Source organism: Stegodyphus dumicola, chromosome 2 (genome assembly GCF_044657685.1).
Source record: "Stegodyphus dumicola isolate Sdum_Otavi_A_Nest chromosome 2, ASM4465768v1".
NCBI lineage: Eukaryota > Metazoa > Arthropoda > Arachnida > Araneae > Eresidae > Stegodyphus > Stegodyphus dumicola.
Genome location: NC_140769.1, coordinates 269,576,350 through 269,783,041, shown reverse-complemented (window position 1 = coordinate 269,783,041; position 206,692 = coordinate 269,576,350). Strand labels below are relative to the sequence as shown.

Below are 206,692 nucleotides of genomic sequence, written 5' to 3'. Positions count from 1 at the left end.
GTTTTATTAAAGGTCAAAAGGGGCTTTGTCCCTGAAGGACTATTGTTTTCGTTTTATGATTTTGCGTTCGTTTACTATAAATGTCCGCTTCACTTTTCAAACTGTTGCCACCCAATGTTAGAGTCCTGCATTATGTTTGAAGAAATTAAATAATGAAAAATCTGCATAAATGTATGTCTCTTTCTCGCATTGTGATAAAACAACGATATATATAGCCATCGAATTTTGAATGACGTAATCCTCCTACGAATATGGGCATGTGGGAGCCCAAATTTGAAATTTAGAATTTGTTTTATGATCGGTTTCATATTTTGTAAAACTTTAACGAATTTTTGATTAACAAACTCAAGGATTTCAAAACGAGCCATGGCAACGTTGTACAGAAAAAACATTTTTATCTCCAACGCGCGAGTCGCTGTATCGGGCATTCTAAAGATATGCTCATTTTAAAACAATTTTGCGATATTGCTCTTGAACTGAATTTTATGGTTTAAGTGCGAAGAACGTGATATTTAATAAATAAATGTAACACACAAAATGTTAATAAAACGCTCCTTTGGACGTAATTTAAAATCTGAAAACTTTCAGACTTTTTTTTTTCAAATCTTTTAATTTTTCAATAAGATTTCGCGTGCCATGTTAAAACTCCGCCGTGTCACACTGTGGAACGCGTTCGCGGGTTAGCCATCCCTGATTTAGAAGCAATAAAAGTTAACCCTGAAACTGTAACAATAGTCATTCATCCACGTGCATACAATGGATTATCAGCAATAAGAAAATTTTCATCACCGCAATGAAAATACGAATGGCATTCGCAAAATCCATGGCAAATAAAGATTTAGCATATTGAAATAATGTTACATTTGGAAACGAGAAACATCAAAATGTTTGGGTACAATGAAATTACTATGATATGAAAGCCAAATAAACAGTCGAAAAACCTATTGCTCACTGTTTAGCATGAAGGTGAGATTATAATGGTTTGGGTATTTTTTGATTCTTTTAGAATGCAAAGTTTACTTTTAATGGAAAATAATATGATCAGTATAAATAGATAAATATTTTTAATTAAAAACTGAAAGCAGGCATCTGCAAGAAAACTTGGAATGAAAATGCATTCAAATTCTATCAAGATACAGCTCCTGAGCATTCAACTCTAAATATTACTATAGAACTGTCTTGAAGTTATCCAAATTCCTCCATATTCTTGAACTTAAATCCCATCGAATATGTATGGAGGAAGAAGAAAGAATTCAGAAATAAAACATTTCTTCAAAAGCTCTAATAAAAGTAGTAATTATAGAGGAATGGAACATTCTTACACGAAAAATTAGTTAAATCGATGGTAGAGCAAATGAAAAGTGTAATTTTAGCTAAAGGATATTTAACAAAATGCTGAATGTCCCGATATTTTCACGTTTTTGGTTGAATATAAACTGTTTGTTCTAAGTGTCTTAATAGTTATGTGAGTTCAGTTACAGATCGTTTTGAATAAACTATTTTTTCGTTTTTAATCTTATCTCTCTCTCTCTCTTTTTTTTTTTTTTATACCAAAAATGTCTTGAATAACATTTTTTTTCCCAAAACAGCATGTTTTAAAAAAGAAAATTAAAGCTAGTTAGCTAATATTAAATAACTCATACCTGCAAATAAGATTGAAAAAAAAATGCCCGAAAAGAAATGTGAGCAACTTTATCCATTTCTGGCACGCTAAATTTTAAAGTTGGAATTTCGGCAAAAATAAGTAAATAAATAAATAAATAAATTAAAAATAAATAAATAAATAAATAAAATAATAATAATAAAAATTGAAGGCAATCTAATAAATAAATTAAAAATAAATAAATAAATAAATAAAATAATAATAATAAAAAAATAGAAGGCAATCTAACCAGGCCTAGAGGAGTACACAGATAAAATTTTGTGAAGATACCACTTATCCTTTTAATTCTGTGGGTGTGCCCGCTTCGGGCACACTGAGTGAATATAGCTTCGAAAAGAGTGCTGAAACGAGCATTGCTGGGAAGCGCGTAACAGAGTAAGAGATTTTGCCTACCATTAAAAACACTAGATTCTGAATACCGTAGCAGTTTAGCATTACTCAGGGTGTGCCACGGGGAGGCCTGCTACTCTACACCCCCGTAAGAAAGCTCGTCTTGGTTATACGTTGATTACATGCGTATGAATGAAAAAAAATAACTTGCGTATATGATATTTACATTACTTACATTTCATATTTACACTTTCGCATATTTTTGTCATGGTGGTACTTTTTGAAGAAAGTGACACCCCCTTTGAAAAAGCATAAACCAATATTGCATGTTTGGCATATGTACTGGGATCCGTATCAGATTCACTGTGTGAAAGCAATTCGTGTAGCACTTTCAGTGATTTAGAAATGGTTAGCTCTCTTCTATCCATTTGGAAAATAATTAAAAATCCAAAAAAATAAACTAATATTATATCTACAATTAGAAATTATAAACTAAAAAATAAAATTAAATAAACGTTTACCACTCAAACCTATCAAAACTATCAAAAGTACCTCTAAAAAAACTTCTCTGAAAGAAAGCGAAAGAGAAAAAGAGAAGTGTTCTAATGAAAAACCAAGCAGCTAACTGATAAAATTACCCCTGACCTTCAGAAAATCACGCGAACAATTTCCTAGTTGATAACCAAACTTCCTTCCCCCCCAAAAAAAAACAGATGTGGATTCACCTTTCTATTGTCAATGAGCTGACCGGAGAGCTGCAAAGAAACAAAGATACAGTTGTTTTGTCAGGTCCTGGTGTCTTAGGGATCCCATTCTGGGCACAACTGATGTTCACCGTTCGATTTAAGGAAAGATTTTAAGGTAAATATTTAAAACTAATACAGAATAAGGGGATCAGCATACATCCAAGATAATAACATAGAAATTTCTTTTGAGATAATTCCTTTTATTCCTGAAATAAATATGGAAAAATTTTTTTTTGGAAAATGAGGGTTTTTAAAAGCTAAACATGGCTAAAATATATGGATTGTTTTGTGTTGTGCTGCCATCCAATATAAATAAAGAAAGTTCAGAGTAAAACCTATAAATCCTTTTCCATTCAATTTTTCTGTGCGTATAGAAGAAAATTTGTAGGTGTGCCCAGACTGGGCAGCATATTTCACAAGTGCACATTAGCATAGCCACTGAGGGAGAGGTTTCGAAAACTGACCAATGAGCTTCTACTGCTCTTGAGACGCTAAATCTTCGAGCCTGTGGGCGTATGCTGTTTACGTTTTACTTTGTATTTGTTTCGGAGTTATAAATGTATGGTGTAATAGCAGAAAATCTCGTAGTGCTTTCGTTTTATGAGTTTGATTAATCGCTGACATTTCACTTTCGTGATTTTTATCACGCATTAATATTTGGATTGATGTTCACGGCGCATTATCGCTCTTTAACATCGAGAAAATGATTCAAGCTACAGTTAGCCTGGAATATTATGCATTTACTAACAGCTGTGGGTTAAGAGAATTCATGTGTATAATTTTTGGGACTGGAAGTGTTACAATGAATTTAGTGTTTTCTTATTTCAGTGCTTGCATTTGAATTTTAAAGTGTAAGATTCAGAATACATATTGTGTATGATCTGATTATATCCATTGTTAACAGTAAAAGTTAATATGTAAATAAATTAAATATATTCGTTGTGAATAAGCTAAATTCATTCAGTTTGATGAGCATTTCTTGTTTAGACAGTACATGTAAGAGTGAGCAGTTATTAAATGTGCAATTTAACGCAACAAAATGTATACGAATAGAAATTAGTAAAGTTCACTTTCAATAAAATTCTGCATTGGTTATTAGAACATCTTTTTCATATATCCTGCAATAAAAAGTCCTGACTTCTATTTACATATGTAATTGGTGCAAATATTTTTCTCATATGCATAGTTTTATATAAAGATAGCATTTTGGGCTCAGATGTTTATCACATATTTCTTTCTTCATATTAATATTACCACTTATTAAGTAATATCTCACATGGATATTTTTGCGGAGTATCCAACATGTATTTGTATTTATTTCAAATTCTTTCAACCAGGTAGTGAAATCTTCACAATTGCTTATATTTGATCGAATTTCGCAATGAAAAGTTTCAGAAGAAATCGACGATGCTTTAATTATTTTGTACAGATAAAATTACGTGGCAAAATATTTTCAACCATCTTGCTTAAATCTTAAAGCACGCGAAAGGTCATGTGACATGACAGAAATATTACTGGATGCCTATTGGTCCATCCTAGAAACCACTCCCTCGGTGGCTATACAAATGTGCACTTATGAAATATGCGACCGGGCACACCGTGCCGCAAAGGGTTTATACAAGGATGTTGCATTGCAATTTTGAAGAGAAAAGGACTTTTTATTGTTAGAATGCGTCTATTTAAGTTCTATCATTTTCTTTTTTCTTATCATCAAAGACAAAAATTCTGTTTTAAACATATTTTTTGTTTTTCTTTCCTGAAGTAGGAAAGCTAAGACTGAAATATCAGAATCTTTTTAAATTAATTAAATTTAATTATAGCACATTAAACACAATTTTAATTGCTTGTTTAAATTTAAAACCCTTTATGTTACTTATTGATGCTGAGTCTAAATCATCATTACATTACAATCTTATTTACGCATTCTCAAAATTGTTCTTGAGAAAAATTCTGAAATTTTAGATTTTTAAATGATGAAGCCATCATGTGTTATCTCTCATTTACTTTCTTTATGCAATTCTGCCTCTGGCAATTGCTTAATGACCTAACTTTCATTATAAGAAGTTCAATGCGCATTTGAGAATTGATTTTTTTTATATTACACATAAGCTTCCTGTTCTGCTCCTCCTTTGTTGATACTCTTACCAGAAACTACTAATTTCTCAATTTCACTTTTGCATCAGTTTTATGTAAATTTTAAGTAGGCTTATGATTCTGTCAGTAACAGAATTTTCTTTTTAAAACCCTTAGCATATACTCGTTTTAAATTCTCTATCCACACGCGGTTCATGTATTGTTTTGCAACTACTTTCCAAATGAGTCCATGACTATCATCATATTCTAGTTTTTCTACAACTCCTGCTACTCATTTTTACTTCCTTGTACGAAGTAAAGGAAGTATTGTTACCGAGAAAAATTTCGGATATCATATTTCAACAGAAGTATCAATTTTGACGGTTACCGAATCCATTCGGACAATTTTTTTTGCTTATACCCACCCCCGTTACGCGGCTTAAAAATGCTTAGCAGGCCTTTATGTTCGCAATCGTTGACCGTAGTTATATGCTTAAAATTAATATTCATGTCTAGCAATGACAAATTAAAAAAATAATTTTGGATAAATAGCGAAATCCTTCTTTTAATGCAGTCTCCCGAGTCCTATATTTATATTTGGGGAAGTTTTGTACTCGTTTTGTAAAAATAAAATTCCACACGACGAATTTGATCGGTATATTAATCTTAAATATTGCAATTTTTGATGCCTTTTTCAATTTGCTTCGAAGGCTTTGAATTATTCAAAGAAATAAGTATAAATGAAGTGAAGCAAAAAAATTGCATAATTTAATAGGATGTGCAAGGAAGTCATGTGGTGGCCACAGTTGTAATAAGTTATTGAATGTGCAACAAAAATTATATACCTTACAATTTATGACTCCATGATTCATTTGCTGTTTTATTGCAGTGAGCTAAACTACTACTAATAGAAGAAAGTAATTTTAAGCCAAAAAACAACCCCCCCCCAAAAAAAAAAAATCTGAAAGTTTCAGATTTTAAATTACGGCCAAATGGGCCTTTTTTTTTAACGTCTTGTGTGTTACCTTTATTTATTAAATATCATGTTATTTGCACTTAAACCATAAAATTCAGTTCAATAGTAATGTCGCAAAATAATTTTAAAATGAATCTATCTTTAGAATTTCCGATACACAGTTCCGCGCTAGAGATAAAAAGGTCTCACCCCCCCCCCGTAGAGTGTTACTATCTCTCGCTTTCAAATCGTTGAGTTTGTTACTCAAAAATTCGTTAAAGGTTTACAAAACATGAAATCAATAATAAAACAAATTCCAAATTTCAAATTTGGGCTTCCATTTGCTCATATTTGCAGTAGGATTACGTCATGCAAAATTCGATAGCTGTATGTACCGTTATTTTATCCCAATGCGAGAAATATACGTACATTTATGCAGATTTTTCATTATTTAATTTCTTCAAATATAATGCAAGACTCTAACATTTGGTGGCAACAGTTTGAAAAGTGAAACGGACATTTATAGTGATTAAACGCAAAATCGCAAAACGAAAACAATAGTCCTTCAAGAACAAAGCCCTTTTGGACAAATAAATGAGTTTGATACGTTGAAGCATTATCCATCAGTCACAATGCTTTTGCTTCTCCTTTTATCAATTTTTTCAATTTTTTTTTTCTTTTAGAAATGGCAACCATATGTGGTAAAACAATTTTCATATAAATTTCCTGATATTTTTAGATTTCCTGCTAAATCTCCAAGATACGTTAGATTTTTAAACTTTCTTTAGCGTTTCTTGAGTTTGGTGTTCATAAACTGGGGTAAATTTAGCCATAGAGAAGAAACTAAATGATTCTGTACTAGGTATGCCTCTATAGTGATAATAAACTCCTTTAATAAATACAATAATGATGCAAATTCTCATAAACATTATGCATTGAACGTAGTATAAATTAAATTACCATAAAATATTAAAATAATTTTTTGGTTGAAATATTAACACTTACAGCTACTTTATAACGCAATTTATCTTATTTATATGCAAGTACAAAGCAAAAACCTTTAAAAGGTTTCGAATTCTAAAACATATATAAAGATAAGAGTAGCATAAATTCGTAGTTTGCTTTCTCATAAAAGGTGGTGTGACTGCATGTGACACTGAAATTTATAGATAAAACTGTGTTTTTATGTCTTAAGATCCTGGTTATTCTTTTCAACAAAATAGCTTAGAAGGAGTATTTATTTGCATTTTATCTGTTCCAATGCACCCATATGTATAAAGAAAAACATTTTATAGCTCTTACGTTTTGTATTGTAGTCGTAAAAATATTTCGCTAAGCCAGAGCATATTTGTGCCATTGTAATAAATAAATGCTTTTTCCATACTGAGCATTGAAATTTAAAGGTTTGAAAATGACGAGTTTGGGCAGCTCTCGAAGTTAAAATGCATACCATTACAGATTTCCCATTTCTCCTAGCTGTTAAGTTTAGGATTATGTGTCTTTAGATTGCCAATAGATGGCGGTAGTGTTTGTTTGTAAAAAGAAACTGTGATGTCAATTATGTATATGTATCAGTTCGTCTTTGGTGTTCGTGAATAAATGTTGTCTGGAAGAACGCTCCTCTGTTTATTACTTTAACTGCGATTCAGTCTGATTTATTAGAGATTTACACATATTTTGTTTACTAGCTGCAGGGAAAAAAAAAAAATTTCAAAATTCTAATTCTGACAGGAAATGGAAGTTTCGATTTTTAAGCTGCATGCTTTTATGCATAAAGTGAATTTTCAGAAAAACGTAGAATTCTGTTAGCGCAAAGATACGGATTTAAATTTAAGAAACAGTTAATTTTTTGTTTCACAAATAGGCTATAAATCACTTTACCCAAATCACATTTTAGTTTGAAGATACGATTATGATTCCAATTATATTTCCAAAAAGCATTTTACCACAAAGCATGTGCACACTTTGAAAGATATTATATTTACATATAAACTGGCAAACGCTGTTCTCTTGACACGCTTTTTTAAAACCATTGCTGCCAAATGTAATTAATATAATTTCCCCCAAAATAATTAATATTTTCTTAAAATCAGTTGAAATTTCTGTTTTTGTACAATAAAAGCAGTCCATTGTATTTTTGAGTTCATAATTTTTAATTTTGTAATTATTTTATCAGGACTTGTGTTCCTCTTAACTTGCTTCGGAAACATGAACTGTCCTGACTCGGAACAGGGAGCTTACTCAAGCTATGTTCAATAAATTGTGAAGTAGACAATACACACAGGAAGGGTATAAGAAACCCTTTATTTTTCTATCTTTAAAGAGATTTCCGGAACTTCGGAATACAGAGACCAACCACTTGTGGTCTGAACGTAAGAATATAAAACTACTAACTAAAACTCTAACTAAAACTAACTTTGGATTAATATTCAAGTGCCTAGCTTTAAGATTGGCCGTTATTTAACAAAATCCGTATGTAGTACAGAGAGCTGCTAAAACTACGATACGTTTGAAATTATCAAGAGGACTAAACCTCTGGCCTTGAAGGCAACCAGCAACCGAGTAAAACTACTATGGCAAGCGGCTTGCTTCCAATAACTTCTTCCTCTCTTTTGCTTGGCAAAAAGCGACAACTTAAGTACTTGGCGTTAGCAAGACAAATTTGCATAAATAAGTTAAAGCTTTTAATTCTGGCCGGAAGTAGAAAATAAGAAGTGATAGTAAAGATTTAAAATAAAATAAACGTTAGTAAAACTTAGGATCCTTACAATTTTAATTTTGAAACCATTTTCTTTCAGTTCTTGTTTACACATACAACTACTTACCAGAATGAACTTTTAAGAATCGCGTTGAATGCAAATTAGTTAGAAGAAGTATTTAAGGAAGGTTCAAATAACTTCGATAGAGAGTTACATAAAGCTTGTGCTTTCGCATCTGTGCTCTGTGCAAAATCTCTGCTGAATATGTTGTGGTGTAGTGACCGAAACCGCTACACAAACCCCGGGTTGTGATGCAGGGTTGAAATGAACTTCTAACTCAAGTGTTAACAATAACATGAATTTTAATAAGATGAAAACCTTAACAGTTGCATATCTTGACAACATGGGACTTGAAGGATATATTTAGTCTAGTAATTTCATAATTTTGTTACAGGAAAAATGCTGTAACGCATTATACACGAGGAATGGTCGTTCTTAGCAGGCCAACATGCCCATAGCTCTAAACAGGAAAGTTCTTTCCTCTTCTCAGGAAACCACCTTCTCCCTGTATCCCGCTGAAATCCTGAGGGGGAATGATTCTTTCACTCATACATCACAAAGTGTCCCTCTCCTGACCCTGCTGAAAAGACTTTGTCCACGGGAGTGATCTTCGAGGCTGCAGCCGGAATCATTAACAAAGGCACAGGATTTCACCACTGATGAAAATTATTGCACTCTGAAATCACTCATCCTAGAGAAAGAACATTTATGCCACCTTATCACAATGTGTTTATAGCATGATTTTGACTTCATCCGCATCACTCATTTAATGAAAAGCAAATGGTTGTAAATATTGTGTGCATAGTCTTCCAGTTTATGAGAAAAATTTGCATTTTATGTATTTTATCTTGTCTCCAGGACTCACTTAGGCATTTCTGTCCTTGCATCGCTATATAAAGCAACCAAATGAAGATAGCCGGTAGCTATATGAAGCATCGCTATATGAAGCGATCCTTGCATAGCTATATGAAGCAACCAAATGAAGATAGCAGGTAGCCGTCTGCGGCGGCAACGGCAAACGGAACGGAACTTCGATAGAGAGTACTAGGAGTCCTTAGTAGCGCGTGTTGGCGTTCTGGCTAAGTCATTCTTGATACTCTTGATACTCGCCCGTATTATACGTGCTATTCGACGGCTAGTTTAATTTAAGGGCCAACTACGTTAGATAATTGTGTCTAGCTTTGGCTAAGTCTCCTTTAGTTAATTATAGTTTAGTTTCTTATTTCTGAGTTAAACCCCGAGTAGTGGGCTTTCCTGTAAGTCCGAGAAGAGGTCAACTGTCATTCTTATTTGAGTGAATAAAAGGATATATTAACTCTTCTCAAGTCTACGTCTTAGCTGTTCTGAACTCAGTGATAAGTCGCTAAATTCCTTGACGTTTCATCTTAGACAAGGGGTGAGGAACATTTCATGTTATGTCACGTTACACTACTATTATTCACTGCTCTGGTAATTTCTGGCACTGAAACAACATTATTCTACGCTATAATAATGACTGTTAACCAGAGAACAGGGGCTCCATTACCTAGCTGACATGATGTCTGTCTTACACGGATTAAAGGCTCTGCCTCCAGAAGCTATTTAGTGTCACTAAGCAAAATAAGTTTACAGTGGCATACAAGGCCTTCATGAACACAAGGACATAAGTAACATAGGCATTAATAAACCCTAAAGAAAGCATGTTACAAGTAGTACCTATAGCATTCAAACAATAAACCGAGTATACTTTCATAATTTGTATTGCAAATACGAAATACTTTCAAAATTGAGTCCAACTAATTTAATTAAAAAACTATGGTATAAACAAACAAACAAAATATAATACATCCATTACTGTATTATACACAATTAATTTCAATTAGATTCACAATATCAAGAAGAACCATTCAATTTAGAAAAAATGCATAAAGGTAAACTAAGACAAATAATAAACTGTCAAGTAAAATTTCTTCATATGAATTCAGAATTAAGAACCAATAACTTTGATAACTGAACAATATTATCATAAAATACACTGAACCTGAGATATTACTACAATACAAAACATAAATTTGGTTTAAAAACAAAACCACTCCAAGTAATATAAAAACTCTACATCAGGTTTTCTGGCAACGCCATAGAAATATAGTACAAGAATAATGCCAACATAAAGATATGAAAAATTTCAAATTCAAAAATAATTCAAAGAAAATTATTATAAAATACTGCCTTAAATGCAAATTTTACAACCAATCAAATTCACAAAAACAGGTCAACTATTCAATTCAGAAAAGTGCAAAAAGGTATGCAAAATAATTATTCTAGATTAGGTTTGCTGGCATCGCTAAGACAAATGCAAACAAAATAATCATGATATATACATGATTAAGAACGATTTCAGTACCATACAACGAATACTATGTGCGTCACAAATAAAACCGACTATTTGTACAATATAAGAAAGTAATAGGCTACAAGAAACCGTTACAGTTTATAAGAGCATAGATGCATTCAATGTCAGATAACGTCTGTTCTACGTAAAACCATTTCTAATTTTAAACCAGTAACATAAGTAGTGGAAACAACAAAACTGAACAATAATAAGCATCAAACACAATAAGTTAAACAATTACCATTATGCAGTAAAAAAAAAAAAAATCTAACAGTCGCTGAAAGTCAATTACTCACTTCCAATAGAGATGATCTGAGAGAATTATTTACAGAAAAATTTAACTCCTGACAGAAAAGCATAATTTTCTTAAATTTCTTACTCTCACTAGAGTTTTTTAATATCAGATCAGCCCATTTTGGCCTGTGTTGATCTAAAGGCTTATTCAACTGAAGTTGTTTAGTAAATGAACAGTGAAAGATAAAGTGTTCAGGGTCTCCCAACTCCCCGCAAGAACAAAGCTCAGTCGTACGTAGTCCAAATCGAAAGAGATATGTATTAAAAGATCCATGACAGGTGAAAAATTCAATGTACTTCTTTGAGTATAAAAATTCGATGTGCTTCTTTGACTGAGTGAAACGTTTGGGAAGAAAGAGAAGACTCGTCTTCCTGTGGAGTCATTCTTCCATCTTTCCTGCCATTTCACAAGCAGTGCATTTAAAGTCTCGCTCTTCAAGTGGGAAAAAGGCAATTTCGTTGGATTTTCAATTCTGTTGATATCATTAGCAGCCCATTTAGCTAAAGTATCTGCTTCTTCGTTGCCCAGTATGTCAACATGAGCTGGCACCCAGGTAAGAAGTGGTCTTTCAGATGAAATAAATCTTAGTAATTTCTCTTGAATAACTTGTACAATCGGATTTATATTCGTAATGTCTGAGATAGCCTGCAGACTAGATAATGAATCACTGAAGATCTTAGTCTTGCCCGATAGATTTCTTTTAACATAAGTGAGAGCAGCGTTTATCGCTAAAAGTTCTGCCTGAAAAACAGTATTTCTGTCATCAAGCCTTCGAGTCCATGTATATACCTTTTGAGTATTGTTAAATACACAAAAAGCACAACCTGTTCCCCTTTCAGTTTTAGAACCATCTGTAAATAGAGCCATGTCATTGGCTACTGGAGACATATAGTATAAATAGTCTGCGGATTTGAGTCTTAAAAGGCAGGATGACCAAGATTAGATGGAATCCGTAGTTCATAATCATTTACTAGGTGATGTTGGTTCCATAAATCCCATTCAATCGTAATCGTAGGATCCGTCCTAAGAAAGAGTCTCTTTGAGCCTGCAGATCTAATGGAGGTATACCCGCCAAAATCTGCAGCGAGGCTGTCGAGGTTGTTCTATAACCTTTGGAAATAAGCAATAGCTGATGCCTCTGTATTGAATTCACTAAGCCACTCATAGTTTTGTTCAAATGGAGACTCCGTACAAAACTCTTTCAGTGATTGTTTTATACCACAGTCGCAAGATTTTTGGGGAAGTACCCCAATTAAGGCCCATAGTTTTTGTCATGCCATTCGTAAGAACGGCACATCTCTGTTTAAGATGTTTCACATGTGGAAACCAAGACAGCGTATTGCTTATAACAAAGCCTAGATATTTCAAGGTGTTTGCACATTTTATTGGCCTTCCATGGATTTTTACTGAATGAATTTCGACGCATTTTTCTTTTCCTACCGACAAACAACATAGTAGGTTTTTCTTCGGAAATTCTTAATTTATGCATGTCTGCCCACTCTACAAACTTATCAAACGCTTGTTGAGCTCTTACTTCAATATCCTTTACGCCTAAGATAATTAACAGAAAATCGTCGGCATAAGCTTGCAGAGTTACTTGTTCAGTATTTTCAAACATACCAAAGGCCGTATAATGACGACTGGAAACTCACCAATGACCGATGGCCTTATTTGACACTGGACACCATGACAGCCAATGGTATGTATGGCCCTTGATCTTTCACTTGAATGCCACTTGGCACACAGGCCTTTTTTTGGCATTTTTATTTAAAAGTGTATGTAAATTTATTGCATTGCCTCACGCCGTGACTCATTGGGTAAACCCCAAGTGAACTTGAATTAGTAGGTCGCTGGAAACCGAGAGATGTGAGGGATATTCTTTTGGGTATAATATCATGTGATAGGTATAATTTTAAATTATATCTACGTTTACTGCAGTAACGTACAACGATGATCCATTGGGTGACTTAAGTGACTATTAAGAATATTTGGCAGTTTAAATTTTAATTTTATAATTTATTTAAATAGCTGCATCACAACTCAGCGGTGGCGTATGGTTTGATTGAAAATGGACATCAAAAAGCAGTCCACATGTGGCCAAATGATTTGATTGGTAACAATACGCTTAGTTTTCATTTGAATTAAAAAATTATCGAAATTTTCTCCCTTGCTCCAAACCGATGAGTTATGGATTCACCTCAATAATAGTTAGTTTATGGACCATTAACGACCAACTGCTTTGACTGGCAGGCTTTGAAATTTAAGTAACTATATAAATTTACTGTTCCAACCTACACTAGTGATCTATGGGTTGATTCCAAGTAATCTTAAGCTCTTAGAAAAGCGATGACCCACAGACTTTGTAGAAACATTAAGTATTTTTGAAGCAGGAAAGATGAAAAATGAGCAACACCTTCGCCGGGAATCGAACCACGGACCTCTGTAATACGCGCCCAGCGTGCTGACCACTACACTACGAAGGCATGTTAAGAAAGCGGGAGAAATGCGTTACATACTTCCCCTTTTAAGGGGCGATTGGTGTTTAAGAGACCCAATCACCAAATCCTGGGTGTGGAGAATCATCATTCACCACCCTTTTAGTTCGGGAGCCATTGTAAAGACATTAGCCAATTTTTGGAAGCAGGAGAAGGGAAATATGAGCAACGCCTTCGCCGGGAATCGAACCACGGACCTCTGGAATACGCGCCCAGCGTGCTGACTACTACACTATGAAGGCATGCTGAGAAGGCGGGAGAAATACCTTATAACTTGACCGATACCATTGTCTTTGAGTATTATTATTAATTTTGAAATCTTCCTTAATTTACTCTACTCCATCATGGCCATGACATAGAGGTTAATTACAGTGACTCTTGGCTTTTGTCTCTCAACCTGACCTGCAGTCTTGACGAACACTCGTGTATTTTGGCTTAAAATTCTAAGATTAGTGCATCATTTTGTACAGGTGATCTATATGCTGACCACAACTAATTGTCGACGTCTAGACAACTGGAGACTGACACCATTGACTAACAGTTTCTTAATACATGAAATTTGTTATATGTCCAATTTGTATTAATATCTGTAGCGCAATTTTAATTAATAAAAATCTCTCCTAATGTCATAGGAGCTGTACATACGTACTGTTGTTTAGTACAAAATGATTTGGGTTTGGATGCTTTTTAATTCTGCTATCTTCCTATTTCAAATAGAAATATATATTTTTGTATATCTAAAACTGGTACTGTGCATTTGAAGAACGTTATCAAAGGCATTATTTACTTGCCTTTTGGTGATGCTTTTTCCAGTGCTCAGGCAAACAATATATCTATACAAATTTTTTTATAAACTTATTGCAAATTTTTATTCTCATGGAGTTTACGAAATGGAAATTGTAGTACATTTCTCATATCCTGGTGCAGATGTTTTGTATAAATCGCAGAATGAGTTTTATATCGACAGATTGTCAGCTGCACGTTTCTGGAATTAAACCAAACCCCACTATACCAAAAATAACGAAAAGGTCAAAGTATACAACGTGTAAAAAAACTGAAAAAAAAAAAAACTTTGATAGAGCATTTATACATTATTTTCATCCATCAAAGTACTTTTTAAATAATTTAGAATTATTGAAACTTTTTCAGCGAAAATATATGGCTAAAATATGTGACTTGGTAGATATTATCTCTTTAGTTAGTGATTTTAGTTAGCTTTGCTCAGAGGAAAGAAATTTTATTTCAGTTTCTGTCTCTTTCACATTTGACGAATTATATTTTGCGAAAATATAATGAGGAGATATGAAAACATATTATAATGACCATTTGATTTTTCGGAGCAGAAAATGTGAAAAATCATCAGTGATTTTGCTGTCACTCGAACGATGGATCTTCCAGTTGTCTGTTGAATATGCTAACCATTTACACCACAAAAGTACAGCTAAGGGACAACGATAATTCCTTATAGTCTCCTACACTTTAGGAGCGGCTAAAGAAAGGTACGAGATCTAGTCGTCAGGTCGAAATGAGGAATAATAATCATCTAATCATCTATACATTTTAGTCCAGGTTCCATTGGATTGGTTTATTTGAATTATGCTAAAGTTCACGAGGGGGAACGTGCTTATAGGGAGGTATATTTATATAGAGGATAATCTTAGAGAAATTCACCTGTACTTACACTGCATATATATATATATATATATTATTACGGATTTGGTATTTAAATAGCTAATGTTAGTTGAATTATAAATTAAATGGTTTTATTTCCCGCGCAGTGCAGCGCGTGACGAATATTAAAAGAAGAAAGCTAAGCCGGAAAATTGAAAATACAAGAGCGCGTGCATGTAACATTTAATAAATATCTCTTTTTGATTTCGAGAAAGTTCCAGAAAGTTCTCGCGCGCGATTTAAAAATCTTATAAAAAGGAGGAAAATCTCTCAATTCAGTTAGTCAGTGATTTTAGTTAGTTTGCTGTTGTTTTGTTTAAAAACTGCTCTTGTTGATTGTAGCGAATTCGCGAATTAGCTTTCTTTAGCTGTGTCGAATTAAGTTCTTTTGAACGTTTGAGTCGTTAAAAGATAACTACTGTGAGATTTTGTAATACTGCATGAATATTTGAGGAAATTTAAGCATATTTATTGTGATAATAATAAATTTTTGTTTATTTTTCATCGGATTTGTGCATTCATTTCAAAGGAACCCGTACGCACAGAACTATATAATATTAAAAAAAATGCATGAAAACTCACATGCAGCCAGACAATTCTCCGGAATTTGAACCTTTCTGCCAGTATTCAGCGTCGAACTACAGTATTCAGAAAATTTTACCGCTTGCAGCTAGAGGGTCTGTAAGAAAATGGGAAAATTTAACTCTGCTTGTAATCATCAATCAAATCATGCAAATATCATTGCCGGCATAGCACGAGTATGTTCAGCGTGCATCGTACGGACTTAAAAAATTGGATAATGATTTTGTGCTATCGACTCTATCCTCTGAGGGGACTACCATGATGCCGGCTGCTAAGTGACTGAAGCGTTATTTCATCCTTTTCATTTTATTTCCATAGCCAAGTGGGTGATGCTTCTGCAGATGAAGAAAGCTATTTATCTCATCCCGAATAAAAGAATTAGTAGCTTACAAACGAGTCGTTTATTTGGAGTCAGGTAACATGAAATTTACCCAACACTATTATCGCTACAAGTCGAACCACGGATTCCCCCCCCCCAGCCATTGCCAGTTAAACATGCTCACTTAGGTGAGCACGCGGGCAAGGGTTTGCATTAATACCTTATAATATAACTATATAGCCTTATAAATTATTTTCTCCCTTCTTCCAGCATGCCTTCGTGGTGTAACGGTTAACACACTCGGCGCGTATTGAAGAGGTCCGAGGCTCGAGTCCCGCTGAGGGCATTGCACATTTTTCATGTCTCCTGCTTTGAAATAACCTAATGTGTCTACAGTGGCGCCCGAACTAAAAAAGGTGGTGAATGATGATTCTCTACCACCAGAATTGGGCGATTCTGTCACCTAATCCCCAGTCTTTCTTTAAAAGGGGGGAGTATATAATGTATTTCTCCCGCCATCTTAGCATGGCTTCGTAGTGTAATGGTCAGCACGCTCGGCGCGTATTCGAGAAGTCCAAGGTTCGAGTCTCGGCGAGGGCATTGCACATTTTTTTATCTTTCCTGTTTTGAAATAACCTAATGTGTCTACAGCCTGAGGTACCATGTCCGAATTCATATAACCATACATAACCTTCATTATTATATACACTTTACCCTACATAGCCTTCAGCACTATACTAAGAAATAGTGTTAACACGTGTAACCATTAGAGTGAATATAATTCAGTATTTCAAGCGGGGTATTTAGAAAACTCATTCTTCAGGAGGTCTTTGTTTACAACTGGCAGCTGAAATAAAAGGAATGTCGAGTCGTCTGTCGAGATTTTACTTTCAACTGTGTAAATATCATGAAATATGATAAATGTCTGGATGCTTTTCGTGAGATTTTATCGTTTTATAATGGTATCTTTTCGCACGTTATTTTCAACAACACTTAAAAAAACTAACACGTTCGCTACTGCGCCATTTGAGCTCGTAATATTGTAAATTTGAGAAATTGCAAATGCTAGAGACATTTGATGCTACTTTCAATTGGCGTCTGTCATTTATCTAACTAGTCAATTTAAAATTTTAGAAATTAAATAAAAGGGTTATTGTAACTTTAAAGAAAACATCCAAAGTTAAAAAAAAATGTAGTAGGAATACTCTTGAAGACACCACAAAATATTTTTTGATGTATCTGAATCATATTTATTTCATTATACTCAAAATATTTTAATTGCATAAGTAGCATGTTTTATAAAATGTATGTACTTTTGCTCATGAAAATTAAAGTAATATTACGAAAGTTAATTCTGCAGTCTATTGAAATGTAAAAATACGGGAAAGTAATTCAGCATAACATCTAAGAGTTTATATGCAATATTTTTTAATTACAAGAAGTTTATTAAAGTTATCGAAATGTATTTATTTATAATGATGGAAAATTAAAGTTATTCCTAATCTGAGTCATCAAAAATCGAAATTTAGTAGTTAATAAAGTAAGGTATTGTTAAATTAAATTATCATAAGGGAATCAAAACAGTATAATACTTAGTTGAAGTAAAGTAGACTTCAACAGTGCAGGATTTAAGTACAAGCTAAGCAAGCTATAGCTTAAGGCCCCCCCCCCCACTTTCTTGGGGGCCCCCAAAAAATAAAAATATAATATAAATATAGTATTAAAATGTAGTGTAAAAAACTTATAAATGGTTCCATATCTCAAATGGCTTAGGCACTCCTCAAATCTAAATCCATTCCTGGACATCAATATATAATAGAAAAGCAAGTTAAGTGGACGATTTCTAAGCATACCTGCAAAAAATTACTGTTTTTTATTCAAATTTTCCGAAAATATACGTGAACTTATATATTGGCGCGTTTTGAAATTTGGCATATTCGTTGAAACGATAAAACATCAAAAGTGATTTAGACACTTTGCTAAAATTATTTGAAAGTAGGAACGATGCGACTTTTTTTCCAGTCATGCGCAATGCAAAATGGTAGGAACAAGGTGCCTTTTCTTCCCCTCCGACATAGTGGAAGCGAAAGGAAAATTGGTTGCCATTTGTTAAGAAATTCGCCAAGTGAATTATTCTTGGCGAAAATTGAAAAAAAAATTACGCCAAGATAAATTTTTGAATTTTTCCGTAAATTTTGCACCAAATTTTACAAAATTTAATATCTAGGCATAATTTGAGTCCTGGAATCGAAATATGGAAAAAAATTGGTATGTTGTTTCAGAAAAAGTCCGATTTTGCGTCAAAATACCTATGTTAGAACAGTGCTATATATAAATCTAATATATATTCTAAGTCGCGCTTTCGAGACATGAAAAATGCGATTTGAATTTTGTCAATTGGCCCAGTAGAACGGGAAATATAGAACTGTCTTTTTTTTTTTCCCCGCAGTGTACCACATTTGGAATTTGTTCATTTGTATTTCTGTTAAGCCAGAAGTGCTTGGCTTGTGTAAGCCCAAACTGTGTAACTGTTAAATTTGTGTTCGAATAAAAGGATCTCATGCATCCTTCTGCTGACTTTTATTTTTTTTTCACAAGGGTAGAAGATAACTTTTCAAGAGTCTTTTTTTTAAAGTCTATAGCAGGGGTTCTCAACCGCTGGTACACAAAGTGTTTTTAACTATTAAATTCAAAAATTAAAAAAGCCCAACATCCTGATTGAGTTTTCTCTCTAACACTCGTAAATGTATGCGATCTGAGCTTTGTTCAAAAGTAGTGGTGGTAGTCGCACTTTGTAGTGGTGGTACTAAATATTTTCAATTTTTGTTTAGACGGTACGCGTTAGTCAAAAAGTTGACAACCACTGGTCTATAGTGTGTGCTAAGAGAACTAGACTTTATAAAATTTAACTTTTGTTATGTAAATTTAAATACCCACATGTGGTGGAAATTTCATCTGTAGCACAAGATGTACCTTTTCTATTCAGTTTTAAAATAAAATGAAAATAAAAGTTATTTTAACCTTCTTCCATGTTTGTGAGTATGTAGCGATAACTCGCTATCGGATTAGTAGGGTCATCAGGAGTTTAGCTTTACAGAATCCTACTAACTGCATGGTATACTCTTATTTGTGGTCTAATATGAAATGATGTATGGTGAAAAAATATTAATTCTTCATAATTAAGAAGGTTTTCTATTTTCATACATAACAGCAATTAAAGTGTGATAATTTAGAAAGGAAGAAATGGTAGAGAAAATTGCCACAAAAAAGTAAATGGCAGTTTTTCACCTTTTAGCACCCCTTTTTCTTAGAACTCGGTGCGAAGACATTCCCAAAAATGGAAAATTCCTCCTCGGATCGAAAAACCAATTTTTAGCTTTTGTATTCCACTCGTTCGGAGTTGAGTATAGATAAGAAAGATCCTTAGGCATACCACAGTTTTTAAATCTTTCAGACTACAAGTTCGGTCTTTTTTTTTTTTTTTTTTTTTTTTTTTTATTTCCTTGCCAACAAATTACTGGAAAATAATTTTGAAAAACAAATTATGCTAAAATTTGATCTTGCATTCCGAGGCTTCGCCACCCACCTGCTTTGCATGCAGGTAATAAGAATCAAGGTCTAGTCTGAATTATGCTCTGATTCTAGTTTGCGTAGTTTTTTCTCTAATTTTGTGGTTATTTGGTCTAATTCTTTTATACTAATACAATTTATTTTGCATACAGATATTTAATAATTTGCTTTTACTATTTAACGCGCTTTTGTTTAACGTTTTGTGTGTTACCTTTATTTATTAAATATCATGGCCTTCCCTCTTAAACCATTAAATTCAATTCAATAGCAATATCATAAAATAATTTAAAAACAGCAAAACAGCAAACCATTGCTCGCTTTGAAATCGTTGAGTTTGTTAATCGAAAATTTGTTAAAGTTTTACAAAATTTGAAATAGATAATAAAATTAATTCGAAATTCAAAATTCGCGCTTCCAAGTGCTCATGTTCGGATGGAGGATTACATTATTCAGAATTTGACGACTCTAGGTACCTTTGTTTTTCCACCATGCGAGAAACATTCATGCAGATTCTTCATTATTTAGTTTTTTTAATATAATACATGGCGATAATATTTAATGGCAACATTTTGCAACATGAATCAACGCAGAAAGTGAAACAACGCAAAATGCAGTTTTGAGATTAATAGCCCTTTGGGTCTAACGTCCCTTTGGGCTAAAAATGATTGACTTCAAGGCAAAAATAACAGGCTTCAAGCCATTTAATTATATTATACGGTATGGAATACTTCTAAGGTAAATTATATTCAAATTTGTTTGTTATCAAGTGTCATAATAATGTATGGGCATTTCATTTCAAGCATATTATGTCCGTGGATGCTTTTGCTGGGAACCAAAGTGTGCTTTTATAATGTTAAGTTAAATAACAGAAAGAATAAATTGCGTCTGTGGAAGAAAAAAAAAACGTTTGTTCTCTTACTTCAAAATAAATCTCGAATGCCAGTTCGTAAAACGGGTATCGCATTAAATTTGCTGTGTGTATTACTCTTGCAATTTTCGGTTTTCTATATAAACGGCTTTAACTGAATTAAAAACTAAATTTTTACTTTCAAGCACATAACAAGTGAGAATATTCAGCCAACTGCGGCACAGATAATTATAATATACTCAAATATAACAAAGTAAACACTTGTAAATATCCCTAAACAAGAGAAAACACTATTTCTTGGAAAACACGTTGGAAAAGCAATAATTCTGTAATAAATTTCGTCTGAAAAAAACAACTTCATCAGACAAATATATATATATATATATATAAAATCTGAAAGGTTTCAGATTTTAAATTACGTCCAAAGGGGCGTTTTTTTAACGTTTTGTGTGTTACCTTTATTTATTAAATATCGTGTTCTTTGCACTTAAACCATAAAAATCAGTTCAGTAGCAATGTCGCAAAATAATTTTAAAATGAGCATATCTTTAGATTTTCCGAGACACAGTTCCGCGCCCCGCTTGGAGATAATTTTTTTTTTTTTTCCACGTAGAGTGTTGCTATTGCTCGCTTTTAAATCGTTGAGTTTGTTACTCAAAAATTCGTTAAAGTTTAACAAAATATGAAATCGATAATAAAACAAATTCCAAATTAGCTCCAAAATTCTTTGTCGTGGATGATCGCATTTAAAACTCACTGAAATTTTAATACAATATTGTATATTAGTCTTAATTACACATTTGCTACATTTTTATTTATTTATTTTTTCAGAACAATGGAACAAAAATTATATATATATAAGAAGAATAAAGAATATGTTAAAGATTAAATTAGCAACGTAAATTTCCCTTCTCTATTCTAAAAATAGTAACCTCTCTCTGCACTGTATCATTACGAGACTATTCTATGTCATATGATTATTACGTAATTATGATGATGTAAATGGAACTAAACCAGCCAATAGAAATTTTACAGCAATATTAACTGTCCAATCAAAATGCTTTGTGAACCAAAACTAATTCAGTTTGACTTAAGATTTCATCCTGAACATTACGTACTTTCTTTCCTCGCTTTGGCCTAGCTAGACTGCTGTCTGTCTGCTGCTGCTTTCTTGCTACAAAGTTATCATAAATATAAGCCTTTTGGAACAGGCACATTCAATGTGCCGACTTGTGTGTAGCCGCAACATGTTGCTGAAAATAAAGCTGAAGATTTAATCTGCCTTCGCCTCCAGTTTCCTAATCATTATGGATCAACACTTCTACGCCATCCAAATTCCTGCTCCTGGTCATTGCTTCTGAGCCTGAATATATTGCACATATGTATATGCGTGTGTGTATAATAAAAGCAAAATTTAGAAGTAATGATGAAGAAAAACTGAGACGTAGAATTGTAGCAGTGTTCTTTGGCGTAGAATGTAGATCCGTACTGAAGAGGAAGAATTCTGATTGCGTAAAGAATCTTAAAATGTAAAATTCGTATGGACTAAGAAACTTGGCAGCCGAGTTGGATCAAATTCCATTTTTGTTTAAATTGACATTTGTGGCCACAATTCACTTGGCACTCTAATCGTGCTTATTTCCCAAACATTTACATTTTTAATACTATTGCAATACAAAGAAAATTGCGACCAAGCAGAACAGAAGGTGCAGTGTACATTTATCCAATATGGAAGATCGCCAGGAAGATTTTGGCAAAGTCCCTTTTATATTATATGTATGTATGTATGTACTTTTAACAAGATACAAGTATTTTGATCAAGCCTGCAGTTCATTATTCTGCTTAGAATAAATTGTCTGAAGGAAATATTTAAGAAATATTAGAAATCGAAAGCCAAGTCAGGCCCAAGCAATATATCTCGTTTAAAACTTTAATTCACAAAAGCAGATGTTCGTTGCACCAGGAAATGAGTTTTCGAAGAGCGGATGAAAAAGGAAAGAAGGAATGTGGTGGAGAAGGCAGCGGTCAAATCGGCACAAGTTTGAGAGCCCAGGATGAAACAGGAAGGGATGAAAGGCACAAAGCTTGGCATTTGATTGAACCTTATTGATTCATTATTGATCAAAATACTCTACAGGCAGAGAGCTCAATTAGGATTGCTTACCTTCGATTATATCGCCCAAAATCGCTGATAACGCATAAAATCATTCTTAACTGCTGCACCAGTAAATATGCTGACATAGTTTGAAAATTCGAGAAATCAAGAAGTACTCGAAGATACTGAATAAGCCATTGGAAACTGTAAAAGCTAGCTAGACATAAAACCTTCGAATAAACATTAAAACTCAGATCTCAGCAACGATTCAGGGAAGATTCCAGCCGTGGATCTAACGAAAACATAACATACTAAAGCTAAAAGGACTTTTGACACTTTCTATGAAATTACGCCTAAAGCATACTGCGATGAGCTGTAAATAAAGGAGTAAGGAAAAGAGTTTTAGCTTTAGAGGTTGCTTCAAAGCTACGCACAAAGTCCACAGGCATGAACTTTAAAGTGTAGTCATAATGCACAAGAATTCCCAGAATTCAAATGTTATGCGTCATCGAAGAGTTTCTAATTAACAAGACTTTGAGATGAATGAAGCCCAAAGCTTAAAATATCGCAGTTAAAGATTGCGAGAAATTTTACATGGTTATGTTTTACAGCTGTGTGGTGGAAATTATCATATCTTAATATTATAATTATAAATTATTATATATTTAATATTATAACTTATTATATTTAATATTATATTTATATTGTTATTTATAAATAATATATATTTATACTTTGCCTAAGGCCCTTTTCTCTTTCAAAATGGCGCATTTATTAATTGATGGAATATTTTAATAATGTAAATTAATTTTAATAAATGCATTTTAATTTTGTTAAATTATGTGTTCAGTTTTAAAAATGTCTATGCCTTATTTTATCTTTTTCTATAGATGGCTCTGCTCTCGCGCCAGATGTTTAATTCGTAATGTATTTTTTAATTTTGCCGTTTGTTTGTGGCAACAGATTAAATAAAACCAAACGACTAGTATTCGATGCTAAGAAAGAATGAACTCATGTAAACAATTCTAACAGCTGATAAAATCTAAATCTTATTGAATTCTTTGAGTCTTTTTACTGTGTCAAATTTAAGTATTTCCAGGTAACTATAAGTCGATGAAAATTCAAAGTAAGCTATTTAATAATTATTAATAATTGAACTTACCAACTAACATTATGTTTATTTTAATTGAAATACGTTTAAAGTTTTCAACTCTGTTGCTCGTTGTTTGTTGGTCAGAAAGGAGATAAGCAACTGAAAACATATGTTCCTGATTATTGTGAGATAAATTTTTCTGTTACCAGTGGGCCGTAGAAAAGGAAAGAAGAAGTCGATCTTTTATCATCATAAAAGTTTCTTCTCCGAAGATAGCATTTAATGTGTGAGAACCTCAGGTTGAAATAAGAGAAGACAAATCATTATTTCACCTGGGTAATCCTCGATATATTGTAGCTTGATATGTTGAGAATTCTTCTTAACGGATACGTTTATTTACTAGCGCTAATTTTAACTTTTTTCCTCGAATGATAAGAGTTGCTAGTTATCGGGTTTAATACTGATTTCCCATTTTGTCCTGAAGATTACCTATTATAAAGTTTGGATTTAGAGATTAAGTTATGATGGCAGTGTCATTTATGTATAAAATGCAATAAGACAATTAGAATCATTCCTGTATTTTGAAACATTTTGGTGATAATATGGATACGATATTAAGATAAGAACTAAGGAACTTCGCTTTCTTATTTTTTTCGACTAAATAAATTGTTTTGAGAGGGGAAATCACTGATCCCAAATTTTCCAATATTAGAGTTAAATATGCAATGGGGATTAAATTCTCGTAATTAAACTTTTAGATTTATTTGTAAAATATCTTCTTGTCAAATTCTGTGAAAAGGGTCGATCTAGTGTATTAGATGAAACGGAACTGGTTAATTATGGATTCTAGATTCAGTGAATTCAATTATATTGAGTTACTTTCTGAATCTTTGTCTCTTATCTAGCAACTTTCAGTGATGGTGGCTGTCTGAGTTCCCCATACATTCAGCATAAACAGCACATAGTGATAATATTTCTCGCTCACAGTGGATAAAAACTGATTGAAGAACTATATGTACATAATATACAGCTTTCGAGAAAATCACGAAATCAAAAATATGGTATCGTATCCCGTGCATCGAAAAAATTATTTTAAACATTAAAGATATATATAAGAAAAATAAAGAATATGTAAAAGATTAAATTAGCAGCGAAAATTAATTCCCTTCTGTAGTCTAAAAATAGTAACTTCTATTTGCACTGCGTCATTTCGAGAAAAATCTGTCATGTGACTCACTTAATTCTAATGATGTAAATGAAACTAAAACTCAAACAGCCAATAGTAATTTTACAGCAATATTAACTATCCAATCAAAATGCAATGAAAACCGAAACTAAGTCTGAATTAAAATTTCACCCTGACTATAACACACTTGCTCGTTTTGGCCTAGGTGGACTACTGTCTGTCTGCTGCTTCTTTCTTGCTGCAAAGTTATCAAAAATGTAAACCTTATGGAATAGGCACAATTAATGTGCCAACTTGAGTATGGCCACAACATGTTTATTGAAATAAAAGTTGAATTAAATATACCTCGACTGCCAAATTTCTTATTCATTGTGGATTGTCGTTTCAGCATTCTACGACATCAAAATTCTAGTTGTTCATTACGGACACAACCACCTGCGTTCTTCTACAGATCTATTACATATATGTAAGATATAAAAATATGCTGAAATTGATTAACGAATTAAACTTAATTGGAACAAATTCACAAGTCCTATTTTGATCCAAATCCAAGTACAATCCCTTTTCAACCCTTATACTGCGTCACTGACGTAACTCTTTCCCTGCAATGTCTAAATTGCTTTAAACTTTTGCCCAGTCTCTAAGGATTAAAAAAAAAAAAAAAAAAAAAAAAAAACATTCTTGAGATTATGAATACTACCAGCTACTTACTACGTCGCTTTTTTTTGCTGCTTGCTTATGCTTACGAAAGCTACGTTTGCTGCTTAGCTGTATTTTTCTGCTACCTAAAATGCAAGCTGCGCATATAGAAATTGTAGAACATCCCTATTATAAAAAACGTATTTCTGAAGAATTCTTCCTGTTGAAAATAAAAATGGTGCTTTATCAATAAAAAATAATCTACTCAGTAGTTTTATCAGTCATTACTGAAAAGGGACTAGTTTCGTCTTTTCTAGAGTACTTTAAGTTCTATCGACGTACCAACAAGTATGTTATGTCATATAGCCTAATTATTACACGCGCACACACACATATATATGTAAGATAAAAAAATATGTAAATAAGCCTTAGAATTTAATTTATTAATAGCTTCTTAATTCCTCATTTTAAATTTGGGTATTTCGTTTCTCTAAAAATAACAACATTTTTGGACTGCGCCATTTCTAGATTAATCTATGCCACAAAGCCTGCGTAACGCTGAAGACATAGCTCACTCGGAACTTAAAATCACAATTTCGAGAACTGAAACCTTTCCACCCTAAAACAAAACCTTCTTAATAGCAATCTCCATATTGGATATATGCGAGCTTTTAGCTTGAACCACTGTGCTGCTTGGACGCTTTATCACTGTGCTCTCATCTTATCGCAGCAGTATTAAAAAATGTAAATGTTCTTGAATAGGCAAAATTAGTCAATAAACTAATGTCAAATAAACTGTGGCCACAAATGTGAATTTAAATTAAAATGGAATTTTATCTACATCAGCTGCCAAGTTTCTATTTATTATGGATTAGCATTCTACGCAATCAGAATTCTGCCTCTTCAAATTACCATCTACGTGCTACGCCATCAACATTTACTAAGTCTTATTTTGTTTTTATTACATACGTTATACACTTTATGATAGTATACTGATTAAGCTCACTAACATAATTTTTTGACGGCTAAGAACTAAATTGACAGGTAAACCTTTCACTGCGGTATAATTCAGAGCAGGTACTCAAAGAAAAATGAGCAAGGCGTAGATTAGCGTTTTTCAGGGGATTTTAAAAATTCATTCATCAGGTAGCAGAATTAGTTTATAAGGTATTTCTCTCGCCTTCTTGGCAGGGTGGTCTGCACACTGGGCGTGTATTCCAGAGGTCTTCGGTTCGATTCCCGGCGAAGGCGTTTGTTCATCTTTCAAGTCTCTTGCTTCCAAAAAATACCTAATGTCTCTACAGTGGCGCCCGAACTAAAAGAGTGTTGGAAGATGATTCTCCACGCCCAGGATTTGGCGATTGGGTCCTCTAAAACTCCAGTCGCCCTTTAAAAGGAAGAGTATTTTTCTCGCCTTCTTGGCCTGCCTTCGTAGTGTGGTTGTCTGCCCGCGCTGGGTGTGTATTCTAGAGGTCCGTGGTTCGATTCCCGGCGAAGGCGTTTGCTCATTTTTCAAGTCTCTTGCTTTCAAAAAATCCTAATCTCTCTAAAAGTTAAAAGTAATTTTAAAACCATTCCTAAAATCCAATGAATGAGAACTATGTAGAAATTAAAGAAGCCTACAGTGATATCGAATATTTCCCACAATGCTTGTAACTATTTCAAATGAAGAAAGAATTTCAAATAATCTTCAAGACAAAGAACTGATTATTGGATTCTGTTTCTGATGTAGGAGTATGTAGTTACTTTCCCTATGAAAACTTTTCTGCACGAAAAATAAATGGCGTTCAGTATCTGCAATATAAAATATCTGTGGGGTAAACCCGGAAAATGGTTACTCGTTGGACGTAGTATGTTATTACGTACCATCGAAAGAAAAGTTGAGTGATATATTAAGCTTCATTTCAAGTAAGAATCAAGTGCTGAAGCTTGATAGCGTTGAGCGTGTAGGAGCAAGTTTCAGTTGCTGCGAGGGTGAGGGCTTACCAGTACTGTCGTAAGCTTGATAGATTCGATAAACGTGATTTTAATGCAAAATTATTGTTGTTTATTATAAGAACGTGAAGAAAATGAAAGTTTATTGTCGCGGAATATTAGTAAAATGCTTCCGTTTGTAAACTATGGACTTTGTATAACTGTCCACATATAATTAAACCAAGTTCACATAAGCACAGCTGCTCATGCGCATTTGCAAGAATTAACAAATTTAAATATCCAACAGGAAACAAACCTAGAGAAAAAGGCAAAACAGGTTAAAACGTAGAAGCAAATCCTATCACAATCTTGTGAAATCCCTGCCTAGAAGACCCAGTGAAATTATAAAAGGAAAAAGGCATGCCCAGCACACTACTAAAGAGCTTTTAAGAGTATAATGGTTCTAGGGGAAAAAAAAAACCCACAAGAAAAATGCTCACAGAATAATGCTCATAGGTATAAATGTTCAAAAGAAAAAAAGCTCACACAGAAATATGCCCACATAGAAAAAAAGATCGCATGGAAAAATGCTCACTTAGAAGTATGCTCACACGGAAAAAAAACTCACATAGATATATGCTCACATGGAAATAAAATGGAGCCCGCTGATAAATAAAATACGTAGAAATATCCTTACATTAATCAATATTGAACATCGTACATATACTTGATTTGTTCAAAGAAAAATTATTTAATCATTTGAAAAAATTATTGGACAAATGCTCACATAAACCTTTTCAGGGGTGGTATATAAAAGAATGAAAACTATAGTAAAATTTTGCATGTACTATAATATTTTGTACTACTACCCTTGTACTACATTTTTATTCTTTAATTGTTAACAGTTAATTTTTTTAACTCTATTTTTGCATACTTTTGATATGTATCTTTAGAAATTGGTGTTTGAATGTAGTTATTTAAGTTTGGAGCCAAAAAAGTTCTGGAAGACCGCAGTTTCCAATCGAAGTGTGGAATCATTATGATGCAGCCTTCGAAAAATCTCCTAAACCAAAAATTGTTACAAAAGCTCTCATAAGGTACTAAATTCATTATTTAATTGTATCCATCCCAGTATGTGGTTTTTATTTGACGGACTCATTAAAGATTTAGCCTGTCAACGTTTATTATTAGCTATTGTAAATACATGGTGCACTGAAGTAAAAAAAAGAAAATATGAAAACTTACATTTGGTAATCGCGAATCGTGTAAAAGACTGTGATGAAATCAATGATAAAATTAAATATTTACAAGCTAATATTCAGCACGTTTATGTATTCATACCTTTTTGAAATATATATTTCTGATGTATATATATAATAAGATACTTTACGCAATTTAAATAAAATAATTATTTATGTTTGCTTATTCTCCTAAATGTTTATATTATAAAATGTGTAACTTCTTTTTACTATTATTTTATTTTTTCAACAATTAAAATTGTAATAATTTTTCACTGTATATTCTGTTTCATTTTTCTTCCTTCTTTCTCTCCTTTTCCTAATTCAAAACGGCCCATTTGTTAATCTTATATAGCAACTGAATTTACACATAAGTTATACAGTTTTTGATATATATATATATATATACCATAGATGTTTTGGTAATTTAAATATTTTTTCTTTAAACAATTCACGTAAATGTACGATATTCAGATCGATTAATAATTGATTGATTAATCTAAGGATATTTCTACGTATTTTATTTATCAGTGGGCTTATTTCCAAGTGAGCATATATCTATGTGAGCTTTTTTTAACTTGTGAGCCTTTTTCCATGTGAGCTTTTTTCTATGTGGGCATATTTCTCTGTGGGCTTTTTTTCCTGTGAGCATTTATACATGTGAGCATTATTCTGTGAGCATTTTTCCTGTGGGCTTTTTTCCAGTGGTCATTTTTCCGGGCACTAAAAAATATGCTTGTGTGCTTCAATATCTTTTTTGACCATTACTTACTAAATTTTATTTAGCCTTAAGTTAGAGTATATAAAAAGTATTTCGTTTAAGATTTAATTATTCTATCGAAAAATGTTTGAAACCTAATTTTTTTTTTAATCCTACTCCCATCCGCGGTACTCCTGCCATTAAGCGACGATCAGCCCACTAAAAAGAAGATGAATGAAAATGAGAATTAAACTGGCATCAAAAGAGTTGTCATTAAAAAACTTTAAAAAAATGGGGCAGTTCTTGAGATGGTCATCATCCGTGTCACCCTAATGACATAAAGAGCAACAAGCTGAATCCTTGATTCGAATACGACATAAATGCCTTTGTAAATAATCATGTAAGCATTCGAAAACAAGCAACTCCAACAGATCGAGGCAAAGAATTGGGAATATTGTTCTTTTTGTTAAGCAAGATGTTCCACCTCTTACCTACAGCTGCATCGCTGATTATTATTCTTACTTTTATTGTTTATAATCCTTTTAATGTTACGCAAAGGCAGAGAGGAATCAGGCTGAATCATTAGAGATCCAGATTTAGCAAGTCTATCAGCCTGCTCATTACCAAAAATGCCATAATGGCTCTGAATCCATTTGAGGGCGATGTTTTCTCTAGAATTTCTAAGTTCTAAAAGCCTAGCTTTACAAGTATGTGCACTTTCATTGTATTTCGAATTCACAAGCGACAATATAGCAGCCTGAGAATCAATGAAAAACACAATATTGGGATTAGGACTGTCTTTTAATTTATCAGTTGCAAATGATATTGCCGCTATCTCTCCATCGCAATTGTCACAGTATTTCCCAAGAGGATAGCTAATACTGAAAGTTCTTGAATATGCGTTTTTTATAACGCCTTCTGCCGAACCATCAGTGTACACATGGAGACAATCATCAGGAGGGTACCTGCTATATAAAGTAGTCAGAGCAGCACCTTTTTAATTCGCTTTGTAAAGGAGAGCTGTTTATTGATATTCCAAACGAGATCTAGGTGGCCCTGGATCCAACATGGTTTGATCTAGAATAAGATTTAATTCCTGAGAAAAAAACTTGGCGATTGGGGGTAGGGATATCATAGACATCATAAAGATCGTAGACAGTAAAAAGGAAGGCTTTGTGGGTTTTTAATCTTTCGTTTGCTGGTCTGTAATAATTCTGTAATAATTTAGAAAGTTATTTTTTCTTCGTAAGATTTTTTTAACGAGGTTTATGGCCGCCTTTGGCGCCTTTTACTTAGCGGTTCTAATTCAGTCTGAAGTTCCGTAGCAACTGTAGGGATTTTATACATGATATATAAAGATGGCAAAACCGAAAACTAATTGTGCTCCAGTACTTTTTAACTCACTGTATTTACGCGAGATGTAACTGTTCATCAGTTTCACTGGATGGTTTTTATTCACGAGGCTTTCAACAATTTTTCTTTAAAGTAGCAATACTTTTTGCTTTACGAGCATACGAAATCCTCTTGCTGAAATTAATAATTTAGACGATGGAATAGACGTAACTAGTACATCACTCAGTAAAGCATGGAGCTGATGAAGAAATACTTAGCAAAAGCATTAAATTGCATTAGTGATGTAGTGGCATAGCATATTGATTGATGATCTAAACAAATATTTTTACTTATTAAATTTATAATCCGAATGCTTGTCCAACCTTATGAAATAAATAATGCCAAAATAACATAATTACGCTTATGAAATTTCAAAGTTTTTTAAATTTGTGTTTTGGCAGCACAATGAAATTTTAAGCCTATTTCAAGATAACAGAAAACACACGAAATTAATAGATTTCCATCGCCTGTTAAACTAATTTATTAATAATAAATAAATTAATAATAAATAATAATTTATTAAATTTCAAATGTTTTCACTTCGTTTTTCCTTCTTTCTCTCAATTTATTACAATACGTTACTATATTAGGGAATGCACATGACGGTTATAATTAAGGCCATAAGGAACGCCCTTGAAAATTAATGTCTATGGGAAAATACGTTAGTTTGTTTTTCGATTGGACTGAAATACTTAATTATGTGCGAGCACGCAAGTTTTTCTTGAGCAAGAGAAGAAATGCTTTCTTGAGCGACTTTTTAAGAGAAACTGACTCGCATTTACTTTAAATACAGGAAAAACCACATTTGATACCTTGAATTTCTCTGAATATTTTGACTTTTAATAATATAAAACTGAAGTTTGAATTTTTCTGGTTAAATATTTGCTTTAAAAGATTTTAAAACTTAAAAATACATTGCTGTTATTGAACTGTTTGTTTTAACAGAAAAACAACAACACCATTAGTTAAAAAACTTAAAATAATTTTGCATAGCCGTTAAAATTTCAATGGTTTCATTAAGTCTCTAATTATATTTAATATTTTTATTAACTGGAGTTTGGAAAAATTAAGAAAAAGACGCAAAAGTTTTTATTTAGAAACTTCTGTGGTATGCTAAAAGTAAAATTTCGTTTCTCATTAATAAAAATTGTAAACTAACAGTTAAAACAAACCTAATAATATTCAAACAAAATTTATTGAATTGCTTTTACTGTATTGCTTAAAATGTTATAAAGATTGTAATTTTTTTCTGCATTTCGAAAATATTTCGATCACCATAATTATCATAGATAAGTTAAGTAAAATGACGCAAATAAGGAACGGCATTTTAAATAGACTCTTTTACATATCGCGATAAGTGAAGTTTTATCACAAGAACATAGTTTCTCAAAATGCAGAACGCTTTCGCCAAAGAAAAAAAATATTTGCTTCTTCGAGAAGTACTCTTTGTATTAGTTATTTCAGCTTCATTACGATTCAGGACATACGTGCCACCATTTTTTGAAACTTTCATGTTTTATTATGTTTGAAGTTAATGGATTGAGTGATACTGTATCAAAAAAGTCAAATTTTTCATGTTTGGATTATATATGTATTTCATTAGCGTTGCCATTTAAGGAAGCAAAGTTATGATACGCAAATAATCTTTCTGTTATTTTAAGCAACAAAGTTAGAATTTCATGCAATATTTCGTCCTAATTTATGTTCACGGATTAATATGTTTGAGACTTGAAAATAATTGTTAAAATTAATTTTAGGATATAGTTTACAATTTAGAATTTAGAGTAAATATGCTGCGAATATTGCACCGAAGACGCAGTGTATCCGGGTGTACACTAACTGGCTGTGAATGTAGGAAATTTATGCTGGGGGTAAATTCCTACAGAGAAGAAATCAGAAGATTTTTTTTTTTACTCGATTTCTTTTTATTTTCTTCCTTATCAGGTATCGCTATCTTCGTTTAGCAAAACTGAAGGGTGGGAGGTTAAATTATAAAACTTTAGACATGGCTGTTGTATTTTCATCCGTTAATTTTATGATAAAAATAATACATATAAAAGTATATTATTCGCCTAAAATTATTCCCTTTTATGCAAATCATGATTTCGTAACCAAAAGATCATAGATTCTTCATTTTTAATAGAATGCATAGAACATTCACCGAAAATTCTTCATAGAATATGAATAACGCTAATGGTATTGGGTGAGTTGGCCTATTCATTTTTCTAAATTAATTTTCGTATTATAGATTTCATGTATAGGGCGATTGTATTATAGCTACTTGGAAGTAAGATATGCAGTTGGAAAGCTACTTATTCAATCTGAGACTAATATACATCACTTCCAAACAGAAACCCTTGGCGGGTCGAATTCCAAGTACTATCAGTAAACGATTAGATAATCCTTTCAGTAAATTTTAATATAATCTGTCTAAGGGGAGAGATATCTTGGTGAAGGACTTTTAAAGGATCTGGCTCGTATGCAGTTTACAGACAGGAAAAATCACGAAGACGTCTATGCAGCCAGTCAGTTCGCCTGGAATTTAACTCAGGTTGAACTACCAGTGTGACTTTACCGCTCGGCTACTGGTGGGTCGTCAAAATAGTGAAAACTACGATAATTCCCTTTTGATAAATGAACTGGGCGAAGTCATGTTCCCCCTCCCCCCGGGAGTCGACCGGGAGCAATCCCGGCGTCCTGGCTAGATCAATATCTAAACAGACTCGATTTCTGGGAAAATATTGTTACGAAATGACCAGCCGCCGTATCAAAGCTTCCCCGCAAAGCTGGTTTACGGTTGCCAGAAAATGGCAAGTGAAGGCAGGGTTGCCATATTTGGCTAGAAATCGCCCATTTGGCAACAAAATTGGCGATATGCCATAGACGGATGAAGAATCTTCTTTAAGAATTCTTAAGTTTTGCCCATTCCGGTTTAATTTTTAAGTTATTTTAAGTTTCGGTTAATTTTTAAGTTTTGCCCATTTCGGTTTTGCCCAGCATGTTCTCGAACGCAAGTCAAAAGCTATATCAACCTGCTGATACGCGGAGTGCCTACTCTAGCGAGTTGATCGTCAGTCTAGTGCAGCTCTTCAGAGTCTCTTAGTCGATTTATCGTAGTCTATCGAGTTTTATCGTCAGTCTACTGTCGAGTTGGTGCGTCGAGAAGTGTGCTTCGTTGAGGCTATCGTCGAGTGCATCGCCAGTTGTAGCGGGAAGAGTCTCGAGGGTACGTTGAGTTCCGAGAATAACCGAACCGAGTCGGAAGCTGTACTCTGGTGCTTTGCCGTGAAGCTGTCTTCACCGTTATAGCCGGATAACCTGAAGGCTGATTGTTTCAGCGTGTTTGTCGTAGTTTTCCGACGACTGTAAAAGTATTTTTGGAGCTGTCCTGAGTAATACTGGCTAATAAATTGTGTTTTCATTCTTCATCAACTGTTGTCGCTAATCACTCCATATCCACGAACCCGTATGTAAGAAAAACGTAACAATAGTGTGTCTTCACAGTAACTAAAACCATCGTTTATTCGGAGGTAGGCTCAGGCTCGGGAGGGACCATATTGTACTGTTTTGTCTGTCCCTTGGTCGTGGGGACGCTACATGGTTTAATATTGAAGATTGCCCTTGGGAGTTTGGCTCTACTTGGTCCACACTGGGGACGGTTGATGTGAATCAAGACACAATCCACACTGGGGACCGTTGATCTACTTAAAAATCAATCTTTGATTTTTAAGTAGATGCGTAGCCATCCGCCACTGACTTTGTAAACAACTACGTAGAAGTTGTGAAACAAAATTGTCCACTTGGGTTGACCAGGAGTTATGCCTCCTTGGATCGCCTCTAGGTGTTGGAGTGATTAACCGTGTAAGGCTGCCTCGAACAAAGCCAGGTTTTGGCGCCTCGTCCTCCTAGTGTACTGCTAAGTCATGTTATGTAATAAGAAGAATACACTTTAAAAAGAACATCAAAAGCATCAATTTTTTTCCAGAGATACAGGTTCGTTACAAGTTGCGGTTTCGCGTACTGTTACCTTGCAAAAGATGATCACACTGTTGCCAGTCAAAGAGCTATGTATTGGCATGGAAAAGTTATTTCTCGCCAATTGCCTACACTAAACAAGTTGCTAAACTAATTGATCCAGAAGATGTATCCATCAATATTATTTTTCTTAAGTAAACATTCGAATTGAAATAGGTCCTGCTGCTACAAAGTTACGGTTATTGAAAATCTGGTCTTCGATTACAAACCTCTAAGAACCAAAACTACGAATACTGAGCTGACTGTTCAAGTTTAAAGCTAAAAAACCTATTTTTCAAAGACCCAGATGGTTGCATTTTTTCGAAAGAGATATTGTAGATAAACAAGTACAAACTTGGTTAGCTGAAGGAATAATTGAACTGTGTTTTTTCGAATGTTATAGTCAAGTTATAGTAGTAAAAAGGAGAGATGGTAGCCCTAGAGCAGGTGTATCAAACTGGCGTTTCCTGAGGTAATTTTTGTGGCTCACGATACTCTTAAATAAAATGTAAACAGAACAATATGTTACGAAGAAAATAGCACTTAGGTGAAATCGATGAAATACGGTGCAGCTTTCGTTTCATTCCAAGAAAATCGAAAAGTATATAAAGTTAATCACATAATTAACAGACCTATAGTATAACATAACCTCCAATTCCACGCTATACTGAATTGTATGTGCAAAACTCTAAACTCAGTGGCGTAACAGCCCTAATCGGGCAAGGTCTACAGTGCCCGAAATCTGCTTTCTTGACCGTGGGCCCCGGGGTGCGTAAACATATACCTTGAACAAGTGGCCAGCTTGTCGCAGGACCCCCAGTGCGTTTAGTCCCCAAGCGAACTTGGTACTCATTTTATCGGGCCAAGTGATGGAAATCAAAGGATGAAAGACTGAGTCGACTTTGCCTCAGCCCGGGAATTGAACCCCGGACCTGTGGTGCTACTGCGCGATGCGCTAGCTAAAAAGGAATCTTGCGATGGTGTCTTTACAAAAATAATTTTTCAATTGGCGTTGAGAAAGTTCGATCCCGTTTATAGATGGAATTAACAGAAATTTTGTGTGGCTTTAAAGCAAAATTTCAGAGAATTGGATATCCCCGAATTTTACAAATACCTGCTCGCGTGATTTCCAAAATGTCACTAATTTTTTTCCATGTTCGGTGTTACGTCAGTGAGAACAACGTTTATTATTTATGCAAAGGAAAAAAAATCCCCAACGAGATTCAAGTTAATAGACCAACTGACTTCACTAGTTCGAGCAGCATGTCTCCAGACATATCTAAAAACTAATTACAGGAAAAAGATTCTAGGTATCAGGAAAGAAACGATAGGTATCGATTGATTGCCAGATTTCCTTTTGTTCCTACTATTTTTTGATCAAAACTGCAGTATTAGATACGATTTTATGTGGTAATACGCTTTTCAATAGATTATTTAAGCATACAAATGTTTTTTTCCCCTTGCGTCTCTCACTATTGTAAAATCAGGACTATTTGTCCCTCTTAAGGTACTAAGTATGACCAACACCTTCTAGATATTTAGATAGATAGATTCTTCTCCTTCGAGACTATGTTGCCTGGATAAATGCGAAGTGGAATAAGAGCGACAATGAGGAATTCAGACGTGTGACAATTCTTATTCGTTTCTTTTCTTTTTAACGCTTTTAAAGCATGTAAATAAATCGTAGTTTATTAGTAACTCAGTCAGCATTTTATGCCATCCCTGATGTTTTTCTTATATTTATTTTATTTATATTAGGATTATTTAATTTATTATCATAGCGGATTCACCATGGTATTTAGATAAAGAAAATAAAAAATTCATGCAAATGTAGGTAGCAATTTCTTTTGAATCTTATAAATTTTTATTATTGAATTTTTTAAATAAATTTTAATGTTTTAAAATGGCAATAGTAAAATCTTTGAGGGGTTAAACATTCAAGGCTTTGCAGTCTGCAAATAAAATTTATCTGAAGCTTTCGAACTGAGCAAAATTTCGTTAAAGTTTTACAAAATATGAAATAGATTACAAAAATCCAAAATTCGGGCTTCCAGGTACCCATGTTCAAATGGAGGATTGCGTTGTTCAAAATTTGATGGCACTAGGTCGCATTGTTTTTTACTTCCTTATACGAAGTAAAAAGGATGCATTGTAATTGCGAAAAGTTTCAGGCAGCATATTTCAACGAAAACATGCATTTTAACCGCTATCGAATGTAATTTAACGATGGTTTTGCGTGATATCTGTACGTAAGGACAGAATAAAAGACTCGTTACCTCCAAAAAAATTATAAAACTGCTTTAAAATTAATTCTGAAGAGAATTTTTCGTCGCGTCTGTACGAACGTATGTACGTACGTATCTCGCATAACTCAAAACCGAGTAGCCTCAGAAAGTTGAAATTTTGTATATAGGACTGCTATAACATGTAGATGTGCACCTCTTATTTTGGTTGCAATCGGCCGCACCAAACGTATATAAATATATTTATATATATATCCCCTCTGTTACCCGGCTCAGTGATCTCAGATTCTTTACTCTTATATCTTTGTAAATTGTACATTTTTTGCTTTAAAATGATTGAATTATGCTGTTTTTATCTTCCGCTTAAATTTTTTATGTCTTTAGTAAATCTGTATGCAATATTTTTAGAATTATCAACAATTTTAAAGTTGTTTAAGTGCCGCTAAGCCTAATAATTTTTTTGATGGCGGCCATTGCTTGTTTACATTTGAAACAGCAGACTAGTGGATTTGTTGCCAATCTAGAGAACTTAGCTTCGCAACAACAAAGATAACGCCTTCATTTATTATTGCCAATTAAATAATGCTTAATCCTTTCTGGAATTTTTTCGAGGAAATAAGTGTTTAAGATTTACTTCGTAATTTTTATTATAGATATTTTGAGTTTTTATGTATTTTTGTCTTCTCGCGAAGTGAGAACTGAATTAATTGAATGAGAAATACTCAATCGTCTGTGAAAAACTGTTTCTTTTTTATTTTGTTGGCTTAGTTTCTTTCATATATCATTCTATCATTATTATAGTATTTGAATAGAACGTGTGGCAACGATTAGATAATTCTATTCTTTAAATGATATAAATTTTGTGCATTCTGAGTTATAATATGAACGAAATAAAATACCGTTAAGTGAATCTAGCGCCAGAGTGTCGCTATGGTAAACAAATACTAGAGTGAATTTTAAAGAATGCATTTATTCTATTGTGGTTTATGCGCTGTAGGCGAAGTAGATTTAATTCAATTCAATAAGTTTAAATGAAACGCAAGAAAAAATGCGTATTATATATTCCGTACAAGGAATTTAATATTCTGTACAAGGAAGTCATGTGGTGTACACATCAGATTTTTTCACAATGCGAGAAACATACATGCATTCATGCAGGTTCTTCGTTATTTAATTTCTTTAAATATAACACAGGGCGACAATATTTGGTGGCAACAGTTTGAAAAACGATATTCCGTTTATAGTAAACAGACACAAAATGCCGTTTCGAGACTAATAGCCCATCTGGGATAACTCTCCTTTGGGCTAAAAATGAGGGAAATACGTAAAATAAAAAATTATTTTAACTGCCTTTCTGCTATAAAAACAAAGAGAAAGGATTTCTAGTTGTGAGATAACTTTTTACCGTTCACATTAAATAAATCTAACAAATATGTAAAAACAACCGCTTGTTTAAAAAAAATACTTTAAATTATTTAAAAGTCAAGTCTAAGTCAAGTCTAGGCATTAATCTTACACACTTTAAAAGCATTCTGTTCTGATTTGTACTGTGGTTTTTATTTTCCATAATTTTTTTTAACATTTAATATCTGCGTAAAATTAGCCATTTTGCCTCATTATCAATAAACGTATTAATGCCGAAAAATTTCTGTAATTTTATGCATTTTCGTACATTTTTTAGAGTCACAGTAACAGCCAAAAGGTTTCGAAATCATCAGTGTATGACAATTTATCCAGAAGATCTCTAAATGTTATCCGATCGCAATATATATACTTCCCCTTTTCGAATATGCATCCAGTAAGTAGAATTTAAAGTGGTTTCATAACCTGTATTCGATTGTCTAATCAAAAAGTAAATTTGCTACTGTTTATTTTTAAAACATACAACACATCGCTTGAAATTCATATCGCAAATTGCACTAAGTAACTAGTAACTATGAATATTGCTTCAATAATTGATTAACTTCTCAGCATCGATTACCAAGAAATTCGCGCTTAGTTCCCACAAAAGGTCTACTTTTTCTACCCCATTACCTAATGGTGTAACTTGAATGATGGCTGGTCATTTTATAAAGGCTTGACACATCACGCACAGCTCTATTAGTCATCGATGTTTCCCAAATCGTTGTCATAGCAACGTGTGGACACTTACCTTTTATTCTCATATTACCAGATCCACCTCAAATAATAGTGAAAGGAAAATTTTCTTTTTCTCTTACTTTAGCTTTTCATTCTGCTATTTTTAACGCGCCTTTGAATAAAAGGATAAATTCCAGACCTTAAAAGAGGAAGTTCAGATTTCCGTTTTTTCCAAACGAAGTATTTTATGAACTACCGGAAAAGCGTATACAATACTCAAGATAAGAATACTAATAACAGACAGAGTATTTTACTACACATTATTTTTTCTGTTAAGAGGAAAAAAAAATTCTCGAAGCCTATGCAAACATGATCAAAATATATATAGATAAAGAGTTAACCATCAGTATGAACCCTATTAACTGGCTTTTGTTTAGCGTTATGTTCAGTTTAAAAAAGTTACATTTCGACTGAAAAAGGAATGGTCTCCCTTCTTAGATGTAAAGTATTCTATGAAAATACATTGGCTGTTTGGCAAATCTGTCTTCGCTTTAAAAAATAAAATATTGTAAAATTGAAGAAATATTCGAGAAAGAAACAAATTTACAAAATAATTTACACAGACTTGATGAATGTGGAATAATCTAAGGAAATTATCATTACATGGAGATTTTATGTTCTAGGTGAAAAGAATAAAAGCATTAGCAATAAGAATAGAAATGGGATTTCATTAGTTTCCCTTCTACTCCAAGTTTATTGCGCAGGATTTCAAAATTAGTTTTGCTGATAAACATGTATTGAAAGAAAGGTATAATAATTTCCCAAGAATTCAAATGTATTGTTGGCCTTTTAAGAATAAAAAGGAAAACATAACTTGAAAATGTACCCTTGAAAAATATAAGCAATTTAAGAAATCTTAAAAAAAAAAAAAAAAAAAAAAAAAGTAAAACGTTTACTGCGATTTTCTTAAGAGCAAGAAATATCTATAAAACAAAAACAAAGCAAAAAACAACAAACAAATCCAAAACAAACAAACAAACAAACGAAAAATCTGAAAGGCTTCAGATTTTAAATTGCGTCCAAAGGGTAGTCTTTTTTAACATTTTGTGTGTTACATTTATTTATGAAATATCAAGTTCTTTGCACTTAAACCATAAAATTCAGTTCAAGTCCAATATCGCAAAATAATTTTAAATTGAGCTTATCTGTAGAATTTTCGATACACAGTCTCGCACGCTGGAGATAAAAATGTTTTTTCTGTACAACGTTGCCATTGCTCGCTTTGAAATCCTTGAGTTTGTTAATAAAAAATTCGTTAAAGTTTCACAAAATATGAAATTGATCATAAAACAAATTCCAGATTTCAAATTTGAGCTTACAGATGCCCATATTCGCAGTAGGATTGCGTCATTCAAAATTGTTTGGCTCTTTATCACAATGTAAGAAACATGCATACATTTATGATGATTCTTCATTATTTAATTTTTTCAAATATAATACAGGACGATAATATTGGGTGGCAACAGTTTGAAAAGTGAATTTGACATTCAGAGTGATTTGGCGCAAAATCGCAAAACGAAAGCAATAGTCCCTCAGAAAGCCCCTTTGGACTAAAGAAAATGAACGCAAGAAATTTTTCAATTTTTTTTTTTAATATTTCCCTTTCAATATCACTTTTTTCCCACTAATGGCTAGCTCTAGCCGTTTCCGGAACCGGTGGGTTACATTATTATGGAGGCACTTAATAGGTGAGCCTCTTACAAAGGGACGGACTATGCCTTCTCCAGAATCCGAACAGCTCGGGCCCTTCGGTACAGTAGTCACTAACTACTTTCCCGTATGGGCAGCACTTTCAATACAATTTAAACTAGCAATTTTAATTTCAGTCCTCATTATCGAAGAACGTTTTCATAAAGGTTTAATTTAATCAACACGTTATTTCTTATGTTGAAACTTCCCTTCTTTACTACTTACACTTTTTTCTAAGAAAATGTGAACGAAGTAAGTTTTAAACAGGGGCAAAATTCAAAATTTGAGAGAGTTTCTTCTCTCATTCTTATGTGTTAAAATTTCTCTATTTGATTTGGCTTTGATTGAAACTACTTTGGAAAGTGCTGGGATGTTCAACCAGTCGTCAAACATTAAATATAAGCGCTGGTTTGTGAATAATTAGAAACATTTTTGTCTGTATAAAATCAAGAATTGAACTTTAATTTTCTTCTTGTTTTAGATTCTGTGACTTCGACCTAAAGCAAGAATACATTTTAATAACGTATTTCTCCCTCCTTCCTAGCGTTTCATCCTTCCTTGATTTTTCGTTTAAAAGCAGCTTGTGATTTTTATACTTAAGAAATAGGTCACAACTAATAGCAGGGTCAGTTGTTGCTTGTGCTTGTCTTCTATGTTTTTGTAAATTTCTGCGATCCGTAGATAAGGTATCAGACCACCAAGAAATACCAGTACGTGTGTTAGTCTTTTTTATTCGAAATGTTTGTCGACATGCTATCTTACAGCATGCTATTAGTTGGTTGTAGACGTTGTCGAAATAGTTATTAGTTGTATTGCATACTCACTGATTCTTGGTGAGTGTGTTTATAAAAGGAAAAATGTGCCTCTTTAGTTTTGTACTTCCACCACAGAAAAATTTGAAGAGTGTTTTGAAAATTGCAGTGAGGGTGGCATGTAAACTAAAAGTAATAGAATTATGATCACTTAAAGTGATAAAGTCATGGACTGTCCAAATCTTGTATTAGCGATGCTAATTTAATAGTTAAAAGTGTGAGGTCCGGCTATCCTTTTGCACGAAGAGTATCAAAAGTCGGTGGAGAATCAGTAGAATTTAGAATCGCCAAGTGATTAGATTCAATGAAATCTATGAGTGGAGCTGATCTTCAGTTTTCTGATGTTGCACCCCATAGGTGCACTGAAGCTTGATGCACTGAAGTCGCCTCCTAAGGTATAATTTTTGAATGAAAATAGTTTAACGTAATTTAGTTCAAATAGTAAGCAATCGATATTTTTACTGGGTGGAAAATTAGCAGAAACGATCAGAAAGCAATCTTCTGCTGTACCCGAGGCTATAGAGATGGTATGTTCAGTTGTCTTCCATATCATGGGAGATAAGAAGCCATTGTAGACTATTGCAGCCAATTTATTGTGAGAGAGAAAGATTCTGTTACTAGAAGTAGAACCAATTAGTGTGTTATATTTAGCAGTATATGGTTCTTGAAATAGGCCTATGTCCGTTCCTAATTCAAACTGCTTCTGAATCATATGATTTGTTGCAACTATGGATCTTTGTAAGTTACACTGTAGAAATTTTAGGCTTTTGAAACTATGAAGAGAAGTGGAACTTAATTCTGATTGAGGTTCCTCAATAGTTGCTGCAGTTCCCTTTTGTAAGTCTGGCATAACTTGGAATTAGCCGAGTGATTGCAATCAAAATGGGTACCTTAATTTAGGCTAGAGTTTGTGCAGTTAATTTACGTCAGAATTTCTGGCACTTAGGAGTTGGTACTTTGTGTGCTTTAGCACACTGCACACAGGAAGGAAATTCTGCGCAGGTGCTGCTCTGATGGCCTAGGCCTTGACAGTTGAAACAGCGAAGCAAGCAAACGTAGCGTCTAAACGGGCAGGAATTAAATCCCAAGTAAATTCGTCCTTGTTGTCCTAATTTAATAAAATAGTTTCTATCCAAGTTAATTATCCAATTGGTCTTAGAATCCGCACGATAAATCTTTTTAGGGTGAATTGCTCCTTCTTTTTCAGAAGCTGAAATAAAGTCTTCCGCTGTAAATACAGAAGGTACACCAAACACAATTAGGGAATCCCTCAATGGTTTTGGTGCTCTTAACTGTAACGTATCACAGATGGTTTTATCCGATGAAATGGTTTTGTGAAATTAGTTTTGTGATGTGCTCTTTAGAAGTACAACGGATTAATAATTCTTTTGATCTTGTAGGCCTAATTTGCTTGATAGGAATCCGCAACTTCTTCGGGTTCAACTGAGTTGCCAATTGTTGTTGTGTATTTTTAGGTGTACTATTTGGATCTTTTGAAGCTATTATAAGGACGTTTTCTGTTGGGATTAATTGCTGACGGGGTTTCTTTTTCTTTCTTTGCACTATTGTAAACGAAGGTTCTGGTTCTTCTGATGTATGATCAATATGGAGCTGAAGTGTTGGTGCTGGGGGTAATAGTTGTGGGATTAGGACTGGTAGGTTTTATGATTGAAATTACTTTTTGGAGAGAGTCGTTGTGTTTCCGTAATGTTTCAACTTTTCCTTGTAAATTCGCAATAATAAGTTCTTGTACGTCTGTGATTAATTTTTGATCAGCTTTGTTTAATCTATGATGAGCGTTTTCGGCACCTATATATTTTAAGATAAAAGAGCTTCTTCCTAAGGAATTATTGGCTCTAGAAACTGTTGGATCAAAGATAGGAGCTGGAATAATTCTCTCAGAAGCAACTGAAGAGGCTGAAGAGGCCCATACTGATAGAGCAGTGGAAGCCATTGAAATTAGTTAAAAACAAATAAGTTTTGAAAAGAATCATCCAAACCCACTGTAGAACCGTGAGTGCCAAGAAACTCTGAGCCAACAAAGAAAAGCTTGGGGAACTTCACGTAGATACCCAACTTTGTCAAACGTTGCCTTCAGAAGAGACAAACGAAATGCAAGGAAAATTAGACATAAGAGCTTGAGGGATTCATCGATATCCTATGTATTTGGGATACAATCTTCTGTGCCAACTAAATGAATATGGGAAAAAGGTAGGAAAGGATGCGGAATATATAATGACAACTCAATTACCTTTCTGGAAAATGACGGCCAAATGATAAGCTCCATTAAAGAAATTGCGAACACTATTGATGAGATATTCGCTATCGGTTGTTCTAGCAGAAATTACTCTTCAGCATTTCTTTTAAAGCTAGGCTGTGAGGACAATCCCATTGTATTAAACTCTCAGATCAGAGCCTTATAATAGCGTTTTTACGATGCTTGAGCTAAAAAGAGTGTTATCGCAAACATATAGATCTGGTCCCACTCTAAATACTGTTAGTTGTGAAATGATGAAGCATCTATCTTGTAAGTCACTGACTGCCCTTCTCTCTCTTTATAATCGCGTATGAAAGAAGCACATCTTTCCCAATACATGGAATACAGCTGTTGTTATTCCTGTTTTTAAGCTATGAAAAGACCAGAATGATCCCTCGAACTATCGGCTTATTGCACTTACAAGTTATATGTGCAAAGTATTTGAAAGAATGCAAACAGCCACCTGTTCTATTTGTTGGAAAAGAATGATATCATATGGCTTGCAATGAGAGAGGTTTTCATAAAGCAAGAATGACAATGGATAATACGTTTTTTTTGGAAACATCCATTCCTAAAGCCTTTGAGAGAAAAGAATATCTTGTCTCTGTCTTTTCTGATATGTAGAGAGTTTTAGATAAGGCATGAAAATATGGTACACTTCGTGATCTTCACACCAGTGACTTGCATGGCAACTTATGTTTTTTATTAAAATTTCCGTGAGAAAGGAATTTGCAAAATCAATTGGATCTGTTTTGTCAGATGTGTTTTTGAAAGAAGAGGGTATGCCTCAAGGTTCTGTGCTCAGCGTTACATTCTTCAGATTAAAAATAAACTCTGTGTTAAAGGAACTTCCTCACACCGTTTTAGGGTTTTTATATGTTGATGACTTGCAAATTAGCTGTTATTGGGCAGATTTGAGACATCTAGAGAGACAACTGCAGATTGATCTGAACTGGATTGAGGACTGTTCAGACAAACAAGGATTTCTGTTTTCGAAATATAAGAATGTTTGGGTGCGCTTTTGTAAATCTCCATCCTGAGCCTGAGTTACATTTCACGGACCCGTAATTCCAGATGAACTTGAAGTAAAGTTATTGGGGGTGATGTTCGACCGAAAACTGACCTTCCTCCCTCATGTCCTACGTCTGAGGAAGAAGTGTAGCAAAATATTAAATCTTTTAAAAGTCTTGGCAAACATCTCCTAGGGCGCAGAGCGCTGCTCTATATTTTGTGTTTACAGAGCGTTTGTCTGCTCTAGACTAGGCTACGGCTGAGTTATTTATGTATTTGCACGGTCTTCAGTCTTGATAAAACTAGATTTCATAATCAGGCACTGAAGATTTGTTCTGGGGTAATTAAGGGCATCCTTTTTCCACAGGCTTTATGTTGATTGCTATGAACCATTATTCCAATTGAGGTGTGAGCAATAGTCTCTTCTGCATTACTTTAAAATGTCATCTCAAACTGACCATCCTAGTTTTGCACCCTATTATCTCATCATTTTCTTCATGACACGTGAGACCTTCTACCTGGAACACGACTATCTTGTATTCTTCTATATCACCAAGAGCTTGCTCTTTGACAAAAGAGCATTCCATGTCCGATGTGTCCACAGAAGCAGTGCAGAATTTTGATGTGTTTGTTCACTGAAGCAGTACAACTTTTTAAAATCCTACCATGGGTATATGCATAGATCCAAATTCTTGATGTTTTCCACCATAATAACAAGAGAAAAACTAGCGAAATCGTATACGAAAAGTTTTTTCTTGAGGACAGACATAAATATAGCAGCTATGTCCAATATATACAGATGGGTAAAAAACAGCTAGTCAAGTTGGGAAAGCATTTGTAATAGGCGACCGTATGGAAGGCAAACACTTGCACTACTCTTGCTCAATCTTGACATCTGAACTGACCGCTATATATTATGCGCTTTTATCAATTTCGAAACTATGTCAAAGAAAATTCATTATTTATACTGACTCATATATTGCGTGAAAAACCTTAGAAATGTTTTCAAAACTCAATATCCCGTATTTTTTGAAGTGCTAAACTAAATGTAAGCTTACAGATGCGTGGATACCAAGTTTTACACTGATGAGTTCCTGGTCATGATGGGATCAAAGGGAATGAGCTCGCAGATATCACAGTTAAATCCGCCGTTGATCTGTACAGCCAGTATATTCCACTCACATATTTCCACGAGGTTTTCAAGGAAAAGGTCCTAAATAAATGGCAGCTAGTATGGGATTGACCTCAGTAAAAAGCTTAAAAATGTGAAACCTGTAGTAGAATATTGGGAATCAATTAGAAGCCGAAGGGAGTAATATCATCTGGCCAAGTAATATCATCTCGTCTTCGTAATGGTCATTCTCGAGCTCCACATAGTTATCTTTGAAGGCCAAGATCTATCCTGTTTTTTCCCATTATGATAATATTCTGACACTGTGTCACTTTTTAAGTTGAATTATCAGGACTTGTGTTTCTCTTGATTTGATTAGGAAACATGATGTGTCCTGAATGGGAACAGAGAGCTTACTCAAGCTATGTTCAAAACAGATGAAGAATAGACAACACAAGCAGGAAGGGTTGATTTTCCCCTTTATTCTCTATAAGATTACAGGTGCTCCCGAACTTCGGGATACAGAGCCCAACCACTTGTGGTCTGAACGTAAAAATATAAAACTACTAATTAAAATTTTAAATAAGAGCTAACTTTGAATTAGTTTATAAATGCCTAACGCTAAGACTGGCCTTTCAAATTATTAAGTATGTAGTACGCAAACTACCAAAACTACAATACGTTTTAAAATATCAAGAGGACTAAACCTCTGATCTTACAGGCGGACAGCAACTGAAAAACTCGTGCGGAATACAACGGCAAGGCGGCTCAATTTCCCTCTCTCTCTTTCTTGGCAAAAAGCCACAACTTAAATACTTGAGCGTTAGCAAGTACAATTTGCATAAACAAATTAACACATTTAATTCTGGCCGGAAGTGGAAAATAAGAAGTGATAGTAAAATTATAAAATAAAATAAATGTTAGTAAAACTTAAGATCCTTACAGAATGTCCGTATTTTTAAAACACTTACACTGAAGTACTTTAATGACTCGCCTTTTGACCCCATAATCGGGTAAAAAGCCAATGCTAGTTTATTTCACTACCTGAAGGAAACTGGTTTTTGTTATGTAATTTGATTTTACTTTGTTATTGTACCTTTTTATTTCAGTACTATATATATTAATGTATCTCAAGTTTTATGATTTTATACCTGCTTCACACCTGATATCATTATTTAAATTATAAGTAACTTGATCTCAACTTTCATCATTTTATTACGTTTTTGATAAGTATGCTTATGTTTTAATTTGTGATTGTATGTAATTAATGTGTGGATTTAAGTGTAATTTGTGTTTAATTAACATGTGTTTGGCGCTAATAAGATTAAGCGCCATAAAATTCACTACCAGCACCCCTACTATCACTATCACGTAACGTCTGGATGTAGTGTTTCGGAAGATCTGCGGTCCTGTGCCATCAAAAAACTCATTCGCCATTTGCTGAGCTGTATTGTGCCAGTTTCGTTTTGCCTATAGAGCAATCTTCTTATCTTCTGCAAGCATTGTATATCTAAGACAGCCTCTCCCGTGTCGCTGGCTACACGTTCCAGTTGTTTTAAATGCTTTCAACAGCCGAGAAACAACAATGTGGGCGATGTTGAACTCTCTGGCAACATAGTTCGCCATTTTTTGATCTGTTCAATGATACGGTCACTCTTAAAGCATCTAAGTCACGTAGGGAAGACACAACGAAACTTTTAAAATAGTCAATTAAATCTTTCACGTAAAACTTTTACTTGGTACATCAACTGACTCTACGCATCACAACCTTTGAATCCTTTATCAGCGTTTTCATGTGATGAACAGGCAAAGAAATGAAAATTCGCCTACGCACGCCTCTTCTTACTATATCCCGCAGTTATTCTAATTTTCCTTATTTTGCTTTCTTTCATTTTGGGGTACTAAGAATGACAGCGTTGTCTGTCCTTAGCAAATGTTCAGCAGTATACCTAGCTTAAAATCGATGTGGAAGTGCATGCTATGTTAGCGAACAAATGTGCAACTAATGTAAATATGTATGATCATGCGTGATGGAAGAGGAGAGATCAGGCTGTCCTAATCTACACCTGAAATTCATTAGAGTTCTCTAATGAAGAGGTCTACAAAATGTTTTTAAATTATGTCATTGATAAATGTTTTCTGCAATCATATAAGAGGAAGATTAATTAACAGAAGAACTGCTAATTCGACTGCGTTGTTGATCAACAGCACATTCTTTAAAGTTTAGCTTTGGATACATATAGCATTCATGTAGACTACTAATTAAAATTTTAAATCATTTTATAGTTCTCTTGAGAACACAGTTGATGATGAATCAAATTGAAAATGCTCCACAAATTTGCTGAAAATGTTGGCATTTGATTACGGTACAGTTTGCATCATTTTGGAATCATCATTAAACTTCCATTTCTCCCTATAGGCTGTCTGAAAAAGTTCACAAGTTTTTAACTTTTCTATTATTTTATTGTTTCTAATTTGCTTTCACGTAGCAACCCTGTCACATTTACGGTAACTGCAACAGATAGTTACTGTGGAAGCCCTATTACTTCTGCGGTAAATGTAACGAATAATAAGACTTAGAAATAATAGCAGCATGTTGCTCTTAGTGATGCACATTTCTTTGTTGCAAATGTCATCACTGTTACTCGGCTCAATGATCACAGTTTCTTTATTCTTATATGTTTGTAAATTGTGCATATTTTGCTTTAAAAATGATTGAATTATGTTGTTCTTATCTTCCGATTAAGGTTTTTATGCCTTTAGTAAATCTGTATGCAATATTTGTAAAATGGTAAGCAATTTAAAAGTTGTTCAAGTGCGGCTAAGCCTAATTATTTTTGTCATGGCGGAAACGTTTGTTTACATTTGAAACTTGGCAGAATAGTGATTTGTTACCAATCTAGAGAAACTAAGCTTCGCAACAACAAAGATAACGCCTTCTTTTATTATTGCGAATTAAGTCATGCTTAATCCATTCTGGAATTTATTCGAGGAAATAATTGTTTAAGATTTACTTCGTAATTTTTAGCCTTGTAGAGAAGTGAGGACTGAATTAATTGAATGAGAAATACTGAATCATTTCTTTTACACCTCGTTTTAGATTTATTATAATATTTGAATAGAATATGTGGCAACAATAAGATAATTCTTCAGATGATATAAATTTTGTGCATTCTGAGTTATAAAATGGCACAATAGTCGGTGGTAATTGTAGACATATTTTCGTTCTTTACTTATTTAGCCAAGTCTCATTTTATTATTATTACTTTTCATCTTACTTTGCCAATAACTACTTATCTAAAGAATAGTACGAAAATTTTTTCAAAAATGCCTCACAATGCAACCTACAAGAGATGACGCCACCGGAGCACAAGCCTACTAAGAAGCTTTTCATTTTCAAAAATAGATGGAGCCACATGAGCATCTTCGTATCTTCTAAGTTTACTTATCTCTCAACAGATGGCGGCACTGGAGCATCCATTAAAAATCTCTGAATTCTAGCGCAGTATATGTACAAGTACTTTCCATTCTAGTGGATTCAACTCCCTTGATCCTCAAGATTTAGAAAAGTCAAGAATAAAAAAGGTAAAGGCTGCAATAGGCCGATTGCCTGACATAAGACATACGTTATAAAATGAAAGAAATATAGCGCTGTCAAGGGAAATCAGCGTAGCGCCAGAGTATCGCTATGGTAAACAAATATAGTGAATTTTAAAGAGTGCATATTTTATTATGGTTTATGCGCTATCGACGAAGTATAGTTAATTCAGTCCAATAAGTTTAAATGAAATGCAAGGAAAAATGCCTAGAATTTAATATTCCATACAAGGAAGTCAAGTGGTGTACACATCAGATTTTTTTTTTCTACTAGGCATCTCACAATTTAATGCGTCTAACAAAATGAGCACATTTGTAAAAGATAAAAGCATTAATTAAAATCAGTCGACATACGGATAATATGTACTTGCAACAATAAATTTTAACAAATTTTTTATTTAAGAAAAGCTAACTATACTCTTCCAATTTTGTCGAAAAGATACATACAAGTTGTGTTTCTCATATATCAGTAGAAATTTACAAATACAATGAAATATGGAATTTTATTACTTAGAAGTCATTTTTTTAAAAAATATCTGTAAATTTCCTACAGTGAAATTTTGATTACTTTAATTTAGATGAATCTTTCACTGTTAAAATCTGCTGTAAAATATTTGTTTCATTAATAATATTTTTAATAAGGTGATTAGACTGTAACTTCAAAACTCTTACTCAAAATTTTTTAATATGTACTCATATTAATATTTGATAGTTTTTTTTTTTTTTTTTTTTTTTTTTTTTTTTTTTTTTTTTTTTGTACAGAAGAGTTCTATTTTATAGGGATATAAAAATTACTACCAGACATAAGGCCTGAGAAAGAAGGTTTGAAAATTAAAGATTTGATTGATGTATTACACTCATAGAGATAGATGATAATTTGGCACTCAAAAAAGATATAATTTATTTCCTTTAAATTTGAACTGTGCATCAAATGATTACACCGAAAAATTGTCTTAGCGAGCGAAGATTATAAAAATATATATATATATATATATATATATATATATGTTGGGGAAAGACAAAAAATACCGAATATTTAATCCCCTTTCTCTCTTAGGATAAGAAGGAAAGCTAAAAATAACTTGAAGAAGAACTATACAAGCTGGGTTTTATATGACATCTTTGTCATATAAAACCCAGCTTGATTGATCATCTTGAGTGATTGATCAGTTTAAGTTTTCTGAAGGTAGTTGTTACGATAAGGTGTTTGAAGTACGATAAGACGTTTCCGAAAGTGCTTACAGTGGATTAGTCTGCGAGTAGAAAGAATAAGCAGACTTTTTTTTTTCAACAGGAAGAACAAATTTTGAAACTATTTTCACAATCAGACTATCATGTTTTCAGATTTACATTTTGATAGTTTTGAAGCAATTTGTGGGTAATAAAATGAGACATTGATTGCCGAAAATTAGAATGTAGTAAAAATGCTTAGAAATTTAAAATTAAACTTTTCAAGCATGACAGTCCAAAACTTTATACACAGATCGAAAATTGTCAAAAACAGGAAGTAAAGCAATGGTAATTTTTATTATCCTCAACCTTTGTGTAGTAAGGCAGTTAGAATTCATTGTAGTCTGCTTCGTTAAAATTCCCTTTGTGAGAACCTATTTCTAAAACCGCTAAGTTTATATTTAAAACGAAGCCAACATTACTTTCGATGGAAAATATATAAATGCACTGCTCAAAATTACAGCGTAATTATAAAATAAAACTATATAAATACACTGCTCAAAATTACAGAATAATTATTAAAAGAAAACTAAGTTTTTTTTTACAAACCAAACGAATAGGTAAAAACTGTAGATAAATAATTTAAGAATCATTATCTTGATTAAAAATAGAGAATATTTAGTTACATTTGAATAATGATAATATATTCATGCTAATATGAAGTTTAAGCAAGGAATTTAAAAAAATAAAAAGGAAATTGCCTTCTTGAAGGTTTAATTATTTAACAGGGTGTGTGATTTCTCTTAACGAAAATACAAATTTCATAATATCCGTCCGTAAAATCAACAACAATAAATGAATTGAGTCAATAAGCATTAAAACAGATTAATAAGCTAAAAAAATTTTAAATCTGCATAATAAATTAATAACATTAAAAATTAATTAATAAACAATAATAAATCTTGGAGAATTAAATGCCATTTTTATTTGAGGCTATATCTATGCTTCTGAAGGTCTATTGAAGTGGGCTTGCTTTCTGCAACAAGCCGATTTAGAAGAAGTTATAGATATATTCAATAAGCTTGAGGTAACGCCGAGTGTAGTAACTAATGTATTCTGTAAGTATTCAGTACAATAGCATTTCAAAGAGGTCAAATATTTTCAACCAAGAATAAAAACTCTTAGTTCATAACAACCGATAGATGCTAGACCCCCTTCTGAATTAAAAAACGATTAATCATAGAACGTTGAAATTTTACATATCGAACTACTATAACATACAGTTGTGCACCTCCCTTTTCTATTGCAATTGGCAGAAGCAAACATAATATCTATATTTATACCTATAATTTATATATATATATATATATCTCAATATATATATATATATACCCATTATTCGGCTTAAAAAAGCCTTACTCGACCTTTATTATAGCAATCGTTGGCCCATACATTTCCGGTTACAGAAGTGTTTTAAATGGCGAAAATATTCATCTTTGAGCAATGTCGAATTAAAAAAAAAAGTAATAATTTTCTATAAATAACAAAACTTAACTTTTAAGGTATATTTGGGAAAGTTTTATACTTGTTATGATAAAATAAAATTATAACAAGTTTGACTACCGAACAACAAAATTTGATTGGGATATTTAATTTCAAAATTTGCAGTTTTTGATGCAGTTTCAACTTGCGTTGAGAGATGTATTACTATTGTTTAAAACATATTATGCTCGTCATTTATAATATAACATGTATTCACATTGAATGTGAGAAAATATAGAAAAAGATTTCTTGAAAATGTTTTACTCCTGAAGAATAGAGACCAGTGCATGATTTATCTAGAAACCAACCGAGTTTTTATTTTTAAACTCACTCTAGTCTAAGGTTACTTTTTTTTACCTAATATCAAATTCTACACTGTATGTTTCTGTTAAACATCCAGTATGTAACATAATATTTCTGTTATGTTAACAGAAACATCCAGAAATATTTTTTTAATAACATGTGTTTGTTAAAAGATCTGAAACAAAATTGGATTAACAAAAAGGAAAGATGGATATAGAAATTTCCTGAAGATTTTGTATTAATGTTTGGTTTGGTTTTTGATTATAACAAAGCATTCAAGGTTATCTGCCTAGGGGAAGGGGTTACTTCGTAGAGGACTTTCTAAGGGAAATTGACTCGCACACACATTACACATGAGAAGAGCTACAAAAACGCCATGTCGCCGCGCTGGTATTCGAACCATGGACCGAGCTATCAGTGCTCGTATTAGCTTGTATTAGCGAAATACCTGTGTTTAAGTAATTATTTGAGTTTAGTAGAAAAAAGTAATTAGCTTTCTTAATCGCTTTGAATGATTTCACATCTTTGTTCACTTTCAAACTGGGGGGGGGCTCACAAATTACTTCTTCTAAAACAATTACCATAAATTAAATAAAAAATTCATTGACCCATTTTCGAAACTCTGTGCTCAAAAATTCAAACGCTGCAAATGTTTGAAAAGCAAATTTATTTTGGTTATTATCAATTTCATTGTGAAAGATTCCACAACGCGGGAACCAAATTTATTATTCTCCACAAACGCGCGAAAATTGCTCTTCCTCTGAATTCCAACGAAGGAACAAAGCACCAGAAATGCAATTACTACTCGTCGTAAATTCATCTCGCAGACATTATTTCCTAAAAGTGGGCCAAGCAAATTAAAATACACAAAGTATTCGCTTCATCTTCCATTTCCAGTTGCACTGGTGTTTGCGACATCACTTAACAATGGCTGAATATTCCGAAGTTTTCGCATTTATGACGCTACAGGAGATCCGCTAAGGTCGAAGAGTTCACTGTAGCCATACGTCGCGCAACGCTGCAGCTTAATAGAGCAGGATAACGACTTTTAGTTTCACCGATGCGATACCTAGCGTACATAATTTATACACCGACAACTCTTTGCAATATCCATATTATCATCATTATTATGCTTCGTCTCCATTTATTATACAGGTCTAAATTCTCCGTATTGCAGAAAAAATATTGCATTAACATGAAATTAAAACCTATCGCTAACGCGAAGGAAAATTTTAAAGGTTGGTGGATATATTTAATTGAATGCAAGTATAAATAAAACAGAATCAGAGAGATACAAAGAGGAAAACAAAGCGAAAGAGAAAGAGAGAAAAAAGTTTTAGTAGAGGTAACGATAAATTTTGTGCATTCCGAGTTATAATATGAATGAAATATAATACTGTTAAGTGAAGTTAGCGCCAGAGTGTCGCTATGGTAAACAAATATAGTGAATTTTAAAGAGTGCATTTATTCTATTGTGGTTTATGCGCTATCGACGAAGTAGATTTAATTCAATCCAATACGTTTAAATGAAATGCAAGAAAAAATGTGAAATGCGCATAATTTAATATTCCGTGCAAGGAAGTCATGTGTTATACACATCAGATTTTTTTTTTCAAATGAGATGGGACCATGTTTTACTAGAGTGAAAAATCCCTCCATCGAAAGTCTGGTGCATTTTGCCTCTAGATAGAGTTTGGATTTCACTCCTAGAGGTCAAATACGACTCTTTCGAATTTAAAGAGCAACCTGAATGAAAAAAACTTTACCGGAGAAAGTTCTTCACGAAAATATCCAATTCCTGTTTCAGATAATCCCTGGGGACTTTACTTTATTCAAATAATCTTTTTATTTTGAAGATTATAAGATATTTCCTCATTCCTTCCAGCATGCCTTCCTGGCACATTCGGCGCGATTGCACATTCGGCGCGTATTGTAGAGGTCCATATTCGAGCCTCTGCGAGTGCATTGCACATCTTTCATGTCTTCTACATCAGAAATAATCTAATGACTCAACAAAATATAAATAAAATTTAGTAAATGATCAAAAACTTTAATTACGTAATAAAAGCTCTTAAGTCTCATGTTCGCAATATAATTTACAAAAATGCATATTTATATTTACAATTTTCGAGAATCTGTTTTATATTATAACATGTGCAGAGGGAAGGGGTCAACACAGGCAAATACCAGAATACAGAAGGTTAAACTCTTTCTAAAAAAGAGTGTAGCATTCAGGCCGTTATAAGGTGATATTAGTGATTAATGTCCACTGAAACTGACCAAAAGCAATTTTTCTTTCCATTTCACCCCTTTTTTATACCCGCTTCTATTAGATGTCAACAAAATTTATACTTCCTAAATTGCTGCATGTGTTATTAATTCTTTTCTGAACCTCAATCAGATCAAATCCATACATTTTATCGAGGCCAACCTGCAAGGATATATTCTGTTGGTGAGCACTGACCACCTTATAAATGGCAGTACGAGTTTATCTAATTCAGTCCCTCGATGGAGAAGCCCTTCCCTGGGAACGGACCCAAAAATCTTCTACGTGTCTTGTCCTATAATCAGTCACATAAATGGACTTTCGAATTGTCAATATTTTAAGTCCTCCACCCCCCTTCCCTGCAGTTATTACACTGACTACCAATAAGTATTTGAACACCTGTGATAGAAAAGAGAAACTAACTTTATTCAAAATCATTAGTTGGTAGAGCCTCCACGAGAGGTAATTACAGCGTGGACCCTCCGGAGCATACTTTCCACAAGTCTTTGTATGACAGCTAATGGTATTTTCTTCCACTCAGCTTGGAGAAGACATAGAAGTTCCTTCACCGATTTTGCACGGGTAGTGCACCCCTGAATTCGGCGATTCAACTCGTCCCAGAGGTTCTCGATAGGATTCAGGTCTGGACTCTGGGCAGGCCAGTCCATTCGATGAACTCCATTGGCTCCATACCAAGCCTTGGTTAACGTCGAAACATGACAACTGGCATTGTCGTCCTGAAAGAAACAGGGGTCCAACCCGTAAAACTGCCACAACGTAGGAAGCACATTGTCATCCAAAATAGTGCAGTAGGCATCGGAGTTGAGCTTACTATGAATGGGGACCAAGGGTCCCAGCCCATACCAGGAGAAGCACCCCCAGACCATAATTCCACCTCCGACGAACTTGACTGTTGACACTGCATTCTGGCAGGAGATGTTCTCCGGGTAGACGCCAGACCCAGACCCTGCCATCCGAACGGTAAAGGGTGAACCTTGATTCGTCACTCCAAAGAACCCGTTTTCACTGATCTACGGTCCAATTTCGATGGGCTTTGCACCACATGAACCGAGGTTGGACTTTGTGATCAAAGGCTTATGGGCAGCAGCACGACCATGAAAACCAAGCAGATGTGCTTCCTTACGGATGGTATTCGTTGAAACAATACTCCCAGATGCCTGTCGAAACTCCTCGCGGATTGGGGCCATCGGTTGAGTGCCCCCATCCGCGAGAAATTCGGAATGGACAGCACTCGTCGGTCTCTATCTCCTAGTTTCGTTGGTCTGCCGACTCGGGGCACATTCCGACAATCACCGCTCACCTTCCACTTCTTAATCACATAGGCCACTGTCGATTTTGGGTACTTCAGATCGCTAGATATGTCCCTTAAGGATCGGCCACATTTGTGATACCCGATAATTATACCTTTCTCGAAATCAGAGAGGTCCGAACCGCGAGGCATCTTGCATGCGACTAAAGCCTATGCTGTTTCCTACACGATATATACCGGCGGAGTCCGTGACGTACCTTAGGACCGCAGATATCGTCTTTTGCATAGGTGTACAAATACTTATTGGTAGTCAGTGTATACAATTACAGATATCAAGAGCTCTGCGAGTTTCGATACTGTGCATAAGACCATGGCAGTGGATTTTTAAAGTTTTGAAGTAAAATACTGAGTAGTTTTTTAGGTTATAATTCTGAAGATTCGACAAGATTCTCGAGATTCATATAAAGCGCGATTCATAAACCTATATCTAGTTATTAGCAGGTATTAAAATAATACTTCTGATTTTAGTTATCTCTTAGTTTATGCAAATATTATGTTCCGCGGAAGCTCGAAAATTCATAAACATCGAATGCTTATTAAACTGGAATGTTTCAAAACACAATAAAACCTTGATTATCCGAATGACTGGGAAATTTGTTACAACTTGTTTGGGCAGACGTAGGCGAAGATTCCGGGATGAATCTGGAAATCAAAACCGGTTTAAGTATAAATAAATTCCGAAAAAGTTTGAAATGTAAGTAAACTCCTAAAAATCTTCTCTCAGCTCATTCACTGGTAATTGATAATTTCCTTCTTGGGTATATAAGACATCATGTAATCATTATGCCTGTGTTCAGTTATCATAATTTGTCTCCATCCCCTTTTAATTCAGATTTCATTCTTTTTTTGTTGGAACTTATCTTTAGGCTTCGATCCTACTCCCAGGGGAGGAAACAAAAACTGGTTTTCATTACTTTTACGGAGCAATAATCTCTTCGTACGATGTTAGGTTATTAGGATATGACAAAGCGTACATGGCCTCTTTCTGCTTCAGGGAAAGGATACCTTCGTGGACGACTTCCTAAGGGAAACTGGTTCATATCACTTTGCATATGTAAAAAACTTCGAAAAACGCCCTTTCAGCTAGCCATTTTCTTTTGTTATTTTTGCCTAGGTTCGAACCTAGGCAAAGTTGAGCTGCTTTATTCAGTAATCAACTGCTTTACCGCTAATATGAGAAAATAATTACAAAGGAAATAAGTTTCCCAATTAAATCTTTGTAAAATTGTTATGCAGGTGCACTAGAAAGATATCTGATATTTTCGTAGCATTTAAAGGATAAATAAAAAAAGTGTAATTACTAAACCGAAACGAATAATAAAACTTGGAAAGAGGACTTCACAAGTGCACTGCAGATATATAAGACTGCAGCAAGTAAACATTTTGCGAAAATCTAGGATTGATTGACATTTGTTCTGTGAAAATCTAGGATTGGAGAAAAAGTGTCTTCAAGAATACGGAAGTAAGCATCTGTATGCGGTAAATTATGTATGAATTGCCGAAAAGAAATACATCATATCTTCCAGTCACGTAGAAAAAAGTTTGGAATGGTGCAACGACAATAAATGAAAAAAAAATAAGAAAAAAAAAAAAAAAAAAAAGAGAGAGATAGTTTTGTTTTCAGACGAGACATATATCGATTCTACAGATAATGCACAATCATGAGTTTGGAAAAGAACAAAGGAAAGTTTCGTAAGATTGCATCATTTCTTGTATAAAATGTCCTATTGGAATTATGATTTGAAATTATTACTGTGAAAATGTGATAAACTTTGTTTCATAATGATACTGTAAAAAATCAAATATCCATTATTCATAGTTAAACTGTAGAGTCATTAGGTTAATTGGAAGCAGAAAAGATGAAAAATATGCAACCGCCTTCGCCGGGAATCGCACCACGGACCTCTGAAATACCGGCTCAGTGTGCAGAACCACTACACCACGAAGGCACGCTTGGGAAGTGGGAGAAATACCTTATATACTCGCCTTTTTAAAGGGCGACTGGGGTTTTAGGGGACCTAGTCGCCAAATCCTGGGTGTGCAGAATCGTCATCCACTACCCTTTTAGTTCGGGCGCCACATGTAGGGTCATTAGGTTAATTGGAAGCAGAAAAGATGAAAAATATGCAACCGCCTTCGCCGGGAATCGAACCACGGACATCTGAAATACCGGCTCAGTGTGTAGAACCACTACACCACGAAGGCACGCTAGGGAAGTAGGAGAAATACCTTATGAAACTATAAACTAACTATAAGCGATGAAAGAAATTCTGGAGTATATTTTACCTCCCACTATTAAGGAATAAATGCAAATTATATCTCATTGTTGAAGAAAAATTTTCTTACGAGTTTTTTTATTTGTGTTTTAGGCTGATAATGCTTCTTGTCATAGTCTAAAAAATATTAAATAAATTTTAAGAATTTTTTAATTTAATTGTTTTCATTAACATAAAAATAACGGTTACATTTACATAAAAAATTAAAAATGAAATCTGAAAGGTTTCAAATTTTAACGATTGCCCAAAAGCGCTCGTTAAGTTTTTTTACTCTCTCACCGAGCTCGGGGTCTACCAGTCTTGCATTCACTCCTGCTGATCTGTACTTTTTTTTTTTTTTGTCTTGTAGCATTATTATTAAACATCGTTTTCTTCACACTTACACTTACGCTACATACATTTCATTAACAAAATAACAAAATTTTCAAAAACTGTACGACAGCGTATGTTTAGAATTACAGATGCAGTGGGGCATAGTGATGCAGAGTGTTAAGTGTTGACATATATTTTTATGTATTTTTCAGTCTTTTCTCAGATTATCATATCAATATTCAGTTTCCATAGTAAAACTGCTAATACATTTTTTAATTCTTTTTTATTATTAACTTTTTATGCGTTAACTTGATTTATTTAAAATGACGTTCTTCGCAATTACGCCACTTAAATTTCAATTCCACAGCAGAATCACAAAATATTTAAAAATGCATTTAAATACATTTTCAAAAGTTGAATTTATTCTTTACTTTTACATATGTATTTAATCTGTTATATATGATAGAAAAATTATAGTATAGTCTTCACGCATCTTCCAAGATGTAATAGTTTACATCAGCGGTTCTAAAGCTTTTGACTAACGCGAACAATCTAAACAAAAATTGAAAAGCTTAGTACCACCACTTTAGTACAGTGATTATTTTAAACTTCTCAATAGAAATATTAAAAAATATATATTTTGCCATTTGCACAACGTGTTGGTTAAATATGCACAGATAGCAAATATTGGATTAAAAATTGGTTAGCATTTTAATTATCAAAACTTGAGTTATAATACTTTAATTCTAAAATTTAGTGTTAAATTCGGGCCTGTTTAAGAGAGATCAATTTCTTTATGTCTGGTTATATTTCACTTATCTTTAACCATAAATTAGGATCCACTTTTAATTTTCTTCTGTATCTTTTTTTTTTTTTCCAAAATATAACATGGAAGAAAATTTCTATCAATTGTTCCTTTTCTTCCCGAGATTTTTGAATTTAATAGTTAAAAATACTTCGTTTATTTTCCGTACCACCTGTTTTTCTCTTGCGTAGCCTCGGTTGAGAATCGCTGTTTACATATTTCTGTCAGTGCTTTAATTATATTGGCGACAAATGTAATAAACAACTACAAAATTCATATAACTTGAATGATTTTGTTGCTAAGAATACGAAACTTGTACAAGACCTTTATTCTGTCACGAGTGACACATCCTCAGAAAGGAAAATTCTTTAGTTCTGCAGAAATAAATTTAAATAAGAATATAGGAAATATTATATGAAGTGTGATAAAGGAAAAACTGATATTACAATGTTTTAGACACACAGGAAAACTTAATAATGTGCTTGGTCGTCCTTAATCCAAACCCAAACTTTACAGCGATTTTCCACGTGGCCTGTTAACTTACTATCCCCGTTCTACTCTGTCTTAGAAAAAAAAAAAAAAAAAAAGGTTCTGGGACATCTGGACATCCCTTTATGTGATGTTAGGTATTGTCCCCAAAAAGGTCGGCTTTTTTGTATCCCTTTGCTGGTGTAAATAATCACAGAAACAGGCACCTATGATATATAAGCCTCATCCTGGGTAGAACACTTTGAGGAGTGACATATCGTTTCTGGTAGCATAGATGAAAAACCGAGACGGGAATGTCCCAGTTCGTTAAAGTTCGTAAGGTTGTCAGATGGAGTTCATAATGATGTGAAATGAAATTCGAAGCTAAGCGCCAGTTGGGGGGTAGAATTGGCATGACATTCTTTATAGTAATTATTAGCAATTATGGGTAATTAAGGGGTTGGTAGCCTGACCTTCTTAACCGTTTACGGGGGGAGGACTCAAGACTTACTCTGCTTCCTACAGACCACGCAGTATATGGAGTTTTACAAACCAATGTCTAAAAAACCTTATTCACAGCGTAAATTGCTTGGAAGATGGGAGTGTAGAGACATTAGAAGCAGGTAAGATGAAAAATTAGCAACGCCTTCGCCAGGAATGGAACCACAGACCTCTGGAATACCGGCCCACCGTGCAGAACCACTACACCACGAAGGCACGCTAGGAAGGCGGGAGAAATACCTTATAGGAGTAGGAACCTGCTTTGTATATATTGTATCCCAAAACCGAGTTTGTTAGATAGAATACAAATCTCAACCAGTATAATAAACGAATCCTGAAGGATGCAGCATATTAAATTATCCAAGCGTTCCTGCGGTAACAAAGTGTATTCATAATGAAAAGCACCTTGAAATGCCTGGTGAGGCCTAGGTAGGAGTTGCAGCGATACAAGTCAGCGTCCTATTGTGTTCCAAACATGCTCTATTGGATTTAATTCCGGAGGATATGCAGCCCATTCTATCCACTGTATTCCTCCGCTCTCAATATAATCAATCCATCATTAGCTGTGAAATTTGATAAGCCAGGCGCTATGAGAGAATTTAACATGTGATCGTAAATAATTTGACATTGCGTTTTATCTGTTATTTCCGCTAAAAGCAGAAGACAACTTGTGATCGTTAGTTGTAGCGTGTACTTTAAGTTGAAGGCAACAATGAATATTCATAGCTTATTTGATTTTACTGTTGTATTTATTAAACGTTCTCAACTTGTAGTAAAATCTGAAACAAAAATTCCATCTTGCAATATTAGGCAAATAGATACCTGATACAATTATTTAACATTATCAGCTGCATATATAATTCACAGAGCTTTTTGAGAGAGCAGATTTTAACAACATGATAATCTTTTTAGTGGTTAAGATTTGAATTCATCTTTCGGTTTTAGATATGCAGTTTTACTTTGCTGCAGATAGAAAAACTCTGATGTGTACACCACATGACTTCCTTGTATGGAATATTAAATTATACGCAATTTTTCTTGCATTTCATTTAAACTTATTGGATTGAATTAAATCTACTTCGCCGATAGCGCATAATCCACAATAGAATAAATGCATTCTTTAAAATTAACTCTAGTATTTGTTTACCATAGCGACACTCTGGCGCTAGATTCACTTAACAGTATTATATTTCGTTCATATTATAACTCATAATGCACAAAATTTATATTCTGTAGCAATCTTGCTTTGAGCAAGAAGAAAGGAGGTGAGGACTTTGGCGAACGCCGTTTCCTCCAGTCGGTGAGGAAAATTTATATCATTTAAAGAATAGAATTATCTAATCGTTGCCACATGTTCTATTCAAATACTATAATGAAGCTAGAATGATGTATAAAAGAAATTAAGCAAACAAAACAAAAAAGAAATAGTTTTTCACAGACGATTGAGTATTTCTCATTCAATTAATTCAGTTCTCACTTCGCGAGAAGGCAAAAATACATGAAAACTCAAAATATCTATATTAAAAATTACGAAGTAAATCTTAAATTTTCCTGGAAAAAATTCCAGAAAGGATTAAACATGATTTAATTGGCAATAATAAATGAAGGCGTTATCTTTGTTGTTTCGAAGCTACGTTTCTCTAGATCGGCAACAAATCTACTAGTCTGCTGTTTCAAATATAAACAATCAATAGCCGCCATAAAAAAAAAGGCTTAGCTGTACTTAAACAACTTTAAAATTCTTGATAATTCTAAACATATTGCATACAGATTTACGTAAGGCATAAAAACCTTAACCGGAAGATAAAAAAAAAACATAATTCAATTATTTTTAAAGCAAAAAATGTACAATTTACAAACATATAAGAGTAAAGAAACTGAGATCACTGAGCCGGGTAACAGAGTGGATATATATATAAATATATTTATATACGTTTGGTGCTGCCGATCGCAACCAAAATACGAGGTGCACATCTACATGTTATGGCAGTCCCTATATACAAAATTTCAACGTTCTGAGGCTACTCGTTATGCGAGATACGTACGTACGTACGTACATACGTTCGTACAGACGCCACGAAAAATTCTCTTCAGAATTCATTTTAATGCAGTTTTATAATTTTTTTGGAGGAAACGAGTCTTTTATTCTGTCCTTACGTACAGATATCACGCAAAAATATCGTTAAATTGCATTCGATAGCGGTCAAAACGGATATTTTCATTGAAATATGCTGCCTGAAACTTTTCGTAATTACAATACTTCCTTTTTACTTCGTACAAGGAAGTAAAAACATTCAACAGCTAAAAACATAGAAGTTTACTGACAAAAGCTTCTGGGCGTGAGAAATAATAACACTCAAATTTCTGAAAAAATTTAAAGTGATTCTTCTTCAACATTTATATATAATTTTATTTTTTTAAGCATCTCTAATTCCCTTTTAAGCATCTTTAATTCTTTTAAGCGTCTTTTAATTTTATAAACATTTTAAATGTTGGAAAAAGTCACAGAAGATTATGCTCTAGTTTTCATAGAGATTAGGAAAACCATTAAGGAGAAACCTCAAATTTATTTTACAACATGTTGAATGAACTTCATATTTTGAAGAATAATTTCCATGTTGATGCTTAAGAATTCTTTTGTCTTTTATACACTACACATCTACAGAGCCTGTACGCACATATTTTAGAAGATTTTCATTGTATTTATAGAAATATTTTACCTAACATTTTAGTGTTTTAAATGTTCTGATTGATAACTTTTATTCTTCCCTATTTTTGTACACTGTAATTTCCCCAAGACAATAAAGCTTCTTACAGTATCCGAAGAGGATATTTTCGTTGAAATACTCGTATGTTGCCGTTGAAATATATGAACTTTTCGCGATTACAATACCTCCTTTTTACTTCGTACAAGGAAGTAAAAAGAGGGAAATGTAGTAAAATGGAATAATATTGTACAGATTTGTGAGGTAAACTTGGAAAATCTGAATTATTTCGCTAAAGACATTTCTTTAATCAGAAACCCAAAGAAATCCTTCCTTTAGAAGAATGCTGAAACATTTATTTTACTATATTTACGAGTATACATTTTACTTTATTATTACTTTAACGATTCTGAATTAGTTTTTCTTTTCATCGTGGTTAAAAATAAGAGAAGTTTCATTTTGTAAGGAATAGTTACCATTTCTTTCCTGCAGTGGAAAACTGATTTTTTTCTTTGTATTTTATTTTGACTGCTTTCAATGCGAGTTACTCCCACTGCGTTCAAGGTTATTATACATCATTAACCTAAAACAAAGAGGTCATGGCATTCTAAACACTTTCAACAAAATCAATCAACATTATTTTCCCTTAGGAGTTCGGTAGAAACGTGCATCTAAATCCATTCAATTTATACGTCAATATATGGTTTAGAAGCTGAATACAGGGAAGTAAAGAAGTTTAATTTTACAGTGTGAAGAACTTCAGAAAGATATAATTTTCTCAAGGATAAGCTGAACGAGGCATAAATAAGCCTATTTCTCACGTCAGTTTTTCCACGATGAATTATATGTTACATACAGATTGCGATGACACTATAATATAAAATAAAAAATTCATGGAAATCTCAAAAAGAAAATAGCTGCATGTCAGCCTGTTTCCTGTAAAAAATATGAGATTTGGTAAAGATTTGGTAAAATTAATATCTTAAATAGCATCTAGAATTGATGGGAAAATACTGTTTATTTACAAATTAATATAATTAAATATATAACTTTTAATAGCATATTTATTTTACGAGAAATAACGTCAAAAAGTGTGTAACGAAACTTACAGCGAGTATAGCAATATACTTTTTAAATAAAAAGTAATTAAATTAAATGAATTAATTTGACTAAGATATTAGAATTAATTCAAATCTATTTTTAAAATTTAACTTTTGAGATGACATAATAGGAAATCCTTTACAGTAACAACAAAAGATTCTAGATACCAAAAGTATTAAAGAATTATATATTTATGATTTTTTATTATTTCGTAGCCGAAAAGCATGACTGGAAATATAAATGGAATTATTAAAGACATTTTAAGATATTAGTTTTTTTAGTCCAAAGGGGCTTTGTCCCTGAAAGAACTATTATTTTCGCTTTGCGACTATGCGTTGGTTCACTATAAATGTCCGTTTCACGTTTCAAACTATTGCCACAAAGTAGTATCGCCTTGTGTTATATTTAAAGAAATTAAATCATGAAAAATCTGCATAAATGTATGTATATTTCACGCATTGTGATAAAACAACGGTACATAAAGCCATTGAATTTTGAATGACGTAATCGCCCTACGAATATGGGCATCTGGAAGCCCAAATTTGAAATCTGGAATTTGTTTTGTGATCAATTTCATATTTTGTAAAACTTTAACGAATATTTGATTAACAAACTCAAGGATTTCAAAGCGAGCAATGGCAATGTTGTACAAGCGCGTGAGTCTCTGTATCGGAAATTCTAAAGATATGCTCATTTTAAAATTATTTTGCGATATTGCTGTTGAACTGAATTTTATGGTTTAAGTGCGACAGAAGTGATACTTAATAAATAAATGTAACTTAACATGTTAAAAAAACACCCCTTTGGACGTAATTTAAAATCCAAACCATCTCAGATTTTTTTTTTTTTTTTTTTTTTTTTACTGAAAGAGGGAGCTATGTTATGTATAGAAAATAATTTACTCTGGCATCAATATAATTTGTTTGTAAAAAGTTTCAGCATTCCATCACAGCGAAAACTAAATGTATTATTCTATAAATTTAATCTTAAAAAAATGTAATTCATCATTAGCACATAGTTTATTTATAAAAAGTTTCAAAAAGGTATTGGCAACAAGAAATTAATAGTACATCTTCGAGCTGTGTTCTCGTGACTGAAAACTTTTCAATAAAAAGAAAGATATTTTTCTAAAAATGATATAGATGCAGTATATTCAATTCTAAAATGTCATTCTTGATTTTCTAAATTTTTTTGTGTGTGGTTAGGCCTCTGTTGAATTTGGTCAGGTATGTAGCGATAATGTTATTTTCTTTCTTTCTTTCTTTTTTTTTTTTTTGTTTTTTTTTTGTTTTAATAATATTTTCTTAGCATTCTTTAACTTTTGTTTTATATTTATACCATTCTATTGAAAACTATATATGAGCCAGTTTTATAATTATTCCAAGACCATGCTATATCTGTAATTGAAATTAAAGTATGTTCTTGGGCTTATACTGGTCAATATCACTATATTACAGATCGGCCTGTTGGAAACAAATAGCTGTAAAATAAAATACAGTCAAAAGTCGTTAATTCGGACACCCATAATCCGGAATGATCTATAATCGAGATCTCAAAGCTAAAAACTTTCTGCGCATGCGCCGCATTGACACATGCGCATAGGCGTTGATGCGTGCGCATAAGACCTTTACGACCGCGCATATGCGTGTACGCAAGCGCAGAATACGTTTTCGCGTGCGCGTTTTATGTATAACATACGGTATAAGCTAAAATTATCTAATTATCTATTTCAGTGAACGTTGATGATTGCGTTGTTCCTTAATTTTCAAATTGGATCCGGCTTATTATTTTTTGCAGACTGTAAGAGCAATTTTATAAAAGTAAACTTGAACTTTCGATTATGTCAAATAGAATTTCCGATGCTGGAGCTTTCAAACGATCTACAAAACGAAAGTATGTTTTGATGTCCATCAAACAAAAAGTGGAATTGCTGCAAAAAATGGATAAAGACATGAAGAAGGTGACAGAGAGGTTAGTGAAAACGAAAAAATTTCGATTGACAAGTTAGTCGGTATTCTGGGCACAGCAATTACATGAACAGCGGAACTTTGTAACTGAACAAGAAATTATGTCTGTTTATAGAATTAAAGAGAAAGTATTATCACATAAAACGAAGCAACTTAAGCAACTTACATTGAAAGAAATGTTTAATAAAGTAAACAAATAAATATTAAGCATTTTTTTTTGTAAATTTTGATACCCTATAGATCATAATTGTTCTTTATTTCATAAATTACGGTTTCATATTTTTAATTTTAGAACTTCTGCATGCCATCTTACCAGATTTAAACTGATGATCTATATTCCGGAAAAATCGATAATCCGGAATCGCCGAAGTCCCGACGAGTCCGGATTAACGACTTTTGACTGTAGAAGAAATTTACGCAGCGTCCAGTTTAATCTTTTGTGTAGCACATATGCTGTATTACTTAATTATCAACAGAATAGAAAATAAAATCTTCCCAGGAATCCTTCCAAATTGATTCATTGCTGAAGCTTACTTCCTAAACGAAGTGCGAGTAAGCAGTCGATCGCAATGGTTTTTATGTAGCCATAAGGATTTTTGGAAGTTTATGCACAGCAGGTATGCGCAGATCTATTGAAACTCAAAGCCGAAAGCGATAGTGAATTAAGCTGACCTTCAGTGTCGATACTGGCATCAAGGAATGAATTGTATTCTGTATAGACATTGCATAAGCTTATCTTCGTTGATTATGATGTTAATGCGATGGACAAGGGATCACAGAATTTGTATTTGAAATTTTAAAGTTGTCAGTCGGAAGTAAAATGTTTCAGATTTCTTTTTAAAGATACGTTTAGTGTTGAATTTTTATTCTTCCTTTATATACCCGTACAGAAAAGAGTTTAAAAGCAGTTCTGATGGAGAGAAATCCTCCTGTCTTCCAAATCAGCCAGAAAATCGCTGTCTTCCAAATCAGCCAGAAATTTTCCATGAATCTAATACGCCTTGGTTCGGTAAGCTTATGGAAATGTCCTATCGCATGCTCGAAACCCATAGTGCTTGAGTTTGTCTATTAGATAGCGCTAGCATACTATTAGCATCTGGGATAGCGTAGAAGAAATGCATGATGTAACACCATCTGGCATAGCGTAATTAGTATTGCAATGCAGAGGTTATTAGATCACATTTCGACTATCAGGTGCGATGACACATTCTAAGAAAAGACACTTGGGCTTCTTTGATTAGCAACAAACTCCTATCATTTCACGTCCACCTTATTCGCCAGATTTCTCGTTTTCTGATGTCCCTTATCAGCATGGTTCTGAGTGATTAAGGTTACAGCAGGAACGATGGGTTTTACTTTAGAGATAACTAAATTATTTCACTTCAAATATAACTGCTTCAACAATTGTACAAAAGTACTACGTCCTTTTCCACATACTTTTTGAATATAGGCGTATTTAATTACTTTTTGAATATAGGCTCATGTATGCATGTATACGTAAGAATATATTAGGAAGTACTGGTTAGGATCTGTACCTAGGCAGTCTCAACCACGGGGGTATACAATCAGTCTTCACAGGACTAGAACCCGAGTATTGTACTTAGGTTGGTTCAGGCTTGGCAGGGACCGTACTGGTACTGTCGTGTCTGTTCCTCTGGCTGTGGTGGAGCTATATGGTTAGATTTTCACGACCTTCTCGATGGGGGTTTGGCTCTCAGAGTCCCAGTGACGGGGACTGATGGAGTAAGACAAGGCACCTAGACGAATTTATTCGATGCCGAGGGAATGGTGCCCCGAGGCAAAGATGTATTTAGTATTAAGTTCAACGTTTTCGTACTTGTTGAGGCTACGTATAAAGCCGGGCACTAATTTGTACCTTACTATACAAATAGCCTTCCCGAATATACTACAGCGATTATGTGATTGACAAAATGTAACTACGAATTTTTTTAATTTTTAGTGCAGTTAAAATTCCTTAAGAGAAGAATGAATAGCAATAAGTATTTTACATATTTTAAGAAAGAAAAGCCTAAAAGAACTTTTATATAATTACAGTGAAATGTAATTAACTATTGAAATTATGAGTTTAACCGCTAGACTGCTAATCGGCGCAAAAGCGCTGCGTTCATTTGTCTCGAAAACCGCTGCGAGTTTCAGTGTGTCTTTGTTGCCTTATAATACGAAAAGAATTATTTAAATTGATTGATATTTGTCTAAATGAGAGTGTTTTTGCAATTCTCCAATTTACATACTTGAAGGAAAAGATATTAGTAAGAGAAAATTTTATCATTCTATTTTGGTACAAAAGTTTCAATAAAGTAATTCGGATTTCAGCCATAGAATTAAATAATATAGTAGTAAAAGCTCTTAACTATATTTAAAATTAAATATAGTTAGAAATAAGAAAAGAACGCAAGAAGGAAACTTGAAGACAAATAAGTTACAAAATATTTATTATCAAATTTCTTGTAAAGCTATACCACTTTCTTATTAGTTTACAAATTATACATCTATATTTACATTTATTGGTCCCTAAAACAACAGCGTTCACTGCAATTTTTTTGATTAGATCAGGTCACTTCTTTTAGTACACTAATGTCAAAGCTGCACGGCATCTGTTCACGTGCGGTGTTTTAATAAACTAACTTCAAGTTGGGGAGAATGCATGCATACTCAAAACTTCACATAAATATTCAAAGTCATCAGCAGAAGGAAAGCATATTATTATCTAAATTCGCTCATGTTCACATCTTTCTACATTTCATTCTAAAAGATTTGTTGTTTATTTAATAATAAGATTATATAATATATTTCACAATTAAACTTGCTGAACAAATCAGTTGTTCTGTTTGACTTTATTTGCCAGCTATCACGTGATTTCCTTATCGCAGTATCTTCTCATCTTGCCAATAAGAGCAATGAACTTTCACAAATATTTGCATTTTGCTCTAAAATGTTTTGTGACCTTATGATTTTAAGAAATTATCACATTACCTCCGTTTTTTTTTTCAAAATAAATACCATCCAAATTTTAAAAAAAGGTATTGGAACTTTATATTACTGGGCAAACGTAATATGAAAACAAGAGTAGGGTTTAATAACTTAGTTAATACTTTATGCAAAAATACGATTATTAAACATGATTCATATTTATTTTATCTATTCAAAATGAATTCTCTTGAAAACTATACATTAAAATTTCAGGAAGGTATAAATGCTTAGTAGTCACAACAGGCCAGAAACGTGAAAGCAAAATGAAATGAGTCTAGAATTCAGAGTAAATTTCCTAGGGTATGTTGAAAAATATTGGTACTAAAACTTATTATTATATTATTAAGTATTATTTGTTATTTCTGTGTTGCAGTAGCATTTTAAGAATTCAGACAGCTGGAGTTGGTTGTGCAGTTTCTTTGTTTTTGCCTTTCCATGCGAGAACATGACTTTTCATTTGCCCATATAACATACTTTTCCAGTTTCATAGGTTTTCTAGAATTTGATTTCCAGCTGGCAATAATTTTCTCAAATTTTCGGTTACGACACTGCCTGCACCTTTTTCAAATGCTATCATACACATATGTGCAAAGAAGTGTAACGTAAGTTTCAACTTGCTATAGTCGATAAAAGTGATTTTGAAAATTCTCGGTGAGCGGCTATTCGTTAGAGAAATTTTCGCTGAATTCTTTGTTTTTTTCCTTCCTAAATCTTCATTAAAATAATAATTGGAAATATAATGTTTTGCATGAAAAAAAAAAAAAAAAAAAAAAAAAAAAAACTACAAAGTTTCATATTTTTGAAATGAAGCAATTGCAGCTATCATAACCATGGCATTATAACGATATGGTTTTTTATTGGTTAATTCCGCAAAAACACTCCTTGGAATTTTCCTCTGTGCTAATGGGGATAGCTGATATAAAACCAGTCAATTAATTTTTGTAAGCAATTTGTTGACATGACAGCGCTTACGGTTCACAGTGGAAAAATGATCTTCAAGGCATTAATTATTCCTCATCTGTTTAGATATTGTAAATCTGACCCAAATCTCACCATTTTATTTATAACTGTACACATAAAATAGTGAAGAATATGCTGATTATCTTTATTTCCTTTATTCAAGAGCCACTAGTATGCATGGATTCATTACGCATCGTAATAATTTAAAGGCGTTTCTACGCTTGAGATTCTTGAGGGTAATCCATATCTGCTTGAATTTCTTCTTGTGTTCGTAGATCAATAGCGAACTTCCTGGGCGGAGGCATGCCCTTCACCGATCTGCTATAATCTTGAAAAGCCTTGGCCAAGGTCAGGGTTAAGGACCGTGCATTTTGTCGGCTGTCACAGACGAATGCATGGCACAGGAAAGGATGCTTCTCAAGCATGTTGCCGCCGTCTCTAACCACAATCATTGCAAAGACCCTAGTATAAACTAAGTCTTGCACGCCATATGATATTGATTCAATAGGGTAAAGACCCGATTCAAAATTGGGATTCTGATTTTGAGGCATGGCGGAGAGATGAACCCCTTTGCCTGATACCTCCAGCCGTAAGTAGGGTAAAGTGACACCAGGCTGAAGTGCTCGGGCTGCTGCAACAAGTTCATCCACAGGGTGGCGAGTATGTTTGATACCCCATAGACCTCTTGCGTCTCGGCAACCAAGATACTTCACGACGTAACTCTGAGGCAAAACTATATCCCCTGTCTGTCCTAAAAAGAAAAGAAATGCAGAAATAATTATTTCAGAAATCTATTTAAGAAAAAGCAAAAATTATGAAGTTAAATTGTTTAAGAAGAGTCTAATTTTAATGAATATCGTTTCTGCAGCTTTCGATAAAATAATAACGTTTTAGGGCACTCTGCAATAATAATAACTTGGACTTATCGGAAACAACTCAGCTAGAATAAGCTTGCTGAACAGGGAAATCTAACTGGCAAGTACGCTAAATGGTACGTAACTGGTTAAGATTGCTTGTACTTTAAAAGTATAAAAATCGGTTTTGTAACCAATTCTTTAATATGAACTATGTTGGACTAACTGTAGCAACGGGGGTGCCCTCTGGTGAGTAGCCACAGAGAAATACTTCAATAAAAGCCAAGTGATGAGTCTGTTAGGTTGTATCAGACTCTTATTCAGTAATATTCTTAAAATTAAACGCGATGTCCGTGTGTAACTTAAGTCTGTTAATAAATTATCGTTACACTATAAAGTACTCTTTTATGACCTCAACCAAAAAAGACTCCCCCTCTTTACAATTGCAATAATTTATTAACAGGTTTAAGTTACACACGGACATCACATTTAATTTTAGGAATATTACACAGCAAGAATCTGATACCACCTAACAAATTCATCACTTGGCTTTTACTGAAACATTTCTCTGGCTACTCACCAGAGGGCGCCCTCGTTGCTACAGTTAGTCCAACATATTTATATTAACAGCGGATGTTTTATTTAAGGATTGGTTACAATTTTTTAATTCTGAGACAACAATATCATTGTAAAATTACTTCTTTATCATATTTTATGAGGAAAATTCACATGCACTATAATACAAGGCAAAAATTAGGTAGTTTGTATGAAGCGAAAGTCCTTTTAATGCAAAATTTAGAAATCTCTCAATAAATTCGTATCCCATATTAAGAATTCTTGAAGTTTTGTGAAATCTAATCAATGACAGGCAGTTTCACTTTAGCGAATTTTACTGTATGAAAATATTTTAAAACGGATTGACAAAAATTAGTCCCTAAAGTTGGATTTCTTATCAGATATTACGTGAAATTTAAAGAATTTTGAAAGTAGTAGTTTAACTGTTAATAAACGAAAATCTACCAAACCTACATACTGAAAAAATAAATCTCTTATATGCTTATATTAAAAGAAAGTAACTGAAAAGTGCCAATAATTTTATACCCTAGGTGTTTTAAACTGTGAAAAATGAAAAAGATGAGTTCTTATTCAAGTAAGATTAATTAAGAAATATTTTTAGTTTAAACAGAAAAACTTATTCTAGCATATCCGCACTTCATTAGCATTCAGCAGAGAAACAACTTATGATAAAACTTTCCGAATAGTTAACGCGAGGTAAAAAGATTAAAAAATAAATCAGATAATTTAAACGAAAGTTTCTTCTATTCTGTACCACTACAGTTAATTAAAGCTATGACTATTACGTAATTTGATTACAGCTAATATCTATTACATAAAAAAGAAAACCCTGCAAAACAAATATTCTTTTAAGTTGGACAGAACATATTGAGCCACAAAAAAAGCGCTCTGTATTCAATATATAACTGGCACTAACTTAGAAGTCAAACAACAAAAACCAGCGTTCTAGTTTCAAATTTTCACAGGACTAGTTTTGATGGTTTTACCGAACCATTATCCTCAGCTGCAAAAGCGCAAATGAACGAGATAAGATATAGTGATTAGTCAAGATAAGAAAGAGTGGAGTAAAGCTACTGGCGCCATCTGCTGATGAAACCAGACCTAAAACATAATTTCCTTAAATGCTAAAGCCAAAGATGGATTGGAATTAGGGTCATTAACTAGAAAAGAAAGATTTTTTTGAACGTGAAATGTCTCTAGAAAACACAGTTCATCAATGGAAGAACTTCGTTTTGTTGTTTGACTTCTAGACTTGTTATTCTCCGTTGATTTACCCTAAGTCGCATTGGCAAATTAATTACGAATCTTAGAAGTCAGCTTTTGTTAAACACTAAAGTTTTATTTAAAATGTGAAACTTGGATCAGTTGAACAAACTAAAGCAAAATTGCAAAATTTAGGAACTCTATCAATTCATATCAAAATTATCCGTTACATATGACATTGATTTTTTTATTAATGAAAGATTTTACCACTTACAACCTTAGTGTTTTAAAGAATAATTGCCCTCCCTAGGTGTGCTCTTCTGGTATAGTAGTTAGCATGTCCAGCTAGACCCGTTCCAATGCCAGTAAAGGCGCAGTTGATTTTGATCAGAAATATCTATTAGTGATTTGGTTAGAATTCGGAATTTCACTAAAGTCTGCAATTTAATTAGAATAATGAAACTAATTATTTTTGTTGATGTTGTTGCTAATGCTCACTTAATTGACCAGCCCAAGAACATGAAATTCCTTTTGGCAAGGAAGCAAGATACATATGTCGTTGGCAACAACCTTGAGCACCTTACAGGTGACAGTGCGATTTAACTCAGTTCCGTTCCCAATTTTGGAGAGCACCCAGGGGGGACGGGTCACCTCTCTTCCTCTACCACCAACTTTTCGACAGGACTTTCGGCTTGCTGCATATTTGGAATATCCCCATGCCGCGCGGACACTATACATTTACAAACATCCATGCCATCTCCGGGATTCGAGCCAGGGCCCTTCGGCACGGCAGTCAGCGGCGCTAACCACTATACCGGTTGGGCGGCACTAATTATTTTTAATGATGATATTTAAAACAACATGTGCTGACGTATGGCCAAGTTGTTAAGAATACTGAATATAAATTCCTGCCAACGAATTAGCTGCTGCTATGATTTCGCAGTTTTACCTGTGTAAATAATTTTTTTTTCCAATTTTCCTTTCGTTCTCGAAGACGTCTCTTCTTCTGTATAGGTAGCTTCCGTGTACTTCGCAATATTAGTTAAAAAAAATCTTATGTGTACACCACATGGCTTCTTTCTACGGAATATTAAATTATACGCATTTTTCTTACATTTTATTTAAACTTATTGAATTAAATCTACTTCGTCGATAGCGCATAAACCACAATTGAATAAATGCACTCTTTAAAATTCACTATATTTGTTTACCATAGCGCTAGGTTCACTTAACAGCGTTATATTTCGTTCATATTTTAACTCAGAATGCCCAAAATGTATATCAATTGAAGAATTATCTAATCGTTCCCACATGTTCTATTGAAATACTATAATAAATCTAGAACGATTCATAAAAGAAATAAAGCAAACAAAACAAAAAAGAAACAGTTTTTCACAGAGGATTTACTATTTCTCATTCAATTAATTCAATTCTCCCTTCGCGACAAGGAAAAAATATATAAAAACTCAAAATATCTACATTAAAAATTACCAAGTAAATCTTAAACACTTATTTCCTCGAAAAAATTCCAGAAAGGATTATTTTTATTAATGATTTAATTAGCAATAATAAATGAAGGCATTATCATTGCTGTCGTATCTTGCTTAGTCTCTCTAGATTAACAACAAATCTACTATTCTGTTGTTTCAAATGTAAACAAATATGTCCGCCATGTTATTTGAAAATTAGGCTTAACCGCACTTAAACAGCTTTTAAATTGTTGATAATTGTACAAATATTGCTTGCATATTTACTAAAGGCATAAAAACCTTAACCGGAAGATAAGAACAACATAATTCAATCATTTTTAAAGCAAAATATGCACAATTTACAAACATATAAGAATAAAGAAACTGAGGTCACTGAGCGGGGTAACAGAGTGTGGATATATATTTATATAGGTTTGGTGCGGCGGATTGCAACCAAAATACGAGGTGCACATCTACATGTTATAGCAGTCCATTATACAGAATTTCAACGTTCTGAGGTTACTCGTTTTTGAGTTATGCGAGATACATACGTACGTACGTACAGACACCACGAAAAATTTTCTTCAGAATTCATTTTAAAGCAGTTTTATAATTTGTTTGGGGGAAAAAGAGTCTTTTATTCTGTCCTTACGTACAGATATCACGCAAAAACATCGTTCAATTGCATTCGATAGCGATCAAAATGGATATTTTCGTTGAAATATGCTTCCTGAAGCTTTTCGTGATTATAATACAATACTTCCTTACTTCGTAGAAGGAAGTAAAATATCATATAACAAATCCTCGTGGCTCATTTTCTAAAGCAACAAGTTTTTAGGGAGTTTTCAAATAAAATGTGTTTCTTACAACTGTAAATGGAGGAAAAGCATGAATAAATTATATTATTAAGTTTATTCACAATTCACTTTGCCTATCAATCATTATATGCTGTTGCAAAATTTTGCTCTAATTTACACAGATCAAATTAAATAAATTAATTATCAAATTAAATTAAAATAAAATAAAAAATAATTAAATTAAAGATCAAATTAAATTAAAAGCACTTTATTTCATTTATTAGTAATTAATTACTGCCAACATGCTTTGGAAATGAAGCATTTAATTAAGAAAATTAATATAGTTAATGGATGATGCATTTGTTCTCAAATCATACTTTGTTGAATTCACTTATTTTCAATTAAAAATTTAAATTTAATATAAAAATGCAACAAACAAAAAAAGGTTTGTTTACATCCGTCTACTGCCAAATTATTTAAGTAACATTTATAATTTATTGAGAGGTTTGTTTGCTTGCAATGTTTAGAGATAGCACAAAGACATGGACTCAGACTAGGTATTTTGCATCCCACTCGACCCAGATTTGCTTAATCTTAAAATAGCGACTCAAACCAAATCCAAGCTTAAAAGTTTTATATAGATGGGAAATAAATAAAAACAGTATCTTATTTGCACATTACTTTTGTGATATATTTTAACTAAATAACATCCCTGAAATACCTTTTGAAAGTAATACAAGGGACAGACATTGGAACATAGTTCCAGTGTTAACACAATAAGATCTTCATATTTTATTCCTTTTTTTTCCTTTTGTCCAATTATAGAAAGCTTAATACAGCATTACACTAAAAAGTTGCGTAGCAAAGATTTCTTCCTAATGGGGTCTTTATTTTAATGATGTTGCCACCGCATCAACAAAACTAACGATTTTGCACAAATGTTTCCAGAAAACATTGCTTTTCTCACATATTTATTTCATTTTCTTTAGTTTCTTTGTTCCCTTTTTCCTCCAAATGGTGACGTTTATTATCATTAGACACGCAGAATTAATTGTGCATGCTGTTGAGTTTCAAACATGAAACTGGGCTGTGGATCTAGTAGCTTTAAACTAAATGCATAATTAATATATTTTAATAGATTTCGGAGCGATAAGGTAATGTAATTCACGTGTAAAATTATTTTAATTAGCTTTCAGTTATACTTAAACACAAGATGCTTCTCAAATTCGTAAAAATTAAAAAATAAATCCAGCTAATTTGCAGAAAGGAAGAATTTTTGCAGGGCAGGCGGGGATAGTAAATATTTAAGCCAACATTTCATCGACAAAGAGCGCTGTTATTGTATTGATAATAATAGTTAAAGTATCAGGGAGAACGATCATGATTTATATGCAAGCAAAAAGGAAAAAAAAAAAATGCTACTTGTAAAAATAATCCTTCAGAGTCTAGAGACATTAGGTTATTTCGAAGCAGGAGACATGAAAGAATGAGCAATGCCTCGGACCTCTCGAATACGCGCCGAGTGTGCTGCCCATTACACACGAAGGCATGCTAAGAAGGCGGAAGAAATACCTTTAATATACTCCCCCTTTTAAAGGGCAAATGGGGTTCAGGGAACCCAATCGCCACACGAAGGCATGCTAAGAAGGCGGAAGAAATACCTTTAATATACTCCCTCTTTTAAAGGGCAAATGGGGTTCAGGGAACCCAATCGCCAAATCCTGGTGGTGGAGAATCATCACCTATCACCTTTTAAGTTGAGGCACTGTAGAGTCATTGTAGAATTTTTCAAAATAAGGAAATCGAAGAAATGAGCACTGCCCTAGCCGGGACTCGAACCTCGAACCTCTCGAATATGTGCTGAATTTGCTGGCCATTACGCCACGAAGGCGGGAGAAATACCTTATTAGAGTGTTCGTCAACAGAAGGGGTTTTTAATACCTTTTAATGTTATTCTGATTGCGACAGTTAGTGTTGATGCGGAACGTGCGTCTCGTGTCAATGAAAATCGGAACCAGATATTTGCATTTTGTACCCTTCTTTCCCCTCCAAAAATTTTCTTATGATTTATTTTCATCCAAGTCACACTATGTTACGATCATCTGATCGATTTTCAAGAATTTTTGAAAATTTTCTGACTTAACAAGAAAACATTGCTTTTCTTACATATTCATTTCATACATTTCTTACATATTTATTAAGTATACATATTTTCAAACTAAAAAATAAGAAGAAAAGCACATTTAAAAAAAAAAAAATTAGCAGTTGACAAAAAGTGAAAGTAGATAAAAAAATTTAGCGCAGTTTAAAACTGAAGCAAAGTTACTGTCTCAACTTGAAGCTCATTAGACTGTAAAGATGAAAATAAATAATGGGGAACTGGCTATCGGCTTCAGTAGATTAGGTTTATTTAATTACACGATTTAACTCGTTGTGGCACAGTATGTCCGATTTGGACACACCTAAAACTCTCCTTCTGTATGCACAGAAAAATTTGAATGAAGGATTTGTAGGTTACTCTTAACCTTCTTCATTTATAGTACATGGCAGCTCAACACAAACCAGTCCTTATATTTTAACCATGTTTAGTTTTTAAGACCCTCATTTTTCAGATTTTTTTAGGGTACAAAAGGAATTGTTTGAAAAGAACTTCCTATGTTATTTTTTTGGTTGTATGCTAATCTCCTTATTCTATATTAGTCTTAAATTTTTACCTTGAAATCTTGCTTAAAATCAAACGGCGAATCCTAGGTGTGCCCAGACCGGGCTCACCGATAATCTAGGACAACTGAGAGTCTGTATTCTTTGTTTCTCCGCATCTCATCGGTCAGTTCATTGACAACAATGCTCGTTTCAGCACTCTTTTCGAAGCTATATTCAATCAGTGTGCCACTTTGGGTACACCCACAGAATTAAAACGATAAGTACTATCTTCACAAAATTTTATTTGTGTACTCCTCTAGGCCTAATTAGACGGCCTACCTTTTTTTTTTTTTTTTTTTTTTTTAATCAAAACTCCCACTTTAAAAGGTGGCGTGCCGGAAAGGGTTAAATAAAATTGTAAATTTTTATTTATTTATTTATTTATTTTTATTTATATAATTTTCCTATCATTCAAATTGAGAGTTAGTTTAATTTGACTATTAAAATTCTGATAGGGCAGGATGTTCAAGAAGAAAGAACTTCTAAATTAATTTCCATCTTTTCAGGTGCGCCGGAAAGGGTTAAGCGCGTGAGTGCTATCTGCTAGAGAAAGGATGCCTTCGTGGGGAACGCTTTTTCGGAAAACTTTTCTGTAATCTGCTTTCGTAAACAGATGGCGCTACGTATATTTTTTTTCTGCTCCGCCCACTGATTTAGCTAAAAATTTATTTAGTTATTGCTTGTTCCATTTCTATATATTATTTTTTGAGTTTGAAGAAAAAATTGACTGATCCAAGATTGCTTTTTTGCCCATTTAAAACCCGCTATAGGTGTTTCTAACTCTTATTCTCGGTAACAATGTGTATTCCGGTTTAAAAAAATATGAAATGTTCTTAAAATATATTCTTTTTAAGACAAAATTTAATAGTTGCACGCAACAGTGACTGCCGTTCAAGCTATCATATTACAGATATTCTTTGCTAAACATCACGCAAACGATCACACATTAAAGATAATTCTGTACAACTGAGTGCACGATTTATGGCACTAGAGATGTTTTACATTAATTTTCAATGCTAATCAAGCTAAACTATTTACAATCCAGTTACTAAGAAAATCCCAATTTAGCAGCAAGTATTTGATACTTAATGTATCATGTATAACATCGTATAGTAAACACAAATTGCCCTCCTTTTCTCTCTCTCTCTCTCTTTTTTTTTTTTTTTTTTTTTCTGATTAATAATAAGGAAGAGGTACTCTTCGACTGAGAATATTAGAGAAAAAACAATTAATAACTACTATTTTATACAATTATACGCCCTTCACTGCAGTACACGCTGCAAGAAATATATACCGGTGTGTAGCCGCCACTTATAATTTCTAATTACATTTATTAATTTTAAAGCATATTCGCCGTATCACGCGCCCCCTTCTCTTTATGAACAAACCTGAAAGATACATGTCTTTTATCTTTTCAAGTCATTCATTCGAAGATTTTCCCCAGGCGTTTGACAAGCGATAAGGGAAACAATACGTGTGTAGGGGTAACTGCTTGAGGGATTAAATAATTCTGCAAAGGAGGCGAGTTGTATTCAATGCAGGTGTTCACACGAATGTTATTCTAGGGTTTCGAGAAGCGGAGGGACAGAATTTGGGGTAAGAATAAACTTTTGATCCGAATGAAGTCGCGGAATTATGAGTCAGGTCTCTTTCTGTACTCATTTGAAATCGTGATTTTGAAGTGAACATTGAAGGTTGTAGTAAATCGCCATTTGCTTTAGGAAATACAATTGATCTAGTGTTCATTTTAGTAGTAAATATGGCTTCTGCTAAACGAAACAACACAGTGCTGGTTTCAAATGCAAAGTCAACCAGTTTGCGAAAGAAAATGAAATCGTGCTACAACACGAATGTTTGGTATTGGTTAAAGATGGAACGGATGATGATTATTTATTTATTTATCATATTAGCAGTGGTAGTGAATATGTAAAAGAATAAGGTGGTGTGCGTGAAGATATAACGGAAGACGAGCACGACAAACTTTTCAAGCTATCCGATTGTTAAAGTTATAAAGTAAACTATGTCATTTCTTTTAAATAAACAGCATTTAGGTACAAGTAAAAATCTAATTTTTGTATGCTGAATTTTTTCTTTTAATCTATCGTTATACGCTAGAATATACGATAATTCAGTTAAAAAAAAAAAAAAAAAAAAAAAAAAAAAAAAAAAAAAAAAAAAGGAAAATACCGAAAATACGTTTAAAGACATTAGGTTATTTCGAAGCAGGAGTCATGAAAAATACCTTCACCGGGACTCGAGCCACAGACCTCTCGAATACGCGTCGAGTGTGCTTACCACTACACCACGAAGACATGCTAAGAAGCGGGAGAAATACCTCATATACTCCCCCTTTTAGAGGGCGACTGGGGATTAAGGGACCCAGTCGCCAAATCCTGGTGGTGGAGAATCATTATTCACCACTCTTTTTAGTTCCGGCGCCACTATATTTTAGAACTGTATCTGTAGTCATGTTAGAATTTTTCGAAATAAGAAAATTAAAGAAATAAGCAATGCTCTTGCCGGGACTCGAACCTCTCGAATACGCACCGAGCGTGCTGGCCATTGCACCACGAAGGCATGCTAAGAAGGCGGGAGAAATACCTTATATACTGACTTCGTAGGAGATGCATAATGAGAAGTACCGTACAGTTTAAGGAGTGGTTACTTAATAATGCTAATGGAAATTTATTACATTTAGGTGACGAATCACGCTTGATTGCTCTCATTGGTATCCCACGAGGATAAATTTATAAGTAATAAAAATATATCACACAAACAGTGTAACTACTTTCTTCATCGTCCAGAAACGTTTGACCTGACGACGCCCGAGTAACAATCGAGTCAAGGTCGACTTCTATCGCATCGACCACCGACCGAAACAGGAAACTTAAGTTCCAGCGCAATAAAACAATGGCTAACAAAAAAGAATGTCTGAAGCAATTGTGATGTAACGACTTGTTCATAATTATCTGATCCATGAGAAGGGGATTTCAAGGTAGTCCGGGATTAGGCACCGGCTGAGTAAGCTCTTATGAGCCAGATATATGTCTTTCGCTTAAGAAGTTTTATTTTGGAGGGTTTTCCCTGGCGAGAATATTGGCGACTTTCTAGGCATTTATTGACAGCGTTTTTGTGATTTATGTTGAAAGTTTCGGTCCGATGTAATGCTCTTGTTGGGGGTTTCTATTCACGCAGTTTTCAATAGAAATGCTACAAGCGAGGAGATAAATGACATTGCCTGAAAGTGGATCTGACAATTATAGTAAAACATCTGTAATCGAAATGGATATGAAAAAATAAAAAAAAAAATTATTCTTAGCATGGAAGCTGGCTTAGGAACAATTGCACATTTTTGAGAAGTTAGGAAATAAAATAATTCATAAGCCTCAGAAAAATATAAGCATTTTGAAATTATATACTGGAGTTTTAACTAAAATAAAATTTATAAAAACATGTAAAGGAAAAATAAACATCTAATAGGTTTCAGACTTTAAATTACTTCCAAAGGAGCGTTTTTTTTTTTTTTTTTTTTTTTTTTTTTTTTTTTTTTTTTTTTAAATTTTGTGTGTTACCTTTATTTATTAAATATCATGTTCTTTGCCCTTAAACCGTAAAATTCAGGTTAACAGCAATCGCAAAATAATTTAAAAATGAGCCTATCTGTAGAATTTCCGATACACAGTTTCGCGCGCTGGAGATAAAAATGGAATTTTTTCCCCCGTACAGAGTTGCCATTGCTCGCTTTGAAATCGTTTAACAGTTTGTTAATCAAAAATTCGTTGAAGTGTTACAAAATATGAAATCGATAATAAAACAAATTTCAAATTCAAATTAGGGCTTCCATATGCACATATTCTATGCATGATTACGTTATTCGAATTTTATTGGCTCTAGGTACCGTTGTTTTATCACAATGCAAGAAACATATATACATTCATGCAGATTCTTCATTATTTAATATCTTTAAATATAATACAGGACAATAATATTTGGTGACAACAATTTGAAAAGTAAAACAACGCTTATCGTGAATCGATGCAAAATGCGAAATCGAAATCAATAGCCCTTCTCGGCAAACTGCCCCTTTGGACTAATAATTTGGCATAAAAAATGTCAAACTTTCTTCTAAAAAATTCTGTATTCATCAACGTAAGTGAATTTTTTAAACTATGATATTTCGTCCTTAATTTAACATTCAGTGACAGTTGGAGAAAAAAGCAATGATCTTTTCTTCTAAATTTATGCGTTGCAATATCACTAAATACACAATATCACTAGGACAAAGAAATCGTCCACAACATTGTTATTGAAAGCAAATATATTCTATTTGTTGTAGTAAATTTAAAATCTTATTCTGTGTTAAACCAACTGAGCTTATCTAATTGAAATTTGTATATAAAATTTTATGAAAATATACTGTAGAACTTCATTGTTAAATGTTACGTATTATAAAATTTATGAAAATGGTAGAATGGTGAGCTAAAACTAGGTATTTGCAAATTTTCCAGCGAACATTGGACATCGAAACAATTATGTGCTTCTTGGTTTAATCCTTAATGGTCACCTACATATTTGATCCTTAAAAGGTGACTGATGCTTTTAAGAATAAATAACCTTACAAAAAAAAAAAAAAAAAAAAAAAAAAAAAAAAAAAAAAAAAATTAAGATTTTAAATTACGTCCAAAGGGGCGTTTTTTTAAACATATTGTGTGTTACATTTATTTATTAAATATCACGTTCTTCGCACTTAAACCATAAAATTCAGTTCAACAGCAATATCGCAAAATAGTTAAAAAAAATCTGATGTGTACACCACATGACATCCTTGTACGGAATATTAAACTATACGCATTTTTTTCTTGCATTTCATTTAAACTTATTGGATTGAATTAAATCTACTTCGCCGACAGAGCATAAACCACAATAGAATAAATGCATTCTTTAAAATTTACTCTAGTATTTGTTTACCATAGCGATACTCTGGCGCTAGATTCACTTAACAGTATTAATAATTATATAACAGTTAACTTATATAATAATTATATAACGGAAACTAAGTTAACTGTTATATAATCCAATAATTATATAACAGTTAACTTATATATTTCGTTCATATTATAACTCATAATGCACAAAATTTATATCATTTAAAGAATAGAATTATCTAATCGTTGCCACATGCTCTATTCAAATACTATAATGAAGCTAGAATGATGTATAAAAGAAATTAAGCAAACAAAACAAAAAAGAAACAATTTTTCACAGACGATTGAGTATTTCTCATTTAATTAATTCAGTTCTCACTTCGCGAGAAGGCAAAAATACATAAAAACTCAAAATATCTATATTAAAAATTACGAAGTAAATCTTAAACACTTATTTCCTCGAAAAAATTTCAGAAAGAATTAAGCACGATTTAATTGGTAATAATAAATGAATGCGTTATCTTTGTTGTTGCGAAACTAAGTTTCTCTAGATTGGCAACAAATCCACTAGTCTCCTGTTTTAAGTATAAACATCAATGCCCGCCATCAAAAAAAGGCTTAGCGGCACTTAGAAAACTTTAAAATCGTTGATAATTCTAAAAATATTGCATACAGATTTACTAAAGGCATAAAAACCTTAACCAGAAGATAAAAACCACATAATACAATCATTTTTAAAGCAAAAAATGTACAATTTACAAAAATATAAGAGTAAAGAAACTGAGATCACTGAGCCGGGTAACAGAGTGGATATATATATAAATATATTTATATACGTTAGCTGCCGATTGCAACCAAAATACGAGGTGCACATCTACATGTTATAGCAGTCCTATATACAAAATTTCAACGCTCTGAGGCTACTCGTTTTTGAGTTATGCGAGATACGTAGGTACGTACGCACGTACGTACATACGTTCGTACAGACGCTGCGAAAAATTCTCTTCAGAATTCATTTTAAAGCAGTTTTATAATTTTTTTGAAGGAAAAGAGTATTTTATTCTGTCCTTACGTACAGATATCACTCAAAAACATCGTTAAATTGCATTCGATAGCAGTCAAAATGGATATTTTCGTTGAAATATGCTGCCTGAAACTTTTCGCGATTACAAGACTTCCTTTTACTTCGTACAAGGAAGTAAAAATGAGCGTATCTTTAGAATTTCCGATACAGAGACTCGCGAGCTGGAAATAAAAATGTTTTTTCTGTAAAACGTTGCCATTGCTCGTTTTGAAATCCTTGAGTTTGTTAATCAAAAATTCGTTAAAGTTTTACAGACTAGGAAATCGATAATAAAACAAATTCCGAATTTGGCCTTCCACATGTCCATATTCATAGGAGGATTACGTCATTCAAAATTCGACGGCTCTATGTACCGTTGTTTTATCACAATGCGAGAAATATACATACATTTATGCAGATTTTTCATTATTTAATTTCTTTAAATATAACACAGGGCGATAATACTTTGTGGCAACAGTTTGAAAAGTGATAATTCGCCGTTTGTAGTAAATCGACGCAAAATCGCAAAGCGAAAACAATAGTCCTTCAAGGACAAAGCCCCTTTACACTAAAAAACTAATAAAATTAGTTACTGCTAGCCAAAAACTGAACGTAAACATATGTTCTTCGTTACTGATACATTAAGAGATGCAAAAGATTAATAAATGGAATAGTTTCAGAGACGGTATCTGACTGGTTAATATTAATATATGATTGTTGCCGAAGTGAATTAAATGCCTTGAGAAGTTTCACTTTCCAGAATAATGTTTAACTTCCAAAAAGAAATGAATTTCGAACGTTAAAACAATCGATGACCTTTTGTGTTTTTGCTTCAATTTCTAATAAATTGTGACAGAATTGGCAACAGTAGAACAAAGCAATTATTACCACAAACTTTATATTCGAATTTCAAGTACTCAGAACTCTATTTAAACACTATCGTTTACTTTTATTCGCAGACAGAGTAAAGTTAAATACATTATTATTTTTATTTCAATTTATTTATTTATTGAATTTAATTATAAATAAACTTATCTAAATAATGAAGAAATCCAATGCAATGTAATATATTAAAAAAGCTATTAAATTATAAAATATCAATAAATCTGTCATGTAGACTGATCTACATGTTCGTAACTTATAAACATGAATGAATGGGCAGTTACATAGTGCAACAGGCCTCAGGACGTTTTGGTTGTTTCAATAATTCCCTGCTAAGGGGAACCTCATTTCTGAATATAGACTAAATACAAATGGTAACTATGTTTGGATTTTTTTCCACATAAGGCATTTTTGTCTTATAATTTATGGCGTATAAAGCAATAAAGCACAGTCAGTCACATTTTAATAGGCTTCAAGTGCAGGTTAATGAAAGATAATTTGGCTTGCCCCCCAAAAAATTATGAGAGAGAAATCTGAAGGCTTTCAGATTTTATATTACACCCAAAGGGGGTATTTTTCATTTACACGAAATGTGTATGTGTTTGTAAATGAAATGTGTATATCTGTCTTCGGCAGAAAGCGGGCGTAGGATTTAAATCGAAAGCATTTGGGCTAACGCCCTTTTGGTCTAAAAATATTTAAAAACAGCATATCCTTAGAATTTCCAATAGACAGTCTTGCGCGCTAAAGATAAAAATGTTTTATTCCATACAGTATTGCCACTGCTTTTTTGAAATCGTTGACTTTTTAATCGAAAATTCGTAATAGTTTTACGAAATATGAAATAGATACTAAAACAAAATTGAAATTCAAAATTCGGTCTTCTTAGGTGCCGATATTCAGGTGGAGGTGTACATTATTCAAAATTTGATGGATCTAGACGCCGTTGTTTTTTCACACTGCGAGAACATGTATACATTCATGGAGATTCTTTATTACTTAATTTCTTTAAATATAATACAAAGCGATAATATTTGGTGCCAACAATTTGAAAAGTGATTCAATGCTTTTAATGATTTGACTCAAAATGCCGTTTCTAGAGTAATAAGCCCTTGTGAGCTAACACCTCTTTGGGCTAAAAAAAAAAAAAAAAAAGGAATTACTCGGATTTTTCGTTTAGTTATCGAAGAGGGGCTGTGATTTTGGTCAGTTCACATATTTAGAGAGTTTTTCTGTAATAATAGTACGAAGAAAGTAAATAGTAGTAATAATGCACAAAGGCCGCAGCTTTCAAATAATTATTTCTTTCAAGGATTACAAAACAGCGCTATTTTGCAAACAGTATATCTGCAGGCGAATCGCAAAGTGTTGAAAAATAGATAATTTTATCTTTCTTATTTTTATCTGTGCTTATTTTTATCTTTCTGTCGTAGAAAACAATAAATCAGAAAAATTCTGCCAGCTTTTTTTTCAAATAATTCATAAGGGCCTTCAAGGAATGATTTCATTCAAGGATTACAAAACAACGCTATTCTGAAAACGGTATATCCGCAGGCAAATCGCAAAGTGTTTTAAAATAGATAATTTTATCTTTCTTATTTTTATCTTTCTGTCGTAGTTACGAATTTAAACAACCAGAAAAATTTTGCTGGCTCTTTCTTTTTGTATTAAATAAATTCTCTTCACCTGGAATGGAGTGTAGAAACAAAATAATACCAGCATTTAGTGAAATAATTTGGCTTAAAACTAAAATGCCAGAAATGTTTGTATAAAATTAGATTTTTAATTCATTGTACGAAGCAAAAGAAGTGTTGTAATCACGAAAAATTCCGAGTATCATATTTCAACGAAAATATCCTTTTGACCGCTATCGAATGCAATTTAGCGATGTTTTTACGTGGCTACGTACGTATGTATGTATGTATCTCGCATAACTCAAAAACGAGTAGCCTCAGATCGTTGACGTTTTGTATATATGACTGCTATAACATGTAGTTGTGCAACTCCCTTTTTGGTTGCAATTGGCAGCGCCAAAAGTATATAAATATTACATATATATATGTATACACCCACCCAGTCTTTTATTATTCTTATATGTTGGTAAATGGCGCATTTTTTGCTTTAAAATAGTTAAATTATGCTGTTATTATTTTCCTGTTAAGGATTTTATGCCTTTAGTTCATCTGCATGCAATATTTGTAGAATTATCAACAATTTCAAATTTTTTAAATGCGACGAAGTCTAATTTTTGTTTATCATAGCAACTATATTTGCTTATATTTGAAACTTAGCAGAATACTAAATTCAGTTTCTGCACCTTTAGTGTCTTTTTGCGAGTGGGTCCAAAATTAAACTTTCACTTTTGTTCACCAAGAAAACTGCCTTGTTGCCCGCTGGCCGAATTGCTTGGTTTTGGGTAGAAACTCTAATTTTAATTGTAAAAAGTTTTTTTTAATTCTTTTAATTGTATTTGGTATTTTGTTTTTTTTTCCTACATTTTTCAATTTTTATTGAAGATATTTTGAGGTTTTATGTATTTTTGCCCTGCCGCGAACTTAGAACAGAATTAACTGAATGAGAAACATATTTCTAATGAAATTCGAGGAAATATGTTACCATGAAATGTAGCAAAAAGTGCGCATAATTTAGTATTCCGTATAAGGAAGTCATGTGGCGTACACATCAGATTTTTGTTAATTCCAAAACTATGAATTTAAGTGCTTAAGTTTATTTGTCTTTGAATATATCTGAATCACGTAGTTGAAATCAATATACCAGGCACATAACAAATCGCTTTAATTTAACCCTTAATGACCATTTTAGCTTTATTAATGCTTTTCAGCAGCAGTAGCAACAGGATCCTACAGTTAAAGCTAATTTTTCTGATGTCCGGAAACAAACCGTTTCGCCATTTTCGTTCGAGGGACCATAAGCACGCTTTAGTGCATAATTCTTGCTGAAAATTAATTCGTTTTGCTCACGCGAGCTGCAGGTCATTTGGATGAATGATGCAGCGTTTATGCAAATGGTGCTTGCTGTAACTTCCACAAAATTAATGAGAGTGCCGTTTACTGTGAAGGTCCGTAAATGAAATGATGTGTTAATAGTTCTCGTATGGGAGAAACACATCGTAAATATACGGAACAACGATTAGAACGCGCAATTTGCAGCATTGATACAAACAGCATTACTTACAGACTGGAGAGAGTAGCCAGTTTGTAAAATACGTAAGACCAATGACCCAGATATTTTATAAAAATAGACGTATGCAATATTAAATATTAATAAACTAATAAAAAATTGAAGAAACACTCTAGAGCGCTAATGATAAAGCAAGAAATAACATAGAACCAACCATCCACGTATTAATCCAGAAAATTAAGGTAAATAATTATAAGGAAGAATGTTCGCGAGGAAAGAAAATGGAAACTTACACGAACCCCTAATGGATGAAAAATGTAAATGCAATGGCGCTAATATATTTTACGTAGCGTTTTGATAAAAAATGCATGTAACATTAAATAAGTTTTTTTCTGTTTGTATTAAAAACACTTAACAAGGTATAAGAAAGAAATTGTTTGATTTTAGCATTCTTGCAAATTTCACTCCCTTCATTTATTGTACATTTAACAATACTGCTTGAATTAAATAAAAGTTTTAATTCTGATTTTGATGCACTGTTCTTTTAGTAAAATTGAATAACACTGTAAATTTTCAGAAGCGCGTTTTGTAAAATGTTTAAAATAAGAATATTGTTTACGGAAGGTATAAAAACACTGTAAGGATCCTAAGTTTTACTAACGTTTATTTTATTTTAAATCTTTACTATCACTTCTTATTTTCTACTTCCGGCCAGAATTAAAAGCTTTAACTTATTTATGCAAATTTGTGTTGCTAACGCCAAGTACTTAAGTTGTCGTTTTTTGCCAAGCAAGAGAGAGGAAGGAGTTATTAGAAGCAGGCCACTGGCCATGTAGTTTTACTCGTTTGCTGGTTGCCTTCAAGGCCAGAGGTTTAATCCTTTTGATAATTTTAAACGTATCTTAGTTTTAGCAGCTCTCTGTACTACATACGGATTTTTTTTTAATAACGGCCAATCTTGAAGTTAGGCACTTGTATATTAATCCAATGTTAGTTTTAGTTAGAGTTTTTAGTTAGTATTTTTATATTCTTACGTTCAGACCACAAGTGGTTGGTCTCTGTATTCCGAAGTCCGGAAATCTCTAAAGATAGAAAAATAAAGGGTTTAGTATACCCTTCCAGTGTGTATTGTCTACTTCACAATTTATTGAACATAGCTTGAGTAAGCTCCCTGTTCCGAGTCAAGACAGTTCATGTTTCCAAAGCAAGTAAAGAGGAATACAAGTCCTGATAACACCATCAGAATTCCTGACAATTTTGAATGCAATTTCGAAATAATCTTATTTATCAAATTATTCTATTTCCGTAAGCCACGATATTCTTTTCCTCGAGCCAGTTTTCCTTAGATGTAACATACACTGGATTCAAAAAATAAAGCGCGCAGTGCACAATTTTAAAGCTGTTTGGGATTTTCTCAAAGGCAGATGAATTTCTAACAAAACGTCCCAAGTATGTTCCAACAAATTAATGATTAGACTTATTATGAGGCGAAATTATTTAATTTAATGAGAATGAGCCTGGCCGAAAGAAAAGATGTAAAAAATAAATGCACATTATTATGACAAGCAAAAAGAAGAAATAAGAAGAAAATGAATAAATAAATAAATAAAAATCTGAAAGGTTTCAGATTTTAAATTACGTCCAAAGGGGTGTTTTTTTAATGTCTTGTGTGTTACCTTTAGTTATTACTACTTTACTGACATGATCGAAGAAATTCTAAGATTTATTTTGACGTGAGCAAACTTGTAACGTATTATATGAATTGTTAAAAGCCTGAAGGAGAAGCAGCTGAACTATTGAATAAAAAATACACTTTTCATAATATAACTTTAAAATATAGTAAAACAAATTTGATTGAAATCAAACCATGAACAAGGCATTCAAAGAGTTTTGCTGAACGCGAAGGAAAGTGGGATCATTAGATATGTTATTTGCAGTCTTCAAATAACTGAAGTCAAATTGAATTTAGATATTTAGCATGGTAGAAACTGTTCGAAATATTTTATGAAAATATAGTTGTTTTGGTCGAATAGTTAGAAGAAAAATATTTGTCAGTACATCAAATTAAAGCGCATGATTACGAGTACCTAAAACCTGCATGCATTACAAGCCTCGAGGTTTTAAAAATTCGGTTGTATTTGTAAATGGAAGTGGATGACTACTTACGTTCGGTATTGATTAAAAGCAAAATGTACTGCAAAAAAAACCAATACTTAATTTCAATTTGAAGAATTTTACTCTGTCAATAAAACATAACTGGGATCTGGAGATGATCTGGGATATTTAAGATCATTTGCAAGAGAAAATCAATAAATTCGGAATTTTTACCAGAAATGAACTCAGAAAAGAAATGCACCCACAAGATGGAGGGTGGAAAAAATTCTGAAAGGTTTCAGATTTTACATTACGTACAAAAGGGTGTTTTTTAACGTTTTGTGTGTGACCTTTTTTTATTTTAAATATCCTGTTTTTTACACTTAAACCATAAAACTGAATTCAGTAGCAATGTCGTAAAATAATTTTAAAATGAGCCTATCTTTAGAATTTCCGATACACAGTTCCGCGCGCTGGAGATAAAGAATTCCCCCCCCCCCGTAGAGTGTTGCCATTGCTCGCTTTCAAATCGTTGAGTTTGTTACTAAAAAATTCGTTAAAGTTTTACAAAATAAGAAATCGATCATAAAACAAATTCCAAATTTCAAATTTGGTCTTCCACATGCCCATATTCGTAGGAGGATTACGTCATTCATAATTTGATGACTCTATGTAGCGTTGTTTTATTACAATGCGAGAAATAGACATACATTTATGCAGATTTTTCATTATTTAGTTTCTTCAAATATAATGCAGGACTCTAAGATTGGGTGGCAACAGTTTGAAAACTGAAACGGACTTTTATAATGATTCAACGCAAAATCGCAAAACGAAAAGAATAGTCCTTCAGGGATGCCCCTTTGGACTAAAACAAAAAGGGGAACGCTACCAAAATCTTCTAAAATCCACGCCTTGGAAACGCAATGCAGTCATAAAAAGAAGGGCCAACTACATTATTAAATAAATTTTTAGAGACCTTTGTGTAGATGCCTTTGTGTGCCCTAGAATAGTTTTGTAACACTACGTTCTTATTTGTACACAAGAAGTGTATATTTTAATATTTATTTATAAGAATAAATTGAATTTAATTAAATAAATTTAATTTAAATACAAATTTAGTTAACTATTCTTTGCGCCATTGCTGCAAGGAATGAAATTTAAATTTAAACAAATTTTAATTTTAATTTTAACAAACACGTATAAAAGTAAAAAAGCAAATTAAAAGCCAAAAGAAAAAAAGCCAAAATAATTTTTAAAAAAATGTGTAAACATATAAAAGATTTAATTCTCGAACTAATCTACAATATCATTTAAATTCAGAAGCATAAGCAAATCAAGTGCAAAACCAATCCATGAAAATAAATTCACTAATTTAGCAAATTAAAATTAAAATTAAACCAAACAATTTTTTAAAATGCATAAGTGAATGACTGTTGAGTAGAGTAAGCAGGAGACAGACTTATCAAGGCGAAGTTGCCTCCAAACCTAACACTCCAATCATTCAATTCGTGTTTCGTCATTCATGCAGGCAAGGGTAAAAGTCAAAACCAAAAGTAAAAAGAAATACCAATAAGGGTGGTACCCTTAGAAATTAACATTTAAGAATTAAAGTTCTAAAAGGAAAGAACTAATGAAGTCTTTTGAGAAATAAGCAAGTAAATTCAAGTATAAAATTAAACTTTTTTTTTTAAATTGAAATTAATTTTGAAGATTTTTAAATTTTATGTAACTTTAAGACACGGCAAGTAAGAAAAGCATTTCGTTTAATTTAAACGCAATAATTATTCTTTCAAAAAACATCTGAGAGCTTGTTGTGTCAGAAAACGTTTTTTGACTCACCCTACATCAATAGCATTTTTAACATTCGCTGTTATTTACAGATTTACGTTATGTTTTAGTAGCATTTACAAGAATTCCATCGATCCAAAGTATTTCTTTTGACCTCCTTATAAGTCAACTGCTCATGGATACCCGCAATTCTCTGGAGAATAAACTAATCAATCACTGTTGCGTGATCCAGCAGGCAATCAATGCTCAGGAGACGTAAAAGCATCCAAGCACGATCAATCTTAATAGCCCACGGTGTACTAAGCGTAATAGGGAATTAAACTTAGCCTTTTCAAGCTAACATCTATCTCTGTCGTCAAAAGATTCGCCTTAATTTTTTTTACCAATGAAATTAATTTTGAAATGCTATCTGGTTAGAATTTCGAAACTAATCAGAAAAACGGTTGTAATGAAGCGATTAGATGTTTAGCTATGACAGCGGAATTCTTGATTATGCGTTAGCATTTTTTATAAACGTTACAGAAAAGAGTAAAACGTCTATTTGAAAGATGGAGGAAGAGCCAAGTCTTGCGCATGGAAGTTTTTGGTAATGACCAAGAAAGGACTTACGGTTGACCAAACATTTTATTTATGGGCATTTTTTTATCAGATAATAAAAGAAAACTGGATGGATTCCTAAATTTGAGTTGCATGAAAGGACTACGTTCACAGCAATTTTTAAATCTATGAGAAGGTTGTAATCTTTTTGATTTTGAGATATTACGAATAAACCTATCGTTAATAGCTTAAATTAAGACTATGGTTTATTGCTACAATAAATTCTTTGTACTTCATGCGCTCTCATATACGTGCTTGTTAACTGAAAGGAATAATGACTGTTTATGTGAGTATCGTTTGCTTCATTTTATTGTTGCAAACAGCGTAAATTTCTTTTGTTTTTTTTCCTTTAGTTTTGAACTTTGTGTGTGGCAACAAGATAATTGATTGATAGAATTGTGTTTGTGACAGCCATGTAGAATGGCTCGCTTATTTTGTATCAATTATTTCGCATCGCTGACATCTTATTTATAATTAGTGTAATGAAATAAAAGTAAAGGAATACAGTCCATGTGTTAAGTGATTATTGTTTGTGAAACATATTAAAAGATCAATGACAATATTTTGAAAGCATTCGGAAATTTCAAGCTGGAATTTATCGATCATATTTTAGTGCTATTACTAGCGGGCAAATCCTCCAGATGAACAGGCTGCAGCCAAAGCCGGAGGAGATAATGCCACAAACAAACAAACAGACAGACAGACAAACGCACCCAGATTTTAATAGTATAGATTGTATATTTCACTTTATAAATTTTTAAATAACTATTTAGTAAATTATAATATTACCTTGATAAAATCGTATCAGAATTTTCAAAAACCCAGTTTCATTGATGAAAATTCCTTTATAAATTTTATTTCATATCAGTATGTTTCGAAATAAATTGAATAATTGAAATTAAAAAAAAGTACGCTTTCAGTTAACAGTTATTCCTTCATGTTGGTTACCCTAAAAAGTTTCTATAATACTTTTCTGAATGGTTTAAAATGAATAATGTGCTTAAAGAAATTTATGTTCCGAACTGTTTTGTTTTGTCGATTTGAAAATCATATCGTAAATTTAATCCATTCAAATCATATCGCAGTTTTCTCCGAGCAGAACGCTTTGCTACAGTCAGGTTTGATTAAATTTCGAAGACAATTATCTTTATTGAGAAACTGATTTCTTTGCCACTACAAGAGTGGGCCCACCAGCGGCCGAGCGGTAGTTCGGTCGCTGAAAGTCTCTGGTAGTTCGGTCCGAGGTTCGAATCCCGCGAACGGGCTGGCTGCATTTGTGTTTTCGTGGTTTTCCCCATGTGTAACGTGTATACGAGCCAGTTTCCCTTAGAAAGTCCTCCACGAAGGCATCCCTTCCCTTAGGCAGATAGCCCTGGTGTGCTTTGCCATAATTAAATACACCACACCATTACCACCGCCACTACAAGAAAATTATTTAAACTCAAATAAATTGGCTCGGAGATTCCCACTCATAGTAAAGGACATTTGCATTTGTTGCCATTTTATAAAACAATTTTCATTTTCTAAAAGTTAAAATTTAAATCACAGAATCACAATAATTAATAAATTAATTAACATACTAATGTATTATTTAGATTTTTTTATTAAGCATATGATGCTAACGGGTGTTCTAGCAATTTTTTTCCAGCGGCAGCACTAGCCATTATAGGCGTTGGCAACTGTTAAAGCAGGAAGCGGTGGTCACTTTACTATGGAGGCAGCAAACAGGTGGGCCACTGTAGCTTCCTATGAAGGGACAGACAATTTACATTCATGGCCTTCTTCAGGATTCCAGCCCTGCCCCTTCAGCACAGCAATAAGCGTCACTAACCACATTCCTTCTGGAGGACCCACTGCCTAATACAGCATGGCAATTTTCTTTATGTTGTAAAGAAGTAATTTTAGTTCTAGTAAAATATAAACCATTTTTAACTAGTGCTTTCCAAACTAAAGCTTTAGAAAAAACAGAAAAGTCTTGAAAGTTTATGAAATTAAATGGTAATTAAAACTTAATTTATAAAAGTGATAACTATTTACGTGAATAAAGTATAAAATATTGTACAATATACACTTTAAGTATTTTTTGATTTGATACAACAATTCTCTTCTAATACGAGAAAAAATAATGGAATTTAGTAACTTGAACAAATTAGTATAAATGTATATAAATACCAAAACTGATTGAAATCTGTCCATTAGTTTTTCAGAAATTCGGCATAATGTTCAAGTTTTGAGCATGAGTATAAAACAGGATAAGAAATGCGCATTTATCAGAATGGTATTTTAAAGGGAAATATATCGTCTCACATTTGGACCAATATGTTATGCTGTATTAATAGTATTTCAAATACAATGAAATATATTATAAGTTATTTCGTAAGAGGAAAAAAGTTGTTAAGCTCACGTTTTAATCCATGTTGCCCCCAGATCGTGTCCAACGATGTAATAAATTATGCTCTTAAAATAAGAAAATGTTTCTTCCGGCACGCAACGTCTTGTTGAAACGTGAATGAAGACATTTACGAAATTATTAATCGACTGCCAGTGGTCTTTGTATGATATTATTAAATGAAAAGCAGCTTTGATAACTACACATTTTTGAAAAATGGCATAGTTTGTAACACAGCAAAAATTCATAATATTACTTTATTTACTTTCGGTCAGCTATTTCACAGAAGAATAAAAAAAAGACTATATTAAAAAAAAATTAATCTTGATTTTACTACATATGTTACAGTTCATAATGGGAGGCTGCAAAAGACGTATATCATTATAAATAGCCTTTAAGATTAAAGTGCATATTTTCTGCTTTGCAGAATTTATTTACAACTAGCGGAAGTTCCCCAAGGCAGATTATAGATTATAGATTAGAGAACATTTAACAACAGAGAGAAAGATACCGCTGTAATCCTTTTCTAATAACAATGCAAAAAATACGATACATTTTTCAGTCTGATCAGATACTGAACCCACATAAAAAATTTCGATAGAAAAATAAATTAATTCTCTCTTATTATATCAGTAACAATGGCACGCAGTTTTTAATAATTTTCGTCTCCCAAATCAAATAGTCGTAAAAGCTCAAGCTTTACAATATTTTGTAAAACTTTAACGAATTTTTGATTAACAAACTCATTTCAAAGTGAGAAATAACAAAACTGAAGGAAAAAAAAAAAAAAAACATTTTTATCACCAGCACGCGAGACTGTGTATCGGAAATTCTAAGCTTATACTCTTTTTGAATATTTTGTGATATTGTTGTTGAATTTAATTTTATGGTTTAAGTGCGGAGAACATGATGTTTAATACATAAAGGTAACAAAAAACATTTTTATCACCAGCACGCGAGACTGTGTATCGGAAATTCTAAGCTTATACTCTTTTTGAATATTTTGTGATATTGTTGTTGAATTTAATTTTATGGTTTAAGTGCGGAGAACATGATATTTAATACATAAAGGTAACACACAAAACGCTAAAAAAAAAGGTCCCTTTGGGAGTAATATAAAATCTGAAAGCTTTCAGATTTTTTTAAATTTTATTATTATTATCATCATTATTTCCAAATCAACTTTTGAAAATGAGATAGAGAATGAATGTTCAGGAATTTCCAAAAGTTAACTATAATCTGTTACTTTAAAATAGGAGTTTTAAGGGCATTTCTTCCATTCAAACTATGACTAACAATTGTGGCAAAGACTGCTGCGGAAAAAGGACGAATCCTCTAATACTTTTAAATTCCTTAGTTTCTTCTGTGAGGATGATGATACACGTTACGATCGTAATTGAGAGGAGGGTCGCTACGACCTTGAAATGCCTATTTTAAAGTAACATACTATAATAATTTGCAAGCATATAATATTGAATGACTGTTATTATGGAAGATACCAGTGAAGAAGATTGAAATTTATTTTTTCCTGCCCTAGGATAAAGCTAGTATAAATGTTGCTTAATTTGTTTTTATTTTGCAATTCATATTCTTTGCGAAATGAAACTTTCTGCATTAAATTTTGTTTCTTTTAGAACTTTATAGATAAACTTTATATTTTATTTAAAAGAATTTTTTTAACAAAGGTTACCTTACATTGCATATATGTAATGTGAGTTTCCCATAAAGCAGCTTTTATAATAGAACATTTCCTGAAATTTAAATCGGTTACCGGTATTTTTGAATTGCGTGTTCACTTTTCCTTCTCTTATCTGGTTTAGAATTTCTTAAAAATATGTGGTACATAATTTAAAAAATGAATAATGGAACATACATGCTATGCTTACAAAATTTCCAAATTTTTATAAAGAAAAATTCACAAAAATTTGTTCATCCTTCAATGTCTAGCTGTTTTCGCATAACAAACCTAATTGTCTGAGACAAAGAAAAAAGAGAAAGAAAAGCAAATAACAAAGGAAAAAGGAATATAAAAAACCACTTGTCCTTTAAACTAACTTCCGCTTTAAAACCTCACGAAAGAATCTTTGTACAGAAATGGCAGAGAATTGCTTTCTTTTTTCTCTTTTAAGATAGCTTTTTGTTTACATAAAATGGGAAAAAAAAGTGCTCTTGAAAGTTTTGATTAAATTTTTTCTTTGCGATGGCAATAATAACTATGTTGAGTCACAAAAAGATGGTATTTATTTACAGTCGCATTCAATTCTTCCAGTTATTTTTAAACAATAGCTTCTCTTCGATATAATCATGAAGCAGGTAAACTATCAGTTAAAAATAACTCAGATGAATATTAGTGCTATTTCAATCTTCGGAATAATTCAAGGAACATATTTATCTTTATATCTCGTAGGATATATTAGCGGATTAATAATTAAAAACAGCTGTAATTATTAAAAGAAATCCGAAAGCTTTCAGATTTTATAGTAGGCACAAAGGGGCGTTTTTTTAACGTTTTGTGTGTTACTGTTATTTATTACAAATCATGGTCTTCGCACTTAAACCATAAAATTCAATTCATTAGCAATATCACAAAATAACTTTAAAATGAGCATATATTTAGAATTTCCGATACACAGTCTCGCGCGCTGAAGGTAATTATTTTTTCTGTACAGTGTTGCCATTCCTTGCTTTGAAATCGTTGAGTTTGTTAATCAAAAATTCTTTAATGTCTGACAAAATATGAAATAGATAATAAAACAAATTCCAAATTAGGGCTTCCAGATGCCCATATTCGGTGGAGGATTACGTATTCAAAATTGGATAGCTCTAGATACCGTTGTTTTATCACAATGCGAGAAACATACATGCATTTATGCAGATTTTTCATTATTTAAATTCTTTAAATATAATACAGGGCTGTAATATTTGGTGGCAACAGTTTGAAAAGTGAACCGAGATTTATAATGAATCAACGCAAAATGCTAAAGCGAAATTAACAGCCCTTCTGGGCTAACGTCCTTTGGGCTAAAAATAAAATAACAAAGAAGGAAAAATATTTTTTTTTGTTATCTAAATAAAAGGATAAAGCTGTGGTATAACGCAGTTGAGCTCGGATTCATATCCCCGATAACGCATCGGCATTTCTGACTGTAGTGTCTTTGCGAAGTGCTGATACTTAAAACTCACAGTGGGAAAATTCTTTCTATAACCAAAACTAACATAAACAAAGACTCACTTGACCTTTTTAAATAGTTTTAATTAACAAAACACAATGAAGATAAAACATTACAATTAAATGCGTTATAATATCACATTTAAGTTACAAAGTAAATCTCGGGGAAACAGCATGCTTAGTTCATGACTCCCGCACATCGACTGAAGGCTAGAGTGTATTTTTTTGGCTGGTGTTTATTCCGGCGGCCGTTAGGTGGCGCTCGTTGAGCTGTGGGGTTACATTTCGGAATTTTTTGGTTACAGATGAGAGGTACAAGACCCTCAGATTTCATACCCATGGCATCCTCGATAAAAGCTGGCATGGATTACGTACAATTAGCGTTGCTACTCCCGAAGTCTAGGACCCATCAAGCACATTCTTTATTCCGTATAAGATTAACACAACAACGTCATCAGGTTGAAATATGATTAACACAACAACGTCAATTCAGTCTAAAACGTTCCTATCTTGCTTTGCTTCTACGTTGTCTCATCTCATAAAAGTAAAAAAAAAAAAAAAAAAAAAAAAAAATCCCCACCAAATACAATTTGATAGCTCTGAAATTTCAAATATAGTATTGATAGTCCTGTTCTAAAAAAATTGTTTCATATTCATGTTACGTAAGGGGGAAATAACGAGCAGTTCTGTATTGCCAGTCCATTTGCCGGGAGTCGAACTGCTCGACTGAACCAATCGGCAAGCGATGGAGTAATGTCAAATTTATTCTCATGTTTCGTTTATGTATACGAGCATTGAAAGACAAATATTACTTCCAAATTGTGTAACACAAAATAAATCTTTTAAACATATGTCTAAAGTTAACAAGAGGTTTCCAGCACCAGCATGTTGTTCTTAAATACTGTATATAATTAAAGATCTGTAAATACTTAATCTCTAAGTACCAATTATCCCAAACTTAATAATAATACTGCTTGTTGTTGAAGGGGAAAATAACCCTCACGGCGTGAAACAACGCCTTATTAACTGAGCATTGTAAAACAAGATGGAATAGTTTTCATGCTGAAAAGAAGCAATGACCTTTATCTGCTTTCTAAAAATACTTCCTGGACAAACACAAACTCTATTCAGCGATGGGTTAGATGTTACAAAAGATATCTTTTCATTCGATACCAAACGGGCCATAGCGCCACAAACAGCTCTTGCAAATCTCCACCGGAATTTTAATCGAGATAATCACGATCATAAAAAATAAAAGAAAAATAATGGTATTTTACCATTCCCAGTTAAAGTTTCAGTTATCCCTTGACCTAGATCAGCGCTTTTTGGTTCACGAGAGTAGGAGTGGATCCTCATGCAGGCCATAATAAATAATAATAAAAAAAAAATGAATAAGTAAATAAAGGGAAAAAATAAAAGAAAGGTCAAGCTAGTTAACCTAGTGTAGGTGATTTAAAAGTTACCAAGAAGAAGAGGTGTTTTAAAGTGTGAAATAAACGTGGAAAAAACGCTGCCATACCTTAAAATAATTCAATGTCCCACACAAAATGCATCTGGTTGCGTTTTGGTTAGATATGTTCATCTCTATATATATATATATATATAAAGAAGAAAGTCTGTGTGTGCTTGTTCGCTAATAACTCGGTCATTACTATAGCTATCGTCACCAAACGTTCAACAATTCTTTTCTGGGTATTAGCTTTTGTCCGGAATAAATAGATTTATGAAGAATCATAAATGTAGTCGTAGCTTAAATTATCAGACGATAAGTTTAAAAAACAGGCTCCATTTATTATTATTCAGGAGAAATAGCAGTTACAAAATCAGATATCCGGAGTAAATAAAAAGAATTACTAATAACTTTTCATATGAAGTTTACTGCATCATGACATTTAACAAAAAGCCCCTATATTCTTTCGCGAGTCCTTTTATAGCCTTTCTTGGAAGGCGGAGCTTCCAAGAAATGACGTCAGCCAATCCAGTTCGCTTTAAATATTTCCAGAACATTCTATAACTGTACGTGTAGAAAAGGCGGGAAAAACAACTTGACTACGGGGCTGTGGATTTAACTCCACGTACTTTCATATAAGAGAACGTCGCCATTAAAAATGACAAGAACATACAGTTAGAATTTTAAGTGTATTCTTGACTATTGAATTTTATTATTACATATATATAAAGAAGAAAGTCTGTGTGTGTGTTTGTTCGCTAATAACTGTCATTACTATAGCTATCGTCACCAAACGTTCAACAACTCTTTTCTGGGACTAAATGTTTTATGTTAGTTCCATATCGCATCAGACTGAAAAATGTATGACCATCAATCGTATTTTTTGCATCTTTATTAGAGAAGGATTACAACGGTATCGTTCTCTCTGTTGTTAGACGCATTACTCTCATTCCAACTGAACTGCCATGAGGTACTTCCGGTAGTAATATTATAAATGAGCGGTAAAATCTTCTTTTTTATGACAGAGGAACGGTTACGATTTAGTTCCGGATCAGCAACATGTTATAATTTCGGATAGATCATTTACCCATTTACTAAAATACCATGTATAACCTTCGCAAAGATGAACAGTATGAGTACGCTGAGAAAAGCAAAACCTTCAAAAAGTACTCTTGCAAGCTGTAGATTAAAAAGACACAATCCTATCTTTCCTTTTTTTGTATTTCAAAATGCTAACTCTGTAATTTTACAAAAGCACAAAGGACACCAACTCTTTTACAATTAACTGTATGATGTAAAATACTTAGAAAACTATTTGTCGACAGAAATTACGTACGAAATTACGTACGACAGAAATTAAGCCGATTTCGGTTTCGCCAGTACTAAGGCCAGAAGTGGTGGTAGCACATAACGGGTGGGCCACCTAAACTAACTTCTTAACACAGAATGATGTCTGATGGACATCCGTCAAACTTTCACTAGCTCGCTTATTACTCTGCAAGCGGATTCCACAACAAGGTGGCAGAATAATTAGAAAAAGTTTAATTAATTTCGTGGCTGAGATTACTCATCCTAGTTTTAAAATATTCCGTTTGTCGTACAGTTTGCATAAATCGCGTATCGCTATAAAACAAAGAACATGGGATAAAAATTAATACATAACTAAGTGTTAGTAAAATTTGATCATATATGTCCCAAATCTATTCTTCATCAAAATAAAAATAATCTGATGAGGACAGCACATGACTTCCTTGTACGGCCTATTAAATTATACACATTTTATTTTCTGCACTTCATTTAATCTTATTTCCTCGAATTATGCTAATCCCTCAAGGCAAGTTGAAAATAATACCAAAAACTGAAAATTTTGAAATTAAATACCTGGTCAATTTTTGTCGTGCGAGAATCAAACTTCTTATGAATTCATTGTTTCATAACGAGTATAAAACTTTCCCAAATATAAGTAAAAAAAAAAAAAAAAAAAAAAAAAAAAAAGAAAGAAAGAAAGAAAGAAAGAAACCTAGCGACTGTTAAAAGTTAGATTTCGTTATTTGCCTGAAATTTTTTATTTTTTGAATTTGATATCGCGGGAAGATGAATGCTTTTGTCATTTAAAACACTGTGGACATGTAACTGGAAGTATATGACTACAACCAACGATTACGAAAATAAAGGCCCGGTAGAAACTTCTAGGCCGGGTAAGGGCTTGGAAATATATATATATTAATATTATAAATACGTTTGGTAATGTCAATTGCAATAAAAAAGGAGTACATAACTAGATGTTATGGCAGTCCCATAGATGAAATTTCAACATTTTACGAGTAATCGTTTTTGAATTATGCGAGATACATACATAAATACAGACGTTACAAAAAAGTGCACTTTGAATCCATTTTACAATCCGTTTTGGAAAATATAGTCCGTTATTTCGTCTATATATACAGACGCCACGAAAAATATAGTCAAAATGGATTCGGGAACTGTCAAAATAGGTATTTCTCCATTAAAATATGATGCCGGAAATCTTTCGCCGGTACAATACTTCACTTACTTCGTAAAAGGAAGAAAACGTTACGATATTACAATGTTCGCCTCAGTAATTATAGTGTAAATAACAGTTATCATGCAATATCGTATTCAAGGCTAGGAAAGATAAATACACTACCCTCCAAAAGTTAAGAAACAGCAAGTTTTTTGTATCTAATTTGATACTGAAGCAACATAGTAACAAGAAATTTAGAGGACATGTTCATTATACATTTCTTTAATGAATGTTGTAGAGACATTGGTTATTTTGATGCTGCAGACGTGAAAAATGAGCAATGCCTTTGCCGCGACTCGAAACTGGACCTCTTGAATACGCGCCGAGTGTGCTAACCGTTATACCACGAAGGCATGCTGGAAGGAGCGGGGAAATTATCCCTTTTAAAAGCGACTGGGGATTAGGGGACCCATTCGTCTGCTGGTGGTGAAGAATCATCATTCCCCACCTTTTAGTTCGGGTGCCACTGTAGAGACATTAGGTTATTTTTGAAGTAAGAAACATGAAAAATGCGCAGTGCCCTCGCCCAGACTCGAACCTGGACCTCTCGAATACGCGCCGAGTGTGTTACCATTACACCACGAAGGTATGCAAAAGGGAGAGAGAAAATACCTTATAATGCGACGTAGAATATTTCTAAATTTCAACGCAGATCTTAATTACAACAAAAAATAGCCCTCTTGGTCGAAAAATCCAGTCTTGGAGAAAGAGTACATCACAGGTTTTTGAGGGAAAATGTGGTGGAAACATCACAAAAGTATGTTCTAATAAGTGTGTGCCCACTCCTAGCTTCAATATACTGGCACAGTGACATTCCATGCTGTCAATTTAAGTCGTTGGTCAGTGAAATGGGAAGCAGTTATCAGACACGGAAAGCTCATCTGAGGACCTTGGAGGAAGACTTGAAGCAAAAAACTAGGAAGACTTGAAGCAAAAAACTATCTCCAAACGTAGTCCAAAAGATGCTCAATCGGATTCAGGTCCGGGAATTGAGCTGGTTATTCCATCTGCTCCATACCGTTACCATTAAGACATTCGTCAACAACTCGAGCTCGGTATGGCCGTGCTTGCCCACCAGAAGAAATCTAGGATAACAGCGGCATTCGGGAATATTGGGTTCTGTATCTATTCTGTAATCTTATATGTTTACGTATCTAACTCTATCATACCTATATTTATCTACCTCTTTCTTCCGCTATCTATCTATCTGCTTGTCTATCTGTCTACTATTTATCTCTCTCTCTCTTTATATATATATACAAACAGTAACACCATAAGCTTTTACACTTTACACTTTTTACACCATGAGCGTTTACTGTGATCTTTCATACTTTAAAAGAAACTAAATATGAAATTTCAGCATACACATGCGTACTAATCTCTAATATAATAAAAGAAAGAGTCTGTGTCTCTTTCGTTCATGTTGCGTATAAGCTAATAGATGCAGGGTTACGAAATTTGGTACATAGGTGCATCTAGACAAGAGCCAGTGCACCTCGAAGTGAAATTTTCAAAATTCGAATAATAATATTTTTACTTTATCTCTTCGATTTTGTCGATTCATTTTGAATAACTTCATTCTTTTGGAAATATGGTTTTGGCAACAGTTTTTCATTCAATTGTATACTGGACTACAGACTGTTGAAAATCAGCATTGTTGCCACTTGGAAAAAAGAGGGCGATCATTCTGTGCAGTTTTTAAATTTAATGTTTCTCTTGGATACTGGGCGTTTGTTGAGAGAAGGTTTGTTTTGTTTTGGTTGGTTTACTTAATTATGGCAAAGCACACTAGGGAAGGGATGCCTTCGTGGAGGACTTTCTAAGGGAAACTGGCTCAGGCATTTTTCCGGTAAATGTAAAAGCCAGACGAAGGCTGGTAGAGTATTTGTAATAATTATAATGCATATACATACATAATTTCTTAATTATTTTTAACAAGTAATGTAAAAGAAATTTTTTTAAAGTCAATTCCTACTTAGGTGAACTAAGAAAAATTTTATTTTAGTTACTTTTTATTAACGTTATTAACATTTTTTCGTTTCTAAATTTATGAAGCTGATGGTGGTCTATAATTTCTCATTCTATCCATCTCTTGTAATCCTTCATTATTTCAAGGAACCTTTCCAGCGAGTTTCGAGTTAAGTCTTACAATGTATTTAAAAACGATAAAGTGATATGTGAAACTTAAGTTATATGTGAAAAAACTGTATTAACATCAAGTGTCATCCACTACAAGTTTAAAAAATGTATTTGAACTTGGGTGGATGAATAAAAAGTATTTTATTAACGACTGAAAATTTGAACAAGATATAGGGAGAGTGTGCTCTAATAGTAGGAATTAAATAAAAATAAGACATAATTTCTGCAAAATGACTAATTTTATATTATTTGCGATTTTTACTTTTCGTTTTAAAATAACTCAGGTTAAGTCTAAATAAAATAACAAAAATCATTCAAACAGACTTCTCCAAATCGATCACGCATATTTGCTCAGCTGTTCAAAATTCCGTGGCGTGCTTATAATGAAATGCAATTCGATAGAATGCACGCAACACGATGTTTGTAGGATGCGATGCTTAGCCGTGCTTTCTTTTCCAAACAGCTTAGATTCTATTGAATAATTTAATTACGGCGGAACGTATGATTAACCAGTTTGAACTTCTAATTTTGGAGCACAGATGTTGTCAGAGAGAAAACTACAGTTTGTCTCCGCTTTTTATTAAATTTAAAATCAGTTTCGTTGAAATTTCTAAATTTTAGCAAAAATTGTTTTATTTTTATAACATTCGAAGATGTATAGGATGAATTCGGATAAAACATGTAATTTATAAAATATTAATGAAATATTTTGGGGAATAAAGTGGAATATGTTAGTGTTTATTTACAACTAGTTTCAAGAATTACTAGCAAAGTATTTTAGGTCATTTTTCCCTTTTACCCTGTTGATATTAATATATTAAAATATATGGAATAACGAAGTTGGACCTAGTTAGTAAAACAATATGAAAATTATCATACGATATATTGGGTGATGTAACAAGTTTCTGCGCTTTTTTGGTACATTTTTGAACAAAAATTTGAAATACTGAAAATCAGTTTTAATCGACTATCTATTGACCATTATTATCTGTGACCTTTGGTCATTTTTCGGGTAGCTTCATAATTCCATCGATGTAGAACTTCTGTGGTTTATCATCGAAAAATTTGGCCAAGTGATTTTGAGCGGCGCTTCAGTAGGCCAGTTGCTTACCATCAAGAGGGTTTTGCAGAGAACGAAACAAATGGTAGTCAGATGGTGCAAAGTCCAGGCTATACGGTGGGTGCATCAAAATTTTCCAACCAAAAGCTCCGTCAATTTGTTCCGAGTCATCAAAAATGTGTGTAGCCGTGCATTGTCAAGATGGAACCCTTTCTGTTGGGTCTGGTCGCCCTTTCTGGACTGCTTCGTTCAAACGGTTGACTTGTGTACAGTACAGAGCCGAATTGATGGTTTCCCCAGGTTGCAGCAGCTCATAATGGACAATTCCCTTCCAATCTCGACATCGAAATTTCAAAAAGGGAATCAACCAAACCACAGCTGGGTCCTTCGTTCCCCCAGGGCAATCTCACTGTATACTTTACAAATTTTTCGGCATGTTTTTGAAACGTTTTCACCTTTTTTATAGTAAAAAACTGATGTCTACACCACATGACTTCCTTGCACGGAATATTAAATTATACGCATTTTTTCTTGAATTTCATTTAAATTAATTGGATTGAATTAAATCTACTTCGTCGACAGCGCATAAACCACAATAGAATAAATGCACTCTTTAAAATTCAATATATTTGTTTACTGTAACGACACTCTGAATGCACAAAATTTATATCATTTGAAGAATTATCGTTGCCACACGTTCTATTCAAATACTATAATGAAGCTAAAACGATGTATGAAAGAAATTGAGCAAACAAAACAGAAAAGAAACAGTTTTTCACAAACGATTTAGTATTTCTCATTCAATTAATTCAGCTCTCACTTCGCGACAAGGCAAAAATACATAAAAACTCAAAATTTCTGCATTAAAAATTACGAAGTAAATCTTAAACACTTATTTCCTCGAAAAAATTCCAGAAAGGATTAACCATGATTTAATTCGCAATAATAAATGAAGGCGTTAATTTTGTGTTGCGAAGCTTAGTGTCTCTAGATTGGCAACAAATCTACAATTCTGCTGCTTCAAATGTAAACAAATATGTCAAATGTAAACAAATGTAAACAAATATGTTAAATATGCTCAAATGTAAACAAATATGTTAAATATGCTCAAATGTAAACAAATATGTTATTTAAAACTTAACCGCACTTAAACAGCTTTTAAATTGTTGATAATTGTACAAATATTGCTTCCAGAATTACGAAAGGCATAAAAACCTTAACTGGAAGATAAAAACAACACAATTAAATCAATTTTAAAGCAAAAAATGTACAATTTACAAACATATAAGAGTAAAGATACTGACATCACTGAGCCGGGTAACAGAGTGGATATATATATAAATATATTTATATACGTTTGGTGCGGCCGATTGCAACCCAAATACGAGGTGCACATCTACATGTTATAGCAATCCTATATACAAAATTTCAACGTTCTGAGGCTACTCGTTTTTAAGTTATGCGAGATACGTACGTACGTACATACGTTCGTACAGACGCCACGAAAAATTCTCTTCAGAATTAATTTTAAAGCAGTTTTGTAATTTTTTTGTAGGAAAGGTGTCTTTTATTCTGTCCTTACGCACAGATATCACGCAAAAACATCGTTAAATTGCCTTCGATAGCGGTCAAAATGGATATTTTCGTTGAAATATGTTGCCTGAAACTTTTCGCGATTACAATACTTCCTTTTTACTTCGTACAAGGAAGTAAAAACGTCACATACCGTATTTCTTCAGATATTTCATTCATTTTGAAATCAATATAACTTTTGACACGATCAACAAATTAGAAAACTATCTTCACAAACAATGGAAGCTGAATGTCACCTTTTAAGCACATGTTCGTTTGAGACAATCGGGTGAGTGCTGCCGGATATATGGGCATCAATGCCATCTAGTGGCAAAAGAAGCGCGGAGACTTTTTGTATGACCCAATATTTTTAATAATATGTAAGTTTGTAATATAAATATAAAAGTTTATAATTTTAGCTGAATATTTAAGAAATAAAATAAGTCATGATGATTTTATAAAAATGGTACATTGTTGATTTCATAAAAACTGTTATTAAAATACAAGGTATGTACTTTAAAAATATAACTGCAAACAAAATACAAAATGTATATTGTATGTAATTAAGTATTACATTAGTAAAAAGACTATAGTAGTTAAAGAAATAGATTCATAGATTCTAAAACATTATCTTTACTATCTGATATGAATATTTAACAATTTTAATGTTTTATATTTAAAAATGATCAATAGGATTGGTCTTTTGAGACGACTGCATTAAACTGCATGTGTCCGGCCATTCCAAACAATAACAACTTTGTATTTAAAGCTACGCGCAGTTTGAAAGCTGAAACAGAAAACATGCTTGTGCTTTCTCAGTTAAGGTTACAGGATCAAGGTGCATTCATCTGAATACTTTAGATTAACATCGAAATGAGTAAATAGAATGAAAAGAAGTTACACCGTAGATATATTTTATGCCTATAGATATAAAAAATAACTAAAATAAATACTTGAGTAACTCTAACGAAACCTTATTTCCAGCCGCATCAAAAAAGCAATAATTTAATTTATAAAGTAAATGTTACATTGTTTCTGATATGCAAGTATTAGAAGAAAGGAGTAATACAAATTGGCAGAAGGGAAAACACAAAGAAAGATGAGAGGCGCATGTATTTATAGTCTGTGACACATCAGGTTACTTTAACAATAGTTTCACGTTAGATTATTTCGAAATGAACAGCACAAACGATTACGATTGCTTCGTCGCCCAACCAGAATAGTGGCTAGCGAGTATAACTACCGTACCGAAGGGCTCGGATTCGAATCCTGAAGCAGGCATGGATGTTTGTATAGTGTATGGTATAGTATATGACATGATATAGTGTCTCTGCAGCATGAGGGCACTCTAAACATGCGGCGAGCGTAAAGTCCTCCCGAGAGTTTGGTGCTAAAGGAAGAGGGGTGGCTGAACCTAAAACCCGTTTCCCCCCGGGATGCTGCCCATCTAGATTGAGGGGCCGAACTGAGCAAAGTCGAACTGTCACCTGTATGAGTTTCAAGCTTGTGAGCTTACCTGTTTGAGCTTTACTGTTTTCTTGCAAGAATAAAAAAAACTAAACATTTTCTGTGCTTAATCATTGCACCGAAATAGAAACCGAAATATCTGGTGAACGAGCCGACGAGACATTTAGCCGACATAGATGTTTATCCGACAGGACATTTAGCTGATAGGGATATACAGCCGACAGGTCATTAACCGACATGGACATTTAGCCGACAAGAAATTTAGACGACAAAACATTTTAGCCGACTGCATGTTTAGTTGACAATACTTACATATAAACAAAAAAACATGGAACAATGTTTTAGTAAGATTTGTCCATATTTATCTGAAAAAAAAAAAAAAAAGGACTGCACGGTATCCAAAGGGAGGCTTATGAATAAGTACCATATTTTTGACTTTAAAGAAATTATTTAGAAGAATAGATGAAAGAAAAATTCTACAAACCATTTATGAACCAAATTAGTAAAAGGATATCGCTTTTTTTTTAATCAAATGCAACAGCCGCAGAGCGTAGGTGCATATCCTCTCTTGTACATTTACGAAAAATCCTCACTCTAATCACGATTCTGTCTGTGCGAGAGCATGATTAGGCGGTTACAGTTCAGTTAACGGGGTAAACTCCCACGCTTGCTGTGGCATATTCCCAAATAAAAAGCATGTTTGGGATGATGATCCTATACCAGAGAAAACGATCAGCGGCTCTGTTCAAATGTTGTTTTTGACTTTCAAATAAGGCGTAATTTCAGAACTAATTTTTATTTCAGAAAATGCGCTTACGAAATTCTCTCCACATTAGAAAGAAAATGTAGAGTAATCTAGAGCATTTCTGTTCTGCAGGACTTGACTATTTACATGACGGTATTAATATTTCGTATTTGGATTACGCATGAAAGGACACAAAACATACAGTCAGTCATCTCTGCTGATATGAAAATGAAAAAGAACCCAAACGAAGGTAAGAGTAAAAAATAACGATGTGGACGCCACATGACTTCCTTGTATGGCCTATTAAATTACACACATTTTTTGCTGCATTTCATTTAAACATTTCCTCGAATTTCATTTCTCATTCAATTAATTCAGTTCTTACTTTGTGGAAAAGCAAAAATACACAAAATCTCAAAGCATCTTTATTAAAAATTCTAAAATGCTTCCATATGCCCATATTCGTAGGAGGATTACGTCATTCAAAATTCGATGGCTCTATGTACCGTTGTTTTATCACAATGCGAGAAATACACATACATTTATGCAGATTTTTTATTATTTAATTATTTCAAATATAATGCAGGACTCTAACATTGGGTGGCAACAGTTTGAAAAGTGAAACGGACATTTATAGTGAACCAACGCAAAATTGCAAAACGAAAACAATAGTCCTTCAGGGACAAAGCCCCTTTGGATTAATAACTGGTTAGAATAAAATAAATCCCTACAACCTCTTCAACAAATTTACGAGAGCGGTAAAAGACATTTCCTACATTTTTTTATAGTGAATGAGAAATATAGAATTTCATCGAATCCAAAACCATCGCATCCACAATAATACACTCATGTCCATAAATTAAGGATAATGCGAAATCAGGCAAAGAAAGAGTTAGAAGCAAAACAAATTTTACTTATTTGTAAAGTTTATTTATTAAACAAAAGGTAAAGAGCAAAAAAGATGCTATATGTTTGATATTATTAAAAAAATTAGCGATTTTTCTCCCTGCAGCAAATTAAAAAAAAAAAAAAAAAAAAAAAAAAAAAAAAAAAAAACAAACCTATTTACAAAAAAACCAGTATTACATGGTTTGTATGATTGTTAATAAATTGTATGTCTCCCAGACGATGCAATACAGTCCGTACAACGCCTAGGCATGCTGAGTATCAAAAGTATCAAATTATCGATCTGATCTTGGGGGATATTACACCACTCAAAAAGCAATGCTCTCCGAAGTTCCGGTAGACATGTAGGAGGAGGTTGACGGGCTGCAACTCGTCGGCCAAGCATGTTCCACACGTACTCTACTGGATTCGAGTCCGGTGAGACTGCTGCCCAGTCCATACGGGTGACATCCTCCGATTGTAACTCTGGGACGACCTGTGCTGTAACGTCTACTCACAATACCATCATCTTGGAATCGTTGCCAAAGCCCGGAGATGACACTCTGGGCAATTCCAAGTTCGTCTGATACTTCCAGTTGGCTACGCCCACATTCCAGACGGCCGATAATTCTACCACGTAAAAAATCATCCAAATACGTCCTTTGTGCCATAACTATTCGCTTATTGCACTGAAATGCTTATAAAGCGCCTGCGAACAATTTTACTTCTTTGCCTGTATTCCTTATATATCACTTTCTTATACTCTCGTCATTGTGACTTACCATCGGTGTCATCTAGTTACTTCCTGAAATTTGCATTTGATTCTTGAAGATGTGTGTAGTGATTTTACAGGTGATATATTTATTTTAGAGTTCGATTTCCACGTGACTCCCAATTATCCTTAATTTATGGACATGTGCGTAGTTTTAGTCTTCTTCGCATAGCAGACAGAGACTAGTTAATGACTCATCAAGCTTAAGCTTAAAATACATCTAAAAATAAAATATATTCCAGGTAGTATTTTTAAATTTGATTGCTCTGGTCTTGCTTAGAAATTCTTCACAGCACAGGGAACGTTCTGAGATATGAAAGGAGAATAGAATTTAAGGAGATTATTTTTGAGATATTCTTAAATCAGAAATTTTAGGGAATTCTAATAGAGTCTGTGGAACATCAAAACGAGTTGCGCTTTTTGGCATCGTAGCTCATCTGTTGTGATATACTACGAAACAGTATAACACTATATTAAGATTTATTAGTAATACATACTATTGCATGAGTGCGGGTTCGTAATAGGTGGAATGAATTTGGAACTGATGATAGTTTGATAAAATTTATTTGGACTAAAGAAAAAGAACCTTAGACAAAAGTACTCGTACAGCTATTCTTAGTATGACAGAGTACAAACAGTAGTTACCACTTTAAACTACTAAGAACATTAATGCAAAGCAGAGCGAAGCTCACACGGAGATCTAACTGTGAACTAAAAACTGAGAAATGATGCTCAGTATCGGGCTTGTATTGTTTTCTTCCGGCCAACAAAAAAATCTCTAGTGCCTTCCATTTCTCGAAATTACTGGAAGGCTAACGGACGGATACGAGTACAGTTACAAAGTATTGTCGGTCTTTTGGCTAACATCAAAGTGTAAACATAATAACAGTTATACAGGGACCATCAAAATGCCAACAAATGGTCGCCAGGTTTGGCGACTTTTGTCAGTGTCTCGCTAAATTTAGAGACAAAACTCAATCATCAAAACCACAGCCAGCTTGGCGATATCTCGCCCATTTTGTGACATAGCCATTTACATCAATGTTAACTAGACTTGTCTTGTAACCTTATGTTTCTGGCACAGCTTTGCCTTATACAAAAGGTAGTAAAATGTTACATATAATTTTACTAAAAGTATTTACATATACACGAAATTCTTAATAATACATTTCTTGCAATATACCGAATTGCATTTATTATTATTGCTACTGAAATGTATTATTTACCCAACCGATAGCCGCCCAGTCGGTATAGCGGTTAGTGTTGCTGACTGCCGCGGCGAAGGTCCCATGTTCAAATCCAGGAGAAGGCATGGCTGTTTGTAAATGTAATAGTGTCGATGCGGCATGGCGGCACACTAAATATGCGGCGAGCCGAAACTTTCTCGTGTGGTTTGGTGGAAGCGGAGAGGGGTAGGAGACCCTCGGACCCGTTCCCCCTGGGGTGCTCTCCATCAAAATTGAGATTGAAACTGATCGAAATCGCGCTGTCACCTGCTATGTGCTCAAGCCTGTTGCGAAAGACAGTCGTAATCTTGCGCTTCTTGACGGGAGGAATTTCGTGGTCTTGGGCTGACTATGTCAATGAAGTGGAGCAAGAACAACAGCATTAGTTAATATACTGAATTGCATTTATTCATTAATTACACTAAATGGCGTTTGTTAATTATATATGTATTCCGTGAAAGAAAATTCCTTTAGAATATATATTCAAAAAGAAGAAATTTAAATATAGGGATTCCCAAGTGCCAGATTTGACAGATTGCTAAGCGCGAGATTTTATTTGAGTGATAAATAGTAGAGGACATCCTTGCATAATTAATCGACAGAATTGTTATTTATTTATACTTTATTCCGTGGGTGAAGGAGGGGTAATATTCTTCTAAACAACTCGTAATATATAAAGTAAGCAGAATGAGCGTTCAGTAATGCATCACTTTCACATACTGCGCCATATCTGCCGAAATATATAAGATTTTATATCAGCTTTGTGTCGTTTCAGATCATTTGTAAATAAATACTCCTAAGAAATTACATGACATGTTAAACATTTAAATCGAGTTTTGGCTTGAGGAAATTACACATACAAACAACAATGACAACAAATCTTAGATCTGCTGGATAAATTATATTAAACATTTTAAAAAAGGTTTGGTTTATTTAATTATGGCAAAGCACACTAGGGCTATCTGCCTAAGGGGAGGGATGCCTTCGTGGAGGACTTTCTAAGGGGAACTGGCTCGTATACACGTTACACATGGGAAAAACCACGAAAACGCCCATGCAGCCAGCCCGTTCGCGGGTTCGAACCTCGGACCGAACTACCAGTGTTCAGCGACTTTACCGCTCGGCCGCTGGTGGGCCCTCTTTTATAAAAAAAAAATGTCGAAAGAGACTTCTAAAAAACGTAAGCCAAACTTATATGAAATTTCCTCCTAAAGGAAGTATAATTTTGAAATTAATTTTAAGAATTTCTAAATAGGGAGTATAGTATTTTTGCGCACTTCACATTTCTTTAACGTCGAATACGGAAGCTATCTCTGCTATGAATTTTAAAGTTATTATGTTATGGTAAATAAGATCAAGATAAATCAACGGAAAACTAATTCAAGCTCCCTCTGCCTGTACCACTGAATTGCATTTCGTAGAAAGGAGAAAGCACAAATGGACTTTAGAATTGTACAAAACGAATCAGATCGAAGAAAAAGTACTCAGCATTTTGACAATGACATTTTACTCATAATGCACAACTACACAATTAAAACTGCCAAAATCCAGATAAGATAAATTATAGATAAGTGTTTCTTAAAAGCTAAAAATTATTTTAAAGATCTCCCACACCAGAAAACGTCACGAAGGTTGTCTTACATAGAAGGTGTCAAAAAAGCTGCTGCCCTAACTATAATCTGTTACTTTAAAATAGGCCCTTCAAGATCATAGCGACCCTCCGTCATTTATGATCGTAACGTGTGTCGTCATCACCACATGGATGAACCTTTACCTCGCAAACCATACTGCCATGGTTATGCAATGGTTGGGAGGGAAGAAATGACCTTGAATTGCCTATTCTAAATTAAAAGACTGATAGCTAATGGGAAACTGGTGTTTTGTTAACGATTAAAGCACGTACTGACTACGGCGAGGACAACTAATTTAATAGCCCAGCAAGCAAGGCATCGTCTACCTACTACAACAGCCAGTTCACTTAATAACAAGCGCAACTCTCTAGGAAGCAAGTCAAGTATTTTCACAGTTAGTAATTTTACCTTAAAAGTCAATTAATTTACAAAAGTAATGGAAGTGAATTCAAGAACAGAGGAAAGCAATGTGCTCAAGTTTGTCCAAATCAACCTCCAAAGAGCGCGCGCGGCTACTGCACAGCTAGTGCAATATGCTATGGAGGAAGAGGCGGACTTCCTTTTAATTCAAGAACCTTTTCTTTATGCAGGGCAAGCAGCAGAATTTCCCCTCCAATGGACCGTCATCCAGGATTCAGGAAGTGAGGGAACAAGAGCGGCAGTAGTTTGTTGCCACAGCAGATGGTTGCCAGTTGTGCTAGCAAAGTCAAGAGACATGGTCACAATTGCAGTCGAGGCTATGGGACTGAGTGTCCTGGTCACGAATGTTTACATTCCACCTACAGTAGACGTTTCTCCCACATTAGATGCCTTGCAAAATATCCTTACGTCCTACCCGCATGCACACCATGTATTGGCAGGAGATTTTAACTCTCATGCGGAGGACTTCTGATATCCGACCACAGACCCAAGAGGTAGAGAAGTTGTGAATTTCATTGCATGCAACGGACTCATTCTTCATAACGTGCCGGACAGTCTGCCGACCTTCGAGACCCAAATGGGAAAAGGATGGCCCGACATCACTCTGTCAACAGCGCATCTGGCTCAGAAAATACAGCACTGGACCGTAAGTGACACTCCCTCAAACTCGGACCATCGCTATATAACGTTCCAGATAGGTCAGCCACATGCGCAGTTTATGAACAAGCGTTATAGAACCAATGGCAGAAAATTAAAACAACTTGTAAGCAGGCTAGGACCAGTACTAGAGCAGGTGGACGAGGCACTTATGAAATGTCAGAACATAAAGGATGCTGACGACTTAACCACCAGTATGATACGAGATATTCAATCTATCTGTGATGCCACCCAAGGCCTGAAATCACCAAAAGTTTTAAGAGTGGCAAACTGGTGGACGAAAGAGCTCCGTGCACAGCGCAGTCGCACCAGGGCACTTAGGCGTAAGATGAAGAGCGAAAGAGACCCAGACAGGAGGCAAGCCCTTAGTGTTCTTTATAATAAAGAGCAAGCTCAGTACAAAAGGGCAATTGCAGCCTCAAAACTTGCCAGCTGGAGGGAGTTCTGTACTAAGAATGTAGAAGTCTATGGTGCTCTCTACAAGATAGCTTCGAACAAAGTTTACAGACCACCGGAGCTAAGAGCCTTTGCAGGGCAGCAGGCTGGACACATAACAGAAATCACGCTCAGGACAATTCTTGACGCCGTACTTCCGGAAGAGGATATTACAGATCCGTCCGACCACTAGGCTTATACGCTGCACACATCTGTCCCAGATGATATGCCATTTACGGAGAAGGAAGTCTCCGCAACGATCAAAATTCTCCCGAAAAGTAAAGCCCCTGGTCCGGACTCAATAGACTATCCAATCTTGAGAGCAATACATAAAGCAAGATCCGGCTTTCTCACGCGTTATTTTAACAAACTGCTAGCACTGCAAAGCTTTCCGGAACCTTACAAAACGGGGCAGGTTGTGCTCTTTAAGAAAGAAGGGAAGGATCCAAACAGCCCATCCTCGTTTAGGCCGATTTGTCTTCTCCCGGTAATAGGGAAACTCTATGAGAAGCTCCTAGTCCAGCGGCTTAAATTTCATATGACGCAGAGTGGGGCAATCTCTGACGTACAATATGGATTCAGAGAGCTACGCTCAACGATTGCTGCCCTATCAAAGATAAGAGACTATATCAGCCACTTGCATGAAAGGAAACAGCATGCAGCGGTCCTAAGTCTGGACCTGCAAAGCGCATTTGACTCTCTGTGGTGGCCCTCAATTTTAGAGGCACTGTACCGGGCAAGGATCCCTGATAACCTCTTGCAGGTTTTCAAGCAATACCTGTCCAATAGAAAGTTCATAGTAACACACACTGGCGGTGTCATAACCAGAAGCCAGACAAAAGGCTGTCCACAGGGATCGTGCGCGGGTCCAGACTTGTGGAATGCAACTTTCGATTCCATCCTACGATACGAATGGCCGTCCCATACCCAGATAGTAGCCTTTGCGGATGACGCGACCTTTGTGGTGGGCGGCAAGAGTAGAGATGAACTGCAGCAAAACTGCAATGATGTAATTGATACCTTCTCTCGGCTATGTCAGGAGAAAAAGCTAATAATTTCTGAGGCAAAATCGAAATATATAATTTACCATAAGCCAGGCCAAACTTTAATAAGAAACCCAACCATCCAGCTTAATGGGAAGACCATCAAAAGGGTCAGAGAACTAAAACTCCTGGGTATTATATTGGATGAAAAGTTCACCTGGCTGCGTCACCTTAAAGCCCAAAGAGAAAAGGCTCGCCGAATCGCAAACAATCTGCAAAAAATGCAAGGCCCGCACTGGGGCCTTCAGCCCAATATCTACAAGATACTTTACTCCACTGTCGCGGAGAGGTTCCTAACCTACGGAGCAGCCATCTGGGCAGCCCCGATGACAGTCAGAAAGGCAAAATTGCTAAGTAGTGCACAGTGACCATTTGTCCTGGCCATAACGAAGACCTACAGGACAACGTCGAATGCGGCCGCTTCGGTATTAGCAGGGCTTATGCCGCTCCCAATCAAAGCGCAGCAAGAAGCCTCAATTGCAAAGGTGACGCAACTCCAACAGCCATGCACATACGGGGATACATGCTATCTGCCAGAAGTCTACGAAACACGCAGGTCCAAACTAAGCACACATCCGTCGGAATATGGACTGGGCATAAGGACTTTCCACTCACCAGCGTTAACCCCGCGCTTAGACGGACCAGGGGCCGTGCTTTATACAGACGGGTCAAAAATTGATAACGCTGTAGGCAGTGCCTATATAGCCTATATAAATGGAAACATAGCAAAGGAATGGAAGGGCCGTCTGGGAGCACAGAACTCAGTGTTCCAAGCGGAAGTAGTTGCCCTCACAAAGGCAGTGAAATGGGCAATTGACACACGGCAGAGTCGAGCTACGATATTTACTGACAGCCTGTCAAGCATTTATGCTATCAACAACCCTCTCCAGCGCTCCGCACTAATCTCGCACCTGCAAGAAGTCCTCCGTCTACAAGAAAATTCAATGAGAATCCAAATTTCCTGGGTGAAGGCGCACGCCGGAATCCAGGGAAATGAAGCAGCAGACGCTCTTGCCAAGAAGGCTGCCCAAAATGAGGAAACGAAGCAGATTCAGGTGCCCCTGCCCCGGTCATGCCTAAAGAGGCAAATAGAGGAGTCCGCCATTGGAAACTGGCAGAATGAATGGGACCAAATCCCGCAAGGCCGCAGAGCATATGAGTTCCTGCCCAAGGTAGAGGTGGACCGGCTCATCTCATCGCCCTACCTCACGCGATATATAACAGGCCACGGCCCCTTTCCGACGTACTTTGCAGAAAGGGGTCTAGCAACAACTGATATGTGTGTTTGTGGCAACGTGGGCTCACCAGACCATTATGTCACGGAGTGCCCCTTAACAGCAGAATGGCACATAAAATTCCCAACTACCAATGTTCTGGCTTTCAAACGCCTTCTCATAAAACATCGAGGCACGCGGCAAAAGCTTAAATGCATAATGGCCAAACTAGAAAAAATGGGCATAGACCTCTGCAGGCCGGAATAGGGCACCTTCAATAAACATAAAAGCATCTTACAACTGTGAAGACTCAAGATGGTTGCAGGGCCAGGGTAATACCCGAGTAGTCATAGAAAGCCGTCCGGGTGCCCTGTCCTGCTGTCACCTGTCACCTGTTTTGTTAACGATGTTTAAAGATTCTTTACTCTTCTGCTAAAGCGAAGATTAAGAAATGAAACGGATAGTATGTACGTCAGGATTTTCCATCACCTTCCCCTCCTCCAAAAAAGCATTCGTTGCTATGGGGGGGGGGAGGAGAGAATATAGTTCCTGATTCTACAAAGTGAAGTTGATCAGTTTTGTAACTTACAAAGTACGAGATGATAACATTTCTTCTTTGTTTTTCGAATTCCAAAACTTAGTTGGTAGAATGACATTGGTGCAATCGAAAGACTATCTATTACAGTGATGACATCTTAAGAACAATCGAAGCTTGTGTTTCTGTTACTCCTCCAGATGCAAGAAGAATATGCGTAAGGCAATTCGACGAATAAAAAATGCGATTGTGTAAAAGTTATAAGGTATTTTCTGCATGCCTTCGTGCTGTAATGGATAACACACTCGGCGCGTATTGGAAAGGTGGTGGATGATGATTCTTCACCATCAGGATTTGGGGATTGGGTCTCCTAATCCCCAGTTGCCTTTTAAAAGGAGGAGTATATAAAGTATTTTTTCCCTCCTTTCTGCATGCCTTTGTGGTGTAATGATTAGCACACTCGGCACGTATTCGAGAGTTCCAGGTTCGAGTCCCGGCGAGGGCGTTGTTCACTTCTCACATATCTTGCATCAAAAATACCCTAATGTCTTTATAAAATTAATTAAATTGGAAGCAGAAACCCGATATAGTCAAAGAATTTCACAGCTTTCGAGTAACAAAAGGATTCATATTTTTAAAAATTCATAAAATTCTTTGAAATATCTCCGCTTATTGTTAAAATTACATAAATATTAAAGATTGATTCATTTTTATTATTCAGGTAATTAGTTGCTTAAACTAATTATATGCCATTTCACTCTGTTAATACTTTTAACTAGTGATATTTTTGAATATATGTGTGCGCATTGAGCCAGTTGTCTTCAGATTTCTGCCATCTCTTCTCCAAATATCTTAGACAATGGAATTCTTCAGCCATAAAGCGATCCCTTGGAATGGATAATCAATTTATGGTTATACACCGTAAAGCCTTATTTCATATTCCACGATTGTAATCGGCAAAGAAATCGATATATGTCTCGGCATAAATCTGAATTGATTATAGTGGATGTATTAAATAACACCGCTTCAAGTTCTAGCTTTGAGAACTTGAATCGATGTATCGATTAAGGAATATTCTCAAAATATCTGTTTCGAAGAAATGATGGATTGATATCTAAATTTAGAAACAAGGATCCGCTGAACGGGGAGCTCAAAGTTAATTATAATAAATGAAGATGTTCCCTAAGAAATTCATTTTTACGTAAATTTATTCCCTAAAGGGAAAATAATATACCTTAAGAATCATAAATTGTCCAATTTCTTTTATTTTAGACACTTAGAAACATAAACAAAGGAATTAGCACACCAGAAATCGTATTTTTTACCATATACATCAGAATTCAATTTTTATGTTGGAAAAACATTGTTTCTGAAACATACGAAACATCATGAGATTTTCTGAAACAGTTTGCTAATATTTAGCTTGTTGTTATAACCTGTTGCATAATAAATTTAACTTATCTCATAAAGTATAAAAAAAACTACTTAGTGTCAAAAAGAGCTTTTGAAATAAGCATATTTTAAATAATATTTTGATGACTGCAAAATTATTAATAGAATAATTGTTATCTGAATTTTGTCTCACAAGCAATGGTTTCATTTTTATTTTCATTAACACTAAAACTTGTCTTTAGTTACGTATTTTATATATATCAATTCATAAGTTTTTAAAATTTCGACTGGCAACAGTTCCTAAATTTTGAAAATTTTGACTGGCATTCCAACCCATAACTGCAGTGTATAAATAGACACGCGACGTTGGGCTACCGAAACCGACATACAGTTTATCATGAAAATTCCATTTGAAGTATGATCGAACAATTGCTGTTTTATTAAGATTTTCGCCAATCTCCAAGGCTTATTCTTTAATAGGGTGTTAAAGACAGGATTTGTGAGTGAGATTCAAATCTAGAACCTCGTCTTTCTTAGATGTACAGCTGCTAGACCAATAAAACTACCTAGTTTCTCTAATAATTCTTCTAATAGTTAGAACTGAATGAGATCTGAACGTGCAGATTTAAGAAAATATTTATAAATATTAGCATCTTACAAAATGTATTTTGCATGGTTACTGAAAAACTCCATCGCAACTTCGATGCCATGCTATAAGATTACACAGCATGCTATAAGATTAGGCATCATTATTAAGTGAAATAACAGAAAAAAAGAAAAAGAAAAAAAATCTGAAAGGTTTCAGATTTTAAATTACGTCCAAAGGGACTTTTTTTTAACGTTTTGTGTGTTACATTTAGTAAGACCCCGCTTAACGCTGTTTCGGTTTAGCGTTCTTTTATTTCAACCCGGGGATTCCACGAAATCGCTCGCAGCATACGAGGATTCCCCGAAATATTATGCAGCGATAGGTTTCAAATACATATCCGAAAGAATGTACTTGTATTTCTTGTTTGGTGCGGTATTGTACAGACATATTTTGAAGGGGTAAATGTGGAAGATGTCGAAGAAATAATTCAAGAAGCAGCGGCTAGTCTTTCTAATGATGAGCTCAAGGAATTAACTGAACAAGAAGAAAACAAAAATGTTGACAGCAGTGATTCAGAAGAAGAGCAAAAAGAACTTTCGATGGCGTTTGTAAAAAGGAGTTTGTCTACCATAACTGAAATAATGGATGAATTCATCGAAAATGATCCGAATTTTGACAGGAGCTCAAAAGTAAGGCGTGGTGGTGTTAGAGATGCTCTATCCGTTTATGAAGAACTTTTAAGAGAACAACGCAAAAGAAAAAGGCAAACAACATTAGATGCTTTTGTCACAAAAAGACAGAACACTGAAAACGCGGAAGGCTAACTAAATATGACTGACTTAGAATTTTATTTATTTATTTTTTAAGAATATTCGTTTTGTTATTTATATTTTGTTTTTATTTTTGAAAGAAATAATAATGTGGTATTAGTTTGGGCTTTAAGAAATAAATGTTTGGTTTTATTTTTATTAGAAAAACATACTTTTTAAATTTAATACCTAACCAATTTCCTAGCCATCTTCCCCTAACCCCAATATTTACATGTAAAGATAGCCTCGTTTAGCGCTGTTTCGCATTACGCTCTACTTTGATGGAACGTATCCCCCGCGTTAAGCGGGGTCTTGCTGTACCTTTTAAATATCATGTTCTTTGCACTTAAACCATAGAATTCAGTTCAACAGCAATGTCACAAAATATTTTTAAAAGGAGCATATCTTTAGAATTTCCGATACAGAGTCTCGCGTGGAGAATTTTTTTTTTTTTTTTTTGGAGGGGAGTGGTACAGTGTTGCTATTGCTGGCTTTGAAATCGCCGAGTTTGTTAATCAAAATTCGTTAAAGTTTTACAAAATATGAAATCGACAATAAAACAAATTCCAAATTTGGGTTTTCAGATGCCCCTGTTTGCAGTCGGATTACGTCCTTTAAAATTGGATGGCTCTAGTTACCGTTGTTTTATCACAATTTTAGAAACATTTATGGAGATTATTTTTATTATTTAATTTCTTCAAATATAATACAGGGCGATAGTTTTTGGTGGCAACGATTTGAAAAGTGATACAGCTTTTTAAAGTTTTCAACGCAAAATCGCAAAACGAAAACAACAGTCCTTCAGGGACAAAGCCCCTTTGGATTAAAAATAAACTTAATTAGTTCAGGAAAATTATGAAAGAAACGTTTTAATAAAAATTAATTTGTTTCATAAGCATGCATATCATCAACATTAGTACCAAAGGAATTGTATAAAAAACTTTTGTAGTTACAAGTTTTGATTTAAATGAGCCAAAATGGTTGCAGGGTTTTACTTTATTTTTCTAATAATAATAACTTTTATTTTGGAACAAGGCTTTCCTATACATTCTAAATTTCTGCCTATGCTTCCCTGCCAGAATCAGTTTTCAGGATTACGATTTATGCAAATGAGGTAGAACGACTGAAGTCTGCGTCTCTTCAGTAGAACACCGTGTTCTGCCGTTTGGCCACGTTGTTGTTTTGCTAGTCTATGTGTACTGTTCTACGGCCGTACGTACTGCTGCGTGCCTGCTAGTATACACTGGTGATCTTTAAATACGGGCCAACTCCGTTAGTTGATTCCATGCAGCTTCGGCTGGTTAATTTTAGTTACTATTAAATTAGTTTTACATTTTCTAGCTTGAGTTAAAGCTCAAGTGCAGGCTTATTGTACGCCCAAGGAGGGGCCATCCGTTCATCTATTTTGAGTTTAAATAAAGGATAATTTAACCCTTTTTTGGACTTGTTACTTACAAGAACTCAGCGAACAGTCGTTACACAGTTCTTTAGTATTTTAGCTTACAAGAAATTCTAGTTTAGCTAGGATATTACAAGGTAGACAATATTTTTCAGTGTTATAATATTATTGGTCATATGGGACTAAAAATAAAATCAATAAAATCGTGAAGTGATTATACATAGGATTGCATAAGATGCTAACATAATTTCAGTGAACAAAAGAAGTGATAATATAGAAATGATAACTGCAAAAGTGATTACATTTAATTTGCTTAAATTTCTTCTTGAAAAGTTTGATCTAAAAATCTCATTTTATTTTAATTTAAAATTATCCAACAGTTCTGTTTTAATCACTTTTGAACGAGATTTTTAGAATTTCTAAAAATTAATATTTGCTGTAAGGTATTTCTTCCGCCTTCTTAGCATGCCTTCGTGGTGCAGTGTTCAGCACGCTCGGCGCGTATTCGAGAGGTCCGTGGTCCGAGTTCCGGCGAGGGCATTGCTCAATTTTTCATGTCTCCTGCTTTCAAAAATTACCTAATGTCTCTACAATGCATTCATTTAGAGGCAAATAATTTAAAATTTTTCATATATTTCCTTTTATATTTTTTATTGTACAAGATACGGAAAGGTAATAAAGGGGAAAAAATAAATAATCTCCTCTGAGCGTTAGAAAATTGTTCATCCTAATCAGGTCTTCTTTAAGAAAGATTAGGGCCTTAGTGGCTTCTGAATGCCAAATTTTCTGAAATTTATAAAAAAAAAAAAAAAAAAAAAAAAAAAAAAAAAAAATTATTATTATTTTGAAGATCTGGAAAAGATGATTTTGGATTCCTCTAAAATCTGGGGGTCCAGAATTTGTAGGCCTATGTGAAATTCAGGCCTTGCTTCTGATCCTGGTTGCAACACAATATGCGTTTTGTCGGGTCTCCTGATCTGTCTGATTGCGTAAATTTACATTCAACTCATTTAAATTCCTGTTTTATTAAGAGATTTGACCTCGTCATTACTTAGAATCATAGAGTTGGTTAGAAATGGATGATTAAATCTTCTGATTTTAAAATCTATCATTTTTAGTAACTGCACTTCGAACAACTTTTAAAAAATCTTCAAAACTCGATATTAGAAATTCGAAAAATTTCATCCGAATTTTTTTATATGTTTGATGGTGCAAAGATGAAACCCGAGTGACGATTAATTCAATCGTTTGGCGTGATTTGTTATATGTGAAAGAAATTCGAAAATAAACAAAAAAAGTTCTATATCTTATTTTAAAAATAACCTTAATGAATACTGGGATATTGTATCATTATCATAAATTACGAATGTCCTAAAACGTAAAAAATTAAGGTGACAAAAGGGAATAAAACATTAGTTTTGAGATTTAACTCCTACAAATAAACAAGCATAGAAACTGGGTTGAACAATTCGTGGTAATAAAAGAGACTCCAAAAATATACATTACATACTTAGCCTAAGAAATTTTAATTATTATTTTAAATTAATTTACTTAAGCTTGATAGAGGTGTTACAAAATTCTTAAGATATTTTTTAATGTGCTTTTAAAAATTCTAGTATTAGTCAGAACTCTGTTCACACTTAACATAATATGGTTGCTTGTTGAAAACAAAAGAACTGAGTCAGATTTTTCTAAATTGCATAAAGATTTAATACAGTGGATCCTCGAAATACGAGTTTAATTCGTTCCAAAAATAGCAAATTTCGCTTGTATAGCAAATTTAGCTATACAAGCGGATAGCTAAATTTGCTATACAAGCGTACAATTCGTATAGCAAATTTCTAGTATCTACAAACAAACTTCCCCTTTGAAAATAATGGATATCCAGTTAGTCCATTCTGCCCTAACCCCCCCCAAAAAAATATCAACATAATCAATTTTTATAATAAATAACATTGGTAAATAATATAATCGTAGTTTACCTTTATGATAGCTTCCGACACCGACCTTTTAACTGCTTCTCTTTAAACCCCACCAACAACAGCTTCTTAACATCTTGGAGGGTGATTGGTAGTAACGGTAACTCCTTTGGCTACATCAAGTTACTTAATTTCTTTTCTTGCTTCTTCAGAATAGTGCAGATCGTCAATGATCGTATGTCTTCGCCAATTCCATCACTCTTACACCACGCTTATGTTTACCTATGATTTCCTTCTGAATTTCAATGGCCATGACTTCCTAATTTTTGTTTGCAGCACTATCTGAGGCAAAAATTTTCTTGGGAGGCATCGTGAAATTATTATTTTCACGCTAAATGTAATAAACAATTAACTCACAAGCGCACAAACACGTAAATCAAAGAAAACCGAGTGATCTGACGAGGGGATTCCCCGAGTCGAGCCGGATAGACAAATGGCGCCACGCATTCCAACAGCCTGGCTCATTGCTGGTTACTCGAGTCAGTGCTCTTATTTAGACTAATATTTCGCTCATACTCTCCTCGTATCTCGAATTTCTCGTACAGTGTCTCACAAAAGTGATGGGACACTTATGCTTTACAAAAGGAAACTGTAATAAAATTAATTAAAAAAACATGTAAAAATTTTTTGTGGGTGTGTTTCATACTTAAATTTAGTAACAATTATTACGTAACATACATTTTCTCAAAATATTAAAATATTAATTTAATAAAAATACAATTGTTTAGAACGAAGCAAAAAATGGCTCACATAAGTGATGGGACACTACGTACTGTGCAACAAAAATCGTCTGAAGTAAGCAATAAAAATATCTTTTGGGGTATTCATTTTTACTCAAAAGCAATTGGCAATAATTTATAAAATCGTCTGCAGTATTTTTCTCCAGTTTGTTTTGGAATTTTTGTGTTTTTTAGCTCTGTGCAGCCATGAATGCTAAACGAAAAGAAACTTTGCCTGAAATTCGAAAATTAGTTATTAATTTGCACATTGAACGTGGAAAATCTATTCGAGAAACTGCTGAAACAGTTAACTTCAGTCATTCAACAGTTTTCAATATCATTAAACGATATAAAAAGAATCATATGATTCAGGATAAAAGAAGACCTGGCCGACTATCAAAGCTATCCAATGGAATAAAGCGAATTATCGTTCGAAATATTAAACAAAAATCCAAGAATGAGTGCTCCTAAAGTTGCTGCTGATTTACAAGCATTATCTGGAGTAATTGTTAATTCTGAGATTATTAGACGAGTAATTCGATCTACTGGATATCACGGTAGAGCAGCCAGGAAAAAATTCTTCGTAAGTGAAAAGAATAGAAAACTGAGACTGGCTTTTGCAAAATACAACATAAAAATAAGAATTCTGATTACTGGAATGAAGTTATATTTACTGATGAGAGTAAATTTAATATATTTGGTTCTGACGGTAGAATCTTGGTGTGGAGAAAACCCAGGGATGAATTTCGCAAACAGAACTTGGTGCCAACAGTAAAATATGGTGGAGGAGGAGTTATGGTATGGGGGTGTATCGTCCGCTGGAGTTGGTAATCTTGTTTTTATTGACAGTATAATGGATCAGTACAAGTATATTGATTGACATTTGAAATCAAAATTTGAAATCTTCAGCACGAAAATTGAACCTTCATAACGATTTTAAATTCTACCAGGACAATGACCCCAAGCACAGTGCTTTGAACGTTAGACTCTGGCTGCTGTATAACTGTCCTGAAATAATATAAACACCACCACGATCTCCAGACTTAAATCCATAGAGAATATTTGGCAAGAATTGGAATCAAGAATTCGCAAACACACCATTTCTTCAAAACAACAATTAAAATCGGGGCTTCAACAAGAATGGGGTAAAATCACTCCAGAAATCACAAAAAAAATTAGTCGAATCCATCCCAAGAAGATTAAATCATGTTTTAAAAGTAAAAAGAAATCCAACAAACTATTAAAACCTTTTAAAAAGTAAAATTTTTTTATAAATATTTGATGGAAAAGTAAGTGTCCCATCACTTATGTGAGCCATTTTTTTTCCTCCGTTCTAAACAATTGTATTTTTATTAAATTAATATTTTAATATTTTGAGAAAATATATGTTATGTAATAATTGTTACTAAATTTAAGTATGCAACACACCCACAAAAAATTTCACATATTTTTTTTAATTTGTTTTATTGCAGTTTCCTTTTGTAAAGCACAAGTGTCCCATCACTTTTGTGAGACACTGTATATAGTGGTACTCGTATCTCGAAGTTCCACTGTATTAATATAACATTGAACTTTGCATAGTTTTAAACTTTAAGTTTCTTTTTTACCTTATGTTTAAGTGGAACTAGTTGTTGAGAACGAATAAGTATATATACCTTTATTTCTTGCTATACTCATCAAAATAAGATCGTAAATTTCACTTTTTGACTGTGTTCAGACTCCTTTAAGAGAAATTTTACTTTTACTTTTCCACGTCAAATTGTTTCTTGAAAATTCTCTTTTCCGTTCCTCTCCCACCCTCCTGTTCATGGCTGATTAGACATCGCATTCTTGCAGCTATATATCTTCTTTTCATGACTTCTTTCATGACGTGGTGTATGAAGCATCATCCTTTAGTGACGTTCTGCGGAGCTAAGGCTACAGAACAGTGAATTTTAAATACATCGGCTTACAGAGTAACGACGAAACTTTTCTTCTTATTCTTAAGTTAGTTGTGACGATTGTAGTTTTTTTTATTTCGACTGTATTTAAGTATTATATCATTAGCTTCAAATTTTATCATCCATAGCACTGGTCATTCATCGTAATGTCCGATATCCAGTCAGATGCCATCAAGTACTTTAAAAATACCACAGTGCTTATTTGCATCTGTTCGCGTATGAGGTCATTAATCTTTTAGTGAATAGTAAGCCAGTAATGATTATACTAAAAAGGATAAATGATTGGCATTCTTCTCTACTCACTATGTTGTTGTTGTTGTGATTTACTCACTTCTCTGACAATTCTCTCTTCTCATTCTTCTCTTTTACTTCTTCTCTTCAGAACAAGCCCCCGGAATTCATCGTGGCAATTGGTCAAGATTGCTCCTGTCGCTGTGAAGAGCCTTGAACACAAATGACCGTAAGACTCTCGCTCAGTTTTGAAGAAGAGCCCCCGGTCTTCCCCTACCAGCAACCTCTCGGGAGGACTTTCGGCTCGCCGCATATTTAGAGTGCCCCCACGCCGCACAGGCGTTATAAATTTACAGATATCCATGCTTTCTTCGGGATTCGAGTGTCAATCATGCCCTCAATGATTTAATGCACCAGTAATACCCTTTTATGCCAAGCAATTCTTGAAGATAGGCTTATAGGTGTGTATGCTATAATTAGTTAAGAGCAACTTATTTAAAACGCGCAGGCTTTGTAATATACACACTCCCTACAAATTTTTCAATGTATGTAAGTAGTTTGGTCTGCATCAGATACGTAGACATAGTATAGTATTGTTACTAATTAATTAAGGTATATGTACTAGTACTGGTTTATAAGGTATGTCTTTTGTTTGTATATTGCATTGTAAGTATTTATTAAGGAATATCTATGAAAACTAACAGTATATGCACACATGTAGGTAATAGAACTGGTCAGTATATCAGCTAATTTCAATGTAAATCAAAATCAAAGTAAAAAATTCTTGCTATGTCAGTGCAACCCTTAATGTTCTAATGCATCAGTAATGTGCTTGTGGGTCAAGTAAATGGCACCAGTAATACTATATTGCCTTATTACTTAAATGCTAATGTCTTACTTTGTCAAGCATAAGTAATCTAGATATGCCTGCGATGTGTATATATAAGTGAAAGCAAGCGTGTCCTAATGTATGTTATTATTATTATTATTATTATTATTATTATTAATTTTTATTTTTATTGTGCTAGGTGTATATACTAGCTCTGTCTTATTATTCCAAAGCAAATTAAGGTAATGTCATGTAGGTATTTAGAAAGTATATGTATGTAACAGTGCTGGATTGCATGTCAGCAAATATGTATTAACAGAAGCATGTAAATAATTACTAATATATATCTGCCCTTGTTTAGCCATGTACAATGCTATTTTTGAAGATTCAATAATCACTGGACCCGGGCACTTTGGACGGGTGTCTACCCGGTGGCATTTGGTTCGAGGAACTGCCAACCGGATGGTCCAGGCGTTGGGTTTGGGCGCCTAATAGTAAAGGGGTGGTGGCCACGTCCTCCGTCACTATCATTATCACTAGTTAGCGTACCTAACCACTCCTCCAATTGGGTGGCTTCTGTACTATGTGCGATATGAACATTTAATTCAACTTTACAAGGTTTCACTTAGCTTGTACCTACAAGCAACCATATCTTTCTCATGCTAAAGGACGTCACCGCAATTTGCAAGGTATCTAAATGTTACGCTGGCAAAGTTTCGGTTCCATTCAATTCGCCTATGCCAACTATCAGCGTTTAATAGCTAAATATATCGCCCACTAATTCTCATCAGCACGGGAGCTTCAAGGGTTCACCGAATCGATAAGTTAAACAGCTTAATACTGCCAATCAACGTTTTGAGCTACTAACTTCTGCAACTATGTATAGTTGACCTAATTATTTGCAGCCCAGTGAAAGTAAACGGAAAAACAGAAAGAATTAACATAAAATAATTGGTTAGTTAAAGAAACCTTAAAATTATTATGCATTGTTATTAAATGATAAAATAAAAGGCGATGTATGAACCGTTGACAAGATGCTGATAAGTTTTTTCTGAATTTATTTGTTAAAAAAGGAAATGAAATTAAGAAATAAATTATATTTTTACATTTGTTTCCCGCTATGTTCCCTTTTATATTCTGAATACCTCACGAATTTATGACAAGTTACTTGCTTCTTTAATTTTGTGTAACTGTTATATAACAGTTGTATAGTCATTACGTTATTTTGATGCAGGGGATGAGAAAAATGAGCAATGCCTTCGCCGGGACTCGAACCTGGACCTCTCGAATACGCGTAGAGTATGCTTCCAATTATAAAACGAAGACATGCAGAAAGGAGAGAGAAAATTCTCTCTTTTAAAGGCCGACTGGGGATTAGGGGACCCGGTCGCCAGATCCTGGCAGTTTTTATAATATTTTTTAGGAGAAAGAGTCTTTATTCTGTCCTTACGTGCAGATGTCACGCAAAAAGATCGTTAAATTGCATTCGATAGCCGTCAAAATGGATATTTTCGTTGAAATATGACAGCCGAAATTTTTAGTGATTACAATACTTCCTTTTTACTTCGTACAAGGAAGTAAAAAGGGTTAGCAGGAGTGATTGCAAAAGCAGACTGGTAGACTGAGAGATCAGTGAGAATGTAAAAAACATTAACAAACCCTTTTGAGCGACCGTTAAAATCTTAAACCTTTCAGAATTTATCTTTTTAAAAGTTGATCTAAGTTACATTGATTAGATATATTATTAATGACCTGAAAAATAAATTTAAAATCATAGACTACGTCCAATAGTAGCACACTGGAAATTAGCTTTTGAGTTTGTGCAGTGGTAACTATTGCTAGACTGTGTGGGTGATATATAGCGTGTTGGCGTAATGTAGCGTACGGTGACTTGACATAACGGCCCCGAACTAAAAAAGATAAAAATATTTTGCTAAAGATATTTTGCGAGAAACACTATTTCAGAATCTTTTAGAACACTCAGAAATAAATATTGTTTGCACAAAAATTACATTTTACCTAATAACAACAAAGTTGGAATACTCTACAATAAAGAACAAATTTGTATACGTGCGTTTCACACGCAAATGCCTCGTGATTTATTTTTTCAGTGGTTTACTCCGTTAACAACGTTCGTTAACCTTTCAAATGCATTTCGGGCATCTAAACAAAAATTACTAAAAAGGACGAAATTTTTGCTAAAACAGTTGCGCAGGTATTCCGCATATTTCTGAGTAGTGCACGTGACTGATTTAAAAAAAAGAATGGAAAAAAAATAGGTTTAGGTAATTTATTTACACAAAAGGAAGTAATAACTTAAACTAGTGCTGCTTGGTTTGTCTCAAGGATTTTATCCTAAATGGGAATACTTTTTGTAAGCCTTTTAGAATATATTTAAATTATTATTTTTAATATGTTTTGTAAAAATGTTTTCTCAAATTATGAATATAAATTTTAACTTTTAAAGTTAACTGTAAAAGTTAACTTTTAAAGTTTTAAAGTTTAACTGTAAAAGTGTTTTCTCAAATTATGAATATAATTGCTAAGTTTTTTTAAACTTGATTTTAAATGAATGCTATGTTTTTAAGTCTGAACTTTTTTTCTTTTTCCTATAACGCAAAATAAAACTTCCGAGAAAATTCATTTGAGTTTTCTTGAAATTTGTAAAATATTAATTTACAATCTCAAGTCAAACAACAAAAATCAGCGTTATATTTTGAAATTTTAGCACGACTAGTTTCGATGGTTTTACCGAACCCTCATCCTCAGCTGCAAAGGCTCAAATGAACGAGATAAAATAGAATGATTAGATAAGATAAGAAAGCCTGGACAGGAGATAAGCTACTAGTGCCATCTGTTGATGAAACCAGAACTACAACATAATTTCTTTAAAGGCTGAAGGCAAAGATGGATTGGAATTAGGGTCGTTAACTAGAACAGAAAGAATTTTTTGAATGTGAAATGCCTCTAGAAAATCCAGTTCACCAATGGAAGATGGTTTTTGAATAATTTTGGCAGCAGAAAATTGAAAGTGTGATATTCGGACCAACAATGTTGGGCAACAGAAGACTTCTGTGTTTCCTTTTTTCTAACATATGCCTCATGTTCCTTAACGCGAAATTTTAAGGCTCTCTTATGTTGGCCAATGTAAATTAAACCACACTGGCAAGGAATCCTGTAAATATCCTAGGAATTCATATCCAGAATGGAGTCCTTGAGTATGGAACTCAGAATTTTGTTGATGGGAGTGTGGTGTTGCGTGGCCCCAACTTGCCCGCAACAGTAGTAGTGACTGTTATGAACTGGAAATTACACAAACTCTTAAGAAGGGTTTAACTCCCTTTTTATTTCACTTTAAAAGTTACAGATGCGTTCACTTGACGCTCACAAACTACGCCGACCCGGCGGTTAACTAAAAATCGAAAAGTACAACTAAAAATAAATAATCAGGATGAATAAATAACAAGATCACTACTTACGAGGCTCTATAAACGTGACTAACTTAACCGCGTTCTAAGATACTGTTGAGATTTCAGCAAACTTTCTGAATAAGAAGTTGAAAGATTCAACTAACTGCCGAAGTAGGCACACAGGCCGAAACGCGCGGTTCTTAAATTTCTACCTAGCAACCTTCACGCTCGTGAATCAAGAAAGCACACCTACAAACTCGTTTCCCTTCTATTTAACTCAAATTACTTCTGCTAAATATTTGAATACTCTGCGCGTTCTACTAAAATTTACATACTCTGGCACTGGCAATTCCAGGGGAAAGTAAAGGCTTGACAGGAAAGATAGCTTAAAATAAATGTTAGTTAAAATAAATATAAACCCTACAGGAGAATAAACGACCCGAAAGTTAAATTTCTGCAAAATACGTGCAATTTTATAGCTAACTGATGGAAAGAAAGACAACAGAATTTTTATAATCTCCTAAAACAAGAGTGTGCCATTTGGTGTGCTGAGATGAGAATTTTTTAACTGCTTGATTAATAATGTTGGGTGAAAACCCCCTGTCAATAGCTATTGCTTTTAAATAATTTAGTTCTTCATCAAGGGATAGTTTCGAGGAGCAAACTTGAAGAGCACGGAAAACATAGGAATAAAATGAAGCTAACTTTTGTTTAGTCGGATGACATGATTTGAAGTGTGGTGGAAGGCAAACCGATGAAGGTTTACGGTAAACCGTAGTACTGAAATTGGACGTGTTACGTGTGACCAGAATGTCGAGAAACGGGAGAGAATAGCAAGTCTCAAGTTCAAACGTGAAAGGAATAGCAGGTGATTCGGTAAAACCATCGAAACTAGTCCTGTGAAAATTTGAAAACATAACACTGATTTTTGTTGTTTGACTTCTAAATTAATATTTGCTCGACGTGTTATTGTATCTTAATTTGTAAAATATTTATTCATAATATTTTAAAATTTCTAATAATATTAAAGAATTTCCGTTAGTAGTATCTAGCTCATTTTAAATGAAAAATGAAACAAAATCTGCGATATTTTACACTATAATTTGCGTTTGAGTGGAGAGCTATTTATAAATTAGAAATTACAGTACGCTCCAAATAATAAGAAACAAAGGGTTCGTTCTTTATAGGACTAGGAGGAAAAAGAACAAAGACGTTAAATAAAGCTCACAAAAGCTTTTCTATTGTTCTTTGATCCTTTCTTTGGCTAAAATTACCCGAAGAAATCCTATTAACTGCTAAATTAAGAATCTGGAACTCTTACACATTGAACAAAATCTTTAAATTTCAGTTTATGATGATTTTAGCGGATTTTACTGCTTTTAATTTTATCAGATATGCTGAAAATGTGCTTGGATACACTCATGTCCATAAATTAAGGATAATGCAAAATCAGGCAAAAGAAGAGTTAGAAGCAAACCAAATTTGACTTATTTGTAAACTTATTTATTAAACAAAAGGTAAAGAGCAAAAAAAGATGCTATATGTTTGGATATTATTAAAAAAATTAGCGATTTTTTCTTCCTGGAGCAAATTACCAAAAAAAAACCTATTTACAAAAAACCAATATTAATTGGTTGGTATGATTGTTAATACATTGTATGTCTCCCAGACGATGCAATACAGTCCGTACAACGCCTAGGCATGCTGAGTATCAAATTATCGATCTGATCTTGGGGGATATTACACCACTCAAAAAGCAATGCTCTCCGAAGTTCCGGTAGACATGTAGGAGGAGGTTGACTGGCTGCAACTCGTCGGCCAAGCATGTCCCACACGTGCTCTACTGGATTCAAGTCCGGTGAGAATGCTGGCCAGTCCATACGGGTTATATCCTCCGATCGAAGGCATTCGCTTACGATATTTGCACGGCGAGGACGGGCGTTGTCATCCATAAACATAAAATGTGCGCCCATGGCGCGGCGTCCCGAAACAAACGTACATGTTGTTCCAGAATGACGTCCCGATAGATTTGGCTTGTCATGGTTCCGATTTGAACATGCAGGTCAGTTCTGGAACCCAGAATAATTCCACCCCAAACGAGCACTCCTGCACCCCCGCAACGGTGTACTTCAATGATGTTTTCTTGGTGGTAACGGGTACCCGGAGCTCTCCATATGAAAGTCCGGCGAGAATTAGACTGCAAGCTAAACCTGGACTCGTCGGAAAACATCACACAATCCCACTGTTGCGGTGTCCACAATGCATGCTCTCTAGTCCAGGCTAACCGCAGTCGACAGTGAGTTGCAGTAAGTGAAACGCATCTGACAGGTCTACAAGCATATAGACCAATCTGCCCTAAGCGTCTGTACACGATCTGCCTTGAAATTGTCGTACCAGTGGCTGAAGAGAGCTGACGAGACAGGTCTGAGGCTGTGCTCCGCCTGTTTCTTTTGGCAGTAACCGCCAAATACCGGTCCTCATTCGGCGTTGTAACTCTGGGGCGACCAGTACTGTTACCATCATGTTGGAATCACATTACCATCATCTTAGAATCGTTGCCAAAGCCTGGAGATGACACTCTGGGCAATTCCAAGTTCGTCTGATACTTCCAGTTGGTTACGCCCACATTCCAGACGATCGATAATTCTACCAAGTAAAAAATCATGGAAATGCGTCCTTTGTGTCATAACTATTCGGTTATTGCACTAAAATGCTTATAAAGCGCCTGCGAACAATTTTACTTCTGTGCCTGTATTCCTAATATATCACTCTCTTACACTCTCGTCATTGTGACATATCATCGGTGTTATCTGGTTACTTCCTGAAATTTGCATATGATTCTTGAAGATGTGTGTAGTGATTTTACAGGTGATATATTTATTTTAGAGTTCGATTTCCGCGTGACTCCGAATCATCCTTAATTTATGGACATGAGTGTATAATGATTTGCTTCCAAGGAAGTTTTTTGGCTTGAGTTTTACATTCCAAATAAACATGAAACAAAACAGAAATTCATTATAATTATTTAAAATCAAGTTGATATATGTCTTATTTAAACTGCATTTAAATATTTGGAAATAGTCAACGCATTTGAAAAACTCTAAAAGTTAAAGTATAACGTTAATGTATTTAAACAATATTATTAAATAAAATAAAAACGTAGTTAAAAAACGATTCAAAATAAACTATCATTTTTTCTAGAAAAAACCGCATATTTTAGTAGCATGAAAACAAGCATAATTAGAAAACAGAGTCAAACGCTTTATTTTCCATAACTCTTGTGATTTACGGAACTATAAGACAGATTACGATGCTTGGGATACCCTTATGACATGCGAGATTATAAGACAGATACCCATACAGGATTATAAGACAGATTGGTGATAATTCAGATAATTGAGTCAAATGTAATAGTAACTTTTGAGTGCAATGAAAGCCACACCATGTTCAAAATTGAAATAGATATTGTACACAGAAAAATTAAAGTTTTGACGCCTAGCATAAAATTTTTTTGCTTAGTGTTGCTTAGATTGTAAGGATTGTGTTAATTTTATTAACAGTTAAATTTTGAGTTAAATTTCCTTTCTTATCTATTCTTAACTTCAACTTACTACTTCCGGCCAGAACGTAGTTTTAGAATCACGTCTGAATACATAATGAGCAAGAGCGGTATTTAACCGCGAAGTTCTTCGGTCTTAGTGAGAGAGATACCAGGTATTCTGGCCGCACGCGCCCGATTTTTTAGGCTACTCTCTCGTAAGCTATTATCAAGCTCGGCCGTACTTTTGGCCCTTGATAGCTTCGCAATCTATTAATGTTAAGGGGCCAACTCTGGTAGAATTTTGATAGCTTCGGCTATACCTCTTAAGTTTAGATTTGTTTTTTTAATCCTTAGTCTCTTAAGTTCAAGCCCAAGTGTTGGCTTTATTGAACAACTCCAAGACGGAGTTCAGTTCTGTCAGATCTTATTTTGAATAATAAAGGATTATTTTACCCTTCCATCTTCTTGTTTCCTGTCACACGAACTCAAGCGATTATTCGCTTACTAGTTCTTAAGATTCTTCACTTTCAACAATATCTTAGAATTACCCAGTGAGAAACTCTACAAGATAATTAGTTTTGTGCATTTGGTAGTGCTCCAAATAAAAGTGTCAAAATGCTATTGAAATACTATAAATATTCTATAATCGAGATTCAAGCGAAAAAATAAATTCCGTTTTTTTTTAACGTTATGATTTTGTCTGTGGAATCTTACAACCGATTTATTACAATGAAGAGTTCATAAAAATTTAAGAGGTCAGTTTAATGTTACCACAGACGGATATGCTACAACATTGCGACTAAATGTTAGTTCATAGTGTGTTCATTTGCAAAGGATGAGGATTCATTCCAGATTGAGATTCAATATCAAGTTCGGCGACGCTAGATCAGTAACCTACTGAACTTTTTCTAAAGACAGTTTTTGATCTTTGGACATTAAAAAAGGAGGAGTACTACATTGTACCTCATAGATAACATTCTATAGTAAATAAAAGACTGCCCGCTTTAAAAAAAAAGAGAGAGAGAGAGAGAGAGAAGAGAGAGATGATCTGATATGCAAAGATATTATTATGTGATCACTGTGTAGACTACACAGCATGTTAGGTGGAAGAAACCCTAATGCAGGAAGTATTCGCAAATGAATCCAGTTTCACTCTAAAATCTACCACATTTTGTATCATTGTTTGCAGCTATAGGCACATATGCAAAAAAATTGCATTTCAGCATTGAATTTGAAGAACGTTTACACAGCGCAACCTCAGAACTCTAGAGCGGATAGAATAGAGCATAATAGCTGCAAAGTTTTCAAAATTTATATTACGCCCAAAGCGGATTTTTTTAATGTTTTGTGTGTTACCTTTATTGATTAAATATCACGTTCTATGCACTTAAGCCATAAAATTCAATTCAACTGCAACATCACAAAATAATTTGAAAAGAGCATATCTTTAGAATTTCTGATACACAGTCTCGTGCGCTAGATATTATTATTATTTTTTTTTTCTTGGTACAGTGTTGCCATCACTCGCTTTGAAATCGTTGAGTTTCTTAACCAAAAATTATTTAATGTCTGACAAATATGAAATAGATAATAAAACAATATCAAAATTAGGACTTCTAGATGCCCATATTCGGTGTAAAGTTACGCTATTCAAAATTGGATGGCTTTAGGTACCGTTGTTTTATTAAAACGCGAGAAACATTATGCATTCAAGGCAGATTCTTCATTATTCAACTTCTATAAATATAATGCAAGGCTCTAACGTTTGGTGGCAAAAATTTCAAAATGATAAGCCGTTTATAGTGATTCGACGCAAAATGCCAAAACGAAATTAATAGACGTTCTGGGCTAACGCCCATTGGGCTAATAATGTATGCATTTAGTAGAAAAGTTTGACGTTGTAATACATACAGTATTAAATCCTGTACATATTATAAGGTAATAGATGTATAATTGTAAAACTGTGCTCCAGTATAGGTTGCGCATACTTTTTTATATCACGTGATGTTCAGAGCATGCCCAGTCGCAGTGAGTGTATTAAAGAAAGTAATCAATCAGAAATTGCAATTGAAAGAAAGATGAATTAATATTATTTTCAAAGGATACTATGCAAAAATACAATGAATATGACAAAGAAAACAATCAATCAGTATAGAAAATATAGTTGAAAAAACGTGGATAACTTAATATTTTTCCAAAGGAAATTTGTAAAAAACATATTTAGAAGCTATTGAAACGTGCAATAATATCAAATATGTATATAAAATGACAGATTTTCAAAGCATTGCTAAAAGTTTTTCTTAAATAATTCCAAAAATTTCAGATCATCTTCCAATCGAAAAAAAGAAAAAAAAAAAAAAGAAAAAAAAAAAAAAAATCCTTCAAGCAATAGTTTTTAGTTCTCATAATCAATTATCCTTGCTATTAATACCTAGAAAATTTGTAGAGTCATTAGGATTATTTGGAGGTAGACCAGATGAAAAATTAGTAACTGCCTTCGCCGGGAATCGAACCCCGGACCTCTGGAATACCGTCTCAGCGTGCTACCGTTACACCACGAAGGCACGCTAGGGAAGTGGAAGAAATACCTTATATACTCCCCTGTTTAAAGGGCGACTAGGGTTTTACGGGACCTAGTTGCCAAATCCCGGGTGCGGAGAATCATCATCCACAACCCTTTTAGTTCGGGCGCCTTTATTGTAACTTCCCCGTTCTGTTTCTTCACCAGAATGCAAATCAGTTAGAACGTATTTAAACTGAGGTTTTCGATTGTAAAACAGAACGTGTTCCTGACTTTCGCAGACAGTTTACGTTAGGTTCTCGCCAGCTCTGATAAGTTTGTAAATTATTCGGCTTTGCGTTATCGCTGTGACATTTGAATTCGTTTTCCCGGTAGAGTGTTGAGTAGTCCTTGATTATTAGTCTACATTTTAAATTGAAATTTATTGTTCCTTCATTTGTATCACCACGAGTTGCGGTTAATTTCGTTAGCACAAGAACGTGCATTGAGTTCTGATTTCTGTTTAATAAAAAAAAGTTTATTAAAACCTTTCCATGGCTTGTAGTTGTTGTAGGCAGAGCGATAATTTGCTTCACGTCTGATGGGGTTAATTGTTCCAGATCAAGTAAAACTCTTTAAATTTGTAAAACATTTTTAAGTAAGATATTTGTTTAAGTGTTAATAATGATTTCTGCAATAGTTATATCTACTTTTTTGAACTCCTGCTCCAGTCATTTTGAAGAACATTAGTCACTGAAGAAGAATTTCGAATCCACTGCCGAAATTGCTAAAACAATCGACCGGCCATCCGATACGGATTCACCGCACTCGACTGGAAAATTGGTTAATATTGTCAACGAGATCCACAAATCCATTTTAAAGCATGTAAAATTATATAATAATAGAGTAGGGAAGGTAAGCAGTATACAAAATATCCAGATGGAAAGAAGACTTGTTATAATCTTCCCTTGTTGTTATTTTGCTAATGTGGCCGCCCAAACGGGAAAGTGGTTAGTGAATCCATGATTCGCTGCTAATAAACACTATTTTTTTTTAAAACTTTCTAGTGATACTTGTGGGAAGTATTGTGAATTAATCTTCCTGCACTTGCCTCATCCTATCCTCATTACCATTTTACTAAAACTTTTTAAAATTTTTATTCTTCATTGTAAATTTTGAAATAGGAAGATGGATATATCAACTACAACTTTTGATGTGGCTTCCTTAGCTGCTGTATCAGCATTTTCTTTTCCTATTATATCTATCCCAGTATCCAGTTTAGGTAATGGGACAAATATTTATTTCTATATTTCTACAAGATAATTATTTCATTTCTTCTTAATAAATGCATTCCTTATAACACACATTTCTTGAAAAACTAAAGGCGTACTTTGACTTTTGACTCCCTATGCTAATGGAGATTGACATTTGGAATATAACTGTAATCTTTTAGCTAAATTTGTAGCCCTTAACTGCTAGAATCCTTAAGAACTGTGTAGCGAATACTCGCTTAGTTCTAATGGTTCAAGAAGGATTAAATTACCCTTTTATTCAGCTCAGGATATAGCTCCCGGTAGCCCCCTAGATGGGATCAGATGGTCCCTCTCGGGCTTACAGTAAGCCTCCACTGGACTGGCTTAAGATAAGAAATAAGAAATTAACTAATGCTAACTAAACTAAAACCAGCCGAGGCTGCATGGAAATAACTAACAGAGTTGGCCCTTATTAAAGCTCACCAGCGAATACTAGCAGACACGTAAAAATACGGCCGAACGTAGTAATAAGATTAAGCTTAAAGCAATGACGTGGTCAGAAGGCAGAACACGCTGTATTAAAAACTTCTAAGCTCTTCTAGTGAACTGACCGAGACTTAAATACTGATTTCTACCTCATTTGCATAAAACGAGATCCGAAAAACTCATTCTGGTAGGGAATCATAGGTGAGAAAATAAGAAAGTAGAGGAAAGCATGTTGGAAAATAAGAATAATTATTTTGAAAATAAACCCTACATAATTTTCAATTGAAATGATTAAACATTTTTTCTCCATTCTTCTGTCCTCTTTTTCTTTCCTCAAAAATTTATAATTTTCAAATTAGTGGAGCTAATTCCATCAAGGTGGACTTAAAATTGAGCTTATAGCATCATGTGAGAAACAGATGTCAAACACTAAACATTTCTGAGAAGAAATTAATAAATCTGAAGGCTTTTAGATTTTATATCAGGCCCAAAAGGGCGTTTTTAAAAATTTTGTGTGTTATCTTTATTTATTAAATATCATGTTCTTCGCATTTAAAACACAGAAAATTCAATTCAACAGCAATATCACAAAATATATAGAAATAGCAATTCCTTAGAATTTTCGATACACAATCTCGCGAGCTGTAGATTTTTTTTCGGGGGGGGACGATATTTTATTGCCCGCTTTGAAATCGTTCTGTTAATTAAACTTACAAAGATTTACAAAATTTTAAATACTGTAAAGGCCCTTATTTTCGCGAGCTCGTCGTAATCGCGAAAAGTTAAGCCTCGCGAAATACTTTTATTTTTCCGCCTCAAATAATAATACAAAATCAGAAATTTTTCTTCATATAAAATTCGCGAAATTTTCAGCTCGCGAAATCACCGATATATTCATTTTTGCGAAAATCACGGCCCGCAAAAATAAAGGCCTTTACAGTAGATAATAAATCAAATTTGATTTATTATCTACTCTAAAATTCGGGCTTCCAGATGCCCGTGTTTGCTTGGAAGACTACGTAATTCAAAATTTAATGGCTCTAGGTACCGTTGTTTTTTCGCAATGTGAGAAGCATTCAAGCATTCATGCAGATCCTTCATTATTTAGTTTCTTTAAATATTATCCATGGCTATAATATTCGGTGGCAACAGTTTGAAAAGTGAATCGACGCAAACTGCCATTTTGAAATTAATAGCCCTTCTGGGATAACGCCCGTTGGACTAAAAACAATTAAAGATTCTTTTCTTGTTTCAGTAAACTAATAGAGAAAATGAATCAAGACGTATAATCAGTATGGAAAATAATTATAACTCATTACATATGTTTTTGAAAGGTTTTCTTAAATTTGATTGCAATTTTCCCTAGAAAGAAAATCATTAATGTCGCCACATATGTTTAATTTTTAAGCGTTTTTTATCATAATTGGTTATAGATACTCTTCTGTTTGTAAAGTCATTTCTGTTTTGTATTAAACGGAAATAGAGAAACAATTCACGTTTTCACTAAATAAATATAAGAAAACAATAACAATGGCTCGTTCACTACTTAATTCTATATACAGCTTAGCAGGAAACAATTTTCCCAAATAACTTTATTTCCTTATAAATACATGTACAAAACAATTTTCCTTTACTGAAATTCGCTTACTGTCAATTTTATTTACAACCCTTAAAAGTATATAAGCACTTGATTGATATTTGTTTTGCTTTTCTGTGAGGAACCTAATGGAGAAAATGCTAGTGATGTCAGAAATATTTAAATTCAAAACTTTTAAGGAAATGTATATTTTAAATTTACAGAGATATCTATTTACGCCTGAATTTTCCTTTTCTTTGTTACACGAATGTCTTGCACATGTGTTTTCGTAGAATGCTATAATTTTTAAAATTATCTTGCGTGATAAAACTTTATGAAAAGGCTTGTTTTATGCCCAAAATATTATTCTAAACTAAGCAAAACAAACATACGCAGTTTATGTAGTACGATTTAAATTATAGAATAAAAGTTTCTAGAAAAGAAATCTTCAGACAAAACATGTATTTCTATAAAATAAATATAGTATGCAAATTAACTGGAACAAAGCGTTTTTTCATGTTGCCAGAATTTCTATCAAAGCAGCTTTCTCTGCCTTAATGTCGGCTGAATGTCTGCTTTCGACTACTTAGAACTAGTTTATTGCTCCATTTTAAAGTTTGTGTCTGTGAGAAGAGGAAGTTACTTTTGTATACTTTTTAAATACGTTTTGCATCTAGTTTTAGTGATATCTTTACAATTTAGACTGATGATAGACTAAACTGATGATATCACAGTCTTAGTGACATCATCAGTTTTAATGCGTTTTGCATTCTAAAAAGACTAGAAAGAGAGCAATAATTATTGCACTCAACACTCGCGGATCTGTGCCTGTAAGAAATATTGCTTCTGCAGCTAGGGTTGGGAAATCGAGCATTTTTCGAAGTCTGAGGAGCCACAATGAAATAATTTTCTCTCTGTATCATTTTCGCCAGAAATAAAAGGCAAATGTGGGAAGAAAAGGAAAACAACTCCCAAATATGATAGATTCCTAGCCTGAATTAGCATTATTAATCCAATAAAAATTAGTAAATACCTTAACCCTTTGAAGGCCCAAACGCCCGAGACAGCGTTTCATTCAAATGACCGCAACAGCCCGAAACGACCGAGATTGCGATGCTGTTTTCTTTCCACACCTTAAGGTATGCAGTATCAGGTGCAGTTTTCCTATGCATTGTATCAATTTATTGCAGACTACTTGTCCTAAAAGGCTAGAAGCTTCTTTGTTAAGAAGTAGAAAGGATGCCATTTGAAATCTTCACATCTCTTTGTGCGTTAATAGACGGAGAGGGAGGGAACGGACGGAACGAGTAATGGACGGGGATGGGCGCTTTGGTATTTTAAGCATACATGTTAGCGAAGGTTTTGGCTTTCTAAGGGTTAAAAGAGATATATTATCTATTGGTATTTGATCTATTATCTAAGGGTTAAAAGAGATCTATTATCTATTAGTCATTCTTCAAATGTGCAGCATAGATTTCTGACTGCTGGTCAGAAGGCGAGAGAGCCAATTGAAAAACAACTTTTGACATGCGAAATGAATCAAAAACGATTACTAGAGCCACAAAATACACATGTTAGATCATAAATAACAAGAAAAACGTCATTTTCAGCGATGGGATTCATTTATGAGCTTATGGCTACAGATCTAACATCGTCACAGATGAAAATATCTGCTCTAAAATAAATCTATTAATCTTATTGCTCAAAATGTAATATGCCAGAAACGTACACACAATTTAAATTTACTCAGGCTAAAGAAAGAAGTACGTATCTTTTGTCCGAAGACAAATTAAAGCTAATAATGGTGTTAATGCATTATTAAAAGTGTTAAGCGCGTATGGTTTCTTAAGGGATTGAATGCAAATAGAACCGGTGATAGCTTGATAAAATTTATTTTCCTAAACGGAACACTTTACAGTTCTCGAACTTTTCACAAAAGTACTCGTACAGCTCTTCTCAGTATGGCAGAGCACAATCAGTATTTGCCGCTTCAAATTGCTAAGAATGTTCAACACAGCCAATACAAAAAGCTTCAAAAGCGTTGATCTCTCAACACTCTCAATATTCTAAGTTAAACCCTGAATTCAAATCTGAACTAAAACTGAAAATTGATACTCTCTCTGGTCATCCCCGGCCGCCGAGAAGTATCCAGTATCTTCGATTTTTGGAAGGCATACATAGTTAGAGTTAGATTAGGCCGAATGCTGGTACAGTTACAGTTACATAGGGATCGGACCAGGTATAGTTACAACAAGAAACGGAAAGCAGCCTTAATCCCTTTAAAGAGGTGTAAGGATTATGCTAATTTTATTAACAGTTAAATATTGAGTTAAAGTTCCTTCCCTGTCGATTCTTAACTTCAACTTACTACTTCCGGCCAGAACGTAGTTTTAGAATCACGTCTGAATACATAATGAGGAAGAGCGGTATTTAACCGCGAAATGTTCTTCGGTCTGAGTGACAGAGATACCAGGTATTTTGGCTGCACGCGTCCGCCTTTTTTTTTTTAGGCTACTCTCTCGTAAGCTATTATCAAGCTCGGCCGTACTTTAGACCCTTGATAGCTTCGCATTCTATTAACGTTAAGGAGCCAACTCTGTTAGACTTTTGATAGCTTCGGCTATATCTCTTTAGTTTAGATTAGTTTAGTTTAATTCCTAGTCTCTTAAATTCAAGCCTAAGTGTCGGCTTTGTTGTACACTCCAAGACGGAGTTTTGTTAAACTTTAGTTGGAATAATAAAGGGCTAGTTTACCTTTCTATCTTGTTGTTTCCTGTCACACGAACTCAAGCGATTATTCGCTATCAGTTCTTAAGATTCTTCACTTCCAACAGTAACTTAGGATTACAAAGGGAGGAACTCTACACAGGTATCACCTTAAAAGCCAACAGGGTAGAGAAAATTTTGAATACCATTAAATTTTAAGTAAAAGAAGGCCAAATCAAAGTTAAAATACCTTGTACCGCTGTCTAGACAGATTCTTTGGCCTCGCCAAACGCTTTATTTATATACAAAGGTGTTTATATACAAAATATAATGAAAAGTAAGAAATCAAAATTACAATAATCAGAAAGACAACAGCATAAAACTGTTACAATTATATTTTATCATCCAACACAAGAGAATAAGAGATTAGTACTAGATGAACAATAATATTGAATTTCATTAAGTTAATGAGAAGAATACAATTGAAATTCGCTATCGTACATATGTTTCATAAAGGTCTATAAAGAGTAAACGTCCTTTGTCGTTCCTTAGTAGAGAATGAAAGGTGTCTATGGATATGTCTCTCTTTAGAAATCGTTGTCGGATTGAAGATAAGGCTTGGCGTTCCACAAGAACATGAATTGCATCGGCTGTTCGGAGACCACATAGACACAGGGATTGGACCAAAATGTCGCCAAATAATAATAAAATTTGGAGACTTTTGGAGATTTCTCACCAAATTTGGCGACAAAAATTAGTCGTCCAAACCATCGCCACTATTTACTTCAATGTCAAATGGACCATCCTCTGTAAACTTATTTTTCCTGCGAAGCTTCACATTCTCGAGTTTTCATGTTACACTGTACAAGAGATACTGCAATTTACATATTATTTCAATAAAATTATTTATATGTATTCAAAATTCGTAACAATGCATTTAAACTCAGACTGTTATAATACTGGTACTGTTACTGAAATTTTCTCGGTATTTTATGTTGTTTATAGTGTCTTTTATGTTTTATCTGCATAAATGACTAAACAGATGACAATATTATATTACGTGCAAATTTTGAAGCAAAGAATATGAAGATCGTTATTTTTCAAGATAAAAAGTACCTAGACAAAATTCGGATAAAGTAGATTAAAGAATTTGTTTTCTTCGGTTAATTGGCACTGGAATATAACGTAATGAGGAAACTCTTTTCTTTTGATTGCATTTTAGGGTATTGTCTAAATAACAGCAATACTTTATCTAAATTTTCATTGAAATTAATGTTGAAAATACGTTACATGCATAAAATTAACTTCATTACCTGTTTGTTTATATTTTATCCTGAGCAGAATATCATTGTAATTCTCACATCATAATTCTTTTAATTCAACAATAAGAGCCTCCAACTGCATTATGCATTTGAGAATCACAAGATCGTAACCTCGCAAATTACACTTCAATGTAGCAGGAAAGGCCAAAGTAATAAATTTTTTTTATCATATTTAACCTTTACAGCCCCTTCGTGTCATTCAAGTTCAAATGAATTATCCATAGAATACATTTCTGCTACCTGCTCTGTGGAAGAAAGCAAATTAAAAAAGGGAGCAAGGGCAAAATGTTGAGCACGAATGTCAAGGAAACCAACAATCACGTAAAGCTTTTATCGCGATTTATTCCCAAACAAGGTCTGAAGAATAAAATAAATAATCCTGTTCTTTTTTTTCCCTCTCGCGGTCTTCCCAAACCGGACAGGTTTTATATCTTAACGCGGCTAAAAATCCTTGTTTGAATAACTTTGTTCCGACAGAAATCTGGTAATGAAAAAGAGTTTCCTATTCTATTGCTAATCTGAAAGAACAAACAATTAGAAGTTTCTAAAATAAAATTTTCCCAAGTTCTTGGTTTTATTTTTTTAATTAGATCATAAATTTCTAAGACGTTATAATAACTGGTTGGGAAATTATAGTTCAGCTGCATATAAAATAATTAAACTATACCGGTAAACCTGGCAGCATGAATAAAAACTATTTTCCTTCGGTAATTACGATACTTAAATATCGATTTCTAACCTTTTTAAACCCAAGAAAACCGAAAAGGCTTATCGTAAGAGTGTTAAAAAGTTTCTCGTTATTTAAAAAACGAATATTATTTTCATATCTTCAGCGATTAATCATAGAGCTTTTTGATTGAATAATATCGAACATCGATTTTAAGATATATGCCATTAAAATTTATACTTATGTTTTTTCACTAAAAAACTGAAATGAAACTGCATTAATATCGGATAATATTTGTGAAAGGAAAAAAACCGTTGTCATATATACAAGTTAATAGCCTCTGCGCCACAAAATGTCCCTGTTCTTTCTTTCTCTGTTGCCAAATATAATAAATTAATAAAATATAATAAAATAATTCATGTACATAAATAAATAGCTATAAGAATTGATGTCTTATCCTTTAGATTGTCTGGACATTAGGTATCTAGATCTAGACACTAGACTTTAAGTAAGGTGTAGGTTTAGAGTCTTGTAAAGTCTTTTGAAAAAGTTCAAATAAAATTCCTAATATAATAAAAATATTTATCTGTACATATTGAAACGCGAACTCTTTCAAGTAGAGAATAGTAAAGATTAAGATTTTAAAAATAGAATTTTTGTTGCAAATGAAATCAAAGAAAATCATACACTTATATTTTTTCTCATATCAAATAAAATCAATCCCGACCGTTGCCATCAAATAAAAAATTCGCAGCTTTTACTTCCTTGTACGAACTAGAGGAAGTATTGTAATCGCGAAAAATTTCGTGTATCAATTTTAACGAAATCAGCCATTTTGATCGCTATCCAATGCACTTTAACCATGCTTTTGCGTCACATCTGTACGTAAAGGACAGAATAAAGGACTCTTTATTCCCAAGCGAAATATAAAACTGATTTAAGATGGATTCAGAGGAGATTTATCATTGACGTCTGTACATACGTAAGTATGTATGTATCTCGCATAACTCAAAAATGAGCTGCTGTAGAATCTAGAAATTTTGTGTATGGAACTGCTATAGCATGTAGTTGTGCAATCTCTTTTTCGCTGCAATCGGCTGCCCCAATCATATGTATAAATATATATATATATTCCCACTCTGTTACTTGACTCCATGAGCTTAGTTTGTTTATTCTTATATGTTGGTAAATTAATATATTTTTTGCTTTAAAAGTGATTGAATTATGTGGTTTTTATATTCCGGTTAAGGTGTTTATGCCTTTAATTAATCTACATGCAACAGTTGTAAAATTATCAACAATTTCAAAGTGGCGATTTAAGCCTAACGAACCGTTATTTGTTTACATTTAAAACTCAGTAGAATAGTGAATTAAGTAAGTTTCTGCACCTTCAATGTCTTTTTGCCGAGAGGGATCAAAAATAAACTTTCAATTTTGTGCATCGAAAAATCTGCCTTCTTGCCCGCTGGCCGAATTGCTTGTTTATGTGTAGAAACTTTGATTGTAGAAATTTTTTAACTGTATTTGGTGTTTTATGTCTTTCTGTATTTTACAATTTTTATTGAAGATGTTTTGAGGTTTTATGTATTTTTGCTTTTCCGCGAAATGAGAACTGAGTTAATTGAATAAGAAATATATCTCTAATGAAATTTAAGGAAATAAATTTAAATGAAATGCAGCAAAAAAATGTGAATAATTTATTAGGCCATACAAGGAAGTCAATGTGGTATCCACATTAGATGTTTTCGATTAATAGTAAAAAAAAAAAATCTATCGAGGGACGGGTAGTGTTTCTATGGACTATCCCAGAGCTTGAAAGGTCTAGAATTACAAATTTTAGAAAACAAGTTTTCAAGAGGGATTTCTCTACAAAAACTAATTCGGGTATAATTTATTTTAAAGCCATATTTTAGGAATCGTTGGTAATCATCGGCTAATTTCAGAATTTCATTCAAAAATGGCCAGATTGCATAGTAATCTTCATACGAAATTTTTTTCAAATTTCTAATTTATTTGCCAATTATAGGCAATTTTTCAAAAATTTCTTAAATATTTTAGTAATTATAAACTTAATCATTTAAATTCTCATATAATACATATCAACTTAACATTTTCATAAATTATAAAATCCAATCCTTCGGGTTTTTTTTTTTTTTTTTAACAAGAATAATTCGAAGACACTTATTAGGTCATTCTAAACAACTTTACGATTGCATTTGCAAGACCAGAAATTCTCTTTCCTTCAGCATCACATCTTTTAACTTAGAAACGTTTTTCTCTACTTTGTAGAGATATTACGTTATTTCGAAGCAGAAAACATGAAAAATAAGCAATGCGCTCACCGGCACTCGAACCACGGATCTCTCGAATACGTATCTAGCGTGCCGATCACTACACCACGAAGGCTTGCTAAGAAGGCGGGAGAAATACCTTAGTTACTTCCCCTTTTAAAGGGCGACTGAGAATTAGGGGACCTAGCCACCAAATCCTGGTGGTGGAGAATTATCATCCACCGCAATGTTTAGTTCGGGCGCCATTGTACAGACATTAGGTTGTTTCGAAGCAGGAAACATGAGCCTTATAACTTTTTTTATTCCTCCCTTTTCAAAATATAAAAATCGAAGAATTACTTTTTTAATTAAGTTTAAATTTGAACATTAAAAAATCTAAATTTGACAAAGTTTCGAAATTTTTATAAATTATAAAATCCTTTCGACTTCTTTTAAAACGAGAGAGATTGTAAAATATTGATTATGCGAGTTTCTACAATTTCTTAATACATCACATTGCGATTTTAAAGCTCTCCGACAAGTTGTTACATTACTATTAGGAAAGACATGAAAAACATGATTTGACGTCATTCTTATCCCAACATAACAAGTCATATTACTTTTCCTTCTCCTAAAGTACCAATACTGCTTTTGTCTGTTTATCTGATTGATATCAGGGGAGGAGGCAGATATAGCCAAGTTCGAGAACAGGAAGAGTGTTTCTAAATTTCTTTCTGTCAGAACTTTATTTCACTTTTGCTCAGAACCACTTAACAGTATTATTCACTTTTATAGGCCAGCTTTGCTAACCATTTTCTATTTTTTAGTTTATTTATGGGAAAATCCTTTATTAAAAATGCATTCAATAAATGCCATAGGGCATAAATTCATGGTTTTGAGAAAAAGGTGACCGAAGGATTTCCTTCACGATGACTTCCAACTTCTAGGGCACAAATCCATGGTTTTAGGAAAAAGGTGACCGAAGAACTTCCTACACGATGACTTCCAAGTTCTAGGGCATAAATCCATGGTTTTGAGAAAAAGTGGCCGAAGGACTTCCTGCACGATGACTTCCAAGTTCTAAGACATAAATACATGGTTTTGAAAAAAAGTGACAGGACTTCCTACACGATGACTTCCAAGTTCTAAGGCATAAAATCCATAAGCTCTAGGGCGTAAATCCATGGTTTTGAGAAAAAGTGGACGAAGGCCTTCCTACGCGATGACTTCCAAGTTCTAGGATATAAATCCATGGTTTTGGTAAAATGTGACCGAAGGACTTCCTACACGATGACTTACGAGTTCGAAAGCATTGATTTAGTTTCTCATTGTAATTTCGTATAATTATTGACTTTTGGACTGCTTTTTGTGTCTTCTAGAGAGTGTTTTCTCTCCCCTCCATGTGAAGAACGATTATATTATTGGTTAAAACTAGAAACGAGAAATACAGAGATGGTTCGAAATCGAATTTTGCTGTAGAAGTAATAGAGTTTCACTACTACAGTCGATTCCCAATGTAAGAATAAAGAAAAAAGAAAAAATTATTTCTTGTAACCGCAATTTCTTACAATCAAAATTAACTAAACATTCATTAATTTTGTTTCGAATACTTTAATATGTAAATTATGCTGAAGGACATTTGTCAAAAGCTTCGGCTAGTTTAACATTTTACACATGCTCTAGATTGGTTTTATTTGATTATGGGAAAACACACGAGGGATATGAGCCTGAGGGGTGAAAATGTCTTCGTGGAGGGCGTTCTCAGGGAAGCTGGCTCATAACCGCGTTACACATGGGAAAAAACATAAAAACGCTCGTGCAGCCAGCTCATTAATTCCAGCCTAGATCGGACTATCATAATTCAGCGATTTTGCCGCTCGGTACTAGTTGGCATCTTTTACATATAAAGGCCCAGCAGCGGCCGATCGGTAAAGACGCTGAACACTGGTAGTTTGGTCCAAGGTTCGAATCCCGCGAACGGGATGGCTGCATGGGCGTTTTCGTGGTTGTCCCCATGTGTAACGTGAATACGAGCCAGTTTTCCTTAGAAAGTCCTCCACAGAGGCATCCCTTCCTTTAGGCAGATAGCCCTCGAGACTTTGTCATAATCACACACACATCTTTTACATATATTCAAGAAGTCGATGCTTTGAAAGCGCATATAAAATCTTAGTATAAAATTCCTGCTCCTAAATCCAAGAAAATCGTGTACTGTGAAAATTCCCTTGTGAAATGGGCATTTCATATCAGTTTGGACCGATCATAGAGCAAGTTACGTGTTCGCTTCATATTGGCAATCCTGGCGTAGAAAAAACAGAAAATATACGGCATGCTTTTGAAATCACTGCAAATTAGTTTTTTGCCAATCGTATCGTCCGATCGGCTAGACATGACGTCGGATAATGAAAGTTCCTCTTTTCGGCATTGGGAAATACGAGCTGAAGCAAACTTTCTTCCTCACTCCTGAGTTTCTGGAAGTAAGATAAAATCCTCATCATTTATAGCTTTCAAACAGATCTCAAAATTCATAAGCAGAAAAAAGAGATAAGACACCTACGAATACAGCTCGAAGGACAAATTTGGATTTTTTTGTGACAGAAATTTGGAGATTTTGACCTTTCGTACTTTAGTATAAATGCAAAATTGACTTGTATTTTTTAACATTGCTCTAACTAAATGTTAATTCGTTTTTATAGAACCAAAAATTTCTTAAATCTTACATTCTTACGAAAGTCGATCGTAGTATTAGATTTTTATTTTTAATGCAAACAATAGGAGTTATTTTCAAGTTCTAATAATATTGTGCATCTTTCAAATCAGATGATGGTGGTTCAGTGGGTTTACTAATTTTAACACTTTTACATTTTTAACAATACCGTATTTATGCGAATCTAATGCGCATGGTTTTTGGCCAAATGTAGTATTCAAAATTGGGGTGCGCATTAGATGGCGCATTAGATTCGAGTGCAAAGTTCGCCGATGACGTCAACCAAATTTCTCGACTACATTTACCGTTACATTTATCGTTGACACATTATTGCATAGAGGATACAAACTGCAGAGTACAGTATAGTCACGAAATGGAGGGCAAACAGAGAAGAATGTCATATGACGCTACTTTCAAACGTAAAGTAATTCTTTATGCTGAAAAAAATGGCAATAGAAAGGCAGGGAGAGAGTTCAACGTAGCTGAGAGCAATGTTCGCTTGTGGCGGCAACAGAAATTGGCACTGTTTGCAACTAAAGCTAGTAGAAAGAAATTCACTAGCCCTCGCAAAGGAAGACACCCTAAAATTGAAGAAAAAGTTTTGGAATTTGTACGTAAAAGGAGGAAGAATGGACAACCTGTGACTAGTGACACCATAAGAAATAAAGCAAAAGAGGAGGCTGAAATTCTTGGAATACCGAAACAAGAGTTTAAGGCTAGCCGTGGATGGATGGATCGGTTTATGAAGCGGATGGGTTTATCTCTAAGACGCCGTACAACAATATGCCAAAAGCTTCCTGCAGAGTTTGAGGGAAAACTACTAACATTTCAGCGGTATGTCATCACACTTCGGAAGGAAAAGAATTTTTCAATGGGGCGAATTGGCAACGCTGACGAGATGGCAATTTGGTTTGATATGCCTCGTAACTACACCATTACGGAGAAGGGGACTAAGGAAGTTATCATCAAAACTTCGGGATGTGAAAAACAACGCGTAACAGTGATGCTGGCAATAACAGCAGACGGGTGTAAACTTCCCCCTTTCTTAATCTTCAAACGGAAAACATGTCCTAAAACCCTAAGAATGAAAAGCTGTTCTCAGATGATGTCCTGATTCGAAACCAAGAGAAGGGGTGGATGACGGAATCATTAATGCTTGATTGGCTCCGAAATGTACGGAAACGCCGTCCCGGTGGGCTCTCTAATCCACCATCAATGCTTTGTCTGGACGCATTTCGTGTTCATCTCACCGACGACATAAAAAAGAAGATGCACAGCCTAGGCAGTGATCTTGTTATCATTCCTGGAGGGATGACGTCTGTGTTACAACCCCTGGACGTTAGTATAAATAAACCTTTTAAGGGGTACGTTCAGGCGGAGTACGAAAAATGGTTTTGTGAGCCAAACCGTGTATTGACCCCGACAGGAAAAATTAAGCGTGCTACACCGCACATTGTTGCACACTTGAAAAGCATCGAAGCACCAATGATTGTGAAATCTTTCAAGAAATGTTGCATTTCAAATTCATTGAATGGCAGTGACGATGACGTGCTCTGGAACGCCAAGAATGACGATGACGATGATGAGGAAAGAAGAAATGAATCTGCTTCTGACGAAGAGAGCTGCGAGGATTCCAGTGATGAAAACATTCATGAATAAAGACGTTTACTATTAATCACTGATTGTAGAAACTGTTAGCTAGATAGAAATGTTACGATTTATTTCATGTTCATATTTTACGATAGGTACCGTATATACGGTAGTGCTAATTAACAATGATTGTTTCACATGACAATAGCCCACTAATAGGTTAATTCTATGTTCTGCTACTTCATGTATAAATCCATTGTTGTATAAAATATGGTATCTACATTTAAATAAAATTATCATACCATTAATTGATAGTTTATATACAAATCCATTGTTGTATAAAATTAGATTCAATAAATTCCTCATATCATTGGTGCGCATTACATTCGCCGACAAACAATTTTTTTATTATTTAAAGTTTTAAAATGGGGATGCGCATTAGATTCGATGGCGCATTAGATTCGCATAAATACGGTATTTTAATTACTATATACAGAGCGTATTCTTAGGCCGCCGCCTTCGACGTGAACAAACTTTATTCTCCTACAACTAAGCGAGCAACAGCGCCCTCTAGCCTTTTTCTTCAAATTACACAACACAAGTCAAGCAGGACAGTTAGAAAGAAATTGTCGATATGCATTGTAAATGTGTTCGAAATGTCTGGAATTTGAGATGCTAGAATGCTCGAGTTTCGAAATGGTCATCAATTATACCAAAAATTATAAACCCTTTAAAAATAACTAATCTTTCCAAACCGTTATACACCAATTATTAAATACTATATTATTAATTAAAAAGTACTGCATTATTAGAAAAAGTACGTTAAAGAAGTAAAAGCACGTTAAAGTACGTACGTTAAAAGTACGTTAAAGTGTGCAGCTGTGAAGTGGCACACTTTATTCTACAAATAAGGATTGTACTTGCCTGGACTGGCAGCATCTTTTTTTAAGTGGATGGGATTTTCTTCTCAAAACCCATAACCAGTTTTCGGAGTTAAAATAGGCAAAAGGGATTTTTAATATGATAACAATTTTTGAAAATTGTTTACTCATTTAAAAATCTGATGTGGACATCACATGACTTCCTTGTACGGCCTATTAAATTGCACATTTGTTACTGCATTTCATTTAAACTCATTGTCTCGAATTTCATTAGAGATATATTTTACCTTCAATTAATTCAGTTCTCCCGTCGCGGCAAAGCAAAAATAAATAAAAACTCTAAAATCTTCAGTAAAAATTACAAAATACAGAAAAACCTAAAACACCAGCTAAACAGGTAAAAAAAAAAAAAAATTTTACAATTAAAACTAGAATTTCTACGCAAGAACAAGCAATTCAGCCAGCGGGCAAGAAGGCAGATTTTTCGGTGCACAAAACTCAAAGTTTACTTTTGTTCCACTCAGCAAAAAGACATTGAAGGTGCAGAAACTGACTTAATTCACTATTCTACTGAGTTTCAAATATAAACAAATGGCGGTTTGTTAGACTTAACTCGCCACTTTTAAATTATTGATAATTCTACTGCTATTTCACGCAGATTAACAAAAAGCATAAAAACCTTAACCGGAACATAAGAACCACATAATTCAATTACTTTCTAAAGCACAAAATGCGCAGTTTACCAATATATAAGGAAAAAAAAGCTAAGCTCACCAAGCCAGGTAACAGAGTGAGAATATACGATTGGTGCATCCAATTGCAACGAAAACAGGAGGTGCACAACCACATGTTATAGCAGTCTCATATACAGAATTTCAACGTTCTACGGGTACTTATTCTTGAGTTATGCGAGATACATACATACATACGTACAAATGTCGAGAAGAAAAGTCTCATCTGAATCCATTTTTGCAAAAATAGTTATTTATTCTGTCCGTACGTACAGATGTCACGCAGAAACATCCTTCAAATGGCTTCGAGGGCGGTTTAAATGGATACTTTCGTTGAAATATAATACCTAAAATTTTTCGGGATTACAATAATTCCTTTACTTCGTACAAGCAAGTAAAAATATAATAATCGGTGGTACTTCGTAATTGCTATAGTAAGGCAGAACTGGTGAGTTACATCTAAATGTATGTAATTCTATTGCTGCAGTACTAGTTTCCGTTTATAATGTGATTTCGTGACATTGATATTTTATTCGAAAGTCCGTTTAGGTTGATAAAGTGTAAATAAAATCACTTGTTCATTCATGTGCATCATTATCTATGTTGTTACATATGGCATCATTATTTATAATTTCAAGCATCCTGTTTCTCTATATAATATGCACAGAAATACATAAAAATTTTGTTTCTCTATTTAGCCTAGGCATAAACTTTGTTTTTGCCGAGGACAAAAATGATTATTCCAGAAAACTCATCAACAGTTGCTTAAGAGTTTATCGGAATTTTGCATTATAAAAGAAGAATTCCACTAAACTATAGCCTTTTTTAAATGTTTAACTAAAAAGTAAAAAAAAGTTAGAAAAATATAGTAAATAATTCAGTTTGTTTTCATTCTCAGAAGAAACACGTCGTTTATTAATTCTTTTTCAGATCAGTTCTTAATATTAATCACACCAAAATAACTTATCAGTCAGTGATCCTAGGCTTTTGCCAAATCAGATTATTTTGGTATTCGCAAAACATATAAGGAAAATTAGCAAAAGATTATTACAGTCTAAGAAGTAGATCCCAATACGGGAAAAACTAGACCGAAATTAACAAAGCCACACAAGATATGAATGGGTGCCTGCCGTCTTATCAATCATTCTAACTCAGGACCATGCCTTCTGCTTGTTTTTGTTGCATCAGTTTTGAATACTGCGTGCCCTTTCTTTGTTTCGACTCTACTAATAGCCCGTAACTAAAAGAAAATTCCCTTCGCGTTAGACTAGAAGAATTATCTAGTGGAGTTCTAAAATAATGCAAAATTGACTGCGGTAAAATTATATTTAATCGAATTTTGCTTAACCGAAATTGTAAAATGAATTATATTGATTCGGTAAGATCGAATATTAGCCATTTCGAATGGTCAATGAGCTTTTTCCATTTTTTTTTTCGTTGTTCAAAAATGAATACTTATTTTATAATACAAACAACTGACTGCAGTGTATTTATATGCAGAAATGCAGTGGCCTTTGGAATCTCTGCCCAAGAGATGACCAATAAGAAAAATGATCATATGTCCCGAACTATACAAGAATGCCCGTATTTTGATGCAGTGTCTCAATTTTAAATATGTTCAGAAAAACGTTAGACCTTCCGTAAATGTTTCTGAATTTTAGAAATACAGTTGACATACATTTTGTTTATGTTTCGTAGACTGGTGGCAACAGTTTGGAAAGTGATTCGCCGTTTATAGTGATTCAACGCAAAATCGCAAAACGAAAACGATAGTCCTTTAGGGATCCTTTTGGACTTTAAAAAGAAAAAAAAAAAAAAAAAAAAAAAAAAAAAAAAAAAAGAGAAAGAAAGAAAGAAAAGAGTTAGCAGGGAGGTTACGAGTGCAACAGCAGACTGGTAAACTTCGAGCTAGCTTAATAAAGGACCTTAACCAACCCTTTGGAGCAATCTTTAAAATCTGAAAGGCCTTTCAGTTTTTTGTTTATTACTTTTTTAAGAGAAAAGTTATTTTTTAAAGAATCTGAAGGTTTAGGCAGAAAGTTCTCTCCATACCTGCCTTTAATGTATTATTAAAAATAAAATGCCAAGCCGGTGAAACATATAATCACAACAACGTTTTTATTCGTAAGAAACTACAATAAATTGTTTGTGGAAGCTCATGATAACCTCCCAGAGCTGTCTTCCTGACCTTAAAAAGACAAAATCACTCTTCCAGAACTTGAAATGTCTGGTTATAAAGAATTACTTAGCCACGTGGATATCATACTAGCCTTGAAAGTTAAACAAATACGGACTTTTTTCACGTCACATTTCAAAGATTTTAGAGACCCGTTTGAAAAGACATTTCCATCTCATTACGACGCTATTCAAAGTTGCGTGGATTATAAAGTACGCTCTGGTTCGTAGCAAATACTTTACTCGCCCTATTTCTCAAAGAATATTATTTATTATAGTAATCGCAGATTTTGAATAATATAACTACTGCCAACAGGCTAAGGACGCTAGTCTCTGAAAAAGAGTTTTTTGTGTAGAAATATTTCAGAATTTTATGATGGCTTATTTTGAAGCCCAAACAGCATGTGAAAAGACGTATAGAAAATTAAAATAAATTTAAAATAAAATAAAAAAAAATCATAAATATATATGCAATAAAATGAAACTTAGAAGTAATGAGTAGCAGAAATTTTGATGGCCTAGAAGTATTGATCCACAATGAATACGAAAATGGAGGCGAAGGCAGATTAAATATTCGTTTTTTATTTCAGCAAACATGTTGCCGCCACAAACAAATTGGCACCAGTTTTTACATAATAACATTAGCTGCTAATTATCGCTTTGAAATAAAACATTAAAAAAAGTTCCTGCTATTCCAAAAAGTTTACATTTTAGATAAATTTGCTATAAGATAGAAGGAGCACTCAGATTGCTATAACATTACTATTGGCTGTTAGAATTTTAGTTCCATTTATATCATCAGAATTATGTAAGCGTCATATGGATTAATCTAGAAATCACGCAGTGCAGAGAGAAGTTACTATTTTTAGAATAGAGAAGGAAAATTAATTTACGCTGCTAACTTAATCTTTAACATATTCTTTATATTTTTCTCACATATATATATTTCCACTCTGTTACCTGGCTCGCTTACGTAAGGAGAGATTAAAGTTTAGTTTTTTTTTTTTTTTTTTTGGTTCTTATTTGTTGGTAAATTGTGCATTTTTTGCTTTAATAATGATTGAATTATATAGTTTTTATGCTGTGGTTAACGTTTTGATGACTTTAATTAATATGCATGCAATTGTAGAATTATGAACAGTTTAAAAGTTCTTTAAGTGTAGCTAAGCCTAATTTTTTACCATAGCAGCCATATTTGTTTATATTTGAAACTCAGTAGAATAGTGAATTAAGTAAGTTTCTGCGTCTTCATTGTCCTTTTGCCGAGTGGGACCAAAAGTAAACTTTCAGTTTTGTGCACGGAAAAATCTGCCTTTTTGCCCGCTGGCCGAATTTCTTGTTTTTGCCCAGAAATTCTAATTTTAGTTGTAAAAGTTGTTTTTATAACTGTATTTGGTGTTTTATGTTTTTCTGCATTTTACAATTTTTAATGAAGATGTTTTGAGTTTTTATGCATTTTCACTTTGCCGTGAAGTGAGAACAGAATTAATTGAATCAGAAATGTATCTCTAATGAAATTCGAGGAAATAAGTTTAAATGAAATGCAGCAAAAAATGTGTATATTTTAATAGGCCATACAAGGAAGTCATGTGGTGTTCACATCAGATTTTTTTTAAATTAGCCTTACTAGCATATTATAAGTTTTTCTTACTTTCATTTGCTTCACTTTATTTATTTATTTATTTATTTGAATGATGGATAAGCAGCATTATATTCCATAATTGCTAGGTTGCTCATATTAGTAAAAAAGAACGTTTACCTCATGATGTTTGCTTATATGTCAGAGCATCCCAGTATAATAACAGCGTACCCGCTGTGTAAGAATACCTCCTGCCAAGTAATTCCTGCCATCGGAAGAGCTGAGGTCATCACCGAATCCCACACTCCAAAAACTAAATAAGGGAAAGCAAAGCGGATTTGAGCTAATTACACATTTCGTGGTCCATTTACTGCACCGTGTAATGAAAGGGGAGGGAACGCAAGTAAAAAAACTGAACAACCGTAGTTCCGTAGTGTGAGTCAGTGATGAAATTAATCGGATCGTGCCATCCTTTGTTTCCCGTGGCTTTTGCTCTCCTTTTCCTCGGTGAGAGATTTTAATCCCCATGGAAAGCAGAGCATTAGGGAAAACAAAAAATAAAAGTTGCAGAAGAAATCGCGAAAGGGATTAAGTGTGTCTACAGCAAAACGCCTTCACAAAGGAAAAGCATTCAGCTGATAAATGATTCTGCAGATTGCGCTCATTTTAAGCGCTATTATACCAACGGCATGTTCGAAGTTGTATACCATTTCGGGAATATAGCTTCACTATGAGACGTATCTCAGAAGAAAACCTTAGTCACTCTCAGTGCAGCGGTTCTCAACCTTTTGACTAACGCGTACCAACTTAAAAAAAATCTGATGTGTACACCACATGACTTCCTTGTACGGAATATTAAATTGTACGCATTTTTTCTTGCATTTCGTTTAAACTTATTGGATTGAATTAAATCTACTTCGTCGACAGCACATAAATTACAATAGAATAAATGCACTCTTTAAAATTCACTATATTTGTTTACCATAGCGACACTCTGGCCCTAGGTTTACTTAACAGCGCTACATTTCAATCATTTTTTAACTCAGAATGCACAAAATGTGTATCACGTGAAGAATTATCTAATCAATGGTACATGTTCTATTCAAATACTATAATAAATCCAAAACGATGTATAAAAGAAATTAAGCAAAGAACAACAAAAAAAAAAAAAAAAAAGAGAGAGAGAGAGAGAGAGAAAAAAAGGGGGGGGGGGAAGAAAAGAAACAGTTTTTCACAGACGATTCAGTATTTCTCATTCAATTAATTTAGTTCTCACTTCGCGAGAAGGCAAAAACACATAAATACTCAAAATATCTGTATTGAAAATTATGAAGTAAATCGTAAACATTTATTTCCTCCAATAAATTCTAGAATGGATCAAGCATGATTTAATTCACAATAATAAAAGTAGGCGTTATCTTTGTCTTTGCGATGCTTACTTTGTCTAGATTGGCAACAAATTCATTATTCTGCTGTTTCAAATGTAAACAAACATTGCCGCCATTGCAAAAGGCTTAGCGGCACTTAAACAACTTTTAAATTGTTAATAATTCTAAAAATATCGTATGCAGATTTACTAAACTCATAAAAACCTTAACCGGAAGATGAGAACAACATAATTCAATCATTTTTAAAGCAAAAAATGCAGAATTTACAAACATATAACAGTAAAGAAACTGATTCACTGAGCCGGGTAACAGAGTGGATATATGTATATATATATATATTTATATACGTTTGGCTTTTAATAAAATTAACAATTTTCATGACAGGATTAAAAACGATTATCAGGTTTTCGGGGACTACAGTTGGCTACTAAAGTTTCACGATGAATGGGGCAGTAAGTAAATTTATTTTCAAGTGCGACTTTCTTGCTCCAATTTTGAGGCACAGCATCTTGCGGGTGTGAGTCCGAGGGTCTCCCACCCCTCTTCCCCTGCCACCAATCCGCAGGAGAGGATATTTGGCTCGTCATATATTTAATGTGCCTTCATGACGCAGAGACACTGTACACAAACTTGCGTTACTAAAATTTTACTATTTGCGATTCTGCGGAATTTTTGCGACCCCCATCATTATGCTACTTTTTGCGACTTCAAAGAATTTTTTTTAATATATCGTAAAATGCTTTGTAAAACAGAGAATTACGTACCTTAATACTAATATTCATGATTTTAGGTCTCTACAAAATTTGTTTTTAAGACCCTCACTTCTATGGTGATAACGAATCGAACAAAAGAACTTGTAGCTTGCGTGCGATATATTAAGTACCCAAACAGAGAAAGAAATAAAATTCATCCTCCTGATTATAATATTCCTAAGAACTTAAGAACAGAAATGACTTCAAAATCAAAGCAACTGGATTTAAATTTAGCAGTGAAAAAGAAACAAGGCTTTCTTGAGTAATCAGGATCTGGAATAAGTCTAGCACCCAAAACGGAAAACTCACTGAAAAGCGCTTTCCACAATTAAAATGTTCACAATTAAGGAGAAAAAAAAAATAACACTGGATTAAAAAAATTAACTACCAACTCAAAACATTCAGTACCAAAGCGCTAACAATCTAAACGCAAGGAATATCTTTCAAATTAATTTAAAACAGAAATCTAAATTAAGTTAGACTTAAGTAATTACAAAAGGAATGAATATTTAAACAGTTGAAAATAAGCAATATAGTTTTAAAATTTTTATTAAAGTTAAGATAAGTAATTAAAACGACTAAGGATCGAAGTAGCTATGACGTCACGAAATATCACGTGATCTCTGACTTCACTTGCTAATTTTTAATTCCTTGTACGAAGTAAAAAGGAAGTATTGTAATCGTGAAAAGTTTCAGGCAGCATATTTCAACGAAAATATCCATTTTGACCGCTATCGAATGCAATTTAACGATGTCTTTGCGGGATATCTGTACGTAAGGACAGAATAAAATACTCTTTTCCTTCAAAAAAATTATAAAACTGCTTTAAAATTAATTCTGAAGAGAATTTTTCGTGTCGTCTGAACGAACGTACATACATACGTACGTACGTACGCACGAACGTACGTATCTCGCATAACTCAAAAACGAGTAGCCTCAGAACGTTGAAATTTTGTATATAGGACTGCTTTAACATGTAGATGTGCACCTCGTATTTTGGTTGCAATCGGCCGCACCAAACGTATATAAATATATTTATATATATATCCACTCTGTTACCCGGCTCAGTGATCTCCGTTTCTTTACTCTTATATGTTGGTAAATTGTACATTTTTTGCTTTAAAAATGATTGAATTATGTTGTTTTTATCTTCCCGTTAAGGTTTTTATGCCTTTAGTAAATCTATATGCAATATTTTTAGAATTATCAACAATTTTAAAGTTGTCTAAGTGCAGCTGAGCCTTTTTTTAATGGCGGCCATTGATGTTTACATTTGAAACAGGAGACTAGTGGATTTGTTGCCAATCTAGAGAAACTTAGCTTCGCAACAACACAGATAACGCATTCATTTATTATTTAAATCATGCTTAATCCGTTCTGGAATTTTTTCGAGGAAATAAGCGTTTAAGATTTACTTCGTAATTTTTAATATAGATATTTTGAGTTCTTATATAGTTTTGCCTTCTCGCGAAGTGAGAACTGAATTAATTGAATGAGAAATACTCAATCGTCTGTGAAAAACTGTTTCTTTTTTGTTTTGTTTGCTTAATTTCTTTTATACATCATTCTAGCTTTATTATAGTATTTGAATAGAACATGTGGCAACGATTAGATAATTCTATTCTTTAAATGATATAAATTTTGTGCATTATGAGTTATAATATGAACGAAATATATAAGTTAACTGGTATATAATTATTGGATTATATAACAATTAACTTAGTTTCTGTTATAAAATTATTATATAAGTTAACTGTTATATAATTATTAATACTGTTAAGTGAATCTAGCGCCAGTGTGTCGCTATCGTAAACAAGTACTAGTGTGAATTTTAAAGAATGCATTTATTCTATTGTGGTTTATGCGCTGTCGGCGAAGTAGATGTAATTCAATCCAATAAGTATAAATGAAATGCAAGAGAAAATGCGTATAATTTAATATTCCAATACAAGGAAGTCATGTGGTGTACACATCAGATTTTTTAGTCTTCATTTGCTACTTTAGTTGAAATATTTCTGGCAACATTGTCCCAGGAGCATATTTAACTATAAATTTAAGCAACCATTAAATTCAAAGCGCTTTATTATATTTTGCACAAGTGACTGAAAACAGTAAATTGAATGCAAAAATTCTCATTTTCTGAATCTTTGAAAAAATTTATTATTCTTTTAGATTTTTCTTCCATACCGTTAGAATCAGCATTTGGATTAGGGATAGCAGAATACTTTTAAGAATTTTTTCTGCTTTCGTGTATGTATTATTTATTATTATTAAAGATATAAAGTAAGAAATTTAGAACTAATATTTCACAAAGACCAGAGAATTGGTTTGTAATTTATTATTATTTTATATAGTTTATTATTATGTTATTTATATATATTACATTATTTATTGTATATATTATTATATAATGAAGTCAACAGTAAGCGTAAGAAGTAAGGATGATAATACGCATGCGCGACATTTCACCATGGTATTCTAAAGAGGTAAGGAGGAAAGGAAAAGTATAAATGCAGACTTGGTTGCACGAAAAGGAATGTTCTTAAATCTACAAAAATTACTGTTTAAAACATTCTTTAGTGTTCAACCAAATCTTGAATACTATACTTATAGTTCGCAACTTATTTCTAAGGTTTTCTACAGCTTTACGGAGTAGCAGCTGATAAAAATTTATTTCTTTTGTACGAAGCGAAAAGCAAAACATGAAAGAAAAATGACCGAGAAATGTCATTTCGTGTGATGATTACCATGACGAAGACATAAAAAAGAGAGGTGAAAAGAGAAGAAAATTACCCCACTTGAAAGAAATATTCTTCGCGCTTTCTTTTCTGCTGTCCAGTAATCACCAACTTTATTTCCGCCTTTACTCTCACTCGACGATGAGTTTATCTCAGAAAAATCGCGTGCGAGGCGAAGATTTCGGTTTCGAGATTTGGCAACACCTCTAGTGGAACGTACTTTTTCGATTTCACGATAATGACAGAAAATGCGAAATCATTTCTTTACCTCGAACGAAATAAATATTTTGAAAGCAACAATTTTGTGGTGTTTTACAGCTGTTACTGTATTAAACTTCCTCACGCTATGTACTTACTTTTCTTTGAAGAATACTTCCTGAAGAAATTAATCAAATTTGGATTGTTTATTTAAAATTAAGCAGCAACCTAGATTGTCGCATATTTTGAATAAAACTTAATCGATTTCGAAGGCTATGGACCTTTGCCAAACCATACTCGAAGCCACTGGTTTTGGTTTAGTTGATGCACTAAGGCTATTTGGGAAGTGATGCCTTCGTGGAGGACCTTTCTAAGAAGAGCTGGCTCGTATACATGTTACAAATGAGGAAAAATGGCCATGCAGTCGGTCCTTTCACCTGGAGTCGAACCTGGGTCGGAACTATCTGTGGTCAGTGATTTTACCGCTCGGACCGTGGATGGATGGGCCTCGAAATCAATGGAATTTTGTTCAAAATTCTAAGATAATGTAATTTTGCATTTTTTCTTAATTTTTAATATTATCTTAGTATATTTCTCCTTTAATTATAGTTTGAAACCTTCTGATTTGTGGCCAGATATTTAAAGTTTCGCATACATTCGATTTGTTGTTGTTGACTTATGCTCACTTGTCTGACCTATAGCCAGACGAAGCCCATGAAATTCCTCGCGCAAGCAGCGCAAGATACGCCTGTCGTTGGCAACAGCCTTGAGCACCTTACAAGTGACAGTGCGATTTAGCTCAATCCGCCCCAATTTTGATAGAAAGCACGCCGGGCTTCGGTCTCTCCCCCTTCTTTCCCTACCAGCACCCTCTCGATAAGACTTCCGGATCGCCGCATGTTTAGAGTGCCCTCATGCTTCACGGAGGCTATACATTTACAAACATCCATACCTTCTTCGGGAATCGAGCCCGTACCCTTCGACACGGCAGTCAGCAACCTAACCACTGTACCGGTTGGGCGGCTTTATTCGTTTACCCATATTGATCGATTTTTTTTACATTCCAGTCACTTTAAATACATACAAACTACTTCAGCAATTGATTTTTTATGAGATTTAATTAAACCAAGCATCATTTGTAGATAGATTTAATATTCAGTCATAAGATGGATTTACTATTTTCGCGATATTTTCCTCTCAAAATGGCCTGACACTTGCTTTTCAAATATAGTATGTCAAGCATGTTGTCGAAAATGGCCGAGCCTGTCGGTTATCTAGCTGTCTCAACCCCGGGGTGCGGTGCAGGGGGCAGACCGACAATTTCATAATTAGTAAATAATTAAAATTTAAATATTTCAGTTTTACCCGATTACGCATTTTAGATATGAGAAACTGAAGCCAGAAGTGATTTCATAAGATGAAAGAAAATGGTAAGAGTTTGTTTAGTTGTAAAATATTTTGATAAAATAAATAATTTATATGTTTATTGTGAAAGTAATTAGATAACTCCAATGATCAGCCTCTCAAACAGTCATTTCTTAATATCGAAGTCTTTTGTTTGGTCTTCATCTCCACTTTGTCATCAGCCACTGAACCTATTCGTTGAAACTTCACAATTAATGCTCTTAACATGTTTAAAAATCACTTTGTCCTATTTTTAAAGGCACTACGCCAGTTCCAGCAGGTCTTTGCTGACAAGATAAAACGTTTTGACTAGAAAAACAAACTCTTCGATTGAATATCAGTTAAATTTTGTCGAAAACATAATATCCTTCGAAACTATTCAGAGTTATGTTTTCTTTGGGTCCCTGCGCATGCGTGCACACTTTCACGTCACTGGCTCCAACAAATTATTCAACTAAAAGGTTCGCTATATTCTGTGAAATACCCTGCATAGCAGAGATCAAGAAAAACAGTAGCAAAACATCATTACTGCAACCGGCAGTGAACTTTAATGATTATCGTTTCGGTAGTGAACATTTATAGTTTTTACATCTGTAGTCATTCTGATGTTATTTGGAGGATCACAAAACTGTGAAATTTTCTTTCTGCCCATCATCGTTTCAGGAATATCAAGGACACCACATGGAAAGGGGCATAATGCAAAAGAAGTTCCCATTCAATGATTATCTACATTTCGTTTGGGTATCAAACATTTACATTGAAGCATAAGTCATTATAATGGAAGGTAGTGTTACAAGTTAGCTTTACCTTTCCTTAATACTAAAATAAACAAGCTCTTCAAAGAAATTTTAAGATACCCAGGGATAATTACAGTTTTGAAGTTTCAAAATAAGATGCATATTGCCATGTCTACCCGCTGTGGCATGCCAAACCAATCTAACAATATGATTCAGGATGATGTACTGTAAAAAATATTTTAAACAATTCCATTCCCGCAGTAGTGCATCCTGCGTTAAGGAACAGAGGACCAGAATACAGATTTAGAGTTTTATCATAACTTATTTATGCATAATTTAGATATTTATTAACATGATAATAAATAACAAAAACTATAACTATTCCTTCAACATAAATAAAAAAATCATACATTATGTATTATGTATATTTTAAACATACACTGCTGGTCATTAAATTGCAACACCATGAAAGAAAGCAAATACAAAAAAGATATTTATTGCAAGTAAACAGTATGGCATGAAGAAAAAAATATTAAATCTGTAAGCAGTTTGGAGGTTTACAGGGGTGCGAAATTAGTAGAAACGGCTGCCACCCCTGGCAGCTAAAACGGCCCTTACCCCATTAGGCATGGAGTGCAACTGGGCTTGGATAACAGAAGTGGGTAACTCATTCCATGCTGCTTCAAGTCTATGCCACACTTCATCAACCGTATAGATGGAGAAAGGTGGCGGGCCAGTCTCTCGCAATAACTCATGACCGGATGTTTTCAATGGGTGACAGATCTTGAGACGTGTAGGCCAAGACAGCAATCGATTGCCCTGTGTATCGAGGAAGGTTAGAACACGACGTGTAACATGTAGTCTTTCATTATCTTGCTAGAACATGGCGTTTGCAGGCCTAGAAGATAGGACACAACCACTTTACGTAAGATGTCAGAAATGTATCCATCTCAGTTCAAATTACCGTCGATCCGAACTAGAGATCTGCGTGTCGTGAACCCAATGGCTGCCGAAACCATCACACCAGATGCAGGGCCCCTGTGCTGATATCTAATGAGAGCAGACGACGAGAGGTATCCTCGGACACTTCAGACACGTATACGGCCATCAGAATACTGCACGTAGATCCAGGACACGTCTGAAAAGGCGACATTGTGCCACTCCTGTATCCAGTTTTATCGTTTGGCGCACGAGAGTCACCGTCACTCTCTATGCTACTGTGCCAAGGGAAGCCGAAGCAACGGTCGCCTTGCTGATAGTCCACGCTGTTGGAAACGTCGACGCGCCTTACGAGCTGATACTGGGCGTGCTGCAAACATGTTCATTTCTTGACTAATGGTCCGTGATGTAATCGTACGGTTTTGCAGAGCTGACCTCACACTATGTCTGTCCTTTCTGGCGTTAATCATGGGAGAGCGTTGAGATCCTACATTCCATTCAGTATGATCCTCAGCAATCCATAGATTCCATATTCGCATGACAGCGGTTGGATGTTGACCAATCCGGCAAAAGATATCATGAAATGATAATCTACACTTTCGATAGGCAACGATCCTGCCTATCGAACTCCGAAACTTGCTGGTAAGCATTTCCTCCAATCTTACAAAGAACTCTCCAAATGAGAAATACACAACAACTTTTCTTTTAAGCAGTTCTTCAGATGTCGTTTCTACTTCTTGCGTCGTCTAAATGCGTTGAAATACTAAACATTTGCATAATCCAACTTCTCCTTTTCATGTGATTTTAACGCTCGTCATATCATTCCTTCCTGGTGTTGCAATTTTAATGGCCAGCAGTGTATTTATTAAGATAAAAATAAACAACATAAAGTATAAGTATTCCTTCAGCATAGTTAAATAAAAAAACTAAGTTTTAATGCTGAAATTATCCCTGTACCGCTCTACTTAATATCGCAATATCAGGGGTATAACCTGTGACATTCAATTTGACACATGATTCTAAATATTGAGTTCTTAAACAACTTCTTTGTGGACTCAATATTTTTCCTATGAGAAAAGATTTGTTTACATAGATATGTGGACGCAGAAGCAGAAAGCACAGCACATGCAATTTTCGTCAAACAATTAAATCTCTCCGGTATTGACATCCAGCAATTTAAAAATAGCTGTCGATTTATCCTTAGAGTTATCTTACAGACTTTAACTTTTGATTTCCATAATTCAGAAGGTGATGGTTCAGTAAGTTCACTTTCCAAGTTATCAACTCCTGTCCACTCAAAAATCGACAAATCGGATGGGATTATTAATGGGTCTATTAAATCTGGTTTGATTAGGAAGGAACATATTGGCATACAAGCTTCAAAGCCTTTGCATCGTTTGGAAAATTCCTCCTTAAGTGCTTTAAGGTAAGTTTGAAGTTCCTCTTTGTCTTTTTCCGATGTATTTGCAGGCGCGGTTACATTTGGAAGTATTTATAGGTGCTAGTATTAATATCACGGAAAAATATATTTAACCCGGCGGAAGTAGCACCAAGAAAAGTTACTAGAGTGTTCGCGTGGGGTATTACATAACCCAATATTTAAAATACGATTAAAATAGTTTTATTTAGTTTTAAAGCTGTTTTTCTTGTTCTCGTGTATTATAAATACGTGAATAATAATTGGGTTTCAAAAATTAATTTCCAAAATAATCTTAGAGTTAAAATTAGGATAAATGAAAATAATAAAAAATAAACATCATGTCTCTAAGTTTCATTGCATCTCTAATACACAATGCTTATTTTATTTCTTTACACTTTGAATGAAATACATTCATGTGTTTGCTCTTGGCACAGAATGTTTTCACATTTTATTCACGTTCTTCTGGCTTTGGCGCAAGGGCAGTTTATCACATCTTTTATACTTAGTTGTTTCGAATATCATGTATTCGTTTTAATTCTGCTTTTGTTTTGCATGTGTTAAACATAGAAAATGCCGTGGTTCGCAAAACAAATATTTATTGCTGAGATATGCAGAGTAATACGCAGAGTTACATGCAAGCTGAATAATACTAAGTACAAGCAATAGCACAGATAAATAAGTACAGGCAGAATAATACTAAGCAAGCAGAATAACAGAATAATACTAAGCGGCGATAAGCGGTTACAGAGGTCATATATATAACTTTACAACAGATCATGGTTTAACAAATCATAAACAAGACACAATAACTAACCAATCAAAAGTAACATACAGAATGAGATTTAAGTTTCAGAATAACTCGGACCTGGCTGAAAGCTAATGAATGTTTCGGACTTGACAGAAAGCTATACTTCCTTTTAACCAGTAAGAATGCGATTACAAATATCTCAACACTCCCCCTTAATCGCACATTATACAAAACATAAAAGAATTACACAATTTTTAAACAGCTCAAAGATAACAGTTCATAGAAGTTTGTTTTGGACAAAGCCTTAGTTAACATATCTGCAATTTGTAAACCTGATTGCACATATTCAATTCTAATATTATTTTCCTTAACAATCTTACGAGTGAACTTTAATTTTATATCTATATGTTTCAACCTACCTGAAAAGTTTTCATTAACAATACTTTTGATACATGACTGGTTATCCTCAAAAATATAAACATTTTTAACATTAGAAATTTCATTTACTACATTTTTTATCCATAAAACATCTTGAATACCTTTACATAAAGCAATTATTTCAGCTTCTGTTGATGAAAGTGCAATACACTTTTGCTTATTACAGCACCACATAATAGGACAGTTTGAAAACATTACAAAATAACCAGTAATTGATTTCCTATCTTGAGTATCTCCCCCCCCCCAATCTGCATCTACATACAAACACAAGTTTGCCCTTTCCAAATCACCCTTTTTGTATATCAATTTTAAATTTAAGGTGTTTTTCAAGTACCTAAGAATTCTTTTTAGAGCACACCAGGCAACATCAGTAGGATGCTCCTGCAGTTGGCTCAAGCAATTTACTGCAAACACAATATCTGGCCTTGTGATATATGCCAAATAAAGCAAAGATCCAATTAATTCTTTGTATGGGCCATGAAATGCATTTCCTTTCTGAAAATCAGCTGCTGTAGATTTTGGTTGAATGGGAGTTTGGGCTGTTTTACAATCAGACATTTTAAATTTATCAAGTAATTTTTCAATATATGGTTTCTGATCTAAATATAAACAACCAGACTCAAATTTCAGTCTAATACCCAAAAATTCCGAGACACTTTCAGATTTTGACATTTTAAATTCATTTGATAACAATGATATTATAATATTTGTTTCTTTTACGTCTGAACCTGCAATTAATAAGTCATCTACATAAAGAGCCATAATTACTTTCTTACAATTTAAATTTCTGATAAAAATACATGGTTCAGAGTCCAATTGCTTAAAATCTAATTTAATAACAAAATTAAGAAATTTCTGATACCATTGTCGAGGAGACTGTTTAAGACCATATAAACTCTTTTTAAGTTTACATTTCTTACCACTCATATCATCATATCCTTTTGGCTGGTCCATGTAGATGATTTCATCTAACTTACCGTTCAAGAAAGCTGTCTTGACATCTAAAGTAAAAGTTTGCAGACCTTCATTATTGATAATTACCAGGATTAAACGTAAAGAGCACATACTAATCACTGGAGAAAACGTTTCTGTATAATCTATGCCTTCTTTTTGCATAAAACCACGAGCAACAAGCCTCGCTTTGTAAGTTCCATCTCGTTTTTTACGTAGAACCCATTTGCAGGAAATAGCTCTTTTATCAGGGGTAAACTTTGTAGATCCCAGACATCGTTATCTTCCATAGATTTCATTTCCTCGTCCATAGCTCTTTTCCATGGTTCTTGTTCTACTTGTGGTAGATTTACAATATCTTCAAATGTCAGAGTGTCTTGTGCAAACATTACTTGGTAAATCTCAGGATCAGGATACCTAACTGGCTGTTTCTTTTCTCTTGAGGATTTTCTTTGTTCCTCCTTCTTATTTGCAGCATTTAATTCGCCGTTATCAGTGTCTGAAATTGATTTGTCTTCATTTTTAATGTCATCATTGTCATTTTCACTCAAATCAGAACTATCGGAAATATATTTTTGATTTTCTACTTTCTTCTTTTCTTCATTAAATTTAACATTTCTGGAAACAATGATGCGTCTTGTTTCTGGAATAATTAAACGATATCCCATTGTGGAATAACCTACAAATATCATTCTGATAGAATTTTCATCTAGTTTCTTTCTTTGCGATGGTGGCACTAGAGTATAAGCCTCACAGCCAAATACACGCATGTTTGTTAAATCAGGATTTTCACCATACTTCAGAAAATAAGGAACATGATTGTCAATTGAACTATTTGGGAGTCGATTATTTATGTAAGCAGCCGTAAGTACTGCTTCACCCCAAAGAAATTTTGGTAATTTTGCCTCAAGTATCATTGCTCTAGCTTTTTCCAGTACAGTTCTATTTGCTCGTTCAGCAACACCATTTAGAAAAGGTGTATAGGGAGGTGCAGGATCTATTTTTACACCTGCTCTTTTAGCAACTTCATGCAATTCTCCACTGACATATTCTTTGGCATTGTCACAGCGCAGTTTTGCAACAGTTGGATTCAATTTAAAGAATAGCTTGAGTTCATCAGCAATGTCACTTTTTCTTTTGAGCAATCTGATTTCCATAAATCTCGAATAGTCATCAATTATAGTCATAAAATACCTTTTCCCATGGAGTGTTTGAGGTTCTATTGGACCACATATATCAGTGTGTATAGTTATAAGCGGTTTGGATTCTTTTATGCGAGGACCCTTTCCTATAGGGAAAGCACTTTGTTTGGCACGAACACATACTTCACAAAAGGATTCTTTTGCAGGAAGATTCATCAGTTTTAATTTTTGATCACAGCAGTGTCCTAACCTTCTGTGCCATAAATCATCATTCTTTACTGCTAAAGCTGTAAATAAATTTGGTGAAAAATCACTAAAATATTGTCCGCATTTATCCAAATATCCAAATCTAAAACGCTTGTTTTTGTTTTCAATATAAACTATTTCATTTTTAAAAATTACGCTCAAACCTGCTGCTTCAATATTTTTAACAGAAATTAATTGTCCGTTTAATTTTGGAACGTAAAGAACATCTTTTAACATTATTTCAACACCATTCTTAGTTTTACCGCAAATATCACCAATTCCTTCCACTTGTAAAACCGCCGACTTAGACGCGCAATTAACAGTTCCAGTCTTAGGCTTAATTGAGGTAAACCATTCCTTGTGAGAACACATATGAGAAGTTGCACCAGAATCAATAATAAATTTATCATGAACAAGATTTCCAGCCATAAAAGATATTGCAGAGGAAGCATACTTATTACTATTTGAATTTGCCTGCTTTTTAGAATTATCAAAACATTCACTTTTAAAATGACCACTTTTCCCACAGTTATGACAGACACAGTTCTTTTTCCTACAAAATTTAACAGAATGTCCTTTTCTTTTACAATAAGTACAAAACAATTCTTTACGAGCACTAATAAAAACAGAGTTATCTGTATTTGGTTTAGAATACTTATTTTCATTTTTATAATCAAACATAAGAGTTTCACAATCAATAAGTCTACTTGTAACAAAATCTAAACTCAAATTATTACTTGGCTGATTTTCGAGAGATGCCTTAATATTTTCATATTCCTTTGGCAAAGACATTAAAATGTAAATAATAATATCAAAATCGCTTACTTCAGAGCCAGAGACGCGTAAACTACTCACCAGGTTCATTATGCTGTCGATATGCTGTCTCATTGACACATCTTTGGATTTCCTTATGGTAGCTAGACGTTTACGCGTTAAAATTTGACTCACTGCACCTTTAGCGCTATACGTAGCTTGTAGTTTCTTCCATATTTTACATGCAGTGTCTTCACGTTGAAGAGAAGCAATAACATTGTCACTTAGAAGGGCAAGTATTAAGGCATAAGCCTTTTTTGATTTCAAAACATCTGCAACTCTTTCCGCAACTGCTTCTGTTTCCAAAAACGTATCCAATTCTCTTGCCGTAAATACTGCTCGAACTCTTCGACACCAAACAGTAAAGTTATTAACACCGTCAAATGGCGCTACACCAAAAGCTTCCCTTTCACCTCCGGAAAAAGCCATCATTCACAATATACCAAATCAAAATCACGCGAACGATAAATTAGTACACTGAAGGTTCAATTAGGGAACTATCAGCGAATTCTAACTTTTGAAAGAACCACGCTCTGCTGTTAAACATAGAAAATGCCGTGGTTCGCAAAACAAATATTTATTACTGAGATATGCAGAGTAATACGCAGAGTTACATGCAAGCTGAATAATACTAAGTACAAGCAATAGCACAGATAAATAAGTACAGGCAGAATAATACTAAGCAAGCAGAATAACAGAATAATACTAAGCAGCGATAAGCGGTTACAGAGGTCATATATATAACTTTACAACAGATCATGGTTTAACAAATCATAAACAAGACACAATAACTAACCAATCAAAAGTAACATACAGAATGAGATTTAAGTTTCAGAATAACTCGGACCTGGCTGAAAGCTAATGAATGTTTCGGACTTGACAGAAAGCTATACTTCCTTTTAACCAGTAAGAATGCGATTACAAATATCTCAACAGCATGCAGTACGTCAGTTTCTTGGTAAAGTATTAATCTCTGATCTTTATTAAATACATTTTTCATTAATTGTAAAGCTAAGTCCTTCAAAAACAGACTTCTGTTTCTGGTTGGTGGATTAGCAGTTGAATGTAATATAATTCAAGCATTTATTACAGCAACATTCAGTACAAGAAGGAAAATTACCATTGGCCAACTCCTTGTTATTCTAGCAATTGAATAATTGGCTGACATTTCATCCCCCATATCCAATGCTCCTTTAGTCATATTATAAAAACATATAATTCCTGAAGTTTTATTTTCTCCAATAGTATCATCTATAGCATGATCGTTATATAATATTAAAAGCATAAGAACAGTTTTTCCTTTTTTAGGAACATCAGGAATTAACGTTTTATCTTTTTTGAAACCATAACAGTGTAGAAAATATTCCTACTTTCTTCAATTTCCGAAATGCAGTCTTCATCGCTTTCAAATATTTCTAATAAATCTCACAGGCGTTGCATCTCTAATTAATAGGGAGTCATTCTTTTTACCATAATGCGGTTAGAAATTTTCAAGAATTTAATGTCAAGTACTTTAAAATCACTTGCGAGTAGAAATATTTACTGTTACACTCTAGAAATAAATTTATGAACTAAATATTCGATCAGAAAAACACTTACGCGGACAGTCCGTGGGGTGTGTCATACCCCAGTTCCAGCAATATACCGATATATCTTTTCCTGAACACACAGGCAAAGAAAAAGCGATTCTGAAAGTCAACCACAACTAGAAACTCAGCTAGTAAATGCAGCACAGAATTTCAGTTTCACAAGTTAGGTAGATTCCACTTTTATTGAGGGGTGGGGTATGATACACCCCACGCGATTTCCCTCGGGTTAACTTTGTAGCAGAGCCTTTCCTATATTTAAAAAGTTCAAGCACTGTTTGGGACTTTGCTTGCAATCCTTAGTTTATTGAGATGTTTAGTTATATTAGTTAGAAATATCGGTACAACTCTGATATACGCCCTAATTTCACCAAATGTGGCGATATGTGTTCTGCGCTGGGTTTTGGCGCGATTGCGTGTTCTATGGCAACCCTGTTGACGTTGAACAATCTTTAGCTGGAGCTCGTTGATTCGCGTCTGTGTCTGAGAAGATGGGAGGGAAAGATAAAGAAGTTGATGAATTGAAGTTCGGCAAAAGGAAATATCATTGTGGCCGTCCTGTTGAGGGGTAGTGGGTATTTGGAGGTGTGGAAGGAGGGTCTGGGAGATTATTTTTAATGCCTGTGCATGATAGAAGTAGGGATTTGTGATTTTATTTATTTGTGAACCATAGTATGAATTTTCTGGAGTGTGTCTGGCTGTCATGTAAATACGATAGTGATTACGTGGCGGCATGTTAAAGGCGGTATGAAACTGGCATTTCTGCTGCTCGAAAAAGCATTAATTCATAGTAAGTGCATTTTATTTTATTCTTGTTCTTATTTTGTAGAATGTTATGTTCATTGGTTATTTAGTATGAATTTCTGTCGTTGTTGTTTTTGAAACAAAACGCTGTGTACATGGTATTATTTGAAATTTATTGTTATTATGTTATTTTACTAAAGCGAGGTGTGCGTAGATCGTAGATTCGTTCCTTGCCTAAATTGTGCAATTCGTAGATGTTTTTTTAAGTTTAAACAGGATGCTGTGTACATGGTATTCTTTGAAATTTATTGTTGTTATGCTAATTTATTAAAGCGAGGTGTGCGTAGTTTGTAAATTCGTTCGTTGCCTACATTGTGCCATTCGTAGACTTTTTTTAAGTTAAAACATGTGGCTGTGTGCATGGATTCTTGTCAAATATTTTTGGTTAGAAACTTTACGTTTTTGCTATCTAAATTTTTTTGTTTTTGTTTCGGATTTTTAGCTTAAATCGTGTGTTCAAAACGTAGTTTTTGCATGTGCGAAAACCGCGTTTTTGGAGACATTTTAGGCTTAAAGTTCGAAATATGAACAAAAAATTTAGATAGTAATATGGCAGCGTGAAGTTTCTCGCCAAAAATGTTTGGCGAGAAATTTGGCGACTTGAGGGCGCATATCAGAGTAGTTCCGAAATATCAATTTTCATAACCATTTTTTATCGTCCAATTCGAAGAAATGCTGATTCTTCTCATTAAGAAAAACCTTAATGTGTTGCATGCATGACAAAATTTATTTAAGACATTACCTCAATTAAGCCAATGAACATGGCTGTTACAAAGAAGGATCCACGTATTCGCTTTCCATTTCTTCTAAAACAGATTTAAATTGCCTGTGTTCCAATAAAAAACAACACACTATTACAGTTTGACTGCTTCATCCTCTACCATGAGCGCAAACACGCATGCGCCATTCGGACCAAATAATTCTCAAAGTAGGGTGGAAGGATGGGGACTTTCTTTCCCTCCAGCATAGCTGTTTCCGGAAGAGAAGACCTCTCACGTCGCAGCAAGTAATACCGCCCCTTTTGGACGAGTCCATGTGTTTTGGCAGAATGCCAACCAGGGTTGCATCAGACGGTCGAACTACAGTGGGTACAAAAAGTATTTGCACACATACATTTTTGTTCACAATTTATAAGAAAATGCATTAATAAATACAAAAATTGGCATTTAAAAAATAGAATAAGCCTATTCATTTAAATTAATTACAAAAAATACAATAATATTAATAAAAAACATTTTTTGCAACAATATTAAAATAGCTTATGTCAAAAAAAGTATTTGCACACTCAACTCTAGTAAATTTACATTTTATGCTATTGTTTGACAGTCATCCAGCAGTAAATAATATATGTAAGACGATTATAAAAGGAGGTGTTGTCGAAACGTTATCAGTTGATTGCCGATTCAAATTGTAATGGCACCTAAGAAATCTGAATTGTCGATTTCATTGCGAGAAAATTTTTTTTTATCTCTACGTGAAAATGGCCTAAGTTATCAAGAAATAGGTAAAAAAGTAAATGTTTGCTTCTCTACTATTTGGTATGTTATAAAGAAAGAGGATCTACATCAAATAACTTGCGCTCTGGACGCCCAAAGAAACTTTCACTGCGAATGAAGCGAAAAATCATAAGAGAAGCATAAAAAAATCCATTTGTTAGTGCAATTACTTTAGCCAATGATGTCGTTTCAACATCTGGAGTTCAAATCTGTGCCCAAAGTGTTCGAAATGTCCTGCACGATGTACACATTTATGGGAGATCACCAAGGAAAAAACCTCTCCTAACTGAACGAAACAGACTGAAGAGACTTGAATTCGCTAAGGAATATATCAATAAGCCAATCGATTTCTGGGAAAATGTCATATTCTCCGACGGGAGTGAATTGAATATCTTTAAATCAGATAGCAGAAATTAGTTTGGAGAAAACCTTGTGCTGCTTTTCATACCAAAAATGTGTTACCTACAGTTAAACATGGAGGAGGTTCTGTTATGATTTGGGAGTGCATGGCTAGCAAAGGAATTGGTAATTTGTGTTTCATTGATGGGAATGTGACAGCTCGAACCTATATTGATGTGTTGCGAGATAACTTGCCACAAATTGCAATAAAATTGGGTATCAGTAATTCGTACTATTCGTACTATCTCAAGCACACTGCCGGTATAACACGTATGTGGTTGCTTTATAATGTACCCAGAAAACTTGCCACTCCACCACAATCACCAGACTTTGGAAAATCTGTGGAATTCTTTGGATTTAAAAATAAGAAAAAGGAAGATTTCAAGCAAATATGCCCTTAAACAATCCCTTATTGAAGGGTGACCGAATACTGAAACTAGTGTTACAGAAAATTTAATTAAATCAATGCCAGCAAGATTACAAGCAGTAATAGATGCTAAAGGCATGCATACTAAATATTAGTTATTTGAAATTTTCTTATATATTTTATTTCTTTTGTATTCATGCAGGTGTGCAAATACTTTTTTGATACGAGATATTTTAATTTTGTTACAAAAAAGCATTGTTATTTATATTATTGTAATTTTTCTGTTTGTTTTGGATGATTAAACTTATTCTGATCTGATTTGGCAATACCAATTTTTTTATTTCTTAATACTTCTTTTTAGGAATTGCAAACAAAAATGTAGGAGTGCCAATAACTTTTTTTACCCACTGTATACCAAGATTGTTCGCTGCAGAAATTAAGCGCTGTGACGAAATTTTGGTAACTAATCTTTCCTGATAGAGCAGAGAAAAGTTCTATCAGAGAAAAGTTAGAATTCATCTTTGCCTGATAATTTTGTAGAGTCGCGTAGACTGTCACTGAGAATTGTACCGCATGCCAAATCTGGCACACGTGCCATAGGTTGCCAACGTCTGCTCTACCCTACTTCTGGAATGGTATGATGTCTTATTACAATCTTATTTACATTTGTTGATCTTGCCTACATGAAACTGCATTTCGTTTCTGGATAAAATTTATCTTTAAAACTATACCTTAAGCAAACATGCATATTTAACTAACCATATACCTTAAGACATATATGGTTAGTTAAATATGCATGTTTGCTCTTTTGCTCAATGATTAATTTACTCATTTTTGCTTTCCTCTAATAAATTCTAAATTCTATACAATAAAACGAATTTCCTTTTAATATTCCAAAATCTTCAAGAAATTTGAAATAAAAATCGAAATGAATGTAGATTTTTATCTAAAAATAAAGCATAAAGCTATCTGGTTATAATTTTATTTCAAATTTCATTAATTTTTATTAATGGCTAAAAAGAAATTTTTGAGTCTAAATTCGTATAACTGTCATTATGTTCGAAGTATTACAGGGGTTGGACAAACATATGGAAACACCTTTAAAAAAACATGTTTCTTTGCTTAATATGGTGTAGGAAACCCGTTGCCATCCAAAACAGCTTGCAGTCTTCTCGGAATGGATAAATACAGTTCCTGTATGTTTGCCAAGGGAATATTATACCATTCTTCCTGCAAAACGGTGGCAAGTTCAGATAACGATGTTGGCGGTGGATAACGAGAACGCACTTTCCGTTCCAATGTAGACCACAAAGGTTCGATAATATTCAGGTCTGGTGACTGTGGTGGCCAGGGGAGATGGGACAACTCATCCTCGTGCTCATAAAACCAGTCCTGGACAATGTGAGCTGTGTGAACAGGGGCTTTGTCGTCTTGGAAGACACCATCACCATCGGGGAACAAAGTTTGTACCATGGGATGAACTTGATCGGCCAAAATGTTCACATAAGTCTTGGCAGTCATGTGCCCTGACACAGTTATTATGGGGCTAGCAGAGAACCACGATATGGCTGCCCAAACCATAACAGAACCCCCGCCATGTTTCACTCTTGGCAACAAGCACTCTGTATTATAGGCTTGAGATGGCGTTCTCCACACGAAAACTCGGCCAGAAGTGGGAAACAATGTGAAAGAAGACTCGTCAGACCATATTACTCGCTTTCACTGCTCTATAGTCCAGGCTTTATGACTTAAACACCACCTTTTCCTGTTACGGGCATTAGCATCACTGATGAGTGGTTTCTCAATTGCAGCACGGCCAGCAATTCCCTGTTTATGAAGCTTCCTTCTGATTGTTTTGGTACTCACAGGGTTCGATAACACAACATTCATTTCGGCAGTAACTTTTGCAGCTGTGGTCTTCTTATTTTTCGTTACAATTGCCCTCTATGATCGTCTGTCACGATCACTCAGGACACACTTTCGTCCGCGCTGTGATTTAGCAGATGATGTTTTTCTGCTTTTCAAATATGCGGAATAAATCTTCGATACAGTACCTCTTGAAACACTAAACACCTCGGCTACCTTGCTTACGGAAGCACCTACCATACGTGCTCCAACAATTTGCCCACGTTCGAAATCTGTTAACTCTGACATAATGCAATGACAACCTCACATAATAGTACTCCGACAACAACTGAACTGTTTAGCACATTTACGAAGTTGTATAGGTGGCGTCAGTAGTCAAAAACGCCAGCGCCATCTACATATTTCATTAAAATCAAACTTTCTTTTCAAACATGCATTTCACAAGGTGTTTCCATATTTTTGTCCATCCACTGCTTATAATGCATAGACTATAACACTGTGGAAACAACAAGCTTTCATTGATGTCAATAATCTGTTATAAGTCTTTGTGTTTCATAATTAATGACTGATAACTTAAAACCTATCAGCAACACTTCAGTCTTCGTCTATCTGTGTCCTGCAAGCTGTTGTCAGTTTAAAGGAAAGTTTTTGCATTTCAGATAGGTTTTTCATCACAAAAGTTTCATTTGAAACTAATTTCTATCAGGAAGACTAAAATTTTTTAAATACATAAATCTTTCTTTGCCGCCCTTCCTAATACAAAATACTTTAATCAAATTTTAGCATCAGTACGATATCAGAAATGAGGGCAATAACACCATTTAATAAAATTTCAGGGTTACTTTACCTGTTAATGAGCACTGCTGTTATCAATAGGTTAACAGCACTTATAAAGTTGCAAACATACCTTTGAGGTACATCCTTGCTCTGCAATCATCGATAATGTAGCCTTCTTTTTAATTAATATATCTTTAGTTTTATTCTAACTGAGATTAAGTTTCTTTCATTAATAATCATTACTGCTTTAGGGCTGAAATAATGATTTGCTAGAAAAGAACTGCGGGGCAACATTTGAGCTAGTTACAGCTATGAACGTTTGAGCTATGATCTGTTACCAAAATGAAACACTTCATAAAAGAAGTTTTCCGTATGGATACTCACTGTTAATTCAAAATTTTCACATTACACATTCACTTGAAATTTTTGAGTCATGATTTTTTTAAATTAGCCTCTTTTCTGAATGAAACGTTTTCATAGATTTATGGAATTAAATAAAATATTGATGTGGACGGCACATTCGTACCTTGGGCGGGCTACTAAATTATGCACATTTTTTGATGCCCTTCATTTAGCTTATTTTCTCGAATCATTCTAACTTAACGAACCGATCCCTCGAGGCAAGTTGAGAATGACATCAAGAATTGCAAATTTTGAAATTTAAAAGCCCGGTCAGTTTTTGTCGTACGGTAGTCAAGCATCTTATAATTTTTTTTTTTTTTTTTTTTTTTTTTTATGAAGAGTATAAAACTTTCCCAAATATAAGCATAAGAACTGGGTAACCGCATAACATTTTGACCAATTTGGTTTATTTTAATGGTCATTGTACATAATGTAGAGTTTTATGTGTTTTTAGTCCAAAGGGTCAATTTACTCTGAAGGACTATTAATTTCGTTTTGGCATTTTGCGTTAATTCGCTATAAATCTCGGTTCATTTTTCAAACTGTAGCCACCAAAAATTATCGCCCTGTGTTATATTTAAGAAATTAAATAATGAAGAATCTGCATAAATGTATGTATATTTCTCGCCTTGTGATAAAACAAGGATACTTAGAGCTATCAAATTTCGAATAACGTAATCTTCCACCGAATATGGGCATCTGGAAGCCCTAATTTGGAATTTGAAATTTGTTTTATTATAGATTTCACATTTTGTAACACTTCAACGAACTTCTGATTAATAAACTCAACGATTTCAAAGAAAGCAATGGCAACACTATACAGAAAAAAATTATCTACAGCACGCCAGACTTTGCATGGGAAATTCTAAAGACATGTTAATTTTAAAATTATTTTGCGATATTGCTGTTGAATTGAATTTTATGGTTTAAGTGCGAAGGACATATTTAATAAACAAAGGTAACACCCCCCAAAAAAGTCCCTTTTCTCGCAATGTAAAATCTGAAAGCTTCAGACTTTTTAGTCCACAGGGGCTTTGTCTCGGAAGGACTATTGCTTTCGTTTTGCGATTTTGCGTTGGTTCACTATAAATGTCCGTTTCACTTTTCAAACTGTTGCCACCCAATGTTAGAGTCTTGCATTATATTTGAAGAAATTAAATAATGAAAAATCTGCATAAATATATGTATGTTTCTCGCACTGTGATAAAACAATGGTACACAGAGCCATCGAATTTTGAATGACGTAATTCTATTTCTCGCATTTTGATAAAACAACGGTACATAGAGCCATCGAATTTTGAATGACGTAATCCTATTTCTCGCATTTTGATAAAACAACGGTACATAGAGCCATCGAATTTTGAATGACGTAATCCTACTGCGAATATGGGCATGTGGAAGCCCTAATTTGAAATTTGGAATTTGTTTTATGATCGATTTCTTATTTTGTAAAACTTTAACGAATTTTTTAATAACAAACTCAACAATTTGAAAGCGAGCAATGGCAACAATCTACGGGAAGGGGGGGGGAACCTTTTTATCTCCAGCGCGAGGAACTATGTACGGGAAATTCTAAAGATAGGCAGGCTCATTTTAAAACTATTTTTCGAAATTGCTCTTTAACTGAAATTTATGGTTTAAGTGCGAAGAACATGATATTTAATAAATAAAGGTAACATACAAAACGTTAAAAAGACGCCCCTTTGGACGTAATTTAAAATCTCCAACTTTTCAGATTTTTTAATCAATTATTATTATTATTATTATTATTATTTCCTATAAAGACCATACAAAATTTTTAATTTTACAGAATCCCTCTTTTTCCGATGCTGAAATGCTATAAAATTCTTTACTGTACTTTGATAAACGTTGTATCTGGAAGCAAATTACTAGCATCGGCATCTGAAAATAAAGCCTCCAGATACCTTTTGGCAAAGCATGCTATATAACCGGCAGTATCAATATTCTTATTAAGTAAATTCATTTTATTATAATACTAAACATAGCTTGTCTAAATGGAGAGTTTTAAGTGCATAGACTCACTAGAATCAATAGCATGACAGGTTACTACTAATTGCAAGTAAAATTGCATAACTACGATGTTTACTCAGTTGCATTGAAGTCACTGCCCTTAGATATCAGCTGTCTTATATTAAACAGACAGCGTTTTATCTCTAGCTAAACATTACTTTTTTTAAAATTTAATACATTCCCAAATATTTAACGGGTAATTCTAATTTATATGTTCTACTACTGAAATAAAATAGCATCTTAGGCTTTCAAAACTGATATCACAGCGCTTATTACTTTAAAATCGAACACCTGTCTGGGAAGAAAACTGATGTGAAATAGTATGCGAAAACTACATGCCAACTACATTTTTCTGTGTACAAGATACAACTGCACAGACTGTAGGGATCCAAACTCCATAATTAGTACTTGCTCTCCTGAAACTATTATTTATAGTTCCATGTAAATTTTATTATAATATTTCCATGTAAATTTTATTATAATATTTCCATGTAAATTTTATTATAATATAGATTTTAATTAAATTGTTAAACAAAACAATGTTTTTCCATTTGTAAAAACATTTTCAATGATTACTGGATTTATTGGTGTAGAACAGTTTAAAACTTTTCAATTAAGTATTTTAATTTTTTATTCTTCTTAAAGTAAAATAAAACTGCAATATTTAATTAAAATGTCTAAAGCACTTTTTACATTTAAGTATTTAATACTTTAAATCTTATCCCCGTAGTTAAATGAGGTCTCTAAAATCATCAAGACAATAATTTTATATAAAAAAGGAATTATTATTTCAAAAAAAATTAGAAAATATGTTCAGAAGTTCAGCAGGCATATGAAAAGTTTGTTAAACATTTATTCTTTAATATTTAAAAAAAAATGGAAGTTTTGAAAATCTTATTGAAGAATCCCTAAGCAATTGTTTACCATTTTTCAATAATACTTAAAATGTATCCTGAAACTTTATAATTCCTTTTTTTATCCACTTCCTCTTCCTTTACAGATCTGCTAAATTTTTGCTCATAATTAAATAAAAGTCGCCATAAAGGAAAGAATCTAGAATTCACTTGATTTTAGAACTAATAAGAATCAAATATCATATCAGTTTTAATAAAATATTTCTATAAATGTCGATAAATATATTTAACTTCATAGTTTTTATGACAAAAGAATAAAGTTTCTAATTGCTTGGAAAAATGAATAACCGTTTTTATTTAATGTGTGAACCAAATGGAAATACACAGCTCTTGTATAATCTTTTTATCAAAGACGAATTCTATTTTATTCATCCACAATTGAGATTAAAATAAACATGAAAGCTGAAACATTATTGCCATTGTTTGCAATTTTATCTCTTCTGGCAATACAATATAAAAAAATGTTGTCATCCGGAAACGGATTTTTCAGTAACTGTATACTTTTAGCTTCCCTCTGTATCAACTCAGTCACCAAATTCTCAACATCAAATAATACAACGTCATAATCCTCATCGTAAACGTTCGAATGCCATAGCAACCAATAATCTCTGCCCTAGGGAAAACAGTTCTCATCTTTCAAATATTCCACGATATGTGCAACCGCTCTGAGTCTTTGTGAAAACGCATTACGGAGCATAACAATTTCTGTTTTGGAGAATATCGCAGACGATCCATCCACACATCATTCTAAAATTTGTTGCAGTTACAGTGAAGTTTAGACCGCAGATGCTTTGTAAGCTTCTTAGAGAAATTAGCCGTGTTTATTCTGAAAAAGTTTTCATCTAACGATTAATTCTTTCCCTGTAGGTTTAAAGTTGGAAAAAAATTTGGTGTTTTTAAAGCAGCTTTTAATGGACTTCGTATCTTCTGCATAATGTGTTTATGGTTTAAGAAGGAAGTTTCTAAACAATTTCAGTTTCTAAAACATAATGTTTAAAGGATGGAACAATCTCATGGCGAAAAAGAAGTAAAAGTGATGAACGACTTAAGCAGTGATTATGTTCTTTAGTTTATTATAGGGAAGTTTTAGATCTTATTTATTTATTTATTTATTTTTGCTGTTTTTTAATTCTTCGTTATCTTTCATATGTGACTTCGACATTAACCTGATTCGAATTCAGGTCTATGATAAAAAAACAAAACAAAAATTTAGCCAAATGAATAAAACTGAAAAAAGCAAATAATTAATTAAAATCGCTGTTTAGAATATCAACACTAGAAATTCTTTTTCAACTCCTGAGTAAACTTTTTATATGAACCTTCAATCGAAATAAATTTTGCTCTTAACTTAAAATAGCATATTTTTACAGTGAAAGAAGTAGAGGAAAGAAGTGGAAAAGGCACCAGTCCGTCTCCAGTTGGCCGCTTCTATCCATTAATTACGTGCCTTTAGGACCCGACGGCTGCTGTGAGCATCCACACTGAATACTTGACAAAGCGCCTTGGTACGATATTAATTTGCTTGCTATAATATTACTTTGTACATTGATCAAGGTAATTCGTTCTTACTTGTATACTAATACATAAAATTTAGTTCTAAAACCGTACAGTCTTAAGTGCAATCTTAATTATTGTCCTAATACAAATATTTTTCAAATGAAATTAATAATAATAATAAAAACAAAAAATCTGAAAGGTTTCAGATTTAAGTTACGTCCAAAGGGCGTTTTTTTAGCGTTTCGTGTGTTACATTTATTTATTAAATATCAAGTTCTACGTACTCAAACTATAAAATTCAGTTCAACAGCAATATCGCAAATTAATTTTAAAATGAGCATATCTTTAGAATTTCCGATACAGAATCTCGCGAGCTGGAGATAATTTTTTTTTTTTTTTGGAGGGGAGTGGTACAGTGTTGCTATTGCTGGCTTTGAAATCGCCGAGTTTGTTAATCAAAATTCGTTAAAGTTTTACAAAATATGAAATCGACAATAAAACAAATTCCAAATTTGGGTTTTCAGATGCCCCTGTTCGCAGTCGGATTACGTCCTTTAAAATTGGATGGCTCTAGTTACCGTTGTTTTATCACAATTTTAGAAACATTTATGGAGATTATTTTTATTATTTTATCCCCTTTCCCCACAAATGCTAATAATGTTAAGAAACGGTTTGAAACTTGATAGCTTTTGCGCTACTTTTTGAAAAAAATTATGTTGTCTTCATTCTGGCGTGGAGTTCCATACTTGTTGCCAGCTCTCCAGTGCTATTATCTTCAATGTGTACTTTACATGAGAGCTCGGCCAAGGGATGTTGACAATGAATCTATTTGCATTTGAGCTGCTTGCTTCTCAAGTTCATCCGTCATCTCATTTTCCTGATGGCCGGAGTGTCCTCTTATCCTGCATATTGTGGAATTGATATCGCTTTGAGTTGAGATCAATTACTGCAATGTATTATTGGCCAGACGTTCATTGAATGTTTGATATACAGGAGTGCTGCTTGGCTATCGGTGAGGACATTTATGTTCCTCAAGTGTAATTCAGTTGTACAGGAGACTTCTGCTTGTATGGCGGTTAATTCGGCATGGAAAACGCTATTGTTGTTCAAAAAGTTCCCCTGCATGTAGTGGAATTTGGAGATGCTTTTGGAGATCAGATCTGGCTCCACATCGTTATCAGTGTTTGAACCATCAGTGTGTGCTACTGGCTTTTTGTTTGTGGAATCTGCTTGGCTAAATGTTAAATTGTATTTTGTTTGCAGAAGATGCCGAACGTTTTTGCTGTGGAAGTGTTTTTTCGTGTTGGTCTGGGATGAACAATTGCCTTTTCAGTTTGTTTTAAGTGTAGAACTTTAGCACAGGCTGCTTCTTCCGCCATATTGTTGAGGGAAATTATTCCCGCTAGAACATTTAGGATTACATTAATTCCCTCTGTAGATCCTAATGAATTGCAGTAAAAAAGGTGTTTGTATCGCTCTAAGTGCTTTTATTTTTCTAGCAGTTATCGTATGAGCCTCTATTGCCGCTCCATATGTAATAATTTTGAAGATGACCGTTTTTATTAGTATCTACGTTAAATGGGGATTTATGCCCCATTTGAAACCTCGCGTACGATGTGAGACTGCAGCTATTGCATTTGTTCGGAGTTTTAGATTTTGGATGCGCGAAATCCATAAGAGTTTCTGATCTATTATAATACCAAGATATTTGATGCTCTTTAAGTTTGTAATTCTATTGCCATCAACTTTCAGAGGTATATTTTTTTGCGATTTTCCCCGCTTTATGAATTATTAATGCTTGAGGTTTCAAAGAGGCTATTTTAGATTCATTTGTTGACACTGGATTTTGAAAATATTGTTTAGTTTTTATTATTTTTTAGTGCTTCTACTGTGTTTCCACTTGTCTCAAAAGCTCAGTTGAAATGATAAGGCCAGGTGAAATTGACGATTCTGTTGTTCCACAGGTCTGCACTCATGCAGGATCCCTGTGGATGTTCTCTGGATTGGACCACAGAAGTAAAATTTGCAGTAAATTCATTATATTATTTTAACAAGTATATAACCGTATTAATATCGACACACAACAGTACAAGTCTTCGGCCGTAAAACTTTTGAGAGATTAGTGTATATGTGAATATCAGTACAGGCATGAATATGGTTATAAAGTAACAAAATATGAAACAGGAATAAAATGAACAAATAACGGGGGGTAAAATAACGCATATTATCTGCCTTAATGCAAGATTGCCACAAAATGTCGATTTGCAAAACAAATCATTTAGTTAATGTGAATACAATAAAAAGAATTATGCCTGCATATAAAATCCTACTGAAAAGCAGAAAAGAAAATTAGTCCGGATAATAATGTAATTTAGAATGTTAACTATTGTCATTATCAAAATTGATGGCCTAGCATGCAATTAGACCGAACTAAAAATAGCTTTACTGAATCAAAATGGCACCTTAATCCAAATGGCAAAAAATATATAAAAAATCTTTACAACGATAGTATAAAGTCAGTTCCATTGTGCTGCGTTCGAGAGTAATCTATCCGATTACTTGTCTGCGAAGAAATAAATTGGATAAAACGTAGTCGCTGGTATTCTCTATTTCCAAACGATAATACGTTTTTGTTCTTTTTCCCTCTCTCTGTTTTATTCATTTCCCTCTTCTGCTCTTCACAATTCTTGAAACAAAGAAAAACACATATTACGTACTTGAAGCCTAAGAGAAAGAAAATAATCAGTATTTTGAATAGAAGCAAGTTGCAGTTCATAATGCTTTTTGAACTTTTATTGCGATACTTTTACGGAGCTAATTTTTCTCCTTTGTTTCGGAAAGCAATTCTTTGACACGCTAAAACTGTATTTTTGGTTTTGAGCATTCACATGTTTGAGGTATCTAAACAGGAAATGTTTTTGTAATATGATTATTTAAACCAGGTTTTTTTTTAGCCCAAAGAGGAAATTTGCCCAGAAGGGCTATTAATTTCGATTTGGAATTTTGCGTTGATTCGCTATAAACGGCGAATCACTTATATTGTTGTCACCAAATACTACAGCTCTCTCTATTTAAAGAAATTAAATAATGAAGAATCTGCATGAATGTATGTATGTTTCTCGCATGGTGATAAAATAAACGGTACCTAGAGTCATCAAATTTTGACTAACGTACATCTAGACCAGAATATGCGCATCTGGAAGCCCGAATTTTGAATTTGTTTTATTTTGTAACACTTTAACGAATTTTTTATTAACAAACTTAACGATTTCAAAGCGAGCAGTGGCAACGCTGTACGGAAATCTCCAGCACGCGAGGCTCCTTTATCGGAAATTCTAAAGATATGCTCATTTAAAAATTATTTTGCGATATTGCTGTTGAACTGAATTTTATCGTTCAAATGCGAAGAACATGACATTTAATAAATAAAGGTAACACACAAAACGTTAAATAAACGCCCCTTTGAGCGTAATATAAAATGTGGAAATTTTCAGATGCTTTTGTTCCCTTGAATTTTTTTTTTTTTTTTTTTTTGGGGGGGGGAAGTTTTAGGGTTTATTATTAGCTGAAAAAAAGCGAATAGACGTTTGTAACCACCATGCTGATACATAGCTAGTCATTTCGAAGTCTCCAAAATTAGTACATTTATTCTTAAAAAATAAAAGAAAACATTTAATTTAAACATTTGAAAATGTTATTTACAGAAAACTATGTCTGAGATTCAGCAATCAAAAAGAAAGTTAACGAAAAAGTGGTTAAAAATGTATGACTGCTCCAATTCTACTGACATCTTTCTTCAAATGAAATTTGAGTTCTTTTTTAGAGTTTCAGCGTAAAAACTAAACATTATACTTCGTAAAACGACACGAAAATTGTTTTAACTCTCTGCTAAAAGTAGGTAAACTCTTCAGGGAGATAACATCAAACATAGTCTTATGCATAACAATTTCTTTTTTCTTCCCATGTAAAAAGAGGTCATTTGCCTGATGTTACAAAATTCTTCAAGATACGCATACAAATATATTCATGTCAGAAACGTTTTCGGTGAGGCAAATCTCAGTGTGTCAATCATATAAGCCACTAGTTTTGCAGAACTATTACAATTCTGCACATGGCAGCAGATTATTCAATTGTAATAGCAGAGTGCTTATCAGGTTAAAAATTAAGCCATTTAAAAACATCCATAAAAATGCGATCTGATCCTTCAAATTACAGCTTAATAATACTTAAATGAAGCCTTTAATTATTTGCCTGTGGGAAATACAGGCAACTCATGGACGTTGAATACATTGCTAATAATTTCTAAAGTTGTGTAATTTAAAAGAAGCTTTAAAATGTGGTCGAAAAGTCGTTATGAGGTTGTCGATATCACCATGAACTCAGCAAAATATCTCGATGTCGAAATATATTAAAAGTAGAAGACCATTCGATGACATATCGATAATTATAACACAAAAACGATCTTGGAATATTTTTGCAACTTTCAGTATAATGAATAAACATCAAAACCCCATAGAAACATCTATAAAAACAATATTTGATAACTGTAACATTCAAAATATTCGATTAAAAAACCCGTTTATTTTACCAGATAGCTCGATCACTAACTCAGCTTAAAAATATTTAAAACTATTTTCATGTGGACACCACATGAGTTACTTGCACGACTTATTAAATTACACACATTTTTTTCTTGCATCTTATTTAAACCTATTCCCTCAAATTTCATTAGAGATTATTTCTTATTCAATCAACTCAGTTCTCACTTCGCAGCAAGGCAAACATACATAAAAACTCAAAACATCTTCATTAAAATTTATAAAATACAGAAAACCATAAAATACCAAATACATTAAAAAGCAGCCGAAAAACAATTTTTAGAATTAAAACTAGAGTTTCTACGCAAAAACAAGCAATTCGGCTAGCTGGCAGGAAGACAGATTTTTTGGTGCACAAAACTTTTGATTCCACTCAGCAGAAATTGGAGCACCATCTGACACAATTCACTATTCAACTAAGTTTTAAATGTAAACAAATGGCGGCCTCGTTAGGCTTAACTCGCCACGTAAACTTTTAAACTGTTGATTTCTACAACTATCACATGCAGATTAACTAAAGGTAGAAAAATCTTAACCGGAACATAGGAACAACACAATTCAATCCATTTAAAGCAAAAAATTCACAAATTACCAACATACTATAAGAACAAAAACTGAGCTCACCGAGCTGAGTAAAAGAATCGTAGTATCATATTTATATTTCTATAAGTTTGGTGAGGCCGATTCATAATGAAAAAGGGAGGTGCACAACTATATTTTACATCAGTCCCATATACAAAATTTCAACATTCTACAGCCACTCGTTTCTGAGTTATGCGAGATACATACTTACGTACGTACGTAAGTATGTATCTCGCATAACTCAGAATGTTTTTCAGTCTTTTCGCAGTCTTTTTCTAGAAAAAAAGATGTCTAGAAAAAAATATCTGATCTGAATCCATTTTACAAGCCGTTTCGGGAAAAAAAAAAAAGAGTACTTTATTGTGTCCGTACGGGCAGATTTTCGTTGAAATTTATTTTTCATTATAATATTCTGTAAATGTCTGATGCAGAGAGTGTCTCAGGGGAATAAGGCGACAGTATTATATGTAGGTGGGGTCAGAAAGAAAAAGATTGCCCTTGAATTGATTTAAATATACCTTTAATTTAGATGATACGTGAAATCCAGTGGCATCGCTTCGAATTGGCGAAATGAGGAGACATCTTTGATTTTCTTTTTCTGTAATGTACTGTTTGCCTGTAAATCACCAGACTTGAATGAAATCCGCAGACTTCATATTTTGCAGACAGGGGAACTATGTTCTAGGGAAGGGATGTCAAACAGACGTCTTGAAGGCCGCATGTAACCCCCAAAGCAATTTTATGCGGCCCGTGGAGACATTTCAGTTATGTTTTTGTTGCAAATACGGTGTTAGAAAACTTTAAAGATTTTAGTTATTTAAAGTCCGAATTTATATTATTTTTATATCCATTAAAAACAAGCATGAACAACAAGCCAGAAAATATATAAATGTCATTAACTCAAGATACAGATTTCATTAATTTTATTCGTACTTATCAAATAATAAATAAGCTCAGTTACGAACTTTTGCGCTAAGAATAACCGTTTTGTTTGGAAATGTATTTACATACGAACAGCTTTTTTCCACAGTCGAAAACTGATATGAAAAAAACGCAACTGACATCTACAAACCGTGATGAAGATAATTTTCAGCAATTTCTTTCGAAGGCTACAGAGTTTATCAGAATCTAATACCATCAAGTGTCAAGCTGTAGTAAGGAATAGAGAGTTTATAATTATTTTCATACAAGCATATATATTTTTATTTATGCGAAGATAAATTTAATAAATAACAGAAAGAAATTAGGCTGTTGTTATTTATTCTCAGGTTTTGTCCCACTTAGAAAGGTTTCTATGAAAACTTCGAAATTTTTCATAATTTATTTAACTTTAGTTTAAATTTAAGCAAATTATTTGATGATTAATTAAACATGCCAGAATTATTTGAAAGGAATGCCAGTCTAAGAATTTAATATTTAGATTTCAGCATGTTTGAATTACAAAGTTTAACGAACAAATACTCCTTGAAAGTAGCAAATCATAGATTTCAAACCGAAAATAAATAGAAATTTGATTTTTTTCCATTATGATATTTATGTTCCGTTTTCATAAATATTTACAACTAGCGTAATTACCCGATGCCGGATAAATTCGATTGAGAGTAATGTTTTATAACAACAGAGAGAACGGATTCCGCTGTAATTTTTCGTTAATAACGATGCAAAAAAATAGGATTCATATTCACACATTTTTCAGTCTGATGCGTATGAAACCGACATGAAAAATTTCGATACAACAATAAACTAATTCTCTCTCATTATATCAACAACAAAGGCTAGCAGTTTTTAATGATTTTCGTCTTTCTAATTATCGTAAAAGCTCAAGTTCCATCCAATAGTTCACCTACATTCAATTTTAGTCGATTAATCGACGATGGCAAAACCTTGTTCATAATTTGATCACAAATCAATAACGCTAACACACTAACCAGCATTCTTCTTTATGTATATAGATTTTGTAACACTTACAAATTTTTGATGAACAAACTCTACGATTTGAAAGTGAGCAGTAGTAATACTTTTCGAAATAAAAGCATGTTTATCTCCAATGCGCAAGACTGTTGCCACTCGTAAAAATGAGTGCGAAAATTAGTGTTTTCGGAGTTTTTAATTAATATCTCGGCTGATTAAAGTCGTATAAAGTTGGGAATAGTCGAAATGGCTTCCCACGAATTTTTGGAATCGGGAATAATGTATTTAATGTTTGGCAATGCTATTTTTATTTTAGTGTAAAACTTAGGAACTTTTTATTAATAAACTCTACGATTTATAATCGAGCAGTGGCAACACTTCTCGAAATAAAGCGGATTTTTATCTCCAGCGTGCGAGACTGTTGCCACTTGGAAAATTGAAAGCGAAAATTTGCGTTTTCCGAGTTTTTAATTAATATCTCTGATTTTAGCTATTTTTTTTTTTTTTTTTTTTTTTCGTTTTTTGGAAAAAAGTGGCCGTCGACCTTTCCTAGGACTCAGAAAAGAGTTGTAGAAAGTTTGGTGACGATAGGCTATAGTAGTAACTGAGTTAATTGCGAACAACACACAGACTACATCTTCTTTATATATAGATAGTAAGATTTAAATTACTTTTATTTTATTAAAAACTTCTGGCCCCCCAGTTATTTCCAGATCGTGCATGCGGCTCACGTGCAATTTGAGTTTGACATCTTTGAATTTAGCCTATCAACTATGTTGTTTAAACCCTACAGAGTAATTCATTGCGCATTTTTGATAATAAGCGAACGTCACAGGCATTTGTGAATATGTCAAACAGCTCAAGATCTAGTGATGCAACGACGATAACAAAATTTATATAACTTTATATATCGGCAATTTGAGCCGACGACATTCCTTAAACCTGGATTTTAAATTGCATGTCATTTTATATTTTACTCTTGCTACTTTCTTTAATTCTTTATTTATTGTTATTTGCCATGACTACGATTATTATTTATATACTTCTTAATATTTTATTTAATCTAAATTACTCGTTATTTATTGTTCTTCATTATTTCACTTCGAAGAAAGCATATTATTTTTAGCTAACATCTAAATCATGCTTTGGGAAAAGAAAATCCGTAAACTCGATCATGCTTGAGAACAAGACGAAGGAAAAGTGAAAAAGGTTCTGAAGCAGTATTTAACCTTCACACACCTTGGCAAGTGTTGACGTTGAACAATACATAAAATCTACAATTTATTTTTCGTATTCCTTCATGCACATTCAATTCTCCGAGTTTTTCCGTTTATCCATTTAGCACAGTAATAGATGCTTAATTCATTTTTCAAATTTAATCAGTTTATTATTTATTAACAAAAAGCGATTTGCAAGCAATATGATCACGTTTTAATAATTTAAATACTTATTATACATTTTTAATTACTGTGCCTAACTGATGTAATTTAAAAAACATTTAATTTTTAATTTAATTTTTACCCATATTAGAATATTTGCAGCTTTACTTATAAAAAAAGTTTCTAATGCATTATGCACATATGTTACACATTATGTAATTGCATTGAATTACTTGCATCTTTCTTTCATTTTTTTAGCCTTTTTTAATTTTAAATTTTACATAGTAAACTACCCTTTGATATATTAGTTACACAACAACTTGGAATTCTCAAATTACAATTTTTTAATTTCGCCAAGATTCCCTATAGTCTTTCGTAAATTCCAGCTAGCATAGTACTTTAATGAAAATATAAACATCAATAAAATTTGCACTTACCAGAAAATATCATAATGATTTTAAAAATACACTTGTTAATAAATAAATTACAGTATTAATTAAAAATAAATTACTCTATTAATTAAAAATACACTTAACAAAGTTTGCTACTGCCGAAAAATGTGTAACTGTGTATTGAATATTGCATGCTTTTGCAAAGAAATGTAAAACAAGTTTTTAATTTTTTAAAAAGTTTTTAATTTAGAGAAATTTTCACGTTTTTAATTTCCGGTCCGAATACACCGGACCGAAAAGAACATCCCAAACATCTAACATTCTGGCAGATAGAATTGTTCTATGATTTACGATGGCAATAGATTTCACTAACGATTAGGTGATTATTGTATTAATAAAGGACATTTCTAAACTCTCTGTATACTATTCCACAAGACAGTGAACCAATACCAGAGCTTCCGACCTGACAGTAAATGCCATATAGCATTGAATACTCTGACACCAGAGATCATTTAAAAATCACTTAGCGATCACACAGCCCGATTCAGACTTGATAGTACCATTACGAGTTCCTGCTGCGCCTGAACTGACACCAAACAGAACGGACAAAGGAAAAGCTTTTTGCTTACGGAGTACCTTTGTAATAGATTTACAATTACCACGACACCATCAAAATGAAAAATCAACTATATAAGACAGAAACTTTGCTAAAGAGCGAGAAGATCGTTACAGGTGAAACAGCGAGTTGCTTCTAGTACTGTATAAAGCTGCTTTCAGACGACGGTATAAAGAGCATAAGTGAGCTGCGTTGCCAGGCAACCAGTGTGCTACATCACAAAATCTGGTTTAGGGCTCTTGGCACAAAATTCGAAGTTTTAAACTTTATGCCGACTTGGGATAAGGGTCGACCAATCAGAGCGAACGCGCGAAACCTGAATGGAAAAACAGAGTGGGAAAAACACACCAACGTATGCTCAAATTCATCTTCTTTAATTGGGTGCGGCTTAGACCATGTGTCACAGGTGTGAACCGAACTCCCGCATTTTATTCCTTGTGACTCTGTGACATTTAAGTCGCCGTCTGAACGAAGCCTAAAGGCAGCTAATCTCTCCCATATTTACCACTCCCAAGACAAGAGTGAGTGACCAGCTCAGGAGGAGGGCGCTCGGACACGATTAGCCGCATAAGCAGGGCGGGTAACTCATGCGTTACCGACCCTATCCACGGCCAACTGGAAGAATAAACTAAATTTATGAAGGTAACTCCCTACCCCACGTCGCGCGAGGACTCAGAGGGGTGCACAAAGAGAATGCAATGCCACGAAAATTTTGAAGCAGCACTAAGCACATTTTATGACAGGTGCAAACAAACAGATTATGCAAAATGTTTCAGCTTCAAATGCCGATCAATGATGTCATTTGAAAATTTGATAAAAGGAGCAAAGCCAATCTGTTAACTTTTGAGAGTTACTCAAAACCATGCAAAGTGATTATTTGTGCAGTATTTATGTAAAGAGACGAAAACTAAACAAAGAAAATGTCTGCAAAACCCGTTTGACGAAAGTCTTATCAAAAAGAGGATTTTATTAACGGTGTAAATATTGGAATTAAGTACAGCTGATTGCCGTTGCCATCGCTGATACAGCAGATATTGAACAACACGCAAGAACTCTGAGGAAACTCTGAAAGTGCTATATATTATTAAGTATCCCCCCCCCTTCCTTTACGTTTGTACGGGGTTCCTGTGGATTTGCAGTGAATAACGACGACAGTACTAGAGGGAATATCGAAACACACTTTATTGGCCGGTATTAATTAGGACAGCTCCAAAGTCACGTTTTACAGTCGTCAAAGATCTACTATAAACTCGCTGGAACAATCAGCGCCACAGCCTTCGGGTTAGGCTATAACGGTGGAGACAGCTTCACTGCAAAGCACCAGAGTACAACTACTGACTCTGCTCGGTCGTTCTCGGAACTCCACGTACTCTCAAAACTCTCCACACTACAACTCGCGATGCACTCGACGACACACAGAGCACAGCTCCCGACTCTTCGGTTCAGTCGTTCCCGGAGCTCAGCACGATCTCTCGACGATGCACCAACCGCGATACACTACGAGACTTTCTCGGTGCACTCGACGACCCACTCGGCACTCGCTTCCCTGCTGCCAACTCGATCGACTCCGCACGGACTGACTAACTCGAGACTAACTATATCGCACTGTCTCTCCGCGTACCAGCAGGGTTTATATAGTTTTAGTCTTGTGTTCGAGAACATTCTGGGCTAAACCGGTAAGAATTCGTTCCAGAAGGTTCTCCATCCGTTCATGGCGTATCGCCAATTTTGTCGCCAAATGGGCGATTTCTCGCCAAATGTGGCAACACTGCCTTCCCTTACTATTTTATGGCAACCCTAAACTTGCTTTGCGGGAAAGCTATCTTACCGCGCCTGTACATTTAGTAACACTATATAAAAAAAGAGAAATATGAATCATGATAGCGAGTCTGCAGATTGTCAACAAATATCACAACGCACAGTTCGATGCATATAATGTCATTCTTAGAATACGACTAATCTCCCACATTAACCTAAAACAGTATTCGAGCTCTAGCTGATCCATTGCCACGCCTCGTAAAAAATGTATAACTCAACACCGTAGGCAACATTTACTAAATCTTTTGCATTTTCAGCCATCATGTGCCCGTAGTTGTTTAAAATTTAATTCCTTTATCTGAGAATCAAGTTTCGTCTGGGTTTAAAGATAACTTCCTGGTACTACATTTTCCTTGCAAGCATTTTAAATTTCTTCTAACAAAACCCAGCTAACAGTTTTAGGCAAAATAGTTTAAGTGCTTGTTATAAATTTTAAATAGTTGTTTGTCCAATATTGCAAAAAAGAAAATACATTGGAAAAAGTATTAATTTCTCATCATGAGAAATGCTTATCCTGGAAAAATTTACGTGGTTTCAAAACACAAGTGGCTTTCAAGCAATGAGCAAACAATAATTCAGTGTTTCATTTTCCCTATTTCTGCGTCAAATAAGTAATATATTTATACAGCTGAATGTGCTTGTATATTTGGGAACAGTGCACGCAGTGTCCCAGCTGTGTAAAATTTTCGACACTTCATTGTTGTTAACTAATATAAGATTTGTGAATATGGTCAGGTGAATGTTTCCGCTACTGAGAACACAATAATATTTATATGCAAATAAAAAGATATGTTAGATGAAGTATATAAAAGTGAAATGATGAAACTTTTTAACTTAGAAGAGAAACAAGCCAATGTGAAATCCATAACAATACAATCTGAAAGTCTTCAGATTTTATATTTCGCCCAAAGGGGCTTTTTTTTAACGTTCTGTGTGCTGCCTTTATTTATTAAATATCATGGTTTTCGCACTTAAACCATAAAATTCAATTCAACAACAATATCATAAAGTAATTTAAAAAGAGTAAATTTTTCCCCTTTTTCGCACAGTGTTGCCACTGCTCGCTTTGAAATTGCTGAGTTTGCTATTCAAAAATTCTCTAAAATGTTACAAAATGTGAAGTCGATAATGAAATAAATTCTAAATTCCAAATTAGGGCTTCCAGATGCCCCTATTCGGTGGAGGATTACGTCATTCAAAATCGGACGGAGGTACCGTTCTTTTTTCACAGTGCGAGAAACATACATACATTCATGTAGATTCTTCAGTACTTAATTTATTTAAATATAATGCAAGGATCTAATATTTGGTGGCAACAATTTGAAAAGTGAAACGCTGTTTATAGTGAACCAGAAAAAAAAATGCCAAAATGAAATTAATAGAAGGTTTCTGTTTAGTCTAATTTTCATAATAAGTTAAAATTAATAGAAGGTTGCTGTTTAGTCTGATTTTCATAATAAGTTATCAGAAATCATTTTCAAACACAGGGGAAAATTAAACAGATTTAAGTACTTTTAGTGATCAAGAAACACAGAAATAGATATCACTACGTAATATCTATTATATAAAAACTGTAATAATTTATAAGAATGTCAATTTTGGTTACTTTAAAATACGTGAAAGAAATTTTTATTTTAGATCTTCCAAAGAAAAGGAAGTTCAAATGCTGGATATGCTATGAACATCTGTAACTATCATACTCATGTACAGTGCTTCAAATAATTTGGTATGAAAACTCCTTCCAGAGATAAATGGCAAGGAAAAAGAGATACAAAATCAGATATTCCATCCACTTGGCATTTCCGATTGTCAGCTCTTGACAATAACAATCTTGCTTACTAGCAATACTACTTTAATTACTGCCCCATAGCAGTAAAAAAAGCCCCGATCAGCTTCTCCTAGCAAATGATAAGAGAGATGGAACGTTAAGGACCCCGGCAGAGGAGCTCATGATTTGTTACTATGCACAACCTGGTACGCACAGGATTTACCGTGATTCATATTTCTAGCAAGACATCTCTCACATAAGAAAATCTGCACCCTTATAACAGTGATTTCTGCCTTTTCTGGCACAAACTGAAGATCCTGAATGAAACTAATTACAGGCATTAGGACTTTTTAGGTGGAGGAAACGTGAAAAATAAGCAATGCCATCTCCAGGTCTCGAACCTAGACCTCTCGAATACACGCCGAGTGTGCTACCGCTATACCACGATGGCATGCAGAAAGGAGGGAGAAAATACCTTATACGCTCTTCGTAAATATAAGTGCAATATATATATATATATATATAAGAAAATCTGAAAGGTTTCAGATTTTAAATTACGTCCAAAGAGGCATTTTTTAACATTTTGCGTGTTACATTTATTTACTAAATATCACGTTCTTCGCACTTAAACCATAAAATTCAGTTCAACAGCGATATCTCAAAATAATTTTAAATTGAGCATATCATTAGGATTACCGATAAACAATCTCACGAGCTGGAGATAATTTTTTTTTTTTTTTTTTTTCCCTGTACAACGTTGCTATGGCTCGCTTTAAAATCCTTAAGTTTGTTAATCAAAAATTCGTTAAAGTTTTACAAAATATGAAATCGATAATAAAACAAAATCCAAATTTGGGTTTCCAGATGCCCCTATTCGCAGTAGGATTACGTCATTCAAAATTGGATGGCTCCAGGTACCGTTGTTTTATCACAATGCGAGAAACTTATACACATTTATGCAGATTTCTCATTATTTAATTTCTTCAAATATAATACAGAGCGATGATATTTGGTGGCAACAGTTTGAAAAATGATACAGCCTTTTAAAGGTTTCAATGCAAACTGCCAAAACGAAAACGAATCTCCTTTTTTATCGCGTCCTTCAGGCCAAATTGCCTCTTTGGACTAAAAATAAATACAAATTCTTGAAATTTCTGCCTCAGTTTTAAATTTTTCGCTTTTTGGCAACCAGTTTAACAAACTTATTCCGCTCGTATGAAAAGGTCGTATGGTATTTTTATATTACATAGCATATTATACTTGTATATATAACTCATTTGGTACACAATGTTTATTCTATGATCTGTAACTGCCCTTCCTTACTATGTTTCCTATCTAGGCAACATTTTGAATTGATTGTTATTTTAACGAGTTGCATTATTTTTGGATCAGTTGTTATTACGCTCAACTGCTGTTCTGTTTTGCTTAGTAAATCTAAGCTACTAATATACGTATATTATTATTTATACGTAGTAAAATAATAATATACGTATATCTTTAAAATTTCCCATACACAGTCTCGCGCTCTGGAGATATTGCTTGCATATCCATTCATAATATATGTAGATTAATCTACGTATATTATTATTTGCTTAGTAAATCTACGTATATTATGAATAAAAATGGTACTTTTCCGTTTTGCCGGCGCAAGCGATAAAGTCGCTAATAATGGTGCAACCGATGCCAAACGGAATATTCTCGCTGGTAACCTTTTACGCCTCATTTTCAAAACAAGTCGCAGCTTTTTCTTATCAGATTGAATGTTTCTTTCAATACTGACATATAATTACATAGAATTTTTATCAGATAGTTCAGTTTTATGTCCAAGGCCATTTTCGATAATTAAGTCAATTAGGATGCAATCACAGCGCTTACCCGAAGCCGAAAATATAGAAAAGGTAAAGTCAAGAGTTAAATTCATCAATTCTAATGAGAATGCATTAGCGAAGTAAAGTACTGCAGTTTTACATAATTTCTGAGTAAGCTATTCGTACGAATTGAAATATTTCTTGCATTTAAACTTGTGTTCCAAATTAAGATTTAACTTGAAATTAATGTAGATAATTACTGAGAGCATTAGATTTTTGTAGAGAGTAGTTTACGTGAGATGAGATCGCTTGGGGTCACCTGATATGAACCGGCGAATCAGGATGCTGAACCATGAAAGCGTAGTAAATTCTTAAATTAATGTCTTTTTACAAATTTGTTGTCTTTATTTATCGGTTTTTTATAAAATTTTAAGCGATATTAAAATGTTTATGCCTTTAAAAAAAGAATTCTTAAAACTAACATTTTTTTAAATATTTTTTATGTGTATACTGTATGTTGTCGCCAATAAAGTCTGCTTGGCGAGATTTGCGCCGGCGAAACGGAAAAGTACCATAAAAATTTATATTTTTAACTATAAGCTATAATATACGTAGATTTACTATCTTACAGCTACTACGACTTATTGCTTCTTATCATTTCACTTACAATATCTGCTGTCAGATCTGCCACCCCGTCACATTGCTGAGGTAATTTGTGAGGTATTTTCTCCTTTTTTTATCGCGTGCCTTAATTGGCAACCCATCCGGATAGCACTAGGAGGTCCGGGGGTTCAAATCTCGGCAAGGGTATCGTTGATTCTTCATACTTCCTGGCTCTAAGTACTAAATGGTTTTACAAGTAGCGTTCGAACTAAAATGTGGCGAATGATAATTTATCACCACCAAGATTTGGTAAGTGAATAGCCTCCTCACCAGCTGTCCTTTAAGTGAGGAAGAGTGTAAGGAATTCTCTTCTTCCTTTACGGCTTGCCTTCGTTATGTAATTGAAAGCATGTGAGGCGAAATTCATCAGGTGGTCCGAAATATGAATCCTGGCGAGGACATTGCAGTATTTTCATGTTTCCTGCTTTGAAAAGCTTAATGATGTACAGCAAGTTAATTCCGTGCTTGATAAACACAATGGTGAAAACAAATAACTCCTTTATTTTTGGTGCGCTATTATTTTGACCAAAACTAGAGTAGTCAGCAGACGCCATACTGTCATCCCAAAAGCTATGGCCGACTAGAGTTGTTATAAGGTATTTTCTCCCTCCTTTCTGCATGCCTTCGTGGTGTAATGGTAGCACACTCGGCGCGTATTCGAGAGGTCCAGATTCGTCCCCTTAATCCAATTTTCACATCCTACATTGATGAACCGTAACAAATAAAGATTTTTATTTTAGTATAATCATCAAAAAAAAAAAAAATTGAAACGTTTCAGATTTTAACAGTCGCCCAAAAGGATTTGTTAAGGCTTTTTATGTTCTTTCTGAGCTCGCAATCTACCAGCCTGCTCTTACACTCACTCATGCTAACTTTTTCTTTTTCAGCTCATTAAACTTCTTCGAACTTCGCCGCATGCAGTACAACAACAAAATCAAAAAATTTTTAGAAGATGCATCGCAGCGTATGTTTAGAACGCCCGATGTAGTGTTAAGTGTTAGCATACCATTTTTACATTTTCTTGAGTGTTTTCTGAAATTCGCCACATAAATATTCAGTTTACTTAGTAAGATTGCCAGCATTTTTTTTTCTTTTTACTTCCTTGTACGAAATAGAAAGGAAGTATTATAATCGCGAAAAGTTTCCGGCAGCATATTTCAACGAAAATATTCATTTTGACCGCTATCGAATGCAATTTAACGATGTTTTTGCGTGATATCTGTACGTAAGAACAGAATAAAAGACTCGTTTCCTCCAAAAAAAATTATAAAACTGCTTTAAAATTAATTCTGAAGATAATTTTTTGTGGCGTCTGTACGAACGTATGTACGTACGTATCTCGCATAACTCAAAACGAGTAGCCTCAGAACGTTGAAATTTGGTATATAGGACTGCTATAACATGTAGATGTGCACCTCGTATTTTGGTTGCAATCGGTTGCACCAAACGTATATAAATATATTTATATATATATCCACTCTGTTACCCGGCTCAGTGATCTCAGTTTCTTTACTCTTATATGTTTGTAAATTGTACATTTTTTGCTTTAAAAATGATTGAGTTATGTTGTTTTTATCTTCCGGTTAAGGTTTTTAGTAAATCTGTATGCAATATTTTTTATAATTATGAACAATTTAAAAATTATTTAAGTGCCGCTAAGCCAAATAATTTTTTTGATGGCCGCCATTGGCTTCTTTACCTTTGAAACAGTAGGATAGTGGATTTGTGGCCAATCCAGAGAAACTTAGCTTCGCAACAACAAAGATAACGCCTTCATTTATTATTGCGAATTAAATCACGCTTAATCCATTCTGGAATTTATTGGAGGAAATAAGTGTTTAAGATTCACTTCCTAATTTTCAATACAGACATCTTGAGTTTTAATGCCTTGTCGCGAAGTGAGAACTGAATTAATTGAATGGGAAATGTTGAATCGTCTGTGAAAAACTGTTTCTTTTTTGTCGTTGTTCTTTGCTTAATTTCTTTTATGCATCGTTTTAGATTTATTATAATATTTGAATAGAACATGTGACAGCGTTCTTAAGATGATATAAATTTTGTGCATTCTGAATTTTAAAGAGCGCAATTATTCTATTGTGGTTTATGCGCTATCGACGAAGTAGATTTAATTCAATCCAATAAGTTTAAATGAAATGCAAGAAAAAAATGGGTATAATTAAATATTCTGTACAAGGAAGTCATGTGGTGCACACATCAGATTTTTTTAATTAACTTTTTATGTGTTAATTTTATTTATTAAATATCACGCTCTTACCACTTACACGATATAAAAATTCAGTTCAAAAGAAAATCGCAGAATATTTCAAACAGCATATCTTTAGAACTACCGATTGCATGTTAGACGTTGCCATGCATATTTTTATATTCCCTACAAACATTTTTTTTGAATGACAAGAGTCTCGCATGCTGAAGATAAAATTGCTTTATTTAATCCAAAAATTCATTCATGAAATAAACTACAAAAGAAATTCCAAATTTGGGATTCCAGGTGCACATGTTCGGGTAGAGGGCTAAGTTATTCAAAATCGGATGGCTCTAGGTATCGTCGTTTTTTCACAACGCAACGAGCATACATCAAAATAATACAGGGTGATAACATTTGGTGGAAACAATTTGAAAAGTGACACGCCGTATATAGTTAACCAACAGAAAATTTCACGTCTAGACTATTATAACCCCTTTTGAGTTAATAAAATAAAAAGGATAGTTTAAAAATTTTAGAAAAAAAACCTTCTATGACACTATCTTGCTTTTTCAAGCATATGAATTATAATTGAATGTAACATATGGAAATAATAATCCAAAAAAAAACTTTTAAAATTTGAATTCATTATTAATTTTATAACTAATTTTTTCACAAATAAAGAAATAATATTACAAAGCATCTTTTTTTTTTTCGTTCGTGACATCGATCACATTATCATTTCGGAGGAAAAGTCATCGCACAAACAAAAATTCTCGCATCTATGGTAAGAGAAACATATGATGTTATCATTATGAGAAATTCTCAAAAACTGTGGCTTATCGAATTCTTTCATATTGTTGTTTGTTTTCAAAATCATTGAAACAGAGAAAATTACTTTACTTCTTTAAATATTTTACATTCTCAATAGTCTCACTCATGCTTTACATAAACGTTTGCTTGAAAAAAAAAAAAACTTTTAAATTTGCAATCACAGAGTGAGTTATCCAAATCTCTAGACGATATTAATCTAAACGTCATTATGGTTAATAATTTAAAGAAACTGTATGCTAGAAATGGATTCTTATATTCCAGCTCTTAATTAAAACATATCTATTCCTATATTTTTTTCCGTTAATTCCTACAGCATATCGTCAAAATGTGTATATGTACAATTATAAATCAAAGTAATAAAAAAAAAATCTGAAAGGTTTCAGATTTTATATTACGTCCAAAGAGGCGTTTCTTTAACGTTTTGTGTGTTACCTTTATTTATTAAATATCATGTTCTTCGCACTTAAACCATAAAATTCAATTCAGCAGCAATATTGCAAAATAATTTTAAAATGAGCATATCTTTAGAATTTCCGATACACAGTTCCGCGCGCTGGAGATAATCCTCCCCCCCCCCCGCACAGTGTTGCCTTTGCTCGCTTTGAAATCGTTGAGTTTCGCAATCAAAAATTCGTTTAAATTTTACAAAATATGAAATAAATAATAAAACAAATTCCAAATTTGGGCTTCCAGACGGCCATATTCGGGTGGAGGTCTATGTTATTCAAAATGTCATGACTCTACATATTGTTTTTTCACAATGCCAGAAACATACATAAATTCATGCAGATTCTTCATTATTTAATTTCTTTAAATATAGTGCAAGGTTCTAATATTTGGCGTCAAAAATTTGAAAATTGAAACCCCATTTCATAGTGGACAACGCAAAATGCCAAAACGAAATTAATAACCCTTCTCGGCAAATTGCCCTTTCGGATTGGCTCATATTCCGTTTACGTTCAATAATTCCAATAATCACTTATCGTGTTTCGGTCATATTTAATTAATTTATTGTATTTTTATTTTTAACTACTTCGTACAGTTTCGGTTAGTCTTAATATGCATAATGGGATTAGTACATAGTCAACTACCAATGAAAGAGGTCAGAACCTTTCTAAGAAACATTTTATGCTTTATGAAACGACTGAAAATTACTATCACAAACCATCAGCGTAAAACGAAACTGTCAATTATTTTGAATAGCGATTTTATTTACGAAACTAAATTCAGGTTATACTGTCTGAAAACACTAACAGTATTTATTAACATAACTTTTCCTTTTTCGTGATGATATCTAATTATTATACGGATTCTTTTTCTTTCCTGTGTATTTTTAACCAGAGAAAGAAGAATAAGAAACATCTTTAGAGTTACTTGCATTATTATATAATTAACAAAAAAGAGACATTGTTAAATTATGAGTTTCGACAGTTTCCACTTAATATTTAACTTATTTTAGCATCAACATTCTAATTAACAGCTTTACTCTGACCATTTTTAAGATAAACGAAGGTGGCTTTTGATACTGTTATACTTTATTACTGTGTATTTGCTACATGTACGTGCTTGGGAAATAAAATTAAAATAAATGTCCTGGAAAAACAGATTATAATTGATAAACTAAGCGTCATTTTCCCAAAAAGAATAAAATGTGCCATAAGTATGTCAAAACAACTTATTACAGATAAGAAAACATTTCTGCTTATTAATGATATCTTTTCTAGTAAAGAGATTTTTTTAAAATAATAATATGAGTGAATTTAAAAGATCAAAAAGAAATATGCTTTCAGAGTTCATATTATGAATACAGTTATAAAATTGGTATCATATTCCTGAAATTTCTTCCAGCTACTAACAAAATTCCGGGAAATTCGGCCCCATTTTTGACAATGGAAAAAGGAACAATAAATGCTTTGACCCAACGCGCAACCGGTCACATGAGTGGAAATAAAAAAATGTAAACAAATGTAAGCCTACCTTTATCGGAAGACATGGTCCCCACGCGATATTAATCCGATCCTGCTTGTTCCAAGTTTGAAAGCTTACTGTTTCGCCTCCAACACACCTGGTAAAATGCAGACAGCTCTGCGCAGCCGCGAATTTATACAGCGCCATCTACAGGCTAAATTCGATACCTTCAATTGTTTAGAAAAACTGCTTATAAATTGCTTATAAATATTTTTGTTATTTTACGTCTTGCTTTTATTTTTATCACATTCACATTTAGACTACATATCAGGATGGAAAAGAATATGTAAAAAGTTTATTGATTTCTCTGCTTAATACCCAATTTCGCGGCTAAGCTGATTTTTTTTTTTTTTTCTTTTTCTTCTTCTAAGTAGCCGGACATGTATTTCAAGCAGTTACACTCAACAAAATCCAAGTTGATTTTTTATGCAGTCATTGTTGAGCTAAAATTAACACAAGCATTAAAACTTTACATTAATTTACATTTAAATTTTTCATGACTTTATAGTTTACACAGAATATTTTTTCTTGGAATACCAGAAAAAATATGAACAAAATAAAACTGTCATCATTATTAACCTTTGGCTACATTTTTACACGTAACTTAAAATAACACATTTAATTAAAAATATTTACATATTTTTCTAGGCTACAGATTTGTCCTTTGTTACCATTCTGAGCTAATTATTGAGACATTAAATGGTTATAATAATTAAATGGTAATAAAGTAAAATAATAATTAAATGGTAATAAAGTAAAAATTTCACATTTCTACAACAATAATAATAACGACAAAGAAGAAGGAAAGAAAAACATTAAAAGCAAAGTTTATATTATACCTTTTATTAGATTTTCTTTTACCGTCAATATTTCCTAGAAATTTTATGTACTTATAGAACATCAAATTTGTCATGGTATAGAACAGTGTTCATTAAACTTTGTCAGCTCACGGAACCCTTATAACGTTTTTTCGGGAACCCCTGTAAGACATTAAAAAATATATCCTAAAACAATAATTTGGTATCAAGATTGATCTGTAAGTAGATCAATGTATTTTAGTTAAAGACAATTAAAGAGAAGATTTGTAACTTTTATTAAAAATTTTAACGTAAAATTAATGTAACTTACTGATTAATAGCATTAGCTCGTTCTCCAGGTGTCGTTTAGCCTTGCGCTATATTTAGGGATGAGGGTGTGCTTGCATTTTTTTATACAAACTGTCCAATGTCTAGCCCTATTAATGTTATTCAGCACTCGTATTTCATACCCTGCATTTCTTTCTTTTCTATATTTTACTTTTGTTGCCACATAATTTATGAAAGATTTTTCACTTAAGTAAGTTGTTCTGAAGGGCATTTAAATGTTTATAATTGTGTAGGAAAATATTCTTTTATAGCTTTCTAAGACTGAAAACAAAAACTCCTTTGTATAATATTTAACGCTGCCGTCTAAATTCAATTCATTTTCCATCAAAAAATTGTTTAGTTTTGCAAAATGATGAACAGATGATGACCACATATTAAATTTTAAAACTAATTTAAAACAAAATAAAGATAAAAGATAATCTGAAGGGTTTCAGATTTTAAATTACGACCAAATGAGCCAAAAAAAAAATTTTAACATTTTGTGTGTTATCTTTATTTATTAAATACCATGTTCTTCGCACTTAACAATTCAACAGCAATATCATAAAAGTAATTTAAAAAGAGCATATTTTTTTCTCTTTTTCGCACAGTGTTGCCACTGCTCGCTTTGAAATCGCTGAGTTTGTTAACCAAAACCAACGCAAAATCGCAAAACGAAAACAATAGTCCTTCAGGCACAAAGCCCCTGTAGACTAAAAAGTCTGAAGCTTTCAGATTTTACATTGCGACCAAAGGGACTTTTTTTTTAACCTTTTGTGTGTTACCTTTGTTTATTAAATATGTTCTTCGCGCTTAAACCATAAAATTCAGTTCAAGAGCAATATCACAAAATAGTTTTAAAATAAGCATATCCCTTTAGAATTTCGGATACAGTCTCCCGCGCTGGAGATAAAAATGATTCTGTACAACGTTGCCATTGCTCGCTTTGAAATCCTTGAGTTTATTCATCAAAAAGTTTTACAAAATATGAAATCGATAATAAAACAAATTCCAAATTTCAAATTTGGGTTTCCTAATGCCCATATTCGCAGTAGGATTACGTCATTCATAATTGGATGGCTTTAAGCACCGTTGTTTTATCACAATGCGAGAAACATACATACATTATGCAGATTCTTCAATATTTAATTTCTTCAAATATAATACTGGGCGATAATATTTAGTGAGAACAAACAGTTTGAAAAATGAAACGGACATTCAGAGTGATTCGACGCAAATTCGCAAAACGAAAACAACAGTTCCTCAAGGACAAAGCCCCTTTGGTCTAATAAGTAATATAACTATACATTTTTTTAGTTAATAAATACTAGTTCACTAGGGTGAACACTTTATAATCTTCTTTTCGAATTTGTATTTTGACTTGTGGAATCCAGGTTTCCACGAAACACAGTCTGAAGGCGACTGGGATAGAGTATAGTACGAAATTTTCACGTCCTATTTATGAACTATACAGAACATGAATCTAATACGAATGTGTATGAAAATAAATACGAAAGAAATGCTTTATAAATAAAAAGTATGTTTTCAAGTATTTATCATGCAGCTGTTTCAGATTTATTATGTTCAATAAATTAGTTAGTATTTATTATTACATTATGAATTAACTAATTCTACTTCATAAAGACTCGGTTGTCTTAAAGTTACATAGCGGGATGACAAATGATCAATTGTGAGAGTTATTAAGAAAATACGCATAATTACTG

At 33.7% G+C, this 206,692-nt stretch overlaps 1 protein-coding gene across 1 annotated transcript; it reads right to left on the bottom strand.

Moving 5' to 3' along the window:
- Nucleotides 1-69,009: 69,009 nt before the first annotated feature.
- LOC118206016 (low density lipoprotein receptor adapter protein 1) lies at nucleotides 69,010-203,955 on the bottom strand. Its single transcript, XM_085812134.1, has 2 exons — nucleotides 203,854-203,955; nucleotides 69,010-71,275 (listed from the first exon to the last, which is right to left on the bottom strand). The coding sequence occupies exons 1-2, from the start codon at nucleotides 203,867-203,869 to the stop codon at nucleotides 70,740-70,742; spliced, it is 552 nt and encodes a 183-aa protein (XP_085668260.1). The 5' UTR covers nucleotides 203,870-203,955; the 3' UTR covers nucleotides 69,010-70,739.
- Between the last annotated feature and the right edge of the window lie 2,737 nt (nucleotides 203,956-206,692).